Raw genomic sequence first — 288,358 nt, 5'->3', positions numbered from 1 at the left:
AATGCATGAAAAGCCCTAGTTCTGAAAGTGAGATTTTTGTCCACGCAACCCTAGAACCTGACTATAGATCTAGAAAGTAGATGAAAAAATATGCACTTTTAAAAAAAATGGAACCTATTTTCATGTCCAAATGAGCCTGTATGGAGTGTTTGAAGTTGCAAAATGCAAGATTGAGTAGCTACTATCGTCAAAAAATGAAAATTACTAAAATATCCTTGTACCAAAACTAGAAAATAATATCACTACTAGAGTTCAGGAAATTCTACCCAATATCAAAAAAAAATTGCACTTGATTTGGAGTCCAGATGATTGAGTTATGGGCTCTCAAAGTTAGGTTGCCAAATCAAAAAGCAATATGAAGAGGGGTCTGGAAGGAAAATTGTGTGCTTAAATTTGATGGTCAAATGGTCATCACAATAGTTATAAAAGGCTTAGAAATTATGGTCAAATGACCATCAATTTTTTTCCTATGAAATACTGACATCAACAAAAAAATAGCCTCCTTGGTGATGTGGTAAATTCGTACGATATGGTCAGATGAGGTGGCATTGACATAGACACCTATCGTATGTTGACTAGATTCAGTACAAAACTCCACATGTACTGTATGGAAAAAATATGTGTCAATATTGTTGACTAGATTATTTGCTAATGTGTCTCCACATATGTTGTTGACTGGTGGTCTGTGCAGGTTGATGACATGGATGGCAGGTGTATAGGCCATGGTTGCTATCATGGTAGGTGTTTATAATACCACATGGCATATAGGGAGTGGCTAATTTCTATGCAAATTTGGGTTGCATGTACAGTTTGCATGACATGAAAAAGTTATGTGCAATCCATGTGGTGGCCTATGAATGGGCCTTGGAAATCACACTTGGCGATTGGGAAGAAAAGTTGTCACTAGAGAAATTGACTAGTGGGTGGACTATAGGAAATAGTCCCACATGAATAATGCAAAGACCTGGAATCTTGTTTAAAAACAAAGACATGGGTTAGAATGCTAACGAACCCCACCAGAATTATAAGAGTTAATCGTCGATGTAGGGGTTGGGCTTATCCGATGACTTATGTGGCTGAGTTTATGGTTGGTAATTATCTGCAGATGCTAGAATGTTTTAAGTACCACTGCAAGAAACTCCAATGATTATCCCACATTCATGGAGCCTTAGAAATATGAGTTGTTTAAAACAACCATGCCACTGGTGTATAATAAACAAAGCCCACTAGTGTATGGTTGAAGCTAGATTGATGAGCTGGGCTGGATGGTCTATTGAGTATTACCATATTATAATTCCCACTATAATAAATGCCATAGAATATTCCTCTATGTATGGCTAGGATCTCATAGCTCGATTCTACAAAAAAAATTCTCTACTAGGCCAACTGGTTAGAAAATATATCCAAAAATTCCATAAATAATTGTAGAAAAATAACAGAGAAAAAATTGTAGATCTAAATGAAATTAAATTGCAGATCTAAAATATCATACCCATGTTGAAAATTGTGGCTTCTGGGTTCGGATTTGTAAAACATTTTTTCCTCATGACCAACTTTGGCCTAGGGTAGCCGAATTTATAGCTGATTTGCATCGAATCAATATTCTAGATGCAATGACTAGGTCAGATCTGGCTTTAGATGCTCCCAATTTCTCTCGTACTCTAGATTTGGGCTGAGGTGCTGAAGCAACAAGATGGTCTCAAACAACTATGTGAATAGAAAATCTCTAAGCTCTGATACCATGTAAGAATTTGTCTTAGGGAAAATTTAGCCAAGAACTAAGAACTCAAATACAAGCATAACTATAGAATAGAAATAAGTATGATCAGAATAACAATGTATTCAATTCAATATGCATTAAAGTACACTAGGAGTGCACATATATAAAGGACTTTGAGATGCATCTAGAGTGCTTAAAAATAAGCTACATGATAAGTCATACAACTAGGCACATGTCCACGAGATATGGGTTATCCTACATTAAGCATAAAAGTAAGTGCAATAATGAGAAGATAAGCCTACAAGGGCATAATGCACAAATTTATGTTGTAGAAAACATGTGCTAAAAAGGGAGTGCGAATAACTATATTGTCAACATGACAACTTAGTGAATGATGCAAACTCTAGTGTTGTAGACACCATGTGCTAAAATAGAGTTGCATAATTTTGTGTTGTCAAAAATATGACAACTCAAAAAGGTACACAAACTCCTAAGTGTCTCAAAAAATCAAATAATAAAATAATGCATTAACCTAAGTAAACTTAACTAAGTGCAAATAGTAAGTACATATTTACACCAACAAGTTGGTTTGTCTAGTTACAAGTTTCTAGTATTTCAATCTATGTTTATAATGTTGCAGTGTTTTCAATTGGTGTTGTGAGTTTCAATATTATTCACAAGATTTTTTCCTAAACCAATTGCAAGACTTCATATCTAAAAATTGAAGTTATTCTTTGATAGTATTAACCTTAATATAATATGGATGTTGCATATTAAATAAAAATGAATAGCAACTTTTATGGTCCAATGATAGGCCACTATTATTCATTGACAAGGTTGCACCCTATTTCTAAAATATTATTAAGTTGTTGTATCAAGTTTGAAGGTAGATATCTTATTAGAAGAGAGAGAATAAACAAAAGGTTGTAATTTTAAACATATAACTCTATTTTCTAAAGAATTTCACATTGATGTTGACTAAAAAGAAATCACTGTAATATTCTTCTTTAAGAATGTTGTAGAGAATATAAGATACTAGAAAAGGAAAAAAAAAAAATTGGAGGATAAATACTATAGGCTTTGTACATGCAATAGTATAATATTTGATTTTCATTTGATCAACCAATCATCTTCAAGAGGATATCATAGCTCCTTGTTAACTATTTTGTGTAGAAATTATATAGAATAGAAAATGTAAACCATCAATGATAGATGTAGTGATTCAAAACTATAAAAAAAATATCACAAACTATCTCTAAAATTTTTTGGTAGAATGACTAAAAACTATTTGTCCTGATGACAATTCAATCTTGGAAAATAATTGCCAAAATAATGGCAAAAAATATAGGGTGGCATCTTACCTAGTTCTAGAGAATTACATCCTACCACCTTCAAGGGTTAATGAGGAAAGATCATTTTAATTTTTCTTCTTGTAAAAAATCAACACTTATGCATATCACTTGTAGTTGAGTGTGTGTTATTTCAGTGAGAAAAGTAAAGTCTATGCAAAACTACCAAATAAACAAATAGCAACTACACATCCATTAAATTGAAAAATTTAGTGAATTAGCATATTATTGCTCTCTAACTTTCTAGATTGCTTTCATTTGTTCTATTTCTTCCCTTGATTTGGAGCTTAGTGACATCTAAAGTGTCTTGTAAGTGCTATTATACTACAAAGAGACTCCCCATAAATGAGTATTAAACAATGATTTCTCTTGAGATGATGTATATATATATAGGCATATTAACTATTCCATTCTCTTTACCGAATCCAATTTTTCCAAATGAAATCTCTTTTAGTGCTATAGAATGAGAGAAATTATGAATTTTGGATGTGTGATCTAAATTGAGTGAAACTAAATATCTTAGATACTCACATGGAATCAAATTGCTAGATATTGTATCAAATCAACACATAGAATTGAATTGGAAATAGAAACTTGTAGGATAAATAATTTATGTTGATAAATGCATATATCAAGTCATTGCATCAAATCATGAGAAATAGAACAGATATGAAAAGTTCACAATTACAAATATAAATCTTTTTTTTTCTTGGAAAAATAAAGGTAAATTTATTGAGACATAAAGGATTACAACAAGGAGAGCTCAGCAAGGAGCTCTATCCTAAGCAACAAGTTCATCAAATTCTTGCACCATCTCAAAGGGAAATCAAAATCCAAAGATAAAGGATGATTCCAGAACCATGGATGTGGTTGAAATGCTCGGACCCTACAACAAATAGAGAAAATGTTTAATGTGAAACTTGAAGAACTCATTTGACATAATCACAATTTTACTTTCTAGGAATTGTTGTTGTAAATTTGAAATATTTTCATAATCTTTGAATGGTTTTACTAGTACATTCTTGGAAAAATAAATGTATAGTGGAATGTATGCACCACTATGTAGTGTTATATTTATTACATTAATTAGGTTACTTTCTAAGTTTAGTTTCAATAAATAAATAAATAAGTTGGATATATTGTTGCTCGAAAGTTATTTCCGTAAGTAGTTTTGTAAGGGAAAATGAGGTTATATAAAATTGTTCACATATCAATGTGAAATAATTTAGTATCAATTAAGCATCAATTCTATACGTATCTAAATATATCCAAAAAATTTGAATCAATATAATCAGCATTTCATATTTTAGCTCTTTCATTTGGTATCAGAGCTAGGTACATAAGAAATGGAGAGATAACCATGAGATCAAAATGTGTTTTGCCAGTAGTGATAATGATGTTTGTATGCAACAGTGAAGTTTTCAAGTAGTATTCATGAGCATTGTAGGCATTACATTCATTATAGATGTAAGAGGAATGATTCTGGTTGGTAGAAAGAATATATGTTTCTAATAGTTTGAGGAGTCAAAGAAAATGAATTCCCTATGAGCACATTCAAAAAAATGAATTGAGGAATGCAACCACTGCCAAAGAACACTATCTATTAACATCATATTACTATGCATTGGGGCAGGTCATAAAGCCCACCAGTGCCCCACTATAGTAAAGAAGCTACCCACAGAACCAGTCATCTCTGACCAAGCCAAGAAGCAATCCTGCCCTTCCAGTAAGGGTATGATGCAGTTGCTCTGGAGGCCCAAACTTTTTGTGGTGTAGGGGAGGAAGGCTGTAAGCTAGAAGGATAAAGCCTTGAAGGATAACCCTAAGAAGGTCACTCCCAAGGAGCAGGCAAGTGCTACCCCCCTCGAGAAGAGTCCTGCCTTAGAGATGCTAGTATCAGCCTTGAAGGAGGGTCCAAAGATGCAGGCAAGTCCCCACTCCCAATCCATGGGACTAGCAGAGGAGCTAGCTCCACCTTTGGAAGCAACAGAGTAGCTTATTTCTACAGTGGAGCAAGCACCACTTTCGAAAGCTACTGAGCAGCTTAGTTTGGGGCAGGAAGCCTCGACCCGCATTATTCCAAAAGCAAAGGAGAGCCAGGATATACTTTCCCATAAGCTCACAGATGCCCAGACCCCTCTAGGGTTGAAGGGGGGAGAACCTACTAGTCCCAAAGGGCTAGAGGCCAAGCTCCATCTTCTCATTAAAAACATGGATCTAGACTAGATCACTCAGTGGGAAGGTCAGTTAGAAATTAGTGCGACAGTAAGCCTAGATGACTGGTGCATGGTAAAGAAGAAAAAAAAGAACTAGAAGAACTAGAAAAAAGTCCTCCCTCCTTTATCTTTAGTGTCTACTAGAAGTAGGGTCAAAGCTGACGTTGGGATAACCCCTAAGGGAGTAGGAAGAAAGATCTCAAATCAACTTCTACAAGAAGAAACAAAAAGGAATCTGGCAGATGGGAGCTAGAGAACCATCAAGGATTTCTTAGGTAGTAAGAAATGAAAGTCATTACATGGAATATAAGGGGCCTAATTGGGGCTCATAAATAAGATCTAGCTAGAAATATGATTAGAGACCATAGACCTAATTTTTTGATGTTATAGGAGACTAAGATGAAAAGGGACCTGGTTAAGAGGATATCCTTCAATAAAGCTTTTAGCTACGTAGCCTCAAATTCGAAAGGTGCTTTTGGAGGAGTACTAATCATGTATAACTCCAAGGCCCTCAAGTTATCTACTCTTTTCAACACTCACAATGCTCTTCTGTGTGAGGTTTCTCATATCCTTAGCAATGATTCCTAGCTTATCCTAAACCTATATGCCCCCAACACCAAGAAGGATAGAAAAAGTTTCTGGATCAAGCTCCTCGACATCCTTTTCAATTGCAATGATAATAAAGGGATCTTCATGGGGGACTTCAACATGCCTCTCTTTGATGCTAAAAAATGGGGGGGTCTCATCTCGGATCAGGACACTAAGTGTGACCTTGCTTTGTTCATTTAGAATCTTACCTTCTTGAATATGGACCTTCAAGGGGGTAGTTTCACTTGGTCTAATAGGAGAGTTGGGAGAGATAGCATTCAGGTTTGCCTTGACAGAACCCTAATATCTCCTGAATGGCTTCTTTCCCATTCTTGCAGATTATCCCTCCTCGCTAGGGTGGGTTCTAATCACTCCCCGATTTCTCTCTCTATTTCCCCTCTGTCTAGCAAAAAGGCCTTCCCTTTTCACTTTGAAAAAATCTAGCTTTCCCATCTAGCACTAGAAGGAAAAATATCTTCTTGGTGGAACTTTGAGGTTGACGGTATTGCTATGTACAGAGTTGCCCAAAAGCTGAAAAATGTGAAAAGGAACATTAAATCTTGGAACAAAACTGACTTTGGCCACATTTTCCAAGAGAAAGATGAGAAAATTGATCAACTCAATTCTATCTAGGAAGAAATCTAGCTCTCTAGATACAACACTCACAACAGGTAGGAGGAAAAGGCTATCCTCCCAAATTTTCACAACATCATATCTACGGAAGAGCTTTATTGGAAACAAAGATCTAGAGTCAGCTGGTTGAAAGAAGGAGATTGTAACACCAAATTTTTTCACCTGACCACGCTTAAGCATTGGGCTAATAATAGGATATCTAATATCAAAAAGGGCAAGGTTCTGGTTTCTAAGGAAGAAGAAATAGCAAAGAAAGTTGTTTGCTACTTCTCCTCTCTCCTCACAATTGATCTCTCCCTCTTTGCATCTGTTCAAGAGGATATCTTGGCAGCCATCCCCCCCCCCTATTGCAAAATCATCATCATTCCATGTTGAAAGCTATCCCCACCCTGGAGGAAATTCACCAAGCCCTCTTTTCCCTACCAGGGGATAAAACTCTGGGCCTGGATGGTTTCCCTACCTTTTTCTTTCAGACTTATTGGAATGTGGTTAAGAAGGATGTGGTTAAGGCAGTTCAAGAATTCTTTGGGGCTAGGAATCTGCTCAAAGAACTTAATGGTACTTTTCTTGTCCTCATCCCCAAGATTTTGGGAGCTCACTTTTTGGAAAAATTTAGGCCCATTAGCCTCTGCAATTATTTCTACAAGATCATCTCCAAGGTTCTCACTTCAAGACTCCTCAGCATCCTTCCCCTGATCATTTCACCCCAGCAAACTAGCTTCGTCCTCAGCAGGCAGATCCTTGATTCCATCATTTTGGTTCATGAAGTCATTCACTCTCTTGAGGTGAGCAACAAGGAAGGTTTCCTTCTCAAATTGGACTTTTCTAAAGCTTACGATAGGGTCGACTGGAATTTCCTCTTTGTTTTCCTTTGGGCCTTTGGTCTCGATGATCAGGTTTGCAAGCTCATCTCTCAACTAGTGTCTTCTCCCTCTTTGTCTATTCTAGTTAATGGTCTCCCCACTCCCTTCTTCTCCCCCTCAAGGGGCTTAAGGCAAGGTGAGCCCATTTCTCTTGTCCTTTTTTTCATCTTGGCAGAATGCCTGGGTAGAATCATCCAAAAGAAGATCCAGGATAGGGTTTTGAAAGGTCTTAGGCCTTCTTCGAGTCCCTCTACTTTCACCCACCAAAAATTTGTGTATGACACTATCTTGGGGGGTGAAGTTTCTATCTAGGAGGCCAGGACTTTCAAAAGTATTCTGAACTCCTACACTAGGGGTTCAGGATAGGCTATCAATCTAGATAAGAGTTTAGTTTTCTTCCTCAATACCCCTTTGGAGAGGTAGAGGAAAATTGCTCACATCTTGGGATGTGACATCAGGTCCCTTCCAGTGACTTATCTTCTACTACCTCTTAGAACGAAACCTCCAGATTCCTTTTGGATCAGCATTATAGACAATTTCAATAGGAAACTTGTAGGTTGGAAAGGGACCACCCTCAATCAAGCTGGCAAATGCTCTTTGGTTAACTCTATTCTCCAAAACCTCCCTACCTATGCCCTTAGTCTTTTCAAGATTTTGGTTAAGTTTGCAGAAAGATTGGAGAGAATTCAGAGAGATTTTTTCTGGATAGGGACTGATGACCACAATAGATACCACCTGGTTGCTTCGGACTTAGTCTACCAGCCCAAAAAGCCAGGGTGGTCTTGGTATTAAAAAAATTTCTCACCTCAATCAATCCCTTGTAGCTAAACATCCTTGGCGCATTTTCCAAAGAACAAGTGTTTGGAGGGATATTATGGCTGAGAAATATCTAGGTAGATTGTCTCTTAACTCCATATTTCAAGGGGTTGAGCTATCGATGGGGTCCCCTATTGGGAATGGAATCTTGAAGGCCCTCCCCCTTGCTAAATCTGGGGAAAAATGGAAAGTTGGAATGGGAGACAAAATCCTTTTTTGGCAGGATACTTGGCTATGTTAGGAACCCCTCATAAATCACCCCATATATGGTAGGTGGGCTGAATAGTTTATTGGCAGATACAGTTTGATGGTAAGGAACTATAGAAATGGTAATGAATGGTACAATCTGGCTAAACTTTCATAGGACCTCAAGCCTTTAATGTCTTCTCTAAATGCCATCTTCATCAACCAGAATGGTGACTCTTTAGTTTGGGGAGATTCTTCAGGGCGCCTTTACTCTATGGCCACTAGTTATCTATCCCTTGTGAGTAAAGAGGAGAAACCTATCTGGGCCAAAGCCTAGATCCCTGGGCTTATGCCTAAGATAAACATTTTCTTCTGGCTCCTCCTTTAAGATAAAATCATCACCCAGGAAAATTTAGCCAAGAGAGGCCAAATTTTACCTAATAGATGCTGCCTTTGTAGACAAGATCTAGAAATAGTTAATCATATGTTCATCCACTGCCCCTTCTCCTCTAGGGTATGGAGCCATCTGAAAACTAACCTGGACTTCAACTGGTGCCCTCCAACTAGCATCCAAGATTTCTTTAGTCAGTGGAGAAGCCACCACCAAGGTTTGAATTCTCAGTTATTGAGCTCTTGGATCCTCCCACACTTCTACTGGGGAATCTGGAAGGAGTGAAACAATAGGATATTTAGAGACAGAGAAGCCCCTGAGGTTATAATTGTTGAGAAAACCAAAAGCCTTATGATAGAGAACTATGCCATAACCAAAGAAGGATACATAAAGGTAGGAGGGAATAGTAAAGCTAGGAAAGATAACAGGATCAAAAGAAGATAGGAGGCTATTTGGTCTTTTCCCCCTGAGAACTGGCACAAAGAAAATTTTGATGGGGTGGCTAAGGGGAATCTAGGTCTAGCTGGATGCAGAGGCATCATAAGAAATAGTTTAGGAGGTGATATTTCTGCTATTTCTTCCGCTATTGGCCACCAAACCAATCATCTTGCTGAAGCCAGTGCTACTAGGTTCACTATTAAGTTGGCCCTGGCCTTAGGGTTAAAGCAGTTGTGGCTTGAAGGTGACTCCTTAAATATAATAAATTACATCTTAGGAGTCACTAAACCCTCTTGGACCATTGAAAGCATTATTGAGGACCTTAAATTAAACTTAAAGAAATTTAAAAACTACCATGTCAGCCATGTTTATCGTGAAGCAAAAATGGTCGTTGACTAGTTCGCCAACAAAGTAGTTGCTAGCAACTCAATGATGTCATGGGGAAGCAATAATGATTTTTTGATGGTGGAAATTGAGCTAATCTAAAAGGAGAAAATCCATGGCACCAACATAACGTCTTTTTAATGATGACAGGATTTGCAAAATTGTACATCTTTTTAATGATGACAGGTAGATATAGCCCTAGATGTCTTCCCCCTATCCCCCCCTCTCCTCATCCTAAGGAGGTGAAAGAGGCTAGTGATGATGATGTAGATTCTGATACAAAGTCTAAGGAGGAGGACTCAAAGAAGGGGAAGGAAAGTAAGATGGAAGAAGATAAGGGGATAGATAATGACAAGGAGATGGTGACCCCTATGGACCCCTAGGTTAACCCCAAGAAAAAAAGAATGAACTAGGCCCTACCCCAGGATCATCCCAGTGACCCTCTTGAAGTGCCCCCCAGCCCCACCCCACCCAATTCACCTCAGGAGGTTCCCATTTCACCCTCGAAGGAGATGATTGAAATCATGGTTGAAAAAGGGAGGGAGGTCATCAAAAGAACAAGAGGAGGGCCTAGAGGAACTTCTATGGGGAAAAGGTTTGTTTGGGAATTGTTAGAGAACATACTAAATTCTAGGTGCTGGAGGACCTTGATAGAAGCACCCACTACGACGAGCTCCTTGACCCAACTCTTCTGGTTATCTCTAACAATGTGTGGGAAACTAGTTTCAACTTCCTAAAAAATGCAAAGAACAGTTTGATTGATAACTTTCATTCCATCAAGTGGCTTTTTCAGGAAATTGAGGCTTTGAAGGACAGGAGCAACCAGCCCAACAACTGGGATACTGACAAGGACCAACAAGCCAAAGGGAGCAAGGACTAGGTGGGTAGCTAGGAGAAAGACAAAGGCTAGGTCTCCAAAGACCATCAAGATGACAGACTCACCCAGCTTGAGTAGAAGGTCCAAAGGATGGATTCTATCCACCAGATAATCACCAAATAGATAGTAGAGACCCTTCACACCTTCAATGAGAATATTGTCAATTTGGGTGACTATCTGACTTCAACTAGCCTTAAAAGGGATGTGGAGCAAAATATAGAGCAAGGATTCAACTGAGATGAATTTTAGAAAGAGGCTAGTGACCAGGTGAATCAAGGGAACTAGATGAACACTCCTACCAAGATTTAGGAAGAAGCCGCCAGTCAAAAGGACAATGATGCTACAGAAACCCTATAGGCCATGGACATGGAAGGCCACTAGCCAATTCACTTGGCTTTGTCTTTGGACTTTATACTTTTGCTTCAGGCCTTCTTTTGTTTCTGGCCCTTTGAGGCATTTTTTCTGTTTGTTTAGACTATTTTTTCTTGCTATTTTTGCTGTAAAACTTTGGGTTTCAGGATCCCTATAAAACCTATTTTACCTAATCAAAAACATCATATTACTATGTCAAAGTGAAGGGAGAAACATCATTAAATATAGTTATTTTTCTCTTTCATAATAAGACTAGGAGTAGTGCTACCGTATGTCTATTTGGTATTCTATGAGATCATCAATTTGGTGAATATGCAATGATTCTATGATAGAGATTTTTCTTGGCCTTTCATAATTTACAAACTACTTTGTTTCATATGCTGGTCAACTTGGAGAACCATTTCTTGCAATGTTGGATGCATTTTCATTTGAAAATTTGTAAAGAGTGTTAGCTTTTCTATTGTGCTTTTGTTTAAGTTTCTTGAACTTTTTTTAAAGAAATCAAGAAGAAAATGGATAAAATGTCTACTATTGCTAAGTTTGAGGGTTTTGAATTTTACACATGTAAAATTTAAATATAGTTGCTTTTGATTGAAAAAAATCTATGGGGTATTATATGTGGGTTGGTGAAAAAGCTACAAGATTTTTGCTATAAATAATAGAAGCAAATAGGAGGTTGGAGGCAATGGAGGTTAGAGGATTTTTATCATCTTGAGCTAGCTTCTCGCTCAAAAATGATTATTGCATGGGAAGCACCTATTTATGTCCCTGTAAAGTAAGGGCTTTGCAAGCTTATACCTAAAGATAAGAGGGGACTTGATAGATTTGTGTCCTTGAAGAAAAGAGGGGGCTTGGTTGTATGATTGTCCTTCTATGGAGTGAGGGGGGGCCAGGATTTGAAGAACTATGTTAGAGACACTCAGAGGAGATGTTGACTTTCTGAGGAATGGCATCCATGTGCAGACATATTAGTGGTGACTGTTTCTAAAATATTTGAGGAGGCCTTAAACACACTTGGAGGAGATGTGGACTTTCAGAGAAAATGGGTCTCATGTGTAGTACCAAAGGAGGCATTATAAACACTCCGTGGAGAAGTGAAATTTTGGAGGAACTATGTCTCATTATGTAAGGGAGGTGGAAACAATCTTATTATAAGGACAAATTCAAGATTTGTAGTCTAAAGTTGGGATATGAGGGCAACTTCAAGATTAGGATTTGCAATCTAAAGTTGCAAAGAGAAAATCTACTTTCAAAGATTGGTGAAGGAGCTTCATCAAAGTTTCTAGAGGAATAATATTGGAGAAGGCTTTCACTTTTATTGGATTAATGTAATAAGGGGGAATGTTGGACTTATTACATTAATTAGGTTAGTTTCTAATAAGCGACATTAATTAGGTTAGTTTCTAATAAGCGAGAATGTTAGATTTATTACATTAACTAGGTTAGTTTCTAAGTTTAGTTTAAATAAATAAATAAGTTAGATATATAGTTGCTTGGAAGTTATTCCCATAAGTAGTTTTTGTTAGGGAAAATGAGGTTATATAAAGTTTTTCGCATATCAATGTGAAATAATTCAGTATCAATTAAACATCAATTATGTACATGTATCTGAATGTATCCAAACAAATTGAATCAATAAAATTAGAATCTTATATTTTAGCTCTTTCATGTAGTAGATGGATCCATCTTAATGCCCACATGGATTATATTATACTTACAAGGGAAGGATTTGATCAAAGACAAATTATGGATGATAAAATCGTCCAAAGTTTCCCTTGAATGCCTTATGGCATGCTAAGAAGGACAATCTTTGACATGAATTTAGAAATTAACTTTTTCTACCTTTCTAGATATTATCTATGTTCCCATTCATCAAAAATATTTCAATGTTAAAATACTGACATTTTAAATCAGAAATTGATTCTTTGTGAGTCATGTTTGTTAGCTATGTTGAAAATGTAGATTGCTTTCTAATTGTTGAAATAGTTAATGTACACCTCATGGCCTTGGTTATTGATGGTAATATTATTATTTTTATATCCTTATAGACTTCCACTTGGGGTACACAACTATAGAGGTATAGTTGGGCACATTCCACAATTGAACACCTATTATGGATTGGGCAATTGGCTACATTTTTTGTGAGTTATGAACTAGACTAAACAAACCACATGTTGAGTATTTTGAATTCATTTACTTTCTTCATTTCTTGCAAATCTTCCTTGCAATTAAAATAATTCAGAAATATCTTCAACCTAAATATATGAACTACTCCAAAATTAGTGTCTACTATTTTATAGATAGTGGGCTTTAGTGAATGCAATTATTATGGTTATTAAATGAACAATTTACTTTAAATAATATTTTATTTATTATTACTTGGTCTAAATATGCTAGATCATGATAGTTTTGCATGGTAGACTAGTACTATGTTATCACCTTTCTAAAATTTTGTTTGAATTCAGTAATTATAAAAATAGTTAAAATAAGTGTGTCTACATAAAATATAGACATTATTTGAGATATGACTATAACATGTACATTATATAACTACATTAGAGGTTTCTTGTTTTGGATCATGACTTTGGATTATGATAAAAGGAAAATTGTCTAAGATTCACATTACTCATACAATCATGTAGAATGGTCAAACTTCAATGCTAGTTACAAAGCCTCTCTACCTTGCTTATAGCTATAACATTTCAAGACTTTTATTTATGTATGCTATGATTGCTTGGGTTTTTGTTATTGTATCATCCATCTCATTGATCTGCTTTTATTCCCTAATTGTACCTATCAATTGGAAAAAGCTTTCTAAACTAGGAATAATCTACATGTATTACACCTTCTTTTAAACTATTCAATTATCGGCATTTAGTATTTCAAGGGATGCATAAAAACAACATAGAGCTACATGGAGCATCCATAGTAATGTTATTGAATTTTTTTTCTTCTTGTTAATCTCTCACCATATCATGGACAAACTAAAATCACCACCACAACCAACAAATTCAGTGAAGCATGTGATAGATGTAGAAAATAATGAACCTACTAATAGAAATGTGCTCCAGTTAAAAATCAATAAAGTCTTGGAGGAAAATAACATGTCTAGGATAAAATATTTTGCTTACAACATGGGCAATTGCATCTTTGACTTTGTCCAAATTTTTTTCCATATTTGCTACTCCTCCATGGAACTATGCAATGGAACTATTGACCATTTTGTATGTTGTCTCAATAACAATGATCACGAGGCTTTCATTTCTTACAATAATGAGCTAGACCCACAAACATTGGATGATTTGTATCCCATTACTAACATTGAGACATACATATGGATATGCAGTTATTGGGAGTGCCTAGGCCCAATTGTAATGAGTGTAGCCTTTGAAGGGACTTGTTTTGTATTAAGTGGTTGTCCAAATGGCTAAATGTACAAATTTGCATTTGCTACACACAAGAAAATAAAGCTACTTGCACTTTAACCATGATTGAAAAAGGAATCCATATTTAATTTTTTTATATGATGAAAATCCTTTGCATGGGCATTTCAAACCACTTATCTACAAAAAATACTGCATGTCCGAACCAGAGGCTTGACTACCTACAAATTGTAACATCCCTTACATACTCACTAATATTTTTGAACAACATGCCTCCCAAGTGTCAAATTTTAGCTTGTGCAAAAATTCATTTTCAATATTAGATTTTAGTGAATGTCTTTGTGATGCATTTTCCACTTTGATGAATAATAAGTATGACAGTAATAGTCTTCGATGATATATAACACAACCATTTTACAATTCTAATCTACATGGAAATAAGATAGCACTAGAAAGAAAAGAAATATGTATTACATGTGATCTCAATATGAGTTGTGGTGCTATAATTTGGGTAACATTCACTGCAAAGTTTAGTGACCCATACGAACAAAGTTGGCTTGAAGGGGTTGATCTTTGGTTTGAATGGATTTCCTACATCTTGTAAGTGGAGATAAAAGTATGGTCAATAACTACTATTACGTGTATTCAAGAACATTGAAAATGTATAGAATCAACCAAATATTTCAATATCATGTCCCACAAGGTCAATAATATGCATATAAACTATAGGGAACATGGGGTAGATCTTATAGTGGCCAATGACCTTAATAATCAATAATTATAAAAAAGAGCATTGTTTAACACAATCCTAAAACTTAATGCCCATGGTATTAAAAAAATTATTCATGGTAGATGACCCATAAAAAAAAAAATTTTAAAAATCTTAAATCAAAGATAATATGAACCCAGATGCCTTTACGCAACCTCCTAGAACCTTGAATAGAATTGCACACCACTCACTTCACAAAGTGATAGGAAATGGATAAAACTTAGCAAAAAGACCACAAACCACAATAAAATTTTATCTTGAAAAAATAAAAAAACATGCCAAAAAATAGGTATGAAATTTATTCACAACTTCATTTTAAGAAACATCCGAGACGTATCACATAGAATACAATCAATGCATGCTCATTTTTACTACCAACAAGAAAGGAGTTGTCAAGTGTTGAGATTTTTTTTTTTTGGTAAGAATCAATTAGAACACTACAAAAAGCCATCTTAGAAAAGCCCAAAGAACATCTAAAAAGATAAGCCTCTACAATTATATACAACTACACTTTTATAACTTGAAGAAATACAAATGTCACTGAGAATTGCATTCGAATTGCATTCTCACAAATTGGATAGCTAGGGCACCAAAGATCACAAGTTAGACTAACACAAACAATTATCAACATGTTAATAGACATTAATGTTATAAAAACCACATTTCCATGTCTGAAAAATGGCATGTGGATAGTTATTATTTTATTAAATAGACGTTTGAAATATACAAGTGCATATTAGAAGGGAAGAGTAACACCAAATACTATTAGTAATGCACTTAATGAGATATACAAATAAACTCTATATAAAATGCAAAATGTATAGTTAAAAAGGACCTGGAAAGATCACTTGTTACCTTTGCAAGAGAAAAATCCAAATTGCCATGCCTTTTCAAGTGACAATGATAACAAATTTGAAAGTTTTTTGAAAAATGATACATATACCTTGGTGCATGGGTTCACTAAAGCAATCTCGATACATGCATTACAAGACAAATTAATAGAAATGGAACCATCAGAAGGTACAAATGTTAGCATGACTGTTGGTGGTATCCTTTTGGAGGAGTATCCTAAGCATTGTTAGAATACTTGGAGAGATTGTTAGCATGATTGACATGCTGATCTTAGATTGGTTTTGACTAGTGAGTTTCTACACACTTAAGTCATTTTCTTAGTTCATATTGAACAAGTAATCCATGCCAAGCACAAAATGTATATAATAGTGCATGTTGAGTCCAAAGTGAGTGTTGAGCCACTCATGTGCCAAGTCACTCAAGTACTAAGTAGATACTGTATGCCATGTGATTCAAGAGCCAAGAAGTAGAACATGTCGAGTGATAAAGATGTCAAACATTAAAGACTTCAGATGCTGAGTATGAGATTTTTATCTTAGTTGTTTGTAATGGCACAAACAAATATGTAAACCATTTTTCGATCCAACTCAAGGATTGAATTATGATATTTTGGAGATAAGGATGAATATTAATTTGGAATCCCTATGAATTACATGCAACCAATTAGAAAAAGAGAAGGTTTAAGTAGAAAAATGGATGAATTGAAACTATTTATTCATACCTAACCCTAACTCACCTAAGTCTTCTTAAGGAGGAAAAACCCTAAAATTTCTAAGGTGTATGAAGGAGCGAAGAGAGAATTAACAGAGCATTCATGGTGACTAAGGAATAGTGAATTGAGATTGCATTGCAAAATCAATTAAAGGAGAACAAAGGAAAGGAAAAGTATAGAGCAACGAGACAAATGATCAAGAAGGATCAAGGGTACATCAATTTAGAGGTGATCTATCATCAGGAAACTAAGTTCTAACTGCAGGATCAATGCTAAGTCAATCTAGCAGGTGAATTAGTTAAATTTCTTAATAGAGTAGTCCTAATAGGCTATATTGAAATCCTTTAGTAGGGAGATTAAATAATTATGAGTTAAAGTCCTTTAACAAGGCACACTTCTAATAGGGTGTTGAAATCCTTTAACAAGGTGAGACCTAACAGTCTTTATAAGCCTTTAATAGGACAAACCTTTCATAGGTTAGATCATGTCTCATGATCAAATATTGTAACCTTCATTGGATACACTTTATTATTGTAGTAATGAAGATTTGTGAGTTTCATTCCCACTTTAGTTTTACCTTCTCATTGAAGGGTTTCTGGGTAATCATATCTGGTGTCATATATGTGTGAATGTTTACTTGTTTACATATTTTAGGTGTACATGCTTTACACAACATTTTAGTTTACTTATTGAATGTATGAGATGGATGTGTGGTGAATGTTTTAAGGGTCAAAGTTTAAACTACTAATTTACCACCCCCTACCAGAATTTTACCTTTCTCAAAGCCTAGTTCTCTAAACAAGAAGCTTTGTACCTTTGAGGAAAGATCTTGAAAATGAAAGTCTACAAGTTGGCAAAGATCATTGAGAATTAGGGAATTGAAATACAACTCATCTACATCACTAAATGAAGCAAGAGAAGAACTAAAGAAATCTTGGAAGAGAAGGAAGGAAATTTCCATTGAGGAGAATGACACAAAATACAAAGAAAAGGACACTACTAAGCTATTTCCTAGTGGAGACTCCAATGAATTTGATACATAAGATGCAAATCTAATGGAAAAGAATAGAGTTCAAGCTGAAGAAATTAGGAATCTCAAGTTGGAGCAAGAATCACAAGCCATACTACTATGTGAAGTGACTGAACAAAAGAAGAAATCTATGGAAGATAAAGCCATTATTGAGGATGACAAAAGAGTTTTGATCAATAGATTGAAAGAGAAGTCAACAAAGCTAGCCAAGATTTCCAACATGTAATTGGATGCTCTAAGTCAAATTATGAATGCCAACTATGAATTTAATGTCAAGGACATTTAGATAACAACGTTGAAATTGTAGAATGAGCAATTGAAGAGTGACCTAAAAAGGGAAAGGAATTTTTTGAAAGTTTCAACAAACCAAATGAAGCCATCAAATACTTTGAGAAATTATTGAGATTCCCAAAAACCAATAATGATACATTTGGACTAGGATACACAAGTACTGAAGAAGGAGAATCATCTAAAAGTGCTAAAGAAAGGAACAATAAAGGTAAGAACTCTAAACCTACTTGTCATAATTGTGGTAAGAAAGGACATACTACTAATGTGTGCAGGAGCAGGATTGTAAATTAGAATGTCAAACATAAGAGCATGGTACACTATGATAAGTGCAACAAATAAGGTCATCATGAACATGAATGTAGAACTATGACCATGTACACACAAAAATTTGAAGGATATTGTTACAACTATCAAAAGTATGGACATAGAGCTTTTGAGTGTAGATCAAAACATGTGGTCATCAAATAGGCAAACAAATGTAAGAAACAATGGAAACTCTTATAAATAGGATTATAATACAAGATATAGTTGTCATTATTGTCAAGAATATGGACATGTTCTTGAAAATTGTATTAGAACACACTTCAGAGGTGACTATAAAAGGTGGTTGAGTCAAACCACATGTTTAAGCTATTTAAATATTGGTCACATTAGTCAATATTGTCCAACAAATTCAAAGGCACCAAGTTATAAGTTTGATAAAGGAAAAGGCAAGGAAAATGTTGAAAATGTTAGAAATGAAATGAACAAGACATAGAAGAAAAAGGGTGATTGCAATAGATCAAATGGAGAAGGGATCACTTCACCCAATGGGTTAGGTGATCACACCTCATCAAACTAAGAAATCAAGTGGTATGTAGGACTACTATTCACAAGTTACATCATACATTAGTTCCAAAAGAATTTAGTATTGAAAAGTAAACATAAAATTGAATAAAGATGCAAGATGATATTAGGAATCAGAGAAAAATCTGTATGTGTTTTAGGTTACGATTGAGCATGAAAAGTTTCCTATGACTGCCAAGCTAAGAAACTAGCTAGTTGATGTTGAACTCATAATGATTTCCAAATGAATAAAATTCTAATGGATGCCAAGTGAGCCTAAAATTGGTCGATGCTAAGCTTAGAGTTGTGTAAGCGCTCAAAATTTATTGTTGGATTTCAAAAGGGTATTTGATCAATTTCAACTCATTTTACATCATTTCAAAATCGAGAAAGAGGTAGGAGAACAAGAGGCGATCAGAAAATTCATCCAAAGTGATTGTAGAAATATTTGAGCAATGATTCAACACCATTTCATTAGATCTTGTAAGGTATTTATCAAGTTCTAAGTTATATTGTTTCTATTTTCATAAACCCTAGTTTTCCACAATGCCATCTAGTTCAAAGAATGTTGAGAGAAAGGAAAATTTGAATGTTCAACTAGTTAATAGTGAGGTCAAACAACCAATTTTTAAATCCATACCTGATATTGCATAGAAACAAGACCCCTCTTATGTATTATCCATGATACTCCAAAAGTTTTAATGGTGCAAGATGTCAGAAAATGTTACAACTATAAAATTTGAAGTATAGGTTATATCGAGATCAGGAAAGCATATGATAAAATTTGTGAGAATGGTGTGTTAAGGGAAGAATAAAAAATTGTAGAAAAGAAAGGGTTAACTCATGCCCTAGATTTTATGAATGTTTTCAAAATCAAATGGATTAGGATTCTATTAAGAAAGATTCATGATAGTTCATTTTGGTTAGATAATGGACCTATCAAATTCACTAAAAGAATAATCCATAGGGTAATAGGGTATCCAATCCTAGATCAGCCTAAGACTCTCTAAGGAGTGATTCAAAAGAGGTTATTGAGAAGACTATAGGAGCCATGTGGAATAAGAGAGGAATGACTATTGATACCATCATAGATCCATTGGTAGACTTTGTAGTAAGGGTTATCTCACATAAGTTTTACCAATCTAGTAGATTAAATAGTAGATGTTGCTTATAATATTGTAAAGAAAGATCACACATATGATCTTGCAAAGCTACAATTATAGCAACTAATTGAAAACCTAGGAGCAATAAGAAAGAAAAAGAGTGCTTAGTGAAAATTTGGTTCTATTTTTATATGTATTTTATTTTATGTTTCCTACATTTGGCATAGTTGCATGGAAAACAAATGAGTCAGTAACATTACAAATAGGTGAGTTCATTGAAAAATTGGGTGATAACTTTGAGTCTATAATGACAAGTTACTTTTAAGACTTTAAGCTATTAATGAAGAAAAGATCAAGAGCTCTAGTATCACTAGTGGAGAAGAATTCTGATGATGTTTGTTTCTTAGTGGATGCTGATTACACTTTTGTTCAAGCAGCAACTCCAAGGGTAAGATGTCTAAGGCCATTAGGATATGAAGTCAATGTAGATGAGGCCTTTGTACATATTATAGCTTTACTTATAGAAGAAATCAATAAAAATTACACTGCATTTGGAAACTATGAGATGGAAAAATCTAAAATTACCATTAAACTCAAGACTACCTCTTTCATAAAGAAGATGGACAAGTTAGTGAAGAAATTGAAATCTAAATTTGGTGATACAAGCACCACTTGCACTAACTCAAGGAATGGGAGAAGATCATCTAGAGGAAGAGACAAAAGTTATTGAAAGTGCCAAGGGAGAAGAAGCCAAGGAAGGACCTACTCCTACTGATCAAAATAAGAGAAAGGCTAAGGCCCAACCAACAACAAGGTCCAAGAAAATTGCAAAACCAAGCTAGCTCAAACTAACTGCATCTACTACAAGGGCTAGTGCACATGTCACTACACAAAAGGCAAAGGAGAAAGCCAAACCAATAGAATAGGAAGGAGGAATGTATAAAAGATCGAGGAGGAAATACATTGCACAAGATGAATTTGATGAAGAAATAATTGAATCAGATGACAATACCCAAATCAAAGTGGTGAGTCACAACCCATTATATAATTTAGAAAATCTATGTGAAAATGTTAATAATAGTAAAGATTTATTAGGATTTTCTCATGTTGATTTTGATAACCTTGGAAAAGTAGAAAATAATCAAGTGGAGGAGACTATATATGCCATGATGGCAAATTTTAAGAATGCCCCACTAGAAATGGCTAACTCTATACCTAAAAGTTTATGTGAAAGAGTTCAACAAAAATGGCATTATTGTTTAAACCTAGAAAGACAAATAAGGGAAACATACCTTGCACAAGTTATGCCTAAACTTAGTAAGTTAAAAATTGCTAAGGGTATTAAGAAATATGCAGTTAAATTATTTCAAAAATATAGAGCCTTCAACATACTACAAAATAATATCAAGAAGATTTTGTGAAGAAGTCCACACAAATGTGGAAAGTGACATATGGACTAGCAAAAATAAAAGCATGAGAAAAAGAACCCATTGAAGTAAAATATGATGAAGAAGATGATGAAAATAAAGACATTGTTGAGGGAGATATAGAAATGAAAGTAGATAACTAGGCAACAATTGAGGTAGAGCGACAAGAAGAATAGAGTGTACAAGATACATAACTACCAAATATGAGCCCTCAACATATAACAAGTGTAAATTCCAAAATAGTAATAGTAAAGGATGTTTCTTATCACATTGCTAAGAACATCAGTCTCGTTACAAAGGAAGATCTGAAAAAGATACTTGATTAGTCTACACTCTAGACCAATTTATGTGACAATCCTATATTGGTGAGCGTAGATGAGATATAGAAAACAATGACTAATACTATAGGGGAAGAGATGAATACACAAGAACCACCTACTATCACCCCTTAGGTCACTGATTTATAACCTTTAAATAAAGTAGCTAAAGCTACATCACAAAAGGTTGATATTGTATACGAGGATTAATAATGCAAAGAACACTAAATGTCAAATCAAAAGTATTCACAAAACTAAATAAACGTAACTTCAAGATAGACTAAGATGAGCTCTCAATTGAGAATATGAGCTATTAATGGGCTCTCTTGTTGAGTAGCTTTGTCTAATTAGATAGGATGTATGCTCGATTCTCCAAAGGCTTCAATGGTGTTCTTGATGGATTTTGGCTTGGGTGAATGGATTTGATGTAAAATGGCTTCTCAAAAATGGCATTATGGCTTTACTTCATGATCAAAATGGCATTAATTTGTTACTATGGGTGATTGTGTTAAAATGGCTTGCGAGAGGATTCCTTAAATAGGCAAAGGGCTTGAGGGAGCAAGGGTTAGGATGCAAGGATGGGAGAAAGCTTATGGAAGGTTTAGATTGAATGATAGGAGAGCACATGGATTGTGCTTCCTTATAGCCAATTAGGGAGTGACACATGTCACAAGGTCATTGGTTAGAGAAAGAGGGGTTGAGGGGTCAACAAAGGAGGCTCAAAGCTCATAAAGACACTCATAATGGCTTGTAAGAGCAATGAATGGGCTTGTAAGAGTCATTTATGGATTTGTGGGCTTCATAAAGTTTTATGGTTGGGATATTTGTGAGAGAGTTGAGATATTTTGACTTGGGTTGGATTAAGAAAGTCTTAAGCTTGACTTAGGAATGTGCAAATGATTAAGGCTTGGATTAGACTTGAGTTAAGACTAGATTAGGCTTGTTAGAGACGGGCAAGTGGATGGCATTTAATGAGGGTGGGTGAAGGAGCAGATATTTGTTGGCTTTGGCTTGGGTTAGCAAGTCTTAACCCATGTTTAGGGAATGTGACAAGGTTAGGGGGGGGGATTAGGATTAGGGTCAAAGATAAGGATTGACATCTTCTAGAAGAGTCTAGGCTTTGGATGAGGATGAAGAATTTCTAGAAGAGTCTAGAACTTCCTAGGATGAGGATAAATAAGGTTTTTAGGAAATAAATAAAGTTTTATTTATTTCAAGGGTTTGGGTTGAGGAGATATTTATTAAAATATTTTTTAATAAACATGAGGATTAATATTTAATCTTAATTAAATATTTTGAGTTGGGATTAGGAGTAGGAAATGATGGGATTAGCCTTTAATCAAAATTAAAGAAGGATTAGAAGATTTTGGAAGAGGTTAGTGGTCTTAAGGAAATTGGCCAAGTTTTGGGAAAAAAATAAATAAATTATTTATTTTGGAATTTTTGGTCAATTTATTAGTTAAAAAATTAATAAATAAGGAAATAATGTTTAAATAAGATTTAAACATTTTTGGGAGGAATTCCTTAATTAAATATTTTTAATTAAGATAAAGGGATTTAATGGCATAAAAATTAATTAAATAATTAATTAATAAATGATGATGTCATCGAGGACTTTTTCAGAAAATAAAAATACTTTATATTTTAAAGGATTTTAGGTGTCTACATTTTGCCCCTCTTTGACATAGTGTTGAAACAACACTATTTCAAAGAAGTTTAGATATAAATGACATGGAGATGACTTTATGGAGCAACACAGTTGCCCCAGTCTGAGATAGAAGAGAGAGAATAGACTGCATGATGCCCCCTCAAGAAGGCGACGGGGAGAGAAAATAAGGCTTGACGGTTTCTTGAAAAATTCAAGAATCCAGGATGAGCAAGGAGACTCAGATTGGCAAAGAGAAGGGGTTGAATTAGCTCAAACTCTCACTATGGGAGAATGATAAAGGGAGAATCAGAGGCACAAGAGTAAATACGCTTAAGACTTTAGGGGAGATGCAGTATGAAGGAGCGAAGCACCATAAAAAGGAATCCAGGATAAGGGAAGGGATGACAGGATGAGATAAAGCTGAGGCAATAGTATTTCAAAGAGTTAGATTGATGGAAGATGGGTGTTAGAGATCCCTAGGACTAGGATTGTGGATCTCGAAAGATGAGGCTTGGTGGATTGATTTGATGGGTGGATCCCTAAAGCTAAGAGTGATGATTGATTCTAAGAGATATAGTTGCAGAAGCTGGGGTAGGAGAGATGGATGCTAGATATGGATGGGGGATAATGGAGATGAAGGGAATCCATTGAATCCTTTTGAGCAAGGGGATACTTCAAAGAGAAGTACCACCATGTAGTTGAGCACTAGATTTGCTATAGGAGTATTGGTTAATTGCCAAGGTTACCAAGAACATCAAGGCCATGTCACCAACCGTCTAGAGGACTAACAGACTGACTCGAAACAAACACACAAGAATTGTCTCAGCATCACACATGAAACCTAGAGGAAACAGCATGGAACTGACATTGCGTAACCCACAAGCAAAAAAGAAACAAATGAAAGACTTGATCAAAACCATACGCTCAAAGTGCCCCATTAGCAGCATACCATGATATGGAAGATTGTGGCCACCTTGAGGAGGGAACAAAAATATTTCTTGGAAAGGATACTTCAAGACCCAAAAGGGAAGATTCCAAATCAAAAGAAAGCAAAACTCCAAAAGAGAACCATTTGCCAATTAGATGGGTAGGACGAGCTACTAATGGACTAAGATCAAACATGAGGAAAGCTATATCCTGCAAGGATCTATTGGAGAGCACCTAAGCTAGTGGATTTCGATGAGTGATGTGTCTGGCAAGCTGAACTAAGAAGGATAACACTTTGGTGATAGGAGATCTAGCTAAAGGATGCATTGGAATAGCTAACCAAGATTTGTGTGATGTGTGCAAGATGCTGATCAAGGATGAACTGATAGGAAAGCTAGATAGATACAATGGTACTAAGTTAAAGAGGATATACAAGCTGATGGACAAAGATATGGTACAAATGTACAAGTTCTTTTGGACAAGATTGGATATACAAGCTATGATACAAGCATTGGATACAAGATTATTTACAAGTTGTATAGGAGCTTCGGATGATAAGATAGCAGGATGGCTCAAGTTGGTGCAAGATGCAGAAGCTAAGGATGAGGTGATAGCGGAAGATATGGATTTGGCAGGATGGATCCAATGATGATGATAGATGTGCAACCAAGGATGGGGACAATGCTAAGTTTGGTGGTAGCTGAGCTAATAGATGCTACTAGAGTGAATGGCTAATGAGAGGATGACATTGGATTTGCATGAGGATAGCCTAGAGCGAGATACCAATGACAAGGGAGGATGGACAAGACAAGATCTCTAGGGAATATAGTGCCCCCAGTTAGAAGATGACATGGGAAAGGAGGTCTTATGATGGATGTGATAGGATTGAAGCTAGGATGGAAAAGATGAAGGTGCTAGGGAGATGGAAGATAGCTGGGATGATGGGGTGAGGTTGCAGAAGATAAGTAGATAGTGATAGATAAAAGTTGGAGGATGAAATATAGGTGGATAAATTGGAAGATGGAGTTGGATGGCAAGATGTGACCAAAAGCATGAGGATGATAGGCTAAGCTGGGGATGGCTGGATTACACATGATGCTTGTTTGCCAAGTTTTGATCATGGTACTTGTCTAAGGTGCTTGAATTGCCAAGTTTTCACTAGTGGATGCTTTATTTTTCTTTATTTTTTTGACTTTTTGACTTTGGACTTAGCTGGAATGATTTTAGCTTTCTTCAGTTGTTTTTGGCTTTTTTGGGATTTTTCACTGGCTATTGGAATGTTCAATTTTGTTGCCAGCTATTGGTACACCAGATGTGTGATTTATGCAATAGATTTAATTAGATGGGATTGATGGTAGGAGATGGAGGGATGAAAAGGCTGGAAAGGAGCATGAGATGGGGATGCTTGTAGGATCAACATTGGCACATGTTGGGATAGGTGTGAAAAGAGCATATGGGGGATAGATGGTAGATGCGGGCTTGATGGAGGATTTGTGGAAGCACACTTGGGGATATAGGCACCCAAGATGGAGTTAGGAGATGGGGGACACGAATCATTGGATGGGGGATTACCAATGGTGGATGCCATTATGCATTGAGTTTCAACTTTTTTATTTGGGATCCACATGGTTTTGGATTTTCTTTTCATAGACTTTTGCATTGTTTTGCATTCTTTGATTGGATTTTACCTTTTTGGAGTATGTCTTTTAGAATAGACATATGATTGCCTAGGATGTGGATTTTTAGCTTTACGCATTTTGAAGTTGGCATTCACATTGTTGTGGTAAGCTTTGGGAAGATGGTTAGGAGAAGCTTTGTGAGATGGAGAGGATATGGAAGAGCATGTAGGGGGATGATGATGGATGATGTGCCCTAATATGTGCCTTTGTTGATCTTGCATAGGAATGGAGCGAATAGGATTTTTATGATTGCTGATAGGAGGATGGAGGATGGTAGATTTTGGGACATGGGGACCCAAAATAGATTTAGCGAATGAAGGGGGGATATGGTAGGGTTTTTTGAGTTGCACAGATGGTGGAGGGGGGATGACATAAGATTTCTTGAAGGAGTGATGGGAGGCTGGCATGGTGGGCCTGGAGATAGGCTTGGTTTGGGGATGGCGTGTACCAACACTTTTAGATGGTGAACCTGTGGATACATATCCAAGACCATGAAATCTTGGATTATTTTGTGCAATAATAGGCTTTTTGATTCCTTGCTCTTGTGTTCCTAAACGTTGACCTTGATAATGCCATCGATTGAGCATTTGAACAAGCTGAGGAAACTTTTTGCTTGTAGAAAATGGTAGAAGTGCTTTATTAGATGTACTGCAACTGGGAGATACTATTATTAATTCTTCTGCTAAGAGGGGGCCACCATGTATGAATGTAAGTGAACCAAGAAGGTAGATTATAGATGGTGGAATAACTTGGATAGGTGGTAAGATGGAAGCATGGAGCGGAGGAGATGGTAGGATAGGATCTTTATTTAGTTGATGGGATGGAAATATATCCTACAGTAGAGGAGGTATGGCTTGAGGTTTTGGAGATAGAGGGGATGGTGACTACACTATGAATGGAAGACATGGTATGATGATATCTTCATTTATGCTTCAGGGGATGTCAACATGCTTTTTGGCAAGATCTTGATAGGAGGTGAAGGGATGGATTCTTCAAAGGCAACAAATGGATAGATGGGAGATTTGGTAGTGGAGATGGGTGAGTAGAAGATGGATGCATAAGGGTTATTATGGGAGATTTGGGAAATTCTTCGAGGTGATGTGGATAGGATTTGATAGGTGGTGGGATTTTGATGCTTGGAGGAAGTGGAAGGATTTTAAGCAATCTGATGGATGGTATGGGGATGATAGCTATGGGAGATGGAGGTGATATTATAGATGGGGAAGCTTCATCACTGACTACTTCACATGGTTGGATTAGATGACATGGCTTATCGACTATTGGAGGCAATTTTTCTTGTATTTCCTCTAGGAGATTCTTTGGAGACTCGTGTCTTGGAGGTGGAGGTGGTGGATTGACAGGAATAGCTAGTATGATGGGGGTGAAAGATTGGAAGCTTGGGTGATTGGCTGATGGAGGAGAAGCTAGGATATGAGATGGCATGACTAGATATTTTGGAGGAATGCTTGGATTTTGGGGGATGGTTGGCGGAATCCATCTAAGGCTCTCAAGATACCCATCATAGTCAACAAGATTTTCATCATCATTGGAATAGGATGTAGTGGGAGAAAGGACAATGCGACCAAAGTCATCATGATAGGGTTGGGATTTCACGTGTTGATGATGAGTTGGATGGGGATGAAGTCTTGCATATGGATGAACATGGAAGCTCATGGTTGGATTTGGACTAAGTGTAGATTTTGGATTGGCTGACGAAAGATTTCCTAGGGAGAGTCAAAGCTGCATGAAAGACCTAAGGAGTATTGGCTAGAGATTTTTTTCTTTCCTGTGGATGGAAGACTTCAAGGGTATGCTGTCAAAAAGTTAGAGTTTTGTTTTCCTTTGTGTAGGATTGGTGGCTTTTGGTGTCAACTTGAGGATAGACAAATGATCCTATGGGCATGACACGAGATTGACCACTTGTGGATCCCAACCTTTAGCTTAAGGTGATGAGGGATGACAAGTGACAAGGCTAGATTACCCTAGACAAAGCTCTGTCAAAGGGATAACCTTGGGGAGATTCAAGGATTTGGATAGATTGATTGGATAGCAAACTCTGGTAGAGTAACAACAATTCCTTAAAGGCTTGGGTGATTTTGGATTGGGTTGCTAGCTAGTTGGGGGGAATGATTTCGATGAACTTTGGATTTGGGATTGTTCTAAAGAATAGAACTAGATAGATTCAGTTGCGGTGGGGGAGCTTGGATGATTTTCTAATGAGGCAGTGACTACGCTAAGTATGCCTTGAGCTGGGAGATTTTTTCTTTTCTGAGATTTTGACCAAAGTTGGCAAACATTCATTCAAAAGCTATGAACAAACAAGCAGACAAAAGTTTGGAGCAAGCACGTCAAACACACAAACATCCTAGGAAGCTTTCTATAAGGATGAAATTTGGTTTAGCTAGGGAGTCCTCGATATACTCAAGGTACATGAGGCCCAAATCCATAGATGAAAATAAAAAGATGTCATACAACCGAGAGGATCGGTAACCCACTTCACCTCTTTCACTTCTCAAGGGTATAAAATTCCTTGAGGCTTAGCCTAAGTGACAAAATTTTGATCCCAAGAGAGGTGTCTTTGGATTCACCTTTTGATCTTTATACTCTACCAGAATGCTGAAGTTGAGGTCGACCCAAGGGGTGATGAAATCCTTGAGCAGGCCTCCTAAAACTTAAACAAGATTTTGGATCCTAATCTTATGCACCAAAGATGGCCTCAAAAGATGACTAGGGGAGAGAAGACTTGGATGATCTTGGGCAAAAGACAGAGTTCTTTTCCAACTGACACTTAAGTTTTCTAATCTAGACTTTTTGAAAACACACGTGATTAAGATGCAAAGGTTCAATTCCAATTTGAAATGTGCCAAAAAAAGAGAAGTGATCGAAGAATGAATACACAAATGAGAGTTAGGGTCAATAAGAAAGTAAATCCGTGCGCCCGGAGGCCCTCCATGTCAAGTATCTATTAATTTATTTTAAGGCATTCAAGAGTTGGTGTTTGTTCATTTTAAGACCAAAACAAAGATGTGTGTAAAGCTTGATTTCAAGCACATGCCCGGAGGCCCTCCACGTCAAGATTTGTTCAATTTTTATGCCCAAATGAAGTGTTAGCGAGACTAATGTGCATTCAAGAAATTTTCTATTTTAGAAAAACCAATAAAAACTCAAGTGAGTGGAGTTTGATTTTTGTGGAACATTTAACACCTTTTTAGGTAGACCCATCCCCATATATGGTGTTGATATTGCAACCAATGGTTAGAATGATGGGTGATTAAAGAGGGTGAGTCCAATAAAAAACTCACTCAAAGTGTCTTTATTTGTTTTTATAACTTAGAAAGTTTCTAAAATGTGGATTCTTTTTATGCCTCAAAAGATGAAGTGTGATGTATGATAATAATAATTTGATATGTGGCATTCAAGATTGGATTTTTTATGCATTCCAATGAAAAAAAACAAACTTGATTTTAATTCATGGCACTCAAGAGTGATTTTAGCCACATGCATTCAAAGACGAGTGTTTAAACATTCAAGTTCTTTCCTTTGAGCATTCAAGATTGAGATTTTGCATGTTGTTTTAAGAACTTTGAAGTTCTTTGTTTTAACCTTAGATCATTTAAGATTGAGTTTGTTCAAACTAAAATTCAAAGAGGAAGGAATAGGGATGCTTTTCTTACCAATTTAGATCATTTGAGATTGTTTTGGACTCAAAAAAAATGACTCTTTGGACTTTGGTTTTCATTCAAGATTTTGTGTTCTAATTTGCATGTTCTAAGCCCAAAAATGATATTCCTAGATTGTTTTGATGCATGAAAAACCTAGGAAACATTCAGGATTTTGCAACAAGACATTTGTTTGGAACAAATAACAAAGCTTTTAAGACAATTTTGGCAACCATTTAGGACTTTTAGTTTTCATAAGATTTTAAAAGAACTTTAAAATATTTGCAAATGAAGTTCATTTTATCCCTGATTGATGCTTTGAGTTTGATTTAGAATTTTGTGTGCACTTAGTGTTGATCTTGAACCTTTTGAAATGGAAACTTGAAGTTCTTTTTAAGTTTCCAAAAATGAAGTGTTGCTAACTTTGCATGAATGCATCTAAAACCTTCATGTTGCAAGGATGCAAATGATTGGATTGATTTAGTTTCATTTGTTAAAAGATTTTTTTGCAAATTTTTAGTTTTTTAATGGATTTAAGTATGATTTGGGGGTTCATTTTAAGCACTAAAACAAGGTGTGTATGATTTTTCTCTCTTAAAAAAAAAATTGGTCAAGATCCCATAAGAAGAAGAAGAAGTAGACAGAATAGAAGAAGAATATAGACAAGAAGAGGAAGAAGAATTCCAAGTGCTTCATCCACCTATTAGCTTGAAAAATCTGAAAACACTCTAAATCCCATTAGAATGTTTGCAAAGAACTCTTGCTTCATCTTCTTCTTGCTTCCTTGGACCTGCAAAACTAATTTATACAATCCTACCAATCACCAAAATATGAAAATTAGCCAAAGTTAGTACAAAACATGCAATTTTGACTACAAATGATAACAAGCATGACCCATGTGGGGTCCCATCAGGCATGCCAGAATGTATACGAGGATTAGTAATGCAAAGAACACTAAATGCCAAATTAAAAGTATTCACAAAACTAAATAAACATAACTTCAAGATAGACTAAGATGAGCTCTCAATTGAGAATATGAGCTATTAATGGGCTCTCTCAATGAGAAGTTCTGTTCTTGAGTAGCTTTGTCTAATTAGATAGGATGTATGCTCAATTCTCCAAAGGATTCAATGGTGTTCTTGATGGATTTTGGCTTGGGTGAATGGATTTGATGTAAAATGGCTTCTCAAAAATGGAATTATGGCTTTACTTCATGATCAAAATGGCATTACTTTGTTACTATGGGTGATTGTGTTAAAATGGCTTGGGAGAGGATTCCTTAAATAGGCAAAGAGCTTTAGGGATCAAGGGCTAGGATGCAAGGATGGGAGAAAGCTTATGGAAGGTTTAGATTGAATGACAGGAGAGCACATAGATTGTGCTTCCTTATAGCCAATCAGGGAGTGACACATGTCACAAGGTCATTGGTTAGAGCAAGAGGGGTTGAGGGGTCAATAAAGGAGGCTCAAAGCTCATAAAGACCCTCATAATGGCTTGTAAGAGCAATGAATGAGCTTGTAAGAGTCATTTATGGCTTTGTGGGCTTCATAAAGTTTTATGGTTGGGATATTTGTGAGAGAGTTGAGATATTTTGACTTGGGTTGGATTAAGAAAGTCTTAAGCTTGACTTAGGAATGTGTAAATGATTAAGGCTTGGATTAACCTTGGGTTAATATTAGATTAGGCTTGTTAGAGATGGGCAAGTGGATGGAATTTAATGAGGGTGGGTGAAGGAGGAGATATTTGTTGGCTTTGGTTTGGGTTAGCAAGTCTTAACCCATGTTTAGGGAATGTGACAAGGTTAATGGGGGATTAGGATTAGGGTCAAAGATAAGGATTGCCATCTTATAGAAGAGTCTAGGCTTTGGATGAGGATGAAGAATTTCTAGAAGAGTCTAGAACTTCCTAGGATGAGGATAAATAAAGTTTTATTTATTTCAAGGGTTTGGGTTGAGGAGATATTTATTAAAATATTTTTTAATAAACATGAGGATTAATATTTAATCTTAATTACATATTTTGAGTTGGGTTTAGGAGTAGGAAATGATGGGATTAGCCTTTAATCAAAATTAAAGAAGGATTAGAAGATTTTGAAAGAGGTTAGTGGTCTTAAAGAAATTGGGCAAGTTTTGAGCAAAAAATAAATAAATAATTTATTTTGGAATTTTTGGTCACTTTATTAATTAAATAATTAATAAATAAGGAAATACTATTTAAATAAGATTTAAACATTTTTGGGAGGGATTCCTTAATTAAATATTTTTAATTAAAATAAAGGGATTTAATGGCATAAAAATAAATAAATTAATTAATAAATGATGATGTCATTAGAAACTTTTTTAGAAAATAAAAATACTTTATTTTCTAAAGGATTTTTAGGTGTCTACAGATATAGTTGGAAAGGACATAGTGGAAACCCAAGCCACTATAGAAACACAAAGTGGAACAGGTCAAATAGACTTATTTGCACCTACAACACAAGTACAAGGTATAATCACAAGGCATTGTAGAAGTAAAGGACCAGCTTGAAGAGATTGATTTGACACCAAAGGTGAACAAGCAAGTAGCAATTCAAGCACTAGTAAGTTTACCAGAATCAAGAACTCCTTCTAGACACACTCTTTAGAAGTTGAGCACAAATGCAACACCATTGCAAATTTCAGTGCCAAGTCCAAGTTCATAAAAGGCTAAAGAAGTGATACAATATGGAGATGTAAGCCTTGGTGAAGAGATTATTTTACCAAAGTATGACTATGCTACAATAACCATAGAGTAGAAGGGCATATTGCAAGAAGCCCTAGCAAGAAAGAAAAGACAAGAACTACTCAGAAGGGAACATAAGTAGAAGAAAGCATTGTTGGATATCAAAGGCATCTTTCTAGATGCATTTAATCTTCCTACTCTAGATGAAACCAAGCCACCCATCGAACAAATGACAAATATAGTGAAAAAGGTTAGTGATGTAGACCTTGATACAAATGCTAAATTACTAGAATGATTTGAAAATAAATTTCAAAGTAAAGTGAATGAGAAAATATCAAGTGATATAGCACTTACATAAGTTGCATTGGAAACTAAGGTTTAGAGTGTGGAGAAGGTTCTTGAGAACATTTTCTCACTACACACAAAATTGTGCAATCTGACACTCTTCACATAAGAGATAAGAAGTCACATTTTGAATTTGGAAAGTCAAATTAATCCATTAGGTATGAAATTGCCTATGACACCAGCTCACAATGCGAAGCACTTTAGAACTTTGCTACAAACCCAGAGTTAGTTAGCTGCATTATTAGAAGATTAAACCAATATAAGGGCAAAATTGATTAGCATCCAAATAGAATTGACCCCCCACATGGAAATTTTGCACAGGGAATTAGGCTATTGTAAAACACTTATGATGAAAGACCCCAATCTTTCACCATTAGACAACCTAGTCCACCTTGCTATCAAGTTGGCCATCCAAATTAAGTCTTTGGATGTAGCATGTGAAAATTGGGATGCCCTAGAGTTTCACGTGTGACAAGTTATATGGATTGTGAGTCGACGATATAATTGTAATTATGAATCAATTAATTATCTTATCATAATTAATTAGGAAATACTCAAGGCCAACTCAAGGAATTATTTCAAAGATATGGTATAAAGGAAAGATGTTTTTGTTGTTTGTAATCTAGAAGTAATCATTATATTGAATACAAAGTACAAAATGGAGAAGAGTGTTTGGCAAATGCAAGTAAATGATCCAAAGGATTATTAGATGTGAGATTTGTGATGTGGTTATAGGATTAGGATCATAAGTCTAGTTGACAAGATATAGAAAGAGGAAGGAGAAGTAATATCCATTTCTATTATTCTACAAGGAATAATACATAGATCATTTGGCCAATGGGTTTATTGGTCTTGCCCATAAAGTTTTTTGGATAGTGGCTCCCTACAACTCCTAATAGGGTTGGAGTCTCCTAACAAGGACTGATATCTACTCAATGTTGTTATAGACTCCTAACAAGGTGCATCCTCTAATAAGGAATATTTATATTAGTACATCATCTCATAGGTACCTTCCCCACTAAGGTTTTCCCTTTGATCAAGCATTTCCCTAGTTAACATATCATGTGTTATTGTGCATGATTATTTTATTGTGGTTTCTAATTACATTACTCTTATGGTTAAAGTTTAATAAGGTTGATAATTGTGATATTAGTTGGATAACTGATTCACCTCCCACCCTCTTAATTATATTGGTGGACTATGGGTGTGTGCACCAAGTTGGCGTACAAAAAAGTGGACACCCCAACAAAAAGAAAAAATTTCAATAACCCAATTGGGTTATTTAAAAGTGAAATGTAAGCCAGGCTCAGTATTCAAGCTTGGACATTATAATTAAAAAAACCCAATCAATTTTTGTAAACTATATATTTTCTCTACTCTTTGCATTTGAGGGCATTTTTATACCCTCAAATGGCAGCAACAATGTGGTGTGTGGAGGAGAACATCAAAACCCAATCAGGTTTAGCATTAAAAATGACTTTTATTTATTTCCATCCATGGTGTACCAAAAATGAGGTAGGTCTTCATTCTATTAATCTTTTATGTATTTTTTTATCAAATTTTATAATGTTTTGTTGTAATTTATAAGTTTTTGTAATTTTTTATTTTAAAAAAAATATAGATGCATCAAGGAATTCATGAAAATGAGGGAGAGATGAAAGATCACCTCCTACACAATCAAATCCTCCACCCATTATGACACAACCATAAAAGACTCCACCCATGTTGACAGAACCATAAAACCCTTCACCCATAGTTACATAATCAAAAAACCCTTCACTCAATGTTCTCATTCAATAACCACTGCCTCCTATAAACCCTCTACATATACAATTACATAATTTAACTACTACACAAGAGGACTTCATAAACTACTTGTGCACAAAATAGTGCTAACATTACCCAAATGGTCAATAGGTTCAATCATCTACACTTTCTTAACACTCAACCCTAGCAAATACACTTAGAAAAAATGATCAAAAATGCAAATGAGGTGTCTAGGGAGGTTACAAAATGGATTACATAGAGGGATAGGTGTCATGAATTTTATGCCAATGGGTTATCATATCAGCAAGTGAAAGATAAAGACATAGAGAAAGGTACTATATGTTCTCTTTTCATTGACCTGTATCTGGAAACTCCCTATTGCACACAATCATAACTTTTCCTATTCATTGGTGCACTCATACTAGGATGAGATCATGTTTTCAAGATAGATGGTATGTTTTATTTGACCTACCACCATGTAATAATTATGAGGTGCCTCTATATTTTTTGAGAAAGCTATATTGTGAGTTCATCCTTGGTGAGAAGTTTAATTACTTTGACATTTGTTAGTTCTAGGGTAGAGGGAGAGGCTCTCTGTGTGATAGACATTAGGTGTACCACAACATTAGGTTTACCTATGGTACCTCAACCATAATTAGATTCACCTTTAGGGTCATCACAGCATGTGATAGCTCTATCATCATCACCTATAGCCCCAAGGTCACCATAACATGCGAAAACTCCATCATCATCACCTATGAAACCTCGATCATCACAACCTACAATAGCTCTAGCAGCATCACTTGCACCACTAGTTGTGTGTGAAAAATGTTGACAAATATGAAAACACACTTCTATGAATGCTTATACTTGAAATCCTTCAAAATAACACCATGAAAGTGCAAGATCTAAAGAATCAACTCATAGCTTCCTATCATCAATGTGAAAAGACCTTCAAAGGTTTGTCTTATAATTATGAGTGCAGTAACTAAGAGGGGGGGGGGAGGTGGGGGGTGAATCAGTTACCACAAAAATAAATTTTTATCCCTTACATCTCTTAAATAACTAGTTGCTACTGTCACTTTGTAAACACATCACAAAAAATTTGTAACTTGGTAGATTAACTTGTTACTCATTTTTAGCATTCATAATTATTAGCATGCATGCAAAAGTAAATAACATAAGCACAAGAGACACCAAATTTAACATGGAAACCCAATATGTGAAAAACCACCAAGTAACTAGCTATCAATTTTCACTCTTATGAAGTGAGCCCTATTAGGAGCCAACCATGTTAAAGATTACAATACACACTATTAGGTGTGACCCTATTAGAGGATTTAATCACCATGTTAGGACTGAGCTTGCTAGAGGTCTTTAGAACAATTCAACCTATCACCTTGTTAGAGGATTTACAAAATGGCTATTAAACCAACTCTGTTAAGAGATTTGAAATCACTCCTACAATGGTTAGAAAGTAAAAATGAATTGACCTGAATAATATGCAACTAAAATTTCTAATTATAGATCTTTATTCTACACCATTAGATCCTCCTCGATGAAATATAGTTTTGCTACTCTTCAATGATCTCTGATCATTCTTCAAAATTTTATTTCACAATAATCAGTCCTCCTTCACATTCATATCACATCAAATCCACCACACTCTAAGAATTCACAACTTGACCTCTTATATATACCATTTAGATTATCAAGTTGGCTCATTCACACTTTACATTTACTAATAAACCATACATCAGCCAGCTAAAAATATTACATTAAACAAATAAACTTTATTACTCAAAACAATGAAATCCAAAATTGGCTGACCCTACTCGGTAAGCACTACTTCTAGAAACAATTTTCTGAGTTAACCATCTTAACTCGGTTAACATTGCAAAATCTGTAAAATCCTTTGGTTGCCAAGTTAACTTGGTAAGAACTAAATTTCTTTCATTGTCCATGAGAGCTTAGTAAGAACTATTTCCTACACTATTTTTCTTTAATGACTAAGTTAGCTCAGTAACAATTAAATTTCCTTTCCTAACCTTGAAAGCTTGGTAACAACTATCTACACAAGGTAAAGCCTGAGAATGATCAGTAGACACTGTAAACCTTCTTTGCTAATCTTCTAAGCTTGGTAGACTGTGTCTTTTGCCTTGCTAACCAACTGAGCTCGATAGACTCTATCTGATGGCTGACATGAAATTTGTGTAACATCAAAGACAACACTCAATTCAACAATTGTATACAACAATCTCCCTCTTTGGCATTGATGGCAACACAACATGTCATAGCAAAATGAAATTTGAAAACAAGTCTTTTCTGATAGAATACTTCTCCCTCTTATACAAAACTCCTCAAATACAGTAATCCAACAATCTCCCTCTTTCATAAACTCTCTTTTTCTTGCAAATTTCAGAAGGATATGACAATAATCTCTCCCTCTTTGACAACACATGCCAAAGAAAACATAAAACTGAATGAATAGAAATGTACCTTATGTATTGATTCATATGCAATATCTTTATTACTTTGTTGCATTAACTGATAGATCTTCAATTCTATTTATATTGATATATCACTAAAAATATATTTTAGTGAGCTTCAGATAGAGGAATGACCCCCTTAGCTTACCTTTTAGATACAAGAATGCATCCTTAGGTAAAGGCTTTGTGAATATGTTAGAAATTTTTTCCTTTGTATGGACATATTCCAATCTAATTTCCTTATCCTGCACCAATTCTCTAACAAAGTGATACTTTATACAATATGCTTGGTTTTTGAATGCATGACTGGGTTCTTGGGTATGTTAATTGCACTTGTATTGTCACAAAACATAACAACAGGTTCTTTTATTTCCTGCATCATACCTTCCAATAATTGTTTGAACCAAACAATGTTTGAACAGTTTACTACTGCTGCAACATATTTAGCCTCTGTTGTGGACTGGAATATACAGTTCTACTTTTTACTTGTCCAAGAAACCAACCTATTTCCAAGAAAGAAAGCTCCTCCACTTGTACTCTTTTTTTCATCAACGTTCCCTACCCAATCTGCATCAGTGAATACTTTTAAATCCATATTTCCTCCAAGTTTATACCACAATCCATAATCTTTAGTTCCTTTCAAATATCTCATGATTCTTTTGATTTCCATCATGTGATTTTCTTTTGGTTTTGCTGAGAATCTTACTAAAATTCCTACTACAAGGCTAATGTCTAGTCTTGTATGTACTACATATTGCAACTTTCCAATCATAGATCTATACAATGTCTAATCCACTTCCTTTGATTCATCATTCTTGGTAAGTTTCAATCTAGTATACATAGGAGTCCCAACTGGTTTGTAGTCTTCCATACCAAACTTTTTTAGTATCTCCTTGATGTATTTAGATTGAGTGATGTAGATGCCATTCTTACTCTGATCAATTTGAAGACCAACAAAGAATTTGATCTCTCCAAACATTGACATTTCAAATTCCTTATTCATTTGTTCTAAAAATTATTTGCAAATATCATCATTTCCTATGAAAAAAGTATCATCTACAAATACTTCTACCAAAACAATCTTATTATCTGGTCCTTCCTTTATGTACAAGCTTTTGTTATCATTAGTTCTTTAAAAATCAATCTGACTAAGATAGTTATGTAATCTTTCATACCATGCTCTAGGGGCTTGTTTTAGATTGTACAATGCTTTATGAAATTTTCAAACCATGTCCTTCTTGTCTTGATTAACAAAACCTTCAATTTATTCAATGTAAACCTCTTTATCCATTATGCCATTGAGAAATGTTGACTTGACATCCATCTAATAAACTTTGAATCCTTTGTATGTAGCATATGCAAGTAAGGTTCTGACACCTTATAATCCTGCAACAGGAGAAAAAGTCTCTCCATAGTCTACACCTTCTTCTTGAGAGTATCCTTTGCATACCAATCTTTGTTCCTTGACACCTTACCATCTTCATCTAACTTGTTTCTGAATACCCACTTAGTTCCAATCACATTTTTTTCTTTAGGCCTAGGTACAAGAGTCCATGTTTTGTTTCTCTCTATTTGTTGTATCTCTTCATTCATAGCTTCAATATAACTTTCATTTTCTAATGCATCTTTGACATTTCTAGGTTCAAAATCAGCAAGTAAACAAGTGCCTTTCAACTTACTTCTTGTCATTGTTCCTTCAAATTTATCTCCAATGATCTGATCTGGTGCATGATGCTTCCTAACATACTTGGCTAGTACAAGCTCCTTGCCTTTTGAATGACTTGTATTGTTATCCTTTTGTGCTTTAACTTCTGGTTCTAGTTCTAGTTGCTTGGGCTCAATACCTATCAATTCAGTAGCTTCTATTTACAACTTGAGTCCTTGAAACTTGGTAGGAATTAGCTCGATTTGAACTTCCTACAACTCGGTTACAAAAGATTCTAGAGTAGAAGATTTCTAATTTACTGGTGTTCCTAGCACTATATCAGGTTCAATGAAAACAAATCTCCTATAGTCTTTAGGTTCCCTTTTGCTTTCTTCTTCAGTTCTTTCTTCAAACTTATCAACTTTTACATGTGCACTTTCTATGACTTTGTGAGTAGACAAATTCAAACATCTATATGCTTTAATTTTGAAAGAATATCCCAAAAATATTCCTTCATCACCCTTCACATCAAATTTACCTTTTCTAGATTCTTTCAAAATGTGACATTTTCTTCTGGATACCTTTAGGTAACTTACATTGGGTTTGTAGCCATACCATAACTCATAGGGGGTTTTGAATGAGTCCTTTTTCAGCTGTACTCAGTTCAAGGTATGAACTATAGTGCTAATAGCTTTCTTCCAATATTTGATAGTAGTGCTCTTTTCAATCATTAAGGTTTTTGCACAATCCATGATAGATCTATTCCTTCTTTTAGCTATTCCATTTTTTTCAAGAGTTCCAGGTGCTGAAACCTATCTTTTGATTCCCCTTTCAATGGAAAGGTTATTGAAATCATGTGAAATGAATTCACCTCCTCTGTCTAACCTTAAACATTTTAGTCTTTTGCATGTTTTTTTTCTTACACTAGCCAAATACCATTTGAACTTTTCAAATGCTTCTAATTTCTCTCTTAGGTACATGACAGTATTCATTCCATAGTAATCATCAACAAAAAGAATGAAGAACTTTTCACCAGTATAAATTTCAATGCCAATAGGTCCACACAAATCAATATGCACAATTTCTAAAATTTCTTCAGACTGATAGTTCTTGCTTTTAAAGCTAGTCTTTCCCATCTTGCCAATTTGATAATTCTTGCATAGACCAACCGTAGATTTCTTTATGTTAGGAATGACTCTTACTTTCCTAAATTTTCTTATTTTTACCAAGTTATCAAAGTTTACATGACATAACCTCCTATGCCATAACCAACTTTCTTCAAGTTGAGCAATAAAACATGAACACTCACCAAGTTCAAGATAAAATAAGTTACATTTTGTTTGAATGCCTGATTCAATTAGCTTATCTTTGCCATCCAGTAGTCTTGCTTTTACATGCATGAATTCCACTTTGAATCCATTATTGAGTAGTTGTGCCACACTCAATAGATTGTAATTTGGTCCTTCTACCCAATATGCATTATCACATACAAGTTCTTTGGTCAGTGAGATTCTTCCTTTTCCTTTTATGCAACAAGGTTCATTATTACCAAATCTTACATTGCCACCATCATAGTCTTCAAAATGTTCAAACTTAGTTTTATCACCAATCATGTGATGAGAATAACCACTATCTACAATCCATGTATCATTTTTGCTCACATGAGAAATGAGTGCCATTTCATCATCTTCTTCTTCATCATTAGAATCATTAGAATCTTTAGCCATGAAACATATTTTATTACCTTTATCCTTGAATGATTTGAAGTATTTCTTGCTATTGTACTTGTGACCTTTCTTCTCATCCTATTTTTTCTTATTTGGGCACCTAGCAGCAATATGTCCAATTTCTTCACAAGAAAAACAGATTAGAGGAAACTTACCTTTGTATTTCCCTTTGCTTCTTGAATATTTTCTTCCTAGCAGAGCTTCAACTACTTCAAGATCACTGTCTAAACTCTATTTTGATTCTTCATCACTATCTAATTGAGGATTCTTTATCTTCTTGCCTTTCTCCTTGAGTGAAAGCTTGGCTTCAAACACTGATTCAATTTTCTTGGCAGTTGGAATATAATTATCATAGTTGTCTAGCTTGAATGCAGTTAATCTTCCAACTATGGCCTCTAGATTTATCTTATGATTTTCTTCACATCTTCTTTCTTGAATTGTAGAGACTCTGATTGCATAAATAGGAAGTATAGTTCTAAGAACTTTACTTATAACTGTCTCTTCCTTGATATCTCCTCCAGATGCTTTGATTGCAATAATGCTTGCTTTAACTCTTTCAAAATATTTTGCTATGTTTTCATCCTCTCTCATCCTCATCTCATCAAATTGTCCTCTCAAACTTTTTTCCTTCGCTCTTCTTACATTATCATCACCTCCATAGATCTCTTTTAGTTTGTTCCACATTTCAAAAGTAGTTTTGCAATCTTTCATGTCATCAAATTCTTCATAACTTAGAGCAGATGCAATATCTATCATCATGTTGTTGTGAGTCTTCTTTTCAAAAATATCATTGATAGATAATGTACCAATAGGTTCTGCGTATTTTTCATCAAGGTACTTCAGCCCTAAATCACCAATAGAAGCCATATGCAATCTCATCAATCCCTACCATGCTGAGAAGTTGTCCCTATTAAGTTTGAGAATTTCCCTCTTGTAAGACATCTTAATCTTTAGCTTAAATCCTTGAAATTTTTTCTTGCAACCACCAAAAGCTCTTATACCAATTTTTGGAATTATGAGTGAAGTAACTAAGAGGGGGAGTGAATCAGTTACCACAAAAGTAAATCTTGATCCTTTAGAAGTCTTAAATAACTAGTTATTACTGTCACTCGGTAGACACATCACAAAAATACTATAACTTAGTAGATTAACTTGTTACTAATTTTTAGCATTCATAATTATTAGCATGCATGAAAAATTAAATAACATGAGCACAAGAGACACTATATTTAATGTGGAAACCCAATATAAGAAAAACCAACAAGTAATTAGCTACAAATTTTCACTCTTCTAAAGTGAGCCTTGTTAGGAGCCAACTTTGTTAAAGGTTACAATACACACTATTAGGTGTGACCCTATTAGAGGATTTAATCACCCTATTAGGAGTGACCTTGCTAGAGGTCTTTAGAACAATTCAACTAAACTATCACCTTGTTAGAGGATTTACAAAATGGCTATTAAACCAACTCTATTAAGAGATTTGAAATCACTGCAACAATGGTTCGAAAGTAAAAATGAATTGATCTGAATAAGATGCAACTAAATTTTCTGATTATAGATCTCTATTCTACACCATTAGATTCTCCTTGATCAAATATAGCTTTGCTACTCCTTAATGATCTCTAATCATTCTTCAAAATTTGCTTTCATAATAATCAGTCCTCTTTCACATTCATATCACATCAAATCCACCACACTCTTAGAATTCACAACTTGACCTCTTATATATACCATTTAGATTATCAAGTCAGCTCATTCACACTTTACATTTACCAATAAATCATACATCAGTCGGCTACAAATAAACTTTATTTCTCAAAACAATGAAATCCAACATTGGTTGACCCTACTTAGTAAGCACTACTTCCAGAAACAATTTTTTGAGTTAACCATCTTAACTAGGTTAACATTGCAAAATCTACAAAATCCTTTGGCTACCAAGTTAACTCGGTAAGAACTAAATTTGCTTCATTGTCCATGAGAGCTTTGGTGAGAACTATTTCCTGCACTGTTTTTCTTTGATGACCGAGTTAGCTTGGTAACAACTAAATTTTCTTTGCTAACCTTGAAAGCTCGATAACAACTGTCTGCACAAGGTAAAGCTTGATAATGCTTGTTAGAAATTGTAAACCTTCCTCGCTAATCTTCTAAGCTCGATAGACTCTTTCTTTCTCCTTGCTAACCAACTGAGCTCCGTAGATTCTATCTAATGATTGATATGACATTTTTGTAACATCAAAGACAACACTCAATTGAACAATTGTATCCAACAGTTTGAAGTGGTCGCTCTCATGTGAACATTAGCCTTGGTCTTCACAAATAAATCCAATGAACGGAATATTCAAATGATCATGAACATGCAAGATATCTCCAAGTCTCCAAGAAAGCTTCGAAAAATGTCTATCATAACAGTAGCATAAGAAGACATGATCTTCTCATAAGAATGTTCCAAGTCCTCAAGGAAATTCATAAAAGCTCCAAATAATGGTGATACTAAAATGAAGTAAGGAGGTCTCCTTATATACCAAAGCCAAGAGGCATTCCCAAATTAGAGGGAAAATGAAAATGAAATGAAAAGTTGTGATTCACATAAGAGAATGTGCAATTATCATTTAATTAAGAGATGTGGACTATAAAACTCTATAAAAATGATAAGATGAGGGGTGTTTTTATTTAATTTAAATGTAAAATAATCCTTTTTCTTATAAAATAAAGTGTGTGACATTTATTTAATTATTTCATTAAAAACAATAATTGTTGCACATAAAATTAAGTGAGGAGGGGTTTAATTAAAAGGAAGAAAATTCCTTTACTTAAATAATGCAAAAATCAAGATGATCCAAACATTTATTTAAAATTAATTAAATAAATTAACTCCAATTTAATCAAGGAAATTGATGTAAAATAATAATGATTAATTAAACAATTCAAATAATTTAATTTGATCAAAGGAAATGGTGATGCAAATATTGATTCAAGCTTGAGATTAATTATGAAATCGAGGCACATAGTCAAGGTGACCATTTTAAGGTGCATACATTTGCCCCTCTTTGACTAATTTGTGTCCACATACATGACAAGCACATTAAGTCAAAGAACTATAAAATAAAGTGTGTATAAAAATTGATTTATGTCAAAAATATATAAAGATTAAGCATCCAACTCTTGTTCCCTCAACATGCCATTTGGGGTCTTACAGTGCCTAAAAAACAATATGTTGTTGTGGGTCTTATAATTGTAGGTCTGCCCAAAGAATTTTTAGAAAATATAAAATTCATGAAATATATATATATATAAAGGAAAAAGAAAAATATCAACACCTAGAAAATGAAAAATCATTCATTAACTTGCCCTAGGTACAATAATCATCTACCCCAAGCTAGGCAGAAAAAGATGAGTAGATTTTGAATCAACTTTGCAAACAATGAAGCTCAATAGAGTGCTCTTGCCCCCTCAAGATCAAAATTGAAATAAAGGAAATGATTAGCAAGAACAAGATAGATATGATCAAATTAAAAAAAGGTTCATGATGAAAGATAAGGAAGATATAGATCAAGAAACCAAGTTTAAATCACTAAGCAAGAAAAGCATGCCCCAAATCAAAAGAAAGGAGGGGGGGAAATGAAAGACAAGAAGATAGAAAGAAGAAGAGGGAAAATGCCTCAAAAAACATCAACTATGCAAGATATGACATTTTGATTGAGATTATGAACAAGTGACATATACTGAAAAGTGTAATCGTGTTAAAGCTAATAGCAAAGAAATGATGACGGAGACCTCCAAAAGGTAAACAAACAAATCAAAACCTCCAAAAAGACAAGGGGATAAAATGCATGTTCATGTCCATATGACACTTCTTTCTATTCTATGTACTTACTCATTTTGGCCAAGATTAAGATCATAGTTTTAATCATTGAGCCAAGCTACTAATGTAGATACAGCTCTGATACCACTTGATAAAGGGCCACACCACCCTTACCCACTCACAATCAAGAAAGAAACAATATGGAGACCAAGAGGGAAAAAAAAATGCTTCACAAGAAATTTTATTATACTTGAAAAATCCTTACAACACCCACAAGATGATATGACTTCTTCAACATAAGAGAAATCCTAAATAAGAGTCTTCACACCTTCTAGCTTCTACTTCTCAAACTTGATTAGAAATGCTCATATCTCTTGCTTAAATAGGCACTTACCACCCAATGCATGACTTATCCACAACCTTCTAGAATTCCACCTACACAATATCCACAACCTTCTACAACTTCCATAACCTTCTACAATATCCACAACTTTCTACAATATTCATAACTTTCTAGAATTCTACCCACACACCTCGATAAATGGAATGAAAACCATTTATTTTTTTTATTATGCCACCTATGCACCTCGAAAATAGAAATCACTTTTCCGTTTTTTTCCTGTTTTCCATTTTAAATTATTTTTCTTCCTATTTTCGTCACTTTCTCTCTCCTCCACAATTTTTTTTTTTTTTTTTCAAATTTTTTTTTTCCCCAATAATTTTCCCATGCAAGATGCTCCTGCATCAGCTACACAAGCTTCACTAGTTAGAACCTTAAAGATATGAATGTAATTCTATTGAAAAGATCACACAATCATCACTAATCACTAAAGTAATCTAAAAATATGAATGTGATTAGAAGCTTCCCACAATCATCACTAGTCACCAAGGAAGCTATGATGATATGAATGAGATCTGGTAGTGTTGAGAAACAATGTTTTGGTGTTTAAGATATTTAAGGAACACCGTTGTTGATATTGGAAAATACCATTTGTTTTATTTTTTCTTTTATAATTTTTTTTTTTGTATTTTTTAAGGACCCATAAATATGTACAAATTCCCCCAGCAAGAATGGACATAAGGAATAGAACTTTTTCAAAGAAAGCACATCAATAGGATTAGGGAGTTAATCTCCCTCAAGTGTAGACAACAAATAGGCACCAATCCAAAAGAAGCTGTAATAATTAAATGACCCAACCAATTAGGCTCAAATTTTTCTTTTTGAGCTCTATTTTTCTAATTCTTGAGATTCTCATGCAAAAAAAGATCTCCCACTAAAAATTCTCTAGGGAAAAATTTCTTGTCATAATTCTTAGACAATATTTTCTAATAAAATCTCATGTGATCAAAAGCATTTTTTCTCTTCTCATCAAGTAACTCAAGTTCTTCTAATCTCATAACTCTATAATCTTCATTTGTCACTAATCCATTAAGAGTAACTCTCAATGATCTAATCTCATCCTCTAAAGGCTCAATATTGTAAATATGAATAACATCCTTGCTAGCAACTGTAGAATTGGAGTCTATCAAGTTCCTTTCAATTTCTCTTGAATCATAAAGTTATCTAGTAACCGAAGAATCCAACTCATAAGAAATATGTGAGTTTGAAATCTCATTAATTGTACTAGGTTGAGAATCATAAGCATGAATCACATCAATACCCAAATCAACTATAGAAGGCTCTAAAGATAAATCCAATTCATACTTATTTGAATATGCTCTTTCATCATTGTTTTTTATATCTAAATCATGTTAAATTTTTGAAGAAGAAGCTTCATTAACTAAACCATGTCCATCTCCCAAAGAAGACTAGTAAAAGGGATCAAATCATCACATATATCTTTTTGATCAAGTATATACACTTCCTCATCATCATCATCATTTTCTTCTTTGTAAATCCAATCTCTAAAAACACTTCCTTCTTCCACTTCTTCCATAGGAAGTAAAGGTTTAACCAAAGAAACAACCTCACATCCCTCCATTTCACTATTAAGTGTCTTAGATTCTATCATACATTCTATAGATTCTTCAACTGTCTCATTTGAAACTCTATCCAAAGGCATATGTGATTTTGTTGAAATATTATTGATAGCAAAGTATTAAATCCTGAAACACACATCTCAATTTCATTATGTGCAAATTTAAAACATCAATGATATGTGGAAGGAACAAATTTCATTTCATTTATCGAAGGTCTACCCAATAAAATGTTATAAGAAAGGGTACTAGTATCAACCACATTAAATAGAATATCTCTCTCAACTGACTCAACCAAAATAGGTAAAACAATTGATCCTTTAGATTGTCTTTCACTATCATCATAAGCTCTAATACCAACCTTTTGTCTAGTATAAATATCTTGTTCTAAATATCCCAACTTTTCAAGTATATTGAAAGGACAAATATTTAACCAAACACCCCCATCTATTAACACACATCTAACAAGAGTTGTGTGAATCGTGACTTCAATATTTAAGGCAAGATTATGTGGATGATTCAAATCCTTATTATTTTCATTAATTGTAACCATGTTGATAAAATTGTTTACATTAAACTATCAATAATTTTGATTAGAATAAGTATAATTCACTTGAGATTTCCCATTCTTAGATGATTCACCCTTTTCATGCTTAGGCAATGGATCCTTATAAGCTTGATGATAATTATTAGTAGCATGACTAGTACCATCATCTACTAACTTTCTATTATCAATCAAATTCTAAATATCATTTTTCAACTTTTGACAATTTTTCGTAGTATGACCAAATTTTCTCTGATGATATTTATAATAGGCATTATCATCCCAACATAGACCCTTCATAGGAGGTGGTTTCCAATTCTCAATAAAAGTCAATAGCTTGCCATTAACCTACTCTTCCAAAACATCCTCATAAGGTCTACCAATCTTTGTAAAAGTTCTTCTGTCTTGAGGATTTCTATAATTGTATCTAGAATTATCTCTAGAATTTTCTCTATTATTTTGCTGAGAAGATGCTTGAAGTTTCATAGCATGAACACTATCTAATAACTTGTAAATTGTTTGGTCATTAGACATGGGTGCATCAAATATACCATCATTAACCACACATTGATTCATTTTATAAGAAGTACTCCTATTCTTATTTCCATTATTGTTGTTATTCATTTTGCTCTAATGCTTGATAATTCCTTGATTCTTCAATATGGAAAGTTGTTTCTACCATATTATGAAAAGTCTCAAACACCCATTTGCCAATTTCATTTCTCAATTCAAGAACCAAATTACTCACTAGTATATCAATTTTCTCTATTTTTGGAATTTCTCTAGAGTAACGAGAACATAAATTTCTCCATCTTTGCAAAAAGGTAACAAAGGGTTCTCCTTGATCTATTTGAGGTTGCATAGAAACTAGTTTTTTAACATTGTAAGAGAAGTGTTGAATAAATTTTTGAACAAGGTCCTCAAAACTCTTACGTGGGGGAGTAATATTATTAAACCATTCCATAGCTTGACCCTTTAAACTCCTAGGGAACAATCTCATAATATAAGCATCTTTATGTGAAAATTCCAAGCTCAAAACATTAAACTATCTCACATGATCACTAGGGTCTCCATTTGCCATCATACTTATCATAATGAGGAAATTTTTTTTTCCTAGGGAATTAAACCTCTAGAATACTCCTCTCAAAAGTTAGAGGAAAAACACTTTGTAGAGAAAATGGATTCTTAGGTGTAATTTTATCTATTAACATCTTCATATTTTTCTCAGTTTTTTCTTGAAATGAAGGATTTTCTCTCTTTATATTATTATTCACATCAAAATCACAAGGCACTTGAACAAATTTTTTTAATAAATCCATGAAGTATTTATCCTTATTAATATAAATGTATTGATCCATGTACTTGTAAAATTCTGGGTCTTGCTGATAAATCATAATCTACACCAAAACCACATGTAGTAAATTGAGGGTGTTGTTGTCAATTCCTTTAAGGGGACATTTTACCTTTGCTAATATCTAGGAGGAGGAGATGGTTGTCTCCTATTTCTCTTACAATATTGTGAAGGTGACATATGTCTAGTAACTCTTAGAGGAGGAGAAGGAGGTGGAGAACCATTACCACCACCAAGAAAAAAAAAATTGACGTGCTATTTCATGAGGTCTCTTTTTTGCCTCAAGTTGTATGAATGCATCTATGTAAGATTTTTTTTTCTTGTAGAATACATCTCTTCTTTTCACCTCTAGGAGATATAGGATGTGGAGAAACATTACCTCTCTGAGAAAGAATATGATTAACCATTTTTTGAGCCATATCTTTAGCCATTTTTCTAGCTTGGGCTTCCATATAGATACTCTCTTTACTAAACTAACCATTAAGAATTCTTGGAGTTTTGTTGAGAAATTCTTGAGACCTAGCCAAAATTTCATTGATTTTTTGTATTACTTGTTTCTCTTTCTTCTCCAAGTATGTTATCTTTTTCAATTCATCTTGTTTGATTTTATCATCCATTGAGTGAGAAGATTTAGGTGATAATCTAGGAGGAGAAAGAAATGGAGAATAGTGCTGATTTCCTCCAAAAAAATCATTTGCTAAGGTAGTTCCATCATTTTCTTCATGAACTATGTGAGATCCCAAAGGTTCAATCCCATGTTTCCTTAATAATCTATCATTTATCATGTCATCCATGCTTTTATCTTTGCTTCTAGTGAATAATATGCCTTGCTCAAAAAGTGAAGAGGACCTAGGTATGTTCAATTTACAAATATTGTTAGGAGGAGTAAACTCAATTTCCATTTTTCCCTTAGGTGTTTGATCAAAGATAGATTCTTTTCTTTTATGTTTTTGATGAGTTGGAACTAAGGGTAATTGACCAAAGTTAACTTGAGGTTGTTTACTATGACTCACTTGAAACCTAGTCATAACCAACATGAGAGGGAAAACCCTACTAAATAGGAAGACTCCAATAAGTGTTGGTATCACTCTTGAATAGTAAAGTAATCACTTGTCCAATTTATAAGGTGTAATAATGTAATTTTTTATCACTCTCGTTAACTTAATCAACTAATAGAGGTCTCATGATTGGTTAACACAATATGCCACTATTGGTCTCACAATTGTGGAATTATCCAAGAGTTATAATTTTCTATAATAAAATGTAAAAATATGAGATAAGCTAATATGTTTAGAGATGTGAATACCCACAATCCAAGGATGAAATCAAAGAATCCCAAAGAAAACTTTCTCCACTAGGAAAAACTTTAGGTTTGCAAGTTTTGATGTTGGTGATAAGATAAGACAAGATTTTACAAACTCAAAGATAGCTATGATGCATTGATCCAAAGTGACAAGTTTTCATGCTCAAGATTAGCTCCACAATGGTCAAATCAACTCAAGAATGAAAAAAACATGGTTACCCTAGAATCCAAATAATGAATGATGAATTATCCCTTTTTAACCAACTATGATGAATTTTAGATTTATAAATAATAATCAGGCTTATAAAACAATAATCAGGGATTTCAAGCAAACATCTAAAAGCAATGGGCAAGAAACAAAGCAACCTTGTGCATGAACAAGAATAGTGTCATAGTATGAATCCAATCTCTAGAACTACTACTATTTATGTTCTCAAAATATTTTTCAATCATGCACATAGTCCTAGAATAGAAAACTTGGCAGCATTAAGATTCTTAGTAATGGTCAACTTTACAGCTTTTGCAATCTAGAGTGGGTGATATCCAATCCTGCTGCACCACAATTTTGACATATTCCAAGAATTTAATCAATCGGAGATACTGAGGAGATCTGACAACCCAAAAAAAGACTCCACTCATGGGGATTTTCCCCACAAGGACATTTATATAGTGGTTGCTACTACCACGTCAAAAATGGCTATAGTCGCTTAGGGTTCCATCCACATGGTTGACCTGATAAAGGGAATGTCAACTATGGTTTAACCCTCTCTAATCAAGGAAGAATCACAAAGTTGTACCACATGGGGACTTGGTTTGGATTTAAGGGTTCCAATTTTATGATGTTCCCAATAGGAAACAGAGCATACTCATCTAGCCTCTTCACCTCACCCAAACATAGCAAACAAGATTCTTTGAGTTTTTGACCTAGTCAACAAGATTGGACCTATATGATATGAATTTAAATCTAAAACATGCCATATGATGTCTTACATGCCTATTTGTTTTCTACACCTAAGGGAGATTAGCTCCCTCATCCTATTGATATGGTTCATTTGAAAAAGCTCTATCCCTAATGTCTATTCTTGCTGGGGGCATCTGTACATATTTATGGGTCTTGAAAAAATACAAAAAGGTGATATATTCCAAAAATATAATTAAAATTTATAAAAGAAAAAAGAAAAGAAACGGTATTTTTCAATATCAACAATGGTGTTCCTTAAATATCTTAAACACCAAAATAATGTTTCTCAACACTACCCTGAGAGTCTTGTCTTGATTATCATGCTTTAGTTTATACTTAATGTTGAGATATGATTTGGTCTTTCTCTATATGATGATTGTTCATTGCTATATATACATGTTTACTACACTATATCTGTATGCTTTTTACTTTTTTGCACTAGGGGCATTTTTATTTTTATTTTTATATGAGTGATTTGATTAGTATTGATAAGTGTCACTATAGTTTTCTTTGGGATTTCTTGCTTGTGTGGTTTTGATCTCAAGACTCACAATGTTTCTCAACACTACTAGATCTCATTCATATCATCATAGTTTCCTTGGTGACTAGTGATGATTGTGTGAAGCTTCTGATCACATTCACATCTTTAGGTTACTTTAGTGATTAGTGATGATTGTGTGATCTTTGTGATAGAGTTACATTCATATCTTCATGATTTTGACTAGTGAAGGTTGTGGAGCTTAGCTCGATGATTAATACTAGGATATTAATCTTGGCCAAAATGAATAAGTACATAAATGGACGTGCATTTTATCCCCTTTTCTTTTTTGAGGTTTTGATTTGTTTGTTTACCTTTCGTAGGTCTCCTTCATCATTTCTTTGTTATCAGCTTTGATCATGATTGTGCTTTTTAGTACACATCACTTGTTTATGATCTTAATCGAAATGTCATATCTTGCATAGTTGATGGTTTTTGAGATATTTTACTTCTTCTTATTTCCATTTTCTTGGCTTTCATTTGCCCCCATTATTTCATCTAATTTGGGGCATGCTTTTCACGCTTATTGATTTAACCTTGGTTTCTTGATCTATATATTGGTTATCTTTCATCTTGAACCTTTTTATGATTTGATCATATCTATCTTGTTCTTTCTTATCCTTTCCTTCATTTGGATTTCGATCTCAAGGGGGCAAGAACACTCTATTGAGCTTCATTGTTTGAAAAGTTTATTGAAAATCTACTCATCTTTTTCTACCTAGCTTGGGGTAGATGATTATTGTACCTGGGGCAAGTCAATGCATAATTTTTCATTTTCTAGGTGTTGATATTTTTCTTTTGCCTTTATATATATTTCTTGAATTTTATAGTTGTTAAAATTTCTTTGGGCAGACCAACAATTATAAGACCTATAGTGGCATATTGTGTTCTAGGCATTGTAAGACCCCAGATGGCATGTTGAGGAAACAAGAGTTGGATGCTTAATGTTTATATATTTTTGACATAAATCAATCTTTATACACACTTTATTTTATAGTTCTTTGACTTAATGTTCTTGTCATGTATGTGGACACACATTAGTCAAAGAGAGGCCAATGCATGCACCCTAAAATGGTCACCTTGACTATGTGCCCTAGTTTCATAATTTATCTCAAGCTTGAATCGATATTTACATCACCATTTCCTTTGATCAAATAAAATTATTTGAATTTTTCAATTAATTTGAATTATTTAATTAATCGTTATTATTTTAAATCAATTTCATTAATTAAATTGGAGTTAATTTATTTAATTAATTTTAAATAACTGGTTGGATCATGTTGATTTTTGCATTATTTAATTAAAGGAATTTGCTCCCTTTTAATTAAATAAAACCCTTCGTCACTTAATTTTATGTGCAACAATTATTATTTAGCAAGAAATAATTAAATAAACATCATACACTTTATTTTACAAGAAAAAAGATTATTTTACATTTAAATTAAATAAAAACACCCCTTAGCTTATAATTTTTATGGAGTTTTACACTCCACATCTCTTAATTAAATGCTAATTGCACATTCTCTTATGTGGGTCACACCTTTTCATTTAATTTTCATTTTCACTCCAATTTGGGAATACCTCTTGGCTTTGGTATATAAGGAGACCTCCTTGCTTCATTTTGGAGGAGGCAATTTGATTATCACCATTATTTGGAGCTTTCATACAATTTCCTTGAGGACTTGGAGCATTCTTATGAGAAGAAATTATGACTTCTTATGCTACCGTTATGATAGACATTTTTTGAAGCTTTCTTGGAGATTTGGAGATATCTTGCATGTTCATGATCATTTGAATCTTCCATTCATTGGATGTACTTGTGAAGAAAAAGGCTAATGTTCATAGGAGAGCCACCAGTACAAACTGTTGAAGGTCTTTGCACATTGATGATAGGAAGCTATGAGTCAATTCTTGAGATATTGCACTTTCATTGTCTTATTTTGAAGGATTTCAAGTATAGGGATTCATAGAAGTGTGTTTGCATATTTTTCCACATTTTTCACACACCAGTGTCATCTTTCTTTGTGTCACATGCACCACTAGTGTCATCTCCACTTGTGTCACCTACATCAACAATTTCATCCTAACTTGTGCCACCTACATCATCATCATGTTCATCATTATGGTCTTTGGGCCCCAATCAAGATTTTTGTTTTAGCTATCAACACATGTTTGATGGGATAAATATGGAGACATCTGAGGATTGATTATAGGCATACTTGTTATTCATATGGAGGTGGGGATTTCACACTCACAAATGATTTGATGTTGATGGTCTTCAGTGGATAGGATACACAAGTTTCTTTATTTGAGTTTTAACACGATATTATTAAATCACCTAAATATTGTAAAAGTAAAAAAAAAAAATAGATCACTATAGATTGATATGTGAACAATATGTAATGTAGGGTATAGAAAATAGTATCAAAACACCACATAGTACTCATTCTGCTAGAGGTGTGAGGCTAGGAGCAAGAACACCCAAGGTAAAGTTTTTAAAATATTCTTAAAAGTACAATAATAAATTGGCTTTGAGATATTGTTTCTTAATTAGTATGACACTATTAACATGCTTATAGGTTTTCTTCCATCTCCTAGCATCATTGAAACCATCTCATTCATCAAATCTATTTGGAATTCCCATCCACATCTCTTGCTCGTAGAATTACCCAAAACCCATCTAATGAAACTCATGAGTTTTGACATGATATTATTTAATCATCTAAATATCATACAAGTAAATAATGTTTTTTAAATTTTATAGAGCACTTTGGATTGATATGTTCAAACAATACGCAATGCATTGTGTAGCAAGTGGTACAAGAGAACCACATAGTACTCATTCTACTAGAGGTGTGAGGCTAGGAGTAAGAACACCCAAGGTAAAGTTTTTAAAATATTCTTAAAATTACAATGATACATTGGCTTTGAAATATTTTTTCTTAATTGGTATTCTTAAAAATAAAAAAATACTTTTCCATCTCCTACCATCATTGAAACCCTCCCAAATTCATCAAATCCATCTAATTCTCATCCACGTATCTTGCTCTTAGCATACCCCAACTGCATCTAATGAACCCTATGAGTTCATCCTCCATATACCCATCCACATCTAAGAACCTCCATATTACATAGGGTGTCTTGTAGGAGTGTGGAGATCATGAATCTCCACTTTTATTTCTCAATAAAGTGCCAAAAGTTCATTTGCATCTCACTTTTCCTTCTCGGTCTCTTTGTTTCAATTTAGGCCTTGTAGTCTTTTTGAGCCCCAATTCTTCCTATCTTTCAACTATCCCTCCAATATTGTTCTTCAAGTCCTTGTGTCTTCCTGCCCTCATATGATCTTCTTCTTGTTATTTTTTCATCTTTCCATTTACAATATTATTTCTTATTTATAACAATACTCTTTACTATTTTATAGGGCTTGTTGGGGGCTGAAATTTCTAAAAATGATGATGCCATGATTTTTGTCATTAACTTTGGCCTTGAGAGCTATGTAGTTTCATAGTTTGCACACCTATCAAGTTTATGATTTGAGTTGAACTCATGATGTGTCTTATTGATTCCTCTTATACTATATTTTCTTCTTCTTTAGGGTACTCGACATAGCTCAACGTCTAGAGGAAAGGGAAAGAAATCAGAAAGAACACTAAAACAAAACAAGGTATTAAATATAAGTCAAGTTTATATTTTAAAATTTATTATGAATGAATGTATATACATATACTGAATATTGATGAACACATTTTGACTTATTTTTTGTATATATGTAGAAACAATTTAGTTTTTTAGAGTTGATGAATGCATCTAAGACTACCAATGTTGAGGCAATGGAAGAGGTAAATTTTCATATTTTACTTCTCATGAATTTTACGTTATAGTATGCATATTTTATATATACATATTAAATAGTTGTATTTACAAATGAGCACATGTTATTTTTCTAGTTTTATAGTTGTATATGCTACTTTAGTATGTTAGAAACACTAAATTAAAACAATCAAAAAGCATTTGCATACTAATTTAACATAACTTCATGAGAGACAAAGTGAAGTCCTAAAATGAGAATATTAGCCATGGATAGGCTCTTTCAATGAATATGATCACTTGATGTAGAGGTGTGTCTAATAGCTAAGATAGCTTGATTATGTATGTATGCTCAAATGCTCAAATGGGCTTCAATGGAGGATTTTTGATAGATTTTGGTTAATGGATTTGATGTAAAGATGGCTTCTCAAAATGGCATATGACTTTACTTTCTAGATTATGTTAAAATGGCTTGGGAGAGGATTCCTTAAATAGGCAAAGCGTTTGAGGGATCAAGGGCTAGGATGCAAGGATGGGGAAAAGCTTATGGAAGGTTTAGATTGAATGAGAGGAGAGCACATGGATTGTGCTTCCTTACAACCAATCAGGGAGTGACACATGTCACAAGGCCATTGGTTAGAGCAAGAGGGGTTGAAGGGTCAAAAAAGGAGGCTCAAAGCTCATAAAGACCCTCATAATGGCTCATAAGAGCAATGAATGGGCTTGTAAGAGTCATTTATGACTTTGTGGGCTTCATAAAGTTTTATGGTTGGGATATTTGTGAGAGACTTGAGATATTTTGACTTGGGTTAGGAAAGTCTTAAGCTTGTTTAGGATTGTGCAAATGATTAAGGGTAGGATTAGAGATGGTTTAGGATTAGATTAGGGATGTTAGAGATGGGGAAGTGGATGGCATTTAAAGAGGGTGGGTGAAGGAGGAGATATTTGTTGGCTTTGGCTTGGGTTAGCAAGTCTTAACCCATGTTTAGGGAATGTGACAAGGTTAGGGGGGGGATTAGGATTAAGGTCAAAGATAAGGATTGACATCTTCTAGAAGAGTCTAGGCTTTGGATGAGGATGAAGACTTTCTAGAAGAGTCTAGAACTTCCTAGGATGAGGATAAATAAGGTTTTTAGGAAATAAATAAAGTTTTATTTATTTCAAGGGTTTGGGTTGAGGAGATATTTATTAAAATATTTTTAATAAACATAAAGATTAATATTTAATCTTAATTAAATATTTTGAGTTGGGATTAGGGATAGGAAATGATGGGATTAGCCTTTAATCAAAATTAAAGAAGGATTAGAAGATTTTGGAAGATGTTAGTGGTCTTAAGGAAATTGGCCAAGTTTTGGACAAAAAATAAATTATTTATTTATTTTAGGATTTTTGGTTAATTTATTAATTAAATAATTAATAAAGAAGGAAATAATGTTTAAATAAGATTTAAGCATTTTTGGGAGGGATTCCTTAATTAAATATTTTTAATTAGATGAAGAGATTTAATGGCATAAAAATAAATAAATTAATTAAATAATTAATTAATTAATTAATGATGATGTCATCAGGGATTTTCTTAGAAAATAAAAATACTTTATTTTCTAAAGGATTTTAGGCATCTACAATAGTAACTATCAACAATTTTTCTTATTAACATGTGTTATTTATCTTTTACCTATTACAAGACTCCTTGATACTTCATGCAAATCCTTTCCCATTTCATTTTGTTAGGAGTCCAAAGCCTCAAGGATGGGATCAAACACAATAGATTGTAGAGGTATGTATGTAGAGTTTTATTTGAAACCCTCTTGTGATCTCAATTTTGATTTCTTGTGTGTGTGATAAAATATCTAATGCCTACTTTACAATTCTAACATTATCACTTACCATATAGGCTATATCTCATACTAGCATTGATTCATCAATGGTTGTGCCTCCTTCTAGCATGGGAGATCAAGGGAGATCCAGCTGAGATTACAATATTTTTTTTAAGTCTATTTGGAATCCCTAATACTACTCTATAATGCTAACATTTTATCTCTTACCATACAGGTTGTACCTCAAACCAACTTTAGTTCATTAGTGGTTGTACCTCCTACTAGCATGAGAGATCTAGCTTAGGTTACAATACATTTGTTTTTTCCTCTATTTGGCATCCCTAATGGCTACTTTATAATTCTAAAATTTTATCACTTACCATATAGGTTATGCCTCATACTAGCATTTATTCATCAGTGGTTGTACCTCCTACGAGCACAAGAGATCTAGCTTAGGCTGCAATGCATATTTTTGTTTTTTGACTCTATTTGGTATTCCTAATTCCACTTTATAATGCTAATATTTTATCACATACCATACATATTGTGCCTCATACTAGCACTGATTCATCAGTGGTTGTACCTCCAACATGATAGATCTAGCTCAACCTATAGTACATTTTTTAGTTTTTTTACTCTATTTGGAACCCCTAATACCACTTGATAATGCTAACATTTTTTCTCTTACCATACAGGTTGTGTCTCATAGCAAAATTGATTCATTGGTGGTTGTACCTCCTATGAGAATTTATGCATTAGTAGTTGTGTCTTCCATCATCACTCTACCTCATCATTTTGTTAGGAGTCTCACCCATCAACAAAAGAGCCCATTACCATTATCATTTAGTCCAACTATGAGACAAAGGGATGAGGAAATGAACAACTCAACTATCCACAATTTAGAACCCAATTTATAGTCATTTTCATATTACTTATAGATAAGAAATTTGATAGTGTATTTTAAATTTTCTTCTGTAGACACCTGGCGAGCCACAAATTACATCAAAGAGGCTCAATTTTTGATCTTGCACAGTCATAGATATTGATAGTGATATATATGTATATAGTTGTGGTCATTACATGACATGACATATATTCAAATTTTTTATTGTATGTATTCGATATTTGTACTATGCACATTTGACATTTCTATTGTACACATTCAATATTTGTCAGGTATTTAACTTTTGCATTGCATATATTTGAGATTTGTCTTGTGCACAGCCAAAATTTATATTGTACACATTTGACATATGTTAGGTCTTCAACTTTTTTATTGTACTGAGGAGACATAACATCTTTTTGTAACTATATGATTGATATGACATAATATATTATTCATTTTGATATACATTAAACTTTAATTTCCATCCAACTTGTTCAATGTGTGCATACAAACTTGTATTTTAGCTTACTTCCTTGCAATTAATTAAACACATGAACACTCATTATTTTATACAAAAAATGTAATATATTTTTCAAATTCATTATAACATGTACATAATTGTATGTCACTTATTTTGATGTAATAAGACATGAAAAGTATAACTATGTCATTATTTTTGTATTTGTGTCAAAGATTTCAACCCGATAGTACTTAGAGACCCTTAGGGACACTTCCATTCAGTCTGGTCGATACTATCAAAAGGACATTGTGGCTATAATTGAATGGTCCTAGGCTAAACCTGACCAACTAGAGCTAATGGAGAAGACGATTGAATCCTAAGACCAATAATTTTAAATATACACAAACTTGCTTATTTTAATTGAGAAACATTACATTCTTTGGCAATAGATGAGATACGGATGCCAAATCAAAACAAAGTCAAATCTCTAAAAACTAAGAAAGGTTTTTGTAAACCTATATAACATAGTCTTGTAGCACCTGATGGTTCGTCAATAGCTCACATGAGCTCAAATCAATGTCTAATCAAAGATTGCAACTTGATGGTGCTTAAAGACCCTTAGGGACACTTCTATTCATTGTGGTCGATACCATTGGAGGGATATTGTGGCTGAAATGAGGTTGGTCCCAGCCTAAACCCAACTAGCCTGAGCTAATGGAGTAGACAATTTGATCCTAGGACCAACGGTTTCAAGTACACACAACCTTGCTCATTTTGATTAAGCAACATTGAAAATTTTGGTAATAGGTGAGTTATGAATACCAAGTTAAATCTCCCAAAAAGTAAGATAGATATTTGTAGGCCTAGATAACATGATCTTGTAGCACCTAAAAAAATTTCTATACCTCACACGAGCTTGAAGAAATTCCTAATGAAAGATCGCAGCTTGATGGTACTTAAAGACCCTTAGGGATGCTTCCATTCAGTGTGGTTGATACCATCAGAGGGATGTTGTGGCTGAAACAAGGTTGGTCCTAGCCTAAGCCTAACCAATTGGAGCTAACAAAGTAGATTATTTGATCCTAGGACCAACAGTTTGAAATATACACAACCTTACTCAATTTAACTAAGCAACATTGCAACTTTTGGCAATAGGTGAAATACAGATGCCAAATCCAAATAAATTTGAATATCTAAAAATTGAGATAGGTTATTGTAGGCCTACATAACATAGTCTTGTAGTACCTAACATTTTGTCAATACCTCACACGTGCTCAAAGAAATACTTGATCAAAGATTGCAACTCGATGGTGCTTAGAGACCCTTAGGGATGCTTTCATTTAGTGTGGTCTATACCATTGGAAGGACATTTTTTCTGAAATGAGGTTGGTCTTATCCTAAACTTGACCAATTTGAGCTAATAAAGAAGCCGTGAAGTGCTAGGAAAAGCCAAAATTACTCATTAGGTTCTAAGTTGGTCAAAAGTTGCTCAATGAGCCAAAAGTTTTTTAATGGGTTAAAAGTTTCTAGGGATGGGAAACTAAGGTATTAGGTTACTTAATAGGTCATAGGAATCCTAACTAGGATCCTATAATTGTCCTAGATGGACCCATTTAACCAATATATGTCAAAAGCAAAAATTGCTCAAAAGTTGTAAAGTTGCCCTAAAAGTTGCTTGAGCAACTTTTCCAATTTTTGCAACAAGTTGCAACTGGAGGTTTGGGAAGTTATAAATACCCATTCTTGGGTATATGATCAAGGGGAAAATATTTTGGAAAGTCTTTTTGCAAAATTTGGAGAAATCTACAAATTTCTCACTGGGCAAGGCTAGTAGGACAATCCTTGAAGAGGGAACTATGGTTGTGGGTGATTAAACATTGAAACATATCACTTGGAAAGTAGTGGATATTTTATTTGGAAGGTATTGAGGACATTTTGAAGTTAGGAACACCTACTAGAGAGATTGAGGTGTGTGGGGTTGGTTGGCTTGAAGGAAACCATAGAGCATGGGACATGGTTGAATGCATGGATATTGAGAGGAGGAAGATGATAGTATGTGGAGTCTAGTTAGAGTATGAAATGATTAAATTGGCCATTTATAGGTCTATAGTGTAGATTAAGGGCCTAGAGCTTATTCTTTTGGAAGGAAGAGTAAGGTGTTGTTACGAAATGAAAGAAAACATTAGCATTATCCTAAGAAGATTTTGAAAATCCTCCATTAGCCTCTGTATCATGATCTCTAATACATATACACTCCTTTAGATCAATTTTTCATTGCCCAACCAAATTTTTCACTTGGTTGTACATTCTTGACAACTTTAACAAGAAATTTCAAAAATGCACTTTTGCAACATTTGCACTTTGTAATTCTTTAACAACTTTTTGTACTATTATGTAGTTTTTCTCTTCTCATACTTTATATAGGTTGGTTGGGTGGTTAGTCACCTTTTAGGACTCCTCTTCGATGCTTTCCAACTTTCTTAACAAAATTTTCTCAAGCAACTTTTGAAATTTGCAAAGTTACACAATGCAAAAATTCACCAATTTGGTCAAATGAGCTTCCTATCATCTCAAACTTAACCAAAAACCTTAACTATGATAAAAAACTAACCCTAACTCTTTGTAGATCCTATTGACCTCATGATTACATCATCATCATTCCTATTACTAATCATAGTATTATTTTAAGCCTTAAAAGGGGTGACATAATGTGATAGTAAGGACAGGGTCGAAAACAACCCCATCTAAGCTTTGTATTTGTTGTAGAGAAGCCAAATGAGTGCCCAAATCTATAATTTATTTTCCTTATGTTTTGGGAAATTTGGGAGGAAAAAGCAAGAGGACAACCATATAAATCCATATAAGTTGAAGATAATTGAATTTTTTTTAAGGATATCATCAAACCCACAAAATAGAGTTCAATAGATAAATTTATAACAATAATGTAAAATATTTACATCTCTTATAGGTTGTATATAGAAAATATGGCATCTAAATATGCACATGTTACATGTCTTCTCTTTTTTATATACAAAATATGGCATCTAAATATGCACATGTGACATCTCTTATCAAATTTTCATACAAAATATGGTATATAAATATGCACATGTTACATGTCTTATCAATTTGTATATACAAAATTTGGCATCTACATATGCAAATCACTGTGAAGTTGTAACATTTCATATAAAATGTATACCAAATTTTCCAAATTATTCTACCATATTTAGAATGATTCAGCTATATAACACACAATCAATCAAGGGAACCTTCTGGATCAGCTTTGACCCTTATTGTATCAAGTATTGCCTCATGATTAGGTTCGCATACTTTCCACAACTTCTTGTTAAGAGGCCTACCACAATACAGTATCAATTACATATTTGTTGCAACAATAAGGCTAGAGTAATGAATAATGTGTCTACGTGTCTCAAAATCCTCAAATAAAGTATTTTTGATAAGGTACCTACGTTTAATTGTAAAGATAATTTAAAGCCAAAATTGATATATTATACATGAAAATTTTACTTAAAGAGATCTTCATGGTAGGGAACAAATATATACTATATTTTAAGCCATGTGCCTATCACAATGACAGATCCTATTGGGTACTCAATATCCTCACCATCGATTATTCTAGCTATTTGTTTCTTTTTGGGCTCAATACACCAACATAGAAATTAATTTTTCCCCTCATAATTATTCTCTCATGAACTGAATTATATAGAAGGATAAGTTAAAGGAAAAATATATTGATAACTGAATTATATTGATAACTTAGTACCTAGTTCAACTAGGTTAGATACATGCTCAAAATCTATTGATGCTTCAACCTAGTTGAGTTTTAGTGTTGTAGGAAGTTGATATGAATCAGTTGGATGCAAGGGTCTACAAGACTATTGGTCAAACCACTCTTTTGATTCACATTTGTCCCATAAATGATGCATACATGAAGAGCAAAAGCATGCAAGATTTCTAGTATGAATAGCTAGTGATGTTGCATTGAAACTTCAAAATGAATCTTGAAAATTTTCAATGTTAGGTTTGCATATCAACCAAAAATATCTAGAAACTATAGACTTACCTATGCTACCTAGTCCCATCGTAGAATTTCACTATTGGATAATTGTTTCAGAATTTTCTAATATTTCACCACCTTCATACTTTAGTTCCTCTCTACTAAGGGCTTTTTTCACACATGCTCTATCACCATCATGCTCTCCCTTTCCATGTCTTGCCTCAATGAATTTCCAAAAATATTGCACTCCACTTGTCAAATGCATCCTAGTCAACCAATAGAACATCCTTGCATTCTTGAATTGTGTGGTGTAATTGTCTAACCATATAATGTGTTGATTGTATCTTTCATCTCTTTCCCTCAAATTATCATAGAAAACTTTAAAATATCCTTGCAAAAACTTTGATGAATTATTTTGATCATCACTGATATAGAATTGGTACTCTCTTTTATCATCGTCTGTGCTATCATGTGCATGAATAAATGCTATGTGTCAAAAAATTGACACTTGTAATACATTGGATGCACTTCATTTTGAGGTTTTAGTATATAGTTTTCAGCGAAGTCAACAACTGACACAATCATACCAAAGGGAAAAGTGTCCTTACACAACTTGAATTGCTCATCTAACCATCTAGCTCTATGTGTATGACCTATGTAGTCATAAACTATTTTCTCTTAAAATAATTTCATAAAATCAGCTACACATACATCACTTTTCACTAATTTAGACATCTTTAATTCTTTTCCATCTTTAACACCATATATAACTAACTTGTACTTTCTAAGAGAAACTAGTTTCTTATCAATTTCATGTGTGTTATCTAGATGTAGGCATCTATGCAACTTTTTCAAACCACCATGTTGAGGGAAAAAACCTTTCAAACACATGGTCTTATAATAATTGCACCCATCATCTCATTTACATAGTACACTTACAATAAAATCTCTCAGTGGCTTAGGATGTAATTGTAGACCATATTCTTGCAATATTTTGTTAGTATGCAAAATACAACATATATAACGATAAACATCATAATGCCTAGAAAATTCAACATGAACCCTACAAAAACATATAGTTCATGTATGATTTATCTTAACATAGAATGGTTTTGTCATCTTAAAAAACCTTTGGCTGATTTTTATTTGAGGAAATCCTTCAAGAAATATTTCATAAAATTGTGTTATCTAAAAAATGTTTTGCATGTGGGTCATGATTTATTTTTCCAATTGATCTTGTGACAACATCTTTTTCATTTCGTGAAGCCCTTGTGTTGTCACACCAAAATTTTCTATTAATGTTCTTAGTGCATCAACCATAACTATATCCTTATGTGGAAGTCTACCTTAGAATGACCAAAAAGATGTCTCATTAGAATTCTTATTTTTCTCTCACATCGCTAAGGCTTTGACTAACATTTTTCTACTTATCCTTAATGATTTACTTGTTTTTCTTACCACACAAGTTTTTTCCATTTCTTTTCTCATTATGGTTTATGTGAGGACCTATCAACTTGTATAAGCATCTTTAGTATGTACTTTTGAACCAATAGATCTATATGTATAAGAGAGATTTGTAACAATTCTTTTTTCAGTACTATTTTCAAATGTTCTTAACCCCAAAATTCTCAATCTCCCTAAATTTTAGATTTTTAACCATTTCAACAAAAATTTGGCATCTTCTACTTTGATTTAAATTTTCAAAAAACTTATTCCAAATCTCTTGAAATTTTTTTCTAACATTTTATCATGCATTGGCTTCAAAATATTTTCATCAATGTCAATTAGAAACTTTGGTTTTCTATGAATTATTCTAGGAGATGTTGATGTATGTGCATGCACTATATTTTCATTACTTATATCATGTGCATTCATCATTTCAACTTGAGATGTCACATTAGGGGCATCATGTGACGTAAGTGTATTTTTAATAATCATTTCAATTGGGCTATGTTGAACATTTTTCTTTGTCAAATTAGGCATGTTTTTTTTTATCAATATCAATAGGTATATTTTCATCTCTTAAGTTAGAGGCATTTGATGATGTACCTTCACATAATCTCTTCATACACTCCCTTATTTCTTTTGTTGCCTCTCATTTTTCAATCATTCCTCCCTTATTCTTTCCCATGATTATAGATGCAAATTACCCTACAAACAATGAAATCACTAAAATAAACAAGAAAATACAAAACTAAATGAATTTACATGATTATTTTATGCTCAATCATAAGATACTAACATAAAATAAGATGTTGGCACATGAAAAATATAAAATTTATCATTTCCAAGCACAAAAAACCTCACACTTGCATACATGGTATAGAACTACATGTAAAATAGTAGTAATATCTAGTAGACTATACTGAAACAACATAATAACCATTGACATGTTGTTTTATTTATAGTTTTCAAAAACTTGATCAAGCTATTGAGTTCTAACTAAATTATCCATATGGACAAATAACCTAACTAGGTTCTGTATTACTACAACACAAAGGTTGATTGATGGAGGGAGGTAGTGATGGGGACAAAGAGAGAGAGAGAGGGGGTGAGGATAGGATAAAGAGATAGAAGGGGATATGAAGAGAGAGAGGGACTAAAAGAGAGGGAAAGTGGAGAGAGAGAGAGAGAGAGAGAGAGAGAGAGAGAGAGAGAGAGAGAGAGAGAGAGATTAGTGGATAGGATAAATATAAATAAGTAGGGAGAGAGAGACATAGGATGAAGACAGGATTAGAAGATAGGAGAAAGAGAGAGAGGGGATATGATAATGATAGAGAGGGGATATGGGAGAGAGATAGATTAGGGGATATGATTGAAAGAGTGAGAAAGATGGAGAGAATGTGTGTGAGAGAGAGAGAAGGGGACATCAGAAAGAGAGGGAGGGTATAGGGAAAAGGGAGAATGAGTGAAAGAGAGAGAGGATGGGATGGAGAGAATAATTATAGAATATGACTGAAAGAGTGAGAGAGAGAAGGGGATATGAGGGAGAGAGATATATTTGGTGAAGAATAGAAAGAGTAAGAGAGAGAGAAGGGGATTGGAGAAAGAGGGAGGGGGATAGGGGAGAGACAGAGGACATAGAGAGAGATTAGTGTCTCTCCCTCCCTCAATCTAACCTTGTCAAGTAGTAATACAAAACTTGATTAGGTTTTGTAGAATCCAACTAGGTTTTATAGAACCTGATTAGGTTTTATAAATTGGTTTTAAATGGATTTTTATTTTCATAACCTAATTGAGTTATTTCAATACAAAAAACCCAATCAGGTTATGTCTTGGTGATAGCCAAGGAAAATGACCTAAAAGCTTGAGGGACTATTTTCCCTCAATTATTTTCCTTTAGACATTTTTTCATCTTCTAAGATGAATTAGTGTCTTTTTTTTCATCAGGTATGTTAATGGTGAAGTTGATATCTCTAAAATCACCACAATCTTATACATCTTCTTAGCTTTCTAACTATTTAATTTTTTATTTTTTTGGACAATATTAACATTGTCAACTTTATTTACTTTTACCAATGTCTTGACATTCCTCACAAACATATGTCTACTATTTTTTTTATAACTTTTGATATACTTAACCAAATTCAAAATAAATTACATATTACTTTTCTACACTTGATTATATACACTTCTTTAACAAAAAAGTTTTCATTTTTAATTATTTTGGTTCAAGTTATGCCTAGCACACAATCAAGTACCAAAATTTTAGGATGTAGTCTATTCAATAATTCATAACAAAAAATATACTCATTGTAAAATTACAAAAAAATACACAACTTCTAGATACGACTCTTAACTATCATCTTACCTAAGGGATATGCAAAATACTAAATATAACTATGTCTTTTGTGATGCACAAAAAAAAACTATGTTATTGTTTTAGATTAGATAAATGGGTTTTACAAGCAACCTGAAACCCAAAAGTTAGTACATAAGAAGGCTGATAATAAGCGTGACAGCCCAGCCAAAAAAGTATAAGTTCAAAGGCTAATAATAAGCATTAAGCCTAGCCAAAGGAAAGAGTACTTAGAAAAGACTAGGAAAAGGAAAAAATCAAAGCCACGGCCAAAAGCCAGAATAAAAAGCCAAAAGATAGTGATAAACAAAAGAATAGGCAAGAGTTATTCCTCGTTCTTTTGCTCCAGATCATGCATCACCTGAGCAGCCTCAAAGGCCTGTTGATTCTCCTCCATTTCCATCTATTGCACCCTTTGATTCCCTTGATCTTGAGCAAGAGTGGAGTTGTCCTTTGCAGGGTCACCCTCCATTCTGGCCTCGTCCCTGTCATTTCCATCCTCATCATCGTGCATTTCTTTATCTTTGATCCAACCCATGAGAGAGATGATGTTGTTGATGATGGACCTTAATAAGGAAAACATCTAATTTGTAAGGTTGTGATTGTAGTTTTCCAGATTGTGAATCCTTTGTTCCACTAGAGTGAGCCTATCAGCCAAATCTATCCTCCTATTGGGATCCATTCCTTTCCTTGTTGCCTCAATGTGTTTCACCTAGTCTTTAACGTCCTCAAGCTCGTGGAAAAGCCATTTGATTGATCTAAAATTATCAAGCATGCTGTTGTGAGAATTATTTAAAAGGTTCATCCCTGTCTCCCTGGCTTTGTCCGAAATAGTCACAATCGTTGGATCAATTAATTCTTCTAGCCACTGCTCTTCTTGATTATCCATGAGGATTTGGGGATTCATGGCCTCTGTAAAGATTCCCATTTTGGCAGTCTTGACATTGAAGTTGATCCACACTTTCCTCCTATTATTGGTCTACATTTGCCCTTCTGCATACCTAGTTTTCTCCTCTTTCTGCTCCTCAGGGCGAAGATGGAGAGGAGAAAGGGGTAGCACAGACACCTCCTCATATTGAGAGCGTACATCCTCCAGACTCTCCCTCTTGCACTTCTTCCTTACACTGTCCTCCTTTGTTTCCTCCTACGTGTCCTTCACCACCTCCTCAAACTCCAGATCCTCCTCATCATCGCTACTTCCCTCCTCAGCCTTCTTAGATTGCTTCTGCTCAAGATCCCTAGGGCTTTTTCTACTTGGGGTTATGGGGGGGGGTGATTTTTTTACTTGATAAGTCACTGTTTTCCCTAAAGAGGAGATCATAACTTTCTTAGAACTGAGGCTCTGAATATCATCCAAGTCAAAGGACTAATTGGAACTTCCAGACTCCACTATGCCTATCTGAGGGGGGGCATTGCTAATAGTCTAAGATTTGAAGTGCTCATGGATAAGTAGTAGCAGACCCTCATGCAAAACTAGGTTTGCAATGGGCTTCTTTTTGAAGCTGTCCATCACCTTACTCATAGAGGTTAATAGATAAAAAGGAAAAGAAATTCTAGCTTTCTTCCAGAAATGATTTAAAATAACAAAGTGGTGGGTTTGGGCTCTATCAAATCTTGGGTCCAAAGTGATATACTCAATAACAGCTTTTAGAACATACCTCCACCGCTTCTTGATGGAGTCGGGGACATAGTAGGTGTTAATTTTTTGCATCGCCTTCAATTCCTTCTCACTCTCCACAAAATCCCTAACCACATTCGCTGAGAGCTTCTTATCCTTGAAGAATTTGAAACCCTCGATAGGGATCTCAGTGACAGCCATGATCACCTCCTCCATTATCCAAAAATTGATGCCATTCACCTTAACCCTGCCATCTTTCTAGGACCCCACCATATTGTTGGTCACCTCTTGATCAAAATCATGCGGCTTCATGAGATACTTGGTTTCCCTACCCTCATCGAGCTTTTCCCAAACTTTTTGCCTACTTCTCCATTTCTCAAAGTCCCCCACCAGCTCCTTTTTGCATGTCTCACCCACCATCTCTAAACACTGCTCACCCACTTTACTCATAAGCTCTTCACTGTGAGACTGGAATGGACCACCAAGATTAAGCAAAGAGTAGAGAAAATTAGCTCTGTTGTTTCTCCTAAAATGATTGCAATAAACAACCCACAAAGTGTGGCAATTAATCAATGAAGGATATCTGCATTTACGAATTCCCAATCTTCTATTATGAAAAGTACCCATATATCTTAACCCTTTCATATTCATAATTACAACTTGATATCCTTCATACTTCCTTGCATTTTATCCAAATTGATCTGACACTTGACATCTATCAGCAAAGAAGTTTTGGGAAGCCAAGTCAATTTATGGTCTGTGCCAACCCCTATATTTGCCAACTTGTCGGCAACCGGGTTTGCTTTCTAGAAAGTATGGGTGATGTGGAATTTTTTGAATTTGGCAAGGGTCTCTCTAGTCTCGTTGATAAGATTTGCAATCATCCAAGATGGATACGAATTTCCATTGATGCACTTAATAATGTTATTCAAGTCCCCTTCCAGCCATAAATTGGTGACCCCAATTTCAAAAGCTAGTTTAACAACATTGCACACGGCATTGGCTTCTACAAAATGATTTGTTTGGAAACCCAATGGGAGAGTGAAAGCTGCAATACTATCTCCATTTTCATTTCTAACCACATTTCCACTACCCGAGGATCCAGGGTTGCCCTTGGAGGCTCTGTCAAAGTTGGCTTTGTGCTAGCCTTCAGGGGGGAGGAGCCACTTGGCTTGCTGTCTTTTTCTCATTTTGTCTTTTACCTTCTCCTTTTTCCTACCTCCTATCTCAAAAGCTCCCCCCTTCCTCATGAAAAAATTTTCATTTATGTTACTGAAGATCTTCCTTCCAACAACCAAACCTGGCTCCTCCCTGTCTCTAAAAATTTGGTTGTTTCTCTCCTTCCATATGCTCCAACAAAAATGGGGCAGGAGCTAGGAGCTGATTTCCTTCAAGGTAGACCCATTGAACATACCATGCCATTTCTAGAAAAAGTCTAGGAGGTTGGAAGGAATTCACCAGCTATGGTCAAGGTCCTAGGTAAGGAAGTCCTAGACTATCTTTGAGTAAGAGCAAAGAACGAACACATGATTTCCTGTCTCTGACTCATCTTTACATAAAACACATCTGTTGGACATGATATGACCTCTTTTAATGAGATTTTCTTGGGTGAGATTTTTGTCCTGAAGTGCCAGCCAAAAAAACATGTTGACTTTTGGCATTAGGCCTAGGAGCCAAGCCTTTGACCAAGGGGGGGACACTTGTGTACTCCATAAAGCAGAGTACCTAGAGGCAATTGGATAGAGCCCATTGGCATTATCCCTCCAAACCAATTCATCCTTGTTGGTGCTGAGGGATAAGGAATTAAGCATGATAATAATTGGTTTAAGGTCCTCTAAGATAATAGAAAGGTCCTTCCATCCCTGTAGTTGCTAACTTTGTGCCCAAAAAGGTTGATGCAATCATTACCCCAAACACCATAGCTAGGGTTATTAATGAGGGGGCACTAAGGAAGCTAGCAGTCCATCTAGAATAGAATGTTCTCCCCATTTCCCAGCTTCTAGGAGACCTTAGAGTTAGTTAATCCCTAGCTTTTAAGAAGCCATTCCAAACAACTTAGCCTCTAGGGATATCCTCACTGAAAAGAGTGAACTTAAAAGAGGGCCTTTTTATATACTTGTTCACCACAATGTCTCTCCATTCCCCTGTGCTACTAAAGATGCACCAAATTTTCTTTTCTAGGAGGGCCTTGTTGATATGAGTGAGCTTCTTGATTCCCATACCACCATTCTTTTTAGGGAGACAAACTTTGTCCCAAGCAACAAGGTGGTACCTTTTATTCCTTTCAGTTCTCATCCATAAGAAATCCCTTTGGATTTTCTCCATCCTCTTAGCGTATTTTTTGAGTATGGTAAAAAGGCTCAGGGCATATATTGGCAGGTTTTGAAAGATGGATTTAACTAGTTGACATTTTCTAGCTTGGCTGAGAGAGGCTCCTTTCTAGCCAACCAGCTTCTTACTGAACCTATCCAAGATGTCATTCCAGAAGGAATTAGAGGGGGACATGCCCAAGGGGAGACCAAGGTAGGTAGAAGGAATCTTCCCCACCTAACATCCCAAGATTCTAGAGATTCTCTATTGTCCTCCCTCTGGAGTGTTGATAAAGAAAACAGAGCTTTTGTCCCAATTGGTGAGCTACCCCAACCCTCTAGAATAAGTGTCCAAAGTTTCTTTCAAAGCCTCTCCTCCCATAATGGTATCGTTAACAAATTGCTGATGTGTGAAGGGGGTGCATTTGGAAGAAGGTTTAAAGCCTTTGATCCTCCCTTCTTTCTTTTTCTTCTCCATGAGTATGCCAATACATTCTACCAAGATGAGGAAGAGAATCGATGATAGAGGATCCCATTGATGAAGGCCTCTAGTAGGTTTGAAGAAATCATAGGGGGATCCATTTACTAAAATAGCTAGCGAAGGGGTGGTGACTAGCTGGGAAATTAGATTGTAAGATTTGACATCAAAGCCAAAAGCCTTCAACACCAACTCCAAAAAGGACAAATCCACCCGATTGTAAGCTTTAGACATGTCAAGTTTGAGAAACATCCCTTCTCTCTTACTAGCTTCCATAGAGTGAATCACTTCATGCACCATGATAATCCAATCTAAAATTTGTTTGCCCAAGACAAAGCCTAATTGTTGTTGAGAGATAATCAGGGGGAGAAGCTTAAGTAGCCTCAAAGTGAGCACCTTCGAGATGATCTTATAAAATGAGTTGCATAAGCTGATGGGTCTGAACTTATCTAGAGTGTCAGCCCTTGGTACTTTGAGAATAAGAACTAAGAATATGGAGTTGATTTCCTTCAGAATGCTTTTGGCTCCAAAGAACTGATGAACCGCCTTAACAACATCCTTCATAATGACAGGCCAGTACATTTGGAAAAAGAAGGTAGGAAAAGCATCAGGTCTAGGTGATTTATCCGACGGAAGAGAAAAGAGAGCTTCTCTCACTTCAGAATCAGAAGGAATGGCCCAGATTAGATTAATATGGTGTGGTTGGAGGATCTGAGGGATACAAGAGACAATTTCATCCTGGTCCACCTTAGAGAGAAAAGGATCCCAAGAAAGAAGGGAGGAGAAGAAAGAGACAACTTCAAGTGAAATATCATCTTCCTTAGTCAGCACACCCTGATCTTTCTTTAGGACATAAATCCTGTTGTTAGCTCTATGTTTAAGAGTGGATAAATGGAAGAACTTTGTGTTGTGGTCTCCTTCCTTGAGCCAATTGAATCTAGATCTTTGCCTCCATAACTTTTCCTCTTTACTAATGATGTCATGTAAATTAGACAGGATGGATAGTTCTTCTCTACTCAAGGCATCATACCCATTTTCCTGAATGGAGGCTTGGATGGAAGAGAGATTAGAAGAAAGATCCTCTTTCATCATACTTTTATCATACTTATTCCAAGCTTTTATCATACTTTTAACATTACTGAGTTTTCTAGCTACCTTGAACATAGCAGTGCCTTCCGCATCTATGCTCCACCAGACCTTAATTCTCTCTAGAAGGTCAGGGTGGGAGGTCTGCATTTTCTCGAAACAAAAGAGAGGAGGTCTACAAGTGTCAAAAGGGACAATCGAGAGGGAGATGGGGGAGTGGTCGGACCCAATTCTAGGAAAAAGAGCTAATTTGCAAGAAGAGGACTACAACTAATTAGGAGAAATGAGGGCTCTATCCAGTCTAACCTGAATACACTCCTTGCCTAAGCATTTATTGGACCAAGTAAAGTCACCACCCATAAGTTCTAGATCCAAAAAGGCCAAATCATTGATGAAGTTAGAAAGATCATGCTTGCTATCCCAGTCCTAAGGTAAACCACCCTTCTTTTCCTTATCTAGAAGAAGGGTATTGAAATCTCCCATAATGATGCCTTTTTTCAAGCTACTATTCTGAACTAGCCCTTCTGCTCTAGACCAGTAGGATTTTCTTTGTCTCTTGTTGTTGGGGGCATAAATGTTGAGCAAGAACCAAAATTCATTGGAATGAATATTGTACACTTTACAAAATAGAATGTTACCTGCATTGGAAACCAATTCCACCCTGAAAAGATTTGACTTGTATAAAGTTAGCAGACCCCCAGAGGCTCCATCAGAGTCTGAAGCCTCACTGCTCATCATGTTACTGAACTCTATGTTTCTCAAAGAATCCTCTTTCATTTTTGTTTCTTGGATCATCAAAATATCTAGTCTCTAGTCTCTAATCAAATTCCTAATGATTTCCTGTTTATGGGCACCATTTAGGCCCCTAATATTCCATGAGATGATCTTCATTTTTTACTCTTGGAAAATTCCTTTAGGGTGCTTTGGCACCCATTCACCAAACACCTTCTGGTCTCCTCTTCTCTGGACTCCCTTTCTGATTTCTTGCCTTCTTTGGTTGTAGAGCCCACATTTGATTTGCAACTACTCTTGGTCACTGTTGGAGAAGCCTTGGACAGATCTCTGATTTGGTTCTTCCTAAGTATCTCTCCCTTCTTTTTGAACTTCAAGGATCTAGAAGCTTTATTAGCATTCCTTGGGGTCCTATGAAGATCAACCCTTTGGTCTTGATCTTTCACCAAGTCCTCCTTATTTCCTGTTCTGGTCACTGCATCTCTGCCAGAGACCAAGTTTTCCTCTGGGTCCTAGAAGACGATAATTTCCTTAATTTCTCTTTCCTTGATCTCTTCTGTGGACTGCACAACTGACTGTTCCTCTCTGGGGAGAAGGTCCAAACCAGCCTCCTGAAGGCCTTTCTGCAAGACATCCTTAACTTCCTCTTCTCTAGGCTTGAGGGTCCTTTCCTTGACCTAATCATCCCCTAACAACTGGGGTTTGGTTAAAGGTAGAGAGGAACTGGGTCCTGACTTGAGTAGTTCTCCTTCTTTATTTGTCTTTCCCTAAGGCTCTTGGTTTGTCCTCTTTGGGGTTTCTACTGCATACTAGGTCTCTGTCGATAGGTCCTTATGGCCTTGTGCCAAGGTCTTCTTTTTCCAAACTTTCTTCATCCTCAGTTGAGAAGAATGGTTTATTTAATTATTGGTCTCAGAATGGTTTTTACATTCGAGTGTCACCACACCTAACCAATTTAACTATACATTCCAGGTACACTATGTATGCCAAGCTATAATATGTGTTGAGCCAGTATTTCAACAGGTGTCAAGTGACTTTAGGTGCTGAGTAAGCAATAGAGGCCAAGTGATATATATGTGCCAACTCACAGTTGATGTCGAGCAAGTTAGAGTACTTCATGTGCTGAGTGAGCTAGAATCATACATGTGTCAAGCAAGATAGAATGCAATAGAAGATGAGAAAAGTAGGATAGTATATGTGCCAAGCACAGTCGTCCAATATGGATCAAGTAACATAGAATCAAAATATGATTTTGTGCCCTCACAAACTCAGATGTAAACCATTTTTAGAGCCAACATAGAAATATTTCAAAGGAAAACAAGGATAAGAATGAATATTGTATATTTATTATGCAATCAACATGCAACCAATTAGAAAAATGGAGAAGGCATGCAACCAATGAGAAAAAAGGCAAGGAATGAGCAAGAATTCAAGATTCAATATGGATCATAGATCCATACCTAACCCTAAGTCTACAAAGCCTTTATAAGGAGACTTGGACACCATAATTTCAATTAGCCAAGGAGTTGTTGAAGGTATTTTGCTAAACAAATAGCATATAGCAAAATAGAGCAAGTGGTAGGGGTGTCAAGGACTTAGAGAATTGAGAAACAGTTACACATTCAGTTGATCAAACCAAGACAAGGGATGAGAACATAGATTAGATCAAGCAAGGGTCACATAAGAGAGAGTAGATCAAGTGCCTAAATCTAGCAATTAAAGATTTCATACTATCAGGTTCATTGTTCTGATACTTTCTTGCAATTGTATTAGATGTTGGAAATTCTATATTGATAGGTTAGCTAAATAGCTAGGTGGGAGAACCTTTGGAGAAGGTGATTGAAAATCCTATTGAAATAGGTGGGTTTAACAGCCTATTGTAAATCCTTTAATAGGGTGACACTTCATGTAAAGTGTTTGTAAATCCTTTAAATAGGTCACTATTGACACAATGTAAATCCTTTAACAGGGCAGGTCTTTAATAGGGTAGATCATCAGAAGTGGTCAAACAATTATTGCTGCAATTATTTTTTGTGGATAAAATCCCCACCCTAGTTTTACTTTCTTATTCTTGGAGGGTTTCTGGGTTACCAAATTCCTGGTGTCACGTGTTGATGCATACTTATATTTCATGTTTGCTTAAATTTTTGCATGCATGAAATTTACTTTTAGTTGTGTGTTGAAAAGGATTTAAAAAGGATAAAACTAGTTACTTTTGATTCACACCCCCCCCCCCCCCCCCGCTTGCCTCTCTCAGAAGTACTCTTCTCATTTGAATATTCAAAAAATTGGTATCAAAGCTATCTGGTTCTCAAAAGGGGAAGCCTAATAGCTTAGAGAAAATCTCTAAAGATGGAAGTCTTCAAACTTGGGAAGATCATATAAAATTAGGTGATTGATGTACATCTTGTTCTACATAAATTGGAGGAAGCTAGAGAAGAATTTAGAAAGTCCTTGAAAAGAAGGAAGGATGTAGCCATAGCTAAAAATGACATACATTATAAGGACATTGATACCACACAAGTATTTTCCAATGGAGATTCTAAGGAATTTGATGTAGCAATAGCTGAATTGGTGGAAAAAAATAGAGCTCAAGCAAAAGAGATAAGATCTCTTAAAATAGAGTAAGAGTCACAAGCCATGATGCTATGTAAAATAACTGAACAAAAGGAAAGAGAAATTAAAGATAGGGATATGCTTGAGGATGAAAAAAGAAACCTTGAAAACAAACTTGAGGAGAAGTCCATAGAACTTACAAAGGTCTCCAACATGCAGTTGGATACACTTAGCCAAATGATGAATGCTCATCATGAACTAAACATGAAGGACATTGAGATCTCCACTCTGAGAATGCAGAATGAACAATTGTAGAATGAATTGAAGAGAGAAAAGGAGATAGTAGAGAGCTTCAAAAAATCAAGTGAAGCCATCAAGCACTTTGAACAATTGCTAAAATCACCAAGATCCAACAATGACACTTCAGGACTAGGATTCACTAGTACTGAAGATGGAGAGACATCAAAGAGTGTTGAGCAAAGGAGTGATAAAGGTAAGAACTCTAAAACCACTTGTCATTTCTATGGTAAAAAGGGGCACACTACTAATATATGCAGGCTTACGAAGACCAATTAGCAAGACATACCCAAGGAGAAGGGTCATTATCACAAGTGTAATAAGCAAGGACATCAAAAACATGAATGCAGAACCAAAACCATGAGGACACCAAGATTTGAAGGTCACTGCTACAACCATAAAAAATATGGACACAGAGCATTTGAATTTAGATCAAAGCCTATGTGGACACCCAATCATCCTGCAAAAGGAAACAACTATGGTCATCACTACAACTAGGATTACAACACTAGGTATAGCTATCATTACTATCAACAATATGGACACATTCCTAAAAATTGCATAAGGACACATTTTAGAGAGAATTACAAAAGATGGTTAAGTCAAACTACATGTTTTACTTGCTTGAAAACTCATCAAATCAGTAGGAATTTCCCAACAAAGTAAAAAGAACCCAAGTTAGAAGTCAACAAGGGTAAAGAGAAATTTGATGTGGAACACATCAGGGTAGAGATGAAAAGGACATGGCAAAGAAGGGATGGAGCAACCATATCTAATGGAGGGATCACTTCACCCAAAAGGTCAAGTGATCACACTTCATTCAACTAAGCAAAAGAAAGATGCATGGGACTAGTATGCAAAGCTATATCCTACATTAGTCCCAAAGAAAAAAGGAGTACTAAAAAGAAGAAATTTGCTGGAGAAAAGATGCCAAGTCAAAATTTTGAAGAATCTTTCAAGTTACCCTTGGATGCTGAGAAAAGATCCATTACATGCTAAGTTTCTAGTAGCGACCAAGTTGATAGTTGATGCTGAGTTATGTTGAAATCTTCAAGTGTCGAGTTTACAGTTGTATGCATTATACAATAAATGCAAGGTTTTGAATCATATAAGGTTGAATTTCACTCATTTTTATGCCATTCAAACATAGAGTAAAGACAAGAAGAGTGAAGAAGTGATCAAGCAGCAACCTAATAGCTATTTGCATAGATTTCAATAGCAATTCAACACAAACTCATCAATTTAAAGCTATTTATCAGGTGCTGAGCTATGCAGTATTTAAAGTTTGTTACATACTTAAACCCTAGTTCAGTAAAATGGAATCAAGCTCCAAAAAACCCAAAGGAAAAGAGAGTCATGAGGTTCAATTAGTCAACAATGAGGTCAACAACCTGAGTTCAAACCCATTCCTAAGGTTGTGTATAAGAACAATCTAGCTAGTGCTTTATCCGTCATCCCATCCAAAGTAGTCATGGTGCAAGATGTGAGAAAGTGTTATACCTACAAAATTGGTGCCATAGGTGATCTTGAAATCTTCCAAGCCTATGAAAAGTTATGTGATAATAGGACATGAAAAATGAATTTGAGATAGTTGACAAGAAGGGTTTGAAAAAAGCCCTAGTTTTTCCCATGGTGTTTAAGACTAAATCAATTTGCATTGTTTTGAATTGAATTCATGATTGTTTTCTATGGTTCAAGATAGGACCTATTAAGATTACCAAAGGATAATACATAGAGTTATAGGATTCCTAACCCTAGATCAGCCAAAGACCTTAATAAGTGATAGAAGGGAAGTCATTCAAAAGAATACAGGAGCCAAATGGAACAATAGGGGAATGACCATTGACACTATAATAGAACTCCTACTTGACTTTATAGTTAGAATGATTTTACACAAATTCTACCAATCAAGTAGACTGAATAGCATACCCTATATAGTTGTTGATGTAGCTTACAAGCTGGTAAAGAAAGATCATTCCTATGATGTGGCAAAACTAATGCTTTAGCAAATAAACAAAAATTTTGGAGCTATAAGAAGATCCAAGGGAGCACAATGCAAATTCGAATCAGTATTAGTCTGCATATTCTTCTATGTGATGGAAGAATCCCCATTAGTTGGGAAGGTAGGCTAGAATTCCAACAAGTCTGCAATCATACAAATCAATGAGTTCATTGATCAGATGGGAGATCATTTTGAGGCTTAGATGACTAGCTATTTTGAGGACTTTAAGAAGTCCATGAAGCAAAGAATGAGAATACTAGTTTCATTGGTAGAGAAACATGTCAATGACATATGTGTTTTTGTTTACATTGACTACACATACATTCAAACTATATTGCTAAGAGCAAGATGGCTTAGGCCGCTAGGTTATGAGTTGGATGTGGACCAAGCCTCAGGTGCAATCACTATCCTACTTATAGCAAATATTGACAAAGCTGCCAAACCTTTTGGCACATATGATGTTGTCAAGTCAAAATTTGAAATTGAATTGAAGATAGCCTCCATTATCAAGAGGAAGGACAAATTAGTAAGAAGATAAAGAAGAAATTTGGTGCAAACATTGAAGGAGAAGTAGGTGGTCAAGAAGAAAAAGTAGAAGAAGAAGAAGGAGAAAGTGAAGAAGAAGAAGAGAAAGGGCAAGGGCCTATGGAGTTAACATAGGGCTTAGGAGAAGATAATGAGGAGGGTGCTAAGGAAGAAGAAGCTGAGGAAGCAGCTACTCAAGCTGAGAAAAAGAAGAGAAAGGCTAAAACTAAGCCTACAACTCTGCCAAAGGCCAAGAAGGTAGCAAAGCCCACTCAAGAAAAACCAAAGAAACCTATAACAAGGGCTACTACAAGGGCAACAACACAAAATGCTAAAGAAGAAGCAAAAGAGAAAAAGAAGGCCACTAAATAGGCTGGTGAAATGGAGAGAAAAAGAAGAAAATATGTAGCACAACCAGATTCTGATGAGGAGAGAACAGAGTTAGAGAACCACAACCAATTTAGAGTGGTAAGATATCCTCTTAAGTTTGCAATTGGTAAACTTTGCGAAAAGATTAGGAGTGTAGATTTAAATTATTTAAAGACTCTTGATTTTAATAAACTCAGTAGAGAAGAGCAAAATAAAGTAGAGGAATCTATGTATGTCATGATGGTAGAATTCAAAAATACACCTCTAGAACTTGACAATAACATGCCCAAGGAACTATAGGAGATAGTTGAAAATAAATGGCATTATTGTCTAAAAATGGAGAAGGAAATTAGAGAATCTACCTTAGCCCAAGTGATGCCTAACCCAAAAAAAGGTCAAATAAAAAAGGCAAATAGAAAACATGCTGGAAAATTTACACCTAAGTACAGAGCCTTTAGCATCCTTCGAAACAAGATTGAGGATGTAGTGAATAAATTCACACAATTATGGAAGTCAATTTACAAGGTAACTGATGACAAAGATGAAGAGACAAATAAGGTAGAAGCTAATGCCAAGGAGAAGGTAGAGGCAAAGAAAATAGAGGAGCAAGAAGAAGAAAAGAAAGAGAAGGAAAAGAAAGGTGAGGAATAAAAATGAGAGGAAGAGGAGGAATCAGTTAAGGGAGAAGACATGGCAACAACTGAACATCAAGAGTAGCAAGAGGAAAAAAGTGTGTAAGACACACAAATGCCACCTCCTAGTCCTCCTCATGTAGCCATTACACTTGCAAAAACTATAATAGCGAAGGATGTTACTAACACATCATGTCAAAACATTAATCTCTTAATTGCAGAGGATCTCTCCAAAATCCTTCACCAATCTACTTTATAAGTACAGTTATGCACAAACCCTATATTGGTGAGTGTTGATGAGCTACACAGTGTGGTATCAGAACCCCAAAGAGAAAAGGTGAAACCATAAGAACCACCTTTCACCTATATAGCTACTTGCACTAAATTTTTGACACTTCTACCACCTACAACAACAAGTAATACTATTTAGATGGCAAGTGCAAAAAAAGGGGAAGACACAAGAACAACAAGACAACCTTCTTCATCTGATCCCATAGTACCAATAATAGGTACACCTCCAAAAATTGTGATTGATCAAGGTAAATTAGAAGAGGAAAAGGAGAAAAAAGAAGAAGAGGAGCAAGTTGCAATCCAGACATTGATTGAATTACCAAAAATTAACACTCCTATACAAACTCTTGAAAAGTAAAGCACTAAAACGATATCATTGCAAGTCCAAACATAGGGCTCGAGCTCTACCAAAGTTGCCAAGATACTTCACTATGGAGATCCTAAGCTAGGTGAAGAGATTATTATACCTCCTTATGACTCCAAGATGATAACCATTGAGAAGATAATTGAGATGTAGAATTCACTAGATAGGAGGAAAAGGTAGGAGATACTCAAAAAAGAGTATAAACACAAGCAAGAATTGAATGAAATTAAGGACAACTTTATGAATGCATTGAGCTTGTAGTCACCAGATGAACCAAAACCCATAATGGAGCAACTATCAGATATAGTTGACCAGGTGACCAATGAAGACCAGGATACTAATGCTAAACTCATGGAACAGTCAAAAAGAAAATTTCAAGGGAAGGTAAATGGAAAGATATCAGGTGATATAGCACAAGCATAGGAAGAGTTGGCTAAGAAACTTGAAAAAGTCAAAACTATACTTAAGAACACTTTCTCACTATACAACAACTTGTGTAACTTTTCCAACTTCAAACAAGAGACTAGCCAATGTATATTGAGCTTGGAATTTTTTTTTAAAGATTTCTAGAATGCAGTTACCCTTAAATCTAGCTCAAAGTGAGAAGCATTTTACACAATAGCTTCACACTCAAAGGGAGTTAGTTGTAGTCATAGTAGAGGAAGTCAATATAAAGGTTAAATTGATGGAAATTTAATCCTCTATCACCCCACATTTGGAAGTCCTCCACAAGGAGCTAGTATATGTAGAAACAATTCTAAAGAAAGATCCTAATCTTTCTACACATGTTGAATTCATACACCTTGCTATAGAGACTACCATCCAGCATAAGTCACTTGACATTGCTTTGGAAAATTGGAATGTAGCTCTAAAAGTGCTCCTAGAGATAAATAGTAACTTTTTGGTTAAGTATGGTATTACTCCTTAGAACCCTTTGACATTATTGTCAAAAAGGGGGAGATAAGTAATAAGACAAAGTGATGAAGATATAACTAAGGGGGAGAATACTATAAATTTTGATTACATTCTTTCATTCATTTTGAGAATAAAAAGGAAAGTTTTTAGATAGCCAAAAGAGGGAGATAAGTAATAAGACAAAGTGAGGGGGAGATACAAAATTTTGGCAATCATATGGAAGATAGCTCTATTCCATATAAGATCTAATACAAAATGTAGGAATTCCATAGCTCTGATAAATCAAATATAGAACACAGGTACATAATTGATGGGGACACAATCCATGAACAGAATGGACACAATAGAAAAGGGAAATTGTATTAATTGATAAAATAAGCTAGCACAAATAGTATAGAGAAAATAAACTTCAAAACATGCCCTAAGGGCTTACAATAGCATAAATCTGGAGATAATTTCTCCTTTCAGTACCTCCTCTCAAACTCCACTCTGAACTTCGTTTTACAATGCCAAAAATCTCCTTAAATAGACCCCAGAGGGTTAAGGACTAGGAGTACATTCTAGAAAGTGCTAGTAGGTACCCACCAACCAAATAGAAGGTTCCAAAAGCTGCGGTAGAAGTCGGCGCAAATCTAGAAGAATCTAGAAACGGTAACCGAACTTTCGGGAGGCATAACTTTTGAACCATAGCTCTGATTGATGAACCGTTTACATTTTTAGAAAGCTCTCAAAGTGCTCTATAGTCCTATGGACTAGCTTCACTCGTCTCCCATTTTTTGACCATTTTTGAGGTCATTTAATGCCCCTAACCTGACTTTGAAGCATCCTTAGGAGGTCTCCAAAACCCAAAAAATTGCAATAACTTTCAAACTGTGGGGCCTATTGACCTGATTCTTTTTCTGGAATGCTCTAAATCATGATTACATTCATCTAGCCAATTCACACCTTCTAGTTTACCAAAATGATAGCCCAATTACATGCTCCTATTTTTTCAAGATTTTCAAACACACTGATAGTGGAACTGTGAGAGTTGGAACCTTTATTTGACCCAAATGGGTATCCAAAAATGAAAACACATGAAATAGAAACTAAGTCTAAGTATATTTTTTTGGGTGACACAGGATTGCCCTTATACCTCTGGATGCTCCTGCATCAATAATATAGGAGCAAGGAAAATGACAAAGAGTATCAAGCACATCAACAAAGAATTTTGGTTTGAAGAATGAATAAGGCACAATAAGCTCAAATGGAGTTATAAGGTATAGTGTTCCTTAAAAAATTTTGAAATTTTGCATATATGTTGAGCAGAATGAGAAATGTACTCATAAGGTCAGTTCAATAATACATAGTTAAGTGTTTTTGACACTCCTATCAAAGGGGGAGATTGTTGGTCTGAGAATGGTTTTGACATTTGAGTGTCAACACACTTAACCAATTTCACTATGCATGCCATGTACATTATCTATGCTGAGATATAGTATGTTTCGAGCTAGTATTTCGACAGGTGCTAAGTGACTTTAAGTGTCGAGTAAGTAATAGATGCCAAGTGATATATAGGTGTTGAGCCATAGTTGATGTCGAACAAGTCAGAGTGCTTCATATGCTGAGTGAGCTAGAATCATACATGGGCCGAGAAAGACAAAATGCAATAGAAGTAAAGCAAAGAAGGATAGTATATGTGTCGAGTAACACATAATCAACATATGAGTTTGTGCCCTCACAAACTCAGATGTAAACCATTTTTAGAGCCAACATAGAAAGATTTCAAAGGAAAACAAGGATAAGAATGAATCTTGTATATTTCCTATACAATCAACATGCAACCAATTAGAAAAATGGAGAAGGCATGCATCCAATGAGAAAAAGTACAAGGAATGAGTGGGAATTCAAGATTCAATATGGATCATAGATCCATACCTAACCCTAAGTCTACAAAGCCTTTATAAGGAGACTTGTACACCATAATTTCGATTAGCCAAGGAGTTGTTGAAGATATTTTGCTAAACATATAGCATATAGTAGAATAGAGCAAGCGACAAGGGTGTCAAGGACTTAGAGAATTAAGTAGCAGTTACACATTCAATTGATCAGAACAGGACAAGGGACAAGAATAGAGATCAGATCAAGCAAGGGTCACGTAAGAGAGATTAGATCAAGTGCCTAAATCCAGCAATTAAAGATTGCATATTGTCAGGTTCATTGTTCTAATACTTTCTTGCCATTGTATTAGATGTTAGAAATCCTATATTGATAGGTTAGCTTAACAACTAGGTGGGAGAACCTCTAAGGAAGGTGATTGAAAATCTTATTGAACTAGGTGGGTTTAATAGCCTTTTGTAAATCCTTTAACAAGGTGACACTTCATGTAAAGTGTTTGTAAATCCTTTAACCAGGTCACTATTGACATCGTATAAAGCCTTTAATAGGGGAAACCATTAGAAGTGGTCAAACAATTATTGGTGCGGTAATTTTTTTCTGGGTATCATCCCCACCCTAGTTTTACCTTCTTGTTCCTAGACGGTTTCTCGGTTACTAAATTCCTAGTGTCATGTGTTGATGCATACTTTTATTTCATGTTTTCATAAATGTTTACATCCATGTAGTTTACTTTCAGTTAAGTGTTGAAAATGATTTTAAAAAGATTAAACTAGTTACTTCTGATTCCCCCCCTCCTCTCAGAAGTACTCTTCCCATTTGAATATTCCACTAGTTATGTTTTCTAAAAAAATCAAGAACTATTTTTTGTGTGCATGGGGTTTGACCTACCTAATATTATTCATTTTGTAAAAACTCTAGTATTTTGGAAAGTGGATTCAAAGTAATACAATTTATATTTTTTATGCATTTTGTCATTTATGGTGGACGACCCTCAAATCTCTCATCCAAGTTTAAGTTTACTTGATTTTAGAAAAGAGGTGTCCACTTTTACTCCCCTTTTGTACACCATCTTGGTGCACTCATTTCTATATATTATAACAATTGGTATTAGAGCATCAAGTCTTTGATGGAAAACCTTTACAACTTTGTCAGATCAATGGTGAATCCTTTCATAAAGGTTAGTGCTAAGTCAGAGGGATGAAATTTTTTCTTACAAAAGATAGAGCTTCTCGGTGAGTTATCAGATATATGTAAAGATTGATGAAAAGTTTGAAACTAAGGAAAATATGTTAGTTACAATTATGATAAAGAAGAAGATAATAATAGAATTGTTAGAAAAAATGTAGAAGTTTTCTTTGAGACTAATGATGATCTACATAATTATGTACAAACTATTGAGAAAAGAGGAGAACAAAGACAAAGAGATGAGATAACAACTCCTGCTTTTAATAGAAATATGACAAAGAATCAACCTCCAAAGCAGATAATTTGGTGCAGGAGTACCTTCAATTCCAACCATTTCCATCCATTGCAAGCATATTATGAGGATTAATAAAAAATGGTTAGGGTAGAAGTTGGATCTAGAATCTAGTGATAGAAATAATGTCAAAATTGTAAAACAAGGAGGCAATAGGTGTGTTATAAACCTACTTGTCTACCTTAGTCATTGCATGGGAAATTTCTAAGTTAGAATTAGAAAAAAGTAGTTCAGAAGGTTTGAATATGATTATATTATTATCATAATCTTTCTAGGTTCTTAGCTAGAGTCTAGGATTAAAGTTGAGGAGAGTTTTATGATAATTGACAACTTTTTCAAAAAGTTGGCAAAGTTGTCAATGTTGCATTATGCAACTTTTTGTGCAAAAGTGCAAGATTTGAATCCTAATACTCACAACCACCTTTATTGGTTAGAAATGATTTGAAATGTCATAAATAAGGTTGAGAAACCTCTCTTAACACAGGTGAGAAGAATCTAATGTATTTTTGGCATTGAAATCAATAAAAACATGTTGTTTCTTACAAAAACTATCAAAAAACTTGACTATATAGAATCATATGGATGCATGTGAACCTTTGAAGGATTGGAAGAGTTGAGTAAATTTATAATGAAGGATTTTCAAGTGGTTTTAGGTCTTCAAGTTATATTGAATAGGAGAAAAACAATTTTGTGTGTTTGTTGGTCACAGGAAGGCCCTAACTAGGGCTTCAAGAGAAAATATCTCTTTCCCAAACATTCCACCATGGGAAAAATATAAGCCTTGGTGGAAATAAATTGGAGATTATGTAATTTTATAATTTTGGGGTCTCATACTAGGAGGTAGAAGATGTGGGGGGGAAATACTAAACCCTCTGGATAGGCAACTACATGTGACTATTGAATTTTGGGTTTTTGAGGCACAACTTGGCCCATCGGGGGATTAAAAACCTAAATCCTTTGATTTTGATGTTTTGACATATTCCTATAGAATTACAATAGTTTTGGTTGGGAGATAAATTGAATTTCTAGTACTTTCTTTGTAAAGGTGACCTAATTGTCCTTATTAGGCCTATGAGATATTTGTGAACAACTTGAGTAAGGTTATTAGTTAGGGGTCCTAGGTTGGTGAGGATTGTTGATTAGTGGATTGAAGAGTTTGGAGGTGTTAAAGGCTTTATGTGGTGGAGTTCCAAGAAGGTTTCCTTAATAAATCCAAAAATTCTTTGTCTAGCCCTATTTGGAGGTTTAGGTGTGTAGTTTGATTTTCCAAAGAAAATATTGGGGAATTTGTGTTTTAACATTTGATATTGTCATCTTAGTGTTAAAGAAGACCTCAATCCATCCTTGAAACTTTTGGTCTTAAGTTTGTGCCTTTTCATGCCTTGAAGAGGTGTTCTAGTCATTGAATTGGATCTAGTCTAGATAGTGTGGGTTTTGGGAACCATTATGGATCCCTAGGTTGTATTGGTAGAGAGTGATTTTGTGCACTTCTAAGTAATTTTTTCTTTTAATATAATTTGGGGTCTTTGTACGAAGTAGTATGAGAGAAACTAGTAGATATTAGCAAAAAGAAAAATTTGCAACCATATCAAATGGTGGAGAAGAAAATGATAAAGAACTTCCTAACCAAATGACAAATGTTGAACTACTTAAGGTTGTGAAAGAGAATGATGTAGAAAGGAAGAAAATAAAGAAAGAGATAAAAAACTAAAATAATAAGTTAGGAAAGGATTTAGTAATAACTCCAAGAATGTGAGGAAGGGGAGTGATGAAGAAGCCCCTTGATAGGAAGACGAGGAAGAGATTCTTGTAGAATAGAGGTTGTTCCTAAAGACTTTAAAATCTATGGAGAGTAGGACCATGGATACCAAACTTGATCTTTTCATCTCTAGTAGAAAGATGGATCTAGAAGAATTGATGGATTGGATTGATACACTCACTAGTTTCTTTGATTGTAAGGAGATACCAGAGAATTAGAAGGTTAAGATAGCCAAATCTAAGTTAAAGGGCTTAGCCTTAACTTGGTGGAATCTCACTCCAGTAAAGAGGGTGAAGATGGAGAAAAATTAGATAATTAAATGGAAGAAGATGATGACCTTGATAAAGGAGGCCTATGTACTTGAGGACTATGATATTATACTTCATAAGAAGAGGTAAAGTCTAATGAAAAAGGAGATGGATGTCACTAGTTATACTAAGGAATTCCACAAACTCACCATGATTCCAAGTTGGTGGAGCCAAAGTGTGTCAAAATTTCTAGGTATATGCAAGGGTTGAGGAAGAATATCCAAGATGAACTAAGTCTATGTTCTCCTAACACAATCTAGAGATTTTCACAATTTACATTGAAAGTGGAGGAAAAGCTGAAGAGGAAGCAAGATTAGGGTGGAAAAGGAAGAAGGCAGAGATATTTTGGCAATAAAGGAAGAGGATCAAGTGGTGGAAGAGGAAAAACTCCTAGACACTATGGGGAGACTATACAAGATAATTCCTTTAGTGAGAATAATTCTAAAGGATACAATAGGGGAAGATGAGGAGACTCAAGAGGAAGATTTGGAGGGAAATAAATAGGACCTACAAGGTGTTATAGATGTAACCAACAAGGGCACTTAGCATCTAAGTCTTCTAAAAAGGAAAATGATTAGATTGATACGTGGAATCAATTCAAACCTACACCTTTTAGAAGAAACATGAGAAGGGAGTTGCCAATAAGTCGGTAGATACACTAAGTAGGAGGAATCAAGTTATGCAAGAAATCCAACTCCAAAGTGCAAGGATCAATGCATTGATGGATATTTATAAAGAGGATAGTAATTTTAAAGACATCTATAAGGTGTGTTCTACCTTTTATAAACCTATCACACTGAGTATGCGAAATACTTGATTCAAAATGGGCTATTGTTCAAGGGGCACCAACTATGCATTCTACAATGTTTAATGAGGGAGAACATCATTAGGGAGAAACATGCATGCAACATGGGAGGAAATTTTTCCTTGGACAAGACCTTGGAATAGGTGAGAAGGTTCTATTATTTGCCAAGACTTTAGACTAAAGTGAGGAAGATTATGGAGACATGTACAATCTATTAGAGGGCCAAGGGTACATCCACTAATGCAGGACTATACCATCCTTTTCATATTCCTACAAGGCCTTAGGAAAGTTGCAACATGGAATTTGTGATGGGATTGCCTAGATCACAGAAGGGAAATGATAACCATTATGTTGTAGTGGACATATTTAGTAAAATGGCCCACTTCATCTCTTGTAAGAGCACTAATGATGCATTAAAAATTGTAAGTTTATTCTTCAAATAGATTCTCAAGATACATGGTTTTCGCAAAACCATACTCTTACATAGAGATGTGAAATTTCTTGGTTACTCTTGGAGGACTTTGTGGAAAAAATTGGGAAATAATATATTTTTTAGCTCTACCTACCATCCACAAATAGATGGGTAGATAGACATGGTCAACAAGTCTCTTGGAAATATACTTAGGTTCTTGACAAAGAAATATGGAGACAAATGGGAAACAATACTACCCCAAACATAATTTTCTTTTAATGAATCATCCAATAGGAGTACAAGGAAGAGTCTTTTTTAAATAGTGTATGGGCAGAATCTAAGAGGCATCTTATAACTCAATGAATTACCTTCAAACACCCCAATTAATGCTCATGGAGAACAATTTGTAGAAAATATGAAGAAGATTCATGACTTAGTGAGGTTGGAACTTGAAAAGAGTGCAAAGAAGTATAAGAAAGAAAAAGAAAAATATAGAAGAGATGTTCAGTTGTAGATTGGAGACTTGGTCTAGGCATACCTAAAAAAGGAGAGATTACCACACTACTCATGAAGAAATTAGGACCTTGTTAGATATTGAAGAAGCATGGAATGAATGCTTATGAGATAGAGTTTCCATCACATCTTGGTATCTCTCCCATATTTAATATTTGTGATCTAACCACATATAAAGGTGATGTGAATGTAGGTTCAAAAGTGTAACTTGAAGAACTTGAAGAAGATTTTGCAAGGATACTAGACCATGAACCAAGTAGACTTGACAATATCTTGGATACAAATGTCATCAAGAAAACTAGGAAGAATTTAAACAAGAAGTATTTGGTTCAATGGTAGGGATTTCCTAAAGAAGAGTCTATATGAATGGATGAGCAAGAGATCTAGAAACATAGCCTAAGTTTGCAAGACCTTATCTCAAGAGGACTTGAGGTCAATGCACCCCAGGGGTATGATGTAGGAGCACCTTCAATTCCATCCATTTTCATCCATTTCAAGCACATGATGTAGGATCACCTTCAATTCCATCCATTTTCATCCATTTCAAGCACATCAGGAGGATAAAAAACAAAGGGTTAGATTAGTAGTTGGATCTAGAATCCAATGATAGAAATAATTTCAAAATTGTAAGGAAAGGAGGCAATAGGTGTGTTATAAACCTAGTTGTCTACTTAGTCATTTTATGGGAAACTTCTATGTTAGAAATAGGAAAAAGTAGTTTAGAAGGTTGGATAATAATAATATTATGATCATAACATTTCTAGGTTCTTAGGTAGATTCTAGGATTAAATTTTCGATGAGTTTCATGACAACAAACAACTTTTTCAAAAAGTTGTCAATGTTGCATAATGCAACTTTTTGTGCAAAAATGAAAGATTTGAATCCCAATGTTCACAACCAAATTTATTGGTTGGAATTGATTGGGAATGTTATAAATAAAGTTGAGAAACCTTTCTCAACAAAGATGAGAAGAATCTAATGTATTTTTGCATATAAACCTATGAACAATTTGACAAGTTGGGTGAATTTATTTTAAAGGATTTTCAAGTGGATTTAAGTCCTCAAGTTATATTTAATAGGAGAAAACCAATTTTGTGTGCTTGTTGGTCACAAGAAGAGCCTAACTAGGGTTTTGAGAGAAAACCTCTCTTTCCTAAAGATTTCACCATGGGAAAAATATAAGCCTTGGTGGAAATAAAGGGGAGAGGATATAATTTAAGAATTTGTGGGGCTTAGGCTAGGAGGTAGAAGATGTGGAGAGAAAATACTAAACCCTCTAGACAGACATCTACATGTTATTGTCTAGTTTTTGGTTTTTGAGGCACAACTTAGCCCAATGGTGGAGAAGAAACATAAATCCTTGGGTTTATATGTTTTGAAATATTCCTAAAGTATTCCAATATGTTTGGTTGGAAGTTTGATTTAATTCCTAGTATTTTTTTTTAAAAGTGACCTAATTAGCCCTATTAGACCTAGGAGAGATTTGTGATCAACTTGAGTTAGGTGATAGGTAAAGGGTTGTTTATTATTGGATTGAAGGGTTTGGAGGTGGTAAAGGATTTATATGGTGGAGTTATAGGAAGGTTTCCTTCATAAATCTAAAAATTCTCCTTGTAGCCCTATTTGGAGGTTTGGGTGTGTAGTTTGATTTTTTGAAGAAAATATTGGGAATTTGTGTTTTAACATTTGAGACTGACATCTTAGTGTTGAAGAAGACCTAATTCCATTCCTAAAATTTTTGATCTTGAGTTTGTATCTTGTTATCCCTTGAAGAGGTGTTCTACACTTTAAATTGCATCTAATCTAGGTAGTGTGGGTTTTGGGAACCATTGTAGAGTGCTAGGTTGTATTGGTGGAGAGTGGATTTGTGCACTTCTAAGTATAAAAATTTTGATATCATTTGGGGTCCCTACACCATAATTGAAAGCAAAGACAAAGGTGTGATTAAAAGAAATGGAGTTAATGATGAATTATGTTTTATTTCTCAAGTTGAAACAAAGAGTGTAGATGAAGCATGTAAATATGGTCATTGGATTCAAAAAATGAAGGAAGAACTAGATGAGATTGCGAAAAATGAAACATTGGAATTAGTTCCTATATCTAAAGACAAGAATCTTAAAAGAACCAAATGGGTATTAAGAAACAATATGAATGAACAAGGTGAATTTGTAAGAAACAAGGAGAGACTTGTGTGCAAAACATATTGACAACAAGAACATATAGCCTATGAGGAGAAATATTCCCTAGTAGCCAGAATGAAAGAAGTTAGGATGTTCTTGGCTTATGTAGTGAATATGAACTTGAAATAATAGCATATAGTTCTTAAATCAACCTTCCAGAAAGAAAAACTTGAAGAAGAAGTATACATTGAGCATCTTGAAGGTTTCCCTCTGATAGAAGACAATAAAAAGGTACGTAGAAAGAAGAAAGCTCTATGTGGACCAATGCAAGCACCTAGAAGCTAGTACACAAGATTCAATAAGTATTTACCAAAACTTGGATTTTTTAAATTTACAATAGATAGTAACTTTTATTTGAGAGAAATTGAGAATGGTTTGTTGATAATAGTAATATTTGTTAATGACATAATGTTTGCAGGTAATGATGAAGCAAGTGATAAGTCTATTGAAGAAATGAAGAATGAGTTTGAGATGAGAATGATAGGAGAAACAAAGTTTTTCCTATGGTTCCAAATTGTACAAAATAGTGATGGCAATTTCATTTGACAAGCTAAGTACTTGAAAGATTTGTTCAAGAGATTTAGATTGGAATTTTCTATAACATTGATGTTACACCTATGATAACTAGTCACAAGTTATCTAGAAAATATTAGACACCTACAATTGATTAGAATAAGTATAGGTTCATGATTGGAAGTTTGTAGTACCTGACTCACACTAGACTAATATAGAAAACACAATTGGGATTGTAGCTAGATTTTGGGTCGATCCTTAGGAGTATCATTATGCAGTAGTAAAGAGGATATTCAAATATTTGAAAGGAATATCTAATCATGGAATATGGTGTGAAAAATCAAGTGATTTCACTCTATGTGCAAATACTGACATAGATTGCATAGGCAGTATGGGTGATAGAGAGAGCACTAGTGGTGGAGTATATTTTTGTTGGAGGAAGATTGGTTTCTTGGTTGAGCAAGAAACCAAATTATATTTTACAAAGAATAGCTGACATAGAGTATGTAGTAGTAGAAAATAATTGTAATCAAGTTATCTAGATAAAATAGATGTTGGAAGATATTGGCATTGAGTTTACAAAACCATTTATCTTACACTCTGATAACACAAATATAGTATGTCTAAGTAACCTATGTTGGAATCTAAGACTAAGAATATATCTATTAAGTGTCATGTCTTGAGATAGAAGGTGACATAAAAAGAGATTATATTGGAATATGTGAGTACTAAGGCTACTATTGCAGATATCTTTATGAGGCCCTTACCTAAAGATACATTTGAGTACTTAAGAGGTATGCTTGGGGTTATGCCCCTTACTACTTTTGAGTAGATGATATAGAGAGTGCATCAGTCTAATGGCACAGAGAACTAATATTAGACTGGACTAAATGTTGATGCTTTCTATATGGGGGATTATATATGATGAGAGATGATTCATTAAGGACTCTTGGTATTTGGTATTGAATAAGGTCTTTGGACACTCAAGCTTGTTATAAATTGAATTAGTAAATTGACATAATGAGGCCTTTACTATTGATTCAATGGGTGAGGAGAAGAATGCATGAAAAACATCCTCTAGTTGAGTGCGGGAGAGAGAGTTGCATATCTCTATTAGGGAGATTTAGAAAGATGCATGAAGATTTAGAACATACTAGTGTTCTAGAGGTTTTTAGATTTGATTGATGAAGATGATAGCAACAAAAGTAATAGAGTATTGTTTGGTATTCTTGGAAGCTAGATGTTTTTCATCTATGGTGCCATAAATGCCAAAGGGGGAGAATGTTAGAATGAATGTTGATGGTATTCCTTTGGGGGAATATCCTAAGAATTGCAAGAACATTTGGGTAGATTGCTATCATGATTATCATGTTGTATTCATGATTGTTTTTTCATTGATGTCAACATAGCAATAAGAATGTGAAGATTGACAAAGAAACAAACAAAGATCTTAGTTGTGTAGATAATGTTTTGATTATTTGGTGATGCACATGAATTAACATGTTCTATACAGTGTCCTAATGTTAAGGTTCAATATGGTGTATATGAGTCAAAAATGTATTGAAGATATGTTTGATTCACAAAGAGCAGTACATAGATAGAGTACCTAGAAAATGGTTTTTGATGTTTGTATTCTATCTTCTAATAGAGATATAATCTAGAGATGTGTAGTTAGCTAGTGAGATAAGATAGGCTAATGATGATATCAGCAAATGTGTAATCCCTACTATTAAATGTGTGAGAAGTTGTATAGACTATGAGCTGACAATGCTATTATAATTATGAACTAATTAATTATCTAATTATAATTAATTTGGAAAGCCTCAAGGATGACTCAAGAAATTATTCTGAAGATACGGTATAAAGGAAAGATGTTTTCCTTGTTTGTAATATAAAAATAATCATTGTATTGAATGCAAAGTGTGAAAAGGAGCAGAAGTTTGGTTGACAAGATATAGAAAGAGGAAGGAGAAATAATATTAATTCTATTACTCTACAAGGAATAATATAAAGATCATTTGGAAAGTGAATTCATTGGTCTTTCCCTTGAAGTTGTTTGGATAGTGGGTCCATCTATCTTCTTAAACTTCTAAAAGGGTAGGCACAACTCCTAACAGGGTTGGAATCTTCTATTAGTGATTCAAAGTCTCCTAATATGGATAGATATGTAATGAATGGTTTTATAGATTCCTAACAAGATCCATCCTATAACAAAAAATATTTATATTAGTAAATCATCTTGTGGGTAGCATTCCCACTGGGGTTTTCCCTCTGATCAAGGTTTCCCTAGTTAACATATCTAGTGTTATTGTGCATGAGTATATTATTGTGGTTTTTTATTATATTGCTCATATGGTTAAAGTTTAATAAGATTGATGGTTTTTATATTAGTTGGATAACTTATTCATCCCCCCTATCTTACTTATATTCATAGACTATATATTCTAACAATTCATATTAGAGCATTAGGTCCTTGAAGAAAAATATTAATAGCTTTAGTAGATCAATGCTAAATATTTTGGAAAGGTTACTCCTAAGTTAGATGTAGGAAATTTTGTCTAATATAAGATAGACCTTCTTGTTCTATTATCAGATATATGTAAATATTGATGAAAAGTTTGGAACAACTAAAAAGTTGTTAGATTACAATTCTAATGAAGAAGAAGATAATACTAGAATTTTTAAATAGAAAGTAGAAGTTTTCTTTGAGACTAGCAATGATCTACAAAATGATGTAAAAACTATTGAGAAAAGAGGAGAAAAGAGACCAAGAGATGAGATAAGAATTCAAATAGCAACTCCTACCTCTAATAGAAACATGAAAAAGAATCAACCTCCAGTGCAAATAATTGGAAGCACAGACAAAGGTGTGATGAAAAGAAATGGAGTTAATGAGGAATTATGTGTAATTTCTCAAGTTGAACCTAAGACTGTAAATGAAGCATGTAAAGATGATCATTGGATTCAAGTAATGAAGAATGAACTAGAAGAGATTGTAAACAATGAAACATGGGTATTAGTTCCTAGACCTAAAGATACGAATGTTATAGGAACCAAATGGATATTCAGAGAAATTATGAATGAATAAGGTGAATTTGTAAGTAATGAGGCTAGAGTTGTGTGCAAAGTAAATTCACAACAAGTAGGAATAGACTATGAGAAGCCATATGCCCCTATAGCCAAACTGGAAGCAGTAAGAATGTTCTTGGTTTATGTAGCAAATAAGAAGTTGAAATTATATTAAAAGGATGTTAAATCAGCCTTCTTAAATAAAGAACTTGAAGAAGAGCTATACATTGAGAACCCTAAAGGTTTACCTTTGGTAGAAGACAAAGAAATGGTATTTAGACTAAAGAAATCTCTATATGGACTAAAGAAAGCAACAAGAACCTAGTACACAAGGTTTCATAAGTATTTAACTTAACTTGCATTTCTTAAAGGTATAATAGATAGTAACTTGTATTTGAGAGAAATTGAGAATTGTTTATTGATAGTATTAATATTTTTTGGTGACATAATAGATGGAGGGAATGATGAAGCAAGTGATAAGTTTGCTAAAGAAATAAAGAATGAGTTTGGGATGAGCATGATAGGAGAAATATTTTTCCTTGGCTTGAAGATTGTGCAGATTAGTAATGGCATTTTTATTTCACAAGCTAACTACTTGAAAGATTTTTTGAAGAGATTTAGATTGGAAAGTCATAATCTACTTGGCATACCTATCCTAACTAGTCACAAGTTATCTAGAAAATATGAGATGCCTACAATTGAGAAAAATAAGTATAGGTCAATGATTGGAGGTTTGTAATAACTCACTCACTCTAGACTAGATATAGCAAATGCAATTAGGATTATAGCTAGATTTCAAGTTGATCCTAAGGAGTATCATTATGCAATAGTAAAGAGGATATTCATACATTTGAAAGAAACATCTTATTATGGAATATCGTATGATAGATCAAGTGATTTCACTCTATGTGCATATACTAATGTAGATTCTATAGGTAATATGGATGAAAGAAAGAGTGCTAGTGGTGGTGCATTTTTTCTTGGAGGAATATTGGTTTCTTGGCTAAGCAAGAAACAAGATTGTATTTCACAGAGTTCAGCCAAGGTAGAGCATGTAATAGTATAGAATAATTGTAATCAACTTATCTAGATGAAAAAAATGTTGAAAGATATTTGTATTGAGTTTAGAAAACCTATTATCATGCACTATGATAACACAAGTATAGTATGTCTAATAATCTTGTGTTGTATTCTAAGACTAATCATATATCTATTAAGTATCATGCCTTAAGAGAGAAGGAAGTCGAAAAAGAGACTAGATTGAAATATGTGACTACTAAAGATTAGATTGAAGATATCTTTATGAAGCTCTTATCTAAAGGTAAATTTGAGCACTTAAGAGGTATGATTGGGGTTATGCCCCTACCTACTTTTGAGTAGATGATGCAAAGAGTGCACCAGTATAGTGGCACATAGCACTATTGTTAAAATAGACTAAATGTTGTTGCTCCATGTATGGGGGATTATCTATGATGAGATGAGTCATTCAGGACTCTTGGTATTTGGTATTCAATAGTGTCTTTGGAATCTCAAGCTAGTTATAAATTGAAGTAGTAAATTAACAAAATAAGGCCTTTGTCACTAATATCAATGGGGGAGAAGGGTGCATGAAAAACATCCTCTAGTTGAATGGGATAGATATAGTTACATATCTCTATTAGGTATATTTAGAAAGATGCACGAAGATGAAGAAAATAATAGTGTTCTAAAGGTTTTCATATTTGATTGATGAAAATGATAGCAGCAACAACAATAGAGTATTGTTTGGTACTCATGGAACATATATTTTATTCATCTATGCTGCCATCAATGTCAAAGGGGGAGATTGTGAACATGAATATTGATGGTATTCCTTTGGCGGAGTATCCTAAGAATTTCTAGAACACTTGGGGAGATTGTTAGCTTGATTGACATGTTGCATTCATGACATTGTTCGTCATTGATGTCAACATAGAAACAAGTTTGTAAAGATTACAAAGAAAAGAGAGAGATCTTAGTTGCACAGACAATGTTTTGATTGTCTAGTGATGTGTGTTCATGGATATGTTATATAGAATGTCTTGATGTTAAGGTTCAATGTGCAATATCTAAGTCAAAGATGTATGAAAGATATGCCTAATTTATAAAGATTAGTAGAAAGACAAAGTACTTAAGAAGTGGTTTCAAATGTTTGTATTATATCTTCTAAAATAGATATAATCAAGAGATGCATAGTCAACTATTGACATAAGATAGTTTGATGATGATATCAGTAAATGTGTAAGCCCTAATATCACACATGTGGGAATTTATATAGAATGTGAGTCAACAGTGCTATTGTAATTATGAATTAATTAGTTATTTTATTATAATTAACTAGGAAAGCCTCAAGGCCAACTCAAAGAATTATTTTGAAGATATGGTATAAATGAAAGATGTGCTTCTTGTTTATAATGAAAGAGTAATCATTGTATTGAATGCAAAGTGTGAAAAGGAGTAGAGTGTTTAGTGAATGTGAGTAAGAGATACAAGGGATTATTAGATGTGAGATTTGTGATTTGGTTACAAGTTGAGAAGGAGAAGAAGGCCAACTGATAAGACATAGAAAGAGGAATGATCAGTAATATTAATTTTTATTATTCTACAAGCAATAATATAGAGGTTATTTGGATAGTGGGTTCATTGGTCTTACCCCTGAAGCTATTTTGACAATGGGTCCATCTATCTTCTACAACTCCTAACAGGATCCATACTCTAATGAAGTGAGACTTTGATGTGGTTTTCAAATCTAAAAACTCTTGTATTGTTATTTACAAACTTTGATTAGAAGCTCTCAATCATATTTATTCATCCACCATTACAAAATCAACTCCAAAACCATCAAATTGAGTTTAGTTTTTCTCAACCATAAATACATAATAACAACCTTCAAATGTAGGTCATCCTTTCTCCTACCATTTTTGGGCTCCTTTTTTAACTCCATGATAGGCTTGTTTCATATCGGTTTGATCTAGAAAACTACCACCTTTTTCCCCCATCAAAGTTGATAGCTCACACCTTGCCGTTTTTTATACTTTACTTGAGAAGAATTACTTTCAAGATTGGACCTATAGTTCAACCACCCATATCATTCATTCATATTGGTTATGGTGTTATTGTCCAACCATGACATTCAGTTATGGCTTCCTCTTGTAACTAAAGCTTACTTCTTCTTCTTTATGAGCATGCTATCATGCTGCCACCTTGCCTTCATAGAAATCATGTTCTCTCCTCAAGACATGTTCAATCTTTCTTGCAAACTTGATCCCTCTCTCCTACCAGATTGCCTTCTTTGACTCCTGGCTTATTGATTTCAAAACTTGAACTATTATTCCCCTCTTGTTGCTTAATGTCTTAGCTTCCTTCAACCATCAACCCCCCTTTCATGCTCCACATATTAGGTTCCTCATTCTTGATTTCAACTCTACATGAACCCACATACATATATATACTTCACCACCTTTCTTCATGACCAAGATGAATTTGAAAACAACAAAGGAACATCAAGTTTCCTATTTCCATTGTTGACTCCAAACCAGAATTAGTTATTCAAACCTAAAACTTGATGCCAAGAAAACTAAACATGGACATTCAAAACAAAACTATAAAAGGAAAATGATAACAAAAAAGACCATTAATAGATATTTTGAGAAAATACATTCCATTTAAAATAAACAAATACATGATATTGATATCTGCAATTACAAATGTATGGCTCTCTAGCTAGAGGCTAGAGAGCTCAAATATTTTCTCACTTTTATTGCTATACTATATTACTTAAACCAAATCTTACTTGAATCTCTTTCTTTTGATTATAGTATGATGTCTATTTAAAGACAATTCATGATGGTTACAAACCATTCATCTAATCTATGACCATTCATATTCTATTTGACCTATATGTCATACAATTTCTTTTCGAATACATTTCAATGTAACTTAACAAGTGAACCATTTAGTGACATAGTGTCATACTATTAAAATGAATTCATACATGGACATTTCTTTACATGATTTAAATGATAAAAAAAAATAAAATAGAAGGTGATGGTGCCCCTGCACTATACTCCCAAGTTTTAAAATTTTCCATGTCCCATGGAAATGCTATGGTGATATTTTTGTAACAATCTTCTTCCTCTATATCATCTCTCAATTGATGACTCCACTGCTTGCATTCTTTCTTTCAACTATGAATCCTATCAATGGAGTTATACTGCTACCTCCAATGGTGCTATCCACTTCCATAGTCCACTCCTTCATGTTGCATCACGACTATTGTCCATCACTTAGGAGTACCTCATGCCTCTCACCCCATTCTATTTATGACACACAATACCATACCATGGCCTTTAGTAGGCCCTCTTGTCTACTCACTCACAGTTAAATTAACTGGCACCAAATCTGTAGCCATAAACTTGCACAACAAGAATCAAAACAAACTTAACCACTACTTGGTGTAGATTTTGCTCCATCTATATACTTAGAATATTCTAAGCTTTGATACCACTTATGATGTAGTGAGACCTTGATTTGGTTTGTCAATCTACAAGGTCTACTATCATTCTTTACAAAATTTGATTAGAGGCTCTCAACCATATTTATTCATCCACCATACAACATAAACTCGAATTTATTTTTCCTCAACCAGGAATACATAATAACAAGCTTCAAATGTAAACCATCCTTTCTCCTACCATTTTCAAGTTCCTTTGCTAACTCTATTTCCTTGCTTGCTTCATATCGGTTTGATCTTGTAAACTATCACCTTTTCCACCCATCAATGTTGATAGCTCACAGCTTGTGGTTTTTTATACTTGACAAGAATTCCTTTTGATATTAGACCTATAGTTCCACCACCCATGTCATCCACTCATTTTGGCTATGGTGTTAATGTCCAACCATGATATTCAACTATGGCTTCGTCTTGTAATTCAAACTTACTTCTTCCTCTTTATGGGCGTGGTATCTTGTTACCACCTTGCCTTCATAAAAATTGTGTTCTCTCCTCAAAAAATATCAAGTCCTTCTCACAAACCCAAGCCCTCTCTCCTATCAAATGGCCTCCTTTGACTCCTAGCATGTCAATTTTAAAATTTGAACTATTATTCCCCACTTGTTGTTTAACAGCTCACCTTCCTTCAACCACCAACCCCTCCCTTCACACTCCACATATCATATTCCTTGTCCTTGATGTTAACATGACATGCACCTACATGAATATATATATTTCACCACCTTTCTTCATGAACAAGATGCATTTGACAAAAACAAAGGAACATTGGGTTTCCTCCTCCCATTTTTTACTCCAATACAAAAGATAGAGCTTCTTGGTGAGTTATCAAATATATTTAAAGATTGATGAAAAGTTTGGGACTAAGGAAAAGATGTTAGATTACAATTATGATGAAGAAGAAGAAAATACTAGAATTGTTAGACAAAAGGTAGATGTTTTCTTTGAGACTAACAATGATCTGTAGAATATAATAAAAACTATTGAGAAAAGGGGATAATAGAGACCAAGAGATGAGATAGAAACTCCTACCTCTACTAGAAACATGACAAAGAACCAACTTGCAAAGCTGATAATTGGAAGCAAAGATAAAGGTGTAATGACAAGAAATAGAGTTGATGAAGAATTATGTCTAATTTCTCAAGTTCAACCTAGAGAGTAGATGAATTATTTAAATATGATCATTGGATCCAAGCCATGAAGGAAGAACTAGATCAGATTGTGAAATATGAAACATGGGAATTAGTTCCTAGACCTAAAGACTAGAATGTTATAGGAACCAAATGAGTATTCAGAAACAAGGTGAATGAATAAGGTGAAGTTGTAAGAAATTTCACTAGATTTTTGTGCAAAGGATATTCACAACAAGAAGGAATAGACTATGAGGAGACATAAGCCATTGTATCTAGAATAGAAACAATAAGAATTTTTTTGGCCTAAAAGGAGAACTTGAAGAATGGGTATACATTGAATAGCCTAAAGGTTTTCCTTTGACAAAAGATAATGATATGGTATGTAGACCTAGGAACTCTCTATATGGACTAAAGCAACCACCTAGATCCTGGTATGCAAGGTTGGAAAAATATTTAACAAAACTTGGATTTTTAAAGGTATGACAAATAGTAACTTCTAACTAAGAGAAATTAAGAACAATTTCTTGATAATAGTAATATTTGTTGATAAAATAATATTTGGAGATAATGATGAAGCAAGTGATAAGATTATTGAAGAAATGAAGAATGAGTTTGAGATGAACATGATAGGAGAAATGATATTTTTCTTAGGGTTGCAGATTGTGCAAAATAGTGATGGAATTTTCATTTCAAAAGCTAAGTATTTAAAGATTTGTTAAAGATATTTGGATTGGAAAGTTGTAAGTCTATTGATACACCTATGATAACTAGTCACAAGTTATCTAGAAAATATGAGACACCTAAAGTTGAGTAGTATAAGTATAGATCAATGATTGGAGGTTTGCAGTACCCCACTTACTCCAAACCAGATATAGCAAACATAGTTGGGATTGTAGCTAGATTTCAAGCTAATCCTAAGGAGTATCATTATGAAACAATAAAGAAGATATTCAGATGTTTGAAAGAAACATATTATTATGGAATATGGTATGATAGATCAAGTGATTTCACTCTATGTGCATATACTAATTCAAATTCTATAGGTAGTATTGATGAAAGAAAGAGTGCCAGTGGTGGAGCATTTTTTCTTGGAGGAAGATTGGTTTTTGGTTGAGCTAGAAACAAGATTGTATTTGACAAAGTACAACTAAGGTAAAGTATGTAATAGTAGAGAATAATTGTAATCAATTTATGTGGATGAAATAGATGCCTCAAGATATTAGCATTGAGTTTAAAAAACCTATTCTCATACACTATGGTAACATAAGTATAGTAAGTATGTATAATAATTTTGTGTTGCATTCTAGGACTGAGAATATATCTATTAAGTATCATGTCTTAAGAGAGAAGGGGGGAAAAACATAGATTAGATTGGAATATAAGAGTATTAAATATTATATTGTAGATATATTTATGAAGCCCTTACCTAAAGATACATTTGAGTACTTAAGATGTATGTTTGGTATTATGCCCCTTCCTAGCTCTGAGTAGATGATGCAAAGAGTGCATCAGTCCAATGGCATAAAGCACTATTGCTAGACTGTATTGAATGTTGGTGCTTCCCATATGGAAAAATATATATGATGAGCTAAGTCATTGATGACTCTTGGTATTTGGTATTGAATGGTATCTTTTGACACTCGAGATAGTTATAAATTGAAGTAGTAAATTGACATAATGAGGCCTTTGTCACTAATCCAAATGGGAGAGAAGTGTGCATGAAAATTATGATCTAGTTGAATGGGGACGAGATAGTTGCATATCTCTATTAGAGAGATTTAGAAAGATGCATGAAGATGCTGAACATAGCAGTGTTGGAAAGGTTTTTTAGATTTTCTTGATGAAGAGATTAACAACTACAATAGTTTTTTTCAAATTACAATAGGAAAGGTAAACTTTTGAGAGGGGGGGGTTGGGTTGTGAATAATTATTTTCCACTAGGACCCATTAAACTTTCACCATTAATTCATCACATGCATTCAATAAGTAAATTGAAATAATCATGTAAAGCATATGCATCTAAATCACATAACCATGTAAGCATTCACACACATAAATATGATTACCTAGAAATCCTCCAAGTGAGAAGGTAAAACTAGGGTGGGGATGACATCCACAAATCTTCACTATTGCAGGAATAAAGTGTATCTAATGAAGGTTACAATGATTTGACTATGAAACATGATCTACCCTATGAAAGGTCTACCCTATTAAAGGCTTACAAAGACTATTAGGTCTCACCTTGTTAGAGGATTTCAGCACCCTATTAGAAGTGTACCTTGTTAAAGGACTTCAACTTATAACTAAGTAAAAAACTTGTTAAAGGATTTCATACAACCTTTTAGGACTAATCTATTAAGAGATTTAACTAAAATCACCTATTAAAATGCCTCAACATAGATCCTACAATTGGCACTTGCTTGCCTAATAACAGATCACCTCTACACAATGTCTTCTTGATCCTTATTGATTGAATGTATCAATGCTATATGCTCTTCTCTACTATCTATTCTACTCTAATTGATTCTACAATTCACTCTTTCCTTTAAGTCTCCTTGAATGCTCTACATGCAAACTATCTTGTTCACTCCTTCAATTCCTTCATCCAACATTCACCCATCATCATCCATAGAGAGTTTAGGACTTCATCTTCCTTAAGAAGACTTAGTTGGCTCAAGGTTAGGTATGAATCTATGACTAAGATTCATCCATTTTCTACTTAATCCTTCCAATTTTTTGAATGGATGCATGTAATTGCATAGGGAATCCAAATATAGATTCACCCTTATCTTCACAATATCAAAATATAATCTTAAGTCAGCTCAAAAATGGTTTGCATAGTTGTTTGTACCATTACAAACAAGTATTTCAAAACTATGTTACTCAACATATGAAGTCTCTGATGCTCGACATGCACCGATCTTTATACTAGCACTCAACATCTACATTACTTGGTATCCACTATTTACTCGGATCCTAAATCAATCGGCATGGTCTATTTGCTCAGCACATAAGTGACTCAGCACTCATTTCAACTCAACATGGTCTAATATTTACATGTTATGCTCGACATGTATTACTAGTTTGGCATGAACTAAGTAAATGGCTTAAGTGAGTTGACACTCACTTATCCAAACCAATCTGGGATCAATAGTAGTAGAGTACATTTTGGTATTCTTAGAACCTAGATTTTTTTCATCTATGTTGTCATCAATGCTAAAGGGAAATATTATTATCATGAATGTTGATGGTATTTCTATGGGGGAGTATCCTAAGAATTGCTAGAACACTTGGGGAGAATTTTAGCAAGATTAATATGTTGCATTCATGACTATGTTTTTCATTGATGTCAACATAGTAGTAACTCCATGAAGATTGATAGAGAAATAGACACACATCTTAGTTGGATGGACAATATTTTGATTGTTTGGTTATACTTGTTCATGGACATGTTCTATATGGTGTCCTAATGTTAAGGTTCAATGCATAGTATTTGAGCTGAAGATGTAGAGAATATATGTCTAATTCATAGAGAGCAGTAGAAATAAAAAGTACCTAAAAAGTGGTTTCTAATGTTTGTATTATATCTTCTAACAGAGATATAATCTAGAGATGCATAGCCAGCTAGTGAAATAAGATAGTTTGATGATGACATTAGAAAATGCACATTCCCTAATGTTTTACATGTGAGAAGTTATATAGAATGTGATTCAATAATGCTATTGTAAATATGAATTAAATAATTACCTTATTATAATTAATTAGGAAATCCTCAAGGCTGAATCATAGAATTATTTTGAAGATATTGTATAAAGGAAAGATGTTTTCCTTGTTTCTAATGTAGAATTAATCATTGTGTTGAATGCAAAGTTCAAAAAGGAGCATAGTGTTTGGTGAATGGGAGTAAGAGGTTGAAGGGATTATTGGATGTGAGATTTTTGATCTGGTTACAAGATTATGAGTAGAAGTCTAGTCGACAAGAAAAACAAAGAGGAAGGAGCAGTACTACTAATTTCTTTTATTCTACAAGAAATAATACATAGATCATTTTGATGTTGCGTTCATTGATCTTTCCATTGAAACTATATGGAGAGTGGGTCCATCTATCTTACAACTCCTAACATGGTTGGCAAAACTCCTAAGAGGGCTAGAATCTTCTAAGAAGGATTCAAAGTCCCCTATTAGGGACTAATATGTAATGAATTTTGTTATAGACTCCTAATAGGGTCCATCCTCTAGCAAGGAATATTTATATTAGTACATCATCTTGTGGGTACCATTTAGACCAGGGTTTTCTTTTTGATTAAGGGTTTCCCTAGTTAACATATCTGGTGTTATTTTGCATGAGTATTTTATTGTGATTTTTTATTATATTGCTCATATGGTTAAAGTATAATAAGGTTGATAATTATGATATTAGTTGAATAATTGATTCACCCCCTCTAGTTATATTGGTGGAGTATATATTCTAACAATTGGTATCAGAGCATCATGTCCTTGAAGGAAAATCTTAATAGCTTTGGGAGATTAATAAAGAATTTTTCTAGAAATGTTAGTCCTAAGTTAGAAGGAGGAAATTTAGTCTCATAGAAGATAGAGCTTCTTGGTGAGTTATAAGATATATGTAAATATTGATGAAAAGTATGGAATTAAGGAAAGGATGTTAGATTACAATTTTGACGAAGAAGAGGATAATACTATAATTGTTAGATAGAATGTAGAAGTTTTCTTTAAGACTAGCAATGATCTATAGAATGATGTATAGATTGTTAAGAAAAGTGGACAATAGAGACCAAGAGACGAGGTGAGATAAGAGTTGACATAGAAACTCCTCTATGCATGAAAATGCGGCCTATGCTAACACACACACTTCAACACGGTCCTTATTTGCGGATTCATCGCCGAATGAACATTGAATTGTACATCCGAAATTTTCCCTGCAAAACGACCTGTTGCCTTCTATCTAAAGGGATTTTTTCTGTTAATATCCTCAAAATCAAGGTGTAGGCAACCAGACCCTCTAAGAACAAAGGATTTGACAATGGAATTAAGCTAAGAATGAGTATACGGATTAATCTAAGAAAATGAAAGATGCAATGTAATCTAAGAACAAATGAAGCAAACTAGATTAAGCATATGCATGATTAAACTAAAATGAGATTAAACTAAAAATGATAATGTGTGCAAGAAATGTAAGTAAATATGAGCATGAATTTCAACAGCAATTTGATAGCAAATCAATTCATCCTTTCCCAAATGAAGAGATGAGGGTCTCTTAAATAGAGTTTCCTTGAATCCATCAATGGTTGAGATCGATTAAGATCAACGGTCAGGATTTGAAGATGAGTTTCAGTCATAAAGGGAGATTCCCAAGTTAAAGGGAGTTAACAGACTTAATTTGAGATAAATAAGGAGTTAACTATTTTAATTTGAGTAGAAAAAAGAGTTAACTGTGTTAACTCATTTTTGATCAATAGTGAACTGGAAATTCCCCTTTTTTGAACTGAAGAGAGATTTTGTTGAGATATTTAATTTAATAAAATGAAATATGCTCTCATAATTACTTTTTCTATTTAATTAAATAATCTTTAATTAATTAGAGACACTTTTGTTTAATTAAATAACTTTATTTAATTAATTAGGAATGTCTTCCCATTTAATTAAATAACTTTGTAAAATTATTTAGAAGTAAGTACTCTATTTAATTAAATAATTTCTTTTAATTAATTAGAAATACCTTTCTCATTTAATTAAATAATTACATTTAATTAATTAAGATAGGCATATTTATTAAATTAAATAAATTTAATTCCATAGTATATTAGCCTTAGGATATAATTTAATTTAATTAAAGCATAAATACTTAATAATTAAATTAAATATTAATCAAGTAGGTTTAATGCAACTAATATGAGTACGTACTATAGGAATTAAATAAGAAATATGATGAATGCAGATTAGGGTTTTTCTGCATCTGACAATTAAGTCAAGTAGCGAATAGCAGAATGAGAATTGCCTATTAGAATAGGACTTTGGAATTATCAGAAATAGACTAGAATTGGTATAACGGCAATGAGCCAATTTTGGGGTATTACATTTTGCCCCTCTTTGAATGAATGTGCGAGCAACACGTTCAATTCAAAGATAATCAGAAAGCATGATGTGAACATGAGATTGGTTCCGAAGGTGATGACACGGAGACCAATTGATAAGCTTTTTAAGGACCTTCTCTAGAGCAGAGCTTAATCCTAAGGAATTTAAGCAGAGCACTTAGATACCTAAGATCGATAGCATTTAAAAGACTATCTTCAGAACAAATCGTAATCTTTAAGGATCTAGATAGAATGTCTAGATACCTAAAATTGATAAACATTTAAAAAGTTTCTTTATAACGAAGTTTGACCTTTAAGGATCCAGATAGAACACCTAAATACCTGAAATTGATAGTATTTAGAAGATTATCTCTAGAACGAAGCTTAACCTTCAAGGATCTAGATAGAACACCTAGATACTCGAAATTAATAGCATTTAGAAAGTTATCTCCGGAATGAAGCTTAACCTTCAAGGATCCAAATAGAACACCTAGATACCCGAAATTGATAGCATTTAGAAAGTTATCTCCAAAACGAAGCTTAACCTTCAAGGATCCAGATAGAACACCTAGATACCAGAAATTAATAGCATTTAGAAAGTTATCTCCAGAACGAAGCTTAACCTTCAAGGATCCAAATAGAACACCTAGATACTCGAAATTAATAGCATTTAGAAAGTTATGTCCAGAACGAAGCTTAACCTTCAAGGATCTAGATAGAAGGGAACAAAAAGCCCCAACTGATGAGATTCCCCAAGTGACAAGATGCCCCAAGTGACTAGGACATAAGATGGGAACTAAATGCCCTGAGCAATAAGTATTTAATGATGTAATCATCATGCGCCCTCGGGAGCAAAATTGAAAGATAACACACCAAAAATATGATTTGAAGAAGTATATCATGTAAAGTTGACTTCAGTTGACTATTTTCAAAATGAATTTTGAAAATATGGAGAATGTAAAGTTGAAAAGATTCCAAGAATTATAAAGTATCAGAAAGATTTGACTGCACAAGCGTTCGATCACATTGGTCCCTAAAATTTTAAAATGCATTTTTAAGGCTTTTGGGTGTGTCAAATCTTGAATTTGATCTCGAAAATGGATCCAGAATGGTCCAATTAGCCAAGGGTGCGATTTTTGCGCAAATTTGAGCACTTTGAAAAATTTGGTCAACACCTATATAATGGCTTGAAGGGTCATTTTCAATTCATTTGTGCTTTTTTCTTTTAGTGATTTTGAGCTCTGATATAGACATGGCAGTGAACTTGAGATATCATCATTTTGAGCGCTCCAGACGACACAGTCGGCCAGCAGACTACGGACCATCGGTGAGTCATCGATCTCCCATCTTCGTACTTTTGATTACACATTTTTCAAGATCATTTATGCACATTTTTAGCATGTTTTAGGATGTTCAATTCTTTCTTCGCACGAGATCGATCTCTTCTCACACGAAGATATTCTTTCTTCGCGCGAAGAAACAGGATGTGTTGTTTCTTCGCGCGCGGTCAAAATATCTTCGTGCGAGGCAATTTTGGCTTCGCGCAAAGATGTAGATTCTTCGCGCGTGGCAAATTCTGTTTCACACGAGAACCTCTTTTCTCGCATGAGATGATCTATTTTTGCATGGGGAGATCTATTTTCGCACAAAGGAGAGTTTCTTTGCATGAGGAGAGAACTATTTCACGCGAAATTCTATGCCATTTTTGTAATTTTTGCATTTAGAAATCGCATCGTATTTTGTTTTGATGCTTCGATTCGACTTGATACTGATCGTTTGTTTATCATCTTTTTGTTGTGCATGCAGGAGGTATTCGGAGATGTATCATTTAGATCTCATTATTCGCCTTATGGAGAGTTATTACGGAGTTTGGATGATGCAGATCGAGCACACATTGCCCGATTGGGTTTGTCTTCACTATGCCGGATTCCAGCCATGATGGTGAATCACGGTTTACTGACTGCATTGGTAGGGTGTTTCCATTCGAAGACGAACACATTTCATTTGCCGATGGGTGAGATGACCATCACACCAGAGGACATATGGAGGATCTTGAGGATTCCCTTTCACGGTGCCCGGGTTGTATATGATACAATGCCTTGATTAGGGACAGAGGCACTATCCATTATTTTTGAGAGAGAGCTACCGAGGGGCAGGGCCATCAGCTGGGATGAGGTGATGCATACTTATGGACCTACACACAGGTTAGCATCTGTGTTGGGTATTTTCTTGAGCTGCTTTGTATGTCCTGACAGGGGACAACATGGGTTGGAGTGTGGATGGGGTGTCATGCTCCGTAGGATGGTTGAGGCACCAGAGATCTTTGGGTGGGGTCAGTGTATGTTGGCCCATATTTTTCATGAGATGCATGAGGTCATCTTCCATGAGAAGAAGACCATGGCAATAGGTGTTTATGTGTTACAAATCTGGGCTTGGGAGCATCTCCCTGTATGTAGACCAATTTTTGAGGATTCTCGAGAGCCCATGGAGCCCTATATTTGCAGATATCGAGGGCATATTACCCAGGTCCACCTGAGTAAGACTGAGCATTGGTGGGCACATCTAGATGACCTAGTGTTTATTATATGGCAACCCTGGTGAGAGACAGAGGATTTGGATGATGCCCTAAGAGAGCTGCCCCGGATGTTTAGTTCTCGACCGCTGGCAGGCAGGACAACATCTATCATAGAGAGATTTGTCATCTCTCAAGTGTGGCGACAGTATGGTAGACCACAGGACATTGCGGCTAAGTACTGTGCCTATGCTAGGGTACAGAAGGATATAGAGTAGGGATGGCCTCCATGGATGGATCCAAGATAATCCATAATAGATATTCATAGTTTGGTTGTAGCTCAGTGAGATTACCTGCCAGAGGTAGTAGATGCTGGGATGACGCCTACATATCAGGCATTTTTTATGAGCCATCCATTCCCACGATTCACAGATCCATTAGGGATGGCAGGGCAGGTACAGGGGTAGGGACAAGTATCACAGCAGCAGCAGGCATAGCCATAGGTGCCACCACAGGTCCAACACTGGGTACAGCAGATGCCTATTCCCCCACGGCAGATGGGATCAGACCCAGGTGCTGGGGGTAGGGGAGCAGGACACAGTCGGCGGAGGAGCCAGAGAAAAAAGGAGCAAGTTCTTCAAGAGGAGGTCCCATAGCGGCAGGCACCTCCACCGCAGCAGGCACCTCCACCTTAGCATGCACCAGAGATGGTCGATGAGGATATGCCGGATCAGCTGGTAGGTGGAGTACAGGATGTGGTACGGCAGTACCAAGAGCGAGTTCATGCAGCCTCCCGACAGTTGGGAGAGTTGCAAATTGCAGTGGCAATCAGGGATGCACAGCTGGTAGAGAGACAGAGAGAGATAGATCGCTAGAGAGAGCGTGCAGAGGCTGCAGAGCGGAGGCTAGAGTTGGCACAGGATGAGATCCACTTTCAGTCTGCTCGGGCTGCATACTATTATGCTGCATACACTAGTGCAGTACCTGATGAGACTTTGCAGGTGCAACAATTCTCTCAGTACGCATGAGAGTCCAGAGGTGCATGACCTCTTGTCAGGCCGAATATGCCACCACCGCCTCCACCACCTATTGCCCCTGTTCCTCCTGCTCCTCTCGGAGGTGAGGGTTTGGGACAGAGTTAGATGCTTTTTGCCTGACTTTTAATTTGATCTCTGGCTATGTATCGATTGGTGTGCCAGCACTAGATGTATCATTTTTGATCGATTACGCTCGAGTAGCGCCCATTTTATTTGTACTAACCCATTCTTTGATATATACATATACGAGATTTTGAGCCGAGTATTCCTGTGTACATGTCATTGTCTATTTTGTTTTTCTCTGATGTTCATGAGATGTATGTTTAGATAGAACATATATGTATGAATTGACATCTGACATAGTTTTGTGCATTTTTTATTTGATAGTCACAAGTATTCTATGGAGGAACGAGAATCGATGAACCAAATGCTTGTGCAGCCATGGAGGAATCTGATGCATGTGGAGTATGAATAGGATTATCGTCGAATTGCATGCTAATGCCCATGAAGTATGCAAGACTATGTTAAATGTAACCTTAGGTCTGGTCACCAAGCCTCGATGATTTATCATCATTGGATATAAAAAAAAGCTCGTATGTTACACAACTTCCACTGACATTGCAATCATGAAAATATGAATGTAACATACGTTATTGGAATGTCGAGATTAAATGTAAGCATTCAATGCACAAGAAGCCAGAATGACTAGAACATTTGTCCCTTTTAATGTAACAAGTTAACATAAGCATCAAAGCATGAATGCTAGGATGACCTGAATGTTGCTTGTATGACAGGCACACCAAACATATGGGAGATTCCTCTTATGCTAAGTATTCAATATTCATGCTATCCGCAATGACCCTTGCATTCGTAACCTGAGACAGAAGTGTGCTAAATATACTTGCAGTGACCCATACGTTCACTTAATAGGACAAGTATCAGTATGTACTATAGCATGAAGAGTTCACTCCAAAAAACAAGGAGAAGAACCAATATCGTTGACATATCTGTATAAAAGGAGTCGAGGTACACATGGCCATCCAATATGGAATGGAGGCTCGTATAGTGGACACCCCTCTTATAGGAATGTATCAACGTATTGGAATTAAATCGCAAATAGAAAACATATGAAAAGATCATGCCCCCAGTCATTACTTATCTAGTCGAAGATGACATCATCGATGTTGCTCGAGGAGATATGATAAAGCAAAACAAAGCAATAAGAGAAAATACTCAGAAGATCCAAACAAGTATATCATTGAGATTAATGTTTTCGGGATGATGTCAAGTGTCAATGTCCAGAATATTTAAGAAAGAAATCTCTTCAGTAGGGTGACAATAGTAGGCAGACGCAGTTAGAACAACTGGTGACTGTCATGAAGGAGATTCTATGAGGAAAATCTTGAAAAGAGAGTGACACTAGTGACAGTAGGCAGACACAGTTAGAACAACTGGTGACTGTCACGAAGGAGATTCTATGAGGAACATCTCGAAAAGAGTGACACTGGTGACAATAGGCAGACGTAGTTAGAACAACTAGTGACTGTCACGAAGGAGATTCTATGAGGAAAATCTCGAAAAGAGAGTGACACTGGTGATAGTAGGCAGACGCAGTCAGAACAACTGGTGACTATCATGAAGGAGATTCTATGAGGAAAATCTCGAAAAGAGTGAAACTGGTGACAGTAGGCAGATGCAATTAGAACAACTGGTGACTGTCACGAAGGAGATTCTATGAGGAAAATCTCAAAAAGAGTGACACTGGTGATAGTAGGCAGACGCAGTCAGAACAACTGGTGACTGTCACAAAGGAGATTCTATGAGGAAAATCTCGGAAAGAGTGACACTAGAGGGGAATGCCCTCGACCTATGACAAAACTCAGTCCATGGATACATGAGCAGGACAAGCAGGAAAGCAAAAGCATGAAAGTGACTAACAAGAGGCGCCTGTTTACCAAGTTCTCACCTTCTTGGATTTTTTATTTTTTATTTTTTTTAGGACTTTTTCTGATTTTTAGGATTTTTTTTTTTCAGGACATTTAGATATGTACAAAGAGCTTGCTGAGATTGAATCAACTGAAAAACTGCTTCAGGTGGAGAGTGTTCATAGGCTCTTTAAGCACTTCTCCTTCAGTTGTAGAAAGTTGATAGGTGCCAGATCCATATACTGCAGTAATGATGTAAGGACCTAGCCAGTTTGGTTCAAACTTTCCCTTTTGCATTCATTGTTGTTGATTCTTAGGATTCTCTCTTAGGACGAGATCACCTAGCTAGAAGTCACGTGGCCTAATCCTCCTATTGTAGCTTCACGCCATTCTTTGTTGATATGCTCGTAGATGATCACAGGCCACTTGTCGTCGTTCATCCAGCAACACAAGTTCTTGAAGTCGGGCTATCCTACAGTCATCATCTGTGATAAGGCCTTTCATAGAGATTCTCAAGGTAGGAATCTCAATCTCTATCAGGAGCACAGCATCTGCCCCATATACCAACGCAAAAGGAGTCGTGCCCGTTGGAGTTCTAATGCTTGTTCTATATGCCCACAGGGCTGGATTGATCTGGAGATGCCAATCTCACCCTAACTTACTCACTGTGCGATGAAGAATTTTGAGAATTGCCTTATTTGATGCCTCAGCTTGCCCATTACCCTGGGGGTAATAAATGGAAGACCAATGTTGTATAATTTTAAATTTCTTGCACAGTTCCTTAAGGTCTTTATTTTTGAATAGTCCTCCATTATCAGTAATTATTGAGGACGGTATAGCATATCTACAGATGATATAGTTTATGATAAAAAGTGCTACAGTTTTGCCATCAGCAATTGTGAGAGGGATTGCCTCTACCCATTTCGTGAAATAATCTGTAGCGGTGATAATGAACTTATGTCCATTAGAAGAGGTTGGGTGAATCTGTCCTACCAAGTCAAAGGCCCATTTTTGAAATGGCCATGTTGAAGTAGAGGGAATCAACTCTCTATCTAGAGCGTGAATGAGATTCCCGTGTAGTTGACACTATTTGCAGGACCTAGCATATTTAATAGCTTCTTGCTCCATTTTAGGCCAGTAGTAACCAGCACAAAGGAGTTTGCGAGCTAGTGTTAGGCCATTGGAATGAGATCTACAAATGCCTCCGTGAATGTTAATTAGTGCACATTTGGACTCGTCGAGTTCTAAACACCTAAGGAGTGTTCCGTCGAGACCTCTCCTATATAGATCGTCAGCAATAATGACATAATGTGAAGTGTTACGGATTAGGTAACATTTCTCATTTCGGGTTAGACCTTTCAGAATGGTTTGATTACGAAGGTAGGAATAGATGTGATGGTAGTGGGATGATTCTTGTCCTATAATAGAACAGATCATCTTAGAATCAGGTGTGTCATAGACTGGGTAGTGTAACGTTTCCACCAAGAACTCGTGTCAAAGATCATTTTCTGGCATTTGTATAAGGGAAGCCAGAGTGGCCATGGCATCAGCTGCTTTATTATCTGCACATGGAACCTGTTGGAAGGTGATGTGTGCAAAATATTTTGTCAAGTCATCAACCATGTTCTTATAAGGAATTAGTTTTTCATCCTTTGTTTGATACATATCATTTACTTGGTTGATGACAAGCTGGGAGTCACCGAAGATATCCAATTGATCTACTCTCCATTCAGCTGCAATTTTCATACCATTGATCAAAGCTTCATATTCAGCAATGTTATTTGTACAAGGAAACAAAATCTTGTATGCTTTGGGCAATGAGTATTTCTGTGGTGTGATGAAAAGCAATCCAGCACCTGATCCTTGTTGTGTGAAGGATCCATCGAAGAACATAACCCATGTATGGTGAGTGAGTGTTAGAATTGACTCATCTGGAAAATCAATGTTTATTGGTAGGAGACTCGGTATGGGTGCCTCAGCTAGCTGGTCTGCAATTGCCTGTGCCTTTATAGCTTTGCGTTCAACATATTGGATGTTGAACTCACTTAGTATCATGACCCATTTAGCCAATCTTCCTGTGAGAGCTGCCTTACTGAGCAAATACTTTAAGGGATCTGTTTTAGCCACAAGCCATGTAGTGTGGGCAAGCATGTAGTGTCTCAACTTTTGGGAAGCAAAGACAACTTCCAAGCAAGCTTTCTCAATAATACTATAGTTTTTCTCATAAGAGACCAATTTTTGGCTCAAGTAATAAATAGCTCTTTCTTTGTTATCATTGTCTTCCTGAGCCAACAGGATTCCCAAAGATGTTTCAGTAGCTGAAATGTATAAAAGAAAAGGTTTCCCATGCATAGGAGGCATCAGGATTGGTGGATTAACAAGATACTATTTAATCTGTGTTAAGCTTAGCTCACAATCCTGGCTCCAATTGAATTTCACACCCTTATGTAAAGTCTTTGTGAAGGGTTGTGATTTATCCACCAATTGTGAAATAAATCTGCGAATAGATTGAAGCCTTCCTTGTAGTCCTCTCATCTGACTGATGTTTCGAGGTGGTGGCATGTCCATTATTGCTTGTACTTTTTCTGGATCTACTTCAATTCCCTTTGTAGAAATAATATATCCTAACAGTTTTCCTGATGTGACACCAAATGCACACTTCTTAGGATTGAGCCAAAGACTAAACTTTTCCATACAATCTAGGATTGGTCCCAAATCGTGTAAATGGGTATTGCGTTTAGCGCTTTTGACCAAAGTATCATCAACATAGTCCTCCATAGTTCTATGCATCATGTCATGGAAGATTGTAGTAATAGCCCGCTGATATGTAGCTCCAGCATTCTTTAAACCAAATGGCATTACATTCCAACAAAAGGTTCCCCATGCACATGTGAAGGCTATTTTCTCTTGATCTTCTGGTGCAATTTTTATCTGATTGTATCCAGAAAAACCATCCATAAGTGAGTACATTTCATAGCCAGCTGTCATGTCCACAATCATATCAATATTAGGGAGTGGGAAGTCATCTTTAGGACATGCCAAGTTAAGATCATGAAAATTTGTACAAACTCTAATAGACTTATCATGCTTGGACACAGGGACAATATTGGATATCCATTCAGCATAATCAATTGCACGAATGAAACCAGCCTTCAAAAGTTTCTCCAATTCGGCTTTGACTAGCAATGCAACATGAGGATGCATTTTGCAGAGCTTCTGTTTAACCTTTTTTATGCCTGGCATTATGGACAAGTGGTGCATAATAAGATCAGGATCCAATCTTGGCATGTCAGAATATGTCCAGGCAAAATTTATTTTCTTTCCCTTGAAAAAGGCAATGAATTGTTCCTTTTCTACAGTTGACAATGACTGAGCCAAATGTATCACATGAGGATGTTCTTCTATGCCTAGGTTAATCGGTTGTGTTGGCTTTATTAACACTGATGATCTCTCCTGAAAGTGACTAGGAAGGACATCAAATATCTCATCTGCGGGTGCCTCAAAGAGGTTTTCACCCTTGGATACGTCTTTTTTTTTTACTATTTTTGGATCCGACACTGCCACAATGTGGTTTTCACCATCGGACCTCTTGCAATTTTTCTTTTTAATTATGTGACTAAGATATTTGATGTCGGCCTCAGTCATGTTGATGCTCTACTCATTGGTGGAAGATGTTACAGGTTCGATAGCGTTTAGGTAACAGGCAAGAGTATAGTCATTCTGGAATGTGGGGACTTCGTTAGATGCATTGGGGTTCCAGTCTATAAGCTTGAGATGTGTGAGTGAGAGAGAGTAATGACTGGTTCAATTGAGTTCACAGTATAGTTATTAAATGCGTGGACCAACAATTCGAGACCTATGGCGACCTCACCCACAGGTGTATTCAAACATCTCAGAGTACGAACATTAGTAATTGATGAATCTAAGACACTAGTTGGACCAGACCCCTGTGACCTATCCCTAGATGTTTCACTCACTTCGATTTGATTTTGATAGACATGCACTTGGTCAATGTCTTTATCAGTAGTCACTTCTGAAAGATTGTCAAATTCATATTCATGAGAATCGGTGCTACATGGTGAGAGACTATAGAACTCCCCAACAGTGATAGGGACATACTCTCCTTCAGCCTCTGGATTCTTACAAAAATACTCAACATGACATGACTGACTAGATTCTCCCTTTTCTAAATGATATTCGAGTTGCTCAGTATTGTCCTCAGAAGAATCACTAGTATCATCCAGAGTGCTAACACGTGGCACAAAGTCATCTGGCTCAGCAAAGAATTTAGCAAGATCATAAGGAATAGGATGAGGGTAAGAATCCTCATCATCAGATTCTTCCTTTTGAGTACCTGATTCAGATTGTGACTCATTTTCAGATGAACTCTCAGGTACAGGTATGAATTTATTAGATCCCAAATGGAAAGGGACCTTCTTGAACCCTAGGCCAGTTGTGTCACTGTTGCTTCGAGCTATTGCTTTGACAGGAGCTGTTAAACCATTGTTATTGCACCCAATAGGGCCAGTTCCCTTGTAGCCAAAACGCTTCATAAGCTTAAGACCAAGTCCATACTTCTTAGGAGTGATTTCTCGAACTTGTTCTATTAGGTCTACTGGAGACTCTTTTTGTAAAGCCATGCAACAATGGCTCTGTTTTCGCTTTCATCTTCCAAGGGAACTGTAGCTTTGACAAAAGAACCATTAAACTTGGTATGAGGTGTCAATACGAATGGCTTCTTTGCTAGTGAGGGTCTCCCAAAATGTCGAGGGGATTCTGGAATTGATGTTAATGATAACACTGGTTCCATGTGGTACTCTCCCATACCAGTTTCTTTCAATTTAAATGACTGCTCAATTTGTTTCAGCTTATTGTTGTGACAATCAGTAGACTCACGGTTAGCAGGGATGAAAGATTCAGCAGCTTTGAGCATATTGCAAGTGTAGCTAGTAGTTGTTGGAATAGTAACTTCAGAGCCATGAAATGGGAATTTAATGCATTAGTGGTATGTGGATGGCACATTGTGCATCTCATGTATCCATGGCCGTCCTAACAGAATGTTGTAGGCTAAGGAAATGTCGAGCACCTGACAGGTGACATCCCTTTCGACAAGACCGACACGAATTGGTAAAGTCACAAGACCTAGTGACTTTCATTCTACTTCATCGTATGCTTTAATAGTGATCTTTCATCAAGGATCGATAGAGTCCTTGGAATAACTCAATTGTCTAAGCAGGGCTACAGAAACAATATTTAGGCCAGCGCCATTGTCAATGAGTACCCGACGAACACATGTCTGGTGGATCATAACCTCAATGTGTAGAGGCTGATTGTGTGGGTGATTCAGTGAGTTTTCATCCTCCTCGGAGAAGGTCATAAGATGAGGTGAGGTCAGGTGACCTACCATGGATTGAAATTGTTCAAGATCAAGATCCTGAGGAATGTTTGTCTCAGTGAGGGCTCTGTCCAGAATTTGCTTATGAGCGGGCGAGATTTTAAGCAGCTCAAATATAGAAATATGAGCATTGGTTCATTTCAATTGATCTAGAACACTATAACTGGTTACAGTCAAGTTCGTCGTGTGTTTTTCACCTTTACCAGATGGACCAGCAAGGGTTTTGTCCTTGTGTTGTTCGAGATTTGAAGTAGGAGATGTAGGACCTTTGAGCACCAATTTTGCATGAGAACGAGTAACAACATTAGCATAGTGTTGCGAAGACATATTACCCATGTTATTGAACTAGGGCCTCTCAAGACAAATGGTGTCTTGGGTTTATCGTTATCTTGTTTCCCCTTTATGGTAATAATGTCGTAGTATTCAAAATCTACAGGTTCAACCATGTGAATGACATTGTCATCATTGGAATATGTATAGTTGACCTTATTGTAGGGTTCTGGTTTTGAAGTCTCTCCTTTTTCATAAGGTGGGAAAGGCTCTTTGAACACCTTGTGGTCCGAGTTTTTGTTATGTCCATCTACCACAAGTTCACCAGCATCAATCATGTCTTGGACTTTATGATGTAAGTTTATACAGTTGATGGTTTTATGACCCTTGTTTTGGTGATACTCACAAAATGAGGTCTCATTCCACCATGGTGGACGTGGTTGTGGATCATAGGGACGAGGGTTATCCATTGGTGAGATAAGCTTGTGTTGCAGCAATGTTTTGTACACCATATCCAAAGGTTCTCCTAAAGGCGTATACTATCGCTTGGGTCGTGCTGCCCATGAGTTTCTCGGTTTATTCCCAGACATTTTATTGTTAGGAGGAGGCTTCTCAGCACTTTTGGCCGCTTTGATACAGTCTGTGAGATTAAATGCTACTTTAGCAGGTTTTGGTGTGACATTATCAACAACCCCATCATGTACAATTTCTCGATTCTTGTTGACATGTTTGATTTTATCCTTGTTGGAAGTGGAACCTTGTTTTGAGTCTCTCTAAAGAGTGAGCTCACCCTTCTTGACCATAAATTCTTTGATACGGATAGCCTGTGTAATCATGTCTTCAAAGGTACGCAGACCTTGTAGTTGGACTCTATACCCAAAATCAGGTAAGAGGTTATCGGTGAAAATGTCGAGCTTCTCCGTTTCTGGGATTTTATGGGAGTACTTGGTATAAAGCTACCTCCACCGTTGGAGGAAAGTGAGAAAAGGCTCACCCACCTTCTGTTTAAGGTTGCATAGATCTTGAATATTTACAGGGTGTTGAATGTTATGAGAATATTGCTGAACAAATGAATTAGCAATTTCGTCAAACGTCTTGATGCCAGGAGGTAAATGTGAAAACCACTCCAAAGCTTGACCCCCTAGGCTTCTAGGGAATAAACGCATGAGGTATGTTTGATTGTGTATAAACTCCATAAATAAAGCACCAAATTCTTGCAAGTGATCTTGGGGATCAATAGTACCAAAGTACTTGTCATATTTGGATAGTTCTACACCTCTTGGGAAAGGCGGCATGTTTATACTTTTGTCAAATGGAAATGAACAAAGAGTGTCCAATGTGTATGTCTTTTTAGGTTTCTCTTTCTCATGCATCATCTGAGCCAATTGGTCTTGCATGATTTTTAGTTGTTTTTGGAGTTTAGTGGTCTCGATTTCTTCATCACGTGTGATAATGGTCTCCACATCGAAATGTGTGGGCAGTTTAGCTCCCTCTTGGGCGAGTTTGAGAAAGTACTTTTCTTTCTCTTCGTTGATTAGGATTCCCAATACCTTCTGAAAGTTTTTGTCTCGTCGACATCTTGCTATGTGTTCAGGAAGGATTTCCACCTCTTCTTGTTCTTCATCAGTGTCATTTTCTTTCTCTTTCTCCTTGTCATCCCTATGTTGTTCTTGATATCAACTATGGCTACCCCGTTCAGGTTCACGATTAAGCACTATAGGAACTTGTTCAGTTTCTGTATGTTGTGTTTGAAAAGGGTCCATGGAGAAAGGGTCATACATTGTGTTTGAGAATGCAGGACTCCTACCTGTCTTAGTATCCTTTTGGTAAAAAAGATTCCCAATTTGTTGCAAATTGGGAAATGTTCGTTAATCTTGAGATGACCTTGCAGGTGAGGAAGACTGTGAAGACACCTCACTAGCCAAACTAGATATGGATTGCGTAGCAAAAGGTAAGCTATCTCTGCTGCAATTACGACCCCTAGTACAACCACGTCTAATGTTATCAGGATAAAACACGTTGCCACTTCTGGTTGTGACAGTCATAGGCAAGGACACGAAGCTAGAACCTAGAAAAGGACTATACTAAGACTGAGTCTCAAAAAGGACAAGATAGTAACAAGAATGTTGTTCACTAAGGCACAAATGGTTTGATTTAAAGGCTAAAACAGCCAAAGATTATGACCACTGCAACACAAAGTATGGCAAGCATTAAGACAAGGATGTATGAGACGAGACTAGTCAAGGTATAAGAAACAAGTTTTCAATTAAGAAAAGTGTCACTATTCCAGGACTGTTCGCAAATAGAGAGCGATAAATGGATGCAAAAAAGGACAGCGTGCAGGCTGCAGATAGCTAAAATAGACCCAGATTGTAAATGCTAATATAAAACTTCGAACGAAAAACCTTTACGAGTCACGCAAAGAAGTTTTACGGCCCGCGCGAAGATGTTTATGTCTCACGCAAAGATTAGTAACAATTTTTAATTTCGCGCAAGAATGTTTCTGTATCGCGCGAAGATGCACAACAGATTTTTAATTTCGCACGAGGGAAAAATGGCTTCGTGCGAGATCCAAATGATTTCGCGCGAGAGAAAAATGATTTCACGCGAAACCAAAATGATTTTGCGCGAATGGACAGAACAGTTTCACAACAACGACTAATTTTGACAAAAATTTTGATCGATCCAATAACCAGGAAGATAAATAGGCACATAGAATAGCAAGCAAGTGATTTCAAGCATGTTCAAGAACAATGAGCAAGGGCAAAAGAAACCTTGCGCATGAACAATCAAGTGACTTAGTTTGTGTTTAATCCATAAGAGAGCTATTTGTGTACATTTTCAAAGAATTTTGCAATCATCGCACATGTTCCTTAGAAAAATAAAAGTTGGCTTCTCTAAGGCATTTAATAATGGTTTGACTCTACAACTTTTATGGCTCAGAGGGGTGACCCCCAATCCTGGCGCACCGAAGTTTTGACATAGTCTGAGAACTTAATCTTCAAGAGCTGCTAGGGAGATCTGACAACCCACAGTGAACCACACCCATGGATATTTCTTCCACAAGGACATTTATATAGCGCTTGTCACTACCATAGCGAAAATGGCTATTACCGCTTGAGGTTTTGTCATCATAGTTTTCCCTGTAGAGGGATTGTCTGCTACGGTTAACCCTCTCTAAAGGTGACCGACTCACAATAGTATACCACAAGGGGACTTAGCTTCCAGATTCAAGGTTCTGACACCTTTTCACCTTTAGCTCAATCAAAGCAAACAGATTAATCCGACATGCTAGACTAAGATTATCCCTTAAAGATCGATGATATCATCTTCCTGTGACCTATCAACCTCTCCGGAGAAAGGATGCCTTAATCAACAAGTCAAAGATTCATCTATCTACGAGATGCTCAAAGTATCCTCCCCACCCATAAGGAATCTGTCTTAGAGAGGAGTTTCACTAGGAACCCACTCCCTCAAGATCCACGAATAGTGTTCATGGGGGCTTAATTACTATGTGTGTACAGATGTTAATTCCTGAAAGCAAATCTATCCAAAAGTAATCAAAAAGAACAAGGTGGTACACTTAACACTTTAACTAATGTGAGGTGATTCCAAAGATGTGGAACATTTAACCCCTCACACAAGCCAAAACGAGTCCACAACTCAAAAATTAGTGAGTTCTAAAAAGCACAAAAGGGTTGCCTTGTGGAGCCTTCAACGCTTATGTCCTGTAGACCCCTCCCCTATTTAACATGGCGTTGAGCTTGCAACCACAGGGTGGAACGAGGGGCCAGTGGATTACCGAGTCCAATAACCCAAGATAGTTAATCAGATCTATCACTAAAGACTAAGCCTACTAAATGAATACTAATAGAGATTACACCCTAGTATGAGTTTATGCATGTGTTGTAAAATGGAAGTATAGAAGGAAACACACAAGCTCGACACGAAAGATGTTTGTTTTAGATCCAAATGAAATGTTATCAGCTGATGAAGATTACCTGGTGATCCTCACAACGCGCTTAGTAGATTCTTACCTGTTCCTGACAACTTTAGCACGCTTTTCCCATTATTCCTGAAACTGCTACTATGTTGTTCAAAAAAAATTAAGACAAAACAGAAAAACACTAGAAACTGGTAACAGTCAATAGAAAAATTAGAAAAACACGCAAATCAATGCAAAAAAATTTGCCTTTGTCAGCAGAGTTTCACGCAAAATTCCTGACAGTCTGCGCAAAGAAGTTTTATAGCCCGCGTGAAATCAAATTCGGCTCGCGCAAGATTAAATTTAGCTCGCACGAAAAATAAAGTCTCGCGCGAAGATTCGTGCGCTGAAGAAATTTCTCGCGCGATGCAGAAAGAATCTTCGCGCCATGATTCTATATCCTAGCGCGAAAATGAACAGTTTCGCGCGAAGATTCGAACCTGTACGGAACAGTACGGATAGAGAACAAAAAAATGATTTAAAAAATACAAAAAGAGGCCAGAAAATTTGATTTTCCCTGCCCCACGGTGGGCGCCAGAAATGTATGCGTGAAAATGCGGCCTATGCTAACACACACACTTCAACATGGTCCTTATTTGCGGATTCATCGCGAAATGAACATTGAATTGTACATCCAAAATTTGCCCTGCAAAGCGACCTGTTGCCTTTTATCTAAAGGGATTTTGCCTGTTAATATCCTCAGAATCGAGGTGTGGGCAACCAGACCCTCTAAGAACAAAGGATTTGACAATGGAATTAAGCTAAGAATGAGTATACAGATTAATCTAAGAAAATGAAAGATGCAATGTAATCTAAGAACAAATGAAGCAAACTAGATTAAGCATATGCATGATTAAACTAAAATGAGATTAAACTAAAAATGAGAATGTGTGCAAGAAATGTAAGTAAATAGGAGCATGAATTTCAACAGCAATTCGATAGCAAATCAATTCATCCTTTCCCAAATGAAGAGATGAGGGTCTCTTAAATAGAGTTTCCTCGAATCCATCAACAGTTGAGATCGATTCAAATCAATGGTCAGGATTTGAAGATGAGTTTTAGTCATAAAGGGAGATTCCCAAGTTAAAGGGAGTTAATAGACTTAATTTGAGATAAATAAGGAGTTAACTATTTTAATTTGAGTAGAAAAAGGAGTTAACTGTGTTAACTCATTTTTGATCAATAGTGAACTGGAAATTCCCCTTTTTTGAACTGAAGAGAGATTTTGTTGAGATATTTAATTTAATAAAATGAAATATGCTCTCATAATTACTTTTTCTATTTAATTAAATAATCTTTAATTAATTAGAGACACTTTTGTTTAATTAAATAACTTTATTTAATTAATTAGGAATGTCTTCCCATTTAATTAAATAACTTTGTTTAATTATTTAGAAGTAAGTACTCTATTTAATTAAATAATTTCTTTTAATTAATTAGAAATACCTTTCTCATTTAATTAAATAATTACATTTAATTAATTAAGATAGGTGTATTTATTAAATTAAATAAATTTAATTCCATAGTATATTAGCCTTAGGATATAATTTAATTTAATTAAATTATAAATACTTAATAATTAAATTAAATATTAATCAAGTAGGTTTAATGCAACTAATATGAGTACGTACTATAGGAATTAAATAAGAAATATGATGAATGCAAATTAGGGTTTTTCTGCATCTGACAATTAAGTCAAGTAGCGAATAGCAGAATGAGAATTGCCTATTAGAATAGGATTTTGGAATTATCAGAAATAGACTAGAATTGGTATAATGACAATGAGCCAATTTTGGGGTATTACAACTCCTACCTCTAATAGAAACATGATAAGGAATCAACTTCCAGAGAAAATAATTGCAACCAAAGACAAAGGTGTGATGATAAGAAACATAGTTAATTAGGAATTATGTGTAATTTCTCAAGTTGAACCTAAGAGTGTAGATGAAGCATGTAAAGTTGATCATTTGATTCAAGAAATGAAGGAAGAACTAGATCATACTGTGAAAAATGAAACCTAGGAATTACTTCCTAGACCTAAAGACAAGAATGCTATAGGAACTAAATGAGTATTTAGAAACAAGATGAATGAACAAGGTGAAGTTGTAAGAAACAAGGCTAGAGTTGTCTACAAAGGATATTCACACCAAGAAGGAATATACTATGAGGAGACATATTCCCCTGTATCCAAAATGGAAGTAGTAAGAATGTTCTTGGCTTGTGGAGAGAATACGCAGTTTAAATTAAATTAAACAGATGTTAAATCAACTTTCTAGAATGGAGAACTTAAAGAAGAGGTATGCATTGAGTAGCCTAAAGGTTTTCCTTTGATAGAAGAAAAATATATGGTATGCATATTGAAGAAAGCTCTATATGGACTAAAGCAAGCACCTAAAACCAAGAATGCAAGGTTGGATAAGTATTTAACAAAACTTGGGATTTTTTAAAGGTACAATAGATAGTAACTTGTATTTGATCAAAATTGATAATGATTTGTTGATGATAGTAATATTTGGTGATGACATAATATTGGGAGGTAGTGATGAAGAAATGAAGAATGAGTTTGAGATGATAATGATAGGAGAAATGAAGTTTTTCCTAGTGATGTAGATTGTGTAGAATAGTCATGGCATTTTTATTCACAAGTTAAGTACTTGAAAGATTTTTTGAAGATATTTGGATTGGTCACAAGTTATCCAAAAAAGATGAGATACCTAAAATTGAGTAGAAGTATAGGTCTGTAATTGGAGGTTTACAATACCTGACTCGCACCAGATTAGATATAGAAAATGCAGTTGGGATTGTAGCTAGATTTAAGGTTGATGCTAAGAAGTATCATTATATACAAGTAAAGAGGATATTAATATATCTAAAAGGAACATCTAATTATAGCATATGGTATGATAGATCAAGTGATTTCACTTTATGTGCATATAGTGATGCGGATTGTAAATGTAGTATGGACAAAAAAAGGAAAACCAATGGTGGAGATTTTTTTCTTTGAGGAAGATTAGTTTCTTGGCTGAGCAAGTAACAATATTTTATTTCAAAGAGTACAGTTGAGATAGAGTATAGAGGAGTAGCAAATAATTGTAATCATGTTATGTGGATGAAACAGATGCTAAAAAATATTGGCATTAAGTTTACATAACCTATTATCATACATAGTGATAACACAAGTATAGTAAGAGCCCGCACCCACCACTTTGTTATTTTAAATCATTTTCGAAAGAAAGCCAAATTTTTTTTTCCTTTTTATCTGTTAACCTCTATGATTAAGGCGATGGACAACTTCAAAAAGAAGCCCATTGCAAACCTGGCTCTGTATGAAGGATTGCTGCTTCTTATCCATGAGCACTTCAAAGCCCAGAAAATCGGTAATGCCCCCCCTTAGACTAAGACTGTGGAGTTTGGAAGTTCCAATTACTCCTCAGACTTGGATGACATTCAAAGCCTCAATTCTAAGAAATGTGGAGTCTCCTCCTCATGGAAAGCTACAACTATTAAAAAATCCCCCTCCCCCATAACCCCAAGCATAAAAATCCCTAGGGATCTTGGGTAGAAGCAGGTTGAGAAGGCTGAGGAGGGTAGCAGTGATGATGAGGAGTATCCAGAGTTTGAGGAGGTGGTGAAGGAGACACAAGAGTAAATAAAGGTTGATAGTGGAAGGAAGAAGCACAAGAGGGAGAGCCTAGAGGATGTGCACTCTCATTATGAGGAGACATCTGCGCTGCCCCTTTCTCCTATCCATCTCCACCCTGAGGATCAGAAAGAGGAGAAAGCTGGGTATGCGAAAGGGGAAGTGCAAACTAATGATAGGAGGAAAGCATGGATTAATTTCAATGTCAAGACCACCAAAATGGGAATCTTTAGGGAGGCCATGAATCCCCAAATCCTAGTGGATAATCAAGAAGAGTAGCGGCTAGAAAAATTAATTGATCCGGTGATTGTGGCTATTTCAGACAGAGCCAGGGAGACAGGGATGAATCTCTTAAATAATGCTCGCAACAGCATGATTGATAATTTTAGATAAATCAAATGGCTCTTCCACGAGCTTGAGGAGGTTAAAGACCAGGTGAAACACATTGAGGAAACAAGGGAATGAAATGATGCCAATAGGAGGATAGACTCTATCGATAGGCTCACTCTGGCAGAATAGAGGATACACAATCTAGAAAACTACAATCATAACCTTGCCAACTAGATGTTTTCCTTGTTAAGCTCCATCAACAACAACAACATCTCTCTCATGGGCTAGATCAAAGATAGAGAAATGCATGAGGATGAGGATGGAAATGACAGAGATGAGGCCAGAATGGAGGATGACCCTACAAAGGACAAATCCACTCCTGCACAAGACCAGGGGAATCAAAGAGGGCAACAGATGGAAATGGAGGAGAATCAACAGGCCTTTGAGGTTGATCAGGTGATGCAGGATCTGGAGTGAAAGAACGAGGAATAACTCTTGCCTGTTCCTTTGTTTTTTGCTGTATTTTGGCTTTTTGTACTGGCTTTTGGCCATCTCTTTGTCTATTTCTTTTTCATGCTCTTTTCTCATAACTTTTTCCTTTAGCTAGCCTTAATGCTTATTATTAGCCTTTGAGCTTATACTTTTTTGGTTGGGCTGTCACACTTATTATTAGCCTTTTTATGTACTAACTTTTGGGTTTCAGGTTCTCTATAAAACCTATTTATCTAATCAAAAACACAAGTACAATAAGTATATCTAAGAATCTTGTGTTGAATTTTAAGACTAAGCATATATCTATTAAGTATTATATCTTGAGATAGAAGGAATCAAAAAAAATATTAGATTGGAATATGTAAGTATTAAAGATTAGATTGTACAAATCTTTAGGAAGCCCTTACCTAAAGATAAATTTTATTACTTAAGAGATATACTTGGGGTTATGTCCCTACCTAGTTCTAAGTATATGAGGTAGAGAGTGCATCAATATAGTGGCATAGAGAACTATTGTTAGACTAGACTAAATGTTGATGCTTCTTGTATGGGGGATTATCCATGATGAGTTGAGCCATTGAGGACTCTTAGTATTTGGTATTCAACAATGTCTTTGAACACTCGAGCTAGTTATAAATTGAATTAGTAAATTGACATAATGAGGTCTTTGTCATTGATGTCAATGGGGGAGAAGAGTTCATGAAAAAAATCCTCTAGTTGAATATGGGAGAGATAGTTGCATATCTCTATTAAGGAGGCTTTGAAAGATGCATGAAGATGTAGAAAAAAGCAGTGCTTCATAGGTTTTTAGAGTTGATTGATGAAGAGGATAGCAATAGTAATAGTAGAGTACTATTCGATATTCTTGGAACCTATATACTTTTCATCTATGTTGCCATCAATTCTAAAGAAGGAGATTATTATCATGAATGTTGATGGTATTTCTTTAGGGGAGTATCCTAAGCATTGGTAGAAAACTTGGGGAGATTGTTAACAAGATTGACATGTTGCATTTATGACTTTGCTTTTCATTGATGTTAACATAGCAGTAAGTCTATGAAGACTAATAGAGAAGTAGACAAAGATATTAATTGAACTATAATGTTTTGATTTTTTTGTGATGCATGTTCATGGACATGTTATATACAGTGTCCTTGTGTTAAGGCTCAATGCGTAGTATCTGAGTCAAAGATGTATGGTAGATAGGCCTGATTCATAAAGAGTAGTACAAAGACAAAGTACCTAAGAAGTGACTTCTTATGTTTGTGTAATATCTTCTAAAAATATATAATTTGGAGATGCATAGTTAGCTAGTAACTAAAGACAGTCTGATGACGACATTGGAAAATTTGCAAGCACTAGTTTCACATGTGTGAGAATATGTAAAGACTATGAGTTGATAGTGCTATTGTAATTATGAATTAATTACCTATCTTATTATAATTAATTTGGAAAGCCTCAAGACTGACTCAATTAAATATTTTGAAGATACAATATAAAGGAAAGATGTCTTCCTTGTTTATGCAGTAGAAGAAACCAATGTATTAAATTTGAAGTGCAAAAAAGAGTAGAGTGTTTGGTGAATGTAAGTAAGAAATCCAAGGGATTATTGGATGCAAGATTTGTGATCTATTTACAAGATTAGAAGGGGTAGAAGTCTATTTGATAGCATAGAGAAAGAGGAAGGAGAATTACTATTTATTTCTATTATTTTACAAGGAATAATATAAATATAATTTTGCTAGTAGGTTCATTGGTCTTGCCCTTAAAGTTTTTTGGACAATGGCTCTATCTATCTTCTACAACTACTAAAAGAGTTGGTACAACTTCTAATAGGGTTGGAACCTCCTAATAGGGATTCAAGGTCTCCTAAAAGGGATTGATATGTAATGACTATTTTTGTACACTCCTAATAGGTCCATCATCTAACAAGGAATATTTATATTAGTACATCATCTTGTAGGTATCATACCCACTAGGGTTTTCCCATTGATTAAGGGTTTCCCTAGTTAATATATCTGGTTTTATAGTGCATGAGTATTTTATTGTGGTTTTTGATTATATTCCTCATATGGTTAAATTTTAATAAGTTTGATAATTGTGATATTAGTTGGATAACTAATTCAACCCAGCCCTCCATCTTAGTTGTATTGGTGGACTATATATTCTGACAATTGGTATCAAAGGATCAGGTCCTTGAAGGAAAAGCTTAATAACTTTGGGAGATTAATGGAAAATCTTTTTAGAAAGGTTAGCCCTAAGTTAGATGTAGGAAATTTTGTCTCATAGAAGATAGATCTTCTTGGTGAGTTATCATATATATGTAAATATTGATGAAAATTTTGAAACAAAATAAAAAATGTTAGATTACAATAATGATGAAGAAGAAGATAATACTAGAATTGTTAGAAAGAATGAATAAGTTTTCTTCAAGACTAGAAATTATCTATATAATGGTATACAAACTATTGATAAAAGAGGAGAATAAAGACTAAGAGATGAGATCAAAGTTGAGATAGAAAATCCTACCTCCAAAATAAATATGACAAAAAATCAACCACCAAAGCAGACAATTGGAAGTGAAGACAAAGGCGTGATGAAAAGAAATAGAGTTAATGAGAAATTATGTCTAATTTCTCAAGTTGAACCTAAGAGTGTAGATGAAGAATATAAATATGATCATTGGATTCAAGCAATCAAGGAAGAACTAAATAAAATTGTGAAAAATGAAACATGGCAATTAGTTCCTAGACCTAAAGATAAAAATATTATAGGAACCAAATGGGTATTCAGAAACAAGATGAATGAACAAGGTGAAGTTGTAAGAAACAAGGCTAGACTTGTGTGTGAAGAATATTCACAAAAATAAGGAATAGACTATGAGGAGACATAAGACCCTATAACTAGAATGGAAGTAGTAAGAATGTTCTTGGCTTACTAAGTGAATAATAAATTCAAATTATATTAGGTAGATGTTAAATCAACCTTCCTAAATGGATAACTTGAAGAAGAGTATAAATTGAGTAGTTTGAAGGTTTTCCTCTAATAGAAGATAGAGATATGGTATGCAGACTAAAGAAAGCTCTATATGGATTGAATCAAGCACCTAGAACCTGGTATGCAAGGTTGGATAAGTATTTTAAACTTGGATTTCTTAAGGTACAATAGACAGTAACTTGTATTTGAGACACACTTAGAATGGTTTGTTGATAATAGTAATATTTTTTGATGATATAATATTTGGAGCTGATGATGAAGAAAGTGATAAGTTTGTTGAAGAAATGAACAATGAGTATGAGATGAGGATGATAGAAGAAATGAAGGTTTTCCTAGGCTTGCAAATTGTGTAGAATAGTGATGACATTTTCAATTCACATGCTAAGTACTTGGAAGATTTTGTGAAGAGATTTGGATTGGAAATTTATCAACATATTAGTACACCTAAGATAACTAGTCACTAGTTATCTAGAAAATATGAGACACCTACAGTTGAGCGTAAGAAGTAAAAGTCATTGATTGTAGGTTTGCAGTACCTAAGTCACACTAGACTGGATATAGAAAATGTAGTTGGGATTGTAGCTAGATTTCAAGTTGATCCTAAAGAGTATCATTATATAGTAGTAAAGAGAATATTTGGATATTTGAAATAAACATATGATTATGAAATATGGTATGATAGATCAAGTGACTTCACTCTATGTGCATATACTGATGTGAATTGGGTAGGCAGTATGGATGACAAAAAGAGCACCAATGATGGATCATTTTTCTTAGAGGAAGATTGGTCTATTTTCTAAGCAAGAAAAAATATTGTATTTTAGAGAGTATAGTTGAGGCAGAGTATGTAGCAGTAGAAAATAATTGTAATCAAGTTATGTGGATGAAAAATATCCTAAAAGATATAGGCATTTAGTTTACATAACCTATTATCATATGTTTTGATAACACAAGTACATTAAGTATGTCTAAGAATATTGTGTTTCATTCTAAGACCAAGCATTTAACTATTAAGTATCATGTCTTAAGAGAAGGAAACAAAAAAAGAGATTAGATTGGAATATGTGAGTACTAAAGATCAGATTGTGGATATCTTTATGAAGCCCTTACCTAAAGATACATTTGATTACTTAAGAGGTATGCTTGGGGTTATTCCCTTTCCTACTTCTTAGTAGATGATATAGAGAGTGCATTAGTCTAGTGGCATATAGCACTATTGTTAGATTGGATTGAATGTTGATGCTTCATGTATGGGAGATTATCTATGATGAGATGAGTTATCAAAGACTCTTGGTATTTGGTATTGAATAGTATCTTTGGACACTTGATCTGGCTATAAATTGAAGTAGTAAATCAACATAAAGAGGCCTATATCATTGATGTCAATGGAGGAGAAGAGTACATAAAAATTCCTCAAGTTGCATGTGGGAGAGATAGTCACATATCTCTATTACAAAGATTGAGAAAGATGCATGAAGATGTAGAACATAGAAGTGTTCCAAAGGTTTTTCAGATTTTATTGATGAAGAGAATGGTAGTAGCAACAGAAAATTATTGTTTGGTATTCTTGAAACTTAGATGTTTTTTAATCTATGTTTTCATCTATGGAAAATGAGGAGATTTTTAGCATGAATGATGATGGTATTCCTTTTGGGGAGTATCCTAAGAATTAGTAGAACACTTGGGATATTGCAAGCATGATTGACATGTTGCATTCATGACTATGCTTTTTATTAACGTCAACATGGTGGTAATTCTATGAAGATTGAGAGAATAGAAAACAATGATCTTAGTTGTTCAGATAATTTTTTGATTGTTCGATGATGCATATTCATGGATATGTTGTATATGGTCTCCTAATGTTAAGGTTCAATGCATAGTATTTGAGTTGAAGATGTGAGGAAGATATGCTTGATTCATAGAGAGTAGTACAAAGACTGAGTATCTAGGAAGTAGTTTTTGATGTTTGTATGATATCTACTAACTAAGATATAATTTGGAGACATGTAGTCAGCTAGTGACATGAGATAGTCTCATGATAACATCAGTGAATGTGCAAGCCCTAGTATCACACGAGTAATAATTTGTATAGACTATAAGCCAAAAGTTCTATTGTAATTATGAATTAATTAATTATCTTATTATAATTGATTGGGAAAGACCCAAGGCTGACTCAAGCAATTATTTTGAAGATATGGTATAAAGGAAAGATAGTTTTCTTGTTTGTAATCAAGAAGTAATCATTGTATTGAATGCAAAGTGTGAAAAGAAGTAGAGTTTTTGGTGAATGTGAGTAAGAAAACCAAGGGATTATTGGATGCAAGATTTTGGATCTAGTTACAAGATGAGAAGGAGCAGAAGTTCAGTTGATAGGATAGAGAAAGAGAAAGGATTGGTGGTATTAATTTATATCACTCTTCAAGGAATAATACAAAGATTATTTGGATGGCAGTTTCATTGACTTTACCCTAAATTTGTTTGGGCAATGGGTCCATCTATCTTCTACAACTCCTAGTAAGGTTATCACAACTCCTAACAAGGTTGGGATCTCCTAGTAGGGATTCAAATTCTCCTAACAAGCACTGATAGGTAATGAAGGTTGTTATAGACTCCTAATAGGGTCTATCTTCTAACAAGGAATATCTATATTAGTGAATCATCTTGTGGATACCATCACCACCAAGGTTTTATCTCTAATCAAGGGTTTCCCTAGTTAACATATGTTGTATTATTATGTATGAGTATTTAATTATGGGTTCTAATAATATTGCTAATATGGTTAATGTTTAATAAGTTTGATAATTGTAATATTAGCTGGATAAATGATTCACCACCCACACCCCCCTCTTAGCTCTTAGTTATATTGGTGGACTATATATTCTAACAATTGGTATCAAAGAATTAGGTCCTTGAAGGAAATTCTTAACAAATTTGGGAGATTAATGGAGAATCTTTTTAGAAAGCTTAGTCGTAAGCTAGATGGAGGAAATTTTGTCATCATAAAAGATAGAGATTCTTAGTAAGTTATTAGATATATGTAAAGATTGATGAAAAGTTTCGAACTAAGGAAAATATGTTAGATTACAATTTTGATGAAGAAGAAGATAATACTAGAATTGTTAGAAAAAATGTAGAAGTTTCCTTTGATAATAACAATGATCTACAAAATGATGTACAAATTGTTGAGAAAAGAAGAGAATAGAGACCAAGAGATGAGATAAGAGTTGAGATACAAACTCCTACCTCTAACAAAAACATGATGCAGGAGCATCCAGAGGTATAAGGGTAATCCTGTGTCACCCAAAAAAATATACTTAGACTTAGTTTCTATTTCATGTGTTTTCATTTTTGGATACCCATTTGGGTCAAATAAAGGTTCCAACTCTCATAGTTCCACTATCAATGTGTTTGAAAATCTTGAAAAAATAGGAGCATGTAATTGGGCCATCATTTTGGTAAACTAGAAGGTGTGAATTGGCTACATGAATGTAATCATGATTTAGAGCATTCCAGAAAAAGAATAAGGTCAATAGACCCCACGGTTTAAAAGTTATTGCAATTTTTCGAGTTTTGGAGACCTCCTAAGAATGCTTCAAAGTTAGGTTAGGGGCATTAAATGACCTTGAAAAGGGCCAAAAAATGGGGGACGAGAAAAGCTGGTCCATAGGGCTATAGAGTGCATCAAGAGCTTTCCAAAAATGCAAACGGTTTGTCAATCAGAGCCACAGTTCAAAAGTTATGCCTCCCGAAAGTTCGATTATCGTTTCTAGATTCTTCTAGATTTGCACCGACTTCTAATGCAGCTTTTGGAACCTTCTATTTGGACGGTGGATGCCTACTAGCACTTTCTAGAATGTACTCCTAGTCCTTAACCCTTTGGGGTCTATTTAAGGAGATTTCTGGCATTGTAAAAGGCAGTTCGGAGTGGAGTTTGAGAGGAGGTACTGAAAGGAGAAATTATCTCCAAATTTATGCTATTATAAGCCCTTAGGGCATGCTTTGAAGTTTATTTTCTCTCTACTATTTGTACTAGCTTATTTTCTCAGTTAATACAATTTCTCTTTTCTGTTGTGTCTATTTTGTTGTGGGTTGTGTCTCCATCAAGTGGTATCAGAGCTAGTTTTCTTGAGTGTGTAGACAGAGGGCCGACTGTGAGGCAATTTGCACCAAGACTGTGTGGTTGTGGGTTTGAGTTAAGAAGATGCCTCCATGAAGAGAGTGTGGTGGAAGGGCTAGAGCTATTAATCCTGAGGAGGTTAGAGCCCTCCAAAGGCAGGTGCAGGCATTGCAAGAGGAGCTCCGTAGAGGAGCAAATGTTGCCACAGGTGATGATAGTGAGGATGACAATGAAGAAGAAGTAATGGAACCAGAAGGGGAATTTGACAGGGAAGTTATGAATCATGTAGAGGAAAGGCTTTTTTAGGGCCATTACTAAGTTTGGGAAAAGACCCACAATTGAAGTGGGTGTATTTTCAAGAAATCTGAAACCAGATGAGTTGATCGATTGGATCAATGAACTGGAAGAATACTTTGAGTATGAGGATATCAGGGACCCAAATAGGGGTAAGTTTTCAAAGGCCAAAATGAAAGGCCATGCCAAAATCTAGTGGCAAGAGGTCCAATTGGAAAGAAATAGAAGAGGAAAGGAGAAGATCACAAGATGGGATCGCATGGTGGACAAATTGAAGAAGCAGTTCATTCCTGTTGACTACGAGCTTGATTTGTTTAAGAAGATGCATGGGTTAAAGCAAGCAAGAAGATCAGTCCAAGAATATACAGAGGAATTTTATCGACTCTTGATTAGAGTAGGACATGCAAAAGCAAATAAGGAGAAGGTTGCTCGTTATATCAGTGGGTTGCGACCTAGCATCTAAGAGGAATTAAGTCTGGTAAGAATGACCAACGTTGAAGAAGCATACTAGTTTGCTCTACGAGTTGAAGAGAAGCTAAATAAAAGGTTTGAAGGAAGACAAAGAGGGTGCGGTCAAGGAGGAAGGGGAAGCGATAGATCATCTGGAGGCCGCAATGAAACCCAAAAGAAAAATGAAGATGTGGGTACTAGCAGGAACCAGAAGAATGAGGGTTTCAACCACTCCCATGATCAAGACTTTGGAAATCAGAGAGGAAGAGGTAGAGGAAATGGACAAGGAAGAGGAGGCTTTTGTGGTACCTATTTCCATTGCAATGAAGAAGGTCATCGTGCCTTTGAATGCCCTCAACGATAAGGAAGCAAAGATAAGAGAGCTGAGGGCCAAGCTAGGGTTGCTCATGTGGATGAGGATGTGCAATCATCACATTCAGAGGATGCAAAAAGAGGAGAGACCTTGGTAAATGAAAGAGCCCTACTAAGTGGTGAGATTGAACCAAGACAATGGAGGATTTTGTTCTGTACCAGATGCAAGTGTGAGGATAAATGTTGTGATGTGATCATTGATGGTGGTAGTACTGATAACTTCATATCAGAAGAGATGGTCTCTAAGCTGAAGCTCAAGAGTGAGAAACATCCCCGACCCTATCGGATTGCTTGGGTAAAAGATGATCATAAGGTCCTGGTAAGTGAAAAATGTTTAGTGAAATTCAAAATTGGGATTTACCATGATGAAGTTCTTTGTGATGTTATTTTGATCGATGTTTGCCATCTATTGTTGGGTAGACCATGGCAGTTTGATAGACATGCAGTACATGATTGACATGCAAACACATACTCTCTAACAAAGGATGGAGTTCGCCACAAATTGAAGCCCATGAAAAAGGAAGGTGAAAAGGTATGTAGCAGTGCTAGGATTTATCTTGTTGATGGAAGGAAGTTTTTAGATGGCATGAAACATCAGCATATGTGCTATGGTTTGATTCCTAGGAAAGAAAAAGAAGGTAGTAGTGAAATACCAGTTGAAGTTTCAGATTTACTAGGGGAGTTTGGAGATATTATCTATGATAATGTTCCAAATGGATTGCCACTAGTAAGGCAAATCAGTAATCAAATAGATCTGATTCCAAGAGCTAGTTTTCCTAATAAGGCTGCTCACAGGATGACTCCTACTGAAAGAGAGGAGCTAAATAGACAGGTTCATGAGTTGTTGAGGAAGGGCTTGATTCGAGAGAGCCTGAGTCCATGTGTAGTACCTGCAGTACTCGCACCAAAGAACAATGGAGAGTGGAGGATGTGTACAAATTCTTGAGCTATAAATAGGATCACCATCAAGTACCAGTTTCCTTTGCCAAGGATGGATGATATTATGGACTACTTGAGTGGAGCTCAGTACTTCACAAAGATAGATCTGAAGAGTGGTTATCACCAGATACGAATTTGAGAAGGAGATGAGTGGAAAATAGCCTTCAAGACCAAGGAGGGTCTTTATAAGTGGTTAGTCATGCCCTTTGGATTGACGAACGCCCCAAGCACCTTCATGCGGCTCATGAATGAGGTACTTAAGAAGTTCTTAGGAAAGTTTGTTATTGTCTATTTGGATGATATTTTAATTTTCAGCAAGATTTTGGAAGAACATTTACTACATATTTGTAGTGTCCTTGAAAGGCTAAGGGAAGAGAAACTATTAATTAATCTGAAGAAGTGTATCTTTGCAAAAAGGGAGTTAGTCTATTTGGGGTTTGTTATATCACCTGAAGGTCTCAAAATGGATCCAAAGAAGGTAAAAGCCATCTTGGAATGGCCTACTCCAAGGTCTGCTACTGAGGTAAGATCATTTCATGGTCTAGTTAGTTTTTACAGGAAGTTTATTAAGAATTTTAGTGGCATATGTGCACCCCTAACTAATACAATAAGAGGGGATAGAAAAGAGTTCAAATGGACTGTAGCAACTACAAGAAGTTTTGAATTGCTAAAGAAGAAGGTAACAGAACAGCCTGTGTTGGCACTTCTAGATTTTAGAAAGGTTTTCCAAGTAGATTGTGATGCCAGTGGTAGCGCTATTGGGGCTGTATTAAGCCAAGAAGGTAAGCCTATTGCATATTTTAGTGAAAAATTGAATGATGCAAAGAAGAAGTATTCTATTTATGATCAAGAGTTCTATGCAATAGTTCAGGCCTTAAAGAAATGGAGGCATTATTTATTGCCAAAGGAATTTGTTTTGTATACTGATCATCAGGCATTACAATACCTAAATAGCCAGGGTAAATTGAATCAGAGACATATGAAGTGGGTAGAGTTCTTGCAGAGTTATACATTTGTGTTGAAGCATAGAAGTGGAAAATCTAACAGGGTTGCAGATGCACTAAGTAGGAGACAGTTGTTGCTTACAGTAATGCAGGTTGAAGTAGTTGGGTTTGATGAACTCAAGAATTTGTACCTTGAGGATCCTGATTTTGCTAAAGCCTGGAAAGCTTGTAAAGAACCTGTTGCTGTAGATAGAACCAAGTGGTTAGACTATTTGATTCAAGATGGTATGTTGTTCAAAGGTAGTCAATTGTGCATTCCAAGGAGTTCCATGAGGGAAAATCTAATTAAGGAGAAACACAGTGGAGGGATGGCAGGACATTTTGGTCGAGATAAGACCATTGCCATTCTTAGAGAACATTATTTTTGGCCTCAAATTTCACAAGATGTGAAGAATTTTGTACAGAGTTGCCAGGTTTGTCAAGTTGCCAAGGGGTTTAGTCACAATACTGGCCTATATCATCCATTGCCTATTCCATCAAGGCCATGGGAGGACATAAGTATGGATTTTTTTCTTGGATTACTGAGGACATAAAGGGGTAATGACTTAGTATTTGTGGTGGTTGATAGGTTCTCCAAAATGGCACATTTCATTCCATGCCACAAAACTCATGATGCTGTCCATATTGTAGACTTGTTTTTCAAAGAGGTGGTAAGACTACATGGTCTTCCAAGGAGTATGGTTTCTAACAGAGATACTTAATTTGTGGGGTATTTCTGAAGGACATTTTGGAAAAAGTTGAGAATAGACTTGAAATTCAGTTCCACGCATCACTCACAAACTGACAGCCAAACAAAAGTGGTAAATAGAAGTCTGGGCAATTTGCTGAGATGTTTAGTTGGGGATAAGCCCAAGGGATGGGATTTGATTCTACCACAAGTAGAGTTTGCTTCCAATAACTCTATAAATAGGAGTATTGGAAAATCACCATTTCAAATTGTATATGGGAATAGCCCAAGGACTGCACCAGAATTGAGGAAGATAGAACAAGGGGAGAGGACAAGTGCTGAAGCTGAGGAATTTGCTGAACATATCAAGCGTCTACATGAGGAGGTTCAAGCACACATTACCAAGATGAATCAAGAGTATAAAGCTAGGGCTGATCAAATGAGAAGACATAAGGAATTCTAAGTAGGGGATCTAGTCATGGTGCACTTACAAAAAGAAAGATTTCTAGTTGGGACTTACAACAAGCTAAAAATGAAGAAATTTGGCCCTTGCAAAGTTTTGAAGAAACATGACTCAAGAAATGCATATGAGGTGGAGCTACTAGATGGTATTCACATTTCTCCCATTTTCATGATGATGGTGCAGATGAGGAGCTGTTGTTAGAGCCATGTCCAATTCCTGCTTCTAAGAAGGAGGAGATAGAAGACATTCTAGATCATCATGTGGGAAGGAGTACCAGAAATAGGCAGTATGAAGAGTATTTGGTGAAGTGGAAAGGACAGTCGATCAAGGACTCAACTTGGATTTCAGCAGCTGAGGTTTCCCATTTGGGATTTCCTCTACCATCCATAAAGTGACAAGGTCACTTTTCAATCTACCCTGGGTGTCTGATGTAGGAGCATCCAGAGGTATAAGGGCAATCCTGTGTCACCCAAAAAAATATACTTAGACTTAGTTTCTATTTCATGTGTTTTCATTTTTGGATACCCATTTGGGTCAAATAAAGGTTCCAACTCTCACAATTTCACTATCAGTGTGTTTGAAAATCTCAAAAAAATAGGAGCATGTAATTGGGCCATCATTTTGGTAAACTAGAAGGTGTGAATTGGCTAGATGAATATAATCATGATTTAGAGCATTCATAAAAAAGAACTAGGTCAATAGACCCCACGGTTTGAAAGTTATTTCAATTTTTTGGGTTTTGGAGACCTCCTAAGAATGCTTCAAAGTCAGGTTAGGGGCATTAAATGACCTTGAAAAGGGCTGAAAAATGGGGGACAAGTGAAGCTGGTCCATAGGGCTATAGAGTGCTTCGATAGCTTTTCGAAAATGCAAATGGTTCGTCAATCGACGCTACAGCTCAAAAGTTATGCCTCTCGAAAGTTTGATTACCGTTTCTAGATTCTTCTAGATTTGCACTGACTTCTAATGCAGCTTCTGGAACCTTCTATTTGGATGGTGGATGCCTACTAGCACTTTCTAGAATGTACTCCTAGTCCTTAACCCTTCGGGGTCTATTTAAGGAGATTTCTGGCATTGTAAAAGGCAGTTCAGAGTGGAGTTTGAGAGGAGGTACTGAAAGCAAAAATTATCTCTAGATTTATGCTATTGTAAGCCCTTAGGGCATGCTTTGAAGTTTATTTTCTCTATACTATCTGTACTAGCTTATTTTCTCAATTAATACAATTTCCCTTTTCTGTTGTGTCTATTCTATTTTGGGTTGTGTCTCCATCAAAACATGACAAAGAATCAACCTCCAAAATAGATAATTGGAAGCAAAGATAAATTTGTTATGAAAAGAACTAAAATTAATGATGAATTATGTCTAATTTCTTAAGTTGAACCTAAGAATATAGATTAAACATGTAAATTTGATCACTGGATTCAAGCAATGAAGGAAGAAATTGATCAAATTATGAAAAGTGAAACATGGGAACTAGTTCCTAGACCTTAAGAAAAGAATGTTATAGGAACCAAAAGGTTATTCATAAATAAGATGAATGAACAAGGTGAAGTTTTAACAAACAAGGCTAGACTTGTGTGCAAAGGATATTCAAAGCAAGAAGGAATAGACTATAAGGAGGCATATGCCTCTATAATAAAAATGGAATCAATAAGATGTTACAAGCTAGAGTCGTCATTGTACCAAAAGATCAACTATTTAATGCTTGATACAACAACTATATTTATAGAACATAGGAGATAGTTAAGCCATGTCATGAATCCTGAAGGGGAAAGCTGCTAGCTAGTCCAACAATTTCCCCCTTAGCATTACCCAAGGAGAGTCAAACCTGTGACGAAGCTCTAATACCACTTGTTACTGTTAAAAGAATGTTAGAAGTATGCATGTTGTTGATATTCCTATGGGGGAGTATTTTAGATATATTACTATGATTTTATATTAGATTCATGACTAAGTTTTCTATTCATGTCAACATAGCAATTTTGTATGGTATCTAATAGGAGAACAATGGAAAGATCAAGTTGGTACAGATAGATAGTTGAGTATTATAACTATCCAAGGGTATGGGAGATACTTCTAAGTATACAGTATATGTAGTTAACATCAAAAGAAGAGATGATAAGTCTAGAAGATGTTATGTAAGTTTTGGTGATGTCTATTCTGAGATAGAGTTTACAAAGACCTATTCTAGTAAACTTATTATATCTTAGCAAAGTATCTATTTTGAGAATTGAAGTTGACGATATGAAGAAGACATGATGGTGATGACATGGCTAAGATCTCTTGTCATAATATTGTGTGTACAAAAAGTTATTCAAGTTGCAAGGTAGAGGATTAATGTTATTGGTAAGTGTAATGTGTTTTTAATGTGGTCCTATAATGATTAATTGAGAAGGTCTTAGAACTAACTCAAGGAATCATTTTGGAGGACTCAATATAAAGGAAGTAAATTTTCCTTTATCATGAAGATACGATATGAAATGAAAAGTAACTATGTGAGCAGTACAAATGCAGAATGCAAAGTTGAGTAGAGCAGAGCAGAAGTGAAGGAAACTTCATTATCAAGGTTTTGCTGAGTGATCCAAGGTTTGATATTTGGATCCAAGGTTTGTGACCTAGTCTATAAGGTCTAATAGTGATTGGTTTGGTGGATATAATGAAGGAAAGAGGAACATAATAGTAAATTTCATGTTTGAGTAGTGAGCTCTTCTTGTAGTTGAAATTGCATGTTTCAGCAATGGGCTCATCTTGCATACATTGTACCACAACTCCTAATAGGGTTAGTAGAACTGCTAACAAGGTTGAAATATCCTAATAGGGATTCAAAGTCTCCTAATAGGGCATCTATGTACTAAATCTTGCAATAGACTCTTAATAGGGTCCATCCTCTAACAAGGAATATTTATATTAGTGCATCATCTTCTAGACAACATTCCCACCAGGGTTTTCCCTTTGATCAAGGGTTTCCCTAGTTAATATATCTCATGTAACTATCTATGTGCATCTTATTATGGGTGTTGTTGACTTTGGTTGAATGGTTAAGTTGTTTTAAAGAAGATAAATGTATTAATTGTTGGATAATTGATCACCACCCCAAGTTATCTTAGTGGACTATTGTTTCTAACAATTAGTATTAAAGAATCAGGTTCTTGAAGATAAAGTTTGTCAACTTTGGCAGATCCATAGTAAGCATATTCAGGAAAGATAGTTTGAAGTTTGATGGAACAAATTATGATAGCTAGAAGGAAAATATGAAGACACATTTTTTATGTATGGGTATTAGATATTGGTGTAGACACCTAAAAATCCTTTAGAAAATAAAGTATTTTTATTTTCTGAAAAATCTCTGATGACATCATCATTTATTAATTAATTATTTAATTAATTAATTAATTAATTTTTATGCCATTAAATCCCTTTATCTTAATTAAAAATATTTAATTAAGGAATCCCTCCCAAAAATGTTTAAATCTTATTTAAACATTATTTTCTTATTTATTAATTATTTAATTAATAAATTGACCAAAAATCCTAAAATAAATAAAAAATTTATTTTTTGCCCAAAAACTTGGCCAATTTCCTTATGACCAATAACCTCTTCCAAAATCTTCTAATCCTTCTTTAATTTTGATTAAAGGCTAATCCCATCATTTCCTACCCCTAATCCCAACTCAAAATATTTAATTAAAATTAAATATTAATCCTCATGTTTATTAAAAAAGTTTTAATAAATATCTCCTCAACCCAAACCCTTGAAATAAATAAAACTTTATTTATTTCCTAAAAATCTAATTTATCCTCATCCTAAGAAGTTCTAGACTATTCTAGAAAGTCTTCATCCTCATCCTAGGAAATTCTAGACTATTCTAGAAAGTCTTTATCCTCCTCCAAAATCTAGACTCTTCTAGAAGATGTCTTTAAACCTAATCCTAATCCCCTCCTAACCTTGTCACATTCCCTAAACATGGGTTAAGACTTACTAACCCAAGCCAAAGTTAACAAATATCTCCTCCTTCACCCACCCTCATTAAATGCCATCCACTTGCCTATCCCTAAGCTAATCCTAAACCATCCTAATCCATCCTCTAATCATTTGCACAAGCCTAAGCAAGCTTAAAACCTTCCTAATCAAGTCCAAGTCGAATTTTCTCTCATCACCCTCAAAATATCTCAACCATAAAACTTTATGAAGTCCACTAGGTCATAAATGACTCTTACAAGCCCTTTTATTGCTCTTACAAGTCATTATGAGGGTCTTTATGAAGATTTTATCCCTTGAGCCTCCTTTGTTGACTCATCCTTGCCCTTTCCTCCATCCTCTCACCATGTGACATGTGTCACTCCTTGATTGGCTATAAGGAAGCACAATCCATGTGCTCTCCTCTCATGCAATCTGAGCCCTCCATAAGCTTTTTCACATCCTTGCATCCTAGCCCTTGATCCCTCAAGCCCTTTGCCTATTTAAGGAATCCTCTCCCAAGTCATTTTAACACAATCCATGAAGTAAAGTTATAATGCTATTTTGAGAGCCAAATCCATACTAAAGCCATCTATCCACACCAAAAATCTACAATCATCCATTGAAGCCCTTTTTGAAGCATAAAGCTTGAGCATACATCCTATCTATTTAGACAAAGCTACTCAACAAGAGAGCTTCTCATTGAGAGAGCCCATTAATGGCTCATATTCTCAATTAAGAGCTCATCTTAGTCTATCTTGAAGTTTATGAATTTTGTTTAGTTTGTAGAAGCTTTATTTAAATTTGGTTTCTATTAGCATACTAACATTGCTCATATACAATTGGATCCTTACAAAATCAGCAAAGGCAACTATTGTTTAAAAAGGTTTGGAAAATTGTACTGAGGATGAAAGAGATCTTTGTATGTGTGACATGAGAGCTAGAGAAGAAATAATGACTACACTTCCTAAAATTGAATACAACCAGGTAAAATCACTTGCTACTTCACATTTGATTTGGAAATCTTTTGAAACTAGTTTTGAAGGTGATGCACATTCTAAAAAGTTGAGGCTATAAAGTTGGATTTGTGCATTTCAAGATGCTAAAATGATGGAAGATGAATCTACAAAAACATATATAGGTAGGATATCATAAATTACTATAGGTATTAACTCTCTGGAGGAACAAAAGAAGATGAGGTTATATGGAAGATATTGAAGACACTAACACCACCATTTTAGTTAATAGTTAAAATGATATAGTTTTTGATATCTTGTACCAAAGATTTCATAAAGGAGTCATTTATTGGAATACTTGAAGTAGTTGAGAATGAGCTTAGACAATCTAGAGAATTGACTTGAATAGGAACATCTTTTAGTACCTTGAATATTCAACCTAATTTATCAAGGAGCACAAGTGCAAGAGGAGACTTTGCTAGCAGCAGTAGATGAGGAGGAGAGAAAGATTAAAGAATGAGTAGCCCTTCTAGTAAGAATAAAAAAAGGATGTAAGAAAATATTTAAATATTGGACTTGTGATGAATATGGTCATTATGCATCTAAGTATCCTAAAAGGGAGAAAAAGTATAAAGGAAATTATAAACCTAGAAAAGATAGAGTGTTTGTATGAAAATGAAGAAAATGATTTTGATGAACAAGTATTAAGTGCTAGTGATCATGAAATTGGATTTTTGGAAATAAAAAGTCTAGAGAAAGTATCTTTGGTATCACAGGTTGAGAAGATATCTAATTGGATAACTGACAGTGGTTTTTCACATCATATGATTGGTTATATAAAAAAGTTTGTTAACTTCAAATGTCAGGATGGAGGCATTGTAATATTTGAAAATAATGTAGCATGCCAAGTAAAATATATTGGATCTATAACTCTTGATTATAAAATTAACGTTGAGGATGTATACTTTGTTGATAGTTTAAAGCACAATCTTTTGAGTGTTGGACAACTAATGGATAAAGGTTATTAGTTGCAGTTCACAAAGAAAACACATAGGACTAGAGATAAAGATGGAAAGGTAATTGGAATAGGAACCAAATCTAGAGGTAATGCATTTCAATTGAATACTACTAAAATGACATGTTTGGTTGCAAAGGTAGATGATAGTTAGTTATGGAATGGGAGATTTTGTCATATAAAATTTGACAAAATTGTACGGACTAGTAGTATGTCTACAATTAGAGATTTGCCTAAGATTGTAAAGCCTACTAACACAATTTGCAAGGAATGTGTGTTGGCAAAGCAATACAAAAATTCTTTTTCCATTAAGAAGTTTACTACTGTAGCAAAATTGAATATTGTACACATAGATCTCAGTGGTGCTACAAACAGTAAACGATTCTATGGTGAAAGGTACTTTATGATTCTAGTTGATGACTTTTCTAGAATAATGTGGTTTGCATTTTATCAAGAGAAATATGAGACATTTGATAAGTTTAAGATATTCAAGAATAGAGTTGAGAATAAATCTGGTATGAAGATTTAATTTTTAAGATAAGATAGAGGAGGAAAATTTACTTCAAATAAGTTTACCATTTTTTGTGAAGAAAATGGAATCAAAAGACAATTATCATCTTCAAGAACCCCTAAATAGAATGGCATTGCAGAAAGAAGAAACAGGTTGATTACAGAATGTAATGCCCCACCAAGAGATCCAAAGAATTAACCTAAAGTTTCACTAAGTTTGGTAGCATTTTATTTTATTTTATTTTTTTGAAATATGAAAGTAAAACCATTCATAACATAGTAGCAAAAGCAATAACATTATCCAATTGAAAGTAAACTTAAACATACATAATAGGTTACATTCTTTAAGGATCCCTTAACGTTGAATTACATCTAATTTATCTATTCATCAAACATCACATCCTCATGAATAAATAATGATACATCCAATGTACTTAAACAATATACAAGTGTCCTTTGATTGATTACATTTTAGAATGCTCAATCATCCACTGTACATGTCACAGAGTATGAAAGGCTTAAAAGATATACATATGTGAAATAAGGTACATCATCCTATTCTAACCCATGATTTAACAAAGTAAAGATAATCACATGTCATACATGATACATCATCATATAAGATATAGACATCCATCATAAAAGATCAAACATAATAAACTAAGTGCATGGTTCCTCCCAACCATAAATAACATCATTAGACTATCGTGGGTCCTAGCCATCCCTCTATGCGTAACATTCCCAACATTTATGAAAGAGATCATCGGCATTAACATAGTAGAAATGTCACACCTAAACATAATACATCATATATAGAAAGTAATCTAACATGCAAATAAAAACATAAGATAACATCATCTAACATATGCTAATCATCAATGAAAGGATACATATCCACCATCATACTCCAAGAATGAATTAGCTATGGTGTCTCAAACAGATCTCAAATGATAAGAGTAGAAAAACACTACCACCCAACTATGTGGAACCTAAGTGGTCCACTCCCACTGTGCTAAGGAGATAATCTCAAGTCCCATATAGGTTATCAAATCACATAGCATAAATACTCTCTAAGTCTAGGAATCCTAAAAGTATACTAACTCAAAGGTTCCAATCACAAACTAACATCTAATCCTAGAGGCACACAATGACATGTAGGAAACCTACTTTATAAGTGGGCAAGTGTCATCACATAAATCATGTAGAAGTTACCCTGGCAGTTAGCTTAGGACTCCAGGGTCCCTACTGATCCTTATGCAGCCACTAGTATCCTCTCATACTGACAAGGCATACTATGGAATGCAAGGTTCCAACCAAGCATTCTCTCTACTCCCTTCTTAGTCTATACTAGCACTCGAGGCATGGGTGAGAACAAAAAAATTATCTTATTAGGTTCATTTACTCAGTATTAGGTGAGAATGTTTTCACTTATTAAAACAACTTACAATGAGTTATCCTGGCAGCCACTTAGGGCCCTGGCCCCCATTGCAAGCCACTTCTTGAAACTACAAGCAAATAACCTACCCTAAGCTCATGGAATCATAAATCTCATAATCACCCCAGTCCTATACAAGCGACTGGAAAGAAATACCAAAAGATAATCCATAATAAGAACATCAAATATCCATAATAAAAGCATCAAATCTTCATGAGCAACTGAAAAGCATCCATAGATAATCATGACCACAATAGTTCTCTATTGGCAACTGAAGGTATCATTGATAATCAAAAGTATCCATTGGTTCTTAATAACCAAAATATATCTCAAAATCATACTGATCGAAGACTCCAAAATGGTCGAGTCAAAACATGTCACAACATGACATCACAAATCAACATTTCAGTCCTATCATGGTGATTGGAAAGTAATCCAAGGATAACTGATTGATGACTCGAAAATGGTTAAGTCAAGTGTCTCAGATACACATACATCTCAACTTCACACATGAAGACTGATGAGTAATAACAATCAGTAAATACAACATCTCATAGAGCATACCATCACATAACCATGGTTGGGTTTATAAAGATTAGAATCAAAAGACATCTTCATGACATCACAATCACATAACCCCCAAGCCTCTAGTAGATGTCCTATAACTGGTCAACACTAGTCAACCCAAAACCCAAAATAAATAGCATAGAGAGTACACAATGCAAGCACATGTTTTGGTTTGCTAAAATTACATAGTAAAATAAAGTGTGGAGGTCTCAGTTTTCATTTCCAAATTTAGATAGAGAAACATTTTGTACGTTTTTCCTAACTCATGTATTGTTTTGATGGATTAAAGCTTTTCCCTCTAACTCTTAGAATTGATTTTCCAATTATTCTAGAAATATACGTTATACTCATTTTGGTAATGAGTTATCATTTTTCAATTTACAATTCTGAGAAGGACTAAAATATTGATAACTTGAATGTCATAACTTTTAATTAACCTTAATTAGATCAAGTTCTAATTAAGTAAATTAATTAATTTAAAACTATATTATTTATTTAAAATCTTAAATATTTAAAATTTCATTAACATTATATATATATACATACATATATATATACTAGTAATTTATATATAATAATTATTAATATATATATATATAAATATACATATAATATATATATATATATATATATATATATAAACTAACAACATTTAACAATATTAATAATGTTTTACCAACATCATAAAAATTGAATGATTCAAAACTCAGTTATTAATAAGTCGCAATATATATATACATAATCCACTCTGATGCAGCACACAGGTACCCTGCTGTCGCAGGGCCTGCAGCGGCAGTGGGTACATGGTACCTGTTGATGTCGCAGTACCTGCGATCGTAGGTACTCTGCATAAAACAAAAGCGCGTGGGCACGAGAATTTCATCCCTCCACTACGCATAAATATATATATATATTTTTAATGCATTTCAAATAACGTTTTTAAAACATTTTCTAAAATTGTATTCAACTGCGATTCGGATTTAATAATAACATTTTTTTTATATTCGACTACAATTTTAACAAACATATATATATATATATATATATATATGTATGTATGTATGTATGTATGTATGTATGTATGTATTTATGTATGTATGTATGTATGTATGTATGTATGTATGTATATATATATATATATATATGTTTGCAGAGTTTTTAAAACAAATACTAAAACGTTATATATATATATATATAATTATTTTTATTTTATTATTTTTTATTTTTAAGTGTACATATGTATGCAGATTAATAAATATATATGCATATTTTAAATAAGGAACCTTTCACAATAACACTTGCAAATATAGCATAATTTTTCTAGGTTAACCTATCAATCCTTCTAATAGGTTTGCCTACAATTTTTTTTAAACCCTAGCCCATAGAATTCCCTTATCTACGCATAGGGGATTTTCTCATATAGAATTTAACTACCCATAAAAAAAACCATGCATGCAAGATATGATAAATCCTCAGAAAGCATTTAGAAGACACGAAGAAGACAGGAAGTGCAAGAAGCGAAAATAACATGGGCAAAATCATAAGAGTCTACCCAGATACTGATGCTAATACACTTCTCCTTAGAAACTACAGAGCAAGCTCCTTCCTTCTCCCACATTCTTGAGTCCTCCAAAAATGCTCTCCAAACGCTCTCTCTAAGCCTCTAGGAGTGCCTGAATATAAAGAACTCTCAGGAAGCACCTAGAATGTCTCTAGAAACAACTAGAAGGTGTTGACAACTAAGCACAAGCTTTTTCCAACCTTCTAGATGAGTCATAAGGTTGTAAACACCATGTGCTTAATTTGTGCACTAACTCTTGTGTTGTTGACATATGAGAAATCAAAAAGGTGTGTTAACTCCTAGGCAAGCTTATAACTTTTATTATTATTATTCATTTATTACTTTATTATTATTATTAATTTTTAATTAATTACTTTTATTTAATTCTTTTCTCAATTAATTCTCATTTAATTAATTATAGTCAAAATATCAAAGATCATGGTATTATATTAATTTTCTCCAAATAATTAATTTATTAATTAAATCTATTTATTAAGACTTAATTAATAGGAAATTCATCATAGACCTCCAAGATAAAATATGAAAAGCCATCATAAAACAATCCATACAAAATCAGTCTAAAGGGTTAAAAATCATGAATTATGTCATCCGACACATTCGGTGGGTAAAATATTCAGATAATTGTCCTATCTCTCTAGGAAAATGGTTTTAAGGGTTTGGGATTTGGACTTGAGAATTTATCTCCCTTCTCTTATCATTGAGATAATTTAATAGGGTACACTCATCCTGGCAATTTAGGAAAGTTGATACCTAGTACCTACAACCTGCATAAAAACCATGCATGTACATACAATATATATAATGCTAAGCTAAATAGGCAATGATAGGAAGTGGTGCATTGTATAGATCCCGACTAGTAGGTGACTACGACTCCCTTCCTTAACCACATCAGAAATTCCATACAATAAGAACAAACATGCTCACCATACACATGTAAGTATGGGGTAAGTATCCATAATAAAACACATGTGATAATAAACCACCTAACTAATCATCATCAATAACTGAAAGCAATGTAATGATTATCATGCATATATGAAATTTAGAGTCTAATTAATCTCATCATATATCAACTGAATCCATAACATAATTTCTAATAGTCTCGAAACAATGCTACTAATCCATCAACATAAAACTAGCCCTAAAAGAGTTTGACAATGATAACAAAAATGCAACCTAGGGGCGAGCGCTACATAGAAGCTTCAAGAGCTATGTTAGCTAAGAATGAGGTATCCAAGAAATTTTGGAGAGAAGCTATGAATACAATAGTCTATACTATGAATAGAGTGCAAGTAAGGAAAGACACAAACAAGACCCCTTATGAACTATGGTTTGGTCACTCACCTACAGTTAAGTATTTCAAATTTTTTTGAATAAGTGTTATATCAAAAGAGATGATGATATTGGTAAGTTTTATGCTAGAAATAATGATGAAATATTTCTTGGTTAATCATTGGAGACAAAGGCTTATAGATGTTATAATCATAGAATTAAGACTATTATGGAAAGTAAAATTGTGAGAATTAATGTGAAATTTATGGTACAAGAGAGAATGGATGATTACAATTTAGATGATGATGTTATTACTATGACAAGGAATGATGAGTTGTTTATTGAGACTAACAATGATCTATAGAATGAAGGAGAGCTAAGGTAGGAACAAAGCTCAGAACCTTCTGTAGAAACAAAACTTGAGGTAAAAACTCCTAATTTTGAGCAGATCATCTTAAGAAAAGATAAAGGTGTGATGACAAGAAGTAGAATCAATAAAGAACCTTTTTTGATATTTCAAGTTGAACCTAAAAATGTAGATGAATCATGTAAAGATTATTATTGGAAACAAGCTATGAAAGAGGAATTGGATCATATAGTAAAGAATGAGACATGGAAATTGGTCCCCAGACCAATAGATAAGAATGTGATAGGAACTAAATGGGTATTCAAGAACAAAATGAATGACCAAGGTGAAGTTGTAAGGAACAAAGAAATATTAGTATGTAAATGTTACTCACAACAAGAAGGAATAGATTATGAGGATATCTATGCTCTAGTTGCTAGAATAGAAGTAGTAAGATTATTCTTAGCCTACATACCATAGAAGAAATTCAAAGTGTATCAGATGGATGTCAAGTCAACATTTTTGAATGGAGAACTTGAAGAAGTGTACATTGAGTAGCCTAAAGTTTATTCTTTGACAGATTATAAGGATATAGTATGCAAATTGAGAAAAGTATTGTATGGCTCAAAGAAAGCACCTAGAACCTGGTATGCAAGGTTGGAAAAACATTTGACAAAGCTTTGATATAGAAAAGGTATGATAGATAGTAATCTCTATTGGAAATTAATTGATAATAAATTAATGGTTTTACTAATTTTTATTCATGATATTTTATTCAAAGGAAATGATGAAGAAAGTGAGAAGTTTGCAAAAGAAATGAAGAAATAATTTGACATGAGTATGATAGGAGAGATGAAATACTTTCTAGGATTACAAATTCTACAAAATAAAGAAGGAATATTTATTTCTTAGACTAAGTACTTGAAGGATTTATTGAAAAGGTTCAATTTGGAAACATGAAAACCCATTGGAACACCTATGGTAACTAGACACAAGTTATCTACAAAAGATGAGACAGATACTATTGAGCAAAAGAAGTACAGATCTATGATTGGAGGATTGCAATATTTGACTCACACAAGGTTGGATATAGAAAATGCAATTAGAATTTTTGCAAGATTCCAAGTTGATCCTAGAGAAGCATATTATGTAGTAGTTAAAAGGATATTTAGATATATGAAGGGAGCATCTAAGTTTGGATTTTGGTATGATAGATCTAATGATTTTACTCTAACTTCTTATATTGATGTTGATTGGGTAGGCAGTATAGATGACAGAAAGAGCACCAATGTTGGAGCCTTCTTTCTTGGAGGAAAAATGGTTTCATGGTTAAGAAAGAAATAGGATTGTACATCACAAAGTATAGCAAAAGTAGAATATGTTGCAACAACAAATAATTGTAATCAAGTTGTTTGGATGAAGTAGATGCTGAAGGATATAAGGATAGAAATCAATGAACCTATTGTCATACATTGTGATAACAAAAGCATGGTAAATATGTCTACGAATAGTGTTGCATTCAAGGACTAAGAACATTTCTATCAAGTATTACATGTTGAGAGAGAAAGTTGCAAAAAAGGAAATCAGATTGGAGTATGTGAGCACTAAAGAGCAAATTGCATATATATTTACTAAGCCTCTTCCCAAAGAAACTTTTGAGTATTTATGAGGTATGATTAGGGTTATGCCCCTTCCTACATTAGAGTAGAAGATGCAAAAGTGAATCAATCTAGTGTAACAAAGCACCATCATTGTCTAGACTAAATGTTGAATTTTCTTGTATGGGGGTGTATCTGTGATGGATCATGTCATCTAGGACTATTGTCAGATATTGTTTTCAATAGTGTCTTTAGACACTTGAACTAAGAAAGAAATAGTTGTTGTAGAGTTTGATGCAGTAAAGTTACTTATTGAAACATTTGACATTGATGTCAATGGGGGAGAAGTTCAACATAAAAAATAGCATGCAAAAATAACATGTACAACATAATAGTTGGAGAAATTTTGCATAAGTGCAATGTAATCGAAAGAAGTATAGCATGGAATGGCAACATGATAGAAAGCAAATTAAGGTATATAAATGAGTGTGAATGATTGATGAAAATTATTTGGAAAGAAAGATTAACAACCTTTTTGTTGGTGTTCTTGTAATGAGATGTTTTTCATCTATGTTGCCATCAATGCCAAAGGGGGAGATTGTTGCAAAAACGTTGGCAGCATGAATGCTCATGATATTCCTATGGGGGAGTATTATAGATATGTTACTATGATGGTATGTTACATTCATGACTAATTTTTTTACTGATGTCAATATAGCAATTTTCCTTGGTATTTGAAAAAAAAATAGTGGAAAGATCAAGTTGGTATGGATGACTATGTAAGTTTTCGTGATATCTATTTTGAGATAACAGAGGCATGTTTTAGTAAATTTGTTATATCTCATTTTTGTTATTTTGAGAATCTAGGTTGAGGATATGAAGAAGACATAATGATGATGTGGCTAAGATCTCTCATTATAATGTTGCATATACATAAATTTATTCACATTTCAAGGCAAAAGATTAATTTTATTTCTAAGTGTAACATGTTCTTAATGTGGTCCTATAATGATTAATTGAGAAGGTCTAATAGCCGACTCAGGGAATTGTTTTTGAGGGCTCAATATAAAGGAAGGACATTTTTCTTTATCATGAAGATATGATATGACATGAAAAGTAATTGTGTAAGTAGTTCAAGTGTAGAATGTGAAGTTGAGAAAAACATAGCAGAAGTGAAGGAAACTTCATTTTTGAGGTTTTGCTAAGTGACCTTAGGTTTGATATTTGGATTTGAGGTTCATGAACTTGTCTACAAGGTCTAATAGTGATTGATTTGTTGGACAGAACAAAGGAAAGAGTAACATAATAGTAAATTGCATGTTTAAGAAGTGAGCTCTTCTTGTAGTTGAAATTTCATGTTTCAACAGTGGGTTCATCTTGCATACATTGTATTACAACTCCTAATAGGGTTGGAATCTCCTAATGGGGATTCAAAGTCTCCTAACAAAGATTTTGTGTACTAAATTTTGTAATAAACACCTAACAGGGTCCATTCTATAACAAGGGATATTTATATTCGTACATCATGTTATGGGTATCATTCCCACCAGGGTTTTCCCTCTGATCAAGGGTTTCCCTAGTTAACATATCTTGTGTAATTGTCTATGTGAATCTTATTATGATTTCTATTTACTTTGGTTGAATGGTTAAGTTTGGATAAAGAAGATAAATGTATTAATTTATAGATAACTAATTCACCCACCCACCCACCCCCACCCCCCCCCCCCCCCCCCCCAAGTTATCTTGGTGGACCATTGTTTCTAATAGTTACAAGATAGAGTTGTCATTGTACCAAAAGATCAACCTATTAATGCCTAATATAACCACTAGACTTGTAGAAGATAGGAGGCAGTTAAGCCATGTCACAAATCTCAAAGGGGAAGGTTGGCAGTTAGTCCAACATAAGAATATTCTTAGCTTATGTAGTGAATAAGAAGTTCAAAGTATATCAGATGGATATTAATTAGTCTTTCTAAATGGTGAACTTGAAGAAGAGGCATACATTGAGCATCCCAAAGGTTTCACACTAACAAAAGAAAAAGATATGGTATCCAGACTAAAAAACTCTATATGGACTAAAGGATACACCTAGAACCTAGTGAACAACATTGGCTAAATATTTAACATTTGAGTACTTAAGAGGTCTACTTAGGGTTATGCCCCTACCTACTTCTAAGTAGATGATGCAAAGACTGCATCAATCTAGTGGCATGAATCAATATTGTTAGACTAGACTAAATGTAAATGATTCCCATATGGGAGATTATCTATGATGAAGACTCTTGGTATTTGGTATTGAATAGTATCTTTGGACACTTAAGAATTTATATAAATTGAAGTAGTAAATTGACATAATGAGGACTTTGTCATTGATGTCAATGGGGGAGAAGAGTACATGAAAAAAAATACTCTAGTTGAATGGGGGAGAGATAGTTGCATATCTCTATTAGGGAGATTTAGAGATATGCATGAAGATGCATAATAGACTAGTGTTCCATAGGTTTTCAGATTTGATTAATGAAGAGGATAGCATCAACAACATTAGAGTATTGCTTGGTATTCTTAGAACCTATATTTTTTCATCTATGTTGCCATCAATGCCAAAGAAGGAGATTATTAGCATGAATGCTAATGGTATTCATTTGGGGGAGTATCCTAAGTATTTCTAGAATACTTAGGGAGATTATTAACATGATTGACATGTTGCATTCATGACTATTTTTGTCATTAATGTCAATATAGCATTAATTCTATGAAGACAAATAGATAAATAGATAGAGATCTTAGTTGTACTAACAATATTTTTATTGTCTAGTGATGCACATTCATGGACATGTTCTATATAGTGTCTTGACTCTTGATATTAAGGTCCAATGTGTAGCATATGAGTGAAAGATGTATGGAAGATATGTCTGATTCACAAAGAGCATTTCAAACATAGAGTACCTAAAATGTAGAGCATTTCCTAGGTGTAAGAGAAATCTTGCATCACCCAAACATATTTTTATTTCAGTCTTTCTTGTTTTTAATAAGGACTAGTAGATAGGGTGTTTACTATTTATGGAAAATTTCTATTTTTAGGTAAGTTTTCCATATGAGCTTGGAATGTTCTCATTTTCTATAGGAAGGTTTATTTTAGAGTTTTAATCCTACCATAAAAATATCATTTCTCAAGAATAATTATTGGAGAAGTTATTGTAGATTTTCACTAGAAACATTTTTAGGAAAATCTTTAGGCTCACAGTTAGAGTCCTTAGAGTTCCCAGATGAGGTCTAAAAACTCAACGTAAGGGTGCTAGCATGGTTTTGAGCTTGTAGATCAAGAGCTAGCATTTTTTAAAATTATTTATAATAGCCAATCAAAGCAATGGTTCATGAGTTATGGCCTTTCAAAGTTGGGCTACCCAAAATATCTAAACTAATTGTTAAAGATGTATTTGGCTGACTCTATATGTATTGTTAGTGTCTGTCAACCCTAAGTATTAAGTTTCATTGCCTAGAAACTTCTTGAGTAGCATAAAACTTCCTAGTTAAGAAAATCTCAAACATTATCTAGGATAGCTCTAAGTGGTAGTTTGAAAACTTGTCTTGCAGATTATTGTAATGAAGGTGCCCAAGTAGGTTAGCATATTGTACTTGTAATTAAGTAAGACTATATTTGTGGTGCAAATAAGAAGTCTATATTTTGTTCTCACATTTTCTGTTGTTTCTTTGTTTTTGTTATGAGTTTATGGTATTAAGGGGAGCACCCTTCATCAAGTAGTATCAAAGATAGAGTTCTTGAGTGTGTGGATAGATCACTGACTATGAGGCAGTTCACACTAGGACCATGCTTTGGGCTAAGCATGTAGATAGATTGCCAATTGTGAAGCAATTTGCAGTAGAATTTTAGCAAAAGTGTGAAAATGCCTCCATGAAGAAAGCATGGCAAAATATTTATAGGTGTTACACTTGAGGGTTTTTGAGCCCTCCAATGATATGCAAGCATTGGAAAAACAATTTCATAGAGGAATGAATCTTCCTATAAGAGATGAAAGTGAGGATGAGGATGAAGTAGAAGAAAATGTCGAAGCAGAGGTAATTCTAAATCCATGGGAAGAGAGGATTTTTAGGGCCATCTCCAAGATTGGAAAAAGACCTAAGCTTAAGGTTCCCACATTTTTAGGAAATCTTATCCTAGAGAAGCTGATTGATTGGATCAATGAATCGGAGCAGTACTTTGAATATAAAGATATTGATGGTCCTGATAGGGTCAAGTTTGCAAAGGAAGAATTGAAGGATCTTGCAAAGATCTAGAGGAAGGAGGTTCAGTTGGATTGAAATAGAAAGGGAAAGGAAAAAATCACCAAATGGGATTGGATGATATCTAAATTGAAGCAACAATTCATTTCCCTAGATTATGAGCTTGATCTATTGAAGAAAATGAAAGCGTTGAAGAAAGCAAGAAAATATGTTCAAGAGTATACTGTAGAGTTCTATTGAGTTCTCATTAGAACTGGCCATGCAAAAGATGATAAGGAGAATGTCATCCATTATCCTAATGTATTAAGGCAAAGTATTTAGGATGAGCTGAGTCTAGTTTGAATGAATGGTATTAAGGAGGCATAACAATTTTCCCTAAGAGTTGAGGAGAAACTAAACAAGAAGTTTGACAACAAGAATAATGGAAGTGGTCATGATGGAAGATTTGGCGAATGATACTATGGTGGCCATAATGATGATCAAAAGAACAAGGATGAAGCTACAAGTAGTAGTCAAAACTAGAGGAGAAACAATCCCAATTATTTCCATGATAAAAAAAAGTAGAGATCAAAGAGGAAGAGGCAAAGGAAAAGGATCTTGAAGAGGAGGGTTCCATGGGAAATGTTTTCGTTGTGGAGAAGAAGGGCATAGAGAATTTGAATGTACCTAGTACCAAGGAAGAACATATCAAAGAATAGAAGGCCAGTCCAAAGTTGCACATGTTGATGAAGATGTTAGATCATCACATTCTAAAGATGTTGAAAGAGGAGAACTCCTAGTTAATAGAAGAGTCCTATTGAATGGTGAGAACAAGCCTGATCAAAGAAGGCACTTGTTTCACACAAGGTGCAAATGTGAATATAAGTGTTGTGATGTAATCATTGATAGTGGAAGTACTAACAATCTAGTGTTGGAAATGATGGTCACCAAGTTAAAGATGAAGAGGTAGAAACACTCGTGTCTATACCATATTTCTTAGGTACAAGATGACCAAAAGGTCATAGTTAATGAGCAATGCTCAGTGAAGTTCAAGATTGGAAGCTACCAGAATGAGGTACTATGTGATATCATATCTATGGACATATGTAATATGTTGTTGGGTAGGCCATGGCAGTTTGAGAAGCATGTTGTACATGATAGGTGAGCAAATACCTACATTCTAACCGAGGATGAAGTGAACCATAAGTTGAAGCCATTGAACGAGAAAGACAAAAAGGTATATAGTGCTTCTAGAATATGATTTTTTGATGTGAAAGTTGTAGATATGTTGGGAGAGTCTTCTGATATTGTATTAGATAATGTACCTAATGGATTGCCCCAAGTGAGGAAGATCATTCACTAGATGGATTTGGTTCTAGGAGCTAGTTTGATAAACAAGGCAATGCATAGAATGACACTAGTAGAAAATGAAGATTTCAACAAGAAAGTTCATGAGTTGTTGAAGGGATTGATTCGAGAGAGTTTGAGTCCATGTGTTGTACCAATTGTACTAGCACCAAAGAAGAGTAGATAATGGAGGATGTGTAGAAATTATCACATTATCAACAAGATCACAATCAAATATTAATTTCCATTGCCAAGGATGGATGATATTATGGACTGTTTGAGTGGAGTTGAGTATTTCACAAAGATAGATCTGAAGAGTGGGTACCATCAAATTTGTATCTAAGAAGCAATAAATGGAAGACTACTTTGAAGACCAAAGAAGGACTGTGCAAATGGTTAGTCATGTCTTTTGGGCTAACGAATGCACCAAGCACTTTCATGAGACTCATGAATGAGGTATTGAAGGAGTTTCCAGGTAAGTTTTTCATTATTTACCTAGATGATATTTTTATCTTTAGTAAGACATTAGAGGAGCATTTGATCCCTATTCACAAGGTGTTTGATAAGTTGAGGGAAGAAAAGTTGTTGATAAACCTAAAGAAGTGTAGTGTTGTAGAGGATTTGGTGTACCTAGGATTTGTTGTCTTAGTTGAAGGTTTAAAAATGGACCTAGAAAAAGTGAAGGATATCCTTGAATGGCCTAATCCAAGGAGTGCAACAAAGGTAAGATCTTTTCATGGACTAGCTAGTTTTTATAGAAAGTTCATAAGAGGTTTTAGCAGTATTTGCGGAACCTTGACTAAAACAATGAGAGGGGATATGAAAGAATTTAAGTGGACTATAGGAGCAGATAAGTTTTTTAATCTATTGAAGTAGAAAGTAACTAAGCAACCTATTTTAGTACTTCCAGATATTAATAAGGTGTTTCAAGTAGATTGTGATGCTAGTGGTATTGCAAAAAGAGTTTTTTTGAGCCAAGAAGATAGACGTGTTGCTTATTTTAGTGAGAAATTGAATGATGTAAATATTAAAAAATATTCCATTTATGATTAAGAATTTTATGCTATAGTTCAAGAATTGAAGTAGTGGAGACACTATCTTCTTCCTAAGGCTTGTATACTAATCATCAAGCTTTGCAATATTTGAATGGTCAAGGAAAATTAAACCAAAGGCATTTGAAGTGGGTTGAGTTTTTGCATAGTTATACTTTCTTTTTGAAACACAGGAGTGCGAAGTCTAACCAAGTTGCACATGCTCTTAATAGAAGACAAATTTTGCTAGTATAAATGTAGATATAGGTGGTTGGGTTCAAGGAAATTAGTACTTTATATGTAGATAATCTTGATTTTGGTGAAGTGTGGAAGGCTTGTACAGAACCTGTTACACTTGATAGGACAAAGTGCTTGGATTTCATGATCTAGGATAGTATGTTATTCAAAGCAAGCCAATTGTACATTCCTAGAAGTTCAATGAGAAACAATCTCATCAAGGAGAAGCATAGTGGAGGATTGGCTAGAAATTTTGGTAGAGATAAAACCATATCTTTGGTTACTACAAATTATTACTGGCCATAGTTGCGGCAAGATGTGAAGGAGTTTTTTACAAAGATGCAAAGTATGTTAGATGGCGAAAGGAGTGAAGCAGAATATAGGGTTGTATCGACCATTACCTATACCAAAGAAGTCTTGGGAGGATGTCAGCATGGATTTTGTTCTTGGATTACTGAAGACACAGTGTAGGCATCATTCTATTTTTGTGGTGGTTGATAGCTTTTCAAAGATGGTAATTTATATTCCTTGCAAGAAGACTAGTGATGTTGTTGATGTGGCAGAGTTGTTTTTTAGAGAAGTGGTGAGACTACATGGTCTGCCAAAGAGTATAGTTACAAATTGAGATACCAAATTTGTTGGATATTTCTAGCATACAATATGGAAGAAGTTGAAGATAGATTTAACGTTTAGTTCATCACATCATCCATAGACTGATGGACAAGTAGAAGCTATGAATTGCAGTTTGGGAAACTTGCTAAGATGCATGTTTGGAGATATACCAAAAGTATGGGATGTGATGTTAGGTCACAAGTAGAATTTTCATATAATAATTTTGGTAATAGGAGTACTAGTAAATCAACATTCTAGATTTTATAGGGGAGTAGTCCTACAAATTCTTTTGAATTGAGGTAGTTGGATAAAGGTGAGATAAGTAGTGTTGAAGTAGAAGATTTTGTCGAACACTTGAAGAACATCTATGAGGAGATAAGGAAGCACATCATAAATATGAATACATAGTATAAGGCTAAGGTAGATGTAAAAAGGAGGTATAAGGAATTTTAAATTAGATATGAAATCATGGTTCATTTGAAGAAGGAGCATTTTCGAGTGGGTACATATAATAAGCTAAAGATGAAGAAGTTTGAACCATGCAAGATAGTGAAAAGGCACGATTCTAAAAATACTTATGAAGTGGAGTTTCCTACTGAATTGAATATTTCACTAGTATTTAATATTTTAGATTTGACTAATTATTATGAAGGATGTGATGAAGATGAAGTTGCAAAAGTGTAGTAGAGTATTCCAGCAGCTAGTCAAATGAAAAGGGAAGCTAGTATAGGATTCATCATGGCTAAAAAAAAAAGAGGCTTACCATCTTGGTTTTCCTCTAAACACCTAAGACGCAACGGGGTCACTTCTCAAATTACCCTGGGTGTTTGATGCAGGAGCATCCTGGGTGTAAGAGCAATCTTGCATCATCCAAAGATATTTTTATTTGTCTTTTCTATTTTAATAAGGACTAGTAGATAGGGTGGTTACTATTTATGGGAACTTTCTATTTTTAGTAAGTTTGTCATATGACCTTGGAATGTTCACATTTTCTATAGGAAGGTTCATTTTAGAGTTGTAAACCTACCATAAAAATATCATTTCTCAAGCATAAATATCGAAGAAGTTATTATAGATTTTGATGGAAACAATTGTAGAAAAATATTCAGGCTCACCATTGGAGGCATTAGAGTGCCCGGATGAGGCCCAAAAAATTGATAGAAGAGTACTAGCATCATTTCAAGTCTGTAGATCAAGAGTTGGCATTTCGAAAAAGTGGTTATAATAGCCAATTAGATGAATGGTTCATGAGTTATGGCCTTTCAAAGTTGAGCTACCTAAAATATCTAAAATAATTGTCAAAAATGTATTTGACCAACTCTATATGTATTGTTAGGATCTGTCGACCCTAGGTATTAAGCTTCATTATCTAGCACCTTCCTAGGTGGCATAAAATTGCCTATTTAAGAAAGGCCCAAACATTATATAAGACAAATTTGAGTGATAGTTCACATCTTGTCTTGCAGATTATTTTTGTGAAGGCACCCATATGGGTTAGTATATTGTACTTGTGAACTTTGTAATACTGCATTTGTGGTGCAAATAAGAAGTCCATATTTTGTTCTCACATTTTTTGTTGTTTCTTTGTTTTTTTTATGAGTTTATAGTATTGTGGGGAGCACCCTTCATCAAGGAAACTAGTGACATGAGACATTTGATGATGACATCACCTAATGCATAAGCTATATTATCGCACATGTGAGAAGTTGTATAGACTATGAGTTGATAGTTATATTATAATTATGAATTAATTAATTATCTTACTATGATTAATTGGGAAATCCTCAAGGCTAACTCAAGGAATTTTTTTAAAGATATGGTATAAAGAAAAGATGTTTTGATTGTTTGTAGTATAGAAGTAATCATTGTATTGAATATGAAGTGTGAAAAAGAGTAGTGTTTGGTCAATGCAAATAAGCAATCAAAGAGATTCTTGATTTGGTTACAAGATTAGAAGGAACAAAAGTTTGGTTGATAGGATCTAGATAAAGGAAGGAGAAATACTATTGATTTCTATTATTATAAAAGGAATAATACATAGATCATTTGGATAGCGAGTTCATTGGTCTTGTTCCTAAATTTATTTAGATAGTGGGTCCATATGTCTTCTACAACTCTTAATAAGATTTGAATCTCCTAACAGGATTTCAAAGTCTCCTAGTAGGGACTGATATGTAACAAATGTTGTTATAGAATCCTAGCAAGGGCCATCCTCTAACAAGGAATATTGATATTAGTACATCATCTGGTGGGTACCATTCCCACTAGGGTTTTCCCTCTGATCAATGGTTTCCTTGGTTAACATATCTGGTGTTATTGTGCATGAGTATTTTATTGTGGTTTTTGATTATATTTCTCAAATGGTTAAAGTTTAATACATTTAATATGATTAGAAAATGAAGAATATGACTTACAACTAGATTTAGACACAACATGCCATAACATGTGTACAAGGAAGGCATCAAAGCCATTTGAATTTTCTCCACACCTACACTTGATGATACCAAATATTATAGTCTTCAATGACAACTTAATAAAGATCAAGAAGCCATAATAAAGGGCATCTTGATGAGAAAACAACATGTAGAGTCCATACCACTACATTTGTTCCTAACAGGAGGTGTATTCTTAATCTCAAACTGGTTTTAACAAGGTAGTGACAAAAAACTTAGTCATTATCTATCAATATCACACTACAAGCCAACTTATCAGAGCAAGCTAAGAAATTCGTGTAAGCCAAGTGATCAAAGCATTTCAAGCATCAATGGTTAGACAATACATGCCAAGTAATATACTTAGTATGTGCCAAGTCACTCATGAGCCAAGAAGACTATGCATGTTGAGTGATTTAGGAGCTAAGTAAATATTGTATACCAAGTCATTTAGGAACTAAGTTATAACATTATGAATATAGTAATGGTCAAGTATCAAAGCCTTCAGATGCTAAGTGAACAGTTTTGTAGATAGTTTTTTGTAAAGGTACAAACTTCTATGTAAATCATTTTTGCATTGACATAACAACTTTTTTATGGTTCTAGAAGATATGTACGAAGGTATATTACAAATCCCTATGCAATACATGCAACCAATCAAATTTAGGGATGTTCTAAGTGGCAATATGGATCAACCACAACCATTGATTCTTACCCAACCCTATCCCACCTATGTTTTCTTAAGGTGGAAAACCCTAAGGAGTTTGAATAATGAGTGAGTGTGCAAAAGGAGATGAATGCTAAGAAAGAGCATTCTTGGTGGCTATGGAGGTTATGATAATTTTATGAATTGTGGAATTAGTCAGAGAGAACCAAGAAAATCAAGGAGAGGATAGAGGATACATACCTAACCAGAAGGATCAAGTACATATCAGGAAAGAGAAGATATGACATCTAGCAATAGAGTGCTAACTGAAGGATAATGGTATTAAATCATTTTAACAAGTGATACAAAGTAAATCTCCTAAAAAAGTAGTCTTAATAGACTTTTTAAAATCTCTTAAGTGAGTTTTTTCTTTATTATAAGTTTAATTCCTCTAATAAGGCAGACTTTCAGTAGGGTGTTGAAATCCTTTAACAGGGTGAGACCTAACAGTCTTTGCAAGCCTTTAATAGGGTAGACCCCTCACAAGGTAGATCATAGTTTATGATAAAACTTATTGTAACCTTAATTGGCTACACTTTATAGCTATAGTAGTGAAGATTTTTGGGTTTCATCCCCACCCTAGTTTTACCTTTTCATTCAAGGGTTTATGGGTGACAAATTTATTGTGTTATGTGTTATTTGTTTCATGTTATGGATGAACATGTATGGTTAGTTGTTTTAGTTTACATGCTAAATTATGAGATGGATGTGTGGTGAATATTTTATGGTTAAAGTTTTGAAGTGTTGATTCACCCAACCCCCCCCCCCCCCCCAACCCACCCCGCCCCTCCTCTCTAAGATTTTACTTTCCCATTGTTATTTCCAAAAATTGGTATTAGAGCCTTTTTTTGTGGAAAGGAAAGCTTTACATCTTTGAGAAAATATCTTGAAGATGAAACTCTACATGTTGGGAAAGGTTATTAAGAACCAAAAGATTGAAGTACAACTTGCCCTACACCAACTCAATGAAGTAAGATATGACCTAAAATGTTCATTAAAGAGGAGAAGGGAACTAGCTATTGAGCTAAATGACACAAATTACCAATAGGAAAAACTACTAAATTGTTTGAGAATGGAAACTCAAGTGAGTTTGATGCAAAAATTAGAAATCTGGATAAACAAGAATGATGGCCTAATTGAAGAGGTTAGAAATCTCAAGATAGAAAAAGAAGTCCAATCAATATTACTATGTGAGGTGACCAAATAGAAAAAGAAAGTTGAGAAAGCCAAAGTCATGATTGAAGATGAGAAAAGAACACTAACTAATAGATTGGGAGAGAAGACATCAGATGTGCAAAAGATTGCTAACATGTAATTGGATACAATGAATCAATTAATGATTTCAAACCATGAATTGAATGGAAATGATATTGAGATCACAACCTTAAAGTTACAAAATGAACAAGTAAGGAATTAACTAAGAGAAAAAAGGAATTTGTTGAAAGTTTCAACAAACCTAGTGAAGCCATCGAATACTTTGAGAAATTGATGAGATCTCCAAGATCTAAAAATGGTACTATTTGATTGGGATACACAAGTACTAAGAAAGGAGAATCATCTGAAAGTGGTGAACAAAGAAAAAGTAAAAGGTACAAACTACAAACCCACTTCTCATATTTGTGGAAAGTTAGGTCATACAACAAATGTTTGTAGAAGCAACAATGCAAATCACAATCCTAAGTGGAAATTTAAGAGTTGTTATCATAAGTGCAATAATCAAGAACATCAAGCACATGAATGTAGGATAAAGACCATGAGAACTCAAATATTTGAAGAATATTTCCACAATTGTCAGAAGTATGGACATAAAGCATATGAATTCAGATCTAATGCCAAGTGGACATCAAACAAGCTAACAAAGGTACAAAAAAATGAAAAATATTACAATTGGGATTACAAAACAAGGTACAATTGCCACTATTGTCAAGATTATAGACATGTTCCTAAGAATTTCATTAGAACACATTTCAAAGGTAACTGCAATAGATGGTTGAGTGAGATTACATGCTTTAGTTGTCTCAAGACTGGTCATATTAGCAAAAATTGTCCAACTAGATTACCGACACTGAGTAATGGAAATAATAAAGGAAAAGAAAAGGTTAATGTTGAGAAGGTCAAACTACAGATGAAGAAGACATGGAATAAGAAAGAAGACTATAGTACATCAAGTTTAGACAAGGTCACTTCATCCAATGGATCAGGTGATCACATCACCCCCAACTAGGAAATCAAGTGGTATATTTGGGATTGATACATTAAATGTTATATTATACATCAATTCCAAGAATCTAAGTTTTGAAAATATTATATATACATGAATTAAGATGCAATTTTATTGGTTAAAACATGGAAGAAATATTTAGTTTTGTTAGTTTTAATGTTGCTTTTTAGCATGAAAATTTTCACAGTTATTGCCAAGTCACGGAATTATAATTAGTATTGGCCAAGCTTGCTATGTTAGCCAAGCATACTAAAATCATGTATAAGTTGAGTAAGTAGGAAGTCCTATGATAGTCAATCTTGTAGTTGTGTAAGCATTGAGAATTTATTGTCAAATATGAAAGGTTATATAGTTGATTTTTGACTCATTTGAATTCATTAGCAACTGAAGAGAGCATGAAGGCAAATTGAAAGAGGAGATTCTAGCATTTGTGAACCAGATTCAATTGCAACTAGACTCACTCTTTAGATTGGAAAGGTATTTCATTGTTTCTAAGTTATGCTATTTTAATATTCATAAACCCTAGTTATTTGAAGTGCTATGAAAGAGGAAAAGGATGTTTTCAATGTGTAATTAATAAATAATGATGTGAGACAACCACCTTTCCAAGCAATACCTAAAATAGTGTATAAAGGAGACCTATCTAGTATGTTGTCAATGATACCACAAAAAGTTTTAATGATTCAAGAAGTCAAGTGTTGTTACATGGGAAAGATAGGAGAAGTAGGTGACATGGAGGTAAGAGGTGCCTACAAAAAACTTTTTGATAAGGGATTCTTGAGGGAAGAATACAAAATTGTGGAACATAAAGGATTGAACCATGCCCCAGATTTCCCTCAAGTTTTTAGGACATAATGGATTAGAATAGTTCTAAGCTGCATATATGATAATTACATCTTGTTGGAGAATGGACTAATTAATCTCATGAAGGGGATCATAAATTGGGTATCAAGATACCCTACCCTTGATAGACCTAAGAGCATGAGAAGTGATGCAAAGGAGGTGACTGAGAAGAACATAGGTGTAGTGTGGAACAAATGATGGATATCTATTAACACAATTTTAGATGCCCTAATTGACTTTGTAGTGAGAGTGATTGCTCCCAAGCTCTTTCAGTCTAACTGACTAAACAATGTTTCTTTCAAGGTTGTTTATTTGGGATTCAAGATTGTAAAGAGGGACCATACTTATGACCTTTCCAAGTTACAACTACAACAACTATCAAAAAACTTGGACGCCATAAGGAAAGTAAAGAGTGCATCATGCAAATTTGGCTCTTTACCAGTCTGCATATTCTTCTATGTGTAGAACACATTCCCCACATTTGACACAATTTTTTGGAAGACCAACAGGTCTATTGCAGTATAGATTTCAGAATTCATAGAGCAACTAGGTAATAATTTTGATTCAGTAATGACAGATTATTTTGAGGATTTTAAGAAATCCATGAAATAGAGGTTAAGGATCGATCCATGTATCCTTAGTGGAGAAACAGTATGATGATATTTTCTTCTTAGTGGATATCGACCATAGGTATTTGTAGGAAATTATACCTAGGGTTAGATGGCTTAAGCTCTTTCTATATGAGATAAATGTAGATGAGGTCTTTACAGTAATTACAACCTTATTGGCAAAAGACATTGATAAGAGTGCCACCTCATTTGGGAACTATGGGGAAGCTAAATCAAGGATAACTATTGACTTGAAAATAGCTATAGTTCTTAGGAAGAAGATAAAACATGTTAAAAATTTGAAGGAGAGATCTGGCAAAGGAGAAGAAGAAGGAGATGATTTAGAAGAGGAAGAACTAGGCCAAGCCCTACTAGCATTAACATAAGGTTAAGAAGAGGATCTAGAAAAAGATATAGAAGGTGTCGAGGGAGAAGAAGTCAAGGAAGCACCAAAATACACTAAGGCCAGGAAGAGAAAATCTAAGGAACAAATAATGGAGAAACCAGACAAGCATGTGAAGAAGACATGACAGAAGCTTGTAGTACCTATTACTAGGTCTAGCACAAGGGAAGCCACTATTCAAGTAAAAGAAGTTGCTAAGCCTAAAGGAAAGAGGACATCTAACATAATAGAGTTGAGTTAGCATCTTAAGAAAACATACAAGAGATTGAAGAAGAAGTTAGAGCCTAAACCAAATTTAGCTGAGGAGAAAACAAAGAAAGATGACATGAGCCAATTCAAGGTGGTAAGCCACAATCCCTCCTCTGATTTGGATAATTTGTGTGACAATATCAAATCAGTTTCATACACATTAACTTTGATAAGCTAGTGAAAGTTGAAAAAAATACTTTTAAGGAAGCCATATATGTTATGATGGCTATGTTCAAATCAACTTCTCTAGAAATTACCAAGTCACTACCCAAGGGTCTATATGATAGAGTTGAGCATAAATAGTAATACAGCTTGCAAACTTTTAAAAAATTAGGGAATCATCTCTATCCCAAGTCATGCTAGAATTGGACAAATGGAAGATTGTTAAGGCTACATAAAAGTACAAGTTTAAATTTTCACGTAGATATAGAGCTTTCTATTCCTAAATAAGAATATTGAAGATGTGGTAACCAAGAGTACACAAATCTGGAAAATAATCTATCAATTATCTACTCTAGAAGTCAAAGAGAAAAATGATCAAGAAGTGCAAAACCCTAAGCAAAGTGAACAAGAGGTAGCAAGGATTGCAAAAGAGGTTTCATTCAAGGATCGTAATGTGGAATGTACTGAGAAAAAAGTAGAAGAAGAGGCCATAGTTGAGGAACAACAACAAGATACTCAAGATATTAAGGATGAATAAGTGTCAAATGCATGTCCCCCACATGAAGACCAAGTGATTTAGCAAGAATTGGTGCAAATCAAGGATTTTTCTGAAAATTTAGCTCAAAACATCAATCCCTTGATTGGGGAAGATTTGAATAAGATATTGAAGGATTCCACCATGGTAGCACAATTATGTAACAATCCTATATTGCTGAGAAAAAATGAGATTGAGAAGGTAGAACTTGCATCTATAGGGGATCAACCAAAAGAAAAATCAAATGTCCCCCCTCAATCCATAAAAAGAAAAGAATAAGCTAGAACAAGAGCTCTGAGTACATCAAAGTGCACACCCTAAATAGATAACAATTACAACAAAGTCACAATCTGTAATGCCAATCATTACATTTTAGATTAAAAAGGCTAAGGTATAATAGATAGATACATCTATGCCAACAATATTGAAAATAGAAGAATATGGAACAAAATTTCATACAAGTCAGGAAGAAAGTCTTGCACCTTATACTCAAACACCATAGAAAGAAACAATAGATGTAATAACTAGAGACTTGAAGGTGACTACTGAACCATAGGAAAAAATTGCTATACAGATCTTGATGACCTTACTAGCTTCTATTACTCCTCCTAGTAGTTAGGCTCTTTAAAGGCCAAGCACACACAAGACACCATTGCAAATATCAAGGCTGAGTGCTAGTATATCTAGAAGCCAAGATGACACATCTTTTGGGGATATCAATTTAGATGACGTAATTTAAGTTTCCCAAGTTTGATCTAGCAACAATTACTATTGAGTAGATAACCATTTTGCAAGAGGCACTACAAAGGGAAAAAATGTAGGAGATCATGAGGATTGAGTACAAATAAAAAAAAGTTTTGCATGAGATCAAAGACATATTATATGATGCTTTTAGTCTCCTAGAAATGAATGAAGATAATCCCATCATTGACCAACTTGTCACTATTATTGAGAAAATAAAGGATGAGGACCCAAATTCAAATGTCAAGTTACTTGAATGCTCTAAAAGGAAATATCACACTAAGTTAATTGAAAAGATAACTAGTGATAGCAATATCACAAGATATCTAGTGCTATTGTACTAAGATAGGTTAATCTAGCAACCAAAATGGAGAGTGAGAAGAAGGTGTTAGAGAATATTTTCTCTCTCTACACCAAGTTATGTGATGTGAATATTTTCACATAAGATGATTAGAGGGCTATTGACCAACTTCTCAGGGATTTATAAACTATAGGTACTACTCTTAAGTTATCTCATGGTCAAAGCCAAGTTCATCTTCAAATATTAATGTCCACACAAGGTAGGCTTGTTGAGCTACAAGCACAAGATGCAAACATTTGAACTACTTTGATTAGTATTCAACCCATGTTCACCCCACACATGGAAGTGTTGCATAAGTAACTAGCCTATAATGAGACATTGATGAAGAAAGATAACCAAATGTCTACTCATGATGGCTTAGTTGTCCTTGTTTCCTAGCTAGACATTTAGTATCAATCTCTAGAGATAATATGCAACAATTGGGATGCAACCTTGAAGATCATACTGGAGACCCATAAATCATTTTTGGTTAAAAAAACTATTAGTGTACAACCCATGACATAAGTATCAAAAAAGGGGGATTATGAAGTTTTTTATTAATTAAGGAAATAAAGTTTTGAGTAAGGAGGTAATAATGCAAAAATAGGGTACAAAAAATCTACTTAGTAGGAGTATCATATTTATATACAAAAAGGAAATAATTACTCAAGGGGAGTAATGGAGAAATGGAGAAATAAGGTATTATAGTTAGTTATCCATTTTGAAAAATTTTGAAGTTATGAAATTTTTTATGTGAACCGAGTCACAGATACATATTGTCTAAGTTATGCTCATAATAAGGATTGTATATTGATAACAATGTGATTTTATCACTCATGTCAAAGGGGGAGATTGTTAATCTCAGATTGGTTTTGACAAGGAAATAATGGAATAGTTAATCATTATCTATTAGTATTATAGTACAAGTTAAGTGATCAAAGCAAGCTGAGAAATCAGTGCAAGTGGATTAATCAAAGCATGCCAAGCATTAGTGGCCAAACAACACATACTGAGTAATATACCTAGTATGTGTTGAGTCACTCATGATCCAAGTAGACTATGCACGCCAAGTAATTCAAGAGCAAAGTAAATAGTGTATGTTGAGTTATTCAAGAATTAAGTTACAACAATGTGAATGTAGTAATGGTCAAGTATCAAAGCCTTATGATGCTAAGCAAACAGTTTTGTACATAGTTGTTTGTAAAGGCACAAACTTCTATGTAAATCATTTTTGGGCTAACTTAATGATTTTTTTACAATTCTAGAAGATATGTATGGAGGTATATTACAAATCCCTATGTAGTACATGAAACCAATCAAATTTAGGGATGTTCTAAGTAGCAATATGGATCAACCATAGTCATTGATTCATACCGAACCCTAGCCCACCTATAGTTTCTTAAGAAGATAAATCCTAAGGAGTTTGAAGAATGAGTAAATGCACAGAAGGAGACAAGTGCTAAGAAAGAGCATTCATGATATGGAGGTTGTGATAATGTTATGAATTTTAGAATTAGTTATAGAGAACAAAGAAAATAAGAAAGAGGACAAAGGATACATATCTAATCAGAAGGATCAAGTACGTATCAGGAAAGATAAGATCAAACATCTAGAAATAGATTGTTAACCAAAGGATCATGGTGTTGAATTGTTTTAATAGGTGATACAGTGTAAATCTCCCAATAGAGTAGTCTTAATAGGCATGTGTAAATCTCTAAATTGAGTGCTTTCTTTATTGTGAGTTTAAGTCCTCTAACAAGGCACACTTTTAACAGGTGTTGAAATTCTTTAATAGGGTAAGACCCAATAGTCTTTCTAAGCCTTTAATAGGGAAGACCCCTCATAGGGTAGATCATAGTTTATGGTCAAACTTATTGTAACCCCAATTGGATACACTTTACAACTATCATAGTGAAGATTTTTGGGTTTCATCCCTACCCCACTTTTACCTTCTCATTGGAGGGTTTCTAGGTAAAAAATTTATTGTGTTATGTGTTCTTTTTTTCATGGTATGGATGAACATGTTTAGTTAGCTATTTTAGTTTACATATTAAATTGTGAGATAGATGTGTGGTGAATGTTTTATGGTTAAAGTTTTGAAGTGTTGATTGACACCCCCCAAGGGCCCCCACCACCATCAGAGTTTACTTTCCCATTTTTATTTCCAATAGTGTAGGAACTAGAAAAAATCTCATTGCAAAGGAAATGTGCAAGGGCCTCCTTCCCATTTCTTGTAACTCAATATAGATTGATCCAGACAAGATAAAGGGTCTATTACTTGCATACACATGAAAAGTGGCCTAAAATCTACGAGACACAACTCTACATTCTTCACTTCTCATTCCATTTTAAAAATATGTTTCCACTCCACTTAGTTCTAAAAGATTGGACATGTTGACAAAATAGTATGATTAGTTATGAATTGTAGTTATCAATAAGATCTCATTGGTATGATCAAGATTGTTACATTACACAAATAAGAAATATGGTAACATAATACAAATGTAGATAGTAGATACTTTGGTGGTCTAGATGTTAAATATTTTTAGTTTGGTGATTGCTACCTATTGGTAAATTGATTGTTCTTTTCAATTTAACTCTTAAATGCCCAAATCTATGAGAAACAATTAAATACCAAGAGTTGGATAATCTATCATTAGGTTGATAGATTTTCTCTTAATTAAAACGGTACAGCTCCCTTATCAATGATGTTCAATAAATCTTTTTTTATTCCTAAACTAATTGGTAATGAAAGAGGAAAAACCAAGCTAGAGCTAGATAGAACTAACTCAGGTAGTGAATTCAGTTACAAACCTAGCCAACCTCATGCATTCACATTTCCTATGACTCCTTGACATTGGTAATGCAATGTGAATGTCACTTATGCAAATGAAGTGCAAAATGAAATCAAAGAGAAAGCTAAATAATCCTAATTTGTGTAATAGGAACATCTGCAAATACTCTAATCTAAAACCCTTTCATTATTCAACACAAGATGCAAGATGATGCCCAAAACTCAATACAATAATACTCTAATTGATTCTAATCATAAGAGAAATAACTAAATGTTCTAATTCAAAAATAAACTCCTAATGTCTCATACATCACAACTAAGAATGTTCAAATTTTATTTGCTCACAACTTATGCTAAATCTATTAGAAAAATTCCAACTCTTAACATGCACAATGAAAATGTAGAAAAACAAAACTAAGTTCCTTCCTCCTACTCTAGCTCTTTGTCTCTCACAGAAAAGAAGAACCGTCTGATGATCATTGATTTCCATGTTTAACATTTTTTCCCTATTTTTGACCCTTCAGTTACCAAGATAACTGATTCTTGAATATCATAATCTCCCAGTTGATATTTTGAAGAAGTCATACTATTCTATTTTTAGAAGATTATTAGGATATCCTATATATGATTATATTTTTATTTATTATATAATATGCATATAACATATACCTCTTTAACATACAACATAAATAACATCTCTTAAGACTCCCTAGAGGAATAACCATTAGTACGTAGAATTGGCCTAGTTGTCAAGTGCAAAAACATGACACTACCTTCGATGTCCTTATTAATATGCTTCAAATCAATTCACTTGATTATCAATTTAGTTCATGACTTGCCACTCCTGATCATGCATTCATTTTTATTTAGATAGAATATTAGTTCTAAACAACATTAGGCTTTGAATCTTCTTCAAATTGATAGCAAAGGGTCATATTAGGTTCCCATCTTATTCAAATTGTATTGATTATCTAATACTTTCTTTGGTAGTACGAGACTCCTTTCTAGTTTATGACATAATGTGAAACACTTCATATACATTATCTATGCTTTTTGCAAATTGGGTTGGTTTACTGAGCCTGGAGACTAAATTTTTTTTGTTTGGTTCCTTTATGTAAAAGACTAACCCTTTATTATTTAGGAGCCCCTTGGATTCCTCCACTTATTTGCATTATATCAAACACCATATTATCATTCTTCCTATATAGGCTTGAGCATGTACTTATCCCTGGCTAATGAACACAAAACCACTATTTATGTGATCTCAACATCTTCATTGGTATGCTGAAACTATTGTCAAGTTTATCATTCATTATGCTTATGAAGAGGGTGATTCCATGGGTTTATCTCCAATATTATAGTGAATTCAAGCCATGGGAGGACATAAAACACATCTTTTATTGTAATCTACAATAGGTGGGCTGAGAATACTTGGGGATGAGTCTGTGTTATTGTACATTATGCAGGCACTTGATATTAAGGCAGTACGAGATCCCATCATGGAAGCTTAGCACACATCTTTATCTTTTTTGGTCATATCTAAGATAGATTCCTCTCCACTCCATGATCACACATGGTGTGGATTATATAGTGGTGTCAGGTATCATAGATATACATTTTGAAATTATGGAGGTGGCTAGTGTAAAGAAGACAGTCCTGCCATCCCACTATTAACTATTTTGAAACTCCCTTATGCATTGAGCTAATCACTAGATGGAGACTACCAGCATTTGGTTGAGCACTTTGACCAAATTCTTCATATTTCTCCTATATGATTCATCCTCAACCCCAACCAAAATTCAATGACTTATTTGTATGTGATTGGTTTTGACACTTTTTCTACATGCTTGTGATGTACTTGGTAATGTCCTACATCCATGTAGCTATGGATTGAATTTTGGGGTCTTCTTACCAATACAAATAGTCCATTGCTATAATCCATGTACTTGAATCTTTTTATTGTCCTTTTGTTTTGATAATTTTTTTCTCCTTAAACTTTGACATTCTCTATGAAAGAAAAGGATAGCTATTTAGAATCAAAACACACTATTGTGATTGATTCAACTAATAGAATTTGCCACTAAATTTCATACAATCAAGTTTCCATCTACAAGACACTTGTGATCTATGTAGAAGTTTGTTGCTCATCTTTTGGGCAATTCAAGGCTCCCAATAAGTGTATGAAACATATCTTTATTAATTGATTAGAATGCAGATTGTACATGTGATGTAGACTTCGAGGATATTCCTTTGATTCTTTATTAAAACTTGTGGCATATCCCATATTCATGGAGTCTCAAAATTTTCCTCACTTGAAATATCTAGCCTCATGCATTATTTCCATTCACCATTGGGTTCATATTGAAAACTTCATATATTCATCCCTTATTGATATATTTTTTTCATATTCTGAACTTAATATATTTGATGCAGATGAATCAATACTTATTAAAGAAAATGTGTTTTACGTTCATATCAAGAAATTTGATTTCAGTGGAGCCATATGTGTGAGAAAAAACATACTCTACATATTTTTATCATTCTTTAAGCCATGATTGGCTTAAAATAAACTTGAATCTACATTCTAAACTTTGAACCCTGTACTCACATTTGAACTTTGGAAAAGCTCACAATTTTAAACTATGCATTCGACCTTCTAAATTGATCATCTCATTATCTAAACTAACAACTCATTCGCATAAAGTTGGGTTTGGAAGATGTTCATTGAAACTATAAGTTAGAATTTGAACATTAAATTTGATTCCACACCAAGTGCCATGTCTATAAATGAACTGTATTTCAAGCTTCAAAAATTTGAACTTGACTTTCTGAACCTTGAGGATTAGGATTAAGATTCAGTGCTTCTTCCAAACACTGTCTTGTTACAAGTTGAATCCTACAACATCATTATTAGTAAAATAGATCAACAAAAGATTTACTTGATGCGGCTAATTTGGAAGTTTAAAATACGAGTGCTAGAAGCACACTAACAGCTAGCTCTGATTGGGAATGTATTCCATGAGGGACATAAAGAATCCAGTGTCTCTGGTTTAGAGAAGTGCCTTATCTACTGGGCTATAGATTCTAGGCATAAACAAGATAATCAAAGAACTACTTTCTGGGAGGACGGAGGGGAGTAAGGCCCAAAACCAAAACTCAAAACAACTGGAAACACAAAACTGGTAAAAACTAGGCTAAGCACACCAAAAATCACAAAAGCAAACTAATTACAAACACAAGTGACAAGACATCACCAAAGGAAAGTAGAAGAGAAATGGACTCATACATGACCATTAACTGAAATAGAGATTTATGATCCTTTCCAAAAAAGAAAGTTGTGCTCCAATAAATTAAACCAAAACCATTCCCTCTTCCCAACTTCATCATAATTAAAAGTGGATCCGAACGTGTGATGAAAATATGTTGCCTCAAAATCTCTTCCAAACAACCATGCTTTGTCATAAATTTCTTATTCATCCATACCTTCCTACACATTACTTCTTGCACAATCAATCATTTTTTGTGAGGAAGAAAAGGATAAAGTTTCTGAATCTAGTACAGGAACATACTCACCTTCATCACTTTTTACAACATCACTTTCAATAGAGATTTCAGCATTCAAACCAAGATTGATAAGGTCAAGATGCTCAAATGGTTCTAAAGATGACATTCCATCATACTCACATTTATCACAATCATTTTTAATAGAACTTTCAGATTTCAAATCAAGGCTAAAATAAAATGATTCTTCACCGCACATAGGGTCAATTTGGACTAAAGCAACTTCATCATTTCTAATGGCTATCAAGTCTGAAAAATCTATATCTAAATTAAAGACTTCAATACCTGAATCAACTATAGAGGAAGGCTCAATGAACTTCCATTTCATCACAAAGAAAAATATAATTAGGCTCTTCATCCTCTTTATTATGATGCACCACTTCATTATCCATCAAAGATCTTTGTTTAAATCCTATCCTTGCAACCACTTCTTCAACTACATCTTTAGACTTAAAATGATATTCGTCAAAACATGATTCAACCTTTCCATCTATACATAATTCATCAAAAATACTGAACTTGACATTCTCTTCAAAAGAAAATGATTCTAACACTATAGATTGAACACCATCCTTTCTATTATCTTCTTCAAACTTATAAGTTTCATATTCCACTTTTGCATAAACCAAAGGATGACTTTCATAAAGAATGTTATGCAAAATATAATCTTCATTATTCTCTTCAAATCTAAAACTTTCAACAATAGGAGAAAAAGAGAGTATGGACAAATCTTTTTTTTCAACTTCACTTACCATTTCATTACCATCATTAAGGATTTCCTTGTTCATCAAAATGGGTGCATCTAGAAACCAGAATGTTTCTTACTCTCGAAGAACCAAGCAATTTGCAAATAGATTTTCTTTTGTTACTGGCTTTTCTCCAGAGAAATTTTTTGAAACACATTTTCCTTTTCTTTGATCTTGGACATTAAAATAGCTCTAGATCATGAAATTTAGCATCAAGGGAAATTAATGATCTTTGGAGAAACTCAATCCCTTCTTCTCACCTTCCATAATACTTTCCTTAAAAGTAACCCAAAGGAATTCTATAATTGGACCACTTTCAGCATATATTTCTTCATTGGTAGGTAATTTTCTAGTTTATTTATGTGGCTAAAAGTCACATTCACTCAAAACTAAAAAATTATGAGAAACATTAACAGGTGGAACATCTGAAACTTCATAATCATTCACTTTTTATTCTTTACTAAGTTGGAACATCCTTTCTTCATAGTTTTTTAATAATTTCATTTTCACCTCTAGCTCCTTCAATTTGTGATACCTAGCACAGACACCTCTCCATAACAAAACTAGTACTTGATCTTCTTTGATGCTTAGGTTCATTTTCTTTTGATGCGTAATTCTTTCTTTAAAAGCATCAAAAGGATTTCGTAAAAATGTATCATGAGTATGAAAAAGTTCAATAAAGGAAGGGCCTGGCCTCCTTCCTTTCACAACTTTAATATATATGGTCTTTTTAAACTAGAGTTGTCAATCCCTTGCAAGTGGAGATAACAATAAGAACTAAGTAAACAAGTTTTGACACTAATCTTCTTTTTCACATCCCTAGTAGAGTCACCAAAAATTTGTTGCTAAAGGGATTCTTCTTTTCAATTTAACTCTTAAATGCCCAAATTTGTGAGAAATAATTCGATATCAATAGTTGGATAATCTATCATTAGGTTGATAGATTTCCTCTAAATTAAAAGGTATAGCTCCCTTATCAATGATGTTCAATGAATCTTGTTGTATTCCTAAACTAACTAGGTAAATTCTTAACCTAAGAATGAAAGAGGAAAAACCAAGCCAGCCTAATAAAAAACTAACTTAGGCAGTGAATTGAGTTCTAAACCAAACCAGTCCCAAGAATTCACATTTACTATGACTCCCTCACATTGGTAATGCAATGTGAATGATACTTATGCAAATGAAGTGCATAATGAAATGAAAGAGAAAGCTAAATAATCCTAATTCATATAACAGGAACATCTACAAATACTCTGATCTACAACCCATTCATTATTCAACACAAGATGCAAGATGATGCCCAAAACTAAAATAAAACAATATTCTGATTGATTATAATCATAAGAGAAATAACTAAATGTTCCAATTCAAAAATAAACTCCTGCTATCTTGAACATCGCAAATAAGAATGTTCAAATTTTTCTTGCTCACAACGTATGCTAAATCTATTGCAAAAATTCCAACTCTTAACATGCATAATGAAAATGCAAAAAAACCAAACTAAGTTCCTTCCTCCTACTCTAGCTCTTTGTCTCTCGCAGAAAATAAAAACCCTCTAGTGATCACTAAATTCCATATTTAACATCTTTTCCCTATTCATGACCCTTTAATTACCAACATAATTGATTCTTTCATATCATAATCTCCTAGCTGATATTTGAAGAAGTCATATTGTTCGGTTTTTAGAACATTATTAGGACATCCTATCTATGATTATATTTGTAGTTATTATATTATATGCATATAACATATACCTCTTTAACATATGTCACAAATAATATCTCTCAAGTCTCCCTAGAGGAATAGACATTAGAATGTAGAACTGGCCTAGTTGTCAAGTGCAAAAACATGACACTGCCTTTGATGTCCTCATTGAGATGCTTCACAAAATGATTTTACATCTATAAGGCATTCACTTCATTATCAATTTAGTTCACCACTTATCACTCCTGATATTTAGGGAGAATTTAACAATTCTAAATGGCATTAGGCTTTGAATCTTCTTCAAATTGATAGCCAAGGTGTCTTATTAGATTCCCAACTTATTACATTTGTATCAATTATCTAATACATTCTTTGGCAGTACGAAACTCCTTACTAGTTTATAACATTATGTCAAAAACTTTATATAACTATCTATGCTTTTTGCAAATTGGATTGGTTCACTAAACCTAGAGACTAAATGTTTCACGTTGGGTTCCTTTATGCACAAGACTATGCCTTTATTATATAGGAGCCCCTTGGATTCCTCCACTTATTTGCATTCTATCAAAAACCCTACTATCATTCTTCTTATACAGTCCCAAGCATGTATTCATTCCCAACTAATGAACATGGCACCATTCTTTATGTGAACCTGATGTCTTCTTTGGTATAATGAAACCATTGTCAAGTGTATTGTTCATTATGCTTATGAAGCAAGTAATGACGTGGGTGTATCTCCAGTGTTGTGGTGAATTCAAGCCATGGGAGGACCTAGAACAATTATTTTATTTGCAATCTAAAATAGGTGGGCCAAGAGTATTTGGGGAGGAATTTGTGTTATTGTAAATTCTGCAGGCACTTGACATTAAGGCAACACAAGATCCCATCGTGGAAGCTTCGCAAACAACTTTAATATTTGTTGGTGATATCTAAGAAACTTTCCTCTCCACTCCCTAATCACACTAGGTGATGGATTATTTAGTGGTGCTAGGTATCATAGATATACCTTTTGAATTTATGGAGGTGGCTAGTGTGAAGAAGACAGTCCTGCCATCCTGCTATGAACTATTTTCAAACTACCATATGCATTAACCTAATCACCAAATCAAGACTATCGGCATTTTATTGAACACTTTGATCAAATTTTTCATGTCGCTCCTACATGATTCATCTTCATCCCCAAATAGAATCTAGTGACTTATTTGTATGTGACTAGTTTTGATACTTTTTCTACATCTCTACAATGCACTTGGTTACTATCCTACATCCATGTAGCCATTGGTCAAATTTTGGGGTCTTCTTACCAATACAAAGAGTCCATTTCTATCCTGCATGTGCTCATATCTTTGTGTAGTCCTCCTATTTGTATACCATCATGATGATAAGTTATTTCTCTTTAAACTTTGACATTCTCTATAAATGAAAAGGATAGCTATTTAGCATCAAAGCACACTATTGTGATGGATTCGACTGATAGAATTTACCACTAAATTTCATAAGATTAGGTTTCCATCTATAAGACTTTAGAGATCTATGTAGAAGTTTGTGGTTCATCTTATGGGAAATTTAGGGCTCCCAATTAGTGTCACAAACATATCTTTATTAATTAATTAGAATGTAGGTTGTACATGTGATGTAGACTTTGAGGATTTTCCTTTGATTCTTTATTAAAACCCATGGTATCTCTCATATTCATGGAGTCTCAAAATTTTCCTACCTTGTAATGCTTAACCTATTTAAAACCCTCCAACATTTTCAAACACCAACATGACTAATATGAGTAAATACTATAGGAATTAAATAATAAGTATGATGAACGTAGGTTAGGGTTTTCTTCATCTGATAATTAAGTCAAGTAGCGAATGTTAGAACAAGAACTACCTAATGACATAGGACTTAGGATTGTAGGATTGATTGAAATAAACTAGAATTGGTGATCATGGCAATGAGCCAATTTTGGGGTATTACATTTTCCCCCTCTTTGAATGAATGTGCAAGAAACATGTTCAATTCCAAGCAAATTAGAAAGCATGATGCAAAGATGAGATTGGTTCTAAAGTTTATGATATGAAGACCAATTGATAAGCTTTTAAGGACTATCTCTAGAACAAATATTAATCCCAAGGAATCCAAGCAGAGCACCTAGATACCCAAAATGATAAGCATTCTAAAGATTTCCATCAGAATGAAGTTTAACCTTTAAGGATCTAGACAGAATGTCTACATACTCGAGATCGATAGCATTTAAAAGATTATCTCCAGAATGGAGCTTAAACTTTAAGGATCCAGACAAAACATCTAGATACCTAAGATTGATAGCATTTAAAAGACTATGTCCAGAATGGAGCTTAATCTTTAAGGATCCAAACAGAACATCTAGATACTTGAGATTGATAGCATTTAAAAGATTATCTCCAAAATGGAACTTAATCTTTAAGGATCCAGACAGAACATCTAGATACCTGAGATTGATAGCATTTAAAAGATTATATCCAGAATGGAGCTTAATCTTTAAGGATCTAGATAGAACATCTAGATACTTAAGATTGATATCATTTCAAAGATTATCTCTAGAATGGAGCTTAATCTTTAAAGATCCAAACAGAACATCTAGATACCTGAGATTGATAGCATTTAAAAGATTATCTCCAAAATGGAGCTTAATCTTTAAGGATCCGAACAGAATGTCTAGATACTTGAGATTGATAACATTTAAAAGATTATCTCCAGAATGGAGCTTAATCTTTAAGGATCTAGATAGAATGTCTAGATACCTGAGACTGATAAAAGATAGTGAGATCAAATTATGAGTCATAGAATCATGCCCAGAATGAGGCTTGATCCTTAAGAGTCAAGGTTTAGATTGTACCGATACCTATAATCAACTGATGACCAGATGAAATAGATGAAAAAGATGCCAAAAAGAGGGAAACAAGATGCCCCTAGTGGTGAGATGCCCTGAATGATGAGGACATAAGATGGGCATGAGATGCCCCAAGCAATAAGGATTCAAACTGATTTAAAATTCCAGTTCAATGATGTAATCATCCTGCCCCCTCAAGAGCAAAATCAAAAGATGGCACACCATAAATATGATGTAAAGCAATAGGTTGAAAGGTATAGAAGAAATCCAAAATTCAGAAGAATATAGAAGTGATCAGAATGATTGGTAGAAAATTCTGAGTTGATTTGCAATGATTTCGAGGTCCAAAAGACCAAGTTTGACTAAAAGTTGAGCAGATTTGATTGAAGTTGACGTTTTCAAAAATAAATTTTGAAAATATGAAGAATGCCAAATTGAAAAGATTCTAGGAATCTCAAAATATCACAAAAAATTTGGACTGCACAAGCGTTCGATTGCATTGGGCCCAAAATTTTAAACAACATTTTTCAGGCACTTAAGTGTGTCGGATTTTGAATTTGATCCTAAAAATAGATTTAGAATAGTCAAATTAGCTCAGGGGTGATTTTTGTACAAATCATACCACTTGGAAAAATTAAGTCAACACCTATATAAGGGCCCAAGGGGTCATTTTCAATTCATTTACACCTTTTGTCTTTTGTGAATAGGAGCTCTGAGAGGAAGATGGTAGTAAATGTAAGATATCATCATTTTGAGCACTCCCGTTGACAAGACTAGCCAACGGATTACAGACAACCAGTGAGTGATTGATAACCATCCTTCATACTTTTAGTTTCATGCATTTTGAGGTCATTTATTGTACTTTTAACATGTTTTTAGGTAGTCAACATCGGTCTTTACGTGAGACTATCCTTTCTCGTGCGATCTCTTCTCACTCAAAGATTTGCCAACCTAGCATATTTTTGCATGCATTGGTGGGGATTCTCGCGTGGGAGATACCCACTTCTTGCATGAATAATGTGAGAATTTCAAATCAGGGGTCATTATCTTTTGCGCAAGATTTTCTCTCTTCACACGAGTACTTGTTTCTTCATGCGAGATAGGATTTATTCATGCGAGGTGGTGAGCGCTCACATGGACTCGCATTTTCATGCAAGGATGTGTTTTCTCATGTGAAGATGCACATTCTTGCATGAAGAAATGAATTCTCAAGCAAGGAAATATACCTTCGCATGAAAATCTATGTCAACAATGTAGTGGAAGTTTGCAGTTTTTTACATTTTTAGTGTAATTCTCACATGTATTTCTTCGTCATTCTAATTTGTTGATCAAACTAACCATTTTCTTGTCATTGTTGTTTGTTCATGTTTGCAAGAGGTCTTTGATGATGTTTTATTCAGATCCCACTATCCACCATATTGGGCTTTATTGTGGAGCCTAGATGTAGAGGACATGGCTCATATAGATAGAATGGGACTCACTTATCTATGTTGGATCCCAACAGTGCCAGTGAATCATGACCTTTTGACTGCATTGGTGGAGTGTTTCCATTAGAAAATGAAGACCTTCCACCTTCCTTAGGGAGAGATGACTGTGACTCTAGAGGACATATACAAGATCCTACAAATCCCCTTTCATGGGCTGAGAGTGACTTATGACACAGTGCCTTAGGAAGGTATAGAGGCATTGTGTACTACTTTAGGGACATAGTTAGCAATTGGACAAGCCATCACCTAGGATGAGCTTGTCCACACATATAGGTAGACACACAAATTGGCTGTAGTTTTGGCCATATTCTTTAGCTGCTTCTTGGTACCTGATAGAGGGCAGCATGGAATGGAGTGTACATGGGGGATCATGCTGCAGAGGATGTTAGATTCACCAGAGAGATTTGGATGGGGTCAGTGAATGCTCACCCATATGTTCTACAAGATGCATGAGATAGTGTACGATAAGTAGAAGAGTATGGCCACTGGTGTGTACGTTCTATAGGTCTGGGCATGGGAGCACCTTCCAGTCACATTGCCAATTTTTGACGATGCCCAGGAGCTTAAAGAGCCATATATTTGTAGATATAGAGGACACATTACCCAGGAAGGCCTACGTAATATGGAGTAGTGGAGGGCTTTTCTTAGTGACCTAGTCTCCTTCATATGGGAGCCCTAGTGAGAGATCGAGGAGTGGGATGATGGTCCCAGGTAGCTCAGCTAGATGTTTAGCTTGAGGTCGCTAGTGGCTAGGACTACATAGATCATCGAGCAGTTCACCATCAGCCAAGTATGGAGGCAATATGGGAGGAAGTAGGACATCTCCTAGGAGTTTTGTGCCTATGTGTGAGTCATGAAGGATCTGATACAGGGATGGCCAATGATACTAGATGCAAGAGGGTTGATGATTGATGTGTGCAACCTAATTGTGACATAGTGGGACAACCATCTAGAGGAAGTAGATGTAAGGGTGATGGCAGCATATTAGGCATATCTTATCGATAACCCCATCCCATAGCTCATAGATCCCTTGGGGGAGCAGTGCTAGGCCCACAATAGGCCTCAGCACAGCAATAGTAGGCTCCCCCATAGTAGGCTCCCAAGTAGCAAGTTCCATAGGGCCCACTACTAGAGGTGCGATAGAGAGTGAGACAGGTAGAGATCCCTGCATTGTAGATGGGATTAGACCTAGGGGTTGGGGGCAGTGACGGAGGGTAGAGAGAATGATAGAGGCCAAGGGTGGAGGAGCAAGCACCCACTAAGCATGCACCAAAGATGCTTGATGAGGAGATGCAAAAGGAACCTACCATAGGATCTCAGGAGATATTTTGATGACAGAGGGAGCAAATTTGGTAGGCTTCCTAGTAGATCAAAGAATTACAAATTGTAGTAGTGGTGAGGGATGCATGGCTGGCAGAGCGAGATCAGGAGATCCTAAGACTATAGGATAAAGTATAGATAGTTGAACAAAGGGCAGAGATGCTACAGGATGAGGTCAAATTGTAGATGGCCTAAGTAGTCTATTATTTCTTAGCATACTCTATAGTTGTGCTTGATGAGACTCAGCGTATTCCTCGATTTTCCCAGTATGCCTAAGATTTTGGGGGTGCTTTTCCTCCAATGAGACTAGATATGCTACCTCCTCCCTCTCCTCCAACTGCAGGAGGTGATGGTGTAGGCCACAGTTAGCTCTTGATTACTTTGATCCCTAATTTTGATTTTGGCTATGTATCCCTTGGTGTGCCAGCATCATTTTGTACCATTTTGATCAATAACACTCAAGTAGCCCCCATTTATTGTACTGACACATTTTTTTGATATATATATTTGAGATTTTGAGTTGAGTATTACTGTGTACATGTCATTGTCAGTTTCTGTGCTTTATTTTGATGTAGTTGGGATATTTATGATTATGAGATGCATGTGTTATGTTTTATGGATGCATATGTACTTTTATGGGATGTGATGCGATGTGAGTATGTAGAGTAGATGATACAAGTATACAGATGCAATGCATATGAAAATGAACTGACATCTCATGTAGTGTTGTGTATTTTTGCTTGATAGTGACAAGTATTCCATCAAGGAGAGTGAACCAATGAACCAAATGCATGTGTAGCCATGGAGAATCCAGATACATTTGAAGAGACCACCGATCCCTCATCACAAAGGATGAAACAGAATTGCAATTGAATAATGTGCTTATGCATGTGAAGTATGCAATGCAAGACTATGTTAAATGCAACCCTAGGTCTGATTACCAAGCCTCAACCATTTATCATCACTAAGCATAGGATGAAAATCCCATATGTTGTACAATTCCCACTAACATTGCAATCATGGGAATATGAATAAAACATATGTTGTAAGTTTTTTTAAGATTAAATGTAAGCATTCAAAGCACAAGAAGCCAGAAGGACCAGAACATTTGTCCCTTTTATTGTAGCAAGCTAACATAAGCATCAAAACTTAAACGTTAGGATGACCAGAATGTTGTTTGCGTGGCAGACACACCAAACACACAAGAGGTCCATCTCATGATAAGTATTCCATAAGTATTATGTTTTTAACAACCCTTACATTCATGACCTAAGACAAAAATGTGCTAGATATACTCGCAGTGACCTGTACATTCACTTAGCAGGATGAGTATCAGTATTTACTATAGCATAAAGAGTTCACTCCAACAAATAAGGAGAAGAACCAACATTATTGAGGTATTCATATAAAAGGAGTCAAGGTACACCTGGCCATCCAATACAAGATGGAGGCTCTTATAGTGGACACCCCTCTTATAGGAATTTGTTAACTAATTGGAACTAAACCACAGATAGAAAGAAAAGAAAAGATCATGCCCCTAGTCATTACTTCTCTAATCTAAAATGACATCATCGAGTTGCTCAAGGAGACATGATAAATCAAAAATAAAGAAAATAAAGAAAATGCTCAGCATATCCAAACAAGTATGTCATTTTGAGTTCATTTTTGTGTCATAGGATTGATGTCAAGTATCAGTGTCTAGAACATGTTTGAAAGAAATTTCTTTAGTAGGGTGACAATATTAGGTAGACACAGTCAGAATTACTAGTGACTGAGGTTAAAGAGGAATCTTCAAGGTGAAGAACCTAAGAGGACTAAGCGATAGTAGATAGACATAGCCAGGATGACTAGTGACTGACACAAGAGACATATTGTATAAAGGGATCTAGAGACGTGACCCAAGCAATAGTAGGCAGACATAGCTAAAAAAACTAGTGACTATTGCGAAAGAGATTCCATGAGGAGAATCTCGAAAAGGGCTATACTGGCGATAGTAGGCAGACACAGTGAGGACCACTGGTGACTATCGTGCAAGAGATTCTGTGAGGAGAATCTCAAAAAGAGTGACACTAGCAACAGTAGGTAGACTCAGCTAGAATGAATGGTGACTGTAACAAAAGAGATTCTATGAGGAGAATCTCAAAAGGAGTGACACTGGTGATAGTAGACAGACACAGCCAAAATGATTGGTGACTGTCGCGAAAGAGATTCTATAAGGAGAATCTCACAAAGAGTGACACTGGCAATAGTAAGCAGACACAGCTAGAATGACTTGTGACTATTGTGAAAGATATTCCATGAGGAGAATCTCGAAAAGGGTGACACTAGTGATAGTAGGTAGACATAGTGAGGACAACTAGTGACTGTCACACAAGAGATTCTATGAGGAGAATCTCAAAAAGAGTGACACTGGCAACAATAGGCAGACATAGCCAGAATGATTGGTGATTTTTGTGAAAGAGATTCTATAAGGAGAATCTCAAAAAGAGTGACACTAGTGATAGTAGACAGACATAGCCAGAATGACTAGTGACTGTTGCAAAAGAGATTCTATGAGGAGAATCTCAAAAAGAGTTACACTAAAGGGGGATAGCCTTGAGCTGTGACAAGATTCAATCCATGGATACATGAGCGAAAAAGTAGTAAAGCAACTATATAAAGAGTGAGAAGATGCACTGCAAGATGGTGAATTAGGAACAAGAGGTACATGTTTACTAGGTTTTCACCTTTTTGGCAAAACTTCTCTTTTTTTTGCTACCATGATGCCTGTTTCTAGTTTTCACCAATGGCACTTTTTTTTTCAATTTTTTTGTATTTTTTTTCTTTTTTTAATTTTTTTGTATTTTGTAATTTTTCCATTTTTTGGGTATTACCAAGGCGCCTATTGCTAGGTTTTCACCAGGGTAATGATTTTTTTTAGGACTTTTTCTAATTTTTATGATTATTTTCAGGACATATAGATATGTACAAAGAGCTATTATTATTATATCAACTATAAAACTGCTTTAGGTGGAAGGTGTTAATAGGTTCCTTAAGCACTTCTCCTTTAGTTGTGGAAAGTTGGTAGGCACCAGATCCATATACTATAGTAATGATGTAAGGAACGAGCCATTTTGGTTCGAACTTCCCTTTTTGGACTCATTGCTATTGATTCTTAGGATTATCCCTCAGGACGAGATCACCCAGCTAGAAGTCATGTGGCCTGACCTCCGATTGTAACTTCTTGACATTCGTTGTTGATGTGCTTGCAGATGATCACATGCCACTTGTTGATGTTCATCTAGTAACACTAGCTCATGAAGTTGATCTATCCTATGGTCATCATCAATAATAAACCCCTTCATGGAAATTCTCAAGGTAGGAATCCCAACCTCTATTAGAAGCACAACATTCACTCTATAGACCAAAGCAAAGGGAGTCATGCCTGTTGGTGTTTTGATGCTTGTCCTATATGCCCACAAGGATGAATTAATCTGGAGGTTCCAGTCTCTCCCTGATTTGCTGACTATGTGATGAAGAATTTTGAGGATCACCTTATTGGATGCCTCAACCTGGCCATTACCTTGGGGGTAATAAATGGAAGACCAATGTTGTGTGATTTTGAATTTCTTGCATAGTTTCTTGAGGTCTTTATTCTTAAATTTTCCTCCATTATCAGTAATGATTGAGGATGGTACATCATATCTACAAATGATGTAATTTGTGATAAAAAGAGCTACAGTTTTTCCATCAGCAACTATGAGAGGTACTATCTCTGCCCACTTCATGAAGTAATCTGTAGTTGTGATGATGAACTTATGTCCATTAGAAGAGGTTGGGTGAATTTGACCCACCAAGTCAAAGGCCCATTGTTGCAATGGCCATGTTGTAGTAGAGGGAATCAACTCTTTTGCTAGAGCATGAATTAGATTCCCATGAAGCTGACACTACTTGCAAGATCTAGCATACTTGATAGCTTCTTGCTCCATTTTAGGCCCTCTAAGGAGTTTGCAAGCTAGTGTCAGGCCATTTGAGTGAGATCCACAAATGTCATCATGAACATCAATTAGTGCATGTTTGGACTCTTTGAGTTCTAAACACCTAAGGAGTGTTCTGTCGAGACCCCTCCTATATGGATCATTAGAAATAATGACATAATGGGAAGCATTATGAATTAGATAACACTTCTCATTCTGGGTAAAAACTTCTAGAATGGTTTGATTATGGAGATAGGAATAAATGTGATGGTAGCAAGATGATTCTTGTCCTACAATAAAATAGATCATCCTAGAATCAGGGGTGTCATAGGCTAGGTAGTGTAATGCTTCTACCAAGAACTCATGTCAGAGAACATTTTTAGGCATCTGTAGTAGGGAGGCTAAAATAGCCATGGCATCAGCCACTTTATTATCTACTCGTGAAACTTGCTGGAAGGTATTGTGCACAAAATACTTCTTAAGGTCATCAACCATGCACTTGTAAGGAATTAGTTTTTCATCCTTTGTTTGGTACACATCATTAACCTAATTGATGACTAGATGAGAGTCACCAAAGATTTCTAACTGATCCACTCTCCATTTGGCTACAATTTTCATACCATTGATCAAAGCCTCGTATTCAACAATGTTGTTTGTACAAGGAAACAAAATCTTGTACACTTTGGGCAATGAATATCTTTGGCATGTAATGAAGAGTAATCCAGCACCTAATCCCTATTGTGTGAAGGACCCATCAAAGAACATGACCCACATTTGGTGTGTGAGTGTTAAGATTGACTCATTAGTAAAATCAATGTTTATTGGTAGAAGACTCTACATAGGTGCATCAGCTAGCTGATTTGCAATCGCCTATCCCTTTATAGCTTTGCATTCAACATATTGGATGTCAAACTCATTGAGTATCATAACCCATTTAGCCAATAGTCCTATGAGAGCTACCTTACTAAGCAAGTACTTTAGTGGATCTAGTTTAGCCACAAGCCATGTAGTGTGGGCAAGCATGTAGTGTCTCAACTTCTGGGAAGCAAAAATAAATGCCAAGCAAGCTTTCTCAATGATGGTTTAATTCCTCTCACAAGAGATCAGTGTGTGACTCAAGTAGTAAATAGCTCTTTCTTTGTTGTTGTTGTCTTCTTGAGCCAATAGGATTCCCAAAGATGTTTTAGTTTTTGAAATGTATAAAAGGAAGGCTTCCCTTGGATAGGAGGTATCAAGATTGGTGGATTGACAAGATATTGTTTGATCTGTGTTAAGCTTTGCTCACAATCCTAGCTCTAATTGAATTTCACACCCTTATGTAAGGTCTTTGTGAAGGCTTGTGATCTATCTGCCAATTGTGAGTTAAACCTACAAATAGACTAGAGCCTTCCTTGTAGACCTCTCATCTGGCTAATGTTCTGTGGTAGTAGAATATCCATTATTGCTTGTACTTTCTCTATATCCACCTCAATTCCTTTTGCAGAGATGATGTATCCTAGCAACTTTCTTGATGTGAAACCAAATGTGCATTTCTAAGGATTGAGTTAAAGACTAATTTTTTCCATACGATCTAGGATGGGTCCCAAATCTTTCGGATGAGTATTGCATTTAGCACTTTTGACCAAGGTATCATCGATGTAGTCCTCCATGGTCTTGTGAATGCATGTCATGGAAAATTGTAGTAATAGACCTCGGATATGTAGCACCAACATTCTTCAAGCCAAATGACATTACATTCCAAAAAAATTTTCCCCATGCACATGTGAAAGCCATTTTCTCCTGGTCTTCTAGTGCAATTTTTATCTGATTGTACCCAGAAAACCCATCTATAAGTGAGTACATCTCATAGCCGACCATCATGTCCACTATCATATCAATATTAGGAAGTAGAAAATCATCCTTAGAAAATGCCAAGTTGAGATCATGGAAGTCAATACAAACCCTGATAAATTTATCATGCTTGGGGACTAGAACAATATTGGATATCCATTTAGCATAATCAACTGCACATATGAAACTAGCTTTTAGAAGTTTCTCCAATTCGACTTTGATGAGCAATGCAATGTGATGATGAATTTTCTAAATTTTATATTTAACTAGTTTGATGCCTCATGCTATGGAAAAGTGGTGTATGATAAGATCAAGATCTAGTCCTGGCATGTCAGAGTATGTCCAAGAAAGAAAGAAAATTTCTTTGAAAAAGGCAATGAACTCATCCTTTTCTTCAGGTGACATTGACTATGCTAGATGTATCATATGAGGATGTTCTTCTATGCCCAAATTAATTGTTTGTGTTGGCTGTATTAATATTGATGATCTCTCTTGAAAGTGACTTGGAAGTGCATCAAATATCTCATCCATGGGTGCCTTAGAGAGGTTTTTACCCTTGGATAGGTCTTTTATTTTTACTTTTTTGGATTTTGACACTACCACCATGTGGTTTTCACCATCAGACCTTTTTTATTTTTTATTTTTAATTGTATGACTAAGATATTTGATGTTAGCCTCAGTCATGTTGATGTTCTATTCATTGGTGGAAGACATTACAAGTTCAATAGCATTTAGGTGGCAAGCAAGAGCATAGTCATTTTGGAATGTGAGGACTTTACTAGATGCATTAGGGTTCTGGTCTATAAGCTCAGGATGTGTGAGTGAAAGAGTAGTGGCTAGTTCAATTGCATTTGCAATATAGTAATTAAGTGCTTGGACCAGTAATTTGAGACCTACAAAAACTTTGTCCACAGGTGTGTTTGAATGCTTGTGAGTACTAACATCAAAAATTGATTACTCTAGGACACTAGTGCAATTAGATCGATTTGATCTAACCCTAGATGTTCCACCCACTTCAATTTGGTTTTCATAGACATACACTTGGTTAACGTCTTTATCAGTAGTCACTTCTGAAAAAGAGTCAAACTCATATTCCTTAGAATCAATGCTATATGGTGAGAGACTATAAAACTCCCCAATAGTGATAGGGACATAGTCACCTTCCTCATCTGGGTTCTTACACAGATACTCAATATGTAATGACTGACTAGACTCCCCCTTTTCTAAATGATCTTTGGGTTGCTCAGTGTTGTCCTTAGAAGAATCACTAGTATCATCCACAATGCTAACACGTGACACAAAGTCATCTGGCTGAGCAAAAAATTTAGCAAGATCATAAGGAATAGGATAAGGATAGGGATCCTCATCGTTAGATTGTTCCTCTTGAGTATCTGACTTAGCTTGTGACTCATTCCCAGATGAACTCTCAAGTTCTAGTATGAATTTATTAGCTCCCAAATGGAAAGGAACCTTCTTAAATCCTAGCCTAGTTGTATCACTATTGCTTTGAGCTATTGATTTGTTAGGATCAATTAGGCCATTGTTATTGCACCCAATAAGGCCAATTCCCTTGTAACCAAAATGCTTCATCAGCTTAAGACTAGGCCCATATTTCTCAAGAGTGATTTCTGGAGCTTTCTCTATTAAGTCTATTGGAGCCTCTTCTCTATAAAGCCATGTAGTGATGGCTCTATTTTCACTTTCATCCTCTAAGGGAACTATGGCTTTGACAAAAGTGCCATTATACTTTGTCTAAGGTGTCAGCATGAACAACTTCCTTGCCTCTAAAGGTCTCCCATAATGATGAGGAGACTCTGGAAGAGATGTTAATGATAGCATGGGTTCAATATGATACTTTCCCATGCCAGTTTGTTTTAGTTTGAATGACTGTTCAATTTCTTTCAGTTTATTGTCATGATAATTAGTAGATTCATGGTTAGTAGGAATGAAATTTTTAGCAGCTTTGAGCATATTTTAGGTATAGCTAGTAGTGGTAGGAATAGTAACTTCAGAGCCATGAAATGAGAATTTTATGCATTGGTGATATGTGGATGGCACAGCACGCATCTCATGTATCCATGGCTGTCCTAACAAAATGTTATAAGCCTAGGGAATGTCAAGCATCTGATAGGTGACATCCCTTTCTACAAGATCAACATGAATGGGTAAGACCACAAGACCTAGAGACTTTTGTTCACCTTTGTCATATGCTTTGATGGTGATCTTGTGTCAAGGATCGATGGAGTCCTTAGAATAATTCAATTATCTAAGCAGAGCAATAGAGATAATGTTTAGGCCAGCATCATTATCGACGAGTACCCAATAGACACGTGTCTGATGGATCATAACCTTGATGCATAGAGGTTGACTATGCAGGTGACTCGGTGAGTTATCATCCTCCTCAAAGAAGACCATAAGATAAGGTGAGGTCAAGTGACCTACCATGCATTGAAATCACTCAAGATCAAGATCTTGAGGAACATTTTCCTTGGTGAGGGCTTTGTCCAAAATCTAACTGTGATTAGGCAAGATTTTAAGCAGCACAAAGATAGATTTCTAAGCATTAGTTCATTTTAGTTGATCAAGAACACTATAACTGGTTGTCGTTGAGTTCTTTGTGAGTTTTGCACCTTTGCTAGATAGACTAGCAAGGGTTTCATCTTTGTGTTCTTCAAGATCAGAAGTAGAAGGCGTAGGGCCTTTGAGCACCAACTTGGCATGAGAGCGAGTAACAACATTAGCATAATGTTGTGAAGATGTGATATCCATTATGTTGGAAGTAGAGCCTCTCAAGACAAATGGTGTCTTGGATTTTTTGTTATCTCATTTTCCCTTAATGGTAATGATGTTGTAGTATTTAGAATCCATAGGTTCACCATGTTAATCACATTGTCATCATTTGAATATGTATAGTTGACCTTGTTGTTGGGTTTTGGTTTCAAAGTCTCTCCTTTTCCATAGGCTAGGAAAGGCTTTTTGAATGCCTTGTGATGTGAGTTTTTTTTATATCCATCTACTACAAGTTCACCAGCATCAATCATGTCTTGGACTTTATGGCACAAGTTTATGCAATTGCTAGTTTTGTGTCCCGTATTTTGGTGATACTCATAGAATGAGTGTTCATTCCACCACAGTGGATGTGGTTGCAAATCATAGGGATGAGGATTGTCCATTGGTGAAATAAGCTTTTGTTGTAGCAATGTTTTGTAAACCACATCCAAAGGTTCACCCAAGGGTGTATACTCTCGCTTACAATGTGTGGCCCATGTGTTTCTTGGTTTTTTCTCGAATGTCTTGTTATCAGGAGGAGGCTTCTCAAAAAAATTTCCCACATTGAGGCCATCTATGAGATTAAGTGCTGCCTTAGTAGGTTTGGGGGTGACATTTTCAACAACTCCATCATGTACAATTTATTGATTCTTGTTGACATATTTGGTTTTATCCCTATTGGAAGTGGAACCTTGTTTTCTGTCCTTTTGAAGAGTGAGTTCACCTTTCTTGATCATAAATTCCTCGATGTGGGTATCCTGTGTGATCATGTCTTCAAAAGTACATGGACCTTGAAGTTGGATTCTATATCCAAAATCAAGTAGGAGATTATCAATGAAGATGTCAAGCTTTTCTATTTCCAAAATTTTGAGTGAATACTTAGTGTAAAGTTTTCTCCACCATTGGAGGAATGTGAGAAAAGGTTCTCCAACTTTTTTCTTAAGGTTGCATAGATCTCGAATGTTGATAGGGTGTTGAATGTTATGAGAATACTGTTGGACAAATAAGTTGGAAATTTCATCAAAATTCTTGATATTGGGAGGTAAGTGGGAGAACCATTCCAAAGCCTGACCACCTAGGCTCCTAGGGAATAAATGCATGAGGTATGTCTGATCATGTATAAACTCCATAGACAAGGCACCAAGCTCCTACAAGTGATCTTGGGGATCAGTGGTGCCAAAGTACTTGTCATGCTTAGGTAGTTCTACGTCTTGTGGGAATGGAGGGATGTTTATGCTCTTGTCAAATGGAAATGGACAAAGAGCATCTAATGTGTACATTTTTTCTAGTTTCTCTTTCTCATGCATCATCTGAGGCAGTTGGTCTTGCATAATTTTCAATTATTTTTGGAGTTTGGAAGTCATGATTTCTTCTTTAGGCATGATGATGGTTTCCACATTGAAATGAGAGGGCATCTTAGCTCCCTCTTGGGAAAGTTTGAGAAAGTACTTTTCTTTCTCTTCATTGAGTAGGATTCCCATGACCTTTTGAAAGTTTTTGTCTCTTTGAAATTTTGCTATGTGTTTAAGGAGTATTTCCACCTCTTCTTGTTCCTCATCAGTGTCATGGTCTTTCTCTTTCTCTTTGTCATTCCTAGGTGGTTCTTGATGTCTACTATGACTACCATGTTTAGGTTCACAATTAGTCATAGTAGGAATGTATTCAGTTTTAGTATGTTGTGTTTCAAAAGGTCCTTTGAAAAGGAAGTTGCATATCATGTTTGGAGATAAAAGACCTCTACCTACCTTAAGATCCTCTTGATACAAAGGATTCCTATTTTGTTGTAGGTTTATGGAAAATGTTCACTGGACTAGAGGTGACCTGACGGGTGAGGTAGATCGTGAAGATGCCTCACTAGATGAATTGGATGCAAATTGTGTAACAAAAGGTAAGAAACCTCTACCATAATTATGACCCCTAGCATGACCTCACCTAAGTCTAAGAGGATAAAATATGTTGTCGCTCCTTATTGCGATAGTCATAGACAAGCGCAAAGAGCAAAAACTTGGACAAGCACTATATTAGGACTAAGTCTCTGAAAAAAAGACAAAGTAAGAATGCTTTATACTAAGGCACAAATAGTCTAATTTAAAGGCTAGAACAACCAAATGTTATGACTAATGTAGCTCAAAGCGTGATGAGGACTAAAGAATGAGGGTGAAGACAACTTAAAAGATGAGACTAGTCAAAGCATGAGATACAAGTCTTCAGCTAAGAAAAGTGTCGCTATTTGGGACTATTTTTTAGACAGAGGATAGATAACTTAATGTAGGAAATAGACTTAATATATGTCATAGATTGGTCGAATAAGTTGATTTCACAATTTTAGAGCAAGTTCTTACATGAAGATTTTCTGTGAGCCATGCAAGAAAGTTTACTAGGTCATGCAAAGACTCAGAATAGCAATTTAAATTTGTGCAAAGACTTTTTGTGACTCACGCAAAGAAGTGACAAGATAGCAAAGATAGTTGGCAAGATCTTGTGTGGGTATATGTAAGTTCTTGTAGGAAGACTTGAACTGGATCATGTAAAAAGGTGAATTCTCACACGAGAAAATACAAGACTGTGCATGAAAATTAGGACTAGATTGACAACAACGTTGGATTTCGAAGAGATTTCTTGACTGTTTGGATAGATTGATAGGCTAGTTGGATTGATTTGTTGGATAGATAGAAAGGTTAACTCTAAAAATTGTTTGGACATATGTTTAAGTTTCAACCAAGGCAAAGTGTTTGAACAAGACAGTGGGAAACAAGCAGTGGTCAAATACAATCCTACTGAGGGCAAAGCAACTCAGAGGGACAAGGGAGTCTTAACTCTTAATTTGTTTGAGGAAATTTGGACATGTTGAAGACTTGATAACAAACATGATTTTATCCCTAGAAATAGAAAATGGTAGAGAAGGAAAAACCTTTGTCCCACATCTTATGTGCATGCGTGTACCTCACACAATTGTGTCACCCCCTAGAGGGTGCCCATGTTTTTGGTATATTCAAAGGACTCAATAATATATGCTGAACAAGCACCCTTGTGGTAGGGGATGAGCATGTATACCACCTTCAAACATCTAGTAGCAGAGATTATTCCCCCTCCTTGCACAAAGATTATGCCTCCATTCAGAGGTGATCGGGTAGCTTCTAACTAAGAGGTTTTTACTTGGCTTTCATTAAAATTAATACTTGATGGCTCCGCAAGTAGAGTTGAGGCTAGCAGCCCACACTAGCATCCAAAAGTGCACACTACTTGCTTAGCAAGCCAGGATTCAGTACTAACCAGTGCACAAATAGAGAATCTCCCTAACATACAATGTCAAGAGTGAAGGAGAGGAAATTAATCTAGCCTCAAAGTCTTTCGTTCTACAAGGCTTCTTTATTAGAGTGAGTTGGAATCTCCTATGAAAGGAGTGTGCTCACTTAGGTTGTTCTTGGAGGTTGGGTCACTCTAGCAAGCCCTCTAAAGGATTGACACGGACTGGTGGTCTAGATTTAAGGGTACAAGTTTCTAATTTCCCTCAAGAGGAAAGAGCATAATCCTCTACCTTATTTCCTCACCCAAACATGTAGAATAGATTAATTACCCACTTAGCTTAATCAATCCAGATTCATTCTTCCTAAAGATTTTGATTCCCTTAAAAATGAAACCATCATCTCATCATAGAAAAGAACAAGCACTGGGGAACCACTAAGCTTCTTGCCTCCCTCAGAATGTCATCTTTTGGAAGCATCTAAGTTTTTGATTCACCCTTGGTCATGACCTCCAAGTGGTGAAGAGCGTAATCCCCTATTCTTCTATCTTGTACCCTAAGAAGTTCACAAGCCCTAATTAATCTATGTTTTGAAAGCAAGAAAGATGACATGCTATTTTGTGGGTTTTTAAAATGGTCTTTTCAAACGTATCTTCAGCAATCATCCTGCAAACAAGGGTCAATTTCTATTTGAGTGAGTTTTATAAGGAATCTTCGTCAAAAACATCCTGCAACAATAGTTAAGCTGCAAAAAATCAAAGAAACATAACACAGATTCCAAGAAAAACATGTTAGCAAAACTGAATGGATAGAATGCCCAAAAATGTTGAGATTGAACTTGTTGTTGTAGAATTTCATGCAAAATATTGCATTGGGTCATGCAAAATCTTTCTCCAATTTGTGCAAGAAAATGATGTGTTGCGCGAAGACTTGCACAATGGGGCACTTTTTCATGTGATACGATCTAAAAGTTCGCATGAGAACCTTCAAATCCTCATGCAAAAATGAAATGTCTCACACAAATATTTGAGTAATGGTATGGAACAGTACAGATAGAATACTGAAATAACAAAAAAAATGTACATGACGCCAAAGAAATTGATTTCCTCAGCCCCACGGTTGGCACCAGAAATGTATGCATGGAATGTGGCCTCTATTTAACACACACACTTCAACATGGTCTTTGTAGGTAGATTCATCCTAGAATGAACATGAGATTGTTCACCCAAGAAGAGTCCTAGAAGATGACCTATTGCCTTCTATTTAGGTGGATGTTACCTACTTATGCTCTTAGGTTCAAGCTACAGGCAATCAGACCATGCTAGAACAAAGGATTTTGAAATGATTAATCCTATATGAGTGCAATTATTCTAAATGTTATGCAAACATTTAATCTAAATAATAAAAGAAATTAAGCTATATGCAATGCATTGTTTAGTCTAAAATGAATACTAAGATGTTAAGAAAAAGCACATATAAAGCTATGAAAGTGGGTATGCACTCCGACGGCAATTCAATAGCATAAAGATTCCAACCTTCTTAATGAGGAATTATGAGCCTCTTAAATAGAATTCTCAAAATCCATCAACAAGTGAGATCAACTCAGATTGATGATCAAGATTGAAGCAAAGATTTAGTTAAGATGGAAACTTCCTTGTGCAGGTGAAGTGAATTGTTTCTAATCTGAGTGTGATGAGTAGTTAACTGAACTTGTCACGGGTGTGAGATCAAGTTAACTAGATTGATTCCAATTCAAGAGGTATTTCACTTAGAGTTTCCATTTAGAATTGAAGAGTAGAATTAGGAAAGATATTTAATTTAATAAAATGAGATATCACCTCATAAATACCTTTTCTATTTAATTAAATAATTTTATTCATTTAATCAGAATAGGCATATTTATTGAATTAAATAAATTTGATTCCTTAGTACATTAGCCTTAGGTGATAACTTAATTTAATAAAGTATAAATACTTTAGATTAAATTAAATTTAAATCAAATAGGTTCAAAGCAACTAATATGAGTAAATACTATAGGAATTAAACAATAAGTATGATGAACGTAGGTTAGGGTGTTCTTCATCTGACAATTAAGTCAAGTAGCGAATGTCAAAACAAGAAATGCCTAATGACATAGGACTTAGGATTGTAGGATTGATTGAAATAAACTAGAATTGGTGATCATGGCAATGAGCCAATTTTGGGGTATTACAATAGCAAGTTTGACATTAGTGACAAAACCATTATTGAAGCATACTTGTATGTTCTCAATAATCTCCCTCTTTGATTAACTTCTTCAATCCATTCTCAATAATCTACCTCTTTGGCATTGATGGAAAACCAAACTGATCAACCAAATCTATCAAATGGTAAACACTTTGTTTAACCAAACTGACTAGGTTAAAGCAGTAAGACAATACCATTACCAAAAAGAAAATAATTCCTTGTATTGAGATCTCTCCCTTTATCAACAAATTCCATCTTCTGAATAGGTTACAAAACTCTTTATAACTCCCTCTAAGTTTCATCTTAAATCTCCCTTTTTCTATATCTCCCTCTTACTAGGTAGATATTAGAATTTTTCCCTCTTTCTTTTATTTCTCTATCTCCCTCATCATACTTATATTTTCCTCTAATTAGTAATATCAGCAATTATCTCCCTTAGTAATTATCTCTCTTCATTAGTGATCATACTATTGATTAGTAATATTATCTCCCTCTTTGACATCAATGCCAAAGACTTGTCATCTTAACATGTAGATATATGTTTTTATGTTTTTTAAGTTTCTCCCACTATCACCTTTCTTGTGACTGATTTGAAGTTTCAGCTTTTTTATTACTTTAGGCATCTCCTAAAGTAAGATCTTCTACATCAATTTGTAGTCTATGAACATCAGCTTGTTTGGTGTAGGGCACTCCTTTTTTTACTTAGATAGCCTTTGATAAGGGTATCGCCCCTATTTTATCTCTTAGATACTCATGGGCATCCTTAGGTAATGCTTTTATGAAGATATCAGAAATTTGCTCCTTTGTGATAGCATATTCCATCTTTGCTTCTTTATCTTGAACTAATTTTCTCAAGTAATAATACTTGATTGTAATGTGCTTAGTCTTTATATGCATCACTAGATTATTTGATATATTGATAGCATTTGTATTATCACAATAAAGTATCACTAATTTTGTGATCTCTTCCTTCATACCTTTGAGTAACTATTTGATCCATACAATTTTTGTGCAATTCACAGCAACAACAACATATTCAGATTTAGTAGTAGATTGTGAGGTGCAATTTTGTTTCTTGCTAGTCCATGTAACCAACCTCTTACCTAATAAAAATGTTGTTGCACTAGTGCTCTTTCTGTAATCAATGTTTCAAGCACAATTAGCATCAGTGTAGGCACTTACTTCAAATTTCTCATTCTTCTTATAGTATAGACCAAACTCTTATGTTCCTTTTAGATATCTCATTATTCTCTTCACAGCCATCAAATGATTATCCCTAGGATTTTCAGAGAATCTTGCAACTATCCCTATAGATAATGCAATGTTAGGTCTACTATGTACCAAATATTGTAATTTTCCAATCATAGACCCTTATAATTTTTGGTTCACTTTAGTTGAATCATCATTCTTTGACAACTTGTGTCCTATCACCATAGGTTTACTTATTGGTTTTGAATCCTCCAATCCAAAAGTTTTCAATTTTTCCTTGACATACTTTGATTGAGTGATCTATATACCATATTTCATCTAATATACTTACAAACTCATAAAGAATTTGATCTCTCCAAACACAGACATCTCAAATTCTTGCTTCATCTAATTTGTAAAATCCTTACATAAAGGATCTTGACCTCCAAATATGATATCATTAACAAAAAATTTAGATAAAAAAAATACTTTTTCCTTTATCTATCTTTATGTACAGATTGTTGTTATTATCAGTCCTTTAAAATCCAATCTTCACAAGATACTTATGAAGTCTCTCATACCATGCTCTTGGTGCTTGTTTCAAACCATATAGAGCTTTGTGTAATTTGCATACCATGTTCTTATTGTTAACATCAAAATACCTTCTAGTTATTTTGTGTAAACTTCTTCCTCTAATATGCCATTTAGAAATGTCTAGGTTTAACATCCATTTGATAAATTTTAAAACCTTTGTGTGTAGAATAAGCAATAAAAGTTCTTACTCCTTCCAATCTTGCAATAAGGGAAAATGTCTCTCCATAGTCAATTCCTTCTTCTTGTGCATATCCCTTGCAAACTAATCTTTCTTTTTTCCTGGTGACTTCACCATTTTCATCTAGCATGTTTCTAAATACCATTTTGTGCCAATCATATTTTTGTCTTCTAGTCTAGGAATTAGACTTCATGTTTTGTTTTTCTCAATTTGTTCAATCTCTTCTTCCATGGCCTTACTCTGATCATCATGTTCTAATGCATCTCTCACTGATTTGGGTTCTTTCATTCTTAGAAAGCATGTATCATTTCTTAATCTATTTATTCTCATTGGTCTATCATCTTTATCTCTAATGCTTTGTGCAGCAGGATGATGTCTCTTCATATATTTGGACAATCTTGGTTCAGCTCTAGTTTCTTCAATTTGTCTTTCAGCTTTAGAATCACTATGTGTATCTCTATCAGGTAATTCAACATTTCCACCAATATTAGAATCAAAATGTGTTCTTGCTTCATTCTGTAACTCAACATTTGAATGTAGCTCAGTTCTTGAATACAACTTGGCATTCATAGGATGTGGCTCGGCAGTCACTGAGACTTGCTATTGGTTTGTAGCTTGATTTGTAGCATCTTCTTCAATAGGCATACCTTCATAAGAGTATACAAATAATTTATGTTCTTTTGGTTCTTTCAAAGTTTTTGCCTCATATACTTTTGTATATTCATTAAAGTTTACATTTACACTTTCCACAACTTTGTTAGTCTTAGTATTCAAACACTTATAATCTTTTCTTGTTGTGGAATAGCTTAGGAATATACCTTCTTCACTTTTTACATCAAATTTACCATTATTTAAATCTTTAAGAATGTAACATTTGCTTCCAAATACCTTAAATTATTTTAAATTGGATGAGTATTCATACCATTATCTGAAAGGTGTTGAATGAGTACCTTTCTTGACTTGTACACAATTCAAGGTATAGATAGTTGTACTTAAAACTTCTCTCCAGTATTTTAAAGCAATATTCTTTTCCATCATGAGTGTTCTAGCATAGTTCATTACTGATATGTTCCTTCTTTTAGCAATTCCATTTTGTGGAGGGTTTCTAGGGGCAACAGTCTATCTTTTGATTCCTCTGTCATTATAGAACATCTAAAATTCATTTGACATTGATTCCCCTCCTCTGTTAAATCTCAAACACTTTAGACATTTACCTATTTCTTTCTCTACTCTTGCTAAGTACCACTTAAACATTTGAAAAGCATCAAAATTCTATTCTAGAAACATAACTCTCATTATCCTAGAATAGTCATCAACACATAGCATAATGTACTTATCTCTTTTGTAGCTTTGCAAATCAATTGGTCCACACAAGTCAGTATGAAAAATCTCAGTATTTCTTTAGAGGTGTAATTTTTCTCTTAAACTTGACTTTTTCATTTTTCCTAACTAACATTGTTTACACATTACATTATCAGGCTTCTTAAACTTAGGTAAACCTCTAACTTTCTTCATGTTACTAATACTAAAAAAGTTATCAAAATTAACATGACATAATCTCTTGTGCCACAGCCATACATCATCAAATTTTACAACAAGACAAGTAGCATTCTCTATGTCAAGATAGAATAGATTGCTTCTAGTCTAATCAGCTTTTCCAATTAATTTCCCATCAGTGTCATATATCTTAGCAATCTTATTTTCAAACTCAACTTTACATTCCAAATTACTCAATTGTGACACACTCAAAAAATTATAGTTAAGTCCTTCAACATAATAAGCATTTTTACATAAAATCTTATCTATGAGTTTAATAGAACCTTTTCCTTTTATCAAACATGGTGCATCATTACCAAATCTTACACTATTTCCATCATAACAATTTAGGGTAATGAACTTACTTTTGTCTCCAGACATGTATTGTGAACATCTACTATCAATGATCCATCTATCATTATTGTTCACACAAGTTACAAGTGTAGTTGCCTCATCTTCATCAGATTCATCCTTCAATGCAACATATACTACTTTATCATCATGTTCATCAGATGTTTCCTCTTTAGCAATGTAGCATGAAATTTTTCCTTTGTCTTTGTAGTCCCTGTTGTCTTCATCTATTCTACTTTTGTATCTATCACCACCTCTATAAAAAAAAATCTCAGGACATCTAGTAGCAATATGACCAACTTCATTGCAATTGAAACAAATGATAGGTAACTTACCTTTGAACTTGCCTTTACCTTTATGGAATCTTCTTGCTAGTAGTGCTTCAAGTTGTTCAACATCTTCCTCATTTGTATCACTATCACTGGATATGTATTTCTTCTTTTTCTTCTTCTTCTCATCAAGTTCCTTCAATGCCACTTTGTCTTTGAAAGTAGATTCAATACTCTTAGGTTTGTGATTATAAAAGTTAGATAGCTCAAAAGTAGTGAGTCTACCTACTATTCCTTCCAGTGAATAATCATTCCCTAGTATACATCTTAGTTCTTGAATTGCAAAGACTCTAATAGCATAAATAGGTAGCAGTGTCCTTAAAACTTTTCTTAACACAATATCATCATCTAATTTTCCATTAGCTCCTCTTATTCCAGTAACTACTTATTTTATCCTTGTAACATATTGAGCAATATTTTCACCTTTTTTCCATTCTCATTTCATCAAACTTACCTCTAAGACTTTCAGCCTTAGCTCTTAGAACATCGGTGTCTCCTCCATAGATGGAAGCTAGGGTATCCCACACTTTCTTTGTACTATCAATACCTTTGATATCATCAAATTTAGCATAACTTAGGGTAGAGGCAATCTCCAACATTGCCTAGTTGTGTTCCTTTTTCTTCCTCATATCCTCACTAGTTGTGCTCCAATAGGTTCAACATGCTCAGTAGTAATGGTAGATTGTGCATGATCTTCAAGTTCTCCAAGGTGTAGCTTCATCAAACTCTGTCATGTAGGAAAATTATCTCTATTGAGCTTTGGTAATTCTCTGTTTAACATCTTCATCTTTAATTTGTGCTTCTAGTACCTTCAAACTAGTCCTCTTTAAGAAGATGGCTCTAATACCAATTGTTGCGATACTTTTAGAATAATGAAGAGGTAAAGGGGGGAGGGGGGTGAATACTAATGAAGATTCTTCTCTTAGGTCACTTGATTAAGCAAATCCCATGACTCCTTGTCTTCCTTAGGTTCTTGTAGCTAACTCTCTTTTCTTCATGACTAGCCATTCCTATAAATAGGAAATTAAGATATTTTGTTGCTCATTCTCCATCATCTAATTTAGGGTTAGGATGAATTATTTAGGATACAATGAATCTATCCCACATTCCATCTTTCTTCTAGAAACTTCCCATAGAATCCTCTTTGAATTTTCCTAAAAATGATTTACCTTGAATTCTATACCTCCATCTCATTATCCTTATTTTCCACCTAGTTGACCTAATCCAAGAAAACAAACTTGTCAGCTTCGATCCATCAAATTCATGATCTTTTAAATAATGCAAAAACTTGGCATTATCTATCTCTTGATGCTCGAAACATATTGCATTGCTCAACATCCACTATGAGATTACTTAGTACAAACTAAAGTTGACTGGTGTTCAATATCAACTAAACTTTACTTGGAATTCACTGTTCTACTCAAAATACACTAGAATGAACTTTTACTTAGCTTCAACTAGTTTTTTGCTCAATTTACACTAACTCTACTCGCCACCTACTATCCACTCAGTCAAGCTTGGTAGAAAAACTTTGTGTAACTTGTTCTTCTAAACTTTCTTAGTGTAACCAGCCTTTGTAACCTTAAGTATATTATCAATACATCATGTCATCACTGTCTTAACTGATTCTTATACGTTATTACATAATCATAACTCAACCTTTCCTCTAGGTTCTATTGTTATATCTTTTGATCAAATCCTCTTCATCAATCAACTAAGTGATAGTAATTAAATCATATAAGTAGTTTTCTTACTAGCAAATAGCAAGTTTGACATCAATGAAAAAATAATGAAGCATAGTTGTATGTTCTTAACAATCTCTCTTTAAAATCTCCCTCTTTGATTAACTTCTTCAATCCATTCTCAACAAAATCTTCTTTTTCAAATTTACTTATGATTTCATTGTCATCTTCAAGAATATCCTTGTTCATCAAAATGGGTGCATCAAGAAACTGGAATGTTTCTTGCTCTCCAAGAACCAAGCAATTTGCAAATAGATATTCTTTTGTTATTGGTTTTTCTCCATACAAATTTGTTGAAATACACTTTCCTTTTCTTTGATCTTGGAAATTAAAATACCTCTAGATCACACAAATTAGCATCAGGACAGATTGATGATCTTTAGAGAAACTCAATCCCTTCTTCTCAGCTTTCACAATATTTTCTTTAAAAGTAACTTAAAGGAATTGCAAATTCAGATCATTTTCAACATCTATTTCTTTGTCGGCAAATAATTTTCTAGTTTGCTTCTTTGGTTGAAAGTTATGCTCACTCAAAACTAAAAAATTTGAGAAAAATTAATAGGTGGAACTTCTAAAACTTCATCATCATCCACTTTTAATTCTTTACTAAGCTAGAAAACCCTTTCTTCATAGTGTTGTAATAACTTCATTTTCATCTCCAGCTCTTTCAATTTCTGATAACTAGCACAGACACCTCTCCATAACAAAACTAGTACATGATCTTCTTTGATTCTCACATTCATTTTTCTTCCATGGGTAATGCTTTCTCTAAAAGTGTCAAAAATATTTCACGTAAATGGATCATGAGTATGATAAAGTTCAATAAAGGAAGGGCTTGGCCTCCTTCCTTTCACAACTGTAATAGGCATGGTCTTTTTAAATCAAAGTCACCAATCTCCTGCAAATGGAGATAACAATAAGAACTGAGGAAACAAATTTCAACACTGATCTTCCTTTTAGCATCCCTAGTAGAGTCACCAAAAATCTAGTAAATAAATTGTTATTTTCAATTTAACTCTTAAATGCCAGACTCTATGAGAAACAATTTGATGCCAACAATTAGATAATCTATCATTAGGTTGATAGATTTCCTCTAAATTAAAAGTTACAACTCCCTTATGAATTATTTTCAATGAATCTTGTTTTATTCTTAAACTAATTGGGTACATTCTTAACTTAAGCATGAAACAGGAAAAACCAAGCTAGCCCTAGATAGAACTAACTCAAGTAGTGAATTTAATTCTAAACCAAGCCAACCCTAGGAATTCACATTTCCTATGACTCCCTAACATTGGTAATGCAATGTGAATGCTACTTATGCAAATGTAGTGCAAAATCAAATGAAAGGGAAAGCTAAATAATCCCAATTCCTATAATAGGAACATCTACAAATACTATGATCTACAACCCATTCATTATTCAAAACAAGATGCAAGATGATGCCCAAAACTAAATACAAAAACACTCTTATTGATTATAATCATAGGAGAAATAACTAAATGCTCTAATTAGAGAAATAAATTCATGTTGCCTCAAACATCACAAATAAGAATACTCAGGTATTATTTGCTCATAGTTTAAGCTAAATCTATTACAAAAATTTCAACTCTTAACATGCATAATGAAAATGCAGAAAAACCAAACTAAGTTCCTTCCTCCTACTCTAACTCTCTCTCTCTCTCAGGGAAAAGAGGAACCCTCTAGTGATCATTGAATTCCATATTTAACATCTTTTCCCTATTTGTGACTCTTCAATTACCAAGATAACTGATTCTTGCATATCATAATCTCCTAGTTGATATTTTGAAGAAGTCATACTCTTCAGTTTTTAGAACATTATTAGGACATCCTGTATATGATTATATTTTTAGTTATTATATAATATGCATATAACATATACCTCTTCAAAATATGTCATAAATAACATCTCTTGAGTCTCCCTAGAGGAATAACCATTAGTATGTAGAACTAGCGTAGCTATCAAGTACAAAAATATAACACTGCCTTCAATGTCCTCATTGAGATGCTTCACAAAATGATTTTACATCTATAATAAATTCACTTTATTATCAATTTAGTTCACTGCTTGTCACTCCCAATCATGCATTTATTGATATTTAGGGAGAATATCAATTCTAAATGGCATTAGGCCTTGAATCTTCTTTAAATTGATAGCCAAGGTGTGTTATCAGGTTCCCATCTTACTGCATTTGTATTGATTATCTGATACTTTCTTTGGCAATACAAGACTCCTTACTAGTTTATGAAATTATGTCAAAAATTATATATATATATATATATTGTCTATGCTTTTTGCAAATTGGGTTGGTTCACTAAGCTTGGAGATTGAATGTTTCATGTTTAGTTCCTTTATTCATAAGACTAAGCCTTTATTATGTAGGAGCTTTTTGGATTCCTCCACTTATTTGCATTCTATCAAACATCGTGCTTTCATTCTTCCTATACGAGTCTAAGCATGTATTCATCCTTAGCTAATGAACATCTTGCCATTCTTTATTTCATCTTGACATATTCCTTGGTATACTAAAACCATTTTGAAGTGTATGGTTCATTATTATTATGAAGCGGATGATGTCACAAGAGTATCTCTAGTATTGTGGTGAATTCAAGCCATGGGAGGACCTAAAACACATCTTTTATTACAATTTGAAATAGGTGGGCCTAGAGTATCTGGGGAGGAGTTTGCATTATTGTACATTCTATAAGCACTTGACATCATGGTAGCATGAGATCCCATCATAGAATCTTAGCACACATCTTTAACATTTGTTGGTGATATCTAAGAAACTTTCCTCTCCACTCCCTAATCGCATGTGGTGATGGATTATATAGTGGTTTTGGGTATCATAGATATACCTTTAGAATTTATGTAGGTGGTTGGTGTGAAGAAGACAGTCCTACCATCCTGCTATGAATTGTTTTGAAACTCCCATATGCATTGAGCTAATCACCAGATGGAAACTATCGGCATTTGGTTGAACACTTTGATCAAATTCTTCATGTCACTCCTACATGATTCATCCTCAGCCCCAAATAGAATTTAATGATGTGTTTGTATGTGAATGGTTTTGATACTTTTTTCTACATGTTTGTGATGCACTTGGTAACTGCCTTGCATCCATGTAGTGGTGGATAGAATTTTGGGGTCTTCTTACCAATACAAAGAGTCCATTACTATGCTCCATGTGCTTGTATCTTTGTGTATTCCTTCTATTTTAATAACATCATGATGATAAGTTCCTCCTCTTTAAAATTTAACATTCTCTATGAAAGAAAAGGATAGCTATTTAGCATCAAAACACACTATTGTGACTAATTCAACTGATAGAATTTGCCACTAAATTTCATACAATTGAGTTTCCATCTACAAGCCACTTGGGGTCTATGTAGAAGTTTTTGGCTCATCTTATGGGAAATTTAGGGCTCCCAATAAGTGTCTCAAACATATCTTTATTAATCAATTAGAACACAGGTTGAACATGTGATGTAGACTTTGAGGATTTTCCCTTGATTCTTTATTAATACACGTGGCATCTCCCATATCCATGGAGTCTCAAAATTTTCCTAGCTTATAATTCTTGGCCTCATGCTTATTTCCATTCATCATTGGGTTCATATTGAAAACTTTAGATGTTCATCCCTTATTTATATGCTTCTTTGATATTCTGAACTTAATATATTTAATGTAGATGAACCAATACTTATTAAAGAGAATGTGGTTTACCTTCATATCATGAAAGTTGATTCTAGTGGAGCCATATGTGTGAAGAGAAACATACTCTATGTATTCTCATCACTCTTTAAGCCATGATTGCCTTAAAATAAACTTTGATCTACATTCTAAACTTTGAGCACTGTACTCACATTTAAACTTCAAAAAACTTCAAAATTTTGAACTATGCATCCAACCTTCTAAATTGATGATCTCATTATCTGAACTAACAACTCTTGCTCATAAATTTGGGCTTGGAAGATGGTCATTGAAATTGTAAGTTAGAATTTGAACATTAAATTTTATTTTGCACTAAGTGCCATGTATATTTGAACTGTATCTCAAGCTTCAAACATTTGAACTTGGCTTTCTAAACTTTGAGGATTAGGATTTAGATTTAGTGCTTCTTCCAAACATTATCTTCTTACAAGTCAAATCCTACAACATCATAATTAGTAAAACAAACCACCAGAAGATTTACTTGATGAGGCTAATTTTGAAGTTTAGAATACAAGTGCTAGAAGCACGCTAACACTACTCAGAAGAACCTATACATGATTTCTTAGTATTCCAAGTCCTCACAATTGAGGGTCATCTAGTCCCATATAAATTTTGGCAACATAATATAAAATTCTATAATTTACAAACATAAGTAAGAAAAAAAGATCAAACATTTATCAATATTCTTAATAGAACACACACTGTCTCTCAAATAGATGATGACATATCACATTTGAATAATTAATGTTTGCACTCTCCACCTATGAAGCCAACATTTTTATTCTTTTTTAGAAAAGATAGGAAGTTAATGCACACAACCTAAAGATATTAGTTGATGCTCTCCCTAGACAACTAGTTACAAATAATTTAGTTGACAAGCATTGCATAATTCTATTTCACTAGACCACTTGCAAAAAATAAGTATACATTTTTCCAACTAAATGCAATTAAAACAAGACATTATAGTTGAAATCTTTTGTGGAAACAATGACATACAAGATGGATTGTCAATGAAATAGATGGAAAGTTCAAAACATACGCACATGGGATTGATACTAACATTATTTGGATAGAATTCAATGACCCTTACGTTGGTAAGTCCCAAATCACATGGTTGGCAAATCTTAAGCAAACCTACATAGATAGCGGTTTGGTTCCAATTCTTTGTCTTGCTAGGCCAATTCAAAAAAAAATACTATCCACAAAGGTATTATCAAAAAATAATTCCCTATAGAATTGAAATGATCCCAAACCATTCATATAGAATAAGGAATCACTATGCATGGCCTCGTATTTGATCCTTAAGGGGTGCATCAACATGGATTAACATACACAACCCTCTCTCGAACAGCAACTATTAAGTCACTTCTTGTTGAATCATTTAACAAGAAGAACTTCAAGATAAAAGTAACGATCATACAAAAAATGACATGTCTCACTATAAATGTGTTGACTCGGTGGTCAAAACCTCCTTCAAAGTGTGTGAAATGGCTTAACCACATCTCATGCATCTAGGTAAGTCTAGTGTTTGTGATGTTCATTGATATCTCAAGTCTTTTGGCATAATGGAAAGCATACCAACAATTGGTATCAAAGCCTTGGGTCACAAATTTGAATCTTGGGAGGTCTCTTTAATTCCATCAGTGTGAAACCCTTATTTGGTACTAAGGGGGAAATTTTTGACTTGGTGGTCAACATCTCCTTCAAGGTTCACAACATGGCTCAATCGCCTCTCATAGGTCTAGGTAAGTCTGGTATTTGTGATGTTCGTTGATAGCTCAAGATTTTTGTGCAATGAAAAACATACCAAAAAAATGTTTCTTGGATACTTCAAAGTCCCCAAAACTCTCTTAGCAATATATCCCCTATTACAATAACTATACTGAATACTCATGTTCCACTACATTAAAAGGATATTCTACATGACAAGGATCTAATGTCATGAAACATTATTTGTCTACATGAACCCATTTGAAAGCATTTGAAGTCAAAAATCTATTTGCATAAAAATCCATGGCATAATGACTTGTGTTCAAAAATGACCCATGTATTGAGATTGACAACTTTAACTACCATAAATGTTGAGACCATGCTAATATAATTCCTCTAAGACAACCAAGAAATTTATGTTTTCAATATCTACTCAAGACCAACTTCTACACTCACAAATACCATAATAATTATTTAAAAAGTAATGACAATAGTTCCCACTCAAAGCCTTATCTATATTGCTGGGGACTTCAATATTGACATCTCCACAAAGTCAAGAATTGTACAAGTGCTAAAGAAATCATGCATTCATACAAGCTGTGATCCCTACAAGAATAGCCATGGCCTTTTCCTAGTACAATAAAAAATTAGTTATGGAAAAATGATTACTCATCTATACCAATAGTTCAAATATTAGAGGCATACTGGATTGATCATGATATCCTTGTGGGTCTTGTTTACAATATCCCTTGGAGATCAAAAATATTGAGAAAATGATCATAAATGACACTTTCGCAATACACACTTAGTACTATGCATTTTGTAAAAAGATCTGAACCAAAGGGCTTATCCTTTGTGGACTATGATTTTTCTAGATTTCTTGTTACTAAACACAAAAATAGTATATGACATGTATTTTCCTCCATTAACACTATTTTTTTTCCTTTTATGGAAACTACCTTCTTAGAGCTTATCTATATTTTTCTTAAGGCTTCTTTCAAAAGCATTGTCAAATTACCTAATCCAACAAAGAAAGTGACAAAATTGCAAGGCTCTAGCCAACATGAGTGTGAGTCAGGATACATCATTTTGATCAATATCCTCCAAGGTATACTTTGAAGAAGACATAGAATATTAAAGTATCTATAACATATTACCAACCTCTATGTGATTTTATATCACTATCATACCTATGCCTAGAAACTATCATTTTTGCCATGTTTTATTTAGTAAATATACTAACATATTTCCTCTACTTATTGTAGCCAAATCAGAAACGTTCAAAATATAAAAAAATCTATTGGCAATCTAAAAACCAAAAAAAGGAAAGCAAAACAAAGGTAAACCCAAGCAAAACAAAGGTAAAACCACCAACTCTCACATTCATAACCAACAAAATTTATATTCATTCTAAGAACTTTATGTCAACCAGTTATGATGTTTAACTTAACTATGAAATTTAAGCTCTCTTCTACTTAACTCGTGATGTAATTCTTGTGTTTTCTTGTCCTACATTCATAGGTGCTCCAAAACCATTGAATTAATGGTAAATGATATTGATAATAAAATGAAATCAACATCAACATGGTAAAGCATAATAATCATCCTCCACCATTGTCGATACTAATGTACAATCTAATGTACAACCCCTCAACCATTGTCTCCACTAATATACAATATAACATTCATCCTCTATCTTTGTTGTATAGTTGCACCAAAAACAAGGGTACCAATCACCAAGAAAGTACAATGGCACAAGATCATGTCAAAAAGTGGTAAGGCATCACTGATAAGCTACCTACACTAGGCTCATTGCATTCTTTATAGACTTAATTGCTCACACTCTTTTTCTTTTCATGTGATAGAGAACCAAATCTCAAAACCCGATACAATGAACCTATTATACCAATTGTACCAAAAAACTACATAGAGCAATGATATTTATTCCATACATGTTTCAATTATGCTAACATCTTTGCAAATTTCACATTCTTTAAAAATGATATTAGTTACCTAAATTATTATTTTACATGTCAAAAAAAACTTTAAAAAAGGCCATGTACCACATCGCTTGAAGTAGAAAAACCAGACAAGCATACAAATAAAACATACTTATTCTTACCTTGTCATCCATCATCTTGCAGTTTACTCTTCTTTTAAGAAATGTCTTTTTTTTCCTCTACTTTGCAATTGTCTTAAAAATTTACATACAAATAGCTAAGAAAGTGTCACTCTACTACATTTCATCAAATGATGTAAAAAAAATTCTTGTGGTGGTATTGTACTATAAGGGATTACCTATTGCAATCAGGTTGTAGTCATTGGATTTTAATAACATTGGACTTATTGTTTGGTGGATGTAGCCTAGGTATTGGGTGAACTACGTTAAATCTTGGTGTCTTGTGTTCTCTTTCGTGTGATCCATTATTTTTTTTTATTGGTTATATTTTCATGTAATTTTTTATTTATGTCTATGGTTTAATCTTAACAAGTGGCATCAGAGTGAGGTTGCTTTTTAGTTATCCTCTACAAGAAAGTCTCACAGTTGAGTGGGAGCAATGACAGATGAGGGTAAGCTGAGAGTTGACAAGTTTAATGGGCAAAACTTTCAGTTGTGGAAGATTAAAATGGAAGACTATCTTTATCATAACAATTTACATAAGTTGTTAGAAGGATAAACCAAGAATCAAGGATCTACGACAAATGATGACTGGGATCTTTTAGATAGAAGGGCACTTGGAAGCATTCAATTATGCTTGGCACCATCAGTGGCATTTAATATTACAAAAGAAAAGATGATAGAAGATTTGATGGAAACCCTAGCAAAATTGTATGAAAAACCCTTTTCTTCAAATAAGATATTTCTCATGAAGCATTTATTTAATATGAAAATGGAAAAAGGTGGATCTGTTATAGATCATTTAAATGAGTTTAATACTGTTACTAGTCAATTATCTTCTATGGGTATTAATTTTGATGAAGAAATTAGCACTCTCTTGATTTTGTGTTCTTTGCCTAAAAGTTGGAATGGCTTGGTAATGGTTGTTAGTAATTCCATTTCTAGATCTAATACTCTAAAATATGATTATGTGATCAGTGTTATTTTGGGTGAGGAAATGCATAGGAAAACCTCAAGTAGATTTGCATATGGAAGTGCTTTCAACACACAAAGTCGAGGCAAAATGACTAAGAGAGGAAGTGATTCCAAAAATTGTGAGAAATCAAGAGGAAAGTCAAAAGAGGAGAGGTCTCAATCAAGAGGACCAAATGAATGTTAGTAGTATGAGAAACCAAGGCATAAAAAAAAAAATTGTTGGACTCAAAAGAAAAATGAAGGGGAAAAGAAAGATGGAGACAAGGAGGCAAATGTGGTAAGTAAAAAATCCAAAGAGAATTTTTTTCTTCTACCTTTAGAAAGTGTTGATGATTCATGGGTTTTAGATTTTGGTGCTTCATTTCATGCTACACCTCATAGAGGTTATTTCATTGATTATGTCCAAGGGGATTTTGGGCTTTTTTATTTGGGGGATAATGAACCCTATAAAATTGTTGGAAGGGGAAAATTTATGATTAAGTTGCAGAATGGGAATCAATGGCTACTACATGAGGTAAGACATGTTCCAAGGCTGAGTAAGAATTTAATTTCAGCAAGAAAACTCGGTGATGAGGGTTGTATAGTTACTTTTAATGATAAAAATTGGAAGGTTTCAAAAGGTTCCCTTGTAGTAGCAAAAGGTGTGAAAATAGACACCTTATATTTTATATAGGTCATATTGTTTTTTCTACTTTAATTGTTTCAGAGAAAAATAAATTTTCAGGAATAGTTATTGTAGTTGAGCAAGAAGAACAAATAGTTGTTGTAGATTTTGATACAACATTATGGCACAAAAAACTTAGGCACATGAGTGAGAAAGGTATGAAATTTTTTCAATCAAATAAAGCTTTACTATGTCTGAAATGTGTTAATATGGATTTATGTGAAAGTTGTGTGTATGGAAATCAAAAGAGAGTGAGTTTTGTGAAGATTGGGAAGGAAAATAAAAGTGAGTGATTAGAGCTAGTGCATACAGATGTATGGGGACCAACTCAGGTATCTCCCCTTGGTGGATCTCATTATTATGTTAAATTTATTGATGATGCAACTAGAAAAGTATGGATTTATTTCCTTATATAAAAATCTGATGTATTTCAAACTTTTAAGAAATGGAAATACTTGGTTGAAAATAAGACTAGTAAGAAATTAAAATTTCTTAGATCTTATAATGGTGGTGACTATTGTAGTCATGAATTTGAAGATTATTTCTCTACTAATGGTATTCATAGATAGAAAATTGTTTCAAGAACTCCACAGGAAAATGGAGTGGCCAAATGCATGAATAGGACTATAATGGAGTGTGCAAGGAGCATTAGGTTAGATTTTTGATTGCCCTTAAACATGTAGGTGAAGGCTATTGATATTGTTGTATATTTGATTAATAGAGGTCCCTATACTCCTTTGGGTTGTGGTATTCTAGAGGAAGCATGGACAAGTAAGAAGGTGAGTTATTATTTTCTCAAGATCTTTGATTGTGAAGCATTTTCTCATATAGATTTTGAAAATAGAACCAAGTTGTAAGCTAAATCAAAGAAATTTTCATTTTTGGGATATGGCATTAATGAATTTGATTATAGGTTTTGAGATTTTGAAAATTGTAAAATTTTAAAAAGCAGGGATGTCATATTCAATGAAAAAATGTTGTACAAAGATCTATTGTAGCAACATGAGAAGAAAGAAGATGATTATGTAGTGTTGGATGATATTCCAAAAGATGATGTTCTAGCAATTCCTCATGATGTGCAACAACTACAAAAACAAATTCCACACACACCAGTGAATGTTAGATAGTCAGCAAGGCTAAATAGACCTCTAGAAATATTTTATCCCTCTTTGTATTCTATTTTACTAGCCAATGCTAGTGAACCTAAATGTTATGATGAAGTTTTACAGGTTGATACTAAGATCCAGTGGGAGTCTCCAATGAAAAATAAATGGACTCTTTGCTAAAAAATAAGACATGGAATTTATGCAAGTTGTCTGCAGGTAAAAGGGCTTTACAGAGTAAGTGGGTTTATAGGTTAAAAGAAGAGGATGGAGGAAAGAAAAGATTTAAGGCTAGGTTAGTTGTAAAAGGATTTGCACAAAAGAAATGCATTAATTTTGATGATATATTCTCTCCTATTATTAAAATGACTTCTATTAGCATTGTTTTAAGTATTGTGGCTACTAAAGATTTACATTTGAAGAAGCTTGATATAAAAAAAACATTCCTTCATATTGATTTGGATGAAGAGATAAATATGGTACAACCATACGGATTTGAGTTCAAGGGTAAGGAGAACTTAGTGTACAGATTGAAGAAAATTTTATATGGCTTCAAGCAAGCATCTAGGCAGTGGTATCCAAAATTTGACAGTTTTATGCATCAGCATGGATATAGTAGGTGTCATTCAGATCATTGTGTTTACTTTAAGAGGTTGGATGATGAAAACTAAATTATTTTATGTTTATGTGTTGATGATATGCTTGTAGTTGGGTCTAACATGGATCAAATTAAGGGGATAAAACACCAATTAGCAGATGCATTTGCTATGAAGGATTTAGGGGCTTCAAAACAAATCCTTGGTATGAAGATTTGTAGAGATAGAAAGAAATAGAAGTTGACATTACCTCAAGCTAATTATATTATGAAGGTGTTGTAACAATCCTCCATAGAGAATGCGAAAGTTGTCAGCACACCTTTACTTGATCATTTGAAGTTGACTAAGGAGATGTGTCCAAAGACACAAGAAGAGGAGGACAAAATGTCTAAGATAACTTATGCTTCAACTATAGGAAGCTTGATGTATGCTATGGTATGTATAAGGCTAGATATTACACATGCCATGGGAGTCATTAGTAGGTATATGTGTAATGCCCCGCCAAGGGATCCAAAAAAATTCACTAAGTTTACCAAACAATTTTTTTTTTTTAAACATGAAAGATAAACCATTCACAACTTATACATAGTAATGGAAGCAATAGTAACATCCAACTGAAATTAAAACATAACATGACAGATTACATTCTTTAAAGATCCCTTAACATTGAAACACATCTAAATTAACTATTCATCTAACATCACATCCTTATGAAATAACCATGATACATCCAATGTTTATAAATTACATTTTAGATTGCTCAATCATCCACTGTATATGTTACAAGGTATGAAAAGCTTAAAAGAATATACATTCATATAAATAAAGTACAACATCATCCAACACTAATCCATGATGCAATAACATAAATGAAACCACATGTCATACATGATAAATCATCATCATAAAGATATAAACATCCATCATAAAAGATAACCATATATCACAAACATAATAAACTAAGTGCACAGTTCCTCCCAACTGTAAATAGCATCATTAGACCATCGTGGATCCTAGCCATCCCTCCATGCATAACATTCCAAAGCATCGAAGAGATCATTGGTATTATCATAATAGGAATGTCACTCCTAAAACATCCTACTAACATGCAAAGTAAAGCATAGGATACCATCATCTAACATATACAAATCATCAATGTAAAAAACATACCAACAAATACATCCATCATAAGGTATATCATGTATCATAATGAAGATAAATATCAATCAAGAATATTCCAGCCATGGTGTTTCGGATGGATCTCAAATGATAAGAGTGGAAAAAAGACTACCACCCGACCGCGTGGAACCTAAGTGGTCCACTCCCACCATGCTAAAGAGATAATCTCAAGTCTCAAATAGGCTATCCAAAACACATAGCACAAATCTCATAAGTCCAACAATCCTAAAAGTATACTACTCAAAAGTTCCAACACACACAAAATCGACATCTAATTCCCAGATGCACACAATGACATGTAGGAAACCTATTCTGCAAGTGGGAAAGTGTAATCGCATTTATCACGTACAAGTTACCCTGGTAGTTAGCTAAACTCCACGGGTCCATACTAATCTCATGCGGCCACTAGTATCCTCTCATACTGATGAGGCATACTACGGAATGCAAGGTCGCAACCATGCATTCTCACTACTCCCATCCTAGCTTGCACAAGCGCTCAAGGCATGGGCAAGAACCAAAACAATTATCTTTTTAGGTTCATTTAATCCCCATTTAGTGTGTAAATGTTATCACTTATTAGCCAAACTTACAATGAGTTACCCTGGCAGCCACTTAGGGCCCCGGCCCCCATTGCAAGCCACTTCCCAACACTACAAGTAGATAACCTACCCTAAGCTCATGGAATCATAAATCACCATAGTCTTGTACAAGCGACTATAAAGAAAATCCAAAAGATAATATAAAAGAATCATCTAATATCCATGATAAAAGCATCAAATATCCATAAGAAGAATCATCAAATCTCCAAGATAACAATCATCAAATCTCTATGAGAATTTGGAAAAGCATCCATAGAAAATCATGACCACAACAGTTCTCTATTGGAAACTAAAGGCATCACTGATAATCATCATAATAATCATTAGTTCTCAATAACCAAAATATATCTCAAAATAAATCAGAATATCAATTGGTTCTCAACAAGCAACCAAGAATATCTCAAAATCATACTGATCGAAGATTTCAAAATGGTTGAGTCAAACATGTCACAACATGACATCATCAAGAAATAAATCCACATTTTAGTCCCATCATGGTGACTAGAAAATAATCCAAAGATAACTAATCGATGACCAAAAATGGTTAGCTCAAGTGTCTCCTACACATACATCTCAGCTTCACACATGAAGATTGATGAACAATACAAACATTTCATAGAGCATACGATCACATTACCATGGTTGGGCTTATAAAGATCGAGACCAAATAAAATCAACATGCCATCACATCTCATAACCCCCGAGCCTCTCGTAACAACCTAGGACTGGTCAACACTAGCCAACTCAAAAAAACCCCAAAACAAGAAGCATATAGAATACACAATGCAAACACATGTTTTGGTTTTGCTATATTACATAGTTGAATCAAGTGTAGAGGTTTCCAATTTTTCTGTTTGCAAGTATACTTCAAGTGTATAGGATTTATCATTTGACCTAAACGTCAACCCATTTGTTCCCCGATAATATTATCCTTCCATTATTAAGAATTACATTCTCAAAATAACTTAAGGATAAACATTCACTAAACTAATCATCATTGACCTTTAATTAAATTGTTCTTTATATTTAACCATGATCCATATTCAAATTGATTAACTCTTCTTTTAAGGTTACTTCAACTTCCAACATAAATCAAGGATCATTATTCGTTAAAATATAAGAAAGCCAATTATCATTCTTTGAATAAGAAGATTATAACTTTATTTATCTCAATCCATTAACATAGGTACATCTTATTAGTTTTCAAACAGAAACTTAATTAAGCATTACTAAAATTTGAGTCTTTTAATTTAATCGTCACCATCATTGACAACCATATAATATCTAAAGTCATAATTCAAGTTATCGGAATAAAACCTATCAACTTTGATATCAGCAACTTCTACAATCTCATTAAAAGAATTATATCAATTAAATCCTTATTACATGACATAATTATTAATTAAATCTAATTAACTCTAGTTAATTGATTTAATTAATAACTTCACAACCAAAACATCAACCCAATGAATATTAGTTGACTAATAACTAAAAGTCAACCATACACAAATATTCAAGTTCATAGTTCAATAATAATAACTTGCTAATATTTAATGACAAGCTATATTGAGAATCTTATTAATAGATCACATTCATCATTCTTTATGAATACTATTGTTTCCTTATTAATTCATATTAATGATAGTCATCTCAAGATAAATCTCAATTGCATAATATAATTATATTGACAACTCAATGAATATTAATTGATTAAAAATCAATCATACTTCAAACCAAAAACTAATATTTTTTTACAAAACTTTAATCATTAAATAATCTCCACTAGATTATCTCTAATCAAATTTGTTGATAACTATTTAAACCATTATTTATTAATAGTTTTTTAGTCCTTACAAACATTAATAAATAATAAACTCATCAAACTATAAACACTCAATCAATAGAATCCTTCTGTAAACTCATTAGTTAATATTTGACTAACTCTTAACACCATTAAAGTATATTGACAAGTTATCTAATCATACATAACGTATTAATAATAACATAACAATTCTACTTATAGTAATGTTATAATAATGACTCCACGTCAATTAATCCATTATCATTATAGTCTCTTCATTTAAAAATTATCATTTCTTAGATTATTTAATATATAGTAAATAATATTTAATATACATTAATATTAAAAGTCATCCATTCTCTATTGAATTCAATATCTCTATCCATCAGCTCTATCTACAAACTTTCCCATTAAAAATTTCCATTAATTCATTTAGAACATTCTTATTAGTCTTTAGACTAATTAAATAATTATTAAATTCTAATTATATTGCTTTGATATATTATTTTTGTGAAGTTTTAGCATAAAGAACTCTTGGTTATGGGAAATGGAGAAATATCTGTCTTTGAATAAAATAGTCTCAGTACGACGGCCATATCTCCCTAATGAACTATTGGATCGGGCTAAAATTAAAATATTTTGGAGAGGGCCAAGTTGCACCAATTCTAATTGGAGTGATCGAATAAATTTGATCACGATAAAAAGTTATGAATGACTGAGTTCGGGTATATCCAAGTTACAGCGACAAGACAATTTGTGATGAATTAAGAATTTTCTCTTAAAATAATTGTTATCTAAATTTAACCATAAAAACATTTGTTCATACGCATCTAAAAATATAATTGATAGAGAGATTACATCTAATCATTCAAATTTTCACCATAAAAATTATATTTTAATTCCAAATCTTGTCTATCTAATTTCACAATATAAATTCGAACCCAAACCCGATTAGATCTAATTTCTTCCTTAATTGGATCTAAAGTTTTTTAATATTTTCTTTGCAACTCTACATATCTAGATTCCAATTTAATTGTAGATTCATTCACAAGAGTATTCAGACACATATAAAAAATACGATTAAGACAAGAAGAGAAAGAGTGCAAATAAATTATGTGATTATCACGAGTGCACCTGAACACTGATGCTAATTTTCCATGCCTCAGAAGTCCATAGAGAATCATTTCTTTCTCCAACATTCACAATTCCTCCAAGATCCAAGCCAACCGAATCCTCCAAGTGACTAGAAGTGTTAGAAGAAGCATAGAAGCATGTAGAAACATATGAGCATATGAACTTCTCCAATGCATGTAAGCTTTGAAGCTTCCATTTTAGCTTGTAGCTTGTAGCTTCCATTCAACTTGTCAAAACAAACTAGGAGAGCCTCTATTTAAAGGCCTCTAAGATGCATCTAGAGTGTCTCTAGAAACAACTAGAAGATAAGCATGACAACCAAGCATGGGTCTTCTCCAACCTTCTAGATGAGTCTTAAAGTTGTAGACACCATGTGCTCAAATAAAATGCTAACTTCTAAGTGTAGACAACTTGTGCATTCTTAGAGTGCAAACTTCTGTGTTGTCTACATGACAACTCTCGAGAATTCACAAACTTCTATGTGAGCAAATATTAAAATAATGCACAATCATTAATATAATATTTACTTTACTCTTTCTAATTCAATTTATTAAATCTCATGCACTAACTTTAATAATTTCACTTTTCAATCTTAATATATTAATATTTTAAACACACGAAATCTAGAATCTTTTAGTAATTTTAATATATTTTTCACTTTTAAATTTCATTTTCAAAACTTAATTTGCTAAAATATTTGTTAGCTTTAATAATATTATTATTTAGTCATTTATTTAAAAATGAACTCCAAATATATTATTATTAAAATAAATACTGTCACGTTCCAAATTTAAACTTATAACTTTCATCTTCAAATTTAATTATTTTATTTAATTAATTTCTTAATTAATTAAATAAAATAAATATTAAAATATCATATTAATTTTCTATTAAATTAAACCATTAATTAAATTTTTTAATTAGGCTTAATTAATAGAAGATACATCAAAGACTCATAAAATAAAATATGAAAACTCATCATAGCAAAACACATACAAAATCAAACCAAGGGTTAATATCACGAATTACATCATCCGACATATTCAGAGGGTACTCAACTCAAATACTTGTCCTAATTTTTCAATTAGAACAAATGGCTTAAAGGGTTGGAATTTGGACTTGAGAATTTATCTCCCCTCTCTTATCATTGAGATAATGTGATAGGGTATGCTCATCCTGACAATTCAGGGAAGTCGATACTCGGTACCTGCAACCTGCATAAAAACCACACATGTACAAGTAAAATATATACTAAACTAAATAGGTAATGGTAGGAAGTGGTGCATCGTGTAGATCCCGACTAGTAGGTGACTACGACTCCCTTCTTTAACCACATCATACACGCCATACAAAACTAAATACACAAAGCAAACATGCACACCATACACATGCAAGTATGGGGTAAGTATCCATAAGAAAACACATATGATAATAAATCATCTTACTAATCATTATTAATAACTGGAAGCAATGTAATAATCATCATCAATAATTGCGAACACTAAAAATAATCATCATACATACATGAAATGTAGAGTCTAAGTAATCTCATCACATTATAAATTGAATCCATAGCACAATATCTAATAATCTCATAACAATACTGCTAACCATCAACATAAAACTAGATCTTAAAAGAGTTCAACAATGTTAGCAAAATACAAACTAGGGGTAGACACTACATCCACCCCCCTTGGGATTAAGCTTACTCCTAGAAGCCTACAAGAATGAGAGACTAAGATACTCACTATGTGGGTCCCATTGAACCCTTTCTCCCTATAGGGGAATATGATCCGACTAACGATATTACAACACACTTAGAGCAATATAATTCTGGTTTAATGGTAAATCGAAAACCATATCGATCCAACATTCATTATTTTAACAACTACTAAAATAGATCCTTTAATACATTCTAAACAAGAGCAACTTAATACTTGCAAAGATAAACAAAGGTTTACTACCTTACAACATAGATAAAAGATACATGTTTTGCAACTAGAATGTGTTCCAATGTTTAGTTTTGCCCTCATTTTAGGTTTAAGTAGAATTTTCAGTTAAAAAAGCTAAGTGCTGAAGTATGAAAAATATGCAAGTAATAGTTTTAAGTTCTGTTTCAGTTCACCTAGTTTCACGTTTCAGTTTGAAAGAGATACACATGATAGTTCAAAGTTTTTGTTTTGTTCAACTAGTTAACAACTCGTGGCATTCCAATATACCCAGAGCTCCCAATGTTGAAACTCAGCCTATGATACCAAATGTAATGCCCCGCCAAGGAATCCAAAAAAATTCACTAAGTTTACCAAATAATTTTTTTTTTTTAAAACATGAAAGATAAACCATTCACAACTTATACATAGTAACGGAAGCAATAGTAACATCCAACTGAAAGTAAAACATAACATGACAGATTACATTCTTTAAAGATCCATTAATGTTGAAACACATCTAAATTAACTATTCATCTAACATCACATCCTTATGAAATAACCATGATACATCCAATTTTTATAAATTACATTTTAGATTGCTCAATCATCCACTGTATATGTTACAAGGTATGAAAAGCTTAAAAGAATATACATTTGTATAAATAAAGTACAACATCATCCAATACTAATCCATGATGCAATAACATAAATGAAACCACATGCCATACATGATACATCATCATCATAAAGATATAAACATCATTCATAAAAGATAACCATACATCACAAACATAATAAACCTAGTGCACGATTCCTCCCAACCGTAAATAGCATCATTAAACCATCGTGGATCCTAGCCATCCCTCCGTGCGTAATATTCCAAATCATCGAAGAGATCATTGGTATTATCATAGTAGGAATGTCACTCCTAAAAAATCCTACTAACATGCAAAGTAAAGCATAGGATACCATCATCTAACATATGAAAATCATCAATGTAAGAAACATACCAAAAAATACATCCATCATAAGGTAAATCATCTATCATAATGATTCAAGATCATAATGAAGATAAATACCAATCAAGAATACTCCAGCCACGGTGTCTCGGACAGATCTCAAATGATAAGAGTGGAAACAACACTACCACCCGATCGCGTGGAACCTAAGTGGTCCACTCCCACTGTGATGAGGAGATAATCTCAAGTCTCAAACAGGCTATCCAAAACACATAGCACAAATCTCATAAGTCTAAGAATCCTAAAAGTATACTACTCAAAGGTTCCAACACACACAAAATCAACATTTAATTCCCAAAGGCACACAATGACATGTAGGAAACCTACTCTACAAGCAAGAAAGTGTCATTACATTTATCACGTAAAAGTTACTTTGGCAGTTAGCTAAACTCCATGGATCCATATTGATCTCATGCGGCCACTAGTATCCTCCCATACTGAGGAGGTGTACTACGGAATGCAAGGTCACAACCATGCGTTCTCACTACTCCCATCTTAGCCTGTACAAGTGCTCAAGGCATGGGCGAGAACCAAAACAATTATCTTTTTAAGTTCATTTAATCCTTATTTAGTGTGTAAATGTTATCACTTATTAACCAAACTTACAATGAGTTACCCTGGCAGCCACTTAGGGCCCCGGCCCCCAATGCAAGCCACTTCTCGACACTACAAGTAGATAACCTACCATAAGCTCATGGAATCATAAATCACCACAGTCTTGTACAAGCGACTGTAAAAAAAATCAAAAAGATAATATAAAAGAATCATCAAATATCCATGATAAAAGCATCAAATATCCATAAGAAGAATCATTAAATCTCCAAGATAACAATCATCAAATCTCCATGAGCATCTGGAAAAGCATCCATAGAAAATCATGACCACAACAGTTCTCTATTGGCAACTGAAGGCATCACTGATAATCATAATAATCATTGGTTCTCAATAACCAAAATATATCTCAAAATAAACCACAATATCCAATTGTTCTCAACAAGCAACCAAGAATATCTCAAAATCATACTGATCGAAGATTTCAAAATGGTTGAGTCAAACATGTCACAACATGACATCATCAAGAAATAAATTCACATTCTAGTCCCATCATGGTGACTAGAAAATAATCCAAGGATAACTGATCGATGACCAAAAATGGTTAGCTCAAGTGTCTCCTACACATACATCTCAGCTTCACACATGAAGATTGATGAACAATACAAACATTTCATAGAGCATACGATCACATTACCATGGTTGGACTTATAAAGATCGAGACCAGATAAAATCAACACGTCATCACATCTCATAACCCCTGAGCCTCTGGTAACAACCTAGGACTGGTCAACACTAGCCAACCCAAAAAAACTCCAAAACAAGAAGCATATAGAATACACAATGCAAACACATGTTTTGGTTTTTCTATATTAAATAGTTGAATCAAGTGTAGAGGTTTTCAATTTTTTTGTTTGCAAGTATACTTCAAGTGTATAGGATTTATCATTTGACCTACAAGTCAACCCGTTTGTTTTTCGATAGCATTATCGTTCCATTATTAAGAATTACATTCTAAGAATAACTTAAAGATAAACATTCACTAAATTGATCATCATTGACCTTTACTTAAATTGTTCTTTATATTTAATCATGATCCATATTCAAATTGATTAACTCTTCTTTTAAGGTTACTGAAACTTCCAACATAAATCAAGGATCATTATTTGTTAAAATATAAGAAAGCCAATTATCATTCTTTGAATAAGAAGATTATAACTTTATTTATCTCAATCCATTAACATAGGTACACCATCCATGACCTATTAACATCTTATTAGTTTTCAAATAGAAACTTAATTAAGTATTACTAAAGTTTGAGTCTTTTAATTTAATCGTCACCATCATTGACAACCATATAATATCTAAAGTCATAATTCAAGTTATTGAAATAAAACCTATCAACTTTGATATCAGCAATTTCTACAATCTCATTAAAAGAATTATATCAATTAAATCTTTATTGCATGACATAATTATTAATTAAATTTAATTAACTCTACTTAATTGATTTAATTAATAACTTCACAACCAAACCATCAACCTAATGAATATTAGTTGACTAATAACTAAAAGTCAACCATACACAAATATTCATGTTCATAGTTCAATAATAATAACTTGCTAATATTTAATGACAAGCTATATTGAGAATCTTATTAATAGATCACATTCATCATTCTTTATGAATACTATTGTTTTCTTATTAATTCATATTAATGATAGTCATCTCAAGATAAATCTCAATCGCATAATATAATTATATTGACAACTCAATGAATATTAATTGATTAAAAATCAATCATACTTCAAACCAAAAACTAATATCTTTTTACAAAACTTTAATCATTAAATAATCTCCACTAGATTATCTCTAATCAAATTTGTTGATAACTATTTAAACTATTATTTATTAATAGTTTGTTAGTCCTTACAAATATTAATAAATAATAAACTCATCAAACTATAAACACTCGATCAATAGAATCCTTCCGTAAACTCATTAGTTAATATTTGACTAACTCTTAACACCATTAAGGTATATTGACAAGTTATCTAATAATACATAATGTATTCATAATAGCATAACAATTCTACTTATAGTAATATTATAATAATGACTCCATGTCAATTAATCCATTATCATTACAGTCTCTTCATTTAAAAAGTATCATTTCTTAGATTATTTAATATATATTAAATAATATTTAATATACATTAATATTAAAAGTCATCCATTCTCTATTGAATTCAATATCTCTATCCATCAGCTCTATCTACAAACTTTTCCATTAAAAATCTCTATTAATTCATTTAAAACATTCTTATTAGTCTTTAGACTAATTAAATAATTATTAAATTCTAATTATATTGCTTTGATATATTATTTTTGTGAAGTTTTAGCATAAAGAACTCTTGGTTATGAGAAATGGAGAAATTTCTGTCTTTGAATAAAACAGTCTCAGTACGACGGCCATATCTCCTTAATGAACCGTTGGATCGGGCTCAAATTAAAATATGTTGGAGAGGGCCAAGTTGTGACAGTTCTGACAGGAGTGATCGAATAAATTTGATCACAATAAAAAGTTATGAATGACTAAGTTCGAGTCTATCCAAGGGGCAGCAACAAGACAATTTGTGATGAATTAACAATTTTCTTTTAAAATAATTGTTATCTAAATTTAACCATAAAAGGGTCTATTCATACGCATCTAAAAATATAATTGATAGAAAGATTACATCTAATCATTCAAATTTTTACCATAAAATTTCTATTTTAATTCCAAATCTTGTCTATCTAATTTCACAATATAAATTCGAACCCAAACCCGATTAGATCTAATTTCTTCCTTAATTGGATCTAGGGTTTTCTAATATTTTCTTTGCAACTCTACATATCTAGATTCCAATTTAATTGTAGATTCATTCACAAGAGTATTCAGACACATATAACAAACACGATGAAGACAGGAAGAGAAAGAGTGCAAATAAATTATGTAATTATCACGAGTGCACCTGGACACTGATGCTAATTTGCCATGCCTCAGAAGTCCATAGAGAATCCCTTCCTTCAACATTCGTAATTCTTCCAAGATCCAGGCCAACCGAATCTTCTAAGTGACTAGAAGTGCTAGAAGAAACATAGAAGCATGTAGAAACATATGAGCATATGAGCTTCTCCAATGCATGTAAGCTTTGAAGCTTCCATTTTAGCTTGTAGCTTGTAGCTTCCATATAAGCTTGTAGCTTGTAGCTTCCATTAAGCTTGTAGTTTGTAGCTTCCATTCAACTTGCCAAAACACACTAGGAGAGCATCTATTTAAAGGCCTCTAAGATGCATCTAGAGTGTCTCTAGAAACAACTAGAAGATAAGCATGACAACCAAGCATGGGTCTTTTCCAACTTTCTAGATGAGTCTTAAAGTTGTAGACACCATGTGCTCAAATAAAATGCTAACTTCTAAGTGTAGACAACTTGTGCATTCTTAGAGTGCAAACTCCTGTGTTGTCTACATGACAACTCTCGAGAATTCACAAACTCCTATGTGAGCAAATATTAAAATAATACACAATCATTAATATAATATTTACTTTAGTCTTTCCAATTTAATTTATTAAATCTCATGCACTAACTTTAATAATTTCACTTTTCAATCTTAATATATTTATATTTTAAGCACATGAAATCTAGAATCTTTTAATAATTTAAATATATTTTCCACTTTTAAATTTCATTTTCAAAACTTAATTTTCTAAAATATTTGTTAGCTTTAATAATAATATTATTTAGTCATTTATTTAAAAATGAACTCCAAATATATTATTAAAATAAATATTGTCATGTTCCAAATTTAAACTTATAACTTTCATCTTCAAATTTAATTATTTTATTTAATTAATTTTTTAATTAATTAAATAAAATAAATATTAAAATATCATATTAATTTTCTATTAAATTAAACCATTAATTAAATTTTTTAATTAGGCTTAATTAATAGAAGATACATCAAAGGCTCATACAATAAAATATGAAAACCCATCATAGCAAAACACATAAAAAATCAAACCAAAGGTTAATATCACAAATTACGTCATCCGACATATTCAGAGGGTACTCAACTCAGATACTTGTCCTAATTTTCCAATTAGAACAAATGGCTTAAAGGGTTGGGATTTGGACTTGAGAATTTATCTCCCCTCTCTTATCATTGAGATAATGTGATAGGGTATGTTCATCTTAACAATTCAGGGAAGTCGATACCTGGTACCTACAACCTGCATAAAAATCACACATGTACAAGCAAAATATATACTAAACTAAACAGGCAATGGCAGGAAGTGGTGCATCGTGTAGATCTCGACTAGTAGGTGACTACGACTCCCTTCCTTAACCACATCAGACACGCCATACAAAAGTAAACACGCAAAACAAACATGTACACCATACACATGCAAGTATGGGGTAAGTATCCATAAGAAAACACATATGATAATAAATCATCTTACTAATCATTATTAATAACTGGAAGCAATGTAATAATCATCATCAATAATTGCGAACACTAAAAATAATCATCATACATACATGAAATGTAGAGTCTAAGTAATTTCATCACATTATAAACTGAATCCATACCACAATATCTGATAATCTCATAACAATGTTGCTAACCATCAACATAAAACTAGCTCTTAAAAGATTTCAACAATGTTAGCAAAATGCAAACTAGGGGCAGACACTACAATATGAGTCATCCAGGAATTAAGCATTGGAATGTAGTCAAATGGATTCTTAGATATTTAAGAGGAACATTTAGTACGTGTTTACACTTTGGGGGCTCTACTAAAAATTTACAAGGATATGTTGACTCGGATTTGGCAAGGGAAATTGATATTAGGTAGAGTACTACAGGTTATGTATTTATAGTTGGTGAGGCAACTATGAGTTGGGTTTCTAGGTTAAAAAAGGTTAATGATTTATCCACTGTAGAGGCAAAGTATGTTGTTCCTATAGAGGCAGCCAAGGAGATTATATGGCTTTCATTCTTCTTAGAAGAATTAAGACACCCTAAAAGGGATAATTATTTGTTTACAAATAGACAAAGTGTCATTCATCTTGCAAATTCAGCTTTGTATTTAAAGACCAAACACATTCAGTTTTGGTACAATTTGATTCAATTAGTTTTGGATGATGGAAAATTAAAGTTGGACAAGATACATATAGATGACAATCTAGCGGATATGATTACAAAGGTAGTGACAAGAGAGAATCTAAACTCCTCTTCAGCTTTAGTTAGTGTTCTAGAATGAACTAGAATAGAAGAATAGTAGAGTCTAGGGTGGCTTGATCTAGTGTGAGCCTCATGTAGTAGCAACATAGCTATAGGATCAGCCTCCAAGTGGGAGATTGTTGTCTAGTGTGGATCATGATCAATCCCCAAGTGGGAGATCATCAAATTGTGGTGATTGATCTAGGAAGTACTATACATACTCCATAATTCCTCAGCAAGGTCCAGGGCCAGGTTGGGCCTCAAGTGGAGGTTTGGGGGTGGCAAATTTTTTTGCAGGCTATTTTATTGACATTTTATGGCTGACATGTTATAACTAATTTTAACCCTAAAGTGCAAAAAATACTTGTATAAAAGGGCTTAGGGTTAGGGATTGGTTTATTATGGCTGATGTGAAATTGCTTCTTGTTGTGGTATTGAGTTGTAAGGTATTATGGATTGTAATCAAGTTGTAGTCACTAGATCATAATAATATTGGACTTTCTATTTGGTGAATGTAGCATAGGGATTGGATGAATCACATTAAACCTTGGTGTCTTGTGTTCTCTTCTATGATCTATTATTTTCTTTATTGTTTATATTTACATGTAATTGTTATTTATGTTCATAGTTTAATCCTAACAAATTTTTCAAGTCATAGGAATCGTATTGCAGTGCATGCCAATGAGCATTGACATTAGAAACTTCTATTGATATTGATACTATGGAGTGCACTTACTTTGCAAGACCTACAAAACCTACATGTCATCCCAATTTTTTATCCACATTAAAAAGACAAGAATGAAACATTGACTATACCTTACAAGGTGATATGCTAAAGAAACATTTCCCAGAGATCACAACCTTAACATATGAGAAGTACAAAAAAATATCAAAAAAATAATACAAATTACACAAACTACAACTCTATGGCACATTCATATTGGCTCTCAAGAACACAATTATCAAGATTGTCAAGCACTAATCCCTAGTTGTTGTAAAGCTTTAACCCTTAAATGTAAAGCAATGAGCTCCTCCCATTGGACAACTATGGCATTTGCAGTTTGCATAGCATTTCAACACAGAAAACATTTGACCTTAAATTTTGTATAGTTTATGGCACAACCTCTATTATTTTAAGAGCTTAAATGATAGACCTTACACTATTGAAGACCTTTCTTTATGAGTATTATTTCAAAATAAGAAATTTCTTGACTTAACTAGGATCTACATTTTCCTATTGATCTTATGTGATTAATTTCCAATGCTAGGTTATACTAATGTGACTTTTTTGGTTTATTCTTTAATAATGAAGTATTGACTACACATTTTATTTATTTCTAAATGATTGCATTTCAAGTGACTATGACCTAAAATTATGCAAAAGATCTAATAAGTCCATAGGTTTTTTTAATGTCTTATGAATTGGTTTGTTTTTTATTATTTTAGAATTCATTGCCTTTTATTGAATAATTGACATTTGAGTCTTTTTGTGTGGGAAAGTCTTGATTTTAGCATTGTATGATAATTAGTTATCCTTGATGACCATTTCTCTAAGAACTATTATCGATAATTTGTGCTATGAGAGGTCACAAGTTAAAATCTCACAAGAATTCAATTATGTATGTCTCATTTTTAGGTGATGTTTATAAGAAGTGCATTGTAGTCTCATACTATAGTAAGCCATATATATATCAATATACAAATTGCTTGACCATTTCTTTTCAAAGACTACATTATAATGCATTTCAGCATTGGACACACTTATTATATGATACTTTCATGTTTAGGCTTTGATTGTCCAAGGGAAATAACTTGACTTTTGGATTCTATTTATCAATTATCAAGTTTTAACTCAATTAATTTATTTTACTTTTGAATATTAGTATGATAAGTTACTAGGCACTTTACAGTCTTAGTAAAATAATAATTAAATGCAAACTATGCAGACCTCACTATGTGTAGTTTGTTGCTCCTATTTAAAAATTAAAATTAAAATTTACAAATAAAAAATGAAATATCCTCCTTACTAATTATAATTGTGTGTGGTGTAGTTTCCTTTTCCTTTATCACAATGACATTATTTGTAGAAGAAACTACAACTTTATAATTAAGTAGAAAACTAAGCAAGAAACTACATTTTTTATCAATTCTAATAAATTGGGAAAACCATCACTTTAATTTGGTAATTTAATAAAAAAATGTTAACTTCATGTTGAGGAATTCACATATGAGAGGACCTTCAATATTCATGCATACTAACCTTCTACTTATCATTATTATTCCATGTTTCCATGCACACTAACCTTTCCTTATCCTCACTTTTCATGTTTGAATACTCTGAACTTTGGTTCACTATTTAAATAAATATTTTCTATAACTTGTTGATGTTCTATGTGTTCTATTGGTTGTTAGAAATTGTTGATACTTTTGGACTATTGTTTATATTGGTGATTATATTTCTTTTGTGATATTTTTTTTTTTGAAGACTTAAAATTTAATGCATTAGAAATGGTGGTAAACTTGTACATTTCTTGACTCATCTTTCATGTCTTGTACAACACATGTCCCTATACTCATTATGTCTATTGTCTATAAAAATATGAAGATCAAACACATTCATTCATTTACAAAGTGTTGTTCACATGTATTCTTGCAATCTTTGAACATTTACAAATTTATTTCCTTTAGTATATCTTTATGATATTGATAATATGGATTGCACAAATAGTGTTGTCTCCATCACTAGCTAAAAATTTAACAAGGATGGGCTCTTTCAGATTGGAAGGGCATTGATTCAAGGTAAACTTCCATATTAATTGGGTATAAATTTAGATTAAATTTTTCTTTATTATATAGAGGCTATTTCATTATGTAAAAATTTACATTTGATCATATTTTTCTTGGTCATGTGAACATCATTTCTATGATTAAATCAATTAGTAGTATTACTATCTTGTTCACACTCTAGAAAATTCATAGAAATGCATGCCTTTCTCAAAATTGTATATGTTCTTAGTTGAGAGGATATAAATAGCTAGACTTTATTATCCTTCATAGCACCAACACTTTGCATCTTTCTATAGACCTATAGTTAGTCCTAAAACCTTTCCATTCAAGCATGAAATCTCTAATGCCTTTGGCAAAAACTTGGTTGCCCTACAATTCGTGTTTTGAATGTACATAGTAAATTCAATTAATTAGATATTTATCTATAAAAAGAAAACCAACTAAATAATGTCAAATGTTAGACAATGTAAAATACCACAATCTATAGATAATCTCTCAATGTTTCTCAATTGCATAACTATTTTTTGTATCAAAATTTTATATCACACCTTGTATATGAATGATTATAGAGAAGAAAACTATGTATATGAATTGTTGGAAATCTTTAGAATAACTGAGAAGGGGGGTTGAGTTAATTATCCAAGGTCTATATTTACAAATAAAACTTTTCAATACTTAGTAGACCCATATCCATAAATCCTTTCCATGCATGCATCCATTAGATCATACAATACTTAAAAATTATAGGTTAATGTCCTAGGTCAAAAAAACTTTGCAAAATTGTTAACATAAAACAAAATAAGAACATTCACACAATTTGACATAAATATTTTATGTGGAAACCTAATTTGGGAAGAACCACTAGTAACATGCTACTAATTCTCACTCTTATGAAGTGATGCCTTGTGAAAGGCCAACTTTGTTAAAAGTTACAATGCACACTACTAAATGTGACCTAGTTAAAGGATTTCAATCACCCTATTAGGAGTGAGCCTTGTTAGAGGACTTCATACCACTCCATTAGAATGTCACCTAGTTAAAGGATTTATAAATGACTATTAGGTCAACCTTAATCCAAAAGATTTTCCCTAGATTGATACAATGACTAGAAAGTAATAGTAAGGTTTGAACTGATAACAAATTACAACTCACTTGTAGATTAAAAATCTTTATTTTAGTCCTCCATTCTACTTTTCATTCACACACTTCAACTCTGATATTTTGTTCACCCTTCAAGCATTCATACTCTTAAGCCTTCTTTCTTTGCATGCCAACTATAGTCACTTCTGTTTAACCACTGAATGAAGCAATACCCTAGACTCCTTGTCTTCCTTAGGTTCTTCCATATGATTACCTATGCTTCTAACCAAATATCTCTATAAATAGAGAATTAAGATCTTTTTCCACTTAACCAAAATCATCCATTTTAGGTTTAAGTAGGATTAGCTAGGATACAATGAATCTATCGACTTTTCCATTTGGTTCCTCTAGAAACTGCTACAATCTTCCTTAAATTCCCCTCAAAATGGTTTACCTTAAATTTTGTACCACTAGCTCATCATAGTTATCTTCCACATGCTTCACATAGTTCAAGAAAATAAAATTGTCAGCTCATATTCATCAAATCCTTGATTTAACACTATTTACTAGCACTTGGCATCAATATGTTATCACTCGACATCTATAATGTTTCTATGACTCAACCAACACTAGTTCACTTAGCAAACACTAAGGTTAACGGATGCTTGACATGAACTAAACTTTACTCAGAATATACTAACAATCACTTGGCTTACATTTCTTTTCATCTTTTCTCGGCACCTCTTGTTTTTCACTCGGATTACATTTTTTTTCATCTTTTCTTGGCACCTCTTATTTTTCACTTAACTTACACTAATTTTTTCTTGGCTTGCACTAATTGGTTGACAAAGCTTGGCAAACAATTTTCTTGCTTAACCTTCTTCCAGTCTTATCTTGAGTAATCTTTCATTTCATACTTTAAGTTGATAAACAATACATTATAGTATCAATGTCTTACTCAATCTTAGTGCTTATTTTACATACCAAATAACTTAACCTTTCTCTAGGTGTTATTATTATCTCCTCTTTTCAAATGCTCTTCATCAATCAACTAAATGATAGCTTTTAGACCAAAAACCAACTGTCTCACCAGTAGGTAGTAGGTTTGACATCATTAACAAGATAATGATTGTTCCATTATAGGTTCTTCACTTCAAGACAATCTTATATCAACAATCTCCCTCTTTGACATTGATGGCAAACCAATACCAACAACAATACCAAAAGGAAAATAAATCTTTGAAATTCCTCCCTCTATCAATGTACTATATGTCCTTCCTTTATGTAGCATAATGTAAGCTTTGTCAAGTTCCTTTAGTGCTCCTTCTTTAGAATATCATTCCCTCTTTCTGATATTTAGGTGTATTCATCTACATCTACTCTTTCTCCCTTTTACTAGGTATATGCTTTTCTTTAGTTATTTCTCTCTCAATACTTATTATCATGTACTCCATCTCCCTCTAGTAGTCATTTCTCCCTCTTTTACAACAATGTCAAAGACTTGTCATCTCTATATGCAGATATAACTCAATTCCATAATCTCCCTCTATCACCTTTCATGTGACTATAAATCTTCTAATTTATCTCTTTCATTACTTTAGGAAGCTCTTAAAGTAATATCCACTGCATCAAATTTTAAGATACAAGATTCAACTCAATTAATTTAGGGCACTACTTATGTTTCTTAAGTACCTTTGGATAGGGGTATCACCCCTAGTTTACCTCTTAGATACTCAATGAGAATCCTTAGGTAAATCTATTGTGAATATATCAGCTATCTATTCTTTTTTATTTACATATTTGGTCCTCACTTCTTTGTCTTGAACTAACTCTCTCAAGTAATGATTCTTGATTACAATGTGCTTAGTCTTTGTATGCATCACAAGGTTCTTTGATATGTTTATAACACTTGTATTATCACAATAAAGTACCACAAGTTCAATAATTTCCTCCTTCATACTTTTGAGTACTTGTTTGATTCATACCACATTTGTATAATTTACTATAGCAACCACATATTCAACTTCATCAGTAGATTGAGATATGAAATTTTGTTTCTTGTTGGTCTAGGTGACCAATCTCTTTCCTTAGAAAAATGTTCCATGACTTATGCCCTTTCTATCATCAATGTTTCCAATCCAATCAGCATCTGTGTAGGTTCTCAACTCAAATTCTCCATTTTTCTTATATATAGACCATAGTTTTTTGTTCCTTTCAGTTATCTCATTATTCTTTTAACAGTTATCAAATGATTCTCCCTAGGATTTTCAAATAATCTTGCAACAATCCCAATAGATAATGTAATGTCAAGTCTACTATGCAGTACATATTGCAACTTGCCAATCATAGACCTATACAACATTTGATTCACATCGTCAGAATCATCATTCTTTCACAATTTGTGTCCAATCACCATAGGTTTGCTAACTATTTTTGAATCTTCCAATCCAAATTTTTCAATATTTCTTTCACATACTTATACTAAATGATGTATATGCCATATTTCATTTGATATACTTGCAACCCATCAAAGAACTTGATCTCTCCAAGCATAGACATCTCAAATTCTTTGCAAATGCCTTACATAATGTATCTTTACCTTCAAATATGATATCATCAATAAATAGTTTTAGCTAGTAAAATACCTTTACTTCCTTATGTTTTCAAGTATATATTGTCATTATCATCAATCTTCTCAAAACCAATCTTCACAAGATAATTGTGAAGCCTTTCATACCATGCTCTTGGGGCTTGATTTAAAACATATAAAGCTTTATGTAGTCTACATACCATGTTCTTTTTGTTAGCATCAAAAAATCTTTTTGGTTGTTCTATATAAACCTTGTCTTCTAATATGTTATTCAGAAATGTTGACTTCGCATCCATTTGACAAACTTTGAAATATTTGTATGTAGAGTAAGAAAGCAAAGTTCTTACTCCTTCCAATTTTGCAATAGGGGGAAAATTTTCTCCATAGTCTATTCCTTCTTCTTGTGCATACCCCTTGAAAACTAATTTTTCCTTGTTCCTTTTGACTTCACCATTCTTGTCTAACTTTTTTATGTACCCACTTGATTCCAATCACATTCTTGTCCTTTGGCCGAGGAACTAGAGTCCATGTCTTGTTCTTCTCAATCTAATCAATCTCTTCTCTCAAGGCTTTGCTCCAATCCTCATTTTCTAAGGCATCTTTCATTTCATTAGGCTCATGAATGCTCAACAAACATGTATCAATTCTCATTGTATTTCTTGTCATTGGTCTTGCATCTTTATCTCCAATAATTTATTTAGCAAGGTGATGTTTTTTGATATACTTTGAATATCCTTGTTATTCTCTTCTTTCTTCAATAAGTTTTTCAACTTTAGAATCACTATGTACTTCATTATCAAGTAGCTCAACATCTCTTCCATGTACACTTATCTCAAAATAAAAATGTACCTTAGCTTCTATTTGCAACTTGGCTCCTAACTGCAACTTGGTTCTTGAATGCAACTCGATAGTCATTGTATGTGAGTTGACAGTCACTAAAACTTGTTGTTGATTTAAAATTTGGTTTACAACATCTTCATGACCAGCCATATCTTCATAAAAGTATACAAAATATTTGTACTCTTCAAGTTCCTTCATAGGTTCAGCTTTATATACCTCTATTTTTTCATCAAACTTCACATTTGCACTTTCCACAAATTATTTAGTTTTAGTATTTAAACACTTATAAGACTTATTTCTTGTGGAATATCCAAGGAATATAGGTTCTTCACTTTTAGCATCTAATTTACCATTCCTAAATTCCTTAGGAATGTAGTACTTGCTTCCAAATATTTTAAAATATATTGCATTGGGTGAGTATCCACACCATAATTCAAAATGTATTGAATGAGTACCTTTCTTAACTTGCATATAGTTCAAGGTATAGACACTTGTACTTACAATCTCTCTTCAATATTTTAAAGCAACATTCTTCTCCATCATGAGTGTCCTAACACAATCCATTACAAATATATTCTTCCCTTTAGCAATCTTATTTTGTTGAGGGGTCTTATGTGTATAAATTTGTCTTTTGATTCCTCTATTTATAGAACATCTCAAACTCATTTGATGTAAATTCTCCAGCTCTCTTAGATCTCATACATTTGAAGATTTTTCCCATCTCCTTTTTAACTCTAGCTAAGTAGCACTTAAAAATTTGGAAAGCATAAAATTTCTATTTCAAAAATATTGTTGGCATCATCCTAGAATAATCATCAACAAAAAGAGTAATTTACTTGTCACCTTTGTAGCTTTGCACATCAATTGATCTGCACAAGTCACTATGAACAATCTCCAAAATTTCTTTAGAGGTGTGAATCTTACTTTCAAAACTATTTTTTGTCATCTTTCCTAACATACATTGTTTTCATATCATATTGTCAAGTTTCTTCAATTTAGGTAAAGCTCTAACCCTTTTGATGTTACTAATACTAACTAAGTTATCAAAGTTAACATGACATAACCTCTTTTTCTATAACCATACATCATCAGATTCTACAAAAAGACAAGTAGCATCATTCATATATAGATAAAATAGATTGTACCTATTGTCTAATCACCTTTCCCAATTAGTTTCCCTTCAATGTCATAGATCTTTTTTATCTTGTTCTCAAACTCAACTTTGCAACTCAACTTTACAACCTGAACTATTCAGTTGTGACACACTCAACATGTTATAGTTAAGTCCTTCATAATAAGCATTATCACACATGATTTTTTCTATGATTTTGATTGATCCTTTACCTTTTATCAGATAGGGTGTATAATTACCAAACCTTGCACTATTTTCATCATAATAATTAAGGGTAATAAACTCATTTTTATCTCAAGTCATGTGATGTGAACACCCACTATCAATGATCTATCTCTCATTCTTGTTCACATAAGAAACTAGTGTGGTTATCTCATCCTCATCAGAATCACCATTCATTGCAACATACATTGCTTCATCATCATGGTCGCCAGATCCATCCTTGGATTCCTCTTTAGCAATATAGCAAGACTTCTTTTCTTTTTCTTTGTAATCTTTTTTTTCCTCATCTCTTATGCTTCTATATTTTTATCCACTTCTATTGTTCTTCTTCTCTAGACATATGGTAGCAATATGACCAACCTCATTTCAATTAAAATAAATGATAGGTAACTTACCTTTGAATTTTTATTTGCCTCTATGAAATCTCCTTGCCTACAATACTTCAAGCTATTCTACATCCTCCTCATCTGTATCACTATTACTAAAAACACATTTTACCTTTTTCTTCTTCTCTTTAGGCTCCTTTAATGATAGTTTAGCTTTGAAAGTAGATTCAACATTCTTAGATTTGAAGTTATCATAATTAGAGAGTTCAAAGGTAGTGATCCTACCTGTCAAACCTTCAAGAGATAGATTAGTACTTGGTATACATCTTAGTTCTTGTATGGAGGAGACTCTAATAGCATAGATGGGAATAAATTTCCTTAATACTTTTGCTTAATATAGTATCATCATCAATGATACCATTAGCTTCTCTTATAGCATTAACAACATCTTTTATTCTAGAGCAATATTAAACAATGTTCTCACCTTCTCACATCCTCACATCATCAGACTTGCCTCTAAGACTTTCAAAGTTGGCTCTCAAAATATTTTTGTCTCCTCCATAAAATGTGTGAAGACAATCTTATATATTCTTTTTAGTATAAAAATACTTGATATTATCAAACTTATAATAGCTTAGGAAAGATGCAATCTCCAACATTTCTTGATTGTGTTCTTTCTTCTTTTTCAGATCCTCAGTAGTTAAGGCTCCAATAGGGTCAATATGCTTAGTGGTAATGGTAGATTGTGCATGGTCTCCAAAACCTCCTAAGTGTAGCTTAATCATACTTTTCCATGTAGGGAAGTTCTCTTTGTTAAGCTTAGGTACCTTTCTTATATACATCTTGATAATTTTCTTCTAGTACCTTCAAACTATTCCTTTAAAGTACTATGGATCTAATACCAATTGTTGGAATTCTTTAGAATAATTGAGAGGGAGAGTGAATCATTTAGCCAAGGTCCATATGTATGAATAAAGCTTTTCAATACTTATTAGACCCATATCCATAAAATCTTATCATGCATGCATCCATTAGATCATATAATACTTAAACTTTGTAGGTTATTGTCCTAGGTCAAAACAACTTTGCAAAAATGTAGACATGAAACAACATTAGAACATTCACACAATTTGACTCAAGGATTTTAGGTGGAAACCCAATTTGGGAAAAACCACTAGTAACATGCTACTGATTCTCACTCTTTTGAAGTGATACCCTATTGAAGGCCAACCCTCTTAAAGGTTAAAATACACATTGTTAAAGGTGAATTGGTTAAAGGATTTCAATCACCCTCTTAGGAGTGAGCCTTTTTAGAAGACTTTAGAGCATTCCATTAGAAGTCACCTAGTCAAAGGATTTAAAAATGATTATTAGGTCAACCTAAATCCAAATAATTTTCCCTAGACTAATACAATAATTAGAAATTAATAGTAAGGCTTGATCTATTAACAAATTACAATGCACTTGTAGATTACAAATCTATGTTTCAATCCTACATTCTTCTTGGCATTTACACACTTCATCTTTGATAGCTTGTTTACCATTTAAGAATTCATATTCTTAAGCCTTCTTTCTTTGCATGCCAACATCAGTCACTTCTATTTGGCCACTAAATGAAGTAATACCCTAGACTCCTTGTCTTCCTTAGGTTCTTGCATATGACAACCTTTTCTTCTAACCAGATATCTCTATAAATAGAGAATTAAGATCTTTTTCTACTTAACCACAATAATTTATTTTAGGGTTATGTAGGATTAGGTAGAATACAATTAATCTACCCACTTTTTCATCTAGTTCCTTTAGAAACTTCTTCTACAATCTTCCTTAAATTCACCTCAAAATGGTTTACCTTGAATTCTGTACCACTAGCTCATCATAGTTATCTTTCATGTGCTTCATATAATTCAAGAAAACAAAATAGTTGGCTTAGATTTGGCTTTAATTTAACATTGTTTACTTGCACTTGACATCAATTTGTTGTCACTCTATATCTATAATGTTTTGTTAATTGGCCAACACTAGTTCACTTGTTAAACACTAAAGTTTACTGATGCTCGGCATCAACTAAACTTTACTTAACATATACTATCAATCACTCAGCTTACACTATTTTCATCTTTGCTTGGCACCTCTTTTTTTTCACTCAGCGTCCACTAATTTTTGTTTGGCTTACACTAACTACTTAGCAAGGCTTGGAAAACACTTTTCTTACTTAACTTCTTCTAGTCTTATCTTGAGTTATCTTTCACTTCAAACTTTAAGTAGATAAAAAATACACTATAGTATCAATGTCTTACTTGGTCTTAATGCTTCTTTTATGTACCAAATAACTCAGCCTTTCTCTAGCTGCTATTGTTATATCCTCTTTTCAAATATTCTTCATCAATCAACTAAATGATAACTTTAAGACAAAAAAGAAATTGTCTCACTAGTAGGTAGTAAGTCTAACATCATTGACAAGATAATGATTGTTCCAATCGAGGTTCTTCACTTCAAAACAATCTCATATCAACAATGAATGATTATGGAGAACAAAAGAATTTTTTAATGCACCAACATTTAGGAACATGGTATGATTTCAATATGTTTAAGTACTTTTTTTTTGTTCTCATGTTTCATATCAATATTTTACCTGCTCAAAAAATAGTTTTGCATTATCCAAAAACTGACCTCTTAAGAAAAATAACTTGTTTTCCTTCTCACAAGGGATAGTCCCTTAAGTTGAATGGATGAAATCCTTTTTTCCTTTTCAAAGCATCAATGTTAGCCAAAATCTTTATCAATCTCAATCTCATTCCAAATTTTATAAAAATATTTAGATTAGTTATAATGAAGAAAGGTCTACAAATTTTGTTCACCACATAATCCTATAGAGAAACTCTATACATTGATGTTCATTGAACACTACATTGAAAACATAATTCATGAGCTAAAAAAATCACACTCACATCAATGAAAGATAATTTACATTACTCGACAACATAGTATTGCGGAATAAACATGTAAACTACCAATGGCAAGAATGAAAGTTTATTGCATTCACACAATGTTTTTGATAATGTAACTAAGCTAGACATTTTATCAATATCATGGTCAATATAACTTACATGAGGGATGAGTGTCCTCTATATACATTTGTATTTTTATTACTATATGCTAGGAACAAATGTCCAACTAGATGTATTTATCCTTCTTTTTTATTCTCTCAATGTGAGGGTTAATGCATCATCACTAAAACTAGTGTACAGACCCATGTAAAATTAGGAGGCACCCTGTTAGAAAAAATAGTCCACCAAGATAACTAAGGAGGGGGTGTTGGGTGAATCAATTATCCAATAGTTAAAATATTTATCTTATTTGAACAAACTTAACCATTCAACTAAAGTAAATACCATTCATAATAAAATACACATAGACAATTACACCAGATATGTTGACTAGGGAAACCCTTGATTAGAGGGGGAAACCCTAGTAGGAATGATGCCCACAAGATGATGTACTAATATAAATATTCCTCGTTAGAGGATGGACCCTATTAGGAATCTATTACAACATTTAGTATGATGAGTTCTTGTTATGAGACTTTGAATCCTTGTTAGGAGAATCCAATTATGTTAAGGGTTGTGGTACAAGGTATACAAGAAGAGCCCACTGTCCAAACATGCAATTTCAATTACAAGAAGAGCTCATTTCTCAAACAAGTAATTTACTATTATCTTCCTCTTTCGTTTGTCCTATAAACTAGACCAATCATTATTAGAACTTATAGACCAAGTCACAAATCTCGGATCCAAATATCAAACCTTGGATCACTCAATAAAACCTCAGAAATGAAGTTTCCTTCACTTCCACACTACTCTTCTCAACTTTGTATTTTGCACTCTCTACTAATTATTATCAATATAATTCATTTCATACCTCATACCATGATAAAGGAAATTATTTTTCCTTTATACCAAGTGCTCAAAACAATTCCCTGAGTCGATTGTTAGACCTTCTCAATTAATTACTATAGGACCATACCAAGAACATGTTTCACTTACTGATAACATTAATCTTCTGCATTGCAACTTGAATAACTTTTCATACATGAAATATTATGACAAGTGAGCTTAGCCACATAATCACCAACATGTCTTCTTCATTTTCTCAACCTTGATTCTCAGAATAACAACTCTACTAAGAGATATAAAAAGTTTACTAGAACATGACTCTATAAACTTTATCTTAGAATAGACATCACCAAAGCTTACATAACTTTTTCTAGATTTCTCCTTTCTTCTTTTGATGTTAACTAAATATGCCAGTTACTCAAAAGTATCTCCCATAACCTCAAATAGTGTAAACACTCAACTAGTCATTCCTACCAACTTGATCTTTTTGTTTTTCTTCCATCAGATATCATAGATCTAGTTACCATAGGTGTACTAATGAGTTTGCATGCTTCCTAACCAAACATTTTGAGTAAATCCTTTAAGTAATTAGTCTAAAAAATAAATATTCCTTCTTTATTTTGTACAATCTGCAATCCTTGGAAATATTTCATCTCTCCTATCATACTCATTTCAAATTGTTTCTTCATCATTTCCTCCAAAGATAATATTATCAATAAATATTACCAAAATCATCAAACCATGATTGATTTCATTCCAATATAGATTACTATATATCATACTTTTTCTATATCCAAGTTGTGTCAAATGTTTGTCCAACCTTACATATGAGGTTTTGGGTGCTTGTGTTAATCCATACAATGATTTTCTTAGTCTGTATACTATGTCCTTGTCATCTATTAAAGGACATCCTTTAGGCTACTCAATGTATACCTCTTGTTCAAGTTCTCCATTCAAAAATGTTGACTTGACATCCATCTAACATACCTTGAATTTCTTATGTGATGGATAGGATAAGAATAATCTTATTGCTTCTATTCTAGCCACTAGAGCATAAGTTTCCTCATAATCTATCCCTTCTTATTGTGAGTAACCTTTACATACCAATCTTGCTTTGTTTCTTACTTCACCTTGTTCATTCATCCTATTTCTGAATACCCATTTAGTTCCTATCACATCCTTGTCTTGTAGTCTAGGGACTAATTCCCATGTCTCATTCTTAACTATCTAATCCAATTCCTCTTTCATGGCTTGTTTCCAATAATCATCTTTACATGCTTCATCTAGATTCGTAGGCTTAACTTGAGATATCAATCATAGTTCTTCATTTACTTTTCTTCTTGTCATCACACCTTTTTATTTGCTTCCAATGATCTAATTGGATGGGTGATTCTTTATCATATTCTTTCTTGAAGTAGGATTTGTTGTCTCAACTCTTGGCTCTACAAAAGGTTCTAAGCTTTGTTCCTACCTTGGCTCTCCTTCACTCTACAAATCATTGTTATTCTTAAGAAATACTTTATCATTCCTTGGCTTAGTAACAATGTCATCATCTAAATTGTAATCAACTATTATCTCTTGTATTCTAAATTTCTCATCAATTTGCACATTTGCAGTTTCCATAATAGTCTTAGTTCTCTGATTCTAACATCTATAAGTGTTGATTTTCAATGAATAACCAAGAAACATACCTTCATCACTTCTAGCATCAAACTTGCCAATGTCACCATCTCTTTTGATATAGCACTTACTTCCAAAGATTCTGAAATACTTAACTATAGGTGAGTGACCAAACCATAGTTCATAAGGTGTCTTGTTTGTGTCTTTCTTGACTTGCACTATGTTCATAGTGTAGACTGTTGTGTTCATAGCTTCTCTCCAAAATTTCTTGGACACATCATAAAATGTCTTGGACACATCATTCTCTGCTAACATAGCTTTTGTAGCTTCTATAACTAATTTTTTCCTTCTCTATACAATGTCATTCTATTTAGGGTTTCTCAGAGCTGATAACTTCTTTTAATTCCATTTTCCCCACAAAGCATGTTAAACTCATTCAGAGTAAATCCTCCTCCTCTATCTGATCTTAAACATTTAATATTCATATTAGATTCATTTTCAACCCTATTCTTGAATACCTTAAACTTATCAAATGCCTCATATTTCTATTCAAGAAATGCAACCCACATCATTCTAGAGAAATCATCAACTAGAATCATAAAATACCTTTCACCATAGAATCCTTTAGTCTTTGTAGGTTTGTTGAGATCTATGTGTACAATCTCCAAAAAAAATTGTAGTGATAAACTTCTTGCTAGGAAAAGAAGTTCAGTTATGTTTAGCCAAAACACACTCCTTGCAAATTGTGTTAGTAGGCTTCACAATCTTTGAAAAATCTCTAACTACAAACATTCTAATAATCCTCACAATACTATCCAAGTTTATATGAAAAAATATCTTATTCCATAACCATCCTCTACCTTTGCAACCAAGCATGAGGATTCAACCGAATTACATAACCTCTAGATCAGGTTCCTGTTCCAATTATCTTTCCATCTTTGATCATGCATGCATATTTTGTGAATTTCAACTGATAACCTTTGTCTACTAATTTTCCAAAACTCAAAAGATTTTTCTTTAAACCATCAACAAAATATATATCCTTGGTGTTAGTTTTACCGTCAAGAGTTATAGATCCAATACCTTTAACTTGGCATGTTGCATTATTTCTAACTTTAACAATTCCTCCATCCTGAATTTTGAAGTTAACAAACTTGTTCATGTCACCAATCATATGATGTGAACAACCATTTTCAATTATCCAATTAGATTTCTTCTCAACATGTGACACCAAAGCTACCTTCTTTGGACTTTCTTCTTTAATTTCCACAAATCTAATTTCATCATCACTAGCACTTAATGCTTGTTCATCAAAATCATTATCTTCATTTATATACAAACACTCTCTATCCTTTCTAGGTTTGTGATTTCTCTTATACTTTTTCTCTCTTTTAGGACACTTAGATGCGTAATTTCCATATTCATCAAAATTCCAACATTTAAAAATTTTCTTACCTCATTTTTCCCTTCTTACCAAAAGGGTTACTCCTTCAATCTTTCTATCCTCCTCAGATCTACTACTGCTAGCAAAATTTCTTCTAACACTTATGCTTCTTGATAAATTAGGTTAAATATTCAAGGCATTGAAAGTAGTCTCTATTTTGGTCAATTCTTTGGACTATCTAATTTCATTCTCAACTGCTTCAAGTCTTCCAAGCAATATCTCCTTTGTGAAATCTTTGGTACAAGATATCAACAATTGTATCATCTAAAATACTGACTAAATGGTGGTGTTAGATTCTTCAATATCTTCCATATAACCTCATCATTTTCTTTTTTTCATCCTTGAGCTTTGGTACCTACATTAATTTATGATATCTTACCTATATATGTTCTTACGGATTCATCTTCCATCATTTTAGCATCTTGAAATGCACAAATCCAACTTTGTAGCCTCAACTTCTTAGAATGTGCATCACCTTCAAAACTATTTTTCAAAGCTTTCCAAATCAAATGTGAAGAAGCAATTGATTTTACCTAATTGTACTCAATTTCAGGAAGTGTAGTCAATAGTGCTTCTCCAGCTCTCATGTCACACATGAAAATATCTCTTTCTACCTTGGTGCAAATTTTCAAGTGCTTTTCAGTAATAATTTTCTTCTCTAATTTTGTCAAGATCTAATATCCTAGACCCATACACAACAAATGTGTAATCTTTTCCTTCTAGCTATCATAATTTGTTCCATCAAACTTTGCACTATTTTTCTTGTACATGTTCACCATGGATCTCCCAAAGTTGTTAAATTTTTCCTTCAAGGACCTAATGCTCTGAAACAAATTGTTAGAAATAATAGTCCACCAAGATAACTAAGAAGGGGAGGGAGGGGGGTGGGGGTTGAATCAGTTATCCAAAAATTAAAACATTCATCTTTGTTAAGAAAACTTAACCATTCAACCAAAGTAAACAAAAATCATAATAAAATGCACATAGACAATTACACTAGATATGTTGACTAGGGAAACCCTTGATCAGAGGGAAAACCCTAGTGGGAATGATGCCTACAAGATGATGTACTAATATAAATATTCTTTGTTAGAGGATGGACCCTGTTAGGAGTCTATTACAACATTTAGTACAATGAGTCCCTATTAGGAGACTTTGAATCCCTCTTAGGAGATTCCAACCCTATTAGAAGTTGTGGTATAATGTATGCAAGAAGAGCCCACTACCCAAACATGTAATTTTAATTACAAGAAGAGCTCACTGCTTAAACAAGTAATTTACTATTATATTCCTCTTTCCTTTGTTCTATCAACTAAACCAATCACTATCAGACCTTTTAGACCAAGTCATGAACCTTATATCCAAATACCAAACCTCAAACCACTCAATAAATCCTCGAAAATGAAGTTTCCTTCACTTTTGCACTGCTCTACTCAACTTCTCATTCTATACTCTCTGCTACTTATTATCAATATAATTCATGTCATACCTCATACCATGATAAAGGAAAATTTCCTTCCTTTATAACAAGTCCTCAAAACAATTCCTTGAACCAGTTGTTAGGCCTTCTCAACTAATTAATATAGGACCATACTATGAACACATTTCACTTAGCAATAACATTAATCTGTCACCTTGCAACTTGAATAAATTTTTGTACATGCAATATTATGATGATCAAGCTTAGCCATGTCATTAGTAATATGTCTTCTTCATGTACCCAACCTCAATTCTTAGAATAATAACTCTACTAAGAGATATAACAAGTTTACCAGAACATGCCTCTGTAAACACTATCTTAGAATAGACATCACCAAAACTTACTTAACTTCTTCTATACTTGTCCTTTCTTCTCTTGGCATTAACTAAATATACCAAATACTTAGAATAATCTCTCATAACCTTAGATAATGTAAACACTCAACTAGCCATCTGTGCCAACTTGATCTTTCCACTATTTTTCTATCAAATACCATAGAAAATTGCTATGTTGACATCAATGAAAAACTTAGTCATGAATGTAACATATCATCATATTAACATATCTAAAATACCCCCCATAGGAATATCATCAACATTCATGCTTCCAACCAATCTTCTAACATGCCCTACTACACATATATTAGAATGGTGAAGTATGAGAAAGTAGTGAACTAATTGACATATTTTTATAATTTAGATATGGTGTTATTTAATAAAATAATTACAAGATGGGCACAACGTAGTAGTCTTGACAAGGCTTCTACTCTTTTAGAAATTATACCTAAACATGGCATAGTTTTTTTAATAGACATTGTTTTTGGATATACATAAAATCTTGAGAATGTGGAGTCCATATGAACATTCTAATTGTTCAATCTATTAGTTTTTCTTTTGTCTCTTCATATTTGAGGAGCTAAATTATTGTATGGATATCAATGTCGATTGGATGTATAAATAAATAGCCCTATTTGAAAAAGTAGATGTAAACATGTATCATAAACCTTTATGAACTTGGTATTTTATGTATTTGGTTTGAATCTTTGACTCTGTTCTAAATTTCTTTTAATTGAGATTTTATTGTAGTATAAAATAGGCCTACTCATAAAACCATAGATTTGTTAAAGAAAATGCAGTTCCCAAGTATGTGCTTGATTGGATTGCATTTTGCCAAAATCATCTCACCTTATGCCAACATAAATGGTTTCTTTAAATATAATCATCCCATTCAACTCAATTCCATACGTAAATTTTTTTGAATTTCCATATGAAATTTAAGTAACTTCTTGTAAGGGGTTTACTAAATTATTTTTTTCTATATTACCATACAAGATATTAGAGTGAACAAGATTTGAAGTCTGAGCCCTCTTCTTCAATTTGGCTCTAGCTCTACCTATGTTTATGTAATCAGCAGGACAACCCTTTAAATTTAACTTTTATTTGTGGGTGACAAACTACAAATCATTTTCAATTCACTTGTAAAAGACACATTGTTGTTTCACATTAGCACATGTTTGAGTTGTTCTTTTGTGTGCTTTAGAAATTTACATTGAGATTTGGAAAAGATAGCCAACATTGCAAAATGTAAATTAATATGTTCTTGATAAAGCTTTTAGTCTTTCTGAAACAATGCCCCAACTTCACAAAGTTTTCTCATTTCGACCATTTATGGATATGTAGAAAATGGGCTCGTTGGTAAAGTATTGTAGATGAAAATGTGTTTATTAGAGGTAAGTCAAAATATAATTGATTTAATGGCTAAATTCATATTTTAAAAATCTTAATAGTATGGAATTTAGATATTCTACAATATAATTAAAAATAATATAAAAATTACTTAAATTTTATAACTACCAATACCTAGCTTCTTGTGCCAAAATAACCAAATCAACCATGTGAGTCCCAATCATGCTTCAAATTTCAAGAACTAGTTCAAATCCCTATTAACTTGAGGAAAACATACCCAAAGATGTATCCAAATAGCTATATTGTTACTTCCAAAATTGGGCCATGTAAAATTTCAACATAAGTATTGTTGATCAATATATTTAACCTAGATGAATTGACAAGTGACGTGTAACATTATATCACAAGGTGCACCCACATTTTCTTTTAAAAATACTTAATTAGTAAATATTTGCACAAAATTGGAGATGATAAAAAATCAATTATAAAATTTGAGATGATAAAAAACCTATTATTAAATCGGAGAGGATAGATTTTAAAGAATCTTCCTATGGCATTATCCTTCACAATAATTAACTGCACTCAAGTGTGTTTTATGAAGTTGAATGGCTAAAAGAGTAACTAGGGGGGGTGTGAATCAGTTACCACAAAAATAAATCCCAAATCCCTTAGATGTCAATTCAAATCAAAACCAAACTCTCCTAAAACTGAAATTACTATTGTAACTTGGTTAGCATTGAACTAAATGCTTCTTAATATGTTTAATGTGATTAACCTTAATTAACTTAGTTGCAAGTTCATAAAGAAAATAACATGAACACATATGACACCAGGATTTAATGTGGAAACCCAATTTGGGAAAAACCACTAATTACAACTAGTTACTTTTTTTTACTCTTCTATAGTGAGCCTTGTTAGGAGCCAACCCTATTAAATGTTACAAAACACACTATTAGGTATGACTCTATTAAAGGATTTAAATCTCCTTGTTAGAAGTGGCTTTGTTAGAGGTCTTTAGACACTTCAATCTAGAAATATCACCTTGTTAGAGGATTTGGCAAATAGTTTTTAAGATAACTTTGTTAAGAGATTTGATACACTACTAAAATTATTAGAGTAACAATGATATGGCCTAAATCTGATGGAACTATATTGATGATTTCATATCTACATTCTATCTTGAGAACTTGATCCTCCTTGATCAAATAAAACATTACAGCTTGATCAACTTAGGATACTCTACTATCCTTCCAATTCCCTTCCTTGGTTTATCTTTTTAATCTCATACTTCTCTCAGTTAATCTCACAACTTGACCTTATACTTATATCTTTTGCCTTGTCAATTAGCTTGAATACACTTACAAATATTCAATATTCATTCCTTAAGTCTGCTAGACTTAACAAATAAATTCATCAAACTAAATATGTTGATTCAAGAAAATCCTTTTTTGGCCAATCCAGCTCAGTCAACACTAACTCAGAAAAAAAAAATCTTCAAACTTCCTTTGGTAACTGAGTGAGCTCCATTAATATTGGTTTCATACCAACTTCTCTTTTTTGCCTGAGTGAACTCAATAGGCATTATCTTCTAGAAAACTTCCTTTGGTGCCCAAGTGAACTTAGCATATACTATCTTTGAAATTGATTATCTCTAGAATGCTCAGAAGATACTAGAAAATATCTTTATTGCCCAAGTGAGCTCGACAGACACTGACAAGTAAAGACTTAACATTTCAAGTGTAACATCAAGGACAATATACAATTGAACAATTATTTTCAACAATATCCCTCTTTGGCATTCATGGCAACACAAGATGTCATAATGCAATGAATTTTAGAGCAAAATAGAAGGAAAATATTCTTATTTTTATTCTAAAACTCATCCATGAGAACTCCCTCTATCAGTGTGAACTCCCTCTAACATCAAACTCTCCTTTTGGAATGATTCTTTGATTACAATTTCTCTCTTGTCAGCAAACTCTTCTTCTTTACTCTTCATCTAACTTGATAGAAAACTCTCCCTTTATGTTAAAAGCATAAGCAATCACAAAATTTCTTGATATTGATAGCAAACTCTCCCTCTTTGACATCCCATGCCAAAGGTAGTGTTCAATGGATTTCCATATACCTAATGTACTAATTCATATGCACTCTACCCATTACATTACTGCACCAACTTTATTGATCTTGAATATGCTTGTTTGATGCATCACTAAAATCTAATTAGTGAACTTCAAATAGGGGAATGATCCCTAGCTTACCTCTTAGATACAAAAATACATCCTTAGATAATTTCTTGGTGATTATGTTTGCAATCTATTCTTTTGTATTCACATATTCCAATCTTACTTCCTTGTCTTGCACCAATTCTCTCAAGAAATGATACTTTATTGCAACGTGCCTATTTTTGGTATGCATCACTAGATTCTTGGAAATGTTAATTGCACTGGTGTTATCATAGAAAAAAACAACTATATCCTTGATTTCTTCCTTCATACATGTCAACATGTTTGAACCAAACAATATTTGAACAATTGACAACTACAGCAACAAATTCTTCTTTTGTTGTTGACTGAGAGATGCAGTTATACTTCTTTCTTGTCTAAGATACTAGCCTCTTTCCAAGAAAGAGTTCTCCACCAATAGTTCTCTTTCTATCATCAATTCTTTGTATCCAATCAACATCAATAAATGCTTTCAATTCAAAGTTGTCTGCTTTCTTATACGACATACCATAATATTTAGTACCCTTTAGATACCTCATGATTCTTTTTATTTCCATCATGTGATTTTCTTTTTGATTAATAGATAATCTTGCCACCATTCCAATTGATAATGTTATATTAGGTCTTGTAAGCACCACATACTAAAGTTTTCCAATCATTGATCTATATGTAATCTAATCTACCTCTTTTGAATCATCATCTTTGGAAAGCTTATGTCTAGTAGACATAGGTGTTCCAAATGGTCTAGAATCCTCCATTCCAAACTTCTTCAATATCTCCTTGATGTACTTTGATTGAGTAATATAGATTCCATCCTTCTTTTTTTTAATTTGTAGGCCAACAAATAATTTGATCTTTCCAAACATTGACATTTCAAATTTCTTACTCATTTCATCAGAAAAAGATTTGTATAGATCATCATTCCTAGTAAACAATATATCACCCACAAATATTTCTATCAACACAATTTTCTTATCTAGTCCTTCTTTGATGTATAGGTTATTTTTATCATTAGTTCTTTTAAAACTAATCTTTATGAGATAATTGTGTAACCTTTCATATCATGCTCTCAAGGCTTGTTTGAGACCATACAAAACTTTTTTTAATCTACAAACCATGTCCTTTTTCTAAGATCAATGAAACCTTCTAGTTGCTCAATGTAGACAGCCTCTTCTAAGATTTCATTCAGGAATGTTGATTACACATCCATCTAATACACTTTGAATCCTTTGTGTTATGTGTATGCAAGGAGTGTTATAACACCTTCTAGTCTAGCAATAGAAGAAAAAGTTTCTCCATAGTCAATACCTTCCTCTTGAGCATATCCCTTGCAAACCATCCTTGCTTTGTTTCTTGAAACTTCTCCATTCTCATTCAACTTATTTTTGAATGCCTATTTTGTGTCAATTACATTATTATCCTTGGGTCTAGGAACAAGAGTCCAAGTCTTATTCCTTTCAATTTGATCAATTTCTTCATTCATTGCTTCAATCCAACTCTTAGTCTCTAATGCATATTTGATAGATCTAGGTTCAATTTCAGTAAGAAAGCGTGTACCTTTTAATTTGTTCCTTCGCATTGTACCAACATACTAATCTCCAATCATTTCCTTAGGTGCATGATACCTTCTGACATATTGGGCAAGTATGGGCTCCTTTATGAATTCACTATGTTCACTATGATCTTCTAAATCATGATCAGGTCCCACTGACTATGACATGGGTCCATCAGACTGTGACTTGGTTTCCACTTGTTGAAACTTAGGTCCTTCTGATAACTTGGGTTGCACTAGCTACAACTCATGTTGAACTTGATATTTCTAGGACTTGGGTGGTGAAAGCTACTAGTTCCCAGTTGCATTAGATAAAGTGTTAGGCTTTTAGTATATAAATTTTTTGTAGTTCTTGGGTTCCTTACTAGTTTCTTCTTCACTCTTTTCTACAAACTCGTCAATCTTCACATGTGGACTTTCTATAACTTTATGAGTAGATAGATTCAGACATTAATATGCTTTTCTCTTATTAAAATATCCCATAAATATGCCTTCATCACTTTTCACATCAAATTTTCCCTTTCTTGACTCCTTCAAAATATAACATTTACTCCCAAATATTTTGAGGTAACACACATTAGGTTTATAGCCATACCATAGTTCAAAATGTGTTTAATTTGAATCCTTCATCAACAAAAATCAGTTCAAGGTATGAACTAGAGTGTTGATTGCTTCCTTCCAGTATTTGATAGCAACATTCTTCTCTATCATTATGGTCCTTGGACAATTTATGATTGATCTATCCCTTCTTTCAACAATTTCATTCTATTGAGGTGTGCTAGGTGTAGAGACTTGTCTTTTGATCCCTCTTTTATTGCATAATTTATTGAATTCATTAGAAATGAATTCTCCTCTTTTGTCTTATTTTTAACATTTCATTTTTTTTTCCTATTTATTTCTCCACTCTAGCCAAATACCACTTGAACTTTTGAAAATATTTTGATTTGTCCTTTAAATACATAATTGTCATCATCCTAGAATAATATCAAAAAACAAAATAAAGTACTTATCTCCTGTATAGCTTTGTATACCAATAGGTCTACAAAGGTTTGTATGAACCAACTCGAGCACTTCTTTAAAAAGATATTTTTTTCTTTTAAATATTGTCTTTCCCATCTTACCAATTTAACAATTCTTGCACATGCCTATGTCAGGTTTCTTGAATCTTGGAATGCCTCTCACTCTCCTATTTTTGCTTATGATGAGATTAACAAAGTTCACATGACACAAATTTTTATGCCATAACCAATTTTCTTCTATTTGAGCTAAGAAACATGAACTTTCATTTAGATCTAGGTAGAATAGGTTACCTTTTGTTTGCTTGCTAGTCCCAACCAGATTTCCTTTCCCATCCAGCAGATTGACCTTTCCATTCATGAATTCTACCTTGAACCCAATGTTATTCAATTGAACCATACTAAGTAGATTATGCTTCATTCCCTTCAACCCAATAAGCATTATTACATCTGTTATCATTGTTTAGTACAATACAACCTTTACCTTTTACATAACATGGTTGATCATTGCCAAATCTAACACTTCCACCATCTTAGTGTACCAAGTTCTCAAATTTAGATTTTTCACTAGTCATATGGTGAGAAAAACACTATCAATAATCTATGTATCATTATTTCTAATATGTTAGATAAGTGTCATCTTATTATTCTCATCATCTATTTAATCCTTAACAAATATGTAGATCATTTCCTTATCTTCTTCACCACTATTAGAATATTTAGCAATATAACATGATTTCTTACCTTTGTCTTTGTAGTCCTTGTATCTTTTTAAAGTCCTTGTTTCCCTTGTACTTTTCATATTTTTTTCCCTCTTTTCCTTCTCTATTTGGACACCTTGAAACAATGTGACCAACTTCTTCACAAGAAAAGCAAATCAAAGGAATTTTTCCTTTGTACTTTCCTTTGACCTTGGGAAATCTTCTTGAAAATAATGCTTCAATGACTTCGATATCATCATTAGAATCATCTTCATCTTCACTATCAAATTGTCTTTTAAATTTTTCATCTTTCTTCTTGAGTGATAGCTTTTCTTGAAATGTAGACTTAAGGTTGTTAGAGTTAGGAACATAGTTATCATAGTTATCTAACTCAAATATTGTCAACCTTCCCACTAGTGCATCTAATGATATATCATTCTTAGGATCACATATCATTTCTTGAATTTCTAAGATTATAATTACATATATAGAAAGAAGTGTTCTGAGAACCTTTCTTACCACTATTTCATCATCTATCTTTCCACTTGAGGCTTTGATTGCACACACACTAGCTTTGATTTTATCACTGTATTTTTCAATGTTCTCATCCTCTCTCATCCTCATTTGATCAAATTGACCTATGAGACTTTATATCTTAGCTCTCTCCTTACATCATCATCACCTCCAAAGATAGCTTTCAGCTTGAACCATATCTCATAAGTAGATACATTTTTTGAATTCATCAAATTCAACATAGTTGAGAGGTGAATCAATATCAATCATCATAATGTTATGATTCTTCTTTTCTGTAATTTCTTCAATAGTCATATTTCTAGTAAGTGTCACATACTTGGTGTCTAGGTACTTTAGGCTTGAGTCTCCAATGGTTTCCAAATGCAATCTCATGAGTTCTTGCCATGCCTTAAAGTTATCTATATTCAGCTTTGGGATCTCCCTTCTATAAATCATCTTGATCTTTAGCTTTGGTCCTTGAAACCTTCTTTGTAAGCACCAAATAGCTCTAATACCAATTATTGGAAATATAAGACGATTAACTAAGATGGGAGGGGTGAATTAGTTATAACAAAAATAAATCCCAACTCCCTTAAATGTCAATATAGGTCAAAACCAAACTCTTTTGAAACTAAAAATACTGTTGTAACTCAGTTAGTACTTAAATAAATTCTTCTTGAGATGTTTAATGTGATTAACCTTAATTAACTTATTTGTAGAATCATAAAGAAAATAACATAAACACATGTGGCACCAAGATTTAACATGGAAACCTAATTTGGAAAAAACCACCAATTGCAACTAGTTATTATTTTTCACTCTTCTAAAGTGAGCCATGTTAGGAGCCAACCTTGTTAAAGGTTACAAAACACATTGTTAGGTATGACCATGTTAAAGGATTTAAATCACCCTATTGAGAGTGGCCTTGTTAGAGGTCTTTAGACACTTTAATCTAGAAATGTCACCTTGTTAGAGGATTTGGCAAATAGTTGTTAAGATAACTCTATTAAGAGATTTGATACACTACTACAATTATTAAAGAGTAACAATGATACAACTTAATTGTTGATGCAATGATATTGCTGATTTCAATTTTTGTTCTTGCTTGAATACTTGATACTCTTTGATTAGATAAAATTTTACAGCTTGGTCAACTTAGGATACTCTTCTATCCTTCCAATTCACTTCCTTGGTTTATATTTTCAATCCCATACGTCTCTCATTCAATCCCACAACTTGACCTTATATCTTTTTTCTTATCAATTTCAATTAAATACACTTACAAGTATTCAATATTCATCCTCTAAGTTGGCTAGACTTAACAAATCAATAAATAAAACTAAATATGATCATTCAAGAAAATCCTTTGTTAGCCAACCTATCTTAGTCAACACTAACTCAGAAAAAAGACTTTCTTCATACTTCCTTTGGTAACTAAGTGAGCTTGGTTAACACTGGTTTTGTGCCAACTTTTCTTTGGTGCCCAAGTGAACTCAATAGACATTGTCTTCCTACAAACTTCATTTGCTGCCTAAGAGAACTTGGTAGATATTCTCTTCAAACTTGATTATCTTTGGAATGCTTGACAGATAATGGAAACTATCTTCATTGCCCGAGTGAACTTGGAAGACACTAGCTAGTAAAGAATTGAGATTTTGTGTAACATCAAGGATAATATACAATTGATCAAATTTTATTTTCAACAAGTATAAAATTGGAGATTATAGATTTTGAATAATCTTCCTATGGCATTATCCTTCACAATAATTGACTGCACTCAAGTGTTTTTTGTGAAGTTGAATGGCTAAAGAGGGTATGTGACAATTTAATTTATGATATTATATTTTCATAATTTATAACTTAGTTATTTTATTTTTTATTTTTAGTTTATATTGATGTTTGAGTTTTTATTAATTCATATTATGGGTCTAATTTCCTTAGGGCCATTTGTTTGTAAAATTCAATTGGAAGAAGAATTAAGAATTGGAATTTGTTTTTAATTTTTAGTTTGGTGCATCAAATAGGAATTAGAAATTTGGAATTGGAATTCATATTCCCATTTTAGCCCCAAAGTGAAAATTTAAAATTCTACTAAAACAAGTGTTATTGGAATTGCAATTCCCATTTTGAATTTTCATATTTGATGAAAATTGTCCACAAGAACTCATGTGCATAGCCAATGAGAGCCCATCAAAAGGCTCAAGTCAATTGGATTTTGAGTATGAGCTCTATAATTAAAGTACATTGAGAAATTCCAACATGGGCATCTAGTTGTCTTAGATCAAACCTGCTCATGCCTTTTGATCTACTATGGTAATTTGTAGTGCCTCACAATCTTTCTATTACACACACAAGTTTTTTGAGCTCCATCTGTAATGAGCCCAATTCATTGCAAGAAGTGTGACGTTCCAATTCTTTAGGCACTAATCATTATTGGTCCAAAGTTCACATCCCTAATCTCATGCATATTATATTGTAACTTCTTTATGGATTCTAGTTTTCCAAATTGTAGAAATGCAAAACTAAAATTCAAGAGAAATATTAGGAAGCTATTTTAAGTACAATGAATACAAAATTTGGTGAGTAGAAGGGGTCTTTCCAAAACACCCTTAAAGACTAGTAGTCATTTCAACTACAATGAATCCAAAATTTGGTCACAAGTTTGATATAAATAGTCAAACTAATAGAGAGTGAGAGGAGTCTACTAGAACCAAATTTTAAAAAAAAAATCAAGTTTCAATTTGATCTCAAATTTTAATTACGACTCAAATTCCAATTTTAGTTTTGTAGAACCAAATGGGATGTGGAGTAACAAATCCAAAACAATATATTTGGATTAACAAATCCAAAATGACAAATTTTGATTCCCAATTCCTATTCCTACAACCAGATGGGCCCTTATCTATTATTAAAATAAAAGATAATTAGAAGAGAACATGACCAAACTCATTTTAAATCATATTATATAAAAAAGAAAATAAATTTAATCAATTTATATAATTTTAGGGTTGTTTTGTTTAATAACTTAGTAATTTATATTATCAGATTGTGGTACGATTGGCAACATTTTTACCAGAGTGTAAAAGTTAGCATTCATAATCACAATCCTTTCCCCATCAAAAACAAGTTTCTCATTTGAAAGTATTAAGTAGTCATTGTTGGATTGTAGACACTCTGAATTGTTCTTGATTTTTAAGGATGGACTTACTTTTCATTAGGTGTCATGATTAGAGATTTTTTGATGAAGAAGTATAAACATTTCTATTTATAAAGGAAAAACATAATACACATTGACCAAAACAAAAAGGTGTGTGGGTATATAAGTACATTCCAATAGTATATTAAAAAAATAAGACATATAGCCACTAAGTCTCAAGAGTAGCAACACAAGGGAAAATCAAAGTGTCCCCATTACTTAACTTACCTCATATATCAATAGGATCCAAAGGCACATTTGAAACTCCCACCATTCTAGTGATTTCTTTAGTGGAAATTACTTGCCAACTAGCTAATAAATGAAAGTAAGAAATAAAATTTTAGCTAATAGTATATGTTATATGTTGGCTTCAATAGTCTATTTTTAACAAAAAACTTGTTTTAGTGTTATATAAAACATCAGCACATTACATATTAGATGCACCTAAATTTTATAAGTTATATTATAAAGTGAATTAAATCAGCCATATAGTTATAAATTAATTGTTGTTATAAAATTACTAATATTCTTAAAATTCACTTTTAACAAAATTACAAATGAAATTTTATATAAATCAATCTAATTTGTTTTTTATAATAAAAGTAACAAGAGGGTGGTGGGCATGTGGAACAAATAGAACTAGCTCATTAATAATGCATTAACTGAAACTAGCATATTCATAATATAAGATAGAAACCTTACTCTTACCTCTATCAAAAAGTATAGTATGAACCATAGTCCAAAATATTTAAAGTAGTGGTATATAAGACTTTAAATTGTAAGTAAACATAAACACTTTGTCATGCAGGGTGGATAACAAAAGTCTTGTTTAAAATTTATTTAAAGCCATACAAACTTCTAGAAACTAGAAAGAAATAATTATTAAAATACACAACAACTAATTTTTACATCATTTCCTCCTAGCTACTTAGATAGACAAGTAGAAGTCCACTCCCCCTTGAGGACCTCAAACAATTCCATAGAGTCATCATCACTCTTGGTCTTAGTGCCAATGATTCTCTCATGCATCATGTAGAGAGTGATAGAGCACTCATGCATGACCTTGATTGTGAACTTGTTGAGGTCCTCGATGCATCTATTAAACCCATCCACATCCTTCTTTAGCTCATTAACAACACCTTCGAGCATTACCAACTCACTTTTTATATTTCCCAACTTCCCTTCCACTTTAGGGGTGGCAATGTTCATCTTTGTAGCCTCCTAGAAAGAAACCTATAAGGGAGTGGGATTAGGGGTTAGGTTTTGCATAGCATCAACAGGGGGAGAGTGGGGAGGAGTGGATATTTTCTAAGGGAGGAGAGTCACGAGTCTTGCTAGAAGAGTGGGAATTGTTCTTTTTTGTGTATGTAAATATAATTTATTATTTGTTAGTTGAGAAGTCTCTAAAAATGAATGAGCTATCCTTGAAATTAACTAATCAGAAAAAATATCTATATTTTCTTAATTCACACCTTTTATTTTTTTGTAAATTAAAGGAAATAAATGAAATCTTTTAAATTTCAACTTATAAGAATATATAGAAATGAATCTAGGAAATGAGAAGGAGATATACATTATATTAAAGTGTGTTTTTGAAATAAAAAGCAACCAAAACAAGGGGGTCGGCCCTTACAAAAAAAGCTGGTAACCAACACACTACCAGCAAACACCTACAGAATTAACAAAGTGCCACTTACTATTACATATTAAAGTGTGTTACTTACTATTACATAATCATATTAAAGTTAATCTAAAACTAAATTAAAATTTACATGGATGTACATTTGATGAAGGGTGCTCCCCTTAATACCATAAACCATAACAGAAACAAAGAAACACTAGAAAATGCAAGAACAAGATATGGAATTCTTATTTGCATTGCAAATGTAGAATTACAAAATTCAAAAGTACAATATTCTAACCCACATAGTTGCCTTCATTATAGTAATTTGTAAGACAAGTTGTGAACTATCACCTAGAGCTATCCTAGACAATGTTCAAGCCTTTCTTAAATACGTAACTTTATGCCACTTGAGAAGGTTCTAGATGCTCAAACTTAGTACCTAGGGCCAACAAACCTTAATAAAACATATAAGTCAGACAAATACATCTTTGACAAATTATTTTAGAAATTTTGGTAGCCCAAATTCAGAAGGCAATAACTCTCAAACCGTTGCTCCAATTGGCTATTATAACCACCTTTTGGAAATGCCAGCTCGTGATCTACAGGCTTAGAACCACACAAGCACCCTTCTATTAGGTTTTTGGACCTCATCTAGACACTCTAAGGTCTCCAACGGTGAGTGTGAAGATTTTTTTTCAAAATTTTCCACCAAAAATCTACTATAACTTCTTTGATACTTAAGCTAGAGCAATGAGATTTTTATGGTAAACTTATCATTCCAAAATGAACCTTCATGTAGAAAGTGAGAACATTTCAAGCTCGTATGATAAACTTACTAAAAATAGAAAGTTCCCATAAATAGTAACCACCCTATCCACTAGTCCTTATTAAAATAGAAAAGACCAAAAAATAACATATTTTTGGGTGATGCAAGATTGCTCTTACACCCAAGATGCTCATGCATCAAACACCTGGGGTAATTTGAGAAGTGAACTCGTCACGTTTTAGGTGTTTAGAGGAAAACCAAGATAGTTAACCTCCTCTTTTGCTAGCCATGATGAATCCTCTACTAGCCTCCCTTTCTATTTGACTAGGTATTCCTCATAAGTTTTGTTCATGTTACTCTTACCAACACAACTATCCAGTATCTCCTCAATCTCCTTTGTAGCCAAACTAGCTATTGGAATACTCCACTACACTTCTACAACTTCATCTTCATCACCTCCTTCATAATACACGATCAAATTTGAAATATTAAATACTAGTGGAATATTCAATTCAACAAGAAACTCCACTTCATAAGAATATCTAGAATCATGCCTTTTTACTATCTTGCAAGGTCCAAACTTCTTCATCTTCATCTTATTATATGTACCCACTGAAAAATGCTCCTTTCTCAAGTAAACCATGACTTCATCTCTAATCTGAAATTCCTTATCTCGTTATGGATGTTCTTCAAATATTAAGCAAATTCTTCTACTTTAGCACTACTTATCTCTCCTTTACCCAACTACCTCAATTCAGAAGCATTTCTGGGACTACTCCCATATGCAATCTAGAATGTTTATTTACTAGTACTCCTATTGACAAAATTATTATATACAAATTTTGTGTATGGTAAAATCATATCCTATCCTTTTAGTTTATCTCCAACCAAAGATCTCAACAAGTTTCCCAAACTGTGATTCACAACTATTGTCTGTCCATCAGTCTATGGATGATGTGATGAAATGAACTTCAAATTTTTCTTCAACTTCTTCCACAATGTACACTAGAAATACCCAAAAAAATTGGTATTTTGATTTGAAACAATACTCTTTGGTAAACTATGTAGTCTCACCACTTCTCTGAAAAACAACTTTGCCACATGAACAACATCACTAGTCTTCTTGTAAGGAATAAAATGTGTCATCTTTGAAAACATGTCAACCACCATAAAAATAGAATCATGCTCATGCTAAGTCCTCAGTAATCTAAGAACAAAATCCATGCTAACATCCTCCCATAGCTTCTCTGGTATAGGTAATGGCTGATACAAGCCTGCATTCTACTTCACTCCTTTTGCCATTTGACATACTCTGCAACTTTGTATAAACTTCTTCACATCTTGTTGCAACTGTGGCCAATAATAATTCTTAGCAACCAAAGCTATGGTTTTATCTATGCCCACTAGTACAAAAATAATAATATATCACTAAATAAACTACTAAAAATTGTAAATATATGACCAATTTTGATCATGTGACCATTGGTAGTTTATTTTTGATGATTAATATGGCAACCAAATTTATGACTAAACTATTTTAATCATTAATTTGGTCATTTATTTGATCATTGATTTGGTCAATTATTATTGTTTCTAAGTAGTTTATATGGTAGTTTATTTGGTAATTTTGGTAGTATATTTGGTGTTACATTTGGTAGTATATTTGGTAGCTGATATGGTATTTAATTTTATAGTTTATTCAGTAGTTTATTCGGTATTTTATTGTGTAATATATTTGGTAGTTTATTTGGTGATTTATTTGGTGATATATTTGGTGATATATTTGGTGATATATTTGGTGATATATTTGGTACAATATTTAGTATTTTTTTGGTATTTGATTTGGTAGTTGATTTTTTTAGTTTATTCAATAGTTTATTTGGTAGTATATTTGGTATTTTATTTGGTAGCTTATTTAATCACGAGTTTAATCATATTAGGACATGATGGAATTGAACCACCATCCTCCTACTTGTAAAGTAGATGCTCTTCCATTGAGCTAGTACCGTTTAAAGAATAATGCAAAATATTTTCAAAGTTGCAATAACAATCCTTTTGTTAATAAATACTATGCATGTTTTAAACAAGAGACATTCCTAGAACCAAATTCTTGAATATGGTTCTTATGGAGAATTTTAAATAGCTCAAAAAGCCAAATGTATGTGCCCAAAACTATATTAGTCATATATTAGCTCTAGTGATAAGTTAAGCTTATTACTCAACTATTAACAAACATCATTTTTTGTGAGATCTAAACCTGATAGCTATTACAAATATCATTTTTTATGAGATCTAAACCTACAAGTCCACCAGTTGAGTAGTTGTTGCTATAAAAAATGCTTTTACTTCCATAATCACATTTAGATTTATATCCCATCTAAGGGCATGTCCAATTATCAATTCATCCTCTTGAGTCTCATAGATGATTCCAAAATGAAGAAGAGTTTGAAAGAGACTAAAAAAGGATGTAATGTAATATGTAAAGGAGTGCAAAGAGTGTAAAAAAAATAAGGTAGAGCATGTTTTTCTAGTGGGGTTGTTGCAACCATTACCCATTCCTAATCAAAACAAGAAAATATATCAATGGATTTCATCAGATATTTTCCAAAGGTTCAAGATAAGGGTTGTATATATGTGGCATTAGATAGGCTTACCAAGTATGCTTACTTTCATGTTGTATCTTCAAAATATAGAGCACCACAGTTAGCAAATTTAATCTTCAAGGAGATTTTCAGACTTCGTGGCTTGCCAAAGACAATTATGAGAAATGCAAACAACAAATTTCTTAGTTGATTTTGGCAAGAACTTTTTCTTTTGATAAAGATAGAGCTAACACCTAGTAGTAGCTACCATTCGCAAACGGTTGGGCAAACTAAAATAGTGAATAAGTGGATTCTGGGCTATTTGAGAAATTATGTTATAGGATAGCAAATAGCGTGGTTTAAATGGTTACATCTGGGGGAGAGTACTATTATAGCATGACTCACTGCATGTTAATTGGTATGTCTACAAAGCACTCTATGGTTACAATGCTACATCTTTTGTGGATTTGATCTTTTCAGATAGAAAATTCTCAATACTAAAGATGTGGTTTAGCAAAGCAAGGATATTTTAGCAACCCTTAGGGAAAACTTGTAGTGTGCTCATAGTCGATAAAAGTTGTATGTTGACCGGCACCTGAAAAAAAGATCATTTGAGGTGGGTGACTTGGTATATTTGAGACTGCAACCTTGAAAATAGTCATCCATTAAAGGGAGTGGGGCAGAAAAATTAAGACCACACTTTTATGGTACTTATCAAATTGTGAGGAAGATAGAATAGGTTGCATATGAGCTAGAATTACCATCAGACAGTAGAATTTACAATATATTTCATGTTTCTTGCCTTGAAAAGGCAATTGAACTGCAGATTATGCCTTCAGCAGAGTTGCCACCATTGGATTATAAGGGCAATTTGATATTAGACACTGAAATATAAAATTAAAGAGAATAGAATGATGAATAAGGTGATTCCCAAACATTTAGTAAATTGAAAAGGACTATCAATTGAAGATGCCAATTGGGAAGGAATTGATATTTTTGAACACCCCAATATACAATTGCTTTATGTCAAGCAATTGGAGGACAGAAGGACTATAATGAGCCCAAATTAGAGTATGGTCTTGGGCCCACATCATGCTCTTTAGAACCTACTATATATAGCTGCTTAATTCATTATCAAATAAATGAACCTAATGTTGGTGACTCAGCCTTAGGTGACTTAACCTGGCTGACTTTGTTGGGCATCTATTAATAGGTGAAAATCATTTATTTTCTAGAAGCTTGGTCAAGTTAGAATTGCATCTATACACCAAAAGCAAGAAATGTGAAAATCTTACTACCTGGAAAAATTAGGATGGTCACCTTAAACTTGTCTCCTAATTTCACCAAGTAGATTCAAACCATTTACCCTACTCTATTCATTTTCTTATTTTTCCAATCCTGATCATGAGGGAGATATCAGGTGTGTTGGTCTAGCATGGAAGAGAATTACAGTTTGATAAGGAGGTTGTAATAGCAATGTACTATCAAAAGCACTCTATTCACATCATCTTTTGAAGTAGATTGCAGGAAGATTAAGCTCGCAAGAGGAGATCGGATACATAGCACACAACCCAAAAGCTGGGAAGACAAAAATCTGAGATTGCACTATGTTGCAATCAACTGGGAGTAGCTGGGTTCTAGGAAAATTCCTATGATGCTTTATTTTAGACTTACCCCACTCTTAGATAAAATTGAGGAAATTGTAGACTTCTCTTTGATCATGAAAAAAAAATAACATAGATCTAATTCTAGAAAATATATTGAGCTATCTGATCTGGACATTATTATGCTAAAATTATCTCACTTCTGTATTTTTGTAAGTGACAGTAATGCAATCTAAGAAGCTGTATGTTATTTTTATGTGATTAGTGAAGCTTAAATAAATTTGTGTACAGAATTGGTTGGGAATCTGTCAATAATAGTATATAAAATTTCATTTATATATCACTAACATAAAATTTAATAATAAATATATATCTTTCCAAGAGGTTTAATATTGTGATAGTTTGAACCAAGTGTATTTTTTTTTAAAATGCCATTCTTTTTTATTATTATATAAGGTTCTTATTATATTATTGTCTAAAGGATCCTTAAGAATATTCTCCCTATTATTATAATGTTCTGTAATAGCAACCTAACTGTGAGCTATTTTAAAGCAAGGAAACAATTATACCTTAAATTCTCAACTTATGAATCTTGGTGTTTTTGATATATAATAAAATAATAGTTCTGATTTTGAAATTATCTTCCATGAACCAATCCTCAAAAATAATGCTAGGAAGTTTGAAGCTTTGATCTTGTCCCTAGCAGACTGTAATGGTAGAGTAATTATCATTCTTATCAGATGCATCCAAATGTTATTTATTTGAAATTGCAAGAACTTCCATCTCTACTTATGAAAATTTTATGTTAGTCAGGTCCAAAAAAAGGGGTTTTCATCAGTTTTAAACCCAATGAGCTTGTCTTAGCTAATGGATAAGATGGAACACATTGACTGAATTTAGTGCTAGTTAATGGATTCCACTGCTATTATACTCAGATAAAAAAACTAAAGTATGAGTACCAATCAAAAACCTACTATTAAGAAATTATTGGACCCTGCATCATGCAAAGGCTTGTGAACCTTTGTTATCTTGTTGCTTGATTTTAAGGATTGCTCTTTGCTAGCTTCAAATGCTCTATTTTCCTAAAATATTTTTTATTTTTGGGTGATGGAAGTTATCAAGAATTGCAGGTAAACACCATTGTTTAATATCTAGAAGCATCTATAATCAAGCCTCACTGTACAATAGGGTACATAAAAAAATAAAGGGATATAAGATGCAAGGAAAATTATAATAGTGATAACTTCAAACAAACACTAAAATCACTAGGATGATCAAAGAAAAAATTGTGTAGACAAACATACATTGGTACAATTGATAATATGATGATCAATCAATTTCACTCAAGAGAAATAAAGAGATCTTAATCATTCAGAAATAGAGTATAAGAAATGGATTTGTTACCTCTCTTGTGTTGGAAGCGCATCAACAAATTTTACTTGCAGTTATCTTCCTATATTAATCAATCACCTACAATTTGCTATTCTAATAGTACAAATGGAATCCTCAAAAAATGTTAGTTTTCCTTGAAATTATGAGTACTCTTCAGAAAAAATTCCGTGTATGCATTAAAAGAAGGCTCTGTATTTTTTCTCAAATTTTTAGCTCTTCAACAAATGGAAAATTCTCCTATTGAATATTGTCAACAATTAGGTTGTTCTACTTCTATCTACTAGTTAAATATCCTCTTTCCATCAGTATACTTTTAAAAATAATTTTATGAACTAGCTTTATTAACTACATCTATTCTACCAAATAGAATAAACTAAATATTGTATGGATTGTCTAGATTGGAATGGTTTTATTTACTACATCTAGTCCATCTGATAAGAGAAATAAAATATTTCCTCTATCATGTTTGAACAATGTAGTAATTGGCTTCCTTGAGATTCCATTTAAATGAATACATAAAAAATTGCTTTTCAAAAATCATTCCAGCTATGCATTCATCAAGGATAATCATTTTTCCCCTATAGAAATCAATCTCATATCTTGCCTCATGATATAGTCCAGCACTTTCAACACCTATCTCCATAAATCAAACTAGTTAGGGATTCAGAATTTTGTAACACAAAAGGAAAATGCCGCAAATATTTTTCCTTATATATTGCTCAACTTGATTAAAAATTTGTTATAAAGCATAGAGATTTTGTGAACCATTGTTAAGGAGGCTACTCTTGGTATGAAATGAATTACTTATCTCATTGTAAGAGAAACTAATGACCATGCAAAAAGCATCAAGATACCCTTCTCCCACAAATTTATTTCCATCAAACATAAAATCCTCTTTTTTTAATTGAAAACCATTGAAACCAGTAATGACTACCTTGAAGTTTCTACATAGATCATCATTAAAAATTGATAGACAAATTGATTATGTTTCTCACAATAGAAGGATCAGTGACTCTAATATTCTCATAGAAATACAATCTATTATATAGTTATATTATACACTTCTTTTTAAGAATAATTAATATATTATGGCACTCTCTATAAAGTTTTTGAGAATGGTTATCATAGTTGACCAAGTTTAAAGAAAGCTATTTTTTTTCCTTGGTAAATAGTTGATGTGAATGAAATAAGAAGATATTGTATATAAGATATCCTTCTATTAAGAATGCTTTAAAAAATAGTACAAATTGAATAGTTTTGCATATAAATTGTTAATATGTTTTAATACAATCTGACCAAATTAAAAAAATTTATTTACTTTCATTCAACTACATAGTGCACCACACACCACACTAATCCAAAAAAATTATCATGTTAAATGTGAAAGTGAAAATCTAACATGGACAAAAGACAATTGATAAAGGTTGGAGTGTAGATCTACCAAGAGTTGTTCTTCCTTGACATTTCTAAGCACTAGAATGATTATAAACCATTCTCTCACATTTCTTGGTGGCCAAGAATCTTTTGAATTCACTCATCCATGTGCATCCTCCATTGCCTCTTGCTCTCCTCACACACTTTGTACCAGAAATGAACAAACTTCCTGTAAAACAATTCCATGTCATTGAAAACTTCATGATATCATAAAATAAGACCTTAACAAATATATACTCAATCTATCCTATGATTATTTGTGCATATCCTACAATCATAGCATTCATAATAATACATATTTTGAGGTATTTTGTCAAATAGTTCACATCCTATATGCATATTGCTGCATGTTCAATGCATGTCAACTAGGGCACTTCAAACAAAAACATCTAAAAAAATTATGTTCTTGGTTATTTATCCATTGTTGTCCATACCCTTTCCCAAAGCTCCCATTTTGGCACAAGGAATGGAAGGATCCCAACAAAGGATCCTAACTAATATTTTTCCTACAAACCTCCTAATTGTGTTTGGTTATGGACTTATATCAATCTCAAAATCATAATAAAGTTGTCCATTTTCCCCCTCCTCTCAATGGACTTCACATTATTAGTGCTTCATATTATATCCTACAAATTGACATCAGATATTAAAAATTCATTCAAAACCATGTTCATGCGGTTAGGGTTTAAAACCTAGAGAGGAATGTAAGATGACCTTTCTCAACCTTTTGCTTGGGGTTGTAAAATGCTCTAGCTCTACCATTTATTCCCGTATCCACTTTGGGTACAAGTTTTTCCTTACAACCATGGGGAACATCATTAGTGTTAGTGTAGTTTTTTATTTTTCCTATTTTGCTAGGTTTTTCCTACACTTTTAATAATCTCGCTTAGGTTAATAAAGCATGTCTTATTAGGTGAATGGTTGTGAGGTGTCACCTTCCTACATGCGAGCATCCATTAGCTATCTTAGGAAGATACTTTGCTATCTTTAGTTTGATAGATGGTTGCTCCTCATTGGTTGGTGTTGCCACCTCCTCCCTCTTCCTAGCCTATATAAGCATGCTACCTGGCTTGTATTTGCATCTCTTGTTTTTGCATCCTCTTAATGCTATTTTGCTTCTAGCATTTGCATTACTCTCTTGGAGACTAACTCTATGATGCTATTTTGATTTTGTATCATTTGCATTCATAGTTTAGATATTTACTCTTTGCACTAGTTTTTTGGGTTATTAATCTTTTCAGATTCTAACATCGTATCAGAGCTTTTCTATGTGCAAGAGTAGATTTTAGTTTCCTTATTTGAGAGATTCAGGGGGGGCAAATAAACTTTATTGTAGTTTTTTAAAAAATGAAGTATGCTCTTCTCTTGCATCTTTGGATGATCCTGAGAATCAGAAAAGTTTTGACAAAAACAGTTTTTCTCTAGGGTTTCAATCTCAAATCTGACAACCAACTTGCATATTTGGAGTTTGCAATCAGTTTTGCAGGTTCCAGCATGCCATTGATAGACTTAAGAAGCTAATCTAGCATTTGCATGTCATACTTTGGTTGCTAGGGTCGTTTTCTAATTTTTGGAGCTGTTTTTTACTGTTAAAGGCATTTGATTTACACTACAGCAACATCTTTTGTTCATTAGCAAGAAAAATGCTTTCTGGGTTTTGTTTGCAGGCCCGAAAAACCATCTGGGTATCTTTTAGATTTTACATGCAGGCTGTATATTTTTCAAAATTGAGCATGCAAAGCTACTGCCATAACCTTCTTCGTTGGCAGCCGCAGATTTGAATGCAGTTTTCAAATGTCTCGTTCTTGCTCAAATGGACTCCGATTTTGATGATTCTTATTATGAACTTGGCTATTTTTTTGTGCTCTATCCACTAGTGGAGTTATTTTTTGATTTTCATGCATGAATTCTTCAGAAATTGCAAATTCTCAACCGTGACTGTGCACAGTTCTCATTTTGAAAACTTTGGAGGATCATAACTTTCTCATACGACCTCATATCGAGGTGATTCTTTTTTTGAAAGTGCATAATTTTTCGAGTAGATCGCGGTGGTTCTATTTGTTTCCTTGATTATTGTGCCCAAGTTTCACTTTTAGCATATTCTCTTCATGAGGGTTTGTAATGCATTGAAATCAAGACCACTAAGTATCTCTTTCTAGTGGTAGTTGTAAATGCACTAAAATAAAGTGCCAAATCATATTTCTTTGGGGGGGGTTCTTTGATTGAGTAAAAAGGGGGGGGGGGGCATTTTCGTGGCTGGGTTCTCTTCTTTTTAGCATTTCTTTGCATTTCGTCATCATGGATCAAACAAATATGCCCATCCTAACTCCATACAATTACTTTGAGTGGAAATCACGTATGATAATTCACTTAAGGAAAGCTGGATTAAATAGGATAACTATGGGACTTGAAACTGAACCTGCTAAAGATGAAGACAAGCCTAAGTGGTTTAACAAATGTGATGAGGCATATGGAACATTGTGTTTGTCTGTTTCTTCTGACTTGCTATTTCACATTGAGTCTTTAGATACACCAAATGAAGTATGGACAAAGCTAGAAACATTATTTGGCACACAAGATTCAATGAGGGGTCATATGTTGGAAAATGAATTAATTAGTTTAAGTCCAAGCAATTTCAACACAATCCAAGATTTCTTCACCAAATTGAAATCACTAAGGCTACAGTTAAAACAATGTGGAATTGAAAAGAAAGATGAACAACTGATTCTTGGTATTCTCTCTAAGCTAAGTTCAGAATATTTTGTGTTTGTCTCTACCTTCTATGCTACTAAGGGTGCACTTGGTACTCAATTCACCATGCAATCTCTAGATGATTTTGCTATCAATCTCACTCGAGAACAGGACAAGCTAATCTAGATGGGCAATCTTAAGTCCTCTAAGTCACATGCCTTAGCAACCAACCAAGGCACAAAAGAACAAAAAGGACAAAGTAGTAACAACAATAGTAAGGATGAGAAACAAAATAATAGTGAGGAAAAGAAGGATCAGATACCAATTGCTTCAAAAGCAACTATTGATACCTCATCCTCTAAGGGTGATAAGCCTAAGAAAGAAAAGGTCAAATGTGCCTATTGTAAAAGACCCGGTCATGATGAACATAAATGTTTGAAGAAACAAATTCATCACTTGACATACATTCTTGAGAAGAATAATATTAGTGTTCCTAAGTCTATCAAACAAAGTTCTAATGAAGAGTCTAACAAGGCAAAAGAAAACAACAAGGGGAAAGGAAAGGGAAAAGCTCTTGTTGCAGTTGCTTCCTCACCATCCACTTGGGTTCTTGATTTGGGTGCTTCGCACCACATGGCTTCATCTAAGGAAGAACTTGCATCCTTGGAGCCATGTACTATGTAGTCTATTTTGATGGGTGATGACACTCCTATTGAGGTGTGTGGGAGAGTGTCTGTTGATGTGGGGGATGGCACATTCCATGATGTTCTTTGTGTACCCTCATTATCAACTAATCTCCTATCAATATACCAAATCACTCACATAGGTTTAGGCAAGTGGGTTGAGTTCACTCCTGATTCAGTGGAGATACGTGAGTTGCATAGTGATTTTGTAGTTGTAGTTGGGAGAGCAGATCATCAGTCATGGCTCTATCTGTTTTCTCACTTTGTTCCTAATCCTCCTTCATCTATTTTGCTCACTCACTCTAATGATGTGAGTAAATTATGGCATGAGCGGTTTGGCCATCTTAACTTCCGCTATTTGCATCAGCTCAACCAGCAGAGCATGGTCACAGGGTTGCCTTCGATTCAATTCTCAGGAGGTGTTTGCCAAGGTTGCATTCTTGGTAAGCATCCTAAGGAAAAGTTTGACAAAAGTAAGGCATGGAGAGCTTCACAGATACTAGAGTTAGTTCACAGTGATTTGGCTGGTCCATTTCAACATCCTTCTTTCAGCAGGCCCCGATATGTCCTCACATTCATTGATGACCTTTTTCGATATATATGGGTGTACTTTCTCAAACAGAAGTCAGAGGTATTTGATCATTTTCAAGACTTCAAAAATTTTGTAGAAAAGAAATCTGGGAAAGCCATCAAGGTTTTGCGCACAAACAATGGTGGTGAGTATGTCAACCATTGGTTTGAAAGATTTTGCACTTCAGAGGGGATTGATTTATAGCATTCAATTCCATACAATCCTCAACAAAATCGTGTTGCAGAACGAAAGAATAGATCCTTGAAGGAAATGGCAAACTTTATGATTCACTCTAGATCTCTTGCACAATAGTATTGGGCAGAAGCCATTAACTATGCTTGTTATATCCAGAACCATGTTCCTCACCGAGCCTTGAAGGGAGTTACTCCTTTTGAAGCTTGGAGCGGTCAAAAACCATCGGTTAAGCACTTTCGAGTTTTTGGCTCCCCTGCATTGGCCCACATTCCTACAAAGAAACGTAAGGCCTTGGATCCGCAAAGCAAACCTTGCATATTTGTAGGTTATCCTGATGGTGTGAAGGGTTATCAGTTGCTCCACCCTACTAGACATGAGTTATTCATTGAGAGGAGTGTTTAGTTTGAGAAGGGATCTTCAAGCTCACTTTCTATCACTTCTCCAACTCCTTCTACCTTGACATTAGAGTCACTTGGAATACATGACAGATCTTCTGATGAGTCAGATTCACCTGAATAGTCTTCTACCTCTACTTTTGATGCAGAAAGTGATTCAGAGAACTCACCTCCTTCCTCTCCTAGTCATCATTCAGAGGTTAATGATTCCCCTCCAGATTCTCCAAATTCTTGCCCACTTTCGGCTAGACAGACCTTGCAGTCTGCAAGTGATTGGGTTGGGGATCCATCAGACACCAGGCGAACTCGTTCACAATTCCAGGATGCTCCACATGTCTTCATTGCTATTGCCTCAGATCCACAATCCTTTCATGAGTCTTCTGGTATTTTTGAGTGGGATACAGCTATGCAGGAAGAGTATAGTTCCTTGATGAGGAACCACACTTGGGATCTTGTCCCTCTTCCTAAAGGAAGAAAACTTGTTCGATGTAAGTGGATCTATCGGACAAAATTTGCAGTAGATGGGTCAGTTGACAAACACAAGGTTCGCTTGGTCGCTAAAGGATTCTCCCAGGTTCATGGGATTGACTATTCTGAGACTTTTGCGCCAGTTGCCCGAATGAATTCCATTTGAATTGTTCTTGCCATTGCTGCAGCTAATCATTGGGAAGTACATCAGATGGATGTGAAGAGTGCTTTTCTTCATGATTACCTTCATGAGGAGATCTACATGGAGCAACCACAGGGATTCCTTCAGGATTCTTCACTTGTGTGTCATCTTCGAAAGTCTCTCTATGGCCTCAAATAGGCTCCTCGGGCCTGGTATGCCAAGATGGACTCCTTCCTTCTATCAGTTGGGTTCACTCGGTGCCATTCTAATCCCAATGTGTACATTTTGCAACAGGGTGATTCACTTCTATTTTTGGTTTTGTATGTTGATGACTTGCTGATCACAAGAAGTTCTTCACCCACCATTAAGGCTGTCAAAGTGGCCCTTCAGGACAATTTTTTGATGACTAACTTGGGCTTGTTTCATTACTTTCTCGGGATTGAGATCCTTCAGTCTCCTTCTAGGATCACCATCACACAATCCAAGTATGCTCTAGATTTACTCTCAAGGTTTCATATGGCTGACTATAAGCCTGCTCTGACTCCCTTCCTTTTTGGAGTCAAACTCAAGGCTCAATGTTCTTCTCCACTTGTTGATGGCACTTTGTACCGCCAAATTGTTGGGAGTCTCATTTATTTGACTCATACGAGACCTGACATCTCCTATGTTGTAGGCATGGTCTCTCGATTCATGCAGGAGCCCCATCAGTTACACTGGAAAGCAGCCAAGGGGATCCTTCACTACATTCAGGGTTCTCATAGTTGTGGGATTCACTACGTAGCAGGTATTGAGCTTGATTTGGTGGGTTACACAGATTCAGATTGGGCAGGTGATTCTGAGGATCGCAAGTCTACTTCAGGGTATAGCTTCTCACTTGGGTTAGGTTCTGTTTGTTGGTCGAGCAAAAAGCAGTCTACTATTGCTTTGTCTTCTACTGAGGTTGAGTATCGGGGGGCTGTAAATACCGCCACTGAGGCCATTTGGATTCAACATCTTCTCATTGAGTTTGGTATCCAGATCAGATGGCCATCAGTCATATTTTGTGACAACTAGAGTGTGATTCAGATCTCACGGAATCCAGTTCATCATCAACGGACCAAACACATAGAGGTCCACACGCACTACATCTAGGAGCTCATCCATGGTCATGTCATTGACCTTCACTATTGTCCAACTTTTGAGCAAGTTGCTGATATCTTCACCAAACCCTTCACTAAGAGAAAGTTCCTTCATTTGCGAGCTTTGCTGGGGGTGCGGGATGCTTCATCTTTTCGGGGGGCCTCTTCCTCTCACTCAGAGTCCTGACTTTTTTGTGGCAGGGTCTCTTTTCTCTCTCTTTTGAGAAATCTTATGTACATGGGTACCTCATCAGGCTTGACTTGTCGAGACCCATTTCTACATCCACCTAAGCTTCGCTTATGGGGGGGTGTTAGTGTATTTTTTTATTTTTCCTATTTTTCTAGGTTTTTCCTACACTTTTAATAATCTCGCTTAGGTTAATAAAGCATGTCTTATTAGGTGAATAGTTGTGAGGTGTCACCTTCCTACATGTGAGCATCCATTAGCTATCTTAGGAAGATACTTTGCTATCTTTAGTTCGATAGATGGTTGCTCCTCATTGGTTGGTGTTGCCACCTCCTCCCTCTTCCTAGCCTATATAAGCATGCTACTTGGCTTGTATTTGCATCTCTTGTTTTTGCATCCTCTTAATGCTATTTTGCTTCCAGCATTTGAATTACTCTCTTGGAGACTAACTCTATGATGCTATTTTTATTTTGTATCATTTGCATTCATAGTTTAGATATTTACTCTTTGCACTAGTTTTTTGGGTTATTAATCTTTTCAGATTCTAACAATAAGTATACTAGATTGGAAGCATTGGCTGATGGCACATAGTATTTGAAAAACCCTTCTTCTATCTCCCCTAACATGTATGATTATCTTCTTAATACAACACAAATGGTGATTGGTGTCATTAGTGCTTTGTTAGAAGCTTTATTTTCCTCTGTTATACCTGTGCATGAATCAAATTGCTTATGCCAAAATTGTTGCAAATTTTTGTAGGGTTAGCTTTGGAAGAGGATAATCTGAGCAAAAAGTGATGTTGCCACTATGAAATTGGTTAGTGTTAACTCTTTCGGTTGCCTCTATATCAATTTTGAATTGTCTCAATTGATGCCTATGCACTATTCGATGAATGCATAGGGTCATCTCTCTAGCCATGGCCTAATTGGTTCAAATTCCCCTAGAAATGGATCCATTAATATTTTCAAAAATTGCTCCAAAATCATCCATGATGGTGATGGTGGAGAACCCATAACCCAATGGAATTTGGTGCACAACGCGTTAAATATTTTCATCATCAATTGCACCCAAAAAGATGGGACTCTCATCACTGTGTTTCTTGCATCCTTCTCCCTTCCAAATCCATGTTTGATGAATAAATACTCTTGGAACCCTTTCATAATTGTTTACACATAAGATTAGAGAGCAATATGTTTTAAAAGGAAATTAGTTTTTTCCCTAGAACAAATATTAAGATATCTTTAAACAAGCAAGTAATTTCATCTCCACCTAATCTATTTTTTTTATCCTATTCATTTTTCATTTAATCTCTTATTAGTGCTCCTCTTACATGACCTAATTAATTTATACGTATATTTCAAAATAGTTATACAAACTATACATAGAAATGTAATTGGAAAATGATCAAAATGAGAGATATGATAGAAACATATAAATTACTAGTTAGTAAATTAATGTTTTTTTATTATAAGTAAATTTGCACCCATGTGACCTACACTTGAGGAATTTATTTTCTAAATTTTAAATAGCACATTAATAATTTATATTTTTTAGAAAATAACTATATTAGTATAATTTTAGTCTAAAATAGAAGATTGAAGTAAGAATATAAAAAATTGAACTAGTGTGCAATTAACTTAGAAGATTTGGTTTAAAATTCATTTTATTATAGTGATTTATTTATTTAGATATTTACATTATGATTTTATGAATTGAGATTATTATTTTCATTCATCTAAGGAATATTAGAAAAAGGATCTTTAAGAGGATATGCTCAAACAAATATTTCTAATTAATTTGGTTGAAGGTGATGAAAGGGGATTTTAACTCTAATATTTTTAGCACTCTTTTCTATTGAGCAACAATGGTGATCTAATAACATAGTATTTGATCATCCTCCCTATTTTTAGTGAACATGGAACAACAAGGCTAGGATTTTGAACATTATGTGGGTCTTCTTGTTCAGCTAAAGTTCCTCAAAATATAATTTCATAACATGTCACAATGAAATGTATATGGAATATACATAATGTAGATTTGATGTGATTGTTTTAGAAGCTTAAAATCATTACCAATAATATTTTCCATTGTCATTCATGCTCACATATAAAATAGTGAATTCTTTGAGTAGTCAATGGGTATGAGATGTCTACCAAAGCATCAAAGGGGGTCTTAGAATGCTTTGCAATGCTAAAATAGAATATTGTCTCATAGTTGCAATTATTGTATGACTTGCACAAAGCCTTTTCAATATTGTCATGCTTGTACAATATTGAGAACAAAAGAGGACAATAAATGGATGGCGTAGTCATGGTATTGGCTTTCTCCATAGATAATGAAGGTGTTTCTTACTAGATTTTATAAATGGAAAAGTGTTGACCAATATTTGTGCAAGTTATTGACTCATGTATAGAGAATGATGACTTTCTACAGGTTGTACTTCATGACATTTTTCTTTCCTATAGAAAAAAAAAGCACTTGAAATGTTGCTTTAATTTTTCCTAGACATTATTTTAACTACTTTATTATAAGATAAGTAAATAATTTTATGCAATTAGACCTTTCAAACCTAACATAGTTATAAATAAATCATTTAACTTAATTCTTTTTAAAGGAATTTAGCTGAAAAAATATGTAAAAGTGATTACTGTGGATAAAAACATTAGTATATTTCATATCATAGAGCATGGAAGTTTTGTAAATATTAGAATTTATAGATAGGATATTATTGTTTAGTAACAATAACAATCTAAGTAATTATAATTAATATAACGGGAAATAATTTATTTTGATAGCAGTCCAATAGTCTTTAAAATTTATTTTTTTGTTTTTTAAATTTAATATGCACCTCCATAATTATAAAAGGAAAATTTGATGAATATCACAACCTTTTAACATGAATCTTTGGAAATACTTTACCCCCTACAACTATGAATATGCACTTTTATAATTTCAAAATTTTTACATGGATTTTATAATAATATTTAAAATAGCTTTAATTATAAATTTAAGATAATTTTAATTTTAAATTTAAGATAATTATTTAAATAATAGTTTAGATTTTAAAAATAGAATGTTATTTTTTTCTTAATAAACATCTTAAACTTTTGAAGTACTTTTAAACACTTAACCATTTACAACTATGAATATACATCTCCATAATGCTAATTGAAAAAAAGTTTAGATGGATTTGGAACCCTCTAATGAGACGTAAGAGACATACAAAGTTATTTTATGTTTAAAAGAAGAAATAAAATGTAGCATGTTTAAGGGATAAAGATTGCATTGTTTGGGTGACTAATTATTAGTGACAAATTATTTGGTCTTGTATTTGATCATTTATTTAGTAACTTATCTTTGTCTAACCTTGTGATTTCCCATAATGACCAAATCAATCATTTATTTAGTCACTTATAAATTTAAAAAAATTACTAGAATTTGATCATTTTTAGTCACGTGACTAAATTTTTTAGTCTTGTGACTAAAATCTTTAGTCACATAGTCATTTATTTGCCAAAATTCTACTAGTGGCCCAAATTTCTAGCCAACCCTCCACTACACTTCTCCTTGATGAGATTCTCCCTCATTGAACTTCTCGGAATGCACAATAGGCTTCCTTTTAACAACATACTATCTTGGATCACAAAATTCAAACACTTTGTCATGTCAACTGTAATAGGTTTTGTGCAAACCTTCCATGCTTCACCAAAATTAGGATCATTTGGATAAAAATTACTAAATTCCTTAAACCCAACCACCTCTATCTACATCTCTGTCAGCAAAAATTTTCTTCTACTTAGAACATCTGCAACTCTTTTAGATTTTCCACTCCTATGTTTGCAAACAAATGTATAACTCTACAAAAACTCAACCCACTTCAAATGCCTTTGGTTCAATTTTCCTGGACTATTCAAATATTGTAAAGCTTGATGACCATTATACAAAAAAACTCCTTAGGAAGAAGATAGTGTTTCTACTTCTTCAATTCTTGAACTATAGCATAAAATTCCTAATAATAAAAAGAATATTTCTTTTTGCGTCATTCAACTTCTCACTAAAATAAGTAATAGGTCTACCTTCTTGGCTCATAATAGCTCCTATTGTAGTACCACTAGTATCACAATCTACTTGAAACACCTTGATAGAATTAGAAAGTACTAAAATAGGTTGCTCAATAACTTTTTGTTTCAATAGATTAAAAATCTTATCTACTCCTATAGTCCACTTAAATTCTTTCCTATCCCCTCTGATTGTTTCGATTAAGGGTCCACAAATACTATCAAAATCTCTTATGAACTTTCTATAAAAACTAGACAGCCCATGAAAAGATCTTACCTATTTCGCACTCCTTAGAGTAGGTCATTCAAGGATAGCCTTCACTTTCTTTGGATTCATTTTCAAACCTTCTACTAAGACTACAAATCCCAAGTACACCAACTCCTTTACAAAACTACACTTCTTCAAGTTCATCAGCAACTTTTCTTCCCTCAACTTATCAAACACCTTGTGAATATGGATCAAATGCTCCTCCAATGTCTTACTAAAGATCGAAATATCATCTAGGTAAATAATAACAAACTTACCCAGAATCTCCTTTAATACCTCATTCATGAGCTACATGAAAGTGCTCAGTGCATTAGTTAGCCCAAAAGGCATGACTAACCACTTATACAGTCATTTTTTTGTCTTGAAAGCAATCTTCCACTCATCACCTTCTCTTATACAAATCTGATGGTACTCACTCTTCAAATATATCTTTGTGAAATACTTAGCTCTACTCAAATAGTCCATAATATCATCCATCCTTGACTAAAGAAATCTATACTTAATTATGTTCTTTTTGATAGTGCGAGAATCTATGTACATCCTCCATTCTTCATTCTTCTTTGGTGCTAATACAAATGATATAGCACTTGGGCTCAGACTCTCTTGAATCAACCCCTTCTACAAAAACTCATGAACTTGCCTATTTAAATCTTCACTTTCTACTAGCGTCATTCTATGCACTACCTTGTTTGGAAAACTAGCTCCTAGAACCAAATCCATCTAGTGATTGATCTTTCTCATTGAGGGAAATCCATAATGTACATTATCTAGTACAATTTCAGGAAACTCTCCCAACATATCTATAACTTTTGTAGGTTCTGCCTCTACTTTTCTTTACTATCTTTTAGAATTATAGAAAAACACATATGCTCATACTTCATACCTCCGAAAAACTCTTTCCCATCAACAAAACATATTACATGGCAGCACTACATACCTTTTCTTATTTATTCTTCAATGGCTTCAACTTATGCTTCACTTCATCCTTGGTTAGAGTATAGGTATTTTCTCGCCCATCGTGTATAACATGCCTATCAAACTGTCATGGCCTACCCAACAACATATGACATATGTCCATAGTTATGATATCACATAGTACCTCATCTTGGTAGCTTTCAATCTTGAACTTCATTGAGCACTGCTCATTGACCATGACCTTGTAGTCATCTTGCACCCAAGAAATACGATATGGATGTAGGTGTTGTTGTCTCTTTAGATTCAACTTGGTGACCATCATTTCTAAGACCATATTTTCATTACTTCCACTATAAATGATCACATCAAAACACTTATCTTTACATCTACACCTTGTGTAAAACAAACTCCTTTGGTCAGGTTCATTCTCACCACTCAGTAGGACTCTTTTGTTAGCTAAGACTTCTTCTCTTTGAGAATCTTCAGAATGTGAGCATCTAGCATCTTCATCAACATGTGCAACTCTGGTCTAGCCTTCTATTCTTCAATCTATCCTTCCTTGGCACTGGGTACATTCAAATGCTCTATGCCCTTCTTCTCCATAGTGATAACATTTCCCATGGAAGCCTCCTCTTCTAGATTCTTTTCCTCTACCTCTTTCTCTCTAATCTCTATTATTTTGATCATGAAAATGATTGGAATTATTTCCCCTTTGATTCTGACTACTACTCCCAACCTCATCCTTATTCTTCTTATTATCATTACAACCACCATAAGATTGTCTATCAAATCCTTCACCACAACCTCTTCCACTATTTTTGTTGTAAAACTTCTTGGTTAGTTTTTCCTCAACTCTTAGGAAGAACTGGTATGCCTCATCAATACTATTCATTCAAACCAAGCTTAGCTCATCTTGAATACTTGGCCTTAACCCATTAAGATAATAGGCCACTTTCTTCTTATCAGCTTCTAAATGGTTAGTTCAAATGAGAACTTGGTAGAACTCGATATACTCTTGAATATATATTCCCACTTGCTTCAACCCTTGCATCTTCTTCAATAGATCAAGCTCATAATCCACCAAAATGAATTATCACTTAAGTTCAGCTATCATCTACTCCCATCTAGTGATTTTGTCCTTTCCCTTTCTATTTCACTCCAACTAAACCTCCTACCACTAGATCTTCACATGTCACTTTAGTTTTGCCTTTGCAAACTTGACCCTATCAAGATCCTCAATATCTTCATACTCAAAGTACTCCACTTCATTGATCCAATCAATCAGCTCCTTTGGGTTAAGATTTCCCAAAAATGTGAGTACTTCAAACTTAGGTCATTTTCCAATCTTGGAGATGGCCCTAAAAAGTATTTCTTCCTCTAGATTTAGAACTACCTCTACTTTGGCATTTTAGTCTACTTCATCCTCGTCCTTGCTTTCATCTCTTATAGGAAAATTTATTCCTCTCTGCATTTGTTCTTCCAATTCTTGCATTTTTCTTTGGAGGACTCTAAAACCCTCAAGTGCAACACCTACAGCTATTCTGCCACACTCTCTTCGTAGAGGCATTTTCATGCTTTGACTAAAACCCTACTACAAACTGCCTCACAATTGACAATCTGTCTAAACACTCAGCCCAAACCATAGTCCTAGTGCAAACTACCTTACAGTCAGTGATCTATCCACACACTCAAAAACTCTAGCTCTGATATGTCTTTATGAAGGGAGCTTCCCTTAATACCATTAATAATAATAGAAATAAAGAAACACCAAATGTGAGAACAAAATATGGACTTCTTATTTGTGCCACAGATGTGAAATTACAAAATTCACAAGTACAATATGCTAACCCATATGGGCACCTTCATTATAGTAATTTTTAAGACAAGCTGCAAACTATTACTCAGAGTTGTCCTAGACAATGTTCAGACCTTTCTTAAATAGACAATTTTATGCCACCTGAGAAGGTTCTAGATGCTCAAACTTAATACCTAGGGCCGAAAGACCCTAACAAAACATATAGAGTCAGCCAAATACATCTTTGACAAATTATTTTAGAAATTTTGGTAGTCCAACTTTAGAAAGCCATAACTCTTGAACCGTTGCTCTGATGAGCTATTATAACCACTTTTCAAAAATGCCAACTCTTGATCAATAGGCTTGAAATTGCACAAGTGCTCTTCCATCAATTTTTTGAACCTCATCTAGATACTCTAAGGCCTCCAATGGTGAGCCTGAAGATTTTTCTACAAATTTTTCGATGAAAAATCTACAATAACTTCTCTGATACTTAAGCTGGAGCAATGAGATTTTTTATGGTACGCTCATAATTCCAAAATGAATCTTCATATAGAAAATGAGAAAATTCTGAGCTCGTATGATAAACTTACTAAAATTAGCAAGTTCCTATAAATAATAACCACCCTATCTACTAGCCCTTATTAAAATGGAAAAGACTGAAAATAAAATATTTTTGGGTGATGCAAGCTGATTGCTCTTACACCCAAGATGCTCCTACATCAACATTAGACTTATATAAATTATTTTTAAAATTAATAAAATTATTAATAATATTTTTAAATTAAAAATAACTTATAAAGATAAGTTGAAATTTTAAAAATATAAAAAAAAAATTTCCTATGTTTTTTCTTTGTATATGCCTTATAAATTAATCTATACATTAACCCTCAATTTCTACTTTTGATGGACCATAACTATGTATTACTACTTCCAAAAATAAAACAACTTCTTAAAGGTAATAAATCATCTATAAATCTAAGCTAATAATACTTCTAAAAAAATATCACATATAATTCATTTATAATTTTTTAATGTAAGTTAATAATTATTCAATTTTAATCATAAATTGGTAAATTTACATTTATTTTTAGAAAACATAATAAAATGGTAAATTTTGATTTTAATCTTCTTAAATAATACTTTTAAATTATATTTAATAATATATTCAATATTATATTATAAAAAATGTATTGTCTTAAAATGGATGCACTTGCATTTTAAGACCTTTTAGCACTCTTTTCCATAATTCCTCTCTCGAACCATGGATGAACCTGTACTCAATGCCTCATTTTCTCTTCTCCTCTTCCATTTAACTCTTCTTTTTCATCTCTCGCTTTCCAACATGGTCTTCTAGGTATTATTTTTCTACCCTTTTGACCATATTAGTTTTTTATCTTCCTACTCTCTCCTGGCACTTTTTGGGGCCTATCTAACTTGTCCTCTAGGACTAGGTCAACCTAGATCAACCTAGTCCCCAATGATTGTGGGTTTCAAAGCCCAAAAGTCCTTGAGCTTCTCAATTAGTTATTTTTACTCCATAGTCAACCTGAGTAATTTTCGTGCCTAAAAACAAATATATAAGGAGGCTTTGGGGGCTTCATTTGCATATCTTGTCTCATTCATGACATCTCATCCTCAAGACATTCAAGTAATCAAGGCAAGGAGTTCAAGCATTCAAGAAAGAAAGAAATGTTTCTTCATGCATTCAAGGATTCTTTGTGGATATTTCCTCTTCAAAATCTAGTATTTATTGATTCACATTTATATCCATGGCTCCATGATGTGGTTACGATATATCTATTGCAATTGTGGAGATATCCTACATCCTTCATATCAAATTCAAGATCTATAATATGCATCACAACAAATCGTTATTGACAAGGGTCTCTACAAGAAAGGTGAATATTTACATTAATCTTGTCTTTTGGTTATTTACATTTATATTTCTCAATTATGGTTAATTCCTTGACCTAGGGCTTGACCAAGGAAATCCCTCCCCCCAAAAAACCCCAAATCTCTCTTTTATGTGTTGATTTACAAGTTGGGAATGAAAAGGATTACAGATCTAGAACCTATTCTTCAAAAGCTTTATGGAATCATCAGTTGTAGATCATCAAACTACGTCGACTTGGTTGTAGAACGTCTTCCCAAGTTGACCTAATCCTTCAACATTAGATTCTGGGGAGATTTCTTGGTTTTGTCCCTTTCATCATCTCATTTGGAGATCTACAGATAGATGTTCAAATATAGTTTAGATCTACGAGTTTTGGAGCAATATTCCTTGACACGTTTCAAGGTGAATTATTTATATTTTATTTCCTTTCATATCTTTACCTTGGATATACATATTAATTAGGATAATTATGTTTTCATAATAGCTAGATTTATATTAATCAAGCAACTAGTTCAATTCCACATTCACATTATCCTATTAAGGCCAAAGTGAGTAAATTTCCTTGTTTTGAATTCTTGTATGTAATTTAGATTTAGTGTTAGCTCCCTTCTTCCATTGAGTCCTAACTAACTTGATTTGGATAATAAATCGAATCATATTTAGAAAATTCCCCTATTTCCCTCACAAACATATTTGAATGGCACAATGCATCTTATTAAAGTGTTTCCATTGTACCACTAAAAAATTAATGATTAATGAAATTATATTATTATCTATTAAAAATAAATAAATTGGCTTAACCCAATGATAGTGCAAATAAATATGTTTTTATTGTGAAAAATATAAAAAATTAGATTTAAGATTTAGAAAAAGTATTGTTATCTTTTTAAAATGAAGTATTGTGTTTGAATTAAAAAGTAGCCAAAAAAAGGGGGTTGGCCCATAAAATAGTCAAACTAGAAAACAGTCAAACTGGTGAACCACCAGTAGATTACCACCAACCAAAATTACCCCCTACAACTTTTAACACAAAAACATTGTTCAGAATCACAACAAAAAAAGTATCAATAAGCATAACACAACTACTACCTATACTGGAGCTAATAAAACTAAGAAAGCATAAAACCAAAGACACTACTACCTTAAACCCAGCAAAGTTCAACAACTAGCAGAAAAAAAATAAGAAATAGGGAGGAGAGGGCCCTAAGGCTTCTTGGAATCCTTCCTCCCCAAGAGGATTTTAGCCCAATCTTTATCAAGGAAGTCGAACAACATCCTAGAGTCCTTGTTAGTCAAATCACCCTCTTGGTCCTTTAGTAGATGTAATATGGTAGAAGTAGCATATATCACCTTGATAGTAAATTTAGTCAAGAGACACAATCTTTCCTCTAGAGCATAGATTCTCTCCCACAACTCATTTCTAGCCATCTTCCAGACCTCCTCGGTGACCTCTTACTTGCCACAATGGTAGCCATCCACTTGCTCCTTAGTGGCATCTTGCATAATTAGGGGGTTAGGTATAACATTATCTTTGGAGGAAACCTGTAGAAAAGAGGATATCATAATAGGGGAGGGCACTCTATCCATAGTATCAAGGAACTAGTCCTAAATTAAGTCCACACATCCCAACCCAATGGTGGTCAAAAAATGCATCATTTGTTTCCTCCCTTTAATCCCATCTCCTGACCTAGACCTTGAAGAATTAGAAACCTTTACTTCCTCCTCCTCTATGTTTCCCCCACCAAAATTTGAAGCCTTTTGCTTAATCATTTGTTTAGGGTGGCCCATCTCCTCTAAATTTGAATCCTCCTCCTACAAGGCCCTAGATCTCAACTTCCTTTTAGCATTGAATTTCATAATCCTCCCTAACCTCCTCCTACCAACTCTCTCCTTGTCCTCCAATTCCTCCAGTTCCTTCTCTTTACCTTTATCAAACTTACCTTTTTTACCTGAGGGGGTGGGCTTCGATTGAACACAGGACCCACTGAGTGAGGGCTATGGGGTAGGGGCTCTAGGGCCTATGATCCTAAGGGGGATTTGTTGTGGATGGGGGTTGGGGTGAGCTAATACCCATTCAACACCTCCATAAATAGGATGAATCCTCCCTCCTTCAGTATGTACCACACCAATGGCTTCCTAGCATCCTCCTCTATCATGGAAGGCTCAATTCGTAAAAGATCTCTACTATTGTCCATAATACTCTCTCCTTATCCCAACCCCAGAGGCAATTAATCAGAATGCAATCACAGTTAGGTACAAAAATAGTGGCCCTTAAGAAAACATAAAGGCCTCTATTGTTAATAATAGTTGTGTCCCATCTAGACATAAATGTCACATGTTGACTGTTGGAGTTGAGGAAAGCCAACTCTGAAGACGCCAAGATCACCTGCATGCGAAACCTGTCAAAGAGAAGCCAAAGAAGGGAAGAGCATGGAGCACGGGCAAAACCCTAAACGGACATGAGAGACACCATGAATGCAAACACAATGAGAAATGTATTTACAATAAGAAATGATGTTCGATATGAAAATACAATGAGGGGAGCTTGAATATAAAGAGCTCATGGAAGCTTGTAGAACAAGCTGGAAGATAAGATTGACAACTCAGCACACATCCACAAAAAATGGAATATGCTAAAAAAGGAGAAAACTCCCGAGTTGTCAACAACTAACCACTACATGCATTAAATATGAAATATTAAATAAATGCATGACCTAAGTAAGCTTAAGCAATAGAATAAATAATTAAATATTAATTATTTACTCTAACACCCCCCCTTAAGTGCAACTTAGGGAAATGCCTTAAGCTCACAAAACTAAGATGAAATGCATAATGGGTCCCGGCAACGAGGCCATTTTAGGTACCCAAGTACAATGCAAGAAGATGAAACCTCTGTAAGCAGGGAAAGAGAGAAAACCACATGGGAAAAACCCTCCCCTAAAAAGAGGTAAGAACCCAGTGAAGAGCTGAAGAAGTCTCCAACTAGGGAAAATGTCCCCTAAAATAGGAACAATGAGTGATCATGAAGAAGCAGCATCACTGAAGCATGAAGAAGTCGCAAATCTGTCAAACTGCTGATCTTGAAGAAACCTCCATGGAAGAAGAAGGCACGAGCCGAGCATGTCTATATGGTAGATGATCCATCTCACCGAAATGCATAGGTAGCCAGCCACTGCAATCGCCTTGTATGTAGGATCAACCACTGAATACATAGTTCACACTATCGAACCATCGAACCACGGATGCATTAGAACACAGCATAATCCCCCCTTAATGCAGACGGGGTGTGATGACAGGCAACTGAGAAGGTGAGCCAAATCTTCTGCAAACGAACCAAGAACGAGGAGAGAGGAAAAGAAGTACAGACACCGATAAAGACACGGTCTAACTGACTCTGCATGGGCTAATGTCGTGGAAGGGACACTCACTTGACAAAGGGAGAATGCCTAAAACAGCAAACAAATAATCCCCCCCATGGTGCTTTATGAAATAGTGCAAGTACACCTGACTCAAAACAACGTTCATGACTCCCAGAATACAAAAGTGACAGATTATCTCAGTGCGAAAAAGAAAAGTGCTTCAAAAGGATAGCTACAATGATCAAAAAAGAAAAAGAGCTGAACCAAGAGAAAGTACAGCCAAAAAGAAAGCAAACCATGCCAAGAAAACGATCCTCGGGCCTAAAACACTCAAAATATCCACCATAGAGCAAAAACACCAAAACTATGATAGAAAGAGAAGAGGCCAAAAGTGAGGAAAAAAGATGATAGTTCTGAAAAGTACACAGAACCAGCTTTCCATAAATATAAAGTTTTCCAAAAACAGACATGGGACGCAAAAGATATGCATGCCGGAGTCAAAAACAGGACTTTGGACTTTAACAGAAAAAACGAGCAGTAAAAATGCATCAAAACCTAAAAATACCTATGCCAAAATCTCCGTCTCGGAACCAGCTTTCCGGCGCTTCTTTCGGATTGGAAAAATACCTCCGTATGCAAGAGTTATGGCCAAAAAACCACAAGTAGGTCCAAAAGCAATCGGGAGAGGTGCATGCAAGGTTGATGACATAGGGATGACGTCAGCATATCCTGCGATTTAAATTGACGGCCCGTCAGCCGTCACAGCAAAAAAGAGAGCCACGTGGCATAGCCACGTGGCAGCTGACGTGGCAGGTACGGATCATGACGTGGCAGGGGCCACGTGGCAATGTGCCACGTAGCACGCCTGCCACGTGTCACACGCGGATTTGATACCTTCCGCTGACTGTGCAGTACAGCTGGCGGGCGGCAGAACCGGCGGAGATGGCCGCAGGGGTGGCGAAGGTGGGAGGAGCCGCCAGCGGAGGGCGGCGGAAGGGCGGCGGGCTGGAGAGGCGCCGCCGGTGGCGGGCGGCGGCCAGGAGGAGGCCGGGCAGCGGCGGAGCCGCGACGGAGCGCGGGCGGCGCTGCCTGCTGCGGCCGCTACGGGTGGCGCACGGGTGGCGCGGCGGTGGCCCCGCGGTGGCGTGGCGGCGGCGCGCCCGGAAATGTATTTTTTTAAAAAAAATTTACGCCCTGCGTCCGTACGATCCGTACGGCAGCAACCCTGGAAGCCTCAAAAATTTGCCAAAATTGCCCTGTCTCCAAAAACGAAAAGCTTTATATGAATCCTGACTGAAAACGGCCTTCCGGATCCAATGGTGATGTCCATTTGGGCTGAAAGTGCTTCGAAAAATTGCTGATCCCCTGATTTGAAGAAAAAATGCACAAACAAACTAGGGTTTGTGACTTCAAATCACGGCTTCAAAATTTCTTCAACGAAGCAGCAGCAGGAAGGCTCTGATACCATGTTGGAGTTGAGGAAAGCCAACTCCGAAGACGCCAAGATCACCTGCATGCGAAACCTGTCAAAGAGAAGCCAAAAAAGGGAAGAGCATGGAGCACGGGCAAAACCCTAAACGGACATGAGAGACACCATGAATGCAAACACAATGAGAAATGTATTTACAATAAGAAATGATGTTCGATATGAAAATACAATGAGGGGAGCTTGAATATAAAGAGCTCATGGAAGCTTGTAGAACAAGCTGGAAGATAAGATTGACAACTCAGCACACATCCACAAAAAATGGAATATGCTAAAAAAGGAGAAAACTCCCGAGTTGTCAACAACTAACCACTACATGCATTAAATATGAAATATTAAATAAATGCATGACCTAAGTAAGCTTAAGCAATAGAATAAATAATTAAATATTAATTATTTACTCTAACATTGACCACCTCTATCCCTTCTCCAATCTTTTTCATCATTCCCAATACACCCAAACCATTCAAAATTTAAACTTTTTTTCATCACGATGTACAAGAACATGCACAAAAAAAATCATTAAAAAATTGCTCTCAAACTTCAAAATTCTTTCCTTTTTGAGCCATGAGAAATTATTATCACAAGTACCTTTTCTACCACTCCTTGCCATCTATCCATAATTAATCTATCCCATCTACCTACTCAGTAACAAGTCACTATAATTTAAAAGGATCCTCTAGCTAGATTTTAGCATGCTCAATTTCTTTATTCACTAACTCTCTTATCAAGTTTGGCAAGGCATTAAATTCCCTCCAACATCGTAGGCCCTTCACATTTAGACCTAAAGTCACCATTCCATCAACTACCTCATTTCCCTCCCAAAAAATATGATGCATTTCAAATATTTTTAAAATAATTAATAAGTATCTTATGTCTTTAACAATTCACTTGATTACCCACCCTTCCTTCACGATGCCTTTTACAATCTCTATAATAATTCTAGAGTCACCTTCAATCTCCATGTTTTCCCATCCAACACTGATCACCATTTTCAATTCCCAAAAAAGTGTCATCACTTCTGCAATATTGTTGGACACTCTCCCCAAATGTCTAGTATAGGCCAAGAGCATCCTACCCTCGTTGTCTCTAACTATACCTCCACCAACCAATCTCTGCTTTCTAGCAACACTGTCAAAGTTGAGCTCAACCCAGTTCTCTTTTGGGGGTTTCCATTGTGTCCTTTCCCTTGCCAAAAAATTGGAATTATTAGTCTCCATGATCCCCTCATCCAAATTCCATCATTTGACAATCCTGATTCCTAGCTAATTAGGGGGGATCGCTAGCCTCCTCCATCTACTACACTTCATATTCTCGACAAGAAGTTTGTAAATCTTGTCCGCTATAACCTCCTGACTTCTCTCTTCATTCCTAAATACCCTATTATTTTTCTCCTTCCAAATATCCTAGCAGACATGGGGGGATTACCTTCTGCATATAAACAAGGAGAGGGTGGGTAAAAGGACCTTGGCAACACTCAACGAATTGCTCAATTCCCTTATTAAACACCCAAGTCAAATATACTTTCTATAATAGCCTCCTCCAAGCATTAGAAGTATAATTACAATCAAGGAACATATGGATAATATTCTCCTCTACTTTCTTGCACAAATAGTGGCTATTGGACAACTGAAATCCTCTTTTCATGAGATTATCAATACTGAGGATTTTCCCATGAATAGTGGTCCACCAAAAGATATTAATCTTTGGGATTAAGTGGTTAAACCATATATTCCCCTAATAAGTAGGCTCTAAGGCTTTATCAAACATTAATTTGTAAAAATATCTGATAGAGAACTCCCCCATCAAGGTAGCCTTCCAAATGAAAGTATCATTCTGGTCTACTCCTGGGATTCTATGCCCTTCAAGAAAACCATTTATCTCTTCAATCAGCTCTCCACCATTGAAGGAATTATTTTTTAATTCAACCTTTTTCCACTTCCTCCCTGGGCCAATAAAATCGACAACCTTATTCCCCACCTGCTCTTGAAGATGATCTTGAAGGGACCCATACTTCATTCTTGTTAAAGGTTTTTTAGCAAGCCATGTGTCCTTCTAGAAATTAATCTAATTGTCATCACCCACAAGCCACCTCACACCTTCTCTCAAAAGACTTATGTTTCTCACTATATTACCCCAAACCTCAGATCCCATAGGAAGATCATTTCTCCAAAAGAAATGAGAGAATTTCAAATTTCCTAGATACTTGGCTTTCAAAATTTTACACCAAATGGCCTCCTCCTTCATAGATTCCACCCCACCTTTGAGAGGAGCACATTATTCAAATTAGATATCCTTCTAACTCCCAAGCCTCCTCTACTCTTAGGTTTACAATCTGTGTCCCAACTTACCAAGCTTAACCTATTCTTCTCACTTCCTCCCGACGAAAGGAAATTTCGTTGAATTTTCTCAAATTTTTTTTCCATACAATGAGTAATTTTGAACAGTGATAGGAAATACATAGGAAGGCCTTGAAGGGATGAAATCATAAGGTAAAACTCACCCGCACTACTCAAGATTTTACCATTCCACCCGATCAATTTCTTTTCCATTTTTTCTAGGATAGTATTTTGAAAGTTATTACTTACATCTTTTACCATCAAAGGAAGGCCCAAATACGTGTTGAGGAGCACAACGGTATTACACCCCAAAATATTTAAGATCCTCCATTGAATATTAGGAGTGTTGAAGAAGAATACCTTACTTTTATCCAAATTAATTTTTTGTCCCGCATTGACTGCATAAACCTTTGGGACAAATTTCCAAGCCCTAGCTTTACCCATAAAGAATTCCCTACTTAGGAAAGTGTCATCCACAAACTATTGTATAACCTCCGGTGGAAGCATGGAAGTAGGATTAATACCTTTGATCTCTCTCCCTTCCATCTTTCTTGGGAATGCCCTTCCCAGCACTTCTACCACCATAATAAACAAGTAGAGAGAGATAGGGTCACCATATCTTAGACCCCTCTCCCCTCCAAAGTTCCCCCAAGGTGAACCATTCACCAACACCAAATAATTAATAATTTCTATCATTGATTTAACCATCCTTATAACCTTTTGACTAAAACTAATTTTAACCATAACTTCATACAAGAAGGTCCAGTCGATCCTATCATAAGCTTTAGAAATATCAAGTTTCAAAGCCATGCCCAAATTAATGCTCTTCTCCATAGAGTGAAGCACCTCGTGAGTGGTTATCATGGCATTAAGGATTTGACACCCCAGAAAAAACCCATTCTAGGTTTTCCCTATAAATTTATGCACCAGCAATTTTAACCTATTCACCATAATTTTAGAAAAGATCTTATAAGTGGTGTTATAGTGGCTAATTGACCTAAAATTAGAGAGGGCCCCTGGGTCTTTGACCTTAGTGATCAGAGCAATAAACATTTTATTGAGTTGCTTAAGAAGCTTCCCAATTTTGAAAAAGTCTTGAGAAGCCCACAGTAGATCCAATTTAACCACTTCCCATAAGTGTTGTAAGAAAGATGAGGGAAAACCATCAGGGCCTAGGGATTTGTAGGCTGTCATAGAGAAGACAAATCTGTGAACTTCCTCCTCAGTAACCAACTGTATAAGTTCCTCATTTTCCTCGACCGAAATCACTATGGGTATGGAATTAATCAGCCATCATCTCTACTCCTCCTTGATATTTCTATGCTCCTCATTATAAGAGTTCTTGAAGTTATTAGTAGCTCAACTACCTATATCTTAAGCTTTAGTGAGCTTCACTTTATTATCATCTTTGACAACATCAATCATGTTTCTCCTTTTATGGATGGATGTCAACCTATGAAAAAATTTAGTATTCCCATCCCCCAGCTTGAGCCATAACACCCTTGATCTTTGCTTCTAGAAGGTCCCCTATCTAATCATTGTATCTTTCCAAACCTTCCTACAGTTATCCTCTTCTAAAATAATTTCTTTAGAGGCTAAGCCTTCCCCCATAACTTTTTGGAGCTCCTCTAACTTATTTTTTACCTTCAACTTAGTCTTAAAGATATCCCTAAAGAATCTTTTCTACCAAGGTCACACATTACTTCTATCATTCTCCAGTTTAGCAAAGAGTATTTACATAGCATTTCCTTCCACACTAATCCCCCACTATTCTGCCACCCAAGTACTAAAATTAGGATGAGATTGCCACATTATTTCATATCTAAAAGGTCTTGGGCCTCATGGGACACTTCTTTCCAATTAAAAAGGATGGGAGCATGATCCAAGACCGTCTTGGGTAATCCTATGAGAGAGGAGGAAGATAGACCCTCCTAGCTAGCCAAGAGCAAAAGTCTATCTAGTTTGACTTGGATAAGCTCAACTCCCTTGCTATTGTTTGACCAAGTGAACTTCACTCCACACATCTCCATATCCATTAAATCATTTTTATTGATGAATTCAGCCAAATTCTCCATACTATCATTAAATTCTACCATTCCTCCAACCTTCTATAAGGGGTATAGAGGGGAGTTAAAATCTCCCATACAAAATGTGTTTTTATTAAGAGAGAGAAAGACAAATATCTCCTCCCATAGATAGCTTCTTCCTTGTCTTGAGTTTAGGGCATACACATTAATAATATTCAAAATCTTTTCATCTTTCCTATATTTAGTAATAAGATATTTTTTAGAAAAATGTATGAAACTTCCCTTACCAACACTTGGCTTCTAGAAAGTGGCCACACCTCTTGACGCTCCTTCCACTTCACTATAATAAAAATTAGCACCTGGCCAAATATAAATAGCAATACATTCCAAGTTAGACATAGTCATTTTAAGTTCCTAGATCAGAAGGATATCAATTTTCAAGTTAGACAAATGTTGCTTGAGGGAAAATTTTTTTTGAGGGCTATTCAACCCCCTCATATTCCATGATAGAATGATCATTTTCTACCCTTTTTCAAAGACTCTGAGGTAGGTTGCCTGCCACTAGCCACCTCACTTGCCATTTGCTTCGTTCATCTATTCTATTTCCCAAATTTCCTCACATCCATTCTTAAATCTATCTCCACCTCAAATTTATTTGATACACTTGTCTGCCTTCTCTAGGTTTTACATTTCCCCTCAACATCCTCCAGTGTGGCCAATGATTCCACACTCTTAGAAATTGGGGGAACATTATCACTCCAACAAAGAACTCTAGCTACCTCCACATCTTTTGAGTCTTTCCCTTTTCTTTTCTCTAAAACTTTATTTTTATCCTCCTTACCCCTAAATACCTCCTCAATCACCATGTTTCTTGAAGGGGTGCTAAAGAGGTCCTCTATGCCTTACAAAAATGGGAGAGTCTCCTCTCCATTGAAATCCTCAATTTCACCTTCCTCTAACTCACCAAAAGACCCATCCAATTCATAGGTCTTCCTAGAAGCCTTTGTCATATTAATATCCACCTCTCCTTGGTGGGTAGTAGCCTTCTCTTCTAGCCCCTTACTAGGTGAAGGAACCATCTTCACCATCCCCTCCAACTCTCCTTCACCTTTATCTAGAGATATAACTCTCTCCTCTCCAGTTTCTAAAGAAACAATAACAACTTCCTTCTCCCTTGCTGACATCCCCTCAGTTGACTTATTGTTCTTCTTGCAACCAATAACCAAGTGTCCAAATGATGAGAAATTTTGGTAGAAAAGCCCCACATTTTCATAGATAATGGGTTGCACTTTCTTACCCCACTTTGAGCGTAGAATAATGGACTCGGGTGAAGAAGTACCCATTGCAACATTCACATTGAATCTTGCAAACACTAGCCTAAACTTATGTAGGGTAACCGTGTCTACCACAATAAAATGTACAAAGGAGTCCCCAAGATATTTTAGGATCCTCTCATCCCAAAACTCTAGGGGGAGTCCTAGGAGCCTAACCCCAACTGGAGCCATCCTATTCAACTCTTTCATTGGGTTCAAAATAGGGTGCCACTTGGCGACCATGAGACTATGCTTCCCACAGTACCAAGACCCCACTAGCACCATTGTCATGTCTTCAGATACCATGAATTTAAAGTAGAAAATACCCCCTAACATCACCAAAATATTCACACTCCCCTTTAACGTCCATCTTTGGTTTACCCACTTCCTAACCATCTCAATTGATGAGCGAAAGGCCATGAACCTGCTAATCAAGAAAAGTTTCAGGTTGGCAAACACACTATCAACTAGGCTATCCAAGACAACAATTTCCACTCCCTCATCTCCATTGATCACCTTGGGAGATTCCAGTGGGACATGAGTTATCTTCTCTCCAACGACCACGTCCTTCTATCCTTGAGCCACTATAGAACTCATATTATCCTCCTAACAATCCACAGAGGCCACTATTGACTCCACCGACACCCACAAGTAGGACGATCAAAGTCTACACTCCCTTGGGTAGCCCCAGATGAGGTCAAAACAAGTTGTAGTTCTAGACAGGATTCTAGGACCTAGCCCAGCCCCCTAGGGCCCATTCCCACTCATCAAAATTTAAAAACCAAAGGAGTAGGAAAATAACAAAAAGTTGCAGAGCAAGAATGTATCTTTTCTACGATTTATTATTATTAAATAAAGTGTTGTTATTGACTAATTGAACAGAGGGA

This window comes from Cupressus sempervirens, chromosome 3 (genome assembly GCF_028749045.1).
Source record: "Cupressus sempervirens isolate cs-2001-9-10 chromosome 3, ASM2874904v1, whole genome shotgun sequence".
Lineage (NCBI taxonomy): Eukaryota > Viridiplantae > Streptophyta > Pinopsida > Cupressales > Cupressaceae > Cupressus > Cupressus sempervirens.
This window is presented reverse-complemented; position numbering follows the sequence as displayed.